The sequence below is a fragment of the Gnatocerus cornutus genome, chromosome 8 (assembly GCF_029298725.1).
Source record: "Gnatocerus cornutus isolate USDA-ARS CGAHR chromosome 8, icGnaCorn1.1, whole genome shotgun sequence".
Taxonomy (NCBI): domain Eukaryota; kingdom Metazoa; phylum Arthropoda; class Insecta; order Coleoptera; family Tenebrionidae; genus Gnatocerus; species Gnatocerus cornutus.
In genome coordinates this window covers 5,770,068-6,058,425 of record NC_142240.1, presented here as the reverse complement: position 1 = coordinate 6,058,425, position 288,358 = coordinate 5,770,068, and the positions used below count along the sequence as shown (strand labels likewise).

At 36.7% G+C, this 288,358-nt stretch overlaps 1 protein-coding gene across 1 annotated transcript; it reads right to left on the bottom strand.

Moving 5' to 3' along the window:
- Positions 1 to 164,309: 164,309 nt before the first annotated feature.
- On the bottom strand, positions 164,310 to 166,141 carry LOC148169387 (uncharacterized). The gene is made up of 6 exons (XM_088044186.1): positions 166,015 to 166,141; positions 165,943 to 165,963; positions 165,394 to 165,890; positions 165,028 to 165,342; positions 164,828 to 164,972; positions 164,310 to 164,438 (listed from the first exon to the last, which is right to left on the bottom strand). The coding sequence occupies exons 1-6, from the start codon at positions 166,139 to 166,141 to the stop codon at positions 164,341 to 164,343; spliced, it is 1,203 nt and encodes a 400-aa protein (XP_087900312.1). The 3' UTR covers positions 164,310 to 164,340.
- Between the last annotated feature and the right edge of the window lie 122,217 nt (positions 166,142 to 288,358).

Here is a 288,358-nt window from a genome sequence, read left to right as displayed (position 1 = left end):
GCGAATTCAAGCCAGAAAACAACGAAAATCGGCGAGAAATCGTTGTTTTGCATCGAAATATGCGGTTTTCTGTAAGAATTTTGATGATTTCGTGCAGAATTCTGCTGTTTTCTTCCAATTCAGCCGTAGAATCTTGGTAAAAAGTGATGATTTTGTAGATTTTGTGCTCTTCTTTGCGAATTCAAGCCAGAAAACAACGAAAATCGGCGAGAAATCGTCGTTTTGCATCGAAATATGCGGTTTTCTGTAAGAATTTTGATGATTTCGTGCAAAATTCTGTTGTTTTCTTGCAATTCAGCCGCTGAATCTTGGTAAAAAGTCATGATTTTGTAGATTTCGTGCTCTTCTTTGCGAATTCAAGCCAGAAAACAACGAAAACCGGCGAGAAATCGTCGTTATGCATCGAAATATGCGGTTTTCTCTAAGAATTTTGATGATTTAGTGCAGAATTCTGCTGTTTTCTTGCAATTCAGCCGTTGAATCTTAGTAAAAAGTGATGATTTTGTAGATTTCGTGCTTTTCTTTGCGAATTCAAGCCAGAAAACAACGAAAATCGGCGAGAAATCGTCGTTTTGCATCGAAATATGCGGTTTTCTCTAAGAATTTTGACGATCTCGTGCAGAATTCTGCTGTTTACTTGCAATTCAGCCGTTGAATCTTGGTAAAAAGTCATGATTTTGTAGATTTCGTGCTCTTCTTTGCGAATTCAAGATAGAAAACAACGAAAATCGGCGAGAAATCGTTGTTTTGCATCGAAATATGCGGTTTTCTGTAAGAATTTTGATGATTTCGAGCAGAATTCTGCAGTTTTCTTGCAATTCAGCCGTTGAATCTAGGTAAAAAGTCATGATTTTGTAGATTTCGTGCTCTTCTTGGCGAATTCAAGATAGAAAACAACGAAAATCAGCGAGAAATCGTCGTTTTGCATCGAAATATGCGGTTTTCTCTAAGAATTTTGATGATTTCGTGCAGAATTCTGCTGTTTTCTTGCAATTCAGCCGTTGAATCTAGGTAAAAAGTCATGATTTTGTAGATTTCGTGCTCTTCTTGGCGAATTCAAGATAGAAAACAACGAAAATCGGCGAGAAATCATTGTTTTGCATCGAAATATGCAGTTTTCTCTAAGAATTTTGATGATTTCGAGCAGAATTCTGCTGTTTTCTTGCAATTCAGTTGTTGAATCTTGGTAAAAAAGTCATGATTTTGTAGATGTCGTGCTCTTCTTTGCAAATTCATGCCAGAAAACAACGAAAATCGCCGAGAAATCGTCGTTTTGCATCGAAATATGCGGTTTTCTGTAAGAATTTTGATGATTTCGTGCAGAATTCTGCTGTTTTCTTGCAATTCAGCCGTTGAATCTTGGTAAAAAGTCATGATTTTGTAGATTTTGTGCTCTTCTTTGCAAATTCAAGCCAGAAAACAACGAAAATCGGCGAGAAATCGTCGTTTTGCATCGAAATATGCGATTTTCTGTAAGAATTTTGATGATTTCGTGCAGAATTCTGCTGTTTTCGTGCAATTCAGCCGTTGAATCTAGGTAAAAAGTCATGATTTTATAGATTTCGTGCTCTTCTTGGCGAATTCAAGATAGAAAACAACGAAAATCGGCGAGAAATCGTTGTTTTGCATCGAAATATGCGGTTTTCTGTAAGAATTTTGATGATTTCGTGCAGAATTCTGCTGTTTTCGTGCAATTCAGCCGTTGAATCTAGGTAAAAAGTCATGATTTTATAGATTTCGTGCTCTTCTTGGCGAATTCAAGATAGAAAACAACGAAAATCGGCGAGAAATCGTTGTTTTGCATCGAAATATGCGGTTTTCTGTAAGAATTTTGATGATTTCGTGCAGAATTCTGCTGTTTTCTTGCAATTCAGCCGTTGAATCTAGGTAAAAAGTCATGATTTTGTAGATTTCGTGCTCTTCTTGGCGAATTCAAGATAGAAAACAACGAAAATCGGCGAGAAATCATTGTTTTGCATCGAAATATGCAGTTTTCTCTAAGAATTTTGATGATTTCGAGCAGAATTCTGCTGTTTTCTTGCAATTCAGTTGTTGAATCTTGGTAAAAAGTCATGATTTTGTAGATTTCGTGCTCTTCTTTGCGAATTCAAGCCAGAAAACAACGAAAATCGGCGAAAAATAATCGTTTTGCATCGAAATATGCGGTTTTCTGTGAGAATTTTGATGATTTCGTGCAGAATTCTGCTGTTTTCTTGCATTCAGCCGTTGAATCTTGGTAAAAAGTCATGATTTTGTAGATTTCGTGCTCTTCTTTGCGAATTCAAGCCAGAAAACAACGAAAATCGGCGAGAAATCGTCGTTTTGCATCGAAATATGCGGTTTTCTGTAAGAATTTTGATGATTTCGTGCAGAATTCTGCTGTTATCTTGCAATTCAGCCGTTGAATCTTGGTAAAAAGTCATGATTTTGTAGATTTCGTGCTCTTCTTTGCGAATTCAAGCCAGAAAACAACGAAAATCGGCGAGAAATAATCGTTTTGCATCGAAATATGCGGTTTTCTGTAAGAATTTTGATGATTTCGTGCAGAATTCTGCTGTTTTCTGCAATTCAGCCGTTGAATCTTGGTAAAAAGTGATGATTTTGTAGATTTCGTGCTCTTCTTTGCGAATTCAAGCCAGAAAACAACGAAAATCGGCGAGAAATCGTCGTTTTGCATCGAAATATGCGGTTTTCTCTAAGAATTTTGACGATTTCGTGCAGAATTCTGCTGTTTTCTTCCAATTCAGCCGTAGAATCTTGGTAAAAAGTGATGATTTTGTAGATTTCGTGCTCTTCTTTGCGAATTCAAGCCAGAAAACAACGAAAATCGGCGAGAAATCGTCGTTTTGCATCGAAATACGCGGTTTTCTGTAAGAATTTTGATGATTTCGTGCAGAATTCTGCTGTTTTCTTGCAATTCAGCCGTTGAATCTTGGTAAAAAGTCATGATTTTGTAGATTTCGTGCTCTTCTTTGCGAATTCAAGCCAGAAAACAACGAAAATCGGCGAGAAATCGTCGTTTTGCATCGAAATATGCGGTTTTCTGTAAGAATTTTGATGATTTCGTGCAGAATTCTGCTGTTTTCTTTCATCACTTTCTGCCAAGATTCAACGGCTGAATTGCAAGAAAACGGCAGAATTCTGCACGAAATCATCAAAATTCTTACAGAAAACCGCATATTTCGATGCAAAACGACTATTTCTCGCCGATTTTCGTTTTTTTCTGGCTTGAATTCGCAAAGAAGAACACGAAATCTACAAAATCATGACTTTTTACATAGATTCAACGGCTGAATTGCAAGAAAACAGCAGAATTCTGCACGAAATCATCAAAATTCTTACAGAAAACCGCATATTTCGATGCAAAACAACGATTTCTCGCCGATTTTCGTTGTTTTCTATCTTGAATTCGCCAAGAAGAACACGAAATCTACAAAATCATGACTTTTTACCTAGATTCAACGGCTGAATTGCAAGAAAACAGCAGAATTCTGCACGAAATCATCAAAATTCTTACAGAAAACCGCATATCTCGATGCAAAACGACGATTTCTCGCCGATTTTCGTTGTTTTCTGGCTTGAATTCGCAAAGAAAAGCACGAAATCTACAAAATCATGACTTTTTACCAAGATTCAACGGCTGAATTGCAAGAAAACAGCAGAATTCTGCACGAAATCATCAAAATTCTTAGAGAAAACCGCATATTTCGATGCAAAACGACGATTTCTCGCTGATTTTCGTTGTTTTCTGGCTTGAATTCGCAAAGAAGAGCACGAAATCTACAAAATCATCACTTTTTACCAAGATTCAACGGCTGAATTGCAAGAAAACAACAGAATTCTGCACGAAATCATCAAAATTCTTAGAGAAAACCGCATATTTCGATGCAAAACGACGATTTCTCGCCGATTTTCGTTGTTTTCTGGCTTGAATTCGCAAAGAAGAGCACGAAATCTACAAAATCATCACTTTTTACCAAGATTCAACGGCTGAATTGCATGAAAACAGCAGAATTCTGCACGAAATCATCAAAATTCTTAGAGAAAACTGCATATTTCGATGCAAAACAACGATTTCTCGCCGATTTTCGTTGTTTTCTATCGTGAATTCGCCAAGAAGAGCACGAAATCTACAAAATCATGACTTTTTACCTAGATTCAACGGCTGAATTGCAAGAAAACAGCAGAATTCTGCACGAAATCATCAAAATTCTTACAGAAAACCGCATTTTTCGATGCAAAACGACGATTTCTCGCCGATTTTCGTTGTTTTCTGGCTTGAATTCGCAAAGAAGAGCACGAAATCTACAAAATCATGACTTTTTACCAAGATTCAACGGCTGAATTGCAAGAAAACAGCAGAATTCTGCACGAAATCATCAAAATTCTTACAGAAAACCGCATATTTCGATGCAAAACAACGATTTCTCGCCGATTTTCGTTGTTTTCTGGCTTGAATTCGCAAAGAAGAGCACGAAATCTACAAAATCATGCCTTTTTACCAAGATTCAACGGCTGAATTGCAAGAAAACAGCAGAATTTTGCACGAAATCATCAAAATTCTTACAGAAAACCGCATATTTCGATGCAAGACGACGATTTCTCGCCGATTTTCGTTGTTTTCTGGCTTGAATTCGCAAAGAAGAGCACGAAATCTACAAAATCATGACTTTTTACCAAGATTCAACAGCTAAATTGCAAGAAAACAGCAGAATTCTGCACGAAATCATCAAAATTCTTAGAGAAAACTGCATATTTCGATGCAAAACAACGATTTCTCGCCGATTTTCGTTGTTTTCTATCTTGAATTTGCCAAGAAGAGCACGAAATCTACAAAATCATGACTTTTTACATAGATTCAACGGCTGAATTGCAAGAAAACAGCAGAATTCTGCACGAAATCATCAAAATTCTTACAGAAAACCGCATATTTCGATGCAAAACAACGATTTCTCGCCGATTTTCGTTGTTTTCTATCTTGAATTCGCCAAGAAGAGCACGAAATCTACAAAATCATGACTTTTTACCTAGATTCAACGGCTGAATTGCAAGAAAACAGCAGAATTCTGCACGAAATCATCAAAATTCTTACAGAAAACCGCATATTTCGATGCAAAACGACGATTTCTCGCCGATTTTCGTTGTTTTCTGGATTGAATTTGCAAAGAAGAGAACGAAATCTACAAAATCATGACTTTTTACCAAGATTCAACGGCTGAATTGCAAGAAAACAGCAGAATTCTGCACGAAATCATCAAAATTCTTACAGAAAACCGCATTTTTCGATGCAAAACGACGATTTCTCGCCGATTTTCGTTGTTTTCTGGCTTGAATTCGCAAAGAAGAGCACGAAATCTACAAAATCATGACTTTTTACCAAGATTCAACGGCTGAATTGCAAGAAAACAGCAGAATTCTGCACGAAATCATCAAAATTCTTACAGAAAACCGTATATTTCGATGCAAAACAACGATTTCTCGCCGATTTTCGTTGTTTTCTGGCTTGAATTCGCAAAGAAGAGCACGAAATCTACAAAATCATCACTTTTTACCAAGATTCTACGGCTGAATTGCAAGAAAACAGCAGAATTCTGCACGAAATCATCAAAATTCTTACAGAAAACCGCATATTTCGATGCAAAACGACGATTTCTCGCCGATTTTTGTTGTTTTCTGGCTTGAATTCGTAAAGAAGAGCACGAAATCTACAAAATCATGACATTTTACCAAGATTCAACGGCTGAATTGCAAGAAAACAGCAGAATTCTGCACGAAATCATCAAAATTCTTAGAGAAAACTGCATATTTCGATGCAAAACAACGATTTCTCGCCGATTTTCGTTGTTTTCTATCTTGAATTTGCCAAGAAGAGCACGAAATCTACAAAATCATGACTTTTTACCAAGATTCAACGGCTGAATTGCAAGAAAACAGCAGAATTCTGCACGAAATCATCAAAATTCTTAGAGAAAACCGCATATTTCGATGCAAAACGACGATTTCTCGCTGATTTTCGTTGTTTTCTATCTTGAATTCGCAAAGAAGAGCACAAAATCTACAAAATCATGACTTTTTACCAAGATTCAACGGCTGAATTGCAAGAAAACAGCAGAATTTTGCACGAAATCATCAAAATTCTTACAGAAAACCGCATATTTCGATGCAAGACGACGATTTCTCGCCGATTTTCGTTGTTTTCTGGCTTGAATTCGCAAAGAAGAGCACGAAATCTACAAAATCATGACTTTTTACCAAGATTCAACAGCTAAATTGCAAGAAAACAGCAGAATTCTGCACGAAATCATCAAAATTCTTAGAGAAAACTGCATATTTCGATGCAAAACAACGATTTCTCGCCGATTTTCGTTGTTTTCTATCTTGAATTTGCCAAGAAGAGCACGAAATCTACAAAATCATGACTTTTTACCAAGATTCAACGGCTGAATTGCAAGAAAACAGCAGAATTCTGCACGAAATCATCAAAATTCTTAGAGAAAACCGCATATTTCGATGCAAATCGACGATTTCTCGCTGATTTTCGTTGTTTTCTATCTTGAATTCGCAAAGAAGAGCACAAAATCTACAAAATCATGACTTTTTACCAAGATTCAACGGCTGAATTGCAAGAAAACAGCAGAATTCTGCACGAAATCGTCAAAATTCTTAGAGAAAACCGCATATTTCGATGCAAAACGACGATTTCTCGCCGATTTTCGTTGTTTTCTGGCTTGAATTCGCAAAGAAGAGCACGAAATCTACAAAATCATTACTTTTTACCAAGATTCAACGGCTGAATTGCAAGAAAACAGCAGAATTCTGCACGAAATCATCAAAATTCTTACAGAAAACCGCATTTTTCGATGCAAAACGACGATTTCTCGCCGATTTTCGTTGTTTTCTGGCTTGAATTCGCAAAGAAGAGCACGAAATCTACAAAATCATGACTTTTTACCAAGATTCAACGGCTGAATTGCAAGAAAACAGCAGAATTCTGCACGAAATCGTCAAAATTCTTAGAGAAAACCGCTATTTCGATGCAAAACGACGATTTCTCGCCGATTTTCGTTGTTTTCTGGCTTGAATTCGCAAAGAAGAGCACGAAATCTACAAAATCATCACTTTTTACCAAGATTCAACGGCTGAATTGCAAGAAAACAGCAGAATTCTGCACGAAATCATCAAAATTCTTACAGAAAACCGCATATTTCGATGCAAAACGACGATTTCTCGCCGATTTTCGTTGTTTTCTGGCTTGAATTCGCAAAGAAGAGCACGAAATCTACAAAATCATGACTTTTTACCAAGATTCAACGGCTGAATTGCAAGAAAACAGCAGAATTCTGCACGAAATCATCAAAATTCTTAGAGAAAACTGCATATTTCGATGCAAAACAACGATTTCTCGCCGATTTTCGTTGTTTTCTATCTTGAATTTGCCAAGAAGAGCACGAAATCTACAAAATCATGACTTTTTACCAAGATTCAACGGCTGAATTGCAAGAAAACAGCAGAATTCTGCCCGAAATCATCAAAATTCTTAGAGAAAACCGCATATTTCGATGCAAAACGACGATTTCTCGCTGATTTTCGTTGTTTTCTATCTTGAATTCGCAAAGAAAAGCACAAAATCTACAAAATCATGACTTTTTACCAAGATTCAACGGCTGAATTGCAAGAACACAGCAGAATTCTGCACGAAATCGTCAAAATTCTTAGAGAAAACCGCATATTTCGACGCAAAACGACGATTTCTCGCCGATTTTCGTTGTTTTCTGGCTTGAATTCGCTAAGAAGAGCACGGAATCTACAAAATCATTACTTTTTACCAAGATTCAACGGCTGAATTGCAAGAAAACAGCAGAATTCTGCACGAAATCATCAAAATTCTTACAGAAAACCGCATTTTTCGATGCAAAACAACGATTTTTCGCCGATTTTCGTTGTTTTCTATCTTGAATTCGCCAAGAAGAGCACGAAATCTACAAAATCATGACTTTTTACCTAGATTCAACGGCTGAATTGCAAGAAAACAGCAGAATTCTGCACGAAATCATCAAAATTCTTAGAGAAGACTGCATATTTCGATGCAAAACAACGATTTCTCGCCGATTTTCGTTGTTTTCTATCTTGAATTTGCCAAGAAGAGCACGAAATCTACAAAATCATGACTTTTTACCAAGATTCAACGGCTGAATTGCAAGAAAACAGCAGAATTCTGCACGAAATCATCAAAATTCTTACAGAAAACCGCATATTTCGATGCAAAACGACGATTTCTCGCCGATTTTCGTTGTTTTCTGGCATGAATTTGCAAAGAAGAGCACGAAATCTACAAAATCATGACTTTTTACCAAGATTCAACGGCTGAATTGCAAGAAAACAGCAGAATTCTGCACGAAATCATCAAAATTCTTAGAGAAAACTGCATATTTCGATGCAAAACAACGATTTCTCGCCGATTTTCGTTGTTTTCTATCTTGAATTTGCCAAGAAGAGCACGAAATCTACAAAATCATGACTTTTTACCAAGATTCAACGGCTGAATTGCAAGAAAACAGCAGAATTCTGCACGAAATCATCAAAATTCTTAGAGAAAACTGCATATTTCGATGCAAAACAACGATTTCTCGCCGATTTTCGTGGTTTTCTATCTTGAATTTGCCAAGAAGAGCACGAAATCTACAAAATCATGACTTTTTACATAGATTCAACAGCTGAATTGCAAGAAAACAGCAGAATTCTGCACGAAATCATCAAAATTCTTACAGAAAACCGCATATTTCGATGCAAAACAACGATTTTTCGCCGATTTTCGTTGTTTTCTATCTTGAATTCGCCAAGAAGAGCACGAAATCTACAAAATCATGACTTTTTACCTAGATTCAACGGCTGAATTGCAAGAAAACAGCAGAATTCTGCACGAAATCGTCAAAATTCTTAGAGAAAACCGCATATTTCGATGCAAAACGACGATTTCTCGCCGATTTTCGTTGTTTTCTGGCTTGAATTCGCAAAGAAAAGCACGAAATCTACAAAATCATCACTTTTTACCAAGATTCAACGGCTGAATTGCAAGAAAACAGCAGAATTCTGCACGAAATCATCAAAATTCTTCAGAAAACCGCATATTTCGATGCAAAACGACGATTTCTGGCCGATTTTCGTTGTATTCTGGCTTGAATTCGCAAAGAAGAGCACGAAATCTACAAAATCATGACTTTTTACCAAGATTCAACGGCTGAATTGCAAGAAAACAGCAGAATTCTGCACGAAATCATCAAAATTCTTAGAGAAAACCGCATTTTTCGATGCAAAACGACGATTTCTCGCCGATTTTCGTTGTTTTCTGGCTTGAATTCGCAAAGAAGAGCACGAAATCTACAAAATCATCACTTTCTACCAAGATTCAACGGCTGAATTGCAAGAAAACGGCAGAATTCTGCACGAAATCATCAAAATTCTTACAGAAAACCGCATCTTTCGATGCAAAACGACGATTTCTCGCCGATTTTCGTTGTATTCTGGCTTGAATTCGCAAAGAAGAGCACGAAATCTACAAAATCATGACTTTTTACCAAGATTCAACGGCTGAATTGCAAGAAAACAGCAGAATTCTGCACGAAATCATCAAAATTCTTAGAGAAAACCGCATTTTTCGATGCAAAACGACGATTTCTCGCCGATTTTCGTTGTTTTCTGGCTTGAAGTCGCAAAGAAGAGCACGAAATCTACAAAATCATGACTTTTTACCAAGATTCAACGGCAGAATTGCAAGAAAACAGCTGAATTCTGCACGAAATCATCAAAATTCTCACAGAAAACCGCATATTTCGATGCAAAACAACGATTTCTCGCCGATTTTCGTTGTTTTCTGGCTTGAATTCGCAAAGAAGAGCACGAAATCTACAAAATCATCACTTTTTACCAATATTCTACAACTGAATTGCAAGAAAACAGCAGAATTCTGCACGAAATCATCAAAATTCTTACAGAAAACCGCATATTTCGATGCAAAACGACGATTTCTCGCCGATTTTCGTGGTTTTCTGGCTTGAATTCGCAAAGAAGAGCACGAAATCTACAAAATCATGACTTTTTACCAAGATTCAACGGCTGAATTGCAAGAAAACAGCAGAATTCTGCACGAAATCATCAAAATTCTTAGAGAAAACTGCATATTTCGATGCAAAACAACGATTTCTCGCCGATTTTTGTTGTTTTCTATCTTGAATTCGCCAAGAAGAGCACGAAATCTACAAAATCATGACTTTTTACATAGATTCAACGGCTGAATTGCAAGAAAACAGCAGAATTCTGCACGAAATCATCAAAATTCTTACAGAAAACCTCATATTTCGATGCAAAACAACGATTTCTCGCCGATTTTCGTTGTTTTCTATCTTGAATTCGCCAAGAGGAGCACGAAATCTACAAAATCATGACTTTTAACCTAGATTCAACGGCTGAATTGCAAGAAAACAGCAGAATTTTGCACGAAATCATCAAAATTCTTACAGAAAACCGCATATTTCGATGCAAAACGACGATTTCTCGCCGATTTTCGTTGTATTCTGGCTTGAATTCGCAAAGAAGAGCACGAAATCTACAAAATCATGACTTTTTGCCAAGATTCAACAGCTGAATTGCAAGAAAACAGCAGAATTCTGCACGAAATCATCAAATTTCTTACAGAAAACCGCATATTTCGATGCAAAACGACGATTTCTCGCCGATTTTCGTTGTATTCTGGCTTGAATTCGCAAAGAAGAGCACGAAATCTACAAAATCATAACTTTTTACCAAGATTCAACGGCTGAATTGCAAGAAAACAGCAGAATTCTGGACGAAATCATCAAAATTCTTAGAGAAAACCGCATTTTTCGATGCAAAACGACGATTTCTCGCCGATTTTCGTTGTTTTCTGGCTTGAATTCGCAAAGAAGAGCACAAAATCTACAAAATCATCACTTTTTACCAAGATTCAACGGCTGAATTGCAAGAAAACAGCAGAATTCTGCACGAAATCATCAAAATTCTTACAGAAAACCGCATATTTCGATGCAAAACGACGATTTCTCGCCGATTTTCGTTGTTTTCTGGCTTGAATTCGCAAAGAAGAGCACGAAATCTACAAAATCATCACTTTTTACCAAGATTCAACGGCTGAATTGCAAGAAAACAGCAGAATTCTGCACGAAATCATCAAAATTCTTAGAGAAAACCGCATATTTCGATGCAAAACAACGATTTCTCGCCGATCTTCGTTGTTTTCTATCTTGAATTCGCCAAGAAGAGCACGAAATCTACAAAATCATGACTTTTTACCTAGATTCAACGGCTGAATTGCAAGAAAACAGCAGAATTCTGCACGAAATCATCAAAATTCTTACAGAAAACCGCATATTTCGATGCAAAACGACGATTTCTCGCCGATTTTCGTTGTTTTCTTTCATGAATTTGCAAAGAAGAGCACGAAATCTACAAAATCATGACTTTTTACCTAGATTCAACGGCTGAATTGCAAGAAAACAGCAGAATTCTGCACGAAAACATCAAAATTCTTAGAGAAAACCGCATATTTCGATGCAAAACAACGATTTCTCGCCGATTTTCGTTGTTTTCTATCTTGAATTCGCCAAGAAGAGCACGAAATCTACAAAATCATGACTTTTTACATAGATTCAACGGCTGAATTGCAAGAAAACAGCAGAATTCTGCACGAAATCATCAAAATTCTTACAGAAATCCGCACATTTCGATGCAAAACGACGATTTCTCGCCGATTTTCGTTGTTTTCTGGCTTGAATTTGCAAAGAAGAGCACGAAATCTACAAAATCATGACTTTTTACCAAGATTCAACGGCTGAATTGCAAGAAAACAGCAGAATTCTGCACGAAATCGTCAAAATTCTTAGAGAAAACCGCACATTTCTATGCAAAACGACGATTTTTCGCCGATTTTCGTTGTTTTCTGGCTTGAATTTGCAAAGAAGAGCACGAAATCTACAAAATCATGACTTTTTACCAAGATTCAACGGCTGAATTGCAAGAAAACAGCAGAATTCTGCACGAAATCATCAAAATTCTTACAGAAAACCGCATTTTTCGATGCAAAACGACGGTTTCTCGCCGATTTTCGTTGTTTTCTGGCTTGAATTCGCAAAGAAGAGCACGAAACCTACAAAATCATGACTTTTTACATAGATTCAACGGCTGAATTGCAAGAAAACAGCAGAATTCTGCACGAAATCGTCAAAATTCTTAGAGAAAACCGCATATTTCGATGCAAAACGACGATTTCTCGCCGATTTTCGTTGTTTTCTGGCTTGAATTCGCAAAGAAGAGCACGAAATCTACAAAATCATGACTTTTTACCAAGATTCAACGACTGAATTGCAAGAAAACAGCAGAATTCTGCACGAAATCATCAAAATTCTTACAGAAAACCGCTTATTTCGATGCAAAACGACGATTTCTCGCCGATTTTCGTTGTTTTCTGGCTTGAATTTGCAAAGAAGAGCACGAAATCTACAAAATCATGACTTTTTGCCAAGATTCAACAGCTGAATTGCAAGAAAACAGCAGAATTCTGCACGAAATCATCAAATTTCTTACAGAAAACCGCATATTTCGATGCAAAACGACGATTTCTCGCCGATTTTCGTTGTATTCTGGCTTGAATTCGCAAAGAAGAGCACGAAATCTACGAAATCATAACTTTTTACCAAGATTCAACGGCTGAATTGCAAGAAAACAGCAGAATTCTGGACGAAATCATCAAAATTCTTAGAGAAAACCGCATTTTTCGATGCAAAACGACGATTTCTCGCCGATTTTCGTTGTTTTCTGGCTTGAATTCGCAAAGAAGAGCACAAAATCTACAAAATCATCACTTTTTACCAAGATTCAACGGCTGAATTGCAAGAAAACAGCAGAATTCTGCACGAAATCATCAAAATTCTTACAGAAAACCGCATATTTCGATGCAAAACGACGATTTCTCGCCGATTTTCGTTGTTTTCTGGCTTGAATTCGCAAAGAAGAGCACGAAATCTACAAAATCATCACTTTTTACCAAGATTCAACGGCTGAATTGCAAGAAAACAGCAGAATTCTGCACGAAATCATCAAAATTCTTAGAGAAAACCGCATATTTCGATGCAAAACAACGATTTCTCGCCGATCTTCGTTGTTTTCTATCTTGAATTCGCCAAGAAGAGCACGAAATCTACAAAATCATGACTTTTTACCTAGATTCAACGGCTGAATTGCAAGAAAACAGCAGAATTCTGCACGAAATCATCAAAATTCTTACAGAAAACCGCATATTTCGATGCAAAACGACGATTTCTCGCCGATTTTCGTTGTTTTCTTTCATGAATTTGCAAAGAAGAGCACGAAATCTACAAAATCATGACTTTTTACCTAGATTCAACGGCTGAATTGCAAGAAAACAGCAGAATTCTACACGAAAACATCAAAATTCTTAGAGAAAACCGCATATTTCGATGCAAAACAACGATTTCTCGCCGATTTTCGTTGTTTTCTATCTTGAATTCGCCAAGAAGAGCACGAAATCTACAAAATCATGACTTTTTACATAGATTCAACGGCTGAATTGCAAGAAAACAGCAGAATTCTGCACGAAATCATCAAAATTCTTACAGAAATCCGCACATTTCGATGCAAAACGACGATTTCTCGCCGATTTTCGTTGTTTTCTGGCTTGAATTTGCAAAGAAGAGCACGAAATCTACAAAATCATGACTTTTTACCAAGATTCAACGGCTGAATTGCAAGAAAACAGCAGAATTCTGCACGAAATCGTCAAAATTCTTAGAGAAAACCGCACATTTCTATGCAAAACGACGATTTTTCGCCGATTTTCGTTGTTTTCTGGCTTGAATTTGCAAAGAAGAGCACGAAATCTACAAAATCATGACTTTTTACCAAGATTCAACGGCTGAATTGCAAGAAAACAGCAGAATTCTGCACGAAATCATCAAAATTCTTACAGAAAACCGCATTTTTCGATGCAAAACGACGGTTTCTCGCCGATTTTCGTTGTTTTCTGGCTTGAATTCGCAAAGAAGAGCACGAAACCTACAAAATCATGACTTTTTACATAGATTCAACGGCTGAATTGCAAGAAAACAGCAGAATTCTGCACGAAATCGTCAAAATTCTTAGAGAAAACCGCATATTTCGATGCAAAACGACGATTTCTCGCCGATTTTCGTTGTTTTCTGGCTTGAATTCGCAAAGAAGAGCACGAAATCTACAAAATCATGACTTTTTACCAAGATTCAACGACTGAATTGCAAGAAAACAGCAGAATTCTGCACGAAATCATCAAAATTCTTACAGAAAACCGCTTATTTCGATGCAAAACGACGATTTCTCGCCGATTTTCGTTGTTTTCTGGCTTGAATTTGCAAAGAAGAGCACGAAATCTACAAAATCATGACTTTTTACCAAGATTCAACGGCTGAATTGCAAGAAAACAGCAGAATTCTGCACGAAATCATCAAAATTCTTAGAGAAAACTGCATATTTCGATGCAAAACAACGATTTCTCGCCGATTTTCGTTGTTTTCTATCTTGGATTCGCCAAGAAGAGCACGAAATCTACAAAATCATGACTTTTTACATAGATTCAACGGCTGAATTGCAAGAAAACAGCAGAATTCTGCACGAAATCATCAAAATTCTTACAGAAATCCGCATATTTCGATGCAAAACAACGATTTCTCGCCGATTTTCGTTGTTTTCTATCTTGAATTCGCCAAGAAGAGCACGAAATCTACAAAATCATGACATTTTACCTAGATTCAACGGCTGAATTGCAAGAAAACAGCAGAATTCTGCACGAAATCATCAAAATTCTTACAGAAAACCGCATATTTCGATGCAAAACGACGATTTCTCGCCGATTTTCGTTGTTTTCTGGCTTGAATTTGCAAAGAAGAGCACGAAATCTACAAAATCATGACTTTTTACCAAGATTCAACGGCTGAATTGCAAGAAAACAGCAGAATTCTGCGCGAAATCATCAAAATTCTTACAGAAAACCGCATATTTCGATGCAAAACAACGATTTCTCGCCGATTTTCGTTGTTTTCTGGCTTGAATTCGCAAAGAAGAACACGAAATCTACAAAATCATCACTTTTTACCAAGATTCAACGGCTGAATTGCAAGAAAACAGCAGAATTCTGCACGAAATCATCAAAATTCTTACAGAAAACCGCATATTTCGATGCAAAACGACGATTTCTCGCCGATTTTCGTTGTTTTCTGGCTTGAATTCGCAAAGAAGAGCACGAAATCTACAAAATCATGACTTTTTACCAAGATTCAACGGCTGAATTGCAAGAAAACAGCAGAATTCTGCACGAAATCATCAAAATTCTTACAGAAAACCGCATATTTTGATGCAAAACGACGATTTCTCGCCGATTTTCGTTGTTTTCTGGCTTGAATTCGCAAAGAAGAGCACGAAATCTACAAAATCATGACTTTTTACCAAGATTCAACGGCTGAGTTGCAAGAAAACAGCAGAATTCTGCACGAAATCATCAAAATTCTTAGAGAAAACTGCATATTTCGATGCAAAACAACGATTTCTCGCCGATTTTCGTTGTTTTCTATTTTGAATTCGCCAAGAAGAGCACGAAATCTACAAAATCATGACTTTTTACATAGATTCAACGACTGAATTGCAAGAAAACAGCAGAATTCTGCACGAAATCATCAAAATTCTTACAGAAAACCGCATATTTCGATGCAAAATAACGATTTCTCGCCGATTTTCGTTGTTTTCTATCTTGAATTCGCCAAGAAGAGCACGAAATCTACAAAATCATGACATTTTACCTAGATTCAACGGCTGAATTGCAAGAAAACAGCAGAATTCTGCACGAAATCATCAAAATTCTTACAGAAAACCGCATATTTCGATGCAAAACGACGATTTCTCGCCGATTTTCGTTGTTTTCTGGCTTAAATTCGCAAAGAAGAGCACGAAATCTACAAAATCATGACTTTTTACCAAGATTCAACGGCTGAATTGCAAGAAAACAGCAGAATTCTGCACGAAATCATCAAAATTCTTACAGAAAACCGCATATTTCGATGCAAAACGACGATTTCTCGCTGATTTTCGTTGTTTTCTATCTTGAATTCGCAAAGAAGAGCACGAAATCTACAAAATCATGACTTTTTACCAAGATTCAATGGCTGAATTGCAAGAAAACAGCAGAATTCTGCACGAAATCGTCAAAATTCGTAGAGAAAACCGCATATTTCGATGCAAAACGACGATTTCTCGCCGATTTTCGTTGTTTTCTGGCTTGAATTCGCAAAGAAGAGCACGAAATCTACAAAATCATCACTTTTTACCAAAATTCAACGGCTGAATTGCAAGAAAACAGCAGAATTCTGCACGAAATCATCAAAATTCTTAGAGAAAACCGCATATTTCGATGCAAAACGACGATTTCTCGCCGATTTTCGTTGTTTTCTGGCTTGAATTCGCAAAGAAGAGCACGAAATCTACAAAATCATGACTTTTTACCAAGATTCTACGGCTGAATTGCAAGAAAACAGCAGAATTCTGCACGAAATCATCAAAATTCTTACAGAAAACCGCATATTTCGATGCAAAACGACGATTTCTCGCCGATTTTCGTTGTTTTCTGGCTTGAATTCGCAAAGAAGAGCACGAAATCTACAAAATCATGACTTTTTACCAAGATTCAACGGCTGAATTGCAAGAAAACAGCAGAATTCTGCACGAAATCATCAAAATTCTTACAGAAAACCGCATATTTCGATGCAAAACAACGATTTCTCGCCGTTTTTCGTTGTTTTCTATCTTGAATTTGCCAAGAAGAGCACGAAATCTACAAAATCATGACTTTTTACCTAGATTCAACGGCTGAATTGCAAGAAAACAGCAGAATTCTGCACGAAATCATCAAAATTCTTACAGAAAACGGCATATTTCGATGCAAAACGACGATTTCTCGCCGATTTTCGTTGTTTTCTGGCTTGAATTCGCAAAGAAGAGCACGAAATCTACAAAATCATGACTTTTTACCAAGATTCAGCGGCTGAATTGCAAGAAAACAGCAGAATTCTGAACGAAATCATCAAAATTCTTACAGAAAACCGCATATTTCGATGCAAAACGACGATTTCTCGCCGATTTTCGTTGTTTTCAGGCATGAATTTGCAAAGAAGAGCACGAAATCTACAAAATCATGACTTTTTATCAAGATTGAACGGCTGAATTGCAAGAAAACAGCAGAATTCTGCACGAAATCATCAAAATTCTTAGAGAAAACCGCATATTTCGATGCAAAACGACGATTTCTCGCTGATTTTCGTTGTTTTCCATCTTGAATTCGCAAAGAAGAGCACGAAATTTACAAAATCATGACTTTTTACCAAGATTCAACGGCTGAATTGCAAGAAAACAGCAGAATTCTGCACGAGATCGTGAAAATTCTTAGAGAAAACCGCATATTTCGATGCAAAACGACGATTTCCCGCCGGTTTCCGTTGTTTTCTGGCTTGAATTCGCAAAGAAGAGCACGAAATCTACAAAATCATCACTTTTTACCAAGATTCAACGGCTGAATTGCAAGAAAACAGCAGAATTCTGCACGAAATCATCAAAATTCTTACAGAAAACCGCATATTTCGATGCAAAACGACGATTTCTCGCCGATTTTCGTTGTTTTCTGGCTTGAATTCGCAAAGAAGAGCACGAAATCTACAAAATCATCACTTTTTAACAAGATTCTACGACTGAATTGCAAGAAAACAGCAGAATTCTGCACGAAATCATCAAAATTCTTACAGAAAACCGCATATTTCGATGCAAAACGACGATTTCTCGCCGATTTTCGTTGTTTTCTGGCTTGAATTCGCAAAGAAGAGCACGAAATCTACAAAATCATGACTTTTTACCAAGATTCTACGGCTGAATTGCAAGAAAACAGCAGAATTCTGCACGAAATCATCAAAATTCTTACAGAAAACCGCATATTTCGATGCAAAACGACGATTTCTCGCCGATTTTCGTTGTTTTCTGGCTTGAATTCGCAAAGAAGAGCACGAAATCTACAAAATCATGACTTTTTACCAAGATTCAACGGCTGAATTGCAAGAAAACAGCAGAATTCTGCACGAAATCATCGAAATTCTTAGAGAAAACTGCATATTTCGCTGCAAAACAACGATTTCTCGCCGATTTTTGTTGTTTTCTATCTTGAATTTGCCAAGAAGAGCACGAAATCTACAAAATCATGACTTTTTACCTAGATTCAACGGCTGAATTGCAAGAAAACAGCAGAATTCTGCACGAAATCATCAAAATTCTTACAGAAAACCGCATATTTCGATGCAAAACAACGATTTCTCGCCGATTTTCGTTGTTTTCTATCTTGAATTTGCCAAGAAGAGCACGAAATCTACAAAATCATGACTTTTTACCAAGATTCAGCGGCTGAATTGCAAGAAAACAGCAGAATTCTGCACGAAATCATCAAAATTCTTACAGAAAACCGCATATTTCGATGCAAAACGACGATTTCTCGCCGGTTTTCGTTGTTTTCAGGCATGAATTTGCAAAGAAGAGCACGAAATCTACAAAATCATGACTTTTTATCAAGATTCAACGGCTGAATTGCAAGAAAACAGCAGAAATCTGCACGAAATCATCAAAATTCTTAGAGAAAACCGCATATTTCGATGCAAAACGACTATTTCTCGCTGATTTTCGTTGTTTTCTATCTTGAATTCGCAAAGAAGAGCACGAAATCTACAAAATCATGACTTTTTACCAAGATTCAACGGCTGAATTGCAAGAAAACAGCAGAATTCTGCACGAGATCGTCAAAATTCTTAGAGAAAACCGCATATTTCGATGCAAAACGACGAATTCTCGCCGGTTTCCGTTGTTTTCTGGCTTGAATTCGCAAAGAAGAGCACGAAATCTACAAAATCATCACTTTTTACCAAGATTCAACGGCTGAATTGCAAGAAAACAGCAGAATTCTGCACGAAATCATCAAAATTCTTAGAGAAAACCGCATATTTCGATGCAAAACGACGATTTCTCGCTGATTTTCGTTGTTTTCTATCTTGAATTCGCAAAGAAGAGCACGGAATCTACAAAATCATGACTTTTTACCAAGATTCAACGGCTGAATTGCAAGAAAACAGCAGAATTCTGCACGAAATCATGAAAATTCTTACAGAAAACCGCATATTTCGATGCAAAACGACGATTTCTTGCCGATTTTCGTTGTTTTCTGGCTTGAATTCGCAAAGAAGAGCACGAAATCTACAAAATCATGACTTTTTACTAAGATTCAACGGCTGAATTGCAAAAAAACAGCAGAATTCAGCACGAAATTATCAAAATTCTTACGGAAGACCGCATTTTGCGATGCAAAACGACGATTTCTCGCCGATTTTCGTTGTTTTCTGGCTTGAATTCGCAAAGAAGAGCACGAAATCTACTAAATCATGACTTTTTACCAAGATTCAACGGCTGAATTGCAAGAAAACAGCAGAATTCTGCACGAAATCATCAAAATTCTTACAGAAAACCGCATATTTCGATGCAAAACAACGATTTCTCGCCGATTTTTGTTGTTTTCTGGCTTGAATTCGCAAAGAAGAGCACGAAATCTACAAAATCATCACTTTTTACCAAGATTCTACGGCTGAATTGCAAGAAAACAGCAGAATTCTGCACGAAATCATCAAAATTCTTACAGAAAACCGCATATTTCGATGCAAAACGACGATTTCTCGCGGATTTTCGTTGTTTTCTGGCTTGAATTCGAAAATAAGAGCACGAAATCTACAAAATCATGACTTTTTATCAAGATTCAACGGCTGAATTGCAAGAAAACAGCAGAATTCTGCACGAAATCATCAAAATTCTTACAGAAAACCGCATTTTTCGATGCAAAACGACGATTTCTCGCCGATTTTCGTTGTTTTCTGGCTTGAATTCGCAAAGAAGAACACGAAATCTACAAAATCATGACTTTTTACCAGGATTCAACGGCTGAATTGCAAGAAAACAGCAGAATTCTGCACGAAATCATCAAAATTCTTACAGAAAACCGCATATTTCGATGCAAAACGACGATTTCTCGCCGATTTTCGTTGTTTTCAGGCATGAATTTGCAAAGAAGAGCACGAAATCTACAAAATCATGACTTTTTACCAAGATTCAACGGCTGAATTGCAAGAAAACAGCAGAATTCTGCACGAAATCATCAAAATTCTTAGAGAAAACCGCATATTTCGATGCAAAACGACGATTTCTCGCTGATTTTCGTTGTTTTCTATCTTGAATTCGCAAAGAAGAGCACGGAATCTACAAAATCATGACTTTTTACTAAGATTCAACGGCTGAATTGCAAAAAAACAGCAGAATTCTGCACGAAATTATCAAAATTCTTACAGAAAACCGCATTTTGCGATGCAAAACGACGATTTCTCGCCGATTTTCGTTGTTTTCTGGCTTGAATTCGCAAAGAAGAGCACGAAATCTACTAAATCATGACTTTTTACCAAGATTCAACGGCTGAATTGCAAGAAAACAGCAGAATTCTGCACGAAATCATCAAAATTCTTACAGAAAACCGCATATTTCGATGCAAAACAACGATTTCTCGCCGATTTTTGTTGTTTTCTGGCTTGAATTCGCAAAGAAGAGCACGAAATCTACAAAATCATCACTTTTTACCAAGATTCTACGGCTAAATTGCAAGAAAACAGCAGAATTCTGCACGAAATCATCAAAATTCTTACAGAAAACCGCATATTTCGATGCAAAACGACGATTTCTCGCGGATTTTCGTTGTTTTCTGGCTTGAATTCGCAAAGAAGAGCACGAAATCAACAAAATCATGACTTTTTATCAAGATTCAACGGCTGAATTGCAAGAAAACCGCAGAATTCTGCACGAAATCATCAAAATTCTTACAGAAAACCGCATTTTTCGATGCAAAACGACGATTTCTCGCCGATTTTCGTTGTTTTCTGGCTTGAATTCGCAAAGAAGAACACGAAATCTACAAAATCATGACTTTTTACCAGGATTCAACGGCTGAATTGCAAGAAAACAGCAGAATTCTGCACGAAATCATCAAAATTCTTACAGAAAACCGCATATTTCGATGCAAAACGACGATTTCTCGCCGATTTTCGTTGTTTTCAGGCATGAATTTGCAAAGAAGAGCACGAAATCTACAAAATCATGACTTTTTACCAAGATTCAACGGCTGAATTGCAAGAAAACAGCAGAATTCTGCACGAAATCATCAAAATTCTTAGAGAAAACCGCATATTTCGATGCAAAACGACGATTTCTCGCTGATTTTCGTTGTTTTCTATCTTGAATTCGCAAAGAAGAGCACGGAATCTACAAAATCATGACTTTTTACCAAGATTCAACGGCTGAATTGCAAGAAAACAGCAGAATTCTGCACGAAATCATCAAAATTCTTACAGAAAACCGCATATTTCGATGCAAAACGACGATTTCTTGCCGATTTTCGTTGTTTTCTGGCTTGAATTCGCAAAGAAGAGCACGAAATCTACAAAATCATGACTTTTTACTAAGATTCAACGGCTGAATTGCAAAAAAACAGCAGAATTCTGCACGAAATTATCAAAATTCTTACAGAAAACCGCATTTTGCGATGCAAAACGACGATTTCTCGCCGATTTTCGTTGTTTTCTGGCTTGAATTCGCAAAGAAGAGCACGAAATCTACTAAATCATGACTTTTTACCAAGATTCAACGGCTGAATTGCAAGAAAACAGCAGAATTCTGCACGAAATCATCAAAATTCTTACAGAAAACCGCATATTTCGATGCAAAACAACGATTTCTCGCCGATTTTTGTTGTTTTCTGGCTTGAATTCGCAAAGAAGAGCACGAAATCTACAAAATCATCACTTTTTACCAAGATTCTACGGCTGAATTGCAAGAAAACAGCAGAATTCTGCACGAAATCATCAAAATTCTTACAGAAAACCGCATATTTCGATGCAAAACGACGATTTCTCGCGGATTTTCGTTGTTTTCTGGCTTGAATTCGCAAAGAAGAGCACGAAATCTACAAAATCATGACTTTTTATCAAGATTCAACGGCTGAATTGCAAGAAAACAGCAGAATTCTGCTCGAAATCATCAAAATTCTTACAGAAAACCGCATTTTTCGATGCAAAACGACGATTTCTCGCCGATTTTCGTTGTTTTCTGGCTTGAATTCGCAAAGAAGAACACGAAATCTACAAAATCATGACTTTTTACCAGGATTCAACGGCTGAATTGCAAGAAAACAGCAGAATTCTGCACGAAATCATCAAAATTCTTACAGAAAACCGCATATTTCGATGCAAAACGACGATTTCTCGCCGATTTTCGTTGTTTTCAGGCATGAATTTGCAAAGAAGAGCACGAAATCTACAAAATCATGACTTTTTACCAAGATTCAACGGCTGAATTGCAAGAAAACAGCAGAATTCTGCACGAAATCATCAAAATTCTTAGAGAAAACCGCATATTTCGATGCAAAACGACGATTTCTCGCTGATTTTCGTTGTTTTCTATCTTGAATTCGCAAAGAAGAGCACGAAATCTACAAAATCATGACTTTTTACCAAGATTCAACGGCTGAATTGCAAGAAAACAGCAGAATTCTGCACGAAATCATCAAAACTCTTACAGAAAACCGCATATTTCGATGCAAAACGACGATTTCTCGCCGATTTTCGTTGTTTTCAGGCATGAATTTGCAAAGAAGAGCACGAAATCTACAAAATCATGACTTTTTACCAAGATTCAACGGCTGAATTGCAAGAAAACAGCAGAATTCTGCACGAAATCATCAAAATTCTTACAGAAAACCGCATATTTCGATGCAAAACGACGATTTCTCGCCGATTTTCGTTGTTTTCTGGCTTGAATTCGCAAAGAAGAGCACGAAATCTAAAAAATCATCACTTTTTACAAAGATTCAACGGCTGAATTGCAAGAAAACAGCAGAATTCTGCACGAAATCATCAAAATTCTTAGAGAAAACCGCATATTTCGATGCAAAACGACGATTTCTCGCCGACTTTCGTGGTTTTCTGGCTTAAATTCGCAAAGAAGAGCACGAAATCTACAAAATCATGACTTTTTACCAAGATTCAACGGCTGAATTGCAAGAAAACAGCAGAATTCTGCACGAAATCATCAAAATTCTTACAGCAAACCGCATATTTCGATGCAAAACGACGATTTCTCGCGGATTTTCGTTGTTTTCTGGCTTGAATTCGCAAAGAAGAGTACGAAATCTACAAAATCATGTCTTTTTATCAAGATTCAACGGCTGAATTGCAAGAAAACAGCAGAATTCTTCACGAAATCATCAAAATTCTTAGAGAAAACCGCATATTTCGATGCAAAAAGACGATTTCTCGCCGATTTTCGTTGTTTTCTGGCTTGAATTCGCAAAGAAGAGCACGAAATCTACAAAATCATCACTTTTTACCAAGATTCAACGGCTGAATTGCAAGAAAACAGCAGAATTCTGCACGAAATCATCAAAATTCTTAGAGAAAACCGCATATTTCGATGCAAAACGACGATTTCTCGCCGGTTTTCGTTGTTTTCTGGCTTGAATTCGCAAAGAAGAGAACGAAATTTACAAAATCATCACTTTTTACCAAGACTCAACGGCTGAATTGCAAGAAAACAGCAGAATTCTGCACAAAATCATCAAAATTCTTAGAGAAAACCGCATATTTCGATGCAAAACGACGATTTCTCGCCGATTTTCATTGTTTTCTGGCTTGAATTCGCAAAGAAGTGCACGAAATCTACAAAATCATCACCTTTTACCAAGCTTCAACGGCTGCATTGCAAGAAAACAGCAGAATTCTGCACGAAATCGTTAAAATTCTTAGAGAAAACCGCATATTTCGATGCAAAACGACGATTTCTCGCCGATTTGCGTTGTTTTCTGGCTTGAATTCGCAAAGAAGAGCACGAAATCTACAAAATCATCACTTTTTACAAAGATTCAACGGCTGAATTGCAAGAAAACAGCAGAGTTCTGCACGAAATCATCAAAATTCTTAGAGAAAACCGCATATTTCGATGCAAAACGACGATTTCTCGCCGATTTTCGTGGTTTTCTGGCTTAAATTCGCAAAGAAGAGCACGAAATCTACAAAATCATGACTTTTTACCAAGATTCAACGGCTGAATTGCAAGAAAACAGCAGAATTCTGCACGAAATCATCATAATTCTTACAGAAAACCGCATTTTTCGATGCAAAACGACGATTTCTCGCCGATTTTCGTTGTTTTCTGGCTTGAATTCGCAAAAAAGAGCACGAAATCTACAAAATCATGACTTTTTACCAAGATTCAACAGCTGAATTGCAAGAAAACAGCAGAATTCTGCACGAAATCGTCAAAATTCTTAGAGAAAACCGCATATTTCGATGCAAAACGACGATTTCTCGCCGATTTTCGTTGTTTTCTGGCTTGAATTCGCAAAGAAGAGCACGAAATCTACAAAATCATCACTTTTTACCAAGATTCAACGGCTGAATTGCAAGAAAACAGCAGAATTCTGCACGAAATCATCAAAATTCTTACAGAAAACCGCATATTTCGATGCAAAACGATTATTTCTCGCCGATTTTCGTTGTTTTCTGGCTTGAATTCGCAAAGAAGAGCACGAAATTTACAAAATCATGACTTTTTACCAAGATTCAACGGCTGAATTGCAAGAAAACAGCAGAATTCTGCACGAAATCATCAAAATTCTTACAGAAAACCGCATATTTCGATGCAAAACTATTATTTCTCGCCGATTTTCGTTGTTTTCTGGCTTGAATTCGCAAAGAAGAGCACGAAATCTACAAAATCATGACTTATTACCAAGATTCAACGGCTGAATTGCAAGAAAACAGCAGAATTCTGCACGAAATCATCAAAATTCTTAGAGAAAACTGCATATTTTGATGCAAAACAACGATTTCTCGCCGATTTTCGTTGTTTTCTATCTTGAATTCGCCAAGAAGAGCACGAAATCTACAAAATCATGACTTTTTACCTAGATTCAACGGCTGAATTGCAAGAAAACAGCAGAATTCTGCACGAAATCATCAAAATTCTTACAGAAAACCGCATATTTCGATGCAGAACGACGATTTCTCGCCGATTTTCGTTGTTTTCTGGCATGAATTCGCAAAGAAGAGCACAAAATCTACAAAATCATGACTTTTTACCAGGATTCAACGGCTGAATTGCAAGAAAACAGCAGAATTCTGCACGAAATCATCAAAATTCTTAGAGAAAACCGCATATTTCGATGCAAAACGACGATTTCTCGCTGATTTTCGTTGTTTTCTATCTTGAATTCGCAAAGAAGAGCACTAAATCTACAAAATCATGACATTTTACCAAAATTCAACGGCTGAATTGCAAGAAAACAGCCGAATTCTGCACGAAATCGTCAAAATTCTTAGAGAAAACCGCATATTTCGATGCAAAACGACAATTTCTCGCCGATTTTCGTTGTTTTCTGGCTTGAATTCGCAAAGAAGAGCACGAAATCTACAAAATCATCACTTTTTACAAAGATTCAACGGCTGAATTGCAAGAAAACTGCAGAATTCTGCACGAAATCATCAAAATTCTTACAGAAAACCGCATATTTCGATGCAAAACGACGATTTCTAGCCGATTTTCGTGGTTTTCTGGCTTAAATTCGCAGAGAAGAGCACGAAATCTACAAAATCATGACTTTTTACCAAGATTCAACAGCTGAATTGCAAGAAAACAGCAGAATTCTGCACGAAATCATCAAAATTCTCACAGAAAACCGCATTTTTCGATGCAAAACGACGATTTCTCGCCGATTTTCGTTGTTTTCTGGCTTGAATTCGCAAAGAAGAGCACGAAATCTACAAAATCATGACTTTTTACCAAGATTCATCGGCTGAATTGCAAGAAAACAGCAGAATTCTGCACGAAATCATCAAAATTCTTACAGAAAACCGCATATTTCGATGCAAAACAACGATTTCTCGCCGATTTGTGTTGTTTTCTGGCTTGAATTCGCAAAGAATAGCACGAAATCTACAAAATCATGACTTATTACCAAAATTCAACGGCTGAATTGCAAGAAAACAGCAGAATTCTGCACGAAATCATCACAATTCTTACAGAAAATCGCATATTTCGATGCAAAACGACGATTTCTCGCCGATTTTCGTTGTTTTCTGGCTTGAATTCGCAAAGAAGAGCACGAAATCTACAAAATCATGACTTTTTACCAAGATTCAACAGCTGAATTGCAAGAAAACGGCAGAATTCTGCACGAAATTATGAAAATTCTTACAGAAAACCGCATATTTCGATGCAAAACAACGATTTCTCGCCGATTTTTGTTGTTTTCTGGCTTGAATTCGCAAAGAAGAGCACGAAATCTACAAAATCATCACTTTTTACCAAGATTCAACGGCTGAATTGCAAGAAAACAGCAGAATTCTGCACGACATCATCATAATTCTTAGAGAAAACCGCATATTTCGATGCAAAACGACGATTTCTCGCTGATTTTCGTTGTCTTCTGGCATGAATTCGCAAAGAAGAGCACAAAATCTACAAAATCATGACTTTTTACCAGGATTCAACGGCTGAATTGCAAGAAAACAGCAGAATTCTGCACGAAATCATCAAAATTCTTAGAGAAAACCGCATATTTCGATGCAAAACGACGATTTCTCGCTGATTTTCGTTGTCTTCTATCTTGAATTCGCAAAGAAGAGCACTAAATCTACAAAATCATGACATTTTACCAAAATTCAACGGCTGAATTGCAAGAAAACAGCCGAATTCTGCACGAAATCGTCAAAATTCTTAGAGAAAACCGCATATTTCGATGCAAAACGACAATTTCTCGCCGATTTTCGTTGTTTTCTGGCTTGAATTCGCAAAGAAGAGCACGAAATCTACAAAATCATCACTTTTTACAAAGATTCAACTGCTGAATTGCAAGAAAACAGCAGAATTCTGCACGAAATCATCAAAATTCTTACAGAAAACCGCATATTTCGATGCAAAACGACGATTTCTAGCCGATTTTCGTGGTTTTCTGGCTTAAATTCGCAAAGAAGAGCACGAAATCTACAAAATCATGACTTTTTACCAAGATTCAACAGCTGAATTGCAAGAAAACAGCAGAATTCTGCACGAAATCATCAAAATTCTCACAGAAAACCGCATTTTTCGATGCAAAACGACGATTTCTCGCCGATTTTCGTTGTTTTCTGGCTTGAATTCGCAAAGAAGAGCACGAAATCTACAAAATCATGACTTTTTACCAAGATTCATCGGCTGAATTGCAAGAAAACAGCAGAATTCTGCACGAAATCATCAAAATTCTTACAGAAAACCGCATATTTCGATGCAAAACAACGATTTCTCGCCGATTTGTGTTGTTTTCTGGCTTGAATTCGCAAAGAATAGCACGAAATCTACAAAATCATGACTTATTACCAAGATTCAACGGCTGAATTGCAAGAAAACAGCAGAATTCTGCACGAAATTATCAAAATTCTTACAGAAAACCGCATATTTCGATGCAAAACAACGATTTCTCGCCGATTTTTGTTGTTTTCTGGCTTGAATTCGCAAAGAAGAGCACGAAATCTACAAAATCATCACTTTTTACCAAGATTCAACGGCTGAATTGCAAGAAAACAGCAGAATTCTGCACGACATCATCATAATTCTTAGAGAAAACCGCATATTTCGATGCAAAACGACGATTTCTCGCCGATTTTCGTGGTTTTCTGGCTTAAATTCGCAAAGAAGAGCACGAAATCTACAAAATCATGACTTTTTACCAAGATTCAACGGCTGAATTGCAAGAAAACAGCAGAATTCTGCACGAAATCATCAAAATTCTTACAGAAAATCGCATATTTCGATGCAAAACGACGATTTCTTGCCGATTTTCGTTGTTTTCTGGCTTGAATTCGCAAAGAAGAGCACGAAATCTACAAAATCATGACTTTTTACCAAGATTCAACAGCTGAATTGCAAGAAAACAGCAGAATTCTGCACGAAATCATCAAAATTCTCACAGAAAACCGCATTTTTCGATGCAAAACGACGATTTCTCGCCGATTTTCGTTGTTTTCTGGCTTGAATTCGCAAAGAAGAGCACGAAATCTACAAAATCATGACTTTTTACCAAGATTCATCGGCTGAATTGCAAGAAAACAGCAGAATTCTGCACGAAATCATCAAAATTCTTACAAAAAATCGCATATTTCGATGCAAAACGACGATTTCTCGCCGATTTTCGTTGTTTTCTGGCTTGAATTCGCAAAGAAGAGCACGAAATCTACAAAATCATGACTTTTTACCAAGATTCAACAGCTGAATTGCAAGAAAACAGCAGAATTCTGCACGAAATTATCAAAATTCTTACAGAAAACCGCATATTTCGATGCAAAACAACGATTTCTCGCCGATTTTTGTTGTTTTCTGGCTTGAATTCGCAAAGAAGAGCACGAAATCTACAAAATCATCACTTTTTACCAAGATTCAACGGCTGAATTGCAAGAAAACAGCAGAATTCTGCACGACATCATCATAATTCTTAGAGAAAACCGCATATTTCGATGCAAAACGACGATTTCTCGCCGATTTTCGTGGTTTTCTGGCTTAAATTCGCAAAGAAGAGCACGAAATCTACAAAATCATGACTTTTTACCAAGATTCAACGGCTGAATTGCAAGAAAACAGCAGAATTCTGCACGAAATCATCAAAATTCTTACAGAAAATCGCATATTTCGATGCAAAACGACGATTTCTTGCCGATTTTCGTTGTTTTCTGGCTTGAATTCGCAAAGAAGAGCACGAAATCTACAAAATCTTGACTTTTTACCAAGATTCAACGGCTGAATTGCAAGAAAACAGCAGAATTCTGCACGAAATCATCAAAATTCTTACAGAAAACCGCATATTTCGATGCAAAACAACGATTTCTCGCCGATTTTTGTTGCTTTCTGGCTTGAATTCGCAAAGAAGAGCACGAAATCTACAAAATCATCACTTTTTACCAAGATTCAACGGCTGAATTGCAAGAAAACAGCAGAATTCTGCACGACATCATCATAATTCTTAGAGAAAACCGCATATTTCGATGCAAAACGACGACTTCTCGCCGATTTTCGTGGTTTTCTGGCTTAAATTCGCAAAGAAGAGCACGAAATCTACAAAATCATGACTTTTTACCAAGATTCAACGGCTGAATTGCAAGAAAACAGCAGAATTCTGCACGAAATCATCAAAATTCTTACAGAAAATCGCATATTTCGATGCAAAACGACGATTTCTTGCCGATTTTCGTTGTTTTCTGGCTTGAATTCGCAAAGAAGAGCACGAAATCTACAAAATCTTGACTTTTTACCAAGATTCAACGGCTGAATTGCAAGAAAACAGCAGAATTCTGCACGAAATCATCAAAATTCTTACAAAAAACCGCATTTTTCGATGCAAAACGACGATTTCTCGCCGATTTTCGTTGTTTTCTGGCTTGAATTCGCAAAGAAGAGCACGAAATCTACAAAATCATGACTTTTTACCAAGATTTAACGGCTGAATTGCAAGAAAACAGCAGAATTCTGCACGAAATCATCAAAATTCTTACAGAAAACCGCAAATTTCGATGCAAAACAACGATTTCTCGCCAATTTTCGTTGTTTTCTGGCTTGAATTCGCAAAGAAGAGCACAAAATCTACAAAATCATGACTTTTTACCAAGATTCAACGGCTGAATTGCAAGAAAACAGCAGAATTCTGCACGAAATCATCAAAATTCTTACAGAAAACCGCATATTTCGATGCAAAACGACGATTTCTCGCCGATTTTCGTTGTTTTCTGGCTTGAATTCGCAAAGAAGAGCACGAAATCTACAAAAGCATGACTTTTTACCAAGATTCAACGGCTGAATTGCAAGAAAACAGCAGAATTCTGCACGAAATCATCGAAATTCTTAGAGAAAACTGCATATTTCGATGCAAAACAACGATTTCTCGCCGATTTTCGTTGTTTTCTATCTTGAATTTGCCAAGAAGAGCACGAAATCTACAAAATCATGACTTTTTACCTAGATTCAACGGCTGAATTGCAAGAAAACAGCAGAATTCTGCACGAAATCATCAAAATTCTTACAGAAAACCGCATATTTCGATGCAAAACAACGATTTCTCGCCGATTTTCGTTGTTTTCTATCTTGAATTTGCCAAGAAGAGCACGAAATCTACAAAATCATGACTTTTTACGTAGATTCAACGGCTGAATTGCAAGAAAACAGCAGAATTCTGCACGAAATCATCAAAATTCTTACAGAAAACGGCATATTTCGATGCAAAACGACGATTTCTCGCCGATTTTCGTTGTTTTCTGGCTTGAATTCGCAAAGAAGAGCACGAAATCTACAAAATCATGACTTTTTACCAAGATTCAGCGGCTGAATTGCAAGAAAACAGCAGAATTCTGCACGAAATCATCAAAATTCTTACAGAAAACCGCATATTTCGATGCAAAACGACGATTTCTCGCCGATTTTCGTTGTTTTCAGGCATGAATTTGCAAAGAAGAGCACGAAATCTACAAAATCATGACTTTTTACCAAGATTCAGCGGCTGAATTGCAAGAAAACAGCAGAATTCTGCACGAAATCATCAAAATTCTTACAGAAAACCGCATATTTCGATGCAAAACGACGATTTCTCGCCGATTTTCGTTGTTTTCAGGCATGAATTTGCAAAGAAGAGCACGAAATCTACAAAATCATGACTTTTTACCAAGATTCAGCGGCTGAATTGCAAGAAAACAGCAGAATTCTGCACGAAATCATCAAAATTCTTACAGAAAACCGCATATTTCGATGCAAAACGACGATTTCTCGCTGATTTTCGTTGTTTTCTATCTTGAATTCGCAAAGAAGAGCACGAAATCTACAAAATCATGACTTTTTACCAAGATTCAACGGCTGAATTGCAAGAAAACAGCAGAATTCTGCACGAGATCGTCAAAATTCTTAGAGAAAACCGCATATTTCGATGCAAAACAACGATTTCTCGCCGATTTTTGTTGTTTTCTAGCTTGAATTCGCAAAGAAGAGCACGAAATCTACAAAATCATCACTTTTTACCAAGATTCTACGGCTGAATTGCAAGAAAACAGCAGAATTCTGCACGAAATCATCAAAATTCTTACAGCAAACCGCATATTTCGATGCAAAACGACGATTTCTCGCGGATTTTCGTAGTTTTCTGGCTTGAATTCGCAAAGAAGAGTACGAAATCTACAAAATCATGACTTTTTATCAAGATTCAACGGCTGAATTGCAAGAAAACAGCAGAATTCTGCACGAAATCATCAAAATTCTTAGAGAAAACTGCATATTTCGATGCAAAACAACGATTTCTCGCCGATTTTCGTTGTTTTCTGGCATGAATTCGCAAAGAAGAGCACAAAATCTACAAAATCATGACTTTTTACCAAGATTCAACGGCTGAATTGCAAGAAAACAGCAGAATTCTGCACGAAATCATCAAAATTCTTAGAGAAAACCGCATATTTCTATGCAAAACGACGATTTCTCGCCAATTTTCGTTGTTTTCTGGCTTGAATTCGCAAAGAAGAGCACGAAATCTACAAAATCATCACTTTTTACCAAGATTCAACGGCTGAATTGCAAGAAAACAGCAGAATTCTTCACGAAATCATCAAAATTCTTAGAGAAAACCGCATATTTCGATGCAAAAAGACGATTTCTCGCCGATTTTCGTTGTTTTCTGGCTTGAATTCGCAAAGAAGAGCACGAAATCTACAAAATCATCACTTTTTACCAAGATTCAACGGCTGAATTGCAAGAAAACAGCAGAATTCTGCACGAAATCATCAAAATTCTTAGAGAAAACCGCATATTTCGATGCAAAACGACGATTTCTCGCCGATTTTCGTTGTTTTCTGGCTTGAATTCGCAAAGAAGAGAACGAAATCTACAAAATCATCACTTTTTACCAAGACTCAACGGCTGAATTGCAAGAAAACAGCAGAATTCTGCACAAAATCATCAAAATTCTTAGAGAAAACCGCATATTTCGATGCAAAACGACGATTTCTCGCCGATTTTCGTTGTTTTCTGGCTTGAATTCGCAAAGAAGTGCACGAAATCAACAAAATCATCACCTTTTACCAAGCTTCAACGGCTGCATTGCAAGAAAACAGCAGAATTCTGCACGAAATCGTTAAAATTCTTAGAGAAAACCGCATATTTCGATGCAAAACGACGATTTCTCGCCGATTTTCGTTGTTTTCTGGCTTGAATTCGCAAAGAAGAGCACGAAATCTACAAAATCATCACTTTTTACAAAGATTCAACGGCTGAATGGCAAGAAAACAGCAGAATTCTGCACGAAATCATCAAAATTCTTAGAGAAAACCGCATATTTCGATGCAAAACGACGATTTCTCGCCGATTTTCGTGGTTTTCTGGCTTAAATTCGCAAAGAAGAGCACAAAATCTACAAAGTCATGACTTTTTACCAAGATTCAACGGCTGAATTGCAAGAAAACAGCAGAATTCTGCACGAAATCATCAAAATTCTTACAGAAAACCGCATTTTTCGATGCAAAACGACGATTTCTCGCCGATTTTCGTTGTTTTCTGGCTTGAATTCGCAAAGAAGAGCACGGAATCTACAAAATCATGACTTTTTACCAAGATTCAACGGCTGAATTGCAAGAAAACAGCAGAATTCTGCACGAAATCATCAAAATTCTTACAGAAAACCGCATTTTTCGATGCAAAACGACGATTTCTCGCCGATTTTCGTTGTTTTCTGGCTTGAATTCGCAAAGAAGAGCACGAAATCTACAAAATCATCACTTTTTACCAAGATTCAACAGCTGAATTGCAAGAAAACAGCAGAATTCTGCACGAAATCATCAAAATTCTTACAGAAAACCGCATATTTCGATGCAAAACGATTATTTCTCGCCGATTTTCGTTGTTTTCTGGCTTGAATTCGCAAAGAAGAGCACGAAATCTACAAAATCATGACTTTTTACCAAGATTCAACGGCTGAATTGCAAGAAAACAGCAGAATTCTGCACGAAATCATCAAAATTCTTACAGAAAACCGCATATTTCGATGCAAAACTATTATTTCTCGCCGATTTTCGTTGTTTTCTGGCTTGAATTCGCAAAGAAGAGCACGAAATCTACAAAATCATGACTTATTACCAAGATTCAACGGCTGAATTGCAAGAAAACAGCAGAATTCTGCACGAAATCATCAAAATTCTTAAAGAAAACTGCATATTTCGATGCAAAACAACGATTTCTCGCCGATTTTCGTTGTTTTCTATTTTGAATTCGCCAAGAATAGCACGAAATCTACAAAATCATGACTTTTTACCTAGATTCAACGGCTGAATTGCAAGAAAACAGCAGAATTCTGCACGAAATCATCAAAATTCTTACAGAAAACCGCATATTTCGATGCAGAACGACGATTTCTCGCCGATTTTCGTTGTTTTCTGGCATGAATTCGCAAAGAAGAGCACAAAATCTACAAAATCATGACTTTTTACCAGGATTCAACGGCTGAATTGCAAGAAAACACCAGAATTCTGCACGAAATCATCAAAATTCTTAGAGAAAACCGCATATTTCGATGCAAAACGACGATTTCTCGCTGATTTTCGTTGTTTTCTATCTTGAATTCGCAAAGAAGAGCACTAAATCTACAAAATCATGACATTTTACCAAAATTCAACGGCTGAATTGCAAGAAAACAGCAGAATTCTGCACGAAATCATCAAAATTCTTAGAGAAAACCGCATATTTCGATGCAAAACGACAATTTCTCGCCGATTTTCGTTGTTTTCTGGCTTGAATTCGCAAAGAAGAGCACGAAATCTACAAAATCATCACTTTTTACAAAGATTCAACAGCTGAATTGCAAGAAAACAGCAAAATTCTGCACGAAATCATCAAAATTCTTACAGAAAACCGCATATTTCGATGCAAAACGACGATTTCTAGCCGATTTTCGTGGTTTTCTGGCTTAAATTCGCAAAGAAGAGCACGAAATCTACAAAATCATGACTTTTTACCAAGATTCAACAGCTGAATTGCAAGAAAACTGCAGAATTCTGCACGAAATCATCAAAATTCTCACAGAAAACCGCATTTTTCGATGCAAAACGACGATTTCTCGCCGATTTTCGTTGTTTTCTGGCTTGAATTCGCAAAGAAGAGCACGAAATCTACAAAATCATCACTTTTTACAAAGATTCAACGGCTGAATGGCAAGAAAACAGCAGAATTCTGCACGAAATCATCAAAATTCTTAGAGAAAACCGCATATTTCGATGCAAAACGACGATTTCTCGCCGATTTTCGTGGTTTTCTGGCTTAAATTCGCAAAGAAGAGCACAAAATCTACAAAGTCATGACTTTTTACCAAGATTCAACGGCTGAATTGCAAGAAAACAGCAGAATTCTGCACGAAATCATCAAAATTCTTACAGAAAACCGCATTTTTCGATGCAAAACGAACGATTTCTCGCCGATTTTCGTTGTTTTCTGGCTTGAATTCGCAAAGAAGAGCACGAAATCTACAAAATCATGACTTTTTACCAAGATTCAACGGCTGAATTGCAAGAAAACAGCAGAATTCTGCACGAAATCATCAAAATTCTTACAGAAAACCGCATATTTCGATGCAAAACTATTATTTCTCGCCGATTTTCGTTGTTTTCTGGCTTGAATTCGCAAAGAAGAGCACGAAATCTACAAAATCATGACTTATTACCAAGATTCAACGGCTGAATTGCAAGAAAACAGCAGAATTCTGTACGAAATCATCAAAATTCTTAGAGAAAACTGCATATTTCGATGCAAAACAACGATTTCTCGCCGATTTTCGTTGTTTTCTATTTTGAATTCGCCAAGAATAGCACGAAATCTACAAAATCATGACTTTTTACCTAGATTCAACGGCTGAATTGCAAGAAAACAGCAGAATTCTGCACGAAATCATCAAAATTCTTACAGAAAACCGCATATTTCGATGCAGAACGACGATTTCTCGCCGATTTTCGTTGTTTTCTGGCATGAATTCGCAAAGAAGAGCACAAAATCTACAAAATCATGACTTTTTACCAGGATTCAACGGCTGAATTGCAAGAAAACACCAGAATTCTGCACGAAATCATCAAAATTCTTAGAGAAAACCGCATATTTCGATGCAAAACGACGATTTCTCGCTGATTTTCGTTGTTTTCTATCTTGAATTCGCAAAGAAGAGCACTAAATCTACAAAATCATGACATTTTACCAAAATTCAACGGCTGAATTGCAAGAAAACAGCAGAATTCTGCACGAAATCATCAAAATTCTTAGAGAAAACCGCATATTTCGATGCAAAACGACAATTTCTCGCCGATTTTCGTTGTTTTCTGGCTTGAATTCGCAAAGAAGAGCACGAAATCTACAAAATCATCACTTTTTACAAAGATTCAACAGCTGAATTGCAAGAAAACAGCAAAATTCTGCACGAAATCATCAAAATTCTTACAGAAAACCGCATATTTCGATGCAAAACGACGATTTCTAGCCGATTTTCGTGGTTTTCTGGCTTAAATTCGCAAAGAAGAGCACGAAATCTACAAAATCATGACTTTTTACCAAGATTCAACAGCTGAATTGCAAGAAAACTGCAGAATTCTGCACGAAATCATCAAAATTCTCACAGAAAACCGCATTTTTCGATGCAAAACGACGATTTCTCGCCGATTTTCGTTGTTTTCTGGCTTGAATTCGCAAAGAAGAGCACGAAATCTACAAAATCATGACTTTTTACCAAGATTCATCGGCTGAATTGCAAGAAAACAGCAGAATTCTGCACGAAATCATCAAAATTCTTACAGAAAACCGCATATTTCGATGCAAAACAACGATTTCTCGCCGATTTGTGTTGTTTTCTGGCTTGAATTCGCAAAGAATAGCACGAAATCTACAAAATCATGACTTATTACCAAGATTCAACGGCTGAATTGCAAGAAAACAGCAGAATTCTGCACGAAATCATCAAAATTCTTACAGAAAATCGCATATTTCGATGCAAAACGACGATTTCTCGCCGATTTTCGTTGTTTTCTGGCTTGAATTCGCAAAGAAGAGCACGAAATCTACAAAATCATGACTTTTTACCAAGATTCAACAGCTGAATTGCAAGAAAACAGCAGAATTCTGCACGAAATTATCAAAATTCTTACAGAAAACCGCATATTTCGATGCAAAACAACGATTTCTCGCCGATTTTTGTTGTTTTCTGGCTTGAATTCGCAAAGAAGAGCACGAAATCTACAAAATCATCACTTTTTACCAAGATTCAACGGCTGAATTGCAAGAAAACAGCAGAATTCTGCACGACATCATCATAATTCTTAGAGAAAACCGCATATTTCGATGCAAAACGACGATTTCTCGCCGATTTTCGTGGTTTTCTGGCTTAAATTCGCAAAGAAGAGCACGAAATCTACAAAATCATGACTTTTTACCAAGATTCAACGGCTGAATTGCAAGAAAACAGCAGAATTCTGCACGAAATCATCAAAATTCTTACAGAAAATCGCATATTTCGATGCAAAACGACGATTTCTCGCCGATTTTCGTTGTTTTCTGGCTTGAATTTGCAAAGAAGAGCACGAAATCTACAAAATCTTGACTTTTTACCAAGATTCAACGGCTGAATTGCAAGAAAACAGCAGAATTCTGCACGAAATCATCAAAATTCTTACAGAAAACCGCATTTTTCGATGCAAAACGACGATTTCTCGCCAATTTTCGTTGTTTTCTGGCTTGAATTCGCAAAGAAGAGCACGAAATCTACAAAATCATGACTTTTTACCAAGATTCAACGGCTGAATTGCAAGAAAACAGCAGAATTCTGCACGAAATCATCAAAATTCTTACAGAAAACCGCATATTTCGATGCAAAACAACGATTTCTCGCCGATTTTCGTTGTTTTCTGGCTTGAATTCGCAAAGAAGAGCACAAAATCTACAAAATCATGACTTTTTACCAAGATTCAACGGCTGAATTGCAAGAAAACAGCAGAATTCTGCACGAAATCATCAAAATTCTTACAGAAAACCGCATATTTCGATGCAAAACGACGATTTCTCGCCGATTTTCGTTGTTTTCTGGCTTGAATTCGCAAAGAAGAGCACGAAATCTACAAAATCATGACTTTTTACCAAGATTCAACGGCTGAATTGCAAGAAAACAGCAGAATTCTGCACGAAATCATCAAAATTCTTACAGAAAACCGCATTTTTCGATGCAAAACGACGATTTCTCGCCGATTTTCGTTGTTTTCTGGCTTGAATTAGCAAAGAAGAGCACGAAATCTACAAAATCATGACTTTTTACCAAGATTCAACGGCTGAATTGCAAGAAAACAGCAGAATTCTGCACGAAATCATCAAAATTCTTACAGAAAACCGCATATTTCGATGCAAAACAACGATTTCTCGCCGATTTTCGTTGTTTTCTGGCTTGAATTCGCAAAGAAGAGCACGAAATCTACAAAATCATGACTTTTTACCAAGATTCAACGGCTGAATTGCAAGAAAACAGCAGAATTCTGCACGAAATCATCAAAATTCTTACAGAAAACCGCATATTTCGATGCAAAACAACGATTTCTCGCCGATTTTCGTTGTTTTCTGGCTTGAATTCGCAAAGAAGAGCACGAAATCTACAAAATCATCACTTTTTACCAAGATTCTACGGCTGAATTGCAAGAAAACAGCAGAATTCTGCACGAAATCATCAAAATTCTTAGAGAAAACTGCATATTTCGATGCAAAACAACGATTTCTCGCCGATTTTCGTTGTTTTCTATCTTGAATTCGCCAAGAAGAGCACGAAATCGACAAAATCATGACTTTTTACCTAGATTGAACGGCTGAATTGCAAGAAAACAGCAAAATTCTGCACGAAATCATCAAAATTCTTACAGAAAACCGCATATTTCGATGCAAAACGACGATTTCTCGCCGATTTTTGTTGTTTTCTGGCTTGAATTCGCAAAGAAGAGCACGAAATCTACAAAATCATGACTTTTTACCAAGATTCAACGGCTGAATTGCAAGAAAACAGCAGAATTATGCACGAAATCATCAAAATTCTTACAGAAAACCGCATTTTTCGATGCAAAACGACGATTTCTCGCCGATTTTCGTTGTTTTCTGGCATGAATTTGCAAAGAAGAGCACGAAATCTACAAAATCATCACTTTTTACCAAGATTCAACGGCTGAATTGCAAGAAAACCGCAGAATTCTGCACGAAATCATCAAAATTCTTAGAGAAAACCGCATATTTCGATGCAAATCGACGATTTCTCGCTGATTTTCGTTGTTTTCTATCTTGAATTCGCAAAGAAGAGCACGAAATCTACAAAATCATGACTTTTTACCAAGATTCAACGGCTGAATTGCAAGAAAACAGCGGAATTCTGCACGAAATCGTCAAAATTCTTAGAGAAACCGCATATTTCGATGCAAAACGACAATTTCTCGCCGATTTTCGTTGTTTTCTGGCTTGAATTCGCAAAGAAGAGCACGAAATCTACAAAATCATCACTTTTTACCAAGATTCAACGGCTGAATTGCAAGAAAACAGCAGAATTCTGCACGAAATCATCAAGATTCTTAGAGAAAACCGCATATTTCGATGCAAAACGACGATTTCTCGCCGATTTTCGTTGTTTTCTGGCTTGAATTCGCAAAGAAGAGCACGAAATCTACAAAATCATGACTTTTTACCAAGATTCAACGGCTGAATTTCAAGAAAACAGCAGAATTCTGCACGAAATTATCAAAATTCTTACAGAAAACCGCATATTTCGATGCAAAACGACGATTTCTCGCCGATTTTCGTTGTTTTTTGGCATGAATTCGCAAAGAAGAGCACGAAATCTACAAAATCATGACTTTTTACCAAGATTCAACGGCTGAATTGCAAGAAAACAGCAGAATTCTGCACGAAATCATCAAAATTCTTACAGAAAACCGCATATTTCGATGCAAAACGACGATTTCTCGCCGATTTTCGTTGTTTTCTGGCTTGAATTCGCAAAGAAGAGCACGAAATCTACAAAATCATGACTTTTTACCAAGATTTAACGGCTGAATTGCAAGAAAACAGCAGAATTCTGCACGAAATCATCAAAATTCTTACAGAAAACCGCATATTTCGATGCAAAACGACGATTTCTCGCCGATTTTCGTTGTTTTCTGGCATGAATTCGCAAAGAAGAGCACGAAATCTACAAAATCATGACTTTTTACCAAGATTCAACGGCTGAATTGCAAGAAAACAGCAGAATTCTGCACGAAATCATCAAAATTCTTACAGAAAACCGCATATTTCGATGCAAAACGACGATTTCTCGCCGATTTTCGTTGTTTTCTGGCTTGAATTCGCAAAGAAGAGCACGAAATCTACAAAATCATGACTTTTTACCAAGATTCAACGGCTGAATCGCAAGAAAACAGCAGAATTCTGCACGAAATCATCAAAATTCCTACAGAAAACCGCATTTTTCGATGCAAAACGTCGATTTCTCGCCGATTTTCGTTGTTTTCTGGCTTGAATTCGCAAAGAAGAGCACGAAATCTACAAAATCAGGACTTTTTACCAAGATTCAACGGCTGAATTGCAAGAAAACAGCAGAATTCGGCACGAAATCATCAAAATTCTTACAGAAAACCGCATATTTCGATGCAAAACAACGATTTATCGCCGATTTTCGTTGTTTTCTAGCTTGAATTCGCAAAGAAGAGCACGAAATCTACAAAATCATCACTTTTTACCAAAATTCTACGGCTGAATTGCAAGAAAACAGCAGAATTCTGCACGAAATCATCAAAATTCTTACAGAAAACCGCATATTTCGATGCAAAACGACGATTTCTGGCCGATTTTCGTTGTTTTCTGGCTTGAATTCGCAAAGAAGAGCACGAAATCTACAAAATCATGACTTTTTACCAAGATTGAACAGCTGAATTGCAAGCAAACAGCAGAATTCTGTACGAAATCATCAAAATTCTTACAGAAAACCGCATATTTCGATGCAAAACAACGATTTCTCGCCGATTTTCGTTGTTTTCTGGCTTGAATTCGCAAAGAAGAGCACGAAATCTACAAAATCATGACTTTTTACCAAGATTCAACGGCTGAATTGCAAGAAAACATCGGAATTCTGCACGAAATCATCAAAATTTTTACAGAAAACCGCATATTTCGATGCAAAACAACGATTTCTCGCCGATTTTCGTTGTTTTCTGGCTTGAATTCGCAAAGAAGAGCACGAAATCTACAAAATCATCACTTTTAACCAAGATTCTACGGCTGAATTGCAAGAAAACAGCAGAATTCTGCACGAAATCATCAAAATTCTTACAGAAAACCGCATATTTCGATGCAAAACGACGATTTCTCGCCGATTTTCGTTGTTTTCTGGCTTGAATTCGCAAAGAAGAGCACGAAATCTACAAAATCATCAGTTTTTACCAAGATTCAACGGCTGAATTGCAAGAAAACAGCAGAATTCTGCACGAAATCATCAAGATTCTTAGAGAAAACCGCATATTTCGATGCAAAACAACGATTTCTCGCCGATTTTCGTTGTTTTCTGGCTTGAATTCGCAAAGAAGAGCACGAAATCTACAAAATCATCACTTTTTACCAAGATTCTACGGCTGAATTGCAAGAAAACAGCAGAATTCTGCACGAAATCATCAAAATTCTTACAGAAAACCGCATATTTCGATACAAAACGACGATTTCTCGCCGATTTTCGTTGTTTTCTGGCTTGAATTCGCAAAGAAGAGCACGAAATCTACAAAATCATGACTTTTTACCAAGATTCAACAGCTGAATTGCAAGAAAACAGCAGAATTCTGCACGAAATCATCAAAATTCTCACAGAAAACCGCATTTTTCGATGCAAAACGACGATTTCTCGCCGATTTTCGTTGTTTTCTGGCTTGAATTCGCAAAGAAGAGCACGAAATCTACAAAATCATGACTTTTTACCAAGATTCATCGGCTGAATTGCAAGAAAACAGCAGAATTCTGCACGAAATCATCAAAATTCTTACAGAAAACCGCATATTTCGATGCAAAACGAAGATTTCTCGCCGATTTTCGTTGTTTTCTAGCTTGAATTCGCAAAGAAGAGCACGAAATCTACAAAATCATGACTTTTTACCAAGATTCAACGGCTGAATCGCAAGAAAACAGCAGAATTCTGCACGAAATCATCAAAATTCTTACAGAAAACCGCATATTTCGATGCAGAACGACGATTTCTCGCCGATTTTCGTTGTTTTCTGGCTTGAATTCGCAAAGAAGAGCACGAAATCTACAAAATCATGACTTTTTACCAAGATTCAACGGCTGAATTGCAAGAAAACAGCAGAATTCTGCACGAAATCATCAAAATTCTTACAGAAAACCGCATATTTCGATGAAAAACAACGATTTATCGCCGATTTTCGTTGTTTTCTAGCTTGAATTCGCAAAGAAGAGCACGAAATCTACAAAATCATCACTTTTTACCAAAATTCTACGGCTGAATTGCAAGAAAACAGCAGAATTCTGCACGAAATCATCAAAATTCTTACGGAAAACCGCATATTTCGATGCAAAACGACGATTTCTGGCCGATTTTCGTTGTTTTCTGGCTTGAATTCGCAAAGAAGAGCACGAAATCTACAAAATCATGACTTTTTACCAAGATTGAACAGCTGAATTGCAAGAAAACAGCAGAATTCTGTACGAAATCATCAAAATTCTTACAGAAAACCGCATATTTCGATGCAAAACAACGATTTCTCGCCGATTTTCGTTGTTTTCTGGCTTGAATTCGCAAAGAAGAGCACGAAATCTACAAAATCATGACTTTTTACCAAGATTCAACGGCTGAATCGCAAGAAAACAGCAGAATTCTGCACGAAATCATCAAAATTCTTACAGAAAACCGCATTTTTCGATGCAAAACGTCGATTTCTCGCCGATTTTCGTTGTTTTCTGGCTTGAATTCGCAAAGAAGAGCACGAAATCTACAAAATCATGACTTTTTACCAAGATTCAACGGCTGAATTGCAAGAAAACAGCAGAATTCTGCACGAAATCATCAAAATTCTTACAGAAAACCGCATATTTCGATGCAAAACAACGATTTATCGCCGATTTTCGTTGTTTTCTAGCTTGAATTCGCAAAGAAGAGCACGAAATCTACAAAATCATCACTTTTTACCAAAATTCTACGGCTGAATTGCAAGAAAACAGCAGAATTCTGCACGAAATCATCAAAATTCTTACAGAAAACCGCATATTTCGATGCAAAACGACGATTTCTGGCCGATTTTCGTTGTTTTCTGGCTTGAATTCGCAAAGAAGAGCACGAAATCTACAAAATCATGACTTTTTACCAAGATTGAACAGCTGAATTGCAAGAAAACAGCAGAATTCTGTACGAAATCATCAAAATTCTTACAGAAAACCGCATATTTCGATGCAAAACAACGATTTCTCGTCGATTTTCGTTGTTTTCTGGCTTGAATTCGCAAAGAAGAGCACGAAATCTACAAAATCATGACTTTTTACCAAGATTCAACGGCTGAATTGCAAGAAAACAGCGGAATTCTGCACGAAATCATCAAAATTCTTACAGAAAACCGCATATTTCGATGCAAAACAACGATTTCTCGCCGATTTTCGTTGTTTTCTGGCTTGAATTCGCAAAGAAGAGCACGAAATCTACAAAATTGTCACTTTTAACCAAGATTCTACGGCTGAATTGCAAGAAAACAGCAGAATTCTGCACGAAATCATCAAAATTCTTACAGAAAACCGCATATTTCGATGCAAAACGACGATTTCTCGCCGATTTTCGTTGTTTTCTGGCTTGAATTCGCAAAGAAGAGCACGAAATCTACAAAATCATGACTTTTTACCAAGATTCATCGGCTGAATTGCAAGAAAACAGCAGAATTCTGCACGAAATCATCAAAATTCTTACAGAAAACCGCATATTTCGATGCAAAACAACGATTTCTCGCCGATTTGTGTTGTTTTCTGGCTTGAATTCGCAAAGAATAGCACGAAATCTACAAAATCATGACTTATTACCAAGATTCAACGGCTGAATTGCAAGAAAACAGCAGAATTCTGCACGAAATCATCAAAATTCTTACAGAAAATCGCATATTTCGATGCAAAACGACGATTTCTCGCCGATTTTCGTTGTTTTCTGGCTTGAATTCGCAAAGAAGAGCACGAAATCTACAAAATCATGACTTTTTACCAAGATTCAACAGCTGAATTGCAAGAAAACAGCAGAATTCTACACGAAATTATCAAAATTCTTACAGAAAACCGCATATTTCGATGCAAAACAACGATTTCTCGCCGATTTTTGTTGTTTTCTGGCTTGAATTCGCAAAGAAGAGCACGAAATCTACAAAATCATCACTTTTTACCAAGATTCAACGGCTGAATTGCAAGAAAACAGCAGAATTCTGCACGACATCATCATAATTCTTAGAGAAAACCGCATATTTCGATGCAAAACGACGATTTCTCGCCGATTTTCGTGGTTTTCTGGCTTAAATTCGCAAAGAAGAGCACGAAATCTACAAAATCATGAATTTTTACCAAGATTCAACGGCTGAATTGCAAGAAAACAGCAGAATTCTGCACGAAATCATCAAAATTCTTAGAGAAAATTGCATATTTCGATGCAAAACGACGATTTCTCGCCGATTTTCGTTGTTTTCTGGCTTGAATTCGCAAAGAAGAGCACGAAATCTACAAAATCTTGACTTTTTACCAAGATTCAACGGCTGAATTGCAAGAAAACAGCAGAATTCTGCACGAAATCATCAAAATTCTTACAGAAAACCGCATTTTTCGATGCAAAACGACGATTTCTCGCCGATTTTCGTTGTTTTCTGGCTTGAATTCGCAAAGAAGAGCACGAAATCTACAAAATCATGACTTTTTACCAAGATTCAACGGCTGAATTGCAAGAAAACAGCAGAATTCTGCACGAAATCATCAAAATTCTTACAGAAAACCGCATATTTCGATGCAAAACAACGATTTCTCGCCGATTTTCGTTGTTTTCTGGCTTGAATTCGCAAAGAAGAGCACGAAATCTACAAAATCATGACTTTTTACCAAGATTCATCGGCTGAATTGCAAGAAAACAGCAGAATTCTGCACGAAATCATCAAAATTCTTACAGAAAACCGCATTTTTCGATGCAAAACGACGATTTCTCGCCGATTTTCGTTGTTTTCTGGCTTGAATTCGCAAAGAAGAGCACGAAATCTACAAAATCATGACTTTTTACCAAGATTCAACGGCTGAATTGCAAGAAAACAGCAGAATTCTGCACGAAATCATCAAAATTCTTACAGAAAACCGCATATTTCGATGCAAAACAAAGATTTCTCGCCGATTTTCGTTGTTTTCTGGCTTGAATTCGCAAAGAAGAGCACAAAATCTACAAAATCACGACTTTTTACCAAGATTCAACGGCTGAATTGCAAGAAAACAGCAGAATTCTGCACGAAATCATCAAAATTCTTACAGAAAACCGCATATTTCGATGCAAAACGACGATTTCTCGCCGATTTTCGTTGTTTTCTGGCTTGAATTCGCAAAGAAGAGCACGAAATCTACAAAATCATGACTTTTTACCAAGATTCAACGGCTGAATTGCAAGAAAACAGCAGAATTCTGCACGAAATCATCAAAATTCTTACAGAAAACCGCATTTTTCGATGCAAAACGACGATTTCTCGCCGATTTTCGTTGTTTTCTGGCTTGAATTAGCAAAGAAGAGCACGAAATCTACAAAATCATGACTTTTTACCAAGATTCAACGGCTGAATTGCAAGAAAACAGCAGAATTCTGCACGAAATCATCAAAATTCTTACAGAAAACCGCATATTTCGATGCAAAACAACGATTTCTCGCCGATTTTCGTTGTTTTCTGGCTTGAATTCGCAAAGAAGAGCACGAAATCTACAAAATCATGACTTTTTACCAAGATTCAACGGCTGAATTGCAAGAAAACAGCAGAATTCTGCACGAAATCATCAAAATTCTTACAGAAAACCGCATATTTCGATGCAAAACAACGATTTCTCGCCGATTTTCGTTGTTTTCTGACTTGAATTCGCAAAGAAGAGCACGAAATCTACAAAATCATCACTTTTTACCAAGATTCTACGGCTGAATTGCAAGAAAACAGCAGAATTCTGCACGAAATCATCAAAATTCTTAGAGAAAACTGCATATTTCGATGCAAAACAACGATTTCTCGCCGATTTTCGTTGTTTTCTATCTTGAATTCGCCAAGAAGAGCACGAAATCTACAAAATCATGACTTTTTACCTAGATTGAACGGCTGAATTGCAAGAAAACAGCAAAATTCTGCACGAAATCATCAAAATTCTTACAGAAAACCGCATATTTCGATGCAAAACAACGATTTCTCGCCGATTTTCGTTGTTTTCTATCTTGAATTCGCCAAGAAGAGAACGAAATCTACAAAATCATGACTTTTTACCAAGATTCAACGGCTGAATTGCAAGAAAACAGCAGAATTCTGCACGAAATCATCAAAATTCTTACAGAAAACCGCATATTTCGATGCAAAACGACGATTTCTCGCCGATTTTCGTTGTTTTCTGGCACGAATTTGCAAAGAAGAGCACGAAATCTACAAAATCATCACTTTTTACCAAGATTCAACGGCTGAATTGCAAGAAAACAGCAGAATTCTGCACGAAATCATCAAAATTCTTAGAGAAAACCGCATATTTCGATGCAAATCGACGATTTCTCGCTGATTTTCGTTGTTTTCTATCTTGAATTCGCAAAGAAGAGCACGAAATCTACAAAATCATGACTTTTTACCAAGATTCAACGGCTGAATTGCAAGAAAACAGCAGAATTCTGCACGAAATTATCAAAATTCTTACAGAAAACCGCATATTTCGATGCAAAACGACGATTTCTCGCCGATTTTCGTTGTTTTCTGGCATGAATTTGCAAAGAAGAGCACGAAATCTACAAAATCATCACTTTTTACCAAGATTCAACGGCTGAATTGCAAGAAAACAGCAGAATTCTGCACGAAATCATCAAAATTCTTAGAGAAAACCGCATATTTCGATGCAAAACGACGATTTCTCGCCGATTTTCGTTGTTTTCTGGCTTGAATTCGCCAAGAAGAGCACGAAATCTACAAAATTATGACTTTTTACCAAGATTCAACGGCTGAATTGCAAGAAAACAGCAGAATTCTGCACGAAATTATCAAAATTCTTACAGAAAACCGCATATTTCGATGCAAAACGACGATTTCTCGCCGATTTTCGTTGTTTTTTGGCATGAATTCGCAAAGAAGAGCACGAAATCTACAAAATCATGACTTTTTACCAAGATTCAACGGCTGAATTGCAAGAAAACAGCAGAATTCTGCACGAAATCATCAAAATTCTTACAGAAAACCGCATATTTCGATGCAAAACGACGATTTCTCGCCGATTTTCGTTGTTTTCTGGCTTGAATTCGCAAAGAAGAGCACGAAATCTACAAAATCATGACTTTTTACCAAGATTTAACGGCTGAATTGCAAGAAAACAGCAGGATTCTGCACGAAATCATCAAAATTCTTACAGAAAACCGCATATTTCGATGCAAAACGACGATTTCTCGCCGATTTTCGTTGTTTTCTGGCATGAATTCGCAAAGAAGAGCACGAAATCTACAAAATCATGACTTTTTACCAAGATTCAACGGCTGAATTGCAAGAAAACAGCAGAATTCTGCACGAAATCGTCAAAATTCTTAGAGAAAACCGCATATTTTGATGCAAAACGACGATTTCTCGCCGATTTTCGTTGTTTTCTGGCTTGAATTCGCAAAGAAGAGCACGAAATCTACAAAATCATGACTTTTTACCAAGATTCAACGGCTGAATTGCAAGAAAACAGCAGAATTCTGCACGAAATCATCAAAATTCTTACAGAAAACTGCATATTTCGATGCAAAACGACGATTTCTCGCCGATTTTCGTTGTTTTCTGACTTGAATTCGCAAAGAAGAGCACGAAATCTACAAAATCATGACTTTTTACCAAGATTCAACGGCTGAATTGCAAGAAAACAGCAGAATTCTGCACGAAATCATCAAAATTCTTACAGAAAACCGCATATTTCGATGCAAAACGACGATTTCTCGCCGATTTTCGTTGTTTTCTGGCTTGAATTCGCAAAGAAGAGCACGAAATCTACAAAATCATGACTTTTTACCAAGATTCAACTGCTGAATTGCAAGAAAACAGCAGAATTCTGCACGAAATCATCAAAATTCTTAGAGTAAACCGCATATTTCGATGCAAAACGACGATTTCTCGCTGATTTTCGTTGTTTTCTATCTTGAATTCGCAAAGACAAGCACGAAATCTACAAAATCATGACTATTTACCAAGATTCAACGGCTGAATTGCAAGTAAACAGCAGAATTCTGCACGAAATCGTCAAAATTCTTAGAGAAAATCGCATATTTCGATGCAAAACGACGATTTCTCGCCGATTTTCGTTGTTTTCTTGCTTGAATTCGCAAAGAAGAGCACGAAATCTACAAAATCATCACTTTTTACCAAGATTCAACGGCTGAATTGCAAGAAAACAGCAGAATTCTGCACGAAATCATCAAAATTCTTAGAGAAAACCGCATATTTTGATGCAAAACGACGATTTCTCGCCGATTTTCGTTGTTTTCTGGCATGAATTCGCAAAGAAGAGCACGAAATCTACAAAATCATGACTTTTTACCAAGATTCAACGGCTGAATTGCAAGAAAACAGCAGAATTCTGCTCGAAATCATCAAAATTCTTACAGAAAACCGCATATTTCGATGCAAAACGACGATTTCTCGCTGATTTTCGTTGTTTTCTATCTTGAATTCGCAAAGAAGAGGACGAAATCTACAAAATCATGACTTTTTACTAAGATTCAACTGCTGAATTGCAAGAAAACAGCAGAATTCTGCACGAAATCGTCAAAATTCTTAGAGAAAACCGCATATTTCGATGCAAAACGACGATTTCTCGCCGATTTTCGTTGTTTTCTGGCTTGAATTCGCAAAGAAGAGCACGAAATCTACAAAATCATGACTTTTTACCAAGATTCAACGGCTGAATTGCAAGAAAACAACAGAATTCTGCACGAAATCATCAAAATTCTTAGAGAAAACTGCATATTTCGATGCAAAACAACGATTTCTCGCCGATTTTCGTTGTTTTCTATCTTGAATTCGCCAAGAAGAGCACGAAATCTACAAAATCATGACTTTTTACCTAGATTCAACGGCTGAATTGCAAGAAAACAGCAAAATTCTGCACGAAAACATCAAAATTCTTACAGAAAACCGCATATTTCGATGCAAAACAACGATTTCTCGCCGATTTTCGTTGTTTTCTATCTTGAATTCGCCAAGAAGAGCACGAAATCAACAAAATCATGACTTTTTACCAAGATTCAACGGCTGAATTGCAAGAAAACAGCAGAATTCTGCACGAAATCATCAAAATTCTTACAGAAAACCGCATATTTCGATGCAAAACGACGATTTCTCGCCGATTTTCGTTGTTTTCTGGCATGAATTTGCAAAGAAGAGCACGAAATCTACAAAATCATGACTTTTTACCAAGATTCAACGGCTGAATTGCAAGAAAACAGCAGAATTCTGCACGAAATCATCAAAATTCTTAGAGAAAACCGCATATTTCGATGCAAATCGACGATTTCTTGCTGATTTTCGTTGTTTTCTATCTTGAATTTGCAAAGAAGAGCACAAAATCTACAAAATCATGACTTTTTACCAAGATTCAACGGCTGAATTGCAAGAAAACAGCAGAGTTCTGCACGAAATCGTCAAAATTCTTAGAGAAAACCGCATATTTCGATGCAAAACGACGATTTCTCGCCAATTTTCGTTGTTTTCTAGCTTGAATTCGCAAAGAAGAGCACGAAATCTACAAAATCATTACTTTTTACCAAGATTCAACGGCTGAATTGCAAGAAAACAGCAGAATTCTGCACGAAATCATCAAAATTCTTAGAGAAAACCGCATATTTCGATGCAGAACGACGATTTCTCGCGGATTTTCGTTGTTTTCTATCTTGAATTCGCAAAGAAGAGCACGGAATCTACAAAATCATGACTTTTTACCAAGATTCAACGGCTAAATTGCAAGAAAACAGCAGAATTCTGCACGAAATCATCAAAATTCTTAGAGAAAACCGCATATTTCGATGCAAATCGACGATTTCTTGCTGATTTTCGTTGTTTTCTATCTTGAATTCGCAAAGAAGAGCACAAAATCTACAAAATCATGACTTTTTACCAAGATTCAACGGCTGAATTGCAAGAAAACAGCAGAGTTCTGCACGAAATCGTCAAAATTCTTAGAGAAAACCGCATATTTCGATGCAAAACGACGATTTCTCGCCAATTTTCGTTGTTTTCTAGCTTGAATTCGCAAAGAAGAGCACGAAATCTACAAAATCATTACTTTTTACCAAGATTCAACGGCTGAATTGCAAGAAAACAGCAGAATTCTGCACGAAATCATCAAAATTCTTAGAGAAAACTGCATATTTCGATGCAAAGCAACGATTTCTCGTCGATTTTCGTTGTTTTCTATCTTGAATTCGCCAAGAAGAGCACGAAGTCTACAAAATCATGACTTTTTACCAAGATTCAACGGCTGAATTGCAAGAAAACAGCAGAATTCTGCACGAAATCGTCAAAATTCTTAGAGAAAACCGCATATTTCGATGCAAAACGACGATTTCTCGCCGATTTTCGTTGTTTTCTGGCTGGAATTCGCAAAGAAGAGCACGAAATCTACAAAATCATCAAATTTTACCAAGATTCAACGGCTGAATTGCAAGAAAACAGCAGAATTCTGCACGAAATCATCAAAATTCTTACAGAAATCCGCATATTTCGATGCAAAACAACGATTTCTCGCCGATTTTCGTTGTTTTATATCTTGAATTCGCCAAGAAGAGCACGAAATCTATAAAATCATGACTTTTTACCTAGATTCAACGGCTGAATTGCAAGAAAGCAGCAGAATTCTGCACGAAATCATCAAAATTCTTACAGAAAACCGCATATTTCGATGCAAAACGACGATTTCTCGCCGATTTTCGTTGTTTTCTCGCTTGAATTCGCAAAGAAGAGCACGAAATCTACAAAATCATGACTTTTTACCAAGATTCAACGGCTGAATTGCAAGAAAACAGCAGAATTCTGCACGAAATCATCAAAATTCTTACAGAAAACCGCATATTTCGATGCAAAACGACGATTTCTCGCCGATTTTCGTTGTTTTCTGGCATGAATTTGCAAAGAAGAGCACGAAATCTACAAAATCATGACTTTTTACCAAGATTCAACGGCTGAATTGCAAGAAAACAGCAGAATTCTGCACGAAATCATCAAAATTCTTACAGAAAACCGCATATTTCGATGCAAAACGATTATTTCTCGCCGATTTTCGTTGTTTTCTGGCTTGAATTCGCAAAGAAGAGCACGAAATCTACAAAATCATGACTTTTTACCAAGATTCAACGGCTGAATTGCAAGAAAACAGCAAAATTCTGAACGAAATCATCAAAATTCTTACAGAAAACCGCATATTTCGATGCAAAACGACGATTTCTCGCCGATTTTCGTTGTTTTCTGGCATGAATTTGCAAAGAAGAGCACGAAATCTACAAAATCATGACTTTTTACCAAGATTCAACGGCTGAATTGCAAGAAAACAGCAAAATTCTGCACGAAATCATCAAAATTCTTAGAGAAAACCGCATATTTCGATGCAAAACGACGATTTCTCGCCGATTTTCGTTGTTTTCTGGCTTGAATTTGCAAAGAAGAGCACGAAATCTACAAAATCATCACTTTTTACCAAGATTCAACGGCTGAATTGCAAGAAAACAGCAGAATTCTGCACGAAATCATCAAAATTCTTACAGAAAACCGCATATTTCGATGCAAGACGACGATTTCTCGCCGATTTTTGTTGTTTTCTGGCTTGAATTCGCAAAGAAGAGCACGAAATCTACAAAATCATCACTTTTTACCAAGATTCTACAGCTGAATTGCAAGAAAACAGCAGAATTCTGCACGAAATCATCAAAATTCTTACAGAAAACCGCATATTTCGACGCATAACAACGATTTCTCGCCGATTTTCGTTGTTTTCTGGCTTGAATTCGCAAAGAAGAGCACGAAATCTACAAAATCATCACTTTTTACCAAGATTCTACGGCTGAATTGCAAGAAAACAGCAGAATTCTGCACGAAATCATCAAAATTCTTACAGAAAACCGCATATTTCGATGCAAAACGACGATTTCTCGCTGATTTTCGTTGTTTTCTGGCTTGAATTCGCAAAGAAGAGCACGAAATCTACAAAATCATGACTTTTTACCAAGATTCAACGGCTGAATTGCAAGAAAACAGCAGAATTCTGCACGAAATCATCAAAATTCTTAGAGAAAACTGCATATTTCGATGCAAAACAACGATTTCTCGCCGATTTTCGTTGTTTTCTATCTTGAATTCGCCAAGAAGAGCACGAAATCTACAAAATTATGACTTTTTACCAAGATTCAACGGCTGAATTGCAAGAAAACAGCAGAATTCTGCACGAAATCGTCAAAATTCTAAGAGAAAACCGCATATTTCGATGCAAAACGACGATTTCTCGCCGATTTTCGTTGTTTTCTGGCTTGAATTCGCAAAGAAGAGCACGAAATCTACAAAATCATCACTTTTTACCAAGATTCAATGGCTGAATTGCAAGAAAACAGCAGAATTCTGCACGAAATCATCAAAATTCTTAGAGAAAACCGCATATTTCGATGCAAAACGACGATTTCTCGCCGATTTTCGTGGTTTTCTGGCTTGAATTCGCAAAGAAGAGCACGAAATCTTCAAAATCATGACTTTTTACCAAGATTCAACGGCTGAATTGCAAGAAAACAGCAGAATTCTGCACGAAATCATCAAAATTCTTACAGAAAACCGCATATTTCGATGCAAAACAACGATTTCTCGCCGATTTTCGTTGTTTTCTATCTTGAATTCGCCAAGAAGAGCACGAAATCTATAAAATCATAACTTTTTACCTAGATTCAACGGCTGAATTGCAAAAAAACAGCAGAATTCTGCACGAAATCATCAAAATTCTTACAAAAAACCCCATATTTCGATGCAAAACGACGTTTTCTCGCCGATTTTCGTTGTTTTCTTGCATGAATTTGCAAAGAAGAGCACGAAATCTACAAAATCATGACTTTTTACCAAGATTCAACAGCTGAATTGCAAGAAAACAGCAGAATTCTGCACGAAATCATCAAAATTCTTAGAGAAAACCGCATATTTCGATGCAAAACGACGATTTCTCGACGATTTTCGTTGTTTTCTGGCTTGAATTTGCAAAGAAGAGCACGAAATCTACAAAATCATCACTTTTTACCAAGATTCAACGGCTGAATTGCAAGAAAACAGCAGAATTCTGCACGAAATCATCAAAATTCTTAAAGAAAACCGCATATTTCGATGCAAAACGACGATTTCTCGCCGATTTTCGTTGTTTTCTGGCTTGAATTCGCAAAGAAGAGCACGAAATCTACAAAATCATCACTTTTTACCAAGATTCAACGGCTGAATTGCAAGAAAACAGCAGAATTCTGCACGAAATCATCAAAATTCTTAGAGAAAACCGCATATTTCGATGCAAAACGACGATTTCTCGCTGATTTTCGTTGTTTTCTATCTTGAATTCGCAAAGAAGAGCACGGAATCTACAAAATCATGATTTTTACCAAGATTCAACGGCTGAATTGCAAGAAAACAGCAGAATTCTGCACGAAATCATCAAAATTCTTACAGAAAACCGCATATTTCGATGCAAAACGACGATTTCTCGCCGATTTTCGTTGTTTTCTGGCTTGAATTCGCAAAGAAGAGCACGAAATCTACAAAATCATCACTTTTTACCAAGATTCTACGGCTAACTTGCAAGAAAACAGCAGCATTCTGCACGAAATCATCAAAATTCTTACAGAAAACCGCATATTTCGATGCAAAACAACGATTTCTCGCCGATTTTCGTTGTTTTCTGGCTTGAATTCGCAAAGAAGAGCACGAAATCTACAAAATCATCACTTTTTACCATGATTCTACGGCTGAATTGCAAGAAAACAGCAGAATTCTGCACGAAATCATTAAAATTCTTGGAGAAAACTGCATATTTCGATGCAAAACAACGATTTCTCGCCGATTTTCGTTGTTTTCTATCTTGAATTCGCCAAGAAGAGCACGAAATCTACAAAATCATGACTTTTTACCAAGATTCAAGGGCTGAATTGCAAGAAAACAGCAGAATTCTGCACGAAATCGTCAAAATTCTTAGAGAAAACCGCATATTTCGATGCAAAACGACGATTTCTCGCCGATTTTCGTTGTTTTCTGGCTTGAATTCGCAAAGAAGAGCACGAAATCTACAAAATCATCACTTTTTACCAAGATTCAACGGCTGAATTGCAAGAAAACAGCAGAATTCTGCACGAAATCATCAAAATTCTTAGAGAAAACCGCATATTACGATGCAAAACGACGATTTCTCGCCGATTTTTGTGATTTTCTGGCTTGAATTCGCAAAAAAGAGCACGAAATCTACAAAATCATCACTTTTTACCAAGATTCAACGGCTGAATTGCAAGAAAACAGCAGAATTCTGCACGAAATCATCAAAATTCTGAGAGAAAACCGCATATTTCGATGCAAAACGACGATTTCTCGCCGATTTTTGTGGTTTTCTGGTTAGAATTCGCAAAAAAAAACACGAAATCTACAAAATCATGACTTTTTACCAAGATTCAACGGCTGAATTGCAAGAAAACCGCAGAATTCTGCACGAAATCATCAAAATTCTTACAGAAAACCGCATTTGTCGATGCAAATCGACGATTTCTCGCTGATTTTCGTTGTTTTCTGGCTTGAATTCGCAAAGAAGAGCACGAAATCTACAAAATCATGACTTTTTACCAAGATTCAACGGCTGAATTGCAAGAAAACAGCAGAATTCTGCACGAAATCATCAAAATTCTTAGAGAAAACCGCATATTTCGATGCAAAACGACGATTTCTCGACGATTTTCGTTGTTTTCTGGCTTGAATTTGCAAAGAAGAGCACGAAATCTACAAAATCATCACTTTTTACCAAGATTCAACGGCTGAATTGCAAGAAAACAGCAGAATTCTGCACGAAATCATCAAAATTCTTAAAGAAAACCGCATATTTCGATGCAAAACGACGATTTCTCGCCGATTTTCGTTGTTTTCTGGCTTGAATTCGCAAAGAAGAGCACGAAATCTACAAAATCATCACTTTTTACCAAGATTCAACGGCTGAATTGCAAGAAAACAGCAGAATTCTGCACGAAATCATCAAAATTCTTAGAGAAAACCGCATATTTCGATGCAAAACGACGATTTCTCGCTGATTTTCGTTGTTTTCTATCTTGAATTCGCAAAGAAGAGCACGGAATCTACAAAATCATGATTTTTACCAAGATTCAACGGCTGAATTGCAAGAAAACAGCAGAATTCTGCACGAAATCATCAAAATTCTTACAGAAAACCGCATATTTCGATGCAAAACGACGATTTCTCGCCGATTTTCGTTGTTTTCTGGCTTGAATTCGCAAAGAAGAGCACGAAATCTACAAAATCATCACTTTTTACCAAGATTCTACGGCTAACTTGCAAGAAAACAGCAGCATTCTGCACGAAATCATCAAAATTCTTACAGAAAACCGCATATTTCGATGCAAAACAACGATTTCTCGCCGATTTTCGTTGTTTTCTGGCTTGAATTCGCAAAGAAGAGCACGAAATCTACAAAATCATCACTTTTTACCATGATTCTACGGCTGAATTGCAAGAAAACAGCAGAATTCTGCACGAAATCATTAAAATTCTTGGAGAAAACTGCATATTTCGATGCAAAACAACGATTTCTCGCCGATTTTCGTTGTTTTCTATCTTGAATTCGCCAAGAAGAGCACGAAATCTACAAAATCATGACTTTTTACCAAGATTCAAGGGCTGAATTGCAAGAAAACAGCAGAATTCTGCACGAAATCGTCAAAATTCTTAGAGAAAACCGCATATTTCGATGCAAAACGACGATTTCTCGCCGATTTTCGTTGTTTTCTGGCTTGAATTCGCAAAGAAGAGCACGAAATCTACAAAATCATCACTTTTTACCAAGATTCAACGGCTGAATTGCAAGAAAACAGCAGAATTCTGCACGAAATCATCAAAATTCTTAGAGAAAACCGCATATTACGATGCAAAACGACGATTTCTCGCCGATTTTTGTGATTTTCTGGCTTGAATTCGCAAAAAAGAGCACGAAATCTACAAAATCATGACTTTTTACCAAGATTCAACGGCTGAATTGCAAGAAAACAGCAGAATTCTGCACGAAATCATCAAAATTCTTAGAGAAAACCGCATATTTCGATGCAAAACGACGATTTCTCGACGATTTTCGTTGTTTTCTGGCTTGAATTTGCAAAGAAGAGCACGAAATCTACAAAATCATCACTTTTTACCAAGATTCAACGGCTGAATTGCAAGAAAACAGCAGAATTCTGCACGAAATCATCAAAATTCTTAAAGAAAACCGCATATTTCGATGCAAAACGACGATTTCTCGCCGATTTTCGTTGTTTTCTGGCTTGAATTCGCAAAGAAGAGCACGAAATCTACAAAATCATCACTTTTTACCAAGATTCAACGGCTGAATTGCAAGAAAACAGCAGAATTCTGCACGAAATCATCAAAATTCTTAGAGAAAACCGCATATTTCGATGCAAAACGACGATTTCTCGCTGATTTTCGTTGTTTTCTATCTTGAATTCGCAAAGAAGAGCACGGAATCTACAAAATCATGATTTTTACCAAGATTCAACGGCTGAATTGCAAGAAAACAGCAGAATTCTGCACGAAATCATCAAAATTCTTACAGAAAACCGCATATTTCGATGCAAAACGACGATTTCTCGCCGATTTTCGTTGTTTTCTGGCTTGAATTCGCAAAGAAGAGCACGAAATCTACAAAATCATCACTTTTTACCAAGATTCTACGGCTAACTTGCAAGAAAACAGCAGCATTCTGCACGAAATCATCAAAATTCTTACAGAAAACCGCATATTTCGATGCAAAACAACGATTTCTCGCCGATTTTCGTTGTTTTCTGGCTTGAATTCGCAAAGAAGAGCACGAAATCTACAAAATCATCACTTTTTACCATGATTCTACGGCTGAATTGCAAGAAAACAGCAGAATTCTGCACGAAATCATTAAAATTCTTGGAGAAAACTGCATATTTCGATGCAAAACAACGATTTCTCGCCGATTTTCGTTGTTTTCTATCTTGAATTCGCCAAGAAGAGCACGAAATCTACAAAATCATGACTTTTTACCAAGATTCAAGGGCTGAATTGCAAGAAAACAGCAGAATTCTGCACGAAATCGTCAAAATTCTTAGAGAAAACCGCATATTTCGATGCAAAACGACGATTTCTCGCCGATTTTCGTTGTTTTCTGGCTTGAATTCGCAAAGAAGAGCACGAAATCTACAAAATCATCACTTTTTACCAAGATTCAACGGCTGAATTGCAAGAAAACAGCAGAATTCTGCACGAAATCATCAAAATTCTTAGAGAAAACCGCATATTACGATGCAAAACGACGATTTCTCGCCGATTTTTGTGATTTTCTGGCTTGAATTCGCAAAAAAGAGCACGAAATCTACAAAATCATCACTTTTTACCAAGATTCAACGGCTGAATTGCAAGAAAACAGCAGAATTCTGCACGAAATCATCAAAATTCTTAGAGAAAACCGCATATTTCGATGCAAAACGACGATTTCTCGCCGATTTTTGTGGTTTTCTGGTTAGAATTCGCAAAAAAAAACACGAAATCTACAAAATCATGACTTTTTACCAAGATTCAACGGCTGAATTGCAAGAAAACCGCAGAATTCTGCACGAAATCATCAAAATTCTTACAGAAAACCGCATTTTTCGATGCAAATCGACGATTTCTCGCTGATTTTCGTTGTTTTCTGGCTTGAATTCGCAAAGAAGAGCACGAAATCTACAAAATCATGACTTTTTACCAAGATTCAACGGCTGAATTGCAAGAAAACAGCAGAATTCTGCACGAAATCATCAAAATTCTTACAGAAAACCGCATATTTCGATGCAAAACGACGATTTGTCGCCGATTTTCGTTGTTTTCTGGCTTGAATTTGCAAAGAAGAGCACGAAATCTACAAAATCATGACTTTTTACCAAGATTCAACGGCTGAATTGCAAGAAAACAGCAGAATTCTGCACGAAATCATCAAAATTCTTACAGAAAACCGCATATTTCGATGCAAAACGACGATTTCTCGGCGATTTTCGTTGTTTTCTGGCATGAATTTGCAAAGAAGAGCACGAAATCTACAAAATCATGACTTTTTACCAAGATTCAACTGCTGAATTGCAAGAAAACAGCAGAATTCTACACGAAATCATCAAAATTCTTAGAGAAAACCGCATATTTCGATGCAAAACGACGATTTCTCGCTGATTTTCGTTGTTTTCTATCTTGAATTCGCAAAGAAGAGCATGAAATCTACAAAATCATGACTTTTTACCAAGATTCAACATCTGAATTGCAAGTAAACAGCAGAATTCTGCACGAAATCGTCAAAATTCTTAGAGAAAACCGCATATTTCGATGCAAAACGACGATTTCTCGCTGATTTTCGTTGTTTTCTATCTTGAATTCGAAAAGAAGAGCACGGAATCTACAAAATCATGACTTTTTACCAAGATTCAACGGCTGAATTGCAAGAAAACAGCAGAATTCTGCACGAAATCATCAAAATTCTTACAGAAAACCGCATATTTCGATGCAAAACGACGATTTCTCGCTGATTTTCGTTGTTTTCTATCTAAAATTCGCAAAGAAGAGCACGGAATCTACAAAATCATGACTTTTGACCAAGATTCAACGGCTGAATTGCAAGAAAACAGCAGAATTCTGCACGAAATCATCAAAATTCTTAGAGAAAACCGCATATTTCGATGCAAAACGACGATTTCTCGCCGATTTTCGTTGTTTTCTGGCTTGAATTCGCAAAGAAGAGCACGAAATCTACAAAATCATCACTTTTTACCAAGATTCAACAGCTGAATTGCAAGAAAACAGCAGAATTCTGCACGAAATCATCAAAATTCTTACAGAAAACCGCATATTTCGATGCAAAACGACGATTTCTCGCTGATTTTCGTTGTTTTCTGGCTTGAATTCGCAAAGAAGAGCACGAAATCTACAAAATCATGACTTTTTACCAAGATTCAACGGCTGAATTGCAAGAAAACAGCAGAATTCTGCACGAAATCATCAAAATTCTTAGAGAAAACTGCATATTTCGATGCAAAACAACGATTTCTCGCCGATTTTCGTTGTTTTCTATCTTGAATTCGCCAAGAAGAGCACGAAATCTACAAAATCATGACTTTTTACCAAGATTCAACGGCTGAATTGCAAGAAAACAGCAGAATTCTGCACGAAATCGTCAAAATTCTAAGAGAAAACCGCATATTTCGATGCAAAACGACGATTTCTCGCCGATTTTCGTTGTTTTCTGGCTTGAATTCGCAAAGAAGAGCACGAAATCTACAAAATCATCACTTTTTACCAAGATTCAATGGCTGAATTGCAAGAAAACAGCAGAATTCTGCACGAAATCTTCAAAATTCTTAGAGAAAACCGCATATTTCGATGCAAAACGACGATTTCTCGCCGATTTTCGTGGTTTTCTGGCTTGAATTCGCAAAGAAGAGCACGAAATCTTCAAAATCATGACTTTTTACCAAGATTCAACGGCTGAATTGCAAGAAAACAGCAGAATTCTGCACGAAATCGTCAAAATTCTAAGAGAAAACCGCATATTTCGATGCAAAACGACGATTTCTCGCCGATTTTCGTTGTTTTCTTGCATGAATTTGCAAAGAAGAGCACGAAATCTACAAAATCATGACTTTTTACCAAGATTCAACAGCTGAATTGCAAGAAAACAGCAGAATTCTGCACGAAATCATCAAAATTCTTAGAGAAAACCGCATATTTCGATGCAAAACGACGATTTCTCGACGATTTTCGTTGTTTTCTGGCTTGAATTTGCAAAGAAGAGCACGAAATCTACAAAATCATCACTTTTTACCAAGATTCAACGGCTGAATTGCAAGAAAACAGCAGAATTCTGCACGAAATCATCAAAATTCTTAAAGAAAACCGCATATTTCGATGCAAAACGACGATTTCTCGCCGATTTTCGTTGTTTTCTGGCTTGAATTCGCAAAGAAGAGCACGAAATCTACAAAATCATCACTTTTTACCACGATTCAACGGCTGAATTGCAAGAAAACAGCAGAATTCTGCACGAAATCATCAAAATTCTTAGAGAAAACCGCATATTTCGATGCAAAACGACGATTTCTCGCTGATTTTCGTTGTTTTCTATCTTGAATTTGCAAAGAAGAGCACGGAATCTACAAAATCATGATTTTTACCAAGATTCAACGGCTGAATTGCAAGAAAACAGCAGAATTCTGCACGAAATCATCAAAATTCTTACAGAAAACCGCATATTTCGATGCAAAACGACGATTTCTCGCCGATTTTCGTTGTTTTCTGGCTTGAATTCGCAAAGAAGAGCACGAAATCTACAAAATCATCACTTTTTACCAAGATTCTACGGCTAACTTGCAAGAAAACAGCAGCATTCTGCACGAAATCATCAAAATTCTTACAGAAAACCGCATATTTCGATGCAAAACAACGATTTCTCGCCGATTTTCGTTGTTTTCTGGCTTGAATTCGCAAAGAAGAGCACGAAATCTACAAAATCATCACTTTTTACCATGATTCTACGGCTGAATTGCAAGAAAACAGCAGAATTCTGCACGAAATCATCAAAATTCTTACAGAAAACCGCATATTTCGATGCAAAACGACGATTTCTCGCCGATTTTCGTTGTTTTCTGGCTTGAATTCGCAAAGAAGAGCACGAAATCTACAAAATCATGACTTTTTACCAAGATTCAACGGCTGAATTGCAAGAAAACGGCAGAATTCTGCACGAAATCATTAAAATTCTTGGAGAAAACTGCATATTTCGATGCAAAACAACGATTTCTCGCCGATTTTCGTTGTTTTCTATCTTGAATTCGCCAAGAGGAGCACGAAATCTACAAAATCATGACTTTTTACCAAGATTCAAGGGCTGAATTGCAAGAAAACAGCAGAATTCTGAACGAAATCGTCAAAATTCTTAGAGAAAACCGCATATTTCGATGCAAAACGACGATTTCTCGCCGATTTTCGTTGTTTTCTGGCTTGAATTCGCAAAGAAGAGCACGAAATCTACAAAATCATCACTTTTTACCAAGAGTCAACGGCTGAATTGCAAGAAAACAGCAGAATTCTGCACGAAATCATCAAAATTCTTAGAGAAAACCGCATATTTCGATGCAAAACGACGATTTCTCGTTGATTTTCGTTGTTTTCTATCTTGAATTTGCAAAGAAGAGCACGAAATCTACAAAATCATGATTTTTACCAAGATTCAACGGCTGAATTGCAAGAAAACAGCAGAATTCTGCACGAAATCATCAAAATTCTTACAGAAAACCGCATATTTCGATGCAAAACGACGATTTCTCGCCGATTTTCGTTGTTTTCTGGCTTGAATTCGCAAAGAAGAGCACGAAATCTACAAAATCATCACTTTTTACCACGATTCTACGGCTAACTTGCAAGAAAACAGCAGCATTCTGCACGAAATCATCAAAATTCTTACAGAAAACCGCATATTTCGATGCAAAACAACGATTTCTCGCCGATTTTCGTTGTTTTCTGGCTTGAATTCGCAAAGAAGAGCACGAAATCTACAAAATCATCACTTTTTACCATGATTCTACGGCTGACTTGCAAGAAAACAGCAGAATTCTGCACGAAATCATCAAAATTCTTACAGAAAACCGCATATTTCGATGCAAAACGACGATTTCTCGCCGATTTTCGTTGTTTTCTGGTTTGAATTCGCAAAGAAGAGCACGAAATCCACAAAATCATGACTTTTTACCAAGATTCAACGGCTGAATTGCAAGAAAACGGCAGAATTCTGCACGAAATCATTAAAATTCTTGGAGAAAACTGCATATTTCGATGCAAAACAACGATTTCTCGCCGATTTTCGTTGTTTTCTATCTTGAATTCGCCAAGAAGAGCACGAAATCTACAAAATCATGACTTTTTACCAAGATTCAAGGGTTGAATTGTAAGAAAACAGCAGAATTCTGCACGAAATCGTCAAAATTCTTAGAGAAAACCGCATATTTCGATGCAAAACGACGATTTCTCGCCGATTTTCGTTGTTTTCTGGCTTGAATTCGCCAAGAAGAGCACGAAATCTACAAAATCATCACTTTTTACCAAGATTCAACGGCTGAATTGCAAGAAAACAGCAGAATTCTGCACGAAATCATCAAAATTCTTAGAGAAAACCGCATATTTCGATGCAAAACGACGATTTCTCGCCGATTTTCGTTGTTTTCTGGTTTGAATTCGCAAAGAAGAGCACGAAATCCACAAAATCATGACTTTTTACCAAGATTCAACGGCTGAATTGCAAGAAAACGGCAGAATTCTGCACGAAATCATTAAAATTCTTGGAGAAAACTGCATATTTCGATGCAAAACAACGATTTCTCGCCGATTTTCGTTGTTTTCTATCTTGAATTCGCCAAGAAGAGCACGAAATCTACAAAATCATGACTTTTTACCAAGATTCAACGGCTGAATTGCAAGAAAACAGCAGAATTCTGCACGAAATCATCAAAATTCTTAGAGAAAACCGCATATTTCGATGCAAAACGACGATTTCTCGCCGATTTTTGTGGTTTTCTGGTTAGAATTCGCAAAAAAAAACACGAAATCTACAAAATCATGACCTTTTACCAAGATTCAACGGCTGAATTGCAAGAAAACCGCAGAATTCTGCACGAAATCATCAAAATTCTTACAGAAAACCGCATTTTTCGATGCAAATCGACGATTTCTCGCTGATTTTCGTTGTTTTCTGGCTTGAATTCGCAAAGAAGAGCACGAAATCTACAAAATCATTACTTTTTACCAAGATTCAACGGCTGAATTGCAAGAAAACAGCAGAATTCTGCACGAAATCATCAAAATTCTTACAGAAAACCGCATATTTCGATGCAAAACAACGATTTCTCGCCGATTTTCGTTGTTTTCTGGCTTGAATTCGCAAAGAAGAGCACGAAATCTACAAAATCATCACTTTTTACCAAGATTCTACGGCTGAATTGCAAGAAAACAGCAGAATTCTGCACGAAATCATCAAAATTCTTACAGAAAACCGCATATTTCGATGCAAAACGACGATTTCTCGCCGATTTTCGTTGTTTTCTGGCTTGAATTCGCAAAGAAGAGCACGAAATCTACAAAATCATGACTTTTTACCAAGATTCAACGGCTGAATTGCAAGAAAACAGCAGAATTCTGCACGAAATCATCAAAATTCTTACAGAAAACCGCATATTTCGATGCAAAACAACGATTTCTCGCCGAATTTCGTTGTTTTCTATCTTGAATTCGCCAAGAAGAGCACGAAATCTATAAAATCATGACTTTTTACCAAGATTCAACGGCTGAATTGCAAGAAAACAGCAGAATTCTGCACGAAATCATCAAAATTCTTACAGAAAACCGCATATTTCGATGCAAAACGACGATTTCTCGGCGATTTTCGTTGTTTTCTGGCATGAATTTGCAAAGATGAGCACGAAATCTACAAAATCATGACTTTTTACCAAGATTCAACTGCTGAATTGCAAGAAAACAGCAGAATTCTACACGAAATCATCAAAATTCTTAGAGAAAACCGCATATTTCGATGCAAAACGACGATTTCTCGCTGATTTTCGTTGTTTTCTATCTTGAATTCGCAAAGAAGAACACGAAATCTACAAAATCATGACTTTTTACCAAGATTCAACATCTGAATTGCAAGTAAACAGCAGAATTCTGCACGAAATCGTCAAAATTCTTAGAGAAAACCGCATATTTCGATGCAAAACGACGATTTCTCGCTGATTTTCGTTGTTTTCTATCTTGAATTCGCAAAGAAGAGCACGGAATCTACAAAATCATGACTTTTTACCAAGATTCAACGGCTGAATTGCAAGAAAACAGCAGAATTTTGCACGAAATCATCAAAATTCTTACAGAAAACCGCATATTTCGATGCAAAACGACGATTTCTCGCTGATTTTCGTTGTTTTCTATCTTGAATTCGCAAAGAAGAGCACGGAATCTACAAAATCATGACTTTTGACCAAGATTCAACGGCTGAATTGCAAGAAAACAGCAGAATTCTGCACGAAATCATCAAAATTCTTAGAGAAAACCGCATATTTCGATGCAAAACGACGATTTCTCGCCGATTTTCGTTGTTTTCTGGCTTGAATTCGCAAAGAAGAGCACGGAATCTACAAAATCATGACTTTTTACCAAGATTCAACGGCTGAATTGCAAAAAAACAGCAGAATTCTGCACGAAATCATCAAAATTCTTACAGAAAACCGCATATTTCGATGCAAAACGACGATTTCTCGCCGATTTTCGTTGTTTTCTGGCTTGAATTCGCAAAGAAAAGCACGAAATCTACAAAATCATGACTTTTTACCAAGATTCAACGGCTGAATTGCAAGAAAACAGCAGAATTCTGCACGAAATCATCAAAATTCTTACAGAAAACCGCATTTTTCGATGCAAAACGACGATTTCTCGCCGATTTTCGTTGTTTTCTGGCTTGAATTCGCAAAGAAAAGCACGAAATCTACAAAATCATGACTTTTTACCTAGATTCAACGGCTGAATTGCAAGAAAACAGCAGAATTCTGCACGAAATCATCAAAATTCATACAGAAAACCGCATATTTCGATGCAAAACGACGATTTCTCGCCGATTTTCGTTGTTTTCTGGCTTGAATTCGCAAAGAAGAGCACGAAATCTACAAAATCATGACTTTTTACCAAGATTCAACGGCTGAATTGCAAGAAAACAGCAGAATTCTGCACGAAATCATCAAAATTCTTACAGAAAACCGCATATTTCGATGCAAAACGACGATTTCTCGCCGATTTTCGTTGTTTTCTGGCATGAATTTGCAAAGAAGAGCACGAAATTTACAAAATCATGACTTTTTACCAAGATTCAACGGCTGAATTGCAAGAAAACAGCAGAATTCTGCACGAAATCATCAAAATTCTTAGAGAAAACCGCATATTTCGATCCAAAACGACGTTTTCTCGCTGATTTTCGTTGTTTTCTATCTTGAATTCGCAAAGAAGAGCACGAAATCTACAAAATCATGACTTTTTACCAAGATTCAACGGCTGAATTGCAAGAAAACAGCAGATTTCTGCACGAAATCATCAAAATTCTTAGAGAAAACCGCATATTTCGATGCAAAACGACGATTTCTCGCCGATTTTCGTTGTTTTCTATCTTGAATTCGCCAAGAAGAGCACGAAATCTACAAAATCATGACTTTTAACCTAGACTCAACGGCTGAATTGCAAGAAAACAGCAGAATTCTGCACGAAATCATCAAAATTCTTACAGAAAACCGCATATTTCGATGCAAAACGACGATTTCTCGCCGATTTTCGTTGTTTTCTAGCATGAATTTGCAAAGAAAAGCACGAAATCTACAAAATCATGATTTTTTACCAAGATTCAACGGCTGAATTGCAAGATAACAGCAGAATTCTGCACGAAATCATCAAAATTCTTAGAGAAAACCGCATATTTCGATGCAAAACGACAATTTCTCGCTGATTTTCGTTGTTTTCTATCTTGAATTCGCAAAGAAGAGCACAAAATCTACAAAATCATGACTTTTTACCAAGATTCAACGGCTGAATTGCAAGAAAACAGCAGAATTCTGCTCGAAATCATCAAAATTCTTACAGAAAACCGCATATTTCGATGCAAAACGACGATTTCTCGCCGATTTTCGTTGTTTTCTGGCTTGAATTTGCAAAGAAGAGCACGAAATCTACAAAATCATCACTTTTTACCAAGATTCAACGGCTGAATTGCAAGAAAACAGCAGAATTCTGCACGAAATCATCAAAATTCTTAGAGAAAACCGCATATTTCGATGCAAAACGACGATTTCTCGCCGATTTTCGTTGTTTTCTATCTTGAATTCGCCAAGAAGAGCACGAAATCTACAAAATCATGACTTTTTACCTAGACTCAACGGCTGAATTGCAAGAAAACAGCAGAATTCTGCACGAAATCATCAAAATTCTTACAGAAAACCGCATATTTCGATGCAAAACGACGATTTCTCGCCGATTTTCGTTGTTTTCTAGCATGAATTTGCAAAGAAGAGCACGAAATCTACAAAATCATGACTTTTTACCAAGATTCAACGGCTGAATTGCAAGAAAACAGCAGAATTCTGCACGAAATCATCAAAATTCTTAGAGAAAACCGCATATTTCGATGCAAAACGGTCGATTTCTCGCTGATTTTCGTTGTTTTCTATCTTGAATTCGCAAAGAAGAGCACGAAATCTACAAAATCATCACTTTTTACCAAGATTCAACGGCTGAATTGCAAGAAAACAGCAGAATTCTGCACGAAATCGTCAAAATTCTTAGAGAAAACCGCATATTTCGATGCAAAACAACGATTTCTCGCCGATTTTCGTTGTTTTCTAGCATGAATTTGCAAAGAAGAGCACGAAATCTACAAAATCATGACTTTTTACCAAGATTCAACGGCTGAATTGCAAGAAAACAGCAGAATTCTGCACGAAATCATCAAAATTCTTTGAGAAAACCGCATATTTCGATGCAAAACGACGATTTCTCGCTGATTTTCGTTGTTTTCTATCTTGAATTCGCCAAGAAGAGCACGAAATCTACAAAATCATGACTTTTTACCTAGATTCAACGGCTGAATTGCAAGAAAACAGCAGAATTCTGCACGAAATCATCAAAATTTTCACAGAAAACCGCATATTTCGATGCAAAACGACGATTTCTCGCCGATCTTCGCTGTTTTCTGGCATGAATTTGCAAAGAAGAGCACGAAATCTACAAAATCATGACTTTTTACCAAGATTCAACAGCTGAATTGCAAGAAAACAGCAGAATTCTGCACGAAATCATCAAAATTCTTAGAGAAAACCGCATATTTCGATGCAAAACGACGATTTCTCGCTGATTTTCGTTGTTTTCTATTTTGAATTCGCAAAGAAGAGCACGAAATCTACAAAATCATGACTTTTTACCAAGATTCAACGGCTGAATTGCAAGAAAACAGCAGAATTCTGCACGAAATCGTCAAAATTCTTAGAGAAAACCGCATATTTCGATGCAAAACGACGATTTCTCGCCGATTTTCGTTGTTTTCTGGCTTGAATTCGCAAAGAAGAGCACGAAATCTACAAAATCATCACCTTTTACCAAGATTCAACGGCTGAATTGCAAGAAAACAGCAGAATTCTGCACGAAATCATCAAAATTCTTAGAGAGAACCGCATATTTCGATGCAAAACGACGATTTCTCGCCGATTTTCGTTGTATTCTGGCTTGAATTTGCAAAGAAGAGCACGAAATCTACAAAATCATCACTTTTTACCAAGATTCAACGGCTGAATTGCATGAAAACAGCAGAATTCTGCACGAAATCATCAAAATTCTTAGAGAAAACTGCATATTTCGATGCAAAACAACGATTTCTCGCCGATTTTCGTTGTTTTCTATCTTGAATTCGCCAAGAAGAGCACGAAATCTACAAAATCATGACTTTTTACCTAGATTCAACGGCTGAATTGCAAGAAAACAGCAGAATTCTGCACGAAATCATCAAAATTCTTACAGAAAACCGCATATTTCGATGCAAAACAACGATTTCTCGCCGATTTTCGTTGTTTTCTAACTTGAATTCGCCAAGAAGAGCACGAAATCTACAAAATCATGACTTTTTACCTAGATTCAACGGCTGAATTGCAAGAAAACAGCAGAATTCTGCACGAAATCATCAAAATTCTTAGAGAAAACCGCATATTTCGATGCAAAACGACGATTTCTCGCTGATTTTCGTTGTTTTCTATCTTGAATTCGCCAAGAAGAGCACAAAATCTACAAAATCATGACTTTTTACATAGAGTCAACGGCTGAATTGCAAGAAAACAGCAGAATTCTGCACGAAATCATCAAAATTCTCACAGAAAACCGCATATTTCGATGCAAAACAACGATTTCTCGCCGATTTTCGTTGTTTTCTATCTTGAATTCGCCAAGAAGAGCACGAAATCTACAAAATCATGACTTTTTACCTAGATTCAACGGCTGAATTGCAAGAAAACAGCAGAATTCTGCACGAAATCATCAAAATTCTTACAGAAAACCGCATATTTCGATGCAAAACGACGATTTCTCGCCGATCTTCGCTGTTTTATGGCATGAATTTGCAAAGAAGAGCACGAAATCTACAAAATCATGACTTTTTACCAAGATTCAACGGCTGAATTGCAAGAAAACAGCAGAATTCTGCACGAAATCATCAAAATTCATAGAGAAAACCGCATATTTCGATGCAAAACGACGATTTCTCGCTGATTTTCGTTGTTTTCTATCTTGAATTCGCAAAGAAGAGCACGAAATCTGCAAAATCATGACTTTTTACCAAGATTCAACGGCTGAATTGCAAGAAAACAGAAGAATTCTGCACGAAATCGTCAAAATTCTTAGAGAAAACCGCATATTTCGATGCAAAACGACGATTTCTCGCCGATTTTCGTTGTTTTCTGGCTTGAATTTGCAAAGAAGAGCACGAAATCTACAAAATCATCACTTTTTACCAAGATTCAACGGCTGAATTGCAAGAAAACAGCAGAATTCTGCACGAAATCATCAAAATTCTTAGAGAAAACCGCATATTTCGATGCAAAACGACGATTTCTCGCCGATTTTCGTTGTTTTCTGGCTTGAATTCGCAAAGAAGAGCACGAAATCTACAAAATCATCACTTTTTACCAAGATTCAACGGCTGAATTGCATGAAAACAGCAGAATTCTGCACGAAATCATCAAAATTCTTAGAGAAAACCGCATATTTCGATGCAAAACGACGATTTCTCGCCGATTTTCGTTGTTTTCTGGCTTGAATTCGCAAAGAAGAGCACGAAATCTACAAAATCATCACTTTTTACCAAGATTTAACGGCTGAATTGCAAGAAAACAGCAGAATTCTGCACGAAATCATCAAAATTCTTAGAGAAAACCGCATATTTCGATGCAAAACGACGATTTCTCGCCGATTTTCGTTGTTTTCTTTCATGAATTTGCAAAGAAGAGCACGAAATCTACAAAATCATGACTTTTTACCAAGATTCAACGGCTGAATTGCAAGAACACAGCAGAATTCTGCACGAAATCATCAAAATTCTTAGAGAAAACTGCATACTTCGATGCAAAACAACGATTTCTCGCCGATTTTCGTTGTTTTCTATCTTGAATTCGCCAAGAAGAGCACGAAATCTACAAAATCATGACTTTTTACCAAGATTCAACGGCTGAATTGCAAGAAAACAGCAGAATTCTGCACGAAATCATCAAAAATCTTACAGAAAACCGCATATTTCGATGCAAAACGACGATTTCTCGCTGATTTTCGTTGTTTTCTATCTTGAATTCGCCAAGAAGAGCACGAAATCTACAAAATCATGACTTTTTACCTAGATTCAACGGCTGAATTGCAAGAAAACAGCAGAATTCTGCACGAAATCATCAAAATTTTCACAGAAAACCGCATATTTCGATGCAAAACGACGATTTCTCGCCGATCTTCGCTGTTTTCTGGCATGAATTTGCAAAGAAGAGCACGAAATCTACAAAATCATGACTTTTTACCAAGATTCAACAGCTGAATTGCTAGAAAACAGCAGAATTCTGCACGAAATCATCAAAATTCTTAGAGAAAACCGCATATTTCGATGCAAAACGACGATTTCTCGCTGATTTTCGTTGTTTTCTATTTTGAATTCGCAAAGAAGAGCACGAAATCTACAAAATCATGACTTTTTACCAAGATTCAACGGCTGAATTGCAAGAAAACAGCAGAATTCTGCACGAAATCGTCAAAATTCTTAGAGAAAACCGCATATTTCGATGCAAAACGACGATTTCTCGCCGATTTTCGTTGTTTTCTGGCTTGAATTCGCAAAGAAGAGCACGAAATCTACAAAATCATCACCTTTTACCAAGATTCAACGGCTGAATTGCAAGAAAACAGCAGAATTCTGCACGAAATCATCAAAATTCTTAGAGAGAACCGCATATTTCGATGCAAAACGACGATTTCTCGCCGATTTTCGTTGTATTCTGGCTTGAATTTGCAAAGAAGAGCACGAAATCTACAAAATCATCACTTTTTACCAAGATTCAACGGCTGAATTGCATGAAAACAGCAGAATTCTGCACGAAATCATCAAAATTCTTAGAGAAAACTGCATATTTCGATGCAAAACAACGATTTCTCGCCGATTTTCGTTGTTTTCTATCTTGAATTCGCCAAGAAGAGCACGAAATCTACAAAATCATGACTTTTTACCTAGATTCAACGGCTGAATTGCAAGAAAATAGCAGAATTCTGCACGAAATCATCAAAATTCTTACAGAAAACCGCATATTTCGATGCAAAACAACGATTTCTCGCCGATTTTCGTTGTTTTCTAACTTGAATTCGCCAAGAAGAGCACGAAATCTACAAAATCATGACTTTTTACCTAGATTCAACGGCTGAATTGCAAGAAAACAGCAGAATTCTGCACGAAATCATCAAAATTCTTAGAGAAAACCGCATATTTCGATGCAAAACGACGATTTCTCGCTGATTTTCGTTGTTTTCTATCTTGAATTCGCCAAGAAGAGCACAAAATCTACAAAATCATGACTTTTTACATAGATTCAACGGCTGAATTGCAAGAAAACAGCAGAATTCTGCACGAAATCATCAAAATTCTCACAGAAAACCGCATATTTCGATGCAAAACAACGATTTCTCGCCGATTTTCGTTGTTTTCTATCTTGAATTCGCCAAGAAGAGCACGAAATCTACAAAATCATGACTTTTTACCTAGATTCAACGGCTGAATTGCAAGAAAACAGCAGAATTCTGCACGAAATCATCAAAATTCTTACAGAAAACCGCATATTTCGATGCAAAACGACGATTTCTCGCCGATCTTCGCTGTTTTCTGGCATGAATTTGCAAAGAAGAGCACGAAATCTACAAAATCATGACTTTTTACCAAGATTCAACGGCTGAATTGCAAGAAAACAGCAGAATTCTGCACGAAATCATCAAAATTCATAGAGAAAACCGCATATTTCGATGCAAAACGACGATTTCTCGCTGATTTTCGTTGTTTTCTATCTTGAATTCGCAAAGAAGAGCACGAAATCTGCAAAATCATGACTTTTTACCAAGATTCAACGGCTGAATTGCAAGAAAACAGAAGAATTCTGCACGAAATCGTCAAAATTCTTAGAGAAAACCGCATATTTCGATGCAAAACGACGATTTCTCGCCGATTTTCGTTGTTTTCTGGCTTGAATTTGCAAAGAAGAGCACGAAATCTACAAAATCATCACTTTTTACCAAGATTCAACGGCTGAATTGCAAGAAAACAGCAGAATTCTGCACGAAATCATCAAAATTCTTAGAGAAAACCGCATATTTCGATGCAAAACGACGATTTCTCGCCGATTTTCGTTGTTTTCTGGCTTGAATTCGCAAAGAAGAGCACGAAATCTACAAAATCATCACTTTTTACCAAGATTCAACGGCTGAATTGCATGAAAACAGCAGAATTCTGCACGAAATCATCAAAATTCTTAGAGAAAACCGCATATTTCGATGCAAAACGACGATTTCTCGCCGATTTTCGTTGTTTTCTGGCTTGAATTCGCAAAGAAGAGCACGAAATCTACAAAATCATCACTTTTTACCAAGATTCAACGGCTGAATTGCATGAAAACAGCAGAATTCTGCACGAAATCATCAAAATTCTTAGAGAAAACCGCATATTTCGATGCAAAACGACGATTTCTCGCCGATTTTCGTTGTTTTCTGGCTTGAATTTGCAAAGAAGAGCACGAAATCTACAAAATCATCACTTTTTACCAAGATTCAACGGCTGAATTGCAAGAAAACAGCAGAATTCTGCACGAAATCATCAAAATTCTTAGAGAAAACCGCATATTTCGATGCAAAACGACGATTTCTCGCCGATTTTCGTTGTTTTCTTTCATGAATTTGCAAAGAAGAGCACGAAATCTACAAAATCATGACTTTTTATTAAGATTCAACGGCTGAATTGCAAGAACACAGCAGAATTCTGCACGAAATCATCAAAATTCTTAGAGAAAACTGCATACTTCGATGCAAAACAACGATTTCTCGCCGATTTTCGTTGTTTTCTATCTTGAATTCGCCAAGAAGAGCACGAAATCTACAAAATCATGACTTTTTACCAAGATTCAACGGCTGAATTGCAAGAAAACAGCAGAATTCTGCACGAAATCATCAAAAATCTTACAGAAAACCGCATATTTCGATGCAAAACGACGATTTCTCGCCGATTTTCGTTGTTTTCTGGCTTGAATTCGCAAAGAAGAGCACGAAATCTACAAAATCATGACTTTTTACCAAGATTCAACGGCTGAATTGCAAGAAAACAGCAGAATTCTGCACGAAATCATCAAAATTCTTAGAGAAAACTGCATACTTCGATGCAAAACAACGATTTCTCGCCGATTTTCGTTGTTTTCTATCTTGAATTCGCCAAGAAGAGCACGAAATCTACAAAATCATGACTTTTTACCTAGATTCAACGGCTGAATTGCAAGAAAACAGCAGAATTCTGCACGAAATCTTCAAAATTCTTACAGAAAACCGCATATTTCGATGCAAAACAACGATTTCTCGCCGATTTTCGTTGTTTTCTATCTTGAATTCGCCAAGAAGAGCACGAAATCTACAAAATCATGACTTTTTACCTAGATTCAACGGCTGAATTGCAAGAAAACAGCAGAATTCTGCACGAAATCATCAAAATTCTTACAGAAAACCGCATATTTCCATGCAAAACGATGATTTCTCGCCGATTTTCGTAGTTCTCTGGCTTGAATTCGCAAAGAAGAGCACGAAATCTACAAAATCATGACTTTTTACCAAGATTCAACGGCTGAATTGCAAGAAAACAGCAGAATTCTGCACGAAATCATCAAAATTCTTACAGAAAACCGCATATTTCGATGCAAAACGACGATTTCTCGCCGATTTTCGTTGTTTTCTTTCATGAATTTGCAAAGAAGAGCACGAAATCTACAAAATCATGACTTTTTACCAAGATTCAACGGCTGAATTGCAAGAAAACAGCAGAATTCTGCACGAAATCATCAAAATTCTCACAGAAAACCGCATATTTCGATGCAAAACAACGATTTCTCGCCGATTTTCGTTGTTTTCTATCTTGAATTCGCCAAGAAGAGCACGAAATCTACAAAATCATGACTTTTTACCTAGATTCAACGGCTGAATTGCAAGAAAACAGCAGAATTCTGCACGAAATCATCAAAATTCTTACAGAAAACCGCATATTTCGATGCAAAACGACGATTTCTCGCCGATCTTCGCTGTTTTCTGGCATGAATTTGCAAAGAAGAGCACGAAATCTACAAAATCATGACTTTTTACCAAGATTCAACGGCTGAATTGCAAGAAAACAGCAGAATTCTGCACGAAATCATCAAAATTCATAGAGAAAACCGCATATTTCGATGCAAAACGACGATTTCTCGCTGATTTTCGTTGTTTTCTATCTTGAATTCGCAAAGAAGAGCACGAAATCTGCAAAATCATGACTTTTTACCAAGATTCAACGGCTGAATTGCAAGAAAACAGAAGAATTCTGCACGAAATCGTCAAAATTCTTAGAGAAAACCGCATATTTCGATGCAAAACGACGATTTCTCGCCGATTTTCGTTGTTTTCTGGCTTGAATTTGCAAAGAAGAGCACGAAATCTACAAAATCATCACTTTTTACCAAGATTCAACGGCTGAATTGCAAGAAAACAGCAGAATTCTGCACGAAATCATCAAAATTCTTAGAGAAAACCGCATATTTCGATGCAAAACGACGATTTCTCGCCGATTTTCGTTGTTTTCTGGCTTGAATTCGCAAAGAAGAGCACGAAATCTACAAAATCATCACTTTTTACCAAGATTCAACGGCTGAATTGCATGAAAACAGCAGAATTCTGCACGAAATCATCAAAATTCTTAGAGAAAACCGCATATTTCGATGCAAAACGACGATTTCTCGCCGATTTTCGTTGTTTTCTGGCTTGAATTCGCAAAGAAGAGCACGAAATCTACAAAATCATCACTTTTTACCAAGATTCAACGGCTGAATTGCATGAAAACAGCAGAATTCTGCACGAAATCATCAAAATTCTTAGAGAAAACCGCATATTTCGATGCAAAACGACGATTTCTCGCCGATTTTCGTTGTTTTCTGGCTTGAATTTGCAAAGAAGAGCACGAAATCTACAAAATCATCACTTTTTACCAAGATTCAACGGCTGAATTGCAAGAAAACAGCAGAATTCTGCACGAAATCATCAAAATTCTTAGAGAAAACCGCATATTTCGATGCAAAACGACGATTTCTCGCCGATTTTCGTTGTTTTCTTTCATGAATTTGCAAAGAAGAGCACGAAATCTACAAAATCATGACTTTTTATTAAGATTCAACGGCTGAATTGCAAGAACACAGCAGAATTCTGCACGAAATCATCAAAATTCTTAGAGAAAACTGCATACTTCGATGCAAAACAACGATTTCTCGCCGATTTTCGTTGTTTTCTATCTTGAATTCGCCAAGAAGAGCACGAAATCTACAAAATCATGACTTTTTACCAAGATTCAACGGCTGAATTGCAAGAAAACAGCAGAATTCTGCACGAAATCATCAAAAATCTTACAGAAAACCGCATATTTCGATGCAAAACGACGATTTCTCGCCGATTTTCGTTGTTTTCTGGCTTGAATTCGCAAAGAAGAGCACGAAATCTACAAAATCATGACTTTTTACCAAGATTCAACGGCTGAATTGCAAGAAAACAGCAGAATTCTGCACGAAATCATCAAAATTCTTAGAGAAAACTGCATACTTCGATGCAAAACAACGATTTCTCGCCGATTTTCGTTGTTTTCTATCTTGAATTCGCCAAGAAGAGCACGAAATCTACAAAATCATGACTTTTTACCTAGATTCAACGGCTGAATTGCAAGAAAACAGCAGAATTCTGCACGAAATCTTCAAAATTCTTACAGAAAACCGCATATTTCGATGCAAAACAACGATTTCTCGCCGATTTTCGTTGTTTTCTATCTTGAATTCGCCAAGAAGAGCACGAAATCTACAAAATCATGACTTTTTACCTAGATTCAACGGCTGAATTGCAAGAAAACAGCAGAATTCTGCACGAAATCATCAAAATTCTTACAGAAAACCGCATATTTCCATGCAAAACGATGATTTCTCGCCGATTTTCGTAGTTCTCTGGCTTGAATTCGCAAAGAAGAGCACGAAATCTACAAAATCATGACTTTTTACCAAGATTCAACGGCTGAATTGCAAGAAAACAGCAGAATTCTGCACGAAATCATCAAAATTCTTACAGAAAACCGCATATTTCGATGCAAAACGACGATTTCTCGCCGATTTTCGTTGTTTTCTTTCATGAATTTGCAAAGAAGAGCACGAAATCTACAAAATCATGACTTTTTACCAAGATTCAACGGCTGAATTGCAAGAAAACAGCAGAATTCTGCACGAAATCATCAAAATTCTTAGAGAAATCCGCATATTTCGATGCAAAACGACGATTTCTCGCTGATTTTCGTTGTTTTCTATCTTGAATTTGCAATGAATAGCACAAAATCTACAAAATCATGACTTTTTACCAAGATTCTACGGCTGAATTGCAAGAAAACAGCAGAATTCTGCACGAAATCATCAAAATTCTTACAGAAAACCGCATATTTCGATGCAAAACGACGATTTCTCGCCGATTTTCGTTGTATTCTGGCTTGAATTCGCAAAGAAGAGCACGAAATCTACAAAATCATGACTTTTTACCAAGATTCAACGGCTGAATTGCAAAAAAACAGCAGAATTCTGCACGAAATCATCAAAATTCTTACAGAAAACCGCATATTTCGATGCAAAACAACGATTTCTCGCCGATTTTCGTTGTTTTCTGGCTTGAATTCGCAAAGAAGAGCACGAAATCTACAAAATCATCACTTTTTACCAAGATTCTACATCTGAATTGCAAGAAAACAGCAGAATTCTGCACGAAATCATCAAAATTCTTACAGAAAACCGCATATTTCGATGCAAAACGACGATTTCTCGCCGATTTTCGTTGTTTTCTGGCTTGAATTCGCAAAGAAGAGCACGAAATCTACAAAATCATGACTTTTTACATAGATTCAACGGCTGAATTGCAAGAAAACAGCAGAATTCTGCACGAAATCATCAAAATTCTTACAGAAAATCGCATATTTCGATGCAAAACAACGATTTCTCGCCGATTTTCGTTGTTTTCTATCTTGAATTTGCCAAGAAGAGCACGAAATCTACAAAATCATGACTTTTTACCTAGATTCAACGGCTGAATTGCAAGAAAACAGCAGAATTCTGCACGAAATCATCAAAATTCTTACAGAAAACCGCATATTTCGATGCAAAACGACGATTTCTCGCCGATTTTCGTTGTTTTCTGGCTTTAATTCGCAATGAAGAGCACGAAATCTACAAAATCATGACTTTTTACCAAGATTCAACGGCTGAATTGCAAGAAAACAGCAGAATTCTGCACGAAATCATCAAAATTCTTACAGAAAACCGCATATTTCGATGCAAAACAACGATTTCTCGCCGATTTTCGTTGTTTTCTGGCTTGAATTCGCAAAGAAGAGCACGAAATCTACAAAATCATCACTTTTTACCAAGATTCTACAGCTGAATTGCAAGAAAACAGCAGAATTCTGCACGAAATCATCAAAATTCTTAGAGAAAACTGCATACTTCGATGCAAAACAACGATTTCTCGCCGATTTTCGTTGTTTTCTATCTTGAATTCGCCAAGAAGAGCACGAAATCTACAAAATCATGACTTTTTACCTAGATTCAACGGCTGAATTGCAAGAAAACAGCAGAATTCTGCACGAAATCATCAAAATTCTTACAGAAAACCGCATATTTCGATGCAAAACAACGATTTCTCGCCGATTTTCGTTGTTTTCTATCTTGAATTCGCCAAGAAGAGCACGAAATCTACAAAATCATGACTTTTTACCTAGATTCAACGGCTGAATTGCAAGAAAACAGCAGAATTCTGCACGAAATCATCAAAATTCTTACAGAAAACCGCATATTTCGATGCAAAACGATGATTTCTCGCCGATTTTCGTTGTTCTCTGGCTTGAATTCGCAAAGAAGAGCACGAAATCTACAAAATCATGACTTTTTACCAAGATTCAACGGCTGAATTGCAAGAAAACAGCAGAATTCTGCACGAAATCATCAAAATTCTTACAGAAAACCGCATATTTCGATGCAAAACGACGATTTCTCGCCGATTTTCGTTGTTTTCTTTCATGAATTTGCAAAGAAGAGCACGAAATCTACAAAATCATGACTTTTTACCAAGATTCAACGGCTGAATTGCAAGAAAACAGCAGAATTCTGCACGAAATCATCAAAATTCTTAGAGAAAACCGCATATTTCGATGCAAAACGACGATTTCTCGCTGATTTTCGTTGTTTTCTATCTAGAATTTGCAATGAATAGCACAAAATCTACAAAATCATGACTTTTTACCAAGATTCTACGGCTGAATTGCAAGAAAACAGCAGAATTCTGCACGAAATCATCAAAATTCTTACAGAAAACCGCATATTTCGATGCAAAACGACGATTTCTCGCCGATTTTCGTTGTATTCTGGCTTGAATTCGCAAAGAAGAGCACGAAATCTACAAAATCATGACTTTTTACCAAGATTCAACGGCTGAATTGCAAAAAAACAGCAGAATTCTGCACGAAATCATCAAAATTCTTACAGAAAACCGCATATTTCGATGCAAAACAACGATTTCTCGCCGATTTTCGTTGTTTTCTATCTTGAATTTGCCAAGAAGAGCACGAAATCTACAAAATCATGACTTTTTACCTAGATTCAACGGCTGAATTGCAAGAAAACAGCAGAATTCTGCACGAAATCATCAAAATTCTTACAGAAAACCGCATATTTCGATGCAAAACGACGATTTCTCGCCGATTTTCGTTGTTTTCTGGCTTGAATTCGCAATGAAGAGCACGAAATCTACAAAATCATGACTTTTTGCCAAGATTCAACGGCTGAATTGCAAGAAAACAGCAGAATTCTGCACGAAATCATCAAAATTCTTACAGAAAACCGCATATTTCGATGCAAAACAACGATTTCTCGCCGATTTTCGTTGTTTTCTGGCTTGAATTCGCAAAGAAGAGCACGAAATCTACAAAATCATCACTTTTTACCAAGATTCTACAGCTGAATTGCAAGAAAACAGCAGAATTCTGCACGAAATCATCAAAATTCTTACAGAAAACCGCATATTTCGATGCAAAACAACGATTTCTCGCCGATTTTCGTTGTTTTCTATCTTGAATTTGCCAAGAAGAGCACGAAATCTACAAAATCATGACTTTTTACCAAGATTCAACGGCGGAATTGCAAAAAAACAGCAGAATTCTGCACGAAATCATCAAAATTCTTAGAGAAAACTGCATATTTCGATGCAAAACAACGATTTCTCGCCGATTTTCGTTGTTTTCTATCTTGAATTCGCCAAGAAGAGCACGAAATCTTCAAAATCATAACTTTTTACATAGATTCAACGGCTGAATTGCAAGAAAACAGCAGAATTCTGCACGAAATCATCAAAATTTTTACAGAAAACCGCATATTTCGATGCAAAACAACGATTTCTCGCCGATTTTCGTTGTTTTCTATCTTGAATTTGCCAAGAAGAGCACGAAATCTACAAAATCATGACTTTTTACCTAGATTCAACTGCTGAATTGCAAGAAAACAGCAGAATTCTGCACGAAATCATCAAAATTCTTACAGAAAACCACATATTTCAATGCAAAACGACGATTTCTCGCCGATTTTCGTTGTTTTCTGGCTTGAATTCGCAATGAAGAGCACGAAATCTACAAAATCATGACTTTTTACCAAGATTCAACGCTGAATTGCAAGAAAACAGCAGAATTCTGCACGAAATCATCAAAATTCTTACAGAAAACCGCATATTTCGATGCAAAACAACGATTTCTCGCCGATTTTCGTTGTTTTCTATCTTGAATTTGCCAAGAAGAGCACGAAATCTACAAAATCATGACTTTTTACCTAGATTCAACGGCTGAATTGCAAGAAAACAGCAGAATTCTGCACGAAATCATCAAAATTCTTACAGAAAACCGCATATTTCGATGCAAAACGACGATTTCTCGCCGATTTTCGATGTTTTCTGGCTTGAATTCGCAATGAAGAGCACGAAATCTACAAAATCATGACTTTTTACCAAGATTCAACGGCTGAATTGCAAGAAAACAGCAGAATTCTGCACGAAATCATCAAAATTCTTACAGAAATCCGCATATTTCGATGCAAAACGACGATTTCTCGCCGATTTTCGTTGTTTTTTGGCATGAATTCGCAAAGAAGAGCACAAAATCTACAAAATCATAACTTTTTACCAAGATTCAACGGCTGAATTGTAAGAAAACAGCAGAATTCTGCACGAAATCATCAAAATTCTTTGAGAAAACCGCATATTTCGATGCAAAACGACGATTTCTCGCTGATTTTCGTTGTTTTCTATCTTGAATTCGCAAAGAAGAGCACGAAATCTACAAAATCATGACTTTTTACCAAGATTCAACGGCTGAATTGCAAGAAAACAGCAGATTTCTGCACGAAATCGTCAAATTCTTAGAGAAAACCGCATATTTTGTTGCAAAACGACGATTTCTCGCCGATTTTCGTTGTTTTCTGGCTTGAATTCGCAAAGAAGAGCACGAAATCTACAAAATCATCACTTTTTACCAAGATTCAACGGCTGAATTGCAAGAAAACAGCAGAATTCTGCACGAAATCATCAAAATTCTTACAGAAAACCGCATATTTCGATGCAAAACGACAATTTCTCGCCGATTTTCGTTGTTTTCTGGCTTGAATTCGCAAAGAAGAGCACGAAATCTACAAAATCATGACTTTTTACATAGATTCAACGGCTGAATTGCAAGAAAACAGCAGAATTCTGCACGAAATCATCAAAATTCTTACAGAAAACCGCATATTTCGATGCAAAACAACGATTTCTCGCCGATTTTCGTTGTTTTTTATCTTGAATTTGCCAAGAAGAGCACGAAATCTACAAAATCATGACTTTTTACCTAGATTCAACGGCTGAATTGCAAGAAAACAGCAGAATTCTGCACGAAATCATCAAAATTCTTACAGAAAACCGCATATTTCGATGCAAAACGACGATTTCTCGCCGATTTTCGTTGTTTTCTGGCTTGAATTCGCAATGAAGAGCACGAAATTTACAAAATCATGACTTTTTACCAAGATTCAACGGCTGAATTGCAAGAAAACAGCAGAATTCTGCACGAAATCATCAAAATTCTTACAGAAAACCGCATATTTCGATGCAAAACAACGATTTCTCGCCGATTTTCGTTGTTTTCTGGCTTGAATTCGCAAAGAAGAGCACGAAATCTACAAAATCATCACTTTTTACCAAGATTCTACAGCTGAATTGCAAGAAAACAGCAGAATTCTGCACGAAATCATCAAAATTCTTACAGAAAACCGCATATTTCGATGCAAAACAACGATTTCTCGCCGATTTTCGTTGTTTTCTATCTTGAATTTGCCAAGAACAAAATCATCACTTTTTACCAAGATTCTACGGCTGAATTGCATGAAAACAGCAGAATTCTGCACGAAATCATCAAAATTCTTAGAGAAAACTGCATATTTCGATGCAAAACAACGATTTCTCGCCGATTTTCGTTGTTTTCTATCTTGAATTCGCCAAGAAGAGCACGAAATCTACAAAATCATGACTTTTTACCTAGATTCAACGGCTGAATTGCAAGAAAACAGCAGAATTCTGCACGAAATCATCAAAATTCTTACAGAAAACCGCATATTTCGATGCAAAACAACGATTTCTCGCCGATTTTCGTTGTTTTCTAACTTGAATTCGCCAAGAAGAGCACGAAATCTACAAAATCATGACTTTTTACCTAGATTCAACGGCTGAATTGCAAGAAAACTGCAGAATTCTGCACGAAATCATCAAAATTCTTAGAGAAAACCGCATATTTCGATGCAAAACGACGATTTCTCGCTGATTTTCGTTGTTTTCTATCTTGAATTCGCCAAGAAGAGCACGAAATCTACAAAATCATGACTTTTTACATAGATTCAACGGCTGAATTGCAAGAAAACAGCAGAATTCTGCACGAAATCATCAAAATTCTTAGAGAAAACCGCATATTTCGATGCAAAACGACGATTTCTCGCTGATTTTCGTTGTTTTCTATCTTGAATTCGCAAAGAAGAGCACGAAATCTACAAAATCATGACTTTTTACCAAGATTCAACGGCTGAATTGCAAGAAAACAGCAGATTTCTGCACGAAATCGTCAAAATTCTTAGAGAAAACCGCATATTTTGTTGCAAAACGACGATTTCTCGCCGATTTTCGTTGTTTTCTGGCTTGAATTCGCAAAGAAGAGCACGAAATCTACAAAATCATGACTTTTTACATAGATTCAACGGCTGAATTGCAAGAAAACAGCAGAATTCTGCACGAAATCATCAAAATTCTTACAGAAAACCGCATATTTCGATGCAAAACAACGATTTCTCGCCGATTTTCGTTGTTTTCTATCTTGAATTTGCCAAGAAGAGCACGAAATCTACAAAATCATGACTTTTTACCTAGATTCAACGGCTGAATTGCAAGAAAACAGCAGAATTCTGCACGAAATCATCAAAATTCTTACAGAAAACCGCATATTTCGATGCAAAACGACGATTTCTCGCCGATTTTCGTTGTTTTCTGGCTTGAATTCGCAATGAAGAGCACGAAATTTACAAAATCATGACTTTTTACCAAGATTCAACGGCTGAATTGCAAGAAAACAGCAGAATTCTGCACGAAATCATCAAAATTCTTACAGAAAACCGCATATTTCGATGCAAAACAACGATTTCTCGCCGATTTTCGTTGTTTTCTGGCTTGAATTCGCAAAGAAGAGCACGAAATCTACAAAATCATCACTTTTTACCAAGATTCTACAGCTGAATTGCAAGAAAACAGCAGAATTCTGCACGAAATCATCAAAATTCTTAGAGAAAACTGCATATTTCGATGCAAAACAACGATTTCTCGCCGATTTTCGTTGTTTTCTATCTTGAATTCGCCAAGAAGAGCACGAAATCTACAAAATCATGACTTTTTACCTAGATTCAACGGCTGAATTGCAAGAAAACAGCAGAATTCTGCACGAAATCATCAAAATTCTTACAGAAAACCGCATATTTCGATGCAAAACAACGATTTCTCGCCGATTTTCGTTGTTTTCTAACTTGAATTCGCCAAGAAAAGCACGAAATCTACAAAATCATGACTTTTTACCTAGATTCAACGGCTGAATTGCAAGAAAACTGCAGAATTCTGCACGAAATCATCAAAATTCTTAGAGAAAACCGCATATTTCGATGCAAAACGACGATTTCTCGCTGATTTTCGTTGTTTTCTATCTTGAATTCGCCAAGAAGAGCACGAAATCTACAAAATCATGACTTTTTACATAGATTCAACGGCTGAATTGCAAGAAAACAGCAGAATTCTGCACGAAATCATCAAAATTCTTACAGAAAACCGCATATTTCGATGCAAAACAACGATTTCTCGCCGATTTTCGTTGTTTTCTATCTTGAATTTGCCAAGAACAAAATCATCACTTTTTACCAAGATTCAACGGCTGAATTGCATGAAAACAGCAGAATTCTGCACGAAATCATCAAAATTCTTAGAGAAAACTGCATATTTCGATGCAAAACAACGATTTCTCGCCGATTTTCGTTGTTTTCTATCTTGAATTCGCCAAGAAGAGCACGAAATCTACAAAATCATGACTTTTTACCTAGATTCAACGGCTGAATTGCAAGAAAACAGCAGAATTCTGCACGAAATCATCAAAATTCTTACAGAAAACCGCATATTTCGATGCAAAACAACGATTTCTCGCCGATTTTCGTTGTTTTCTAACTTGAATTCGCCAAGAAAAGCACGAAATCTACAAAATCATGACTTTTTACCTAGATTCAACGGCTGAATTGCAAGAAAACTGCAGAATTCTGCACGAAATCATCAAAATTCTTAGAGAAAACCGCATATTTCGATGCAAAACGACGATTTCTCGCTGATTTTCGTTGTTTTCTATCTTGAATTCGCCAAGAAGAGCACGAAATCTACAAAATCATGACTTTTTACATATATTCAACGGCTGAATTGCAAGAAAACAGCAGAATTCTGCACGAAATCATCAAAATTCTTACAGAAAACCGCATATTTCGATGCAAAACAACGATTTCTCGCCGATTTTCGTTGTTTTCTATCTTGAATTCGCCAAGAAGAGCACGAAATCTACAAAATCATGACTTTTTACCTAGATTCAACGGCTGAATTGCAAGAAAACAGCAGAATTCTGCACGAAATCATCAAAATTCTTACAGAAAACCGCATATTTCGATGCAAAACGACGATTTCTCGCCGATCTTCGCTGTTTTCTGGCATGAATTTGCAAAGAAGAGCACGAAATCTACAAAATCATGACTTTTTACCAAGATTCAACGGCTGAATTGCAAGAAAACAGCAGAATTCTGCACGAAATCATCAAAATTCATAGAGAAAACCGCATATTTCGATGCAAAACGACGATTTCTCGCTGATTTTCGTTGTTTTCTATCTTGAATTCGCAAAGAAGAGCACGAAATCTGCAAAATCATGACTTTTTACCAAGATTCAACGGCTGAATTGCAAGAAAACAGAAGAATTCTGCACGAAATCGTCAAAATTCTTAGAGAAAACCGCATATTTCGATGCAAAACGAACATTTCTCGCCGATCTTCGCTGTTTTCTGGCATGAATTTGCAAAGAAGAGCACGAAATCTACAAAATCATGACTTTTTACCAAGATTCAACGGCTGAATTGCAAGAAAACAGCAGAATTCTGCACGAAATCATCAAAATTCTTAGAGAAAACCGCATATTTCGATGCAAAACGACGATTTCTCGCCGATTTTCGTTGTTTTCTATCTTGAATTCGCAAAGAAGAGCACGAAATCTACAAAATCATCACTTTTTACCAAGATTCAACGGCTGAATTGCATGAAAACAGCAGAATTCTGCACGAAATCATCAAAATTCTTAGAGAAAACCGCATATTTCGATGCAAAACGACGATTTCTCGCTGATTTTCGTTGTTTTCTATCTTGAATTCGCAAAGAAGAGCACGAAATCTGCAAAATCATGACTTTTTACCAAGATTCAACGGCTGAATTGCAAGAAAACAGAAGAATTCTGCCAGAAATCGTCAAAATTCTTAGAGAAAACCGCATATTTCGATGCAAAACGACGATTTCTCGCCGATTTTCGTTGTTTTCTGGCTTGAATTTGCAAAGAAGAGCACGAAATCTACAAAATCATCACTTTTTACCAAGATTCAACGGCTGAATTGCAAGAAAACAGCAGAATTCTGCACAAAATCATCAAAATTCTTAGAGAAAACCGCATATTTCGATGCAAAACGACGATTTCTCGCCGATTTTCGTTGTATTCTGGCTTGAATTCGCAAAGAAGAGCACGAAATCTACAAAATCATCACTTTTTACCAAGATTCAACGGCTGAATTGCATGAAAACAGCAGAATTCTGCACGAAATCATCAAAATTCTTAGAGAAAACTGCATACTTCAATGCAAAACAACGATTTCTCGCCGATTTTCGTTGTTTTCTATCTTGAATTCGCCAAGAAGAGCACGAAATCTACAAAATCATGACTTTTTACCTAGATTCAACGGCTGAATTGCAAGAAAACAGCAGAATTCTGCACGAAATCATCAAAATTCTTACAGAAAACCGCATATTTCGATGCAAAACGACGATTTCTCGCCGATTTTCGTTGTTTTCTGGCTTGAATTCGCAAAGAAGAGCACGAAATCTACAAAATCATGACTTTTTACCAAGATTCAACGGCTGAATTACAAGAAAACAGCAGAATTCTGCACGAAATCATCAAAATTCTTACAGAAAACCGCATATTTCGATGCAAAACGACGATTTCTCGCCGATTTTCGTTGTTTTCTTTCATGAATTTGCAAAGAAGAGCACGAAATTTACAAAATCATGACTTTTTATTAAGATTCAACGGCTGAATTGCAAGAAAACAGCAGAATTTTGCACGAAATCATCAAAATTCTTAGAGAAAACTGCATATTTCGATGCCAAACAACGATTTCTCGCCGATTTTCGTTGTTTTCTATCTTGAATTTGCCAAGAAGAGCACGAAATCTACAAAATCATGACTTTTTACATAAATTCAACGGCTGAATTGCAAGAAAACAGCAGAATTCTGCACGAAATCATCAAAATTCTTACAGAAAACCGCATATTTCGATGCAAAACGACGATTTCTCGCCGATTTTCGTTGTATTCTGGCTTGAATTCGCAAAGAAGAGCCCGAAATCTACAAAATCATGACTTTTTACCAAGATTCAACGGCTGAATTGCAAAAAAACATCAGAATTCTGCACGAAATCATCAAAATTCTTACAGAAAACCGCATATTTTGATGCAAAACAACGATTTCTCGCCGATTTTCGTTGTTTTCTATCTTGAATTTGCCAAGAAGAGCACGAAATCTACAAAATCATGACTTTTTACATAGATTCAACGGCTGAATTGCAAGAAAACAGCAGAATTCTGCACGAAATCATCAAAATTCTTACAGAAAACCGCATATTTCGATGCAAAACGACGATTTCTCGCCGATTTTCGTTGTATTCTGGCTTGAATTCGCAAAGAAGAGCACGAAATCTACAAAATTATGACTTTTTACATAGATTCAACGGCTGAATTTCAAAAAAACACCAGAATTCTGCACGAAATCATCAAAATTCTTACAGAAAACCGCATATTTCGATGCAAAACAACGATTTCTCGCCGATTTTCGTTGTTTTCTAGCTTGAATTCGCAAAGAAGAGCACGAAATCTACAAAATCATCACTTTTTACCAAGATTCTACGGCTGAATTGCAAGAAAACAGCAGAATTCTGCACGAAATCATCAAAATTCTTACAGAAAACCGCATATTTCGATGCAAAACAACGATTTCTCGCCGATTTTCGTTGTTTTCTAGCTTGAATTCGCAAAGAAGAGCACGAAATCTACAAAATCATCACTTTTTACCAAGATTCTACGGCTGAATTGCAAGAAAACAGCAGAATTCTGCACGAAATCATCAAAATTCTTACAGAAAACCGCATTTTTCGATGCAAAACGACGATTTTTCGCCGATTTTCGTTGTTTTCTGGCTTGAATTCGCAAAGAAGAGCACGAAATCTACAAAATCATGACTTTTTACCAAGATTCAACGGCTGAATTGCAAGAAAACAGCAGAATTCTGCACGAAATCATCAAAATTCTTAGAGAAAACCGCATATTTCGATGCAAAACGACGATTTCTCGCTGATTTTCGTTGTTTTCTATCTTGAATTCGCAAAGAAGAGCACGAAATCTACAAAATCATGACTTTTTACCAAGATTCAACGGCTGAATTGCAAGAAAACAGCAGATTTCTGCACGAAATCGTCAAAATTCTTAGAGAAAACCGCATATTTTGTTGCAAAACGACGATTTCTCGCCGATTTTCGTTGTTTTCTGGCTTGAATTCGCAAAGAAGAGCACGAAATCTACAAAATCATGACTTTTTACATAGATTCAACGGCTGAATTGCAAGAAAACAGCAGAATTCTGCACGAAATCATCAAAATTCTTACAGAAAACCGCATATTTCGATGCAAAACAACGATTTCTCGCCGATTTTCGTTGTTTTCTATCTTGAATTTGCCAAGAAGAGCACGAAATCTACAAAATCATGACTTTTTACCTAGATTCAACGGCTGAATTGCAAGAAAACAGCAGAATTCTGCACGAAATCATCAAAATTCTTACAGAAAACCGCATATTTCGATGCAAAACGACGATTTCTCGCCGATTTTCGTTGTTTTCTGGCTTGAATTCGCAATGAAGAGCACGAAATTTACAAAATCATGACTTTTTACCAAGATTCAACGGCTGAATTGCAAGAAAACAGCAGAATTCTGCACGAAATCATCAAAATTCTTACAGAAAACCGCATATTTCGATGCAAAACAACGATTTCTCGCCGATTTTCGTTGTTTTCTGGCTTGAATTCGCAAAGAAGAGCACGAAATCTACAAAATCATCACTTTTTACCAAGATTCTACAGCTGAATTGCAAGAAAACAGCAGAATTCTGCACGAAATCATCAAAATTCTTACAGAAAACCGCATATTTCGATGCAAAACAACGATTTCTCGCCGATTTTCGTTGTTTTCTATCTTGAATTTGCCAAGAACAAAATCATCACTTTTTACCAAGATTCAACGGCTGAATTGCATGAAAACAGCAGAATTCTGCACGAAATCATCAAAATTCTTAGAGAAAACTGCATATTTCGATGCAAAACAACGATTTCTCGCCGATTTTCGTTGTTTTCTATCTTGAATTCGCCAAGAAGAGCACGAAATCTACAAAATCATGACTTTTTACCTAGATTCAACAGCTGAATTGCAAGAAAACAGCAGAATTCTGCACGAAATCATCAAAATTCTTACAGAAAACCGCATATTTCGATGCAAAACAACGATTTCTCGCCGATTTTCGTTGTTTTCTAACTTGAATTCGCCAAGAAAAGCACGAAATCTACAAAATCATGACTTTTTACCTAGATTCAACGGCTGAATTGCAAGAAAACTGCAGAATTCTGCACGAAATCATCAAAATTCTTAGAGAAAACCGCATATTTCGATGCAAAACGACGATTTCTCGCTGATTTTCGTTGTTTTCTATCTTGAATTCGCCAAGAAGAGCACGAAATCTACAAAATCATGACTTTTTACATAGATTCAACGGCTGAATTGCAAGAAAACAGCAGAATTCTGCACGAAATCATCAAAATTCTTACAGAAAACCGCATATTTCGATGCAAAACAACGATTTCTCGCCGATTTTCGTTGTTTTCTATCTTGAATTCGCCAAGAAGAGCACGAAATCTACAAAATCATGACTTTTTACCTAGATTCAACGGCTGAATTGCAAGAAAACAGCAGAATTCTGCACGAAATCATCAAAATTCTTACAGAAAACCGCATATTTCGATGCAAAACGACGATTTCTCGCCGATCTTCGCTGTTTTCTGGCATGAATTTGCAAAGAAGAGCACGAAATCTACAAAATCATGACTTTTTACCAAGATTCAACGGCTGAATTGCAAGAAAACAGCAGAATTCTGCACGAAATCATCAAAATTCATAGAGAAAACCGCATATTTCGATGCAAAACGACGATTTCTCGCTGATTTTCGTTGTTTTCTATCTTGAATTCGCAAAGAAGAGCACGAAATCTGCAAAATCATGACTTTTTACCAAGATTCAACGGCTGAATTGCAAGAAAACAGAAGAATTCTGCACGAAATCGTCAAAATTCTTAGAGAAAACCGCATATTTCGATGCAAAACGAACATTTCTCGCCGATCTTCGCTGTTTTCTGGCATGAATTTGCAAAGAAGAGCACGAAATCTACAAAATCATGACTTTTTACCAAGATTCAACGGCTGAATTGCAAGAAAACAGCAGAATTCTGCACGAAATCATCAAAATTCTTAGAGAAAACCGCATATTTCGATGCAAAACGACGATTTCTCGCCGATTTTCGTTGTTTTCTATCTTGAATTCGCAAAGAAGAGCACGAAATCTACAAAATCATCACTTTTTACCAAGATTCAACGGCTGAATTGCATGAAAACAGCAGAATTCTGCACGAAATCATCAAAATTCTTAGAGAAAACCGCATATTTCGATGCAAAACGACGATTTCTCGCTGATTTTCGTTGTTTTCTATCTTGAATTCGCAAAGAAGAGCACGAAATCTGCAAAATCATGACTTTTTACCAAGATTCAACGGCTGAATTGCAAGAAAACAGAAGAATTCTGCACGAAATCGTCAAAATTCTTAGAGAAAACCGCATATTTCGATGCAAAACGACGATTTCTCGCCGATTTTCGTTGTTTTCTGGCTTGAATTTGCAAAGAAGAGCACGAAATCTACAAAATCATCACTTTTTACCAAGATTCAACGGCTGAATTGCAAGAAAACAGCAGAATTCTGCACAAAATCATCAAAATTCTTAGAGAAAACCGCATATTTCGATGCAAAACGACGATTTCTCGCCGATTTTCGTTGTATTCTGGCTTGAATTCGCAAAGAAGAGCACGAAATCTACAAAATCATCACTTTTTACCAAGATTCAACGGCTGAATTGCATGAAAACAGCAGAATTCTGCACGAAATCATCAAAATTCTTAGAGAAAACTGCATACTTCAATGCAAAACAACGATTTCTCGCCGATTTTCGTTGTTTTCTATCTTGAATTCGCCAAGAAGAGCACGAAATCTACAAAATCATGACTTTTTACCTAGATTCAACGGCTGAATTGCAAGAAAACAGCAGAATTCTGCACGAAATCATCAAAATTCTTACAGAAAACCGCATATTTCGATGCAAAACGACGATTTCTCGCCGATTTTCGTTGTTTTCTGGCTTGAATTCGCAAAGAAGAGCACGAAATCTACGAAATCATGACTTTTTACCAAGATTCAACGGCTGAATTGCAAGAAAACAGCAGAATTCTGCACGAAATCATCAAAATTCTTACAGAAAACCGCATATTTCGATGCAAAACGACGATTTCTCGCCGATTTTCGTTGTTTTCTTTCATGAATTTGCAAAGAAGAGCACGAAATTTACAAAATCATGACTTTTTATTAAGATTCAACGGCTGAATTGCAAGAAAACAGCAGAATTTTGCACGAAATCATCAAAATTCTTAGAGAAAACTGCATATTTCGATGCCAAACAACGATTTCTCGCCGATTTTCGTTGTTTTCTATCTTGAATTTGCCAAGAAGAGCACGAAATCTACAAAATCATGACTTTTTACATAAATTCAACGGCTGAATTGCAAGAAAACAGCAGAATTCTGCACGAAATCATCAAAATTCTTACAGAAAACCGCATATTTCGATGCAAAACGACGATTTCTCGCCGATTTTCGTTGTATTCTGGCTTGAATTCGCAAAGAAGAGCCCGAAATCTACAAAATCATGACTTTTTACCAAGATTCAACGGCTGAATTGCAAAAAAACATCAGAATTCTGCACGAAATCATCAAAATTCTTACAGAAAACCGCATATTTTGATGCAAAACAACGATTTCTCGCCGATTTTCGTTGTTTTCTATCTTGAATTTGCCAAGAAGAGCACGAAATCTACAAAATCATGACTTTTTACATAGATTCAACGGCTGAATTGCAAGAAAACAGCAGAATTCTGCACGAAATCATCAAAATTCTTACAGAAAACCGCATATTTCGATGCAAAACGACGATTTCTCGCCGATTTTCGTTGTATTCTGGCTTGAATTCGCAAAGAAGAGCACGAAATCTACAAAATTATGACTTTTTACATAGATTCAACGGCTGAATTTCAAAAAAACACCAGAATTCTGCACGAAATCATCAAAATTCTTACAGAAAACCGCATATTTCGATGCAAAACAACGATTTCTCGCCGATTTTCGTTGTTTTCTAGCTTGAATTCGCAAAGAAGAGCACGAAATCTACAAAATCATCACTTTTTACCAAGATTCTACGGCTGAATTGCAAGAAAACAGCAGAATTCTGCACGAAATCATCAAAATTCTTACAGAAAACCGCATATTTCGATGCAAAACAACGATTTCTCGCCGATTTTCGTTGTTTTCTAGCTTGAATTCGCAAAGAAGAGCACGAAATCTACAAAATCATCACTTTTTACCAAGATTCTACGGCTGAATTGCAAGAAAACAGCAGAATTCTGCACGAAATCATCAAAATTCTTACAGAAAACCGCATTTTTCGATGCAAAACGACGATTTTTCGCCGATTTTCGTTGTTTTCTGGCCTGAATTCGCAAAGAAGAGCACGAAATCTACAAAATCATGACTTTTTACCAAGATTCAACGGCTGAATTGCAAGAAAACAGCAGAATTCTGCACGAAATCATCAAAATTCTTAGAGAAAACTGCATATTTCGATGCAAAACAACGATTTCTCGCCGATTTTCGTTGTTTTCTATCTTGAATTCGCCAAGAAGAGCACGAAATCTACAAAATCATGACTTTTTACATAGATTCAACGGCTGAATTGCAAGAAAACTGCAGAATTCTGCACGAAATCATCAAAATTCTTACAGAAAACCGCATATTTCGATGCAAAACGACGATTTCTCGCCGATTTTCGTTGTTTTCTGGCTTGAATTCGCAAAGAAGAACACGAAATCTACAAAATCATGACTTTTTACCAAGATTCAACGGCTGAATTGCAAGAAAACAGCAGAATTCTGCACGAAATCATCAAAATTCTTACAGAAAACCGCATTTTTCGATGCAAAACGACGATTTTTCGCCGATTTTCGTTGTTTTCTGGCTTGAATTCGCAAAGAAGAGCACGAAATCTACAAAATCATGACTTTTTACCAAGATTCAACGGCTGAATTGCAAGAAAACAGCAGAATTCTGCACGAAATCATCAAAATTCTTAGAGAAAACTGCATATTTCGATGCAAAACAACGATTTCTCGCCGATTTTCGTTGTTTTCTATCTTGAATTCGCCAAGAAGAGCACGAAATCTACAAAATCATGACTTTTTACATAGATTCAACGGCTGAATTGCAAGAAAACTGCAGAATTCTGCACGAAATCATCAAAATTCTTACAGAAAACCGCATATTTCGATGCAAAACGACGATTTCTCGCCGATTTTCGTTGTTTTCTGGCTTGAATTCGCAAAGAAGAACACGAAATCTACAAAATCATGACTTTTTACCAAGATTCAACGGCTGAATTGCAAGAAAACAGCAGAATTCTGCACGAAATCATCAAAATTCTTAGAGAAAACTGCATACTTCGATGCAAAACAACGATTTCTCGCCGATTTTCGTTGTTTTCTATCTTGAATTCGCCAAGAAGAGCACGAAATCTACAAAATCATGACTTTTTACCTAGATTCAACGGCTGAATTGCAAGAAAACAGCAGAATTCTGCACGAAATCATCAAAATTCTTACAGAAAACCGCATATTTCGATGCAAAACAACGATTTCTCGCCGATTTTCGTTGTTTTCTATCTTGAATTCGCCAAGAAGAGCACGAAATCTACAAAATCATGACTTTTTACCTAGATTCAACGGCTGAATTGCAAGAAAACAGCAGAATTCTGCACGAAATCATCAAAATTCTTACAGAAAACCGCATATTTCGATGCAAAACGATGATTTCCCGCCGATTTTCGTTGTTCTCTGGCTTGAATTCGCAAAGAAGAGCACGAAATCTACAAAATCATGACTTTTTACCAAGATTCAACGGCTGAATTGCAAGAAAACAGCATAATTCTGCACGAAATCATCAAAATTCTTACAGAAAACCGCATATTTCGATGCAAAACGGCGATTTCCCGCCGATTTTCGTTGTTTTCTTTCATGAATTTGCAAAGAAGAGCACGAAATCTACAAAATCATGACTTTTTACCAAGATTCAACGGCTGAATTACAAGAAAACAGCAGAATTCTGCACGAAATCATCAAAATTCTTAGAGAAAACCGCATATTTCGATGCAAAACGACGATTTCTCGCTGATTTTCGTTGTTTTCTATCTTGAATTTGCAAAGAAAAGCACAAAATCTACAAAATCATGACTTTTTACCAAGATTCTATGGCTGAATTGCAAGAAAACAGCAGAATTCTGCACGAAATCATCAAAATTCTTACAGAAAACCGCATATTTCGATGCAAAACGACGATTTCTCGCCGATTTTCGTTGTATTCTGGCTTGAATTCGCAAAGAAGAGCACGAAATCTACAAAATCATGACTTTTTACCAAGATTCAACGGCTGGATTGCAAAAAAACAGCAGAATTCTGCACGAAATCATCAAAATTCTTACAGAAAACCGCATATTTCGATGCAAAACAACGATTTCTCGCCGATTTTCGTTGTTTTCTGGCTTGAATTCGCAAAGAAGAGCACGAAATCTACAAAATCATCACTTTTTACCAAGATTCTACGGCTGAATTGCAAGAAAACAGCAGAATTCTGCACGAAATCATCAAAATTCTTACAGAAAACCGCATATTTCGATGCAAAACGACGATTTCTCGCCGATTTTCGTTGTTTTCTGGCTTGAATTCGCAAAGAAGAGCACGAAATCTACAAAATCATGACTTTTTACATAGATTCAACGGCTGAATTGCAAGAAAACAGCAGAATTCTGCACGAAATCATCAAAATTCTTAGAGAAAACTGCATATTTCGATGCAAAACAACGATTTCTCGCCGATTTTCGTTGTTTTCTATCTTGAATTCGCCAAGAAGAGCACGAAATCTACAAAATCATAACTTTTTACATAGATTCAACGGCTGAATTGCAAGAAAACAGCAGAATTCTGCACGAAATCATCAAAATTCTCACAGAAAACCGCATATTTCGATGCAAAACAACGATTTCTCGCCGATTTTCGTTGTTTTCTATCTTGAATTTGCCAAGAAGAGCACGAAATCTACAAAATCATGACTTTTTACCTAGATTCAACGGCTGAATTGCAAGAAAACAGCAGAATTCTGCACGAAATCATCAAAATTCTTACAGAAAACCGCATATTTCGATGCAAAACGACGATTTCTCGCCGATTTTCGTTGTTTTCTGGCTTGAATTCGCAATGAAGAGCACGAAATCTACAAAATCATGACTTTTTACCAAGATTCAACGGCTGAATTGCAAGAAAACAGCAGAATTCTGCACGAAATCATCAAAATTCTTACAGAAAACCGCATATTTCGATGCAAAACAACGATTTCTCGCCGATTTTCGTTGTTTTCTATCTTGAATTTGCCAAGAAGAGCACAAAATCTACAAAATCATGACTTTTTACCTAGATTCAACGGCTGAATTGCAAGAAAACAGCAGAATTCTGCACGAAATCATCAAAATTCTTACAGAAAACCGCATATTTCGATGCAAAACGACGATTTCTCGCCGATTTTCGTTGTTTTCTGGCTTGAATTCGCAATGAAGAGCACGAAATCTACAAAATCATGACTTTTTACCAAGATTCAACGGCTGAATTGCAAGAAAACAGCAGAATTCTGCACGAAATCATCAAAATTCTTACAGAAAACCGCATATTTCGATGCAAAACAACGATTTCTCGCCGATTTTCGTTGTTTTCTGGCTTGAATTCGCAAAGAAGAGCACGAAGTCTACAAAATCATCACTTTTTACCAAGATTCTACAGCTGAATTGCAAGAAAACAGCAGAATTCTGCACGAAATCATCAAAATTCTTACAGAAATCCGCATATTTCGATGCAAAACGACGATTTCTCGCCGATTTTCGTTGTTTTCTGGCATGAATTCGCAAAGAAGAGCACAAAATCTACAAAATCATAACTTTTTACCAAGATTCAACAGCTGAATTGCAAGAAAACAGCAGAATTCTGCACGAAATCATCAAAATTCTTAGAGAAAACCGCATATTTCGATGCAAAACGACGATTTCTCGCTGATTTTCGTTGTTTTCTATCTTGAATTCGCAAAGAAGAGCACGAAATCTACAAAATCATGACTTTTTACCAAGATTCAACGGCTGAATTGCAAGAAAACAGCAGATTTCTGCACGAAATCGTCAAAATTCTTAGAGAAAACCGCATATTTTGTTGCAAAACGACGATTTCTCGCCGATTTTCGTTGTTTTCTGGCTTGAATTCGCAAAGAAGAGCACGAAATCTACAAAATCATCACTTTTTACCAAGATTCAACGGCTGAATTGCAAGAAAACAGCAGAATTCTGCACGAAATCATCAAAATTCTTACAGAAAACCGCATATTTTGATGCAAAACGACAATTTCTCGCCGATTTTCGTTGTTTTCTGGCTTGAATTCGCAAAGAAAAGCACGAAATCTACAAAATCATAACTTTTTACCTAGATTCAACGGCTGAATTGCAAGAAAACAGCAGAATTCTGCACGAAATCATCAAAATTCTTACAGAAAACCGCATATTTCGATGCAAAACAACGATTTCTCGCCGATTTTCGTTGTTTTCTATCTTGAATTTGCCAAGAAGAGCACGAAATCTACAAAATCATGACTTTTTACCTAGATTCAACGGCTGAATTGCAAGAAAACAGCAGAATTCTACACGAAATCATCAAAATTCTTACAGAAAACCGCATATTTCGATGCAAAACAACGATTTCTCGCCGATTTTCGTTGTTTTCTGGCTTGAATTCGCAAAGAAGAGCACGAAGTCTACAAAATCATCACTTTTTACCAAGATTCTACAGCTGAATTGCAAGAAAACAGCAGAATTCTGCACGAAATCATCAAAATTCTTACAGAAATCCGCATATTTCGATGCAAAACGACGATTTCTCGCCGATTTTCGTTGTTTTCTGGCATGAATTCGCAAAGAAGAGCACAAAATCTACAAAATCATAACTTTTTACCAAGATTCAACTTCTGAATTGCAAGAAAACAGCAGAATTCTGCACGAAATCATCAAAATTTTTAGAGAAAACCGCATATTTCGATGCAAAACGACGATTTCTCGCTGATTTTCGTTGTTTTCTATCTTAAATTCGCAAAGAAGAGCACGAAATCTACAAAATCATGACTTTTTACCAAGATTCAACGGCTGAATTGCAAGAAAACAGCAGATTTCTGCACGAAATCGTCAAAATTCTTAGAGAAAACCGCATATTTTGTTGCAAAACGACGATTTCTCGCCGATTTTCGTTGTTTTCTGGCTTGAATTCGCAAAGAAGAGCACGAAATCTACAAAATCATCACTTTTTACCAAGATTCAACGGCTGAATTGCAAGAAAACAGCAGAATTCTGCACGAAATCATCAAAATTCTTACAGAAAACCGCATATTTTGATGCAAAACGACAATTTCTCGCCGATTTTCGTTGTTTTCTAGCTTGAATTCGCAAAGAAGAGCACGAAATCTACAAAATCATGACTTTTTACATAGATTCAACGGCTGAATTGCAAGAAAACAGCAGAATTCTGCACGAAATCATCAAAATTCTTACAGAAAACCGCATATTTCGATGCAAAACAACGATTTCTCGCCGATTTTCGTTGTTTTCTATCTTGAATTTGCCAAGAAGAGCACGAAATCTACAAAATCATGACTTTTTACCTAGATTCAACGGCTGAATTGCAAGAAAACAGCAGAATTCTGCACGAAATCATCAAAATTCTTACAGAAAACCGCATATTTCGATGCAAAACGACGATTTCTCGCCGATTTTCGTTGTTTTCTGGCTTGAATTGGCAATGAAGAGCACGAAATTTACAAAATCATGACTTTTTACCAAGATTCAACGGCTGAATTGCAAGAAAACAGCAGAATTCTGCACGAAATCATCAAAATTCTTACAGAAAACCGCATATTTCGATGGAAAACAACGATTTCTCGCCGATTTTCGTTGTTTTCTGGCTTGAATTCGCAAAGAAGAGCACGAAATCTACAAAATCATCACTTTTTACAAAGATTCTACAGCTGAATTGCAAGAAAACAGCAGAATTCTGCACGAAATCATCAAAATTCTTACAGAAAACCGCATATTTCGATGCAAAACAACGATTTCTCGCCGATTTTCGTTGTTTTCTATCTTGAATTTGCCAAGAAGAGCACGAAATCTACAAAATCATGACTTTTTACCTAGATTCAACGGCTGAATTGCAAGAAAACAGCAGAATTCTGCACGAAATCATCAAAATTCTTACAGAAAACCGCATATTTCGATGCAAAACAACGATTTCTCGCCGATTTTCGTTGTTTTCTGGCTTGAATTCGCAAAGAAGAGCACGAAGTCTACAAAATCATCACTTTTTACCAAGATTCTACAGCTGAATTGCAAGAAAACAGCAGAATTCTGCACGAAATCATCAAAATTCTTACAGAAATCCGCATATTTCGATGCAAAACGACGATTTCTCGCCGATTTTCGTTGTTTTCTGGCATGAATTCGCAAAGAAGAGCACAAAATCTACAAAATCATAACTTTTTACCAAGATTCAACGGCTGAATTGCAAGAAAACAGCAGAATTCTGCACGAAATCATCAAAATTCTTAGAGAAAACCGCATATTTCGATGCAAAACGACGATTTCTCGCTGATTTTCGTTGTTTTCTATCTTGATTTCGCAAAGAAGAACACGAAATCTACAAAATCATGACTTTTTACCAAGATTCAACGGCTGAATTGCAAGAAAACAGCAGATTTCTGCACGAAATCGTCAAAATTCTTAGAGAAAACCGCATATTTTGTTGCAAAACGACGATTTCTCGCCGATTTTCGTTGTTTTCTGGCTTGAATTCGCAAAGAAGAGCACGAAATCTACAAAATCATCACTTTTTACCAAGATTCAACGGCTGAATTGCAAGAAAACAGCAGAATTCTGCACGAAATCATCAAAATTCTTACAGAAAACCGCATATTTCGATGCAAAACGACAATTTCTCGCCGATTTTCGTTGTTTTCTGGCTTGAATTCGCAAAGAAGAGCACGAAATCTACAAAATCATGACTTTTTACATAGATTCAACGGCTGAATTGCAAGAAAACAGCAGAATTCTGCACGAAATCATCAAAATTCTTACAGAAAACCGCATATTTCGATGCAAAACAACGATTTCTCGCCGATTTTCGTTGTTTTCTATCTTGAATTTGCCAAGAAGAGCACGAAATCTACAAAATCATGACTTTTTACCAAGATTCAACGGCTGAATTGCAAGAAAACAGCAGAATTCTGCACGAAATCATCAAAATTCTTACAGAAAACCGCATATTTCGATGCAAAACGACGATTTCTCGCCGATTTTCGTTGTTTTCTGGCTTGAATTCGCAATGAAGAGCACGAAATTTACAAAATCATGACTTTTTACCAAGATTCAACGGCTGAATTGCAAGAAAACAGCAGAATTCTGCACGAAATCATCAAAATTCTTACAGAAAACCGCATATTTCGATGCAAAACAACGATTTCTCGCCGATTTTCGTTGTTTTCTGGCTTGAATTCGCAAAGAAGGGCACGAAATCTACAAAATCATCACTTTTTACCAAGATTCTACAGCTGAATTGCAAGAAAACAGCAGAATTCTGCACGAAATCATCAAAATTCTTACAGAAAACCGCATATTTCGATGCAAAACAACGATTTCTCGCCGATTTTCGTTGTTTTCTATCTTGAATTTGCCAAGAAGAGCACGAAATCTACAAAATCATGACTTTTTACCAAGATTCAACGGCTGAATTGCAAAAAAACAGCAGAATTCTGCACGAAACCATCAAAATTCTTAGAGAAAACTGCATATTTCGATGCAAAACAACGATTTCTCGCCGATTTTCGTTGTTTTCTATCTTGAATTCGCCAAGAAGAGCACGAAATCTACAAAATCATGACTTTTTACATAGATTCAACGGCTGAATTGCAAGAAAACAGCAGAATTCTGCACGAAATCATCAAAATTCTTACAGAAAACCGCATATTTCGATGCAAAACAACGATTTCTCGCCGATTTTCGTTGTTTTCTATCTTGAATTTGCCAAGATGAGCACGAAATCTACAAAATCATGACTTTTTACCAAGATTCAACGGCTGAATTGCAAGAAAACAGCAGATTTCTGCACGAAATCGTCAAAATTCTTAGAGAAAACCGCATATTTTGTTGCAAAACGACGATTTCTCGCCGATTTTCGTTGTTTTCTGGCTTGAATTCGCAAAGAAGAGCACGAAATCTACAAAATCATCACTTTTTACCAAGATTCAACGGCTGAATTGCAAGAAAACAGCAGAATTCTGCACGAAATCATCAAAATTCTTACAGAAAACCGCATATTTTGATGCAAAACGACAATTTCTCGCCGATTTTCGTTGTTTTCTAGCTTGAATTCGCAAAGAAGAGCACGAAATCTACAAAATCATGACTTTTTACATAGATTCAACGGCTGAATTGCAAGAAAACAGCAGAATTCTGCACGAAATCATCAAAATTCTTACAGAAAACCGCATATTTCGATGCAAAACAACGATTTCTCGCCGATTTTCGTTGTTTTCTATCTTGAATTTGCCAAGAAGAGCACGAAATCTACAAAATCATGACTTTTTACCTAGATTCAACGGCTGAATTGCAAGAAAACAGCAGAATTCTGCACGAAATCATCAAAATTCTTACAGAAAACCGCATATTTCGATGCAAAACGACGATTTCTCGCCGATTTTCGTTGTTTTCTGGCTTGAATTCGCAATGAAGAGCACGAAATTTACAAAATCATGACTTTTTACCAAGATTCAACGGCTGAATTGCAAGAAAACAGCAGAATTCTGCACGAAATCATCAAAATTCTTACAGAAAACCGCATATTTCGATGCAAAACAACGATTTCTCGCCGATTTTCGTTGTTTTCTGGCTTGAATTCGCAAAGAAGAGCACGAAATCTACAAAATCATCACTTTTTACCAAGATTCTACAGCTGAATTGCAAGAAAACAGCAGAATTCTGCACGAAATCATCAAAATTCTTACAGAAAACCGCATATTTCGATGCAAAACAACGATTTCTCGCCGATTTTCGTTGTTTTCTATCTTGAATTTGCCAAGAAGAGCACGAAATCTACAAAATCATGACTTTTTACCTAGATTCAACGGCTGAATTGCAAGAAAACAGCAGAATTCTGCACGAAATCATCAAAATTCTTACAGAAAACCGCATATTTCGATGCAAAACAACGATTTCTCGCCGATTTTCGTTGTTTTCTGGCTTGAATTCGCAAAGAAGAGCACGAAGTCTACAAAATCATCACTTTTTACCAAGATTCTACAGCTGAATTGCAAGAAAACAGCAGAATTCTGCACGAAATCATCAAAATTCTTACAGAAATCCGCATATTTCGATGCAAAACGACGATTTCTCGCCGATTTTCGTTGTTTTCTGGCATGAATTCGCAAAGAAGAGCACAAAATCTACAAAATCATAACTTTTTACCAAGATTCAACGGCTGAATTGCAAGAAAACAGCAGAATTCTGCACGAAATCATCAAAATTCTTAGAGAAAACCGCATATTTCGATGCAAAACGACGATTTCTCGCTGATTTTCGTTGTTTTCTATCTTGATTTCGCAAAGAAGAACACGAAATCTACAAAATCATGACTTTTTACCAAGATTCAACGGCTGAATTGCAAGAAAACAGCAGATTTCTGCACGAAATCGTCAAAATTCTTAGAGAAAACCGCATATTTTGTTGCAAAACGACGATTTCTCGCCGATTTTCGTTGTTTTCTGGCTTGAATTCGCAAAGAAGAGCACGAAATCTACAAAATCATCACTTTTTACCAAGATTCAACGGCTGAATTGCAAGAAAACAGCAGAATTCTGCACGAAATCATCAAAATTCTTACAGAAAACCGCATATTTCGATGCAAAACGACAATTTCTCGCCGATTTTCGTTGTTTTCTGGCTTGAATTCGCAAAGAAGAGCACGAAATCTACAAAATCATGACTTTTTACATAGATTCAACGGCTGAATTGCAAGAAAACAGCAGAATTCTGCACGAAATCATCAAAATTCTTACAGAAAACCGCATATTTCGATGCAAAACGACAATTTCTCGCCGATTTTCGTTGTTTTCTAGCTTGAATTCGCAAAGAAGAGCACGAAATCTACAAAATCATGACTTTTTACATAGATTCAACGGCTGAATTGCAAGAAAACAGCAGAATTCTGCACGAAATCATCAAAATTCTTACAGAAAACCGCATATTTCGATGCAAAACGACGATTTCTCGCCGATTTTCGTTGTTTTCTGGCTTGAATTCGCAATGAAGAGCACGAAATTTACAAAATCATGACTTTTTACCAAGATTCAACGGCTGAATTGCAAAAAAACAGCAGAATTCTGCACGAAATCATCAAAATTCTTACAGAAAACCGCATATTTCGATGCAAAACAACGATTTCTCGCCGATTTTCGTTGTTTTCTGGCTTGAATTCGCAAAGAAGGGCACGAAATCTACAAAATCATCACTTTTTACCAAGATTCTACAGCTGAATTGCAAGAAAACAGCAGAATTCTGCACGAAATCATCAAAATTCTTACAGAAAACCGCATATTTCGATGCAAAACAACGATTTCTCGCCGATTTTCGTTGTTTTCTATCTTGAATTTGCCAAGAAGAGCACGAAATCTACAAAATCATGACTTTTTACCAAGATTCAACGGCTGAATTGCAAAAAAACAGCAGAATTCTGCACGAAACCATCAAAATTCTTAGAGAAAACTGCATATTTCGATGCAAAACAACGATTTCTCGCCGATTTTCGTTGTTTTCTATCTTGAATTCGCCAAGAAGAGCACGAAATCTACAAAATCATGACTTTTTACATAGATTCAACGGCTGAATTGCAAGAAAACAGCAGAATTCTGCACGAAATCATCAAAATTCTTACAGAAAACCGCATATTTCGATGCAAAACAACGATTTCTCGCCGATTTTCGTTGTTTTCTATCTTGAATTTGCCAAGATGAGCACGAAATCTACAAAATCATGACTTTTTACCTAGATTCAACGGCTGAATTGCAAGAAAACAGCAGAATTCTGCACGAAATCATCAAAATTCTTACAGAAAACCGCATATTTCGATGCAAAACGACGATTTCTCGCCGATTTTCGTTGTTTTCTGGCTTGAATTCGCAATGAAGAGCACGAAATTTACAAAATCATGACTTTTTACCAAGATTCAACGGCTGAATTGCAAGAAAACAGCAGAATTCTGCACGAAATCATCAAAATTCTTACAGAAAACCGCATATTTCGATGCAAAACAACGATTTCTCGCCGATTTTCGTTGTTGTCTGGCTTGAATTCGCAAAGAAGAGCACGAAATCTACAAAATCATCACTTTTTACCAAGATTCTACAGCTGAATTGCAAGAAAACAGCAGAATTCTGCACGAAATCATCAAAATTCTTACAGAAAACCGCATATTTCGATGCAAAACAACGATTTCTCGCCGATTTTCGTTGTTTTCTATCTTGAATTTGCCAAGAAGAGCACGAAATCTACAAAATCATGACTTTTTACCAAGATTCAACGGCTGAATTGCAAAAAAACAGCAGAATTCTGCACGAAACCATCAAAATTCTTAGAGAAAACTGCATATTTCGATGCAAAACAACGATTTCTCGCCGATTTTCGTTGTTTTCTATCTTGAATTCGCCAAGAAGAGCACGAAATCTACAAAATCATGACTTTTTACCTAGATTCAACGGCTGAATTGCAAGAAAACAGCAGAATTCTGCACGAAATCATCAAAATTCTTAGAGAAAACCGCATATTTCGATGCAAAACGACGATTTCTCGCTGATTTTCGTTGTTTTCTATCTTGAATTCGCAAAGAAGAGCACGAAATCTACAAAATCATGACTTTTTACCAAGATTCAACGGCTGAATTGCAAGAAAACAGCAGATTTCTGCACGAAATCGTCAAAATTCTTAGAGAAAACCGCATATTTTGTTGCAAAACGACGATTTCTCGCCGATTTTCGTTGTTTTCTGGCTTGAATTCGCAAAGAAGAGCACGAAATCTACAAAATCATCACTTTTTACCAAGATTCAACGGCTGAATTGCAAGAAAACAGCAGAATTCTGCACGAAATCATCAAAATTCTTACAGAAAACCGCATATTTCGATGCAAAACGACAATTTCTCGCCGATTTTCGTTGTTTTCTGGCTTGAATTCGCAAAGAAGAGCACGAAATCTACAAAATCATGACTTTTTACATAGATTCAACGGCTGAATTGCAAGAAAACAGCAGATTTCTGCACGAAATCGTCAAAATTCTTAGAGAAAACCGCATATTTTGTTGCAAAACGACGATTTCTCGCCGATTTTCGTTGTTTTCTGGCTTGAATTCGCAATGAAGAGCACGAAATTTACAAAATCATGACTTTTTACCAAGATTCAACGGCTGAATTGCAAGAAAACAGCAGAATTCTGCACGAAATCATCAAAATTCTTACAGAAAACCGCATATTTCGATGCAAAACAACGATTTCTCGCCGATTTTCGTTGTTTTCTGGCTTGAATTCGCAAAGAAGAACACGAAATCTACAAAATCATCACTTTTAACCAAGATTCTACAGCTGAATTGCAAGAAAACAGCAGAATTCTGCACGAAATCATCAAAATTCTTACAGAAAACCGCATATTTCGATGCAAAACAACGATTTCTCGCCGATTTTCGTTGTTTTCTATCTTGAATTTGCCAAGAAGAGCACGAAATCTACAAAATCATGACTTTTTACCAAGATTCAACGGCTGAATTGCAAAAAAACAGCAGAATTCTGCACGAAACCATCAAAATTCTTAGAGAAAACTGCATATTTCGATGCAAAACAACGATTTCTCGCCGATTTTCGTTGTTTTCTATCTTGAATTCGCCAAGAAGAGCACGAAATCTACAAAATCATGACTTTTTACATAGATTCAACGGCTGAATTGCAAGAAAACAGCAGAATTCTGCACGAAATCATCAAAATTCTTACAGAAAACCGCATATTTCGATGCAAAACAACGATTTCTCGCCGATTATCGTTGTTTTCTATCTTGAATTTGCCAAGAAGAGCACGAAATCTACAAAATCATGACTTTTTACCTAGATTCAACGGCTGAATTGCAAGAAAACAGCAGAATTCTGCACGAAATCATCAAAATTCATACAGAAAACCGCATATTTCGATGCAAAACGACGATTTCTCGCCGATTTTCGTTGTTTTCTGGCTTGAATTCGCAATGAAGAGCACGAAATCTACAAAATCATGACTTTTTACCAAGATTCAACGGCTGAATTGCAAGAAAACAGCAGAATTCTGCACGAAATCATCAAAATTCTTACAGAAAACCGCATATTTCGATGCAAAACAACGATTTCTCGCCGATTTTCGTTGTTTTCTGGCTTGAATTCGCAAAGAAGAGCACGAAGTCTACAAAATCATCACTTTTTACCAAGATTCTACAGCTGAATTGAAAGAAAACAGCAGAATTCTGCACGAAATCATCAAAATTCTTACAGAAATCCGCATATTTCGATGCAAAACGACGATTTCTCGCCGATTTTCGTTGTTTTCTGGCATGAATTCGCAAAGAAGAGCACAAAATCTACAAAATCATAACTTTTTACCAAGATTCAACGGCTGAATTGCAAGAAAACAGCAGAATTCTGCACGAAATCATCAAAATTCTTAGAGAAAACCGCCTATTTCGATGCAAAACGACGATTTCTCGCTGATTTTCGTTGTTTTCTATCTTGAATTCGCAAAGAAGAGCACGAAATCTACAAAATCATGACTTTTTACCAAAATTCAACGGCTGAATTGCAAGAAAACAGCAGATTTCTGCACGAAATCGTCAAAATTCTTAGAGAAAACCGCATATTTTGTTGCAAAACGACGATTTCTCGCCGATTTTCGTTGTTTTCTATCTTGAATTTGCCAAGAAGAGCACGAAATCTACAAAATCATGACTTTTTGCCAAGATTCAACGGCTGAATTGCAAAAAAACAGCAGAATTCTGCACGAAATCATCAAAATTCTTAGAGAAAACTGCATATTTCGATGCAAAACAACGATTTCTCGCCGATTTTCGTTGTTTTCTATCTTGAATTCGCCAAGAAGAGCACGAAATCTACAAAATCATGACTTTTTACATAGATTCAACGGCTGAATTGCAAGAAAACAGCAGAATTCTGCACGAAATCATCAAAATTCTTACAGAAAACCGCATATTTCGATGCAAAACAACGATTTCTCGCCGATTTTCGTTGTTTTCTATCTTGAATTTGCCAAGAAGAGCACGAAATCTACAAAATCATGACTTTTTACCTAGATTCAACGGCTGAATTGCAAGAAAACAGCAGAATTCTGCACGAAATCATCAAAATTCTTACAGAAAACCGCATATTTCGAGGCAAAACGACGATTTCTCGCCGATTTTCGTTGTTTTCTGGCTTGAATTCGCAATGAAAAGCACGAAATCTACAAAATCATGACTTTTTACCAAGATTCAACGGCTGAATTGCAAGAAAACAGCAGAATTCTGCACGAAATCATCAAAATTCTTACAGAAAACCGCATATTTCGATGCAAAACGACGATTTCTCGCCGATTTTCGTTGTTTTCTGGCTTAAATTCGCAATGAAGAGCACGAAATCTACAAAATCATGACTTTTTACCAAGATTCAACGGCTGAATTGCAAGAAAACAGCAGAATTCTGCACGAAATCATCAAAATTCTTACAGAAAACCGCATATTTCGATGCAAAACAACGATTTCTCGCCGATTTTCGTTGTTTTCTGGCTTGAATTCGCAAAGAAGAGCACGAAATCTACAAAATCATCACTTTTTACCAAGAGTCTACAGCTGAATTACAAGAAAACAGCAGAATTCTGCACGAAATCATCAAAATTCTTACAGAAATCCGCATATTTCGATGCAAACCAACGATTTCTCGCCGATTTTCGTTGTTTTCTATCTTGAATTTGCCAAGAAGAGCACGAAATCTACAAAATCATGACTCTTTACCAAGATTCAACGGCTGAATTGCAAAAAAACAGCAGAATTCTGCACGAAATCATCAAAATTCTTAGAGAAAACTGCATATTTCGATGCAAAACAACGATTTCTCGCCGATTTTCGTTGTTTTCTATCTTGAATTCGCCAAGAAGAGCACGAAATTTACAAAATCATGACTTTTTACATAGATTCAACGGCTGAATTGCAAGAAAACAGCAGAATTCTGCACGAAATCATCAAAATTCTTACAGAAATCCGCATATTTCGATGCAAAACGACGATTTCTCGCCGATTTTCGTTGTTCTCTGGCATGAATTCGCAAAGAAGAGCACGAAATCTACAAAATCATGACTTTTTACCAAGATTCAACGGCTGAATTGCAAGAAAACAGCAGAATTCTGCACGAAATCGTCAAAATTCTTAGAGAAAACCGCATATTTTGTTGCAAAACGACGATTTCTCGCCGATTTTCGTTGTTTTCTGGCTTGAATTCGCAAAGAAGAGCACGAAATCTACAAAATCATCACTGTTTACCAAGATTCAACGGCTGAATTGCAAGAAAACAGCAGAATTCTGCACGAAATCATCAAAATTCTTACAGAAAACCGCATATTTCGATGCAAAACGACAATTTCTCGCCGATTTTCGTTGTTTTCTGGCTTGAATTCGCAAAGAAGAGCACGAAATCTACAAAATCATGACTTTTTACATAGATTCAACGGCTGAATTGCAAGAAAACAGCAGAATTCTGCACGAAATCATCAAAATTCTTACAGAAAACCGCATATTTCGATGCAAAACAACGATTTCTCGCCGATTTTCGTTGTTTTCTATCTTGAATTTGCCAAGAAGAGCACGAAATCTACAAAATCATGACTTTTTACCTAGATTCAACAGCTGAATTGCAAGAAAACAGCAGAATTCTGCACGAAATCATCAAAATTCTTACAGAAAACCGCATATTTCGATGCAAAACGACGATTTCTCGCCGATTTTCGTTGTTTTCTATCTTGAATTTGCCAAGAAGAGCACGAAATCTACAAAATCATGACTTTTTACCAAGATTCAACGGCTGAATTGCAAAAAAACAGCAGAATTCTGCACGAAATCATCAAAATTCTTAGAGAAAACTGCATATTTCGATGCAAAACAACGATTTCTCGCCGATTTTCGTTGTTTTCTATCTTGAATTCGCCAAGAAGAGCACGAAATCTACAAAATCATGACTTTTTACATAGATTCAACGGCTGAATTGCAAGAAAACAGCAGAATTCTGCACGAAATCATCAAAATTCTTACAGAAAACCGCATATTTCGATGCAAAACAACGATTTCTCGCCGATTTTCGTTGTTTTCTATCTTGAATTTGCCAAGAAGAGCACGAAATCTACAAAATCATGACTTTTTACCTAGATTCAACGGCTGAATTGCAAGAAAACAGCAGAATTCTGCACGAAATCATCAAAATTCTTACAGAAAACCGCATATTTCGATGCAAAACGACGATTTCTCGCCGATTTTCGTTGTTTTCTGGCTTGAATTCGCAATGAAGAGCACGAAATCTACAAAATCATGACTTTTTACCAAGATTCAACGGCTGAATTGTAAGAAAACAGCAGAATTCTGCACGAAATCATCAAAATTCTTACAGAAAACCGCATATTTCGATGCAATACGACGATTTCTCGCCGATTTTCGTTGTTTTCTGGCTTGAATTCGCAATGAAGAGCACGAAATCTACAAAATCATGAATTTTTACCAAGATTCAACGGCTGAATTGCAAGAAAACAGCAGAATTCTGCACGAAATCATCAAAATTCTTACAGAAAACCGCATATTTCGATGCAAAACAACGATTTCTCGCCGATTTTCGTTGTTTTCTGGCTTGAATTCGCAAAGAAGAGCACGAAATCTACAAAATCATCACTTTTTACCAAGAGTCTACAGCTGAATTGCAAGAAAACAGCAGAATTCTGCACGAAATCATCAAAATTCTTACAGAAAACCGCATATTTCGATGCAAACCAACGATTTCTCGCCGATTTTCGTTGTTTTCTATCTTGAATTTGCCAAGAAGAACACGAAATCTACAAAATCATGACTTTTTACCAAGATTCAACGGCTGAATTGCAAAAAAACAGCAGAATTCTGCACGAAATCATCAAAATTCTTAGAGAAAACTGCATATTTCGATGCAAAACAACGATTTCTCGCCGATTTTCGTTGTTTTCTATCTTGAATTCGCCAAGAAGAGCACGAAATTTACAAAATCATGACTTTTTACATAGATTCAACGGCTGAATTGCAAGAAAACAGCAGAATTCTGCACGAAATCATCAAAATTCTTACAGAAAACCGCATATTTCGATGCAAAACAACGATTTCTCGCCGATTTTCGTTGTTTTCTATCTTGAATTTGCCAAGAAGAGCACGAAATCTACAAAATCATGACTTTTTACTTAGATTCAACGGCTGAATTGCAAGAAAACAGCAGAATTCTGCATGAAATCATCAAAATTCTTACAGAAATCCGCATATTTCGATGCAAAACGACGATTTCTCGCCGATTTTCGTTGTTCTCTGGCATGAATTCGCAAAGAAGAGCACGAAATCTACAAAATCATGACTTTTTACCAAGATTCAACGGCTGAATTGCAAGAAAACAGCAGAATTCTGCACGAAATCGTCAAAATTCTTAGAGAAAACCGCATATTTTGTTGCAAAACGACGATTTCTCGCCGATTTTCGTTGTTTTCTGGCTTGAATTCGCAAAGAAGAGCACGAAATCTACAAAATCATCACTTTTTACCAAGATTCAACGGCTGAATTGCAAGAAAACAGCAGAATTCTGCACGAAATCATCAAAATTCTTACAGAAAACCGCATATTTCGATGCAAAACAACGATTTCTCGCCGATTTTCGTTGTTTTCTATCTTGAATTTGCCAAGAAGAGCACGAAATCTACAAAATCATGACTTTTTACCTAGATTCAACGGCTGAATTGCAAGAAAACAGCAGAATTGTGCACGAAATCATCAAATACTTACAGAAAACCGCATATTTCGATGCAAAACGACGATTTCTCGCCGATTTTCGTTGTTTTCTGGCTTGAATTCGCAATGAAGAGCACGAAATCTACAAAATCATAACTTTTTACCAAGATTCAACGGCTGAATTGCAAAAAAACAGCAGAATTCTGCACGAAATCATCAAAATTCTTAGAGAAAACCGCATATTTCGATGCAAAACGACGATTTCTCGCTGATTTTCGTTGTTTTCTATCTTGAATTCGCAAAGAAGAGCACGAAATCTACAAAATCTTGACTTTTTACCAAGATTCAACGGCTGAATTGCAAGAAAACAGCAGAATTCTGCACGAAATCGTCAAAATTCTCAGAGAAAACCGCATATTTTGTTGCAAAACGACAATTTCTCGCCGATTTTCGTTGTTTTCTGGCTTGAATTAGCAAAAGAAGAGCACGAAATCTACAAAATCATCACTTTTTACCAAGATTCAACGGCTGAATTGCAAGAAAACAGCAGAATTCTGCACGAAATCATCAAAATTCTTACAGAAAACCGCATATTTCGATGCAAAACGACAATTTCTCGCCGATTTTCGTTGTTTTCTGGCTTGAATTCGCAAAGAAGAGCACGAAATCTACAAAATTATGACTTTTTACCAAGATTCAACAGCTGAATTGCAAGAAAACAACAGAATTCTGCACGAAATCATCAAAATTCTTAGAGAAAACTGCATATTTCGATGCAAAACAACGATTTCTCGCCGATTTTCGTTGTTTTCTATCTTGAATTTGCCAAGAAGAGCACGAAATCTACAAAATCATGACTTTTTACCTAGATTCAACGGCTGAATTGCAAGAAAACAGCAGAATTCTGCACGAAATCATCAAAATTTTTAGAGAAAACTGCATATTTCGATGCAAAACAACGATTTCTCGCCGATTTTCGTTGTTTTCTATCTTGAATTTGTCAAGAAGAGCACGAAATCTACAAAATCATGACTTTTTACCAAGATTCAACGGCTGAATTGCAAGAAAACAGCAGAATTCTGCACGAAATCATCAAAATTCTTAGAGAAAACTGCATATTTCGATGCAAAACAACGATTTCTCGCCGATTTTCGTTGTTTTCTATCTTGAATTCGCCAAGAAGAGCACGAAATCTACAAAATCATCACTTTTTACCTAGATTCAACGGCTGAATTGCAAGAAAACAGCAGAATTCTGCACGAAATCATCAAAATTCTTACAGAAAACCGCATATTTCGATGCAAAACGACGATTTCTCGCCGATTTTCGTTGTTTTCTGGCTTGAATTCGCAAAGAAGAGCACAAAATCTACAAAATCATGACTTTTTACCAAGATTCAACGGCTGAATTGCAAGAAAACAGCAGAATTCTGCACGAAATCATCAAAATTCTTAGAGAAAACCGCATATTTCGATGCAAAACGACGATTTCTCGCTGATTTTCGTTGTTGTCTATCTTGAATTCGCAAAGAAGAGCACGAAATCTACAAAATCATGACATTTTACCAAGATTCAACGGCTGAATTGCAAGAAAACAGCCGAATTCTGCACGAAATCGTCAAAATTCTTAGAGAAAACCGCATATTTCGATGCAAAACGACGATTTCTCGCCGATTTTCGTTGTTTTCTGGCTTGAATTCGCAAAGAAGAGCACGAAATCTACAAAATCATTACTTTTTACAAAGATTCAACGGCTGAATTGCAAGAAAACAGCAGAATTCTGCACGAAATCATTAAAATTCTTAGAGAAAACCGCATATTTCGCTGCAAAACGACGATTTCTCGCCGATTTTCGTGGTTTTCTGGCTTAAATTTGCAAAGAAGAGCACGAAATCTACAAAATCATGACTTTTTACCAAAATTCAACGGCTGAATTGCAAGAAAACAGCAGAATTCTGCATGAAATCATCAAAATTCTTACAGAAAACCGCATTTTTCGATGCAAAACGACGATTTCTCGCCGATTTTCGTTGTTTCCTGGCTTGAATTCGCAAAGAAGAGCACGAAATCTACAAAAACATGACTTATTACCAAGATTCAACGGCTGAATTGCAAGAAAACAGCAGAATTCTGCACGAAATCATCAAAATTCTTACAGAAAATCGCATATTTCGATGCAAAACGACGATTTCTCGCCGATTTTCGTTGTTTTCTGGCTTGAATTCGCAAAGAAGAGCACGAAATCTACAAAATCATGACTTTTTACCAAGATTCAACGGCTGAATTGCAAGAAAACAGCAGAATTCTGCACGAAATCATCAAAATTCTTACAGAAAACCGCATATTTCGATGCAAAACAACGATTTCTCGCCGATTTTTGTTGTTTTCTGGCTTGAATTCGCAAAGAAGAGCACGAAATCTACAAAATCATGACTTATTACCAAGATTTAACGGCTGAATTGCAAGAAAACAGCAGAATTCTGCACGAAATCGTCAAAATTCTTAGAGAGAACCGCATATTTCGATGCAAAACGACGATTTCTCGCCGATTTTCGTTGTTTTCTGGCTTGAATTCGCAAAGAAGAGCACGAAATCTACAAAATCATCACTTTTTACCAAGATTCAACTACTGAATTGCAAGAAAACAGCAGAATTCTGCACGAAATCATCAAAATTCTTACAGAAAACCGCATATTTCGATGCAAAACGATTATTTCTCGCCGATTTTCGTTGTTTTCTGGCTTGAATTCGCAAAGAAGAGCACGAAATCTACAAAATCATGACTTATTTCCAAGATTCAACGGCTGAATTGCAAGAAAACAGCAGAATTCTGCACAAAATCATCAAAATTCTTGCATCGAAATATGCGGTTTTCTGTAAGAATTTTAATGATTTCGTGCAGAATTCTGCTGTTTTCTTGCAATTCAGCCGTTGAATCTAGGTAAAAAGTCATGATTTTGTAGATTTCGTGCTCTTCTTGGCGAATTCAAGATAGAAAACAACGAAAATCGGCGAGAAATCGTTGTTTTGCATCGAAATATGCGGTTTTCTGTAAGAATTTTGATAATTTAGTGCAGAATTCTGCGGTTTTCTTGCAATTCAGCCGTTGAATCTTGGTAAAAAGTCATGATTTTGTAGATTTCGTGCTCTTCTTTGCGAATTCAAGCCAGAAAACAACGAAAATCGGCGAGAAATCGTCGTTTTGCATCGAAATATGCGGTTTTCTGTAAGAATTTTGATGATTTCGTGCAGAATTCTGCTGTTTTCTTGCAATTCAGCCGTTGAATCTTGGTAAAAAGTGATGATTTTGTAGATTTCGTGCTCTTCTTTGCGAATTCAAGCCAGAAAACAACGAAAATCGGCGAGAAATCGTTGTTTTGCATCGAAATATGCGGTTTTCTGGTAGATTTAGTGCTCTTCTTTGCGAATTCAAGCCAGAAAACAACGAAAATCGGCGAGAAATCGTCGTTTTGCATCGAAATATGCGGTTTTCTCTAAGAATTTTGACAATTTCGTGCAGAATTCTGCTGTTTTCTTGCAATTCAGCAGTTGAATCTTGGTAAAAAGTCATAATTTTGTAGATTTCGTGCTCTTCTTTGCGAATTCAAGATAGAAAACAACGAAAATCAGCGAGAAATCGTCGTTTTGCATCGAAATATGCGGTTTTCTCTAAGAATATTGATGATTTGGTGCAGAATTCTGCTGTTTTCTTTCTTGTAGATTTCGTGCTCTTCTTTGCGAATTCAAGCCAGAAAACAACGAAAATCGGCGAGAAATCGTCGTTTTGCATCGAAATATGCGGTTTTCTCTAAGAATTTTGACAATTTCGTGCAGAATTCTGCTGTTTTCTTGCAATTCAGCCGTTGAATCTTGGTAAAAAGTCATGATTTTGTAGATTTCGTGCTCTTCTTTGCGAATTCAATATAGAAAACAACGAAAATCAGCGAGAAATCGTCGTTTTGCATCGAAATATGCGGTTTTCTCTAAGAATATTGATGATTTCGTGCAGAATTCTGCTGTTTTCTTGCAATTCAGCCGTTGAATCTTGGTAAAAAGTCATGATTTTGTAGATTTCGTGCTCTTTTTTGCGAATTCATGCCAGAAAACAACGAAAATCGGCGAGAAATCGTCGTTTTGCATCGAAATATGCGGTTTTCTGTAAGAATTTTGATGATTTCGTGCAGAATTCTGCTGTTTTCTTTCTTGTAGATTTCGTGCTCTTCTTTGCGAATTCAAGCCAGAAAACAACGAAAATCGGCGAGAAATCGTCGTTTTGCATCGAAATATGCGGTTTTCTCTAAGAATATTGATGATTTCGTGCAGAATTCTGCTGTTTTCTTGCAATTCAGCCGTTGAATCTTGGTAAAAAGTCATGATTTTGTAGATTTCGTGCTCTTCTTTGCGAATTCATGCCCGAAAACAACGAAAATCGGCGAGAAATCGTCGTTTTGCATCGAAATATGCGGTTTTCTGTAAGAATTTTGATGATTTCGTGCAGAATTCTGCTGTTTTCTTGCAATTCAGCCGTAGAATCTTGGTAAAAAGTGATGATTTTGTAGATTTCGTGCTCTTCTTTGCGAATTCAAGCCAGAAAACAACGAAAATCGGCGAGAAATCGTTGTTTTGCATCGAAATATGCGGTTTTCTGTAAGAATTTTGATGATTTCGTGCAGAATTCTGCTGTTTTCTTGCAACTCAGCCGTTGAATCTTGGTAAAAAGTCATGATTCTGTAGATTTCGTGCTCTTCTTTGCGAATTCAAGCCAGAAAACAACGAAAATCGGCGAGAAATCGTCGTTTTGCATCGAAAAATGCGGTTTTCTGTAAGAATTTTGATGATTTCGTGCAGAATTCTGCTGTTTTCTTGCAATTCAGCCGTTGAATCTTGGTAAAAAGTCATGATTTTGTAGATTTCGTGCTCTTCCTTGCGAATTCAAGTCAGAAAACAACGAAAATCGGCGAGAAATCGTCGTTTTGCATCGAAATATGCGGTTTTCTGTAAGAATTTTGATGATTTCGTGCAGAATTCTGCTGTTTTCTTTCTTGTAGATTTCGTGCTCTTCTTTGCGAATTCAAGCCAGAAAACAACGAAAATCGGCGAGAAATCGTCGTTTTGCATCGAAATATGCGGTTTTCTCTAAGAATATTGATGATTTCGTGCAGAATTCTGCTGTTTTCTTGCAATTCAGCCGTTGAATCTTGGTAAAAAGTCATGATTTTGTAGATTTCGTGCTCTTCTTTGCGAATTCATGCCAGAAAACAACGAAAATCGGCGAGAAATCGTCGTTTTGCATCGAAATATGCGGTTTTCTGTAAGAATTTTGATGATTTCGTGCAAAATTCTGCTGTTTTCTTGCAATTCAGCCGTTGAATCTAGGTAAAAAGTCATGATTTTGTAGATTTCGTGCTCTTCTTGGCGAATTCAAGATAGAAAACAACGAAAATCGGCGAGAAATCGTTGTTTTGCATCGAAATATGCAGTTTTCTCTAAGAATTTTGATGATTTCGTGCAGAATTCTGCTGTTTTCTTGCAATTCAGCCGTTGAATCTTGGTAAAAAGTCATGATTTTGTAGATTTCGTGCTCTTCTTTGCGAATTCATGCCAGAAAACAACGAAAATTGGCGAGAAATCGTCGTTTTGCATCGAAATATGCGGTTTTCTGTAAGAATTTTGATGATTTCGTGCAGAATTCTGCTGTTTTCTTGCAATTCAGCCGTAGAATCTTGGTAAAAAGTGATGATTTTGTAGATTTCGTGCTCTTCTTTGCGAATTCAAGTCAGAAAACAACGAAAATCGGCGAGAAATCGTTGTTTTGCATCGAAATATGCGGTTTTCTGTAAGAATTTTGATGATTTCGTGCAGAATTCTGCTGTTTTCTTGCAATTCAGCCGTTGAGTCTTGGTAAAAAGTCATGATTTTGTAGATTTCGTGCTCTTCTTTGCGAATTCAAGCCAGAAAACAACGAAAATCGGCGAGAAATCGTCGTTTTGCATCGAAAAATGCGGTTTTCTGTAAGAATTTTGATGATTTCGTGCAGAATTCTGCTGTTTCCTTGCAATTCAGCCGTTGAATCTTGGTAAAAAGTCATGATTTTGTAGATTTCGTGCTCTTCTTTGCGAATTCAAGCCAGAAAACAACGAAAATCGGCGAGAAATCGTCGTTTTGCACCGAAATATGCGGTTTTCTGTAAGAATTTTGATGATTTCGTGCAGAATTCTGCTGTTTTCTTTCTTGTAGATTTCGTGCTCTTCTTTGCGAATTCAAGCCAGAAAACAACGAAAATCGGCGAGAAATCGTCGTTTTGCATCGAAATATGCGGTTTTCTCTAAGAATTTTGATGATTTCGTGCAGAATTCTGCTGTTTTCTTGCAATTCAGCTGTTGAATCTTGGTAAAAAGTGAGGATTTTGTAGATTTCGTGCTCTTCTTTGCGAATTCAAGCCAGAAAACAACGAAAATCGGCGAGAAATCGTCGTTTTGCATCGAAATATGCGGTTTTCTCTAAGAATTTTGACGATTTCGTGCAGAATTCTGCTGTTTTCTTGCAATTCAGCCGTTGAATCTTGGTAAAAAGGCATGATTTTGTAGATTTCGTGCTCTTCTTTGCGAATTCAAGATAGAAAACAACGAAAATCAGCGAGAAATCGTCGTTTTGCATCGAAATATGCGGTTTTCTCTAAGAATTTTGATGATTTCGTGCAGAATTCTGCTGTTTTCTTGCAATTCAGCCATTGAATCTTGGTAAAAAGTCATGATTTTGTAGATTTCGTGCTCTTCTTGGCGAATTCAAGATAGAAAACAACGAAAATCGGCGAGAAATCGTTGTTTTGCATCGAAATATGCAGTTTTCTCTAAGAATTTTGATGATTTCGTGCAGAATTCTGCTGTTTTCTTGCAATTCAGCCGTTGAATCTTGGTAAAAAGTCATGATTTTGTAGATTTCGTGCTCTTCTTTGCGAATTCATGCCAGAAAACAACGAAAATTGGCGAGAAATCGTCGTTTTGCATCGAAATATGCGGTTTTCTGTAAGAATTTTGATGATTTCGTGCAGAATTCTGCTGTTTTCTTGCAATTCAGCCGTAGAATCTTGGTAAAAAGTGATGATTTTGTAGATTTCGTGCTCATCTTTGCGAATTCAAGCCAGAAAACAACGAAAATCGGCGAGAAATCGTCGTTTTGCATCGAAATATGCGGTTTTCTGTAAGAATTTTGATGATTTCGTGCAGAATTCTGCTGTTTTCTTGCAATTCAGCCGTAGAATCTTGGTAAAAAGTGATGATTTTGTAGATTTCGTGCTCTTCTTTGCGAATTCAAGCCAGAAAACAACGAAAATCGGCGAGAAATCGTTGTTTTGCATCGAAATATGCGGTTTTCTGTAAGAATTTTGATGATTTCGTGCAGAATTCTGCTGTTTTCTTGCAATTCAGCCGTTGAGTCTTGGTAAAAAGTCATGATTTTGTAGATTTCGTGCTCTTCTTTGCGAATTCAAGCCAGAAAACAACGAAAATCGGCGAGAAATCGTCGTTTTGAATCGAAAAATGCGGTTTTCTGTAAGAATTTTGATGATTTCGTGCAGAATTCTGCTGTTTTCTTGCAATTCAGCTGTTGAATCTTGGTAAAAAGTCATGATTTTGTAGATTTCGTGCTCTTCTTTGCGAATTCAAGCCAGAAAACAACGAAAATCGGCGAGAAATCGTCGTTTTGCATCGAAATATGCGGTTTCTGTAAGAATTTTGATGATTTCGTGCAGAATTCTGCTGTTTTCTTTCTTGTAGATTTCGTGCTCTTCTTTGCGAATTCAAGCCAGAAAACAACGAAAATCGGCGAGAAATCGTCGTTTTGCATCGAAATATGCGGTTTTCTCTAAGAATTTTGATGATTTCGTGCAGAATTCTGCTGTTTTCTTGCAATTCAGCTGTTGAATCTTGGTAAAAAGTGAGGATTTTGTAGATTTCGTGCTCTTCTTTGCGAATTCAAGCCAGAAAACAACGAAAATCGGCGAGAAATCGTCGTTTTGCATCGAAATATGCGGTTTTCTCTAAGAATTTTGACGATTTCGTGCAGAATTCTGCTGTTTTCTTGCAATTCAGCCGTTGAATCTTGGTAAAAAGACATGATTTTGTAGATTTCGTGCTCTTCTTTGCGAATTCAAGATAGAAAACAACGAAAATCAGCGAGAAATCGTCGTTTTGCATCGAAATATGCGGTTTTCTCTAAGAATTTTGATGATTTCGTGCAGAATTCTGCTGTTTTCTTGCAATTCAGCCGTTGAATCTTGGTAAAAAGTCATGATTTTGTAGATTTCTTGCTCTTCTTTGCGAATTCAAGCCAGAAAACAACGAAAATCGGCGAGAAATCGTCGTTTTGCATCGAAAAATGCGGTTTTCTGTAAGAATTTTGATGATTTCGTGCAGAATTCTGCTGTTTCCTTGCAATTCAGCCGTTGAATCTTGGTAAAAAGTCATGATTTTGTAGATTTCGTGCTCTTCTTTGCGAATTCAAGCCAGAAAACAACGAAAATCGGCGAGAAATCGTCGTTTTGCAACGAAATATGCGGTTTTCTGTAAGCATTTTGATGATTTCGTGCAGAATTCTGCTGTTTTCTTTCTTGTAGATTTCGTGCTCTTCTTTGCGAATTCAAGCCAGAAAACAACGAAAATCGGCGAGAAATCGTCGTTTTGCATCGAAATATGCGGTTTTCTCTAAGAATTTTGATGATTTCGTGCAGAATTCTGCTGTTTTCTTGCAATTCAGCTGTTGAATCTTGGTAAAAAGTGAGGATTTTGTAGATTTCGTGCTCTTCTTTGCGAATTCAAGCCAGAAAACAACGAAAATCGGCGAGAAATCGTCGTTTTGCATCGAAATATGCGGTTTTCTCTAAGAATTTTGACGATTTCGTGCAGAATTCTGCTGTTTTCTTGCAATTCAGCCGTTGAATCTTGGTAAGAAGGCATGATTTTGTAGATTTCGTGCTCTTCTTTGCGAATTCAAGATAGAAAACAACGAAAATCAGCGAGAAATCGTCGTTTTGCATCGAAATATGCGGTTTTCTCTAAGAATTTTGATGATTTCGTGCAGAATTCTGCTGTTTTCTTGCAATTCAGCCATTGAATCTTGGTAAAAAGTCATGATTTTGTAGATTTCGTGCTCTTCTTGGCGAATTCAAGATAGAAAACAACGAAAATCGGCGAGAAATCGTTGTTTTGCATCGAAATATGCAGTTTTCTCTAAGAATTTTGATGATTTCGTGCAGAATTCTGCTGTTTTCTTGCAATTCAGCCGTTGAATCTTGGTAAAAAGTCATGATTTTGTAGATTTCGTGCTCTTCTTTGCGAATTCATGCCAGAAAACAACGAAAATTGGCGAGAAATCGTCGTTTTGCATCGAAATATGCGGTTTTCTGTAAGAATTTTGATGATTTCGTGCAGAATTCTGCTGTTTTCTTGCAATTCAGCCGTAGAATCTTGGTAAAAAGTGATGATTTTGTAGATTTCGTGCTCATCTTTGCGAATTCAAGCCAGAAAACAACGAAAATCGGCGAGAAATCGTCGTTTTGCATCGAAATATGCGGTTTTCTGTAAGAATTTTGATGATTTCGTGCAGAATTCTGCTGTTTTCTTGCAATTCAGCCGTAGAATCTTGGTAAAAAGTGATGATTTTGTAGATTTCGTGCTCTTCTTTGCGAATTCAAGCCAGAAAACAACGAAAATCGGCGAGAAATCGTTGTTTTGCATCGAAATATGCGGTTTTCTGTAAGAATTTTGATGATTTCGTGCAGAATTCTGCTGTTTTCTTGCAATTCAGCCGTTGAGTCTTGGTAAAAAGTCATGATTTTGTAGATTTCGTGCTCTTCTTTGCGAATTCAAGCCAGAAAACAACGAAAATCGGCGAGAAATCGTCGTTTTGAATCGAAAAATGCGGTTTTCTGTAAGAATTTTGATGATTTCGTGCAGAATTCTGCTGTTTTCTTGCAATTCAGCTGTTGAATCTTGGTAAAAAGTCATGATTTTGTAGATTTCGTGCTCTTCTTTGCGAATTCAAGCCAGAAAACAACGAAAATCGGCGAGAAATCGTCGTTTTGCATCGAAATATGCGGTTTCTGTAAGAATTTTGATGATTTCGTGCAGAATTCTGCTGTTTTCTTTCTTGTAGATTTCGTGCTCTTCTTTGCGAATTCAAGCCAGAAAACAACGAAAATCGGCGAGAAATCGTCGTTTTGCATCGAAATATGCGGTTTTCTCTAAGAATTTTGATGATTTCGTGCAGAATTCTGCTGTTTTCTTGCAATTCAGCTGTTGAATCTTGGTAAAAAGTGAGGATTTTGTAGATTTCGTGCTCTTCTTTGCGAATTCAAGCCAGAAAACAACGAAAATCGGCGAGAAATCGTCGTTTTGCATCGAAATATGCGGTTTTCTCTAAGAATTTTGACGATTTCGTGCAGAATTCTGCTGTTTTCTTGCAATTCAGCCGTTGAATCTTGGTAAAAAGACATGATTTTGTAGATTTCGTGCTCTTCTTTGCGAATTCAAGATAGAAAACAACGAAAATCAGCGAGAAATCGTCGTTTTGCATCGAAATATGCGGTTTTCTCTAAGAATTTTGATGATTTCGTGCAGAATTCTGCTGTTTTCTTGCAATTCAGCCGTTGAATCTTGGTAAAAAGTCATGATTTTGTAGATTTCGTGCTCTTCTTTGCGAATTCATGCCAGAAAACAACGAAAATCGGTGAGAAATCGTCGTTTTGCATCGAAATATGCGGTTTTCTGTAAGAATTTTGATGATTTCGTGCAGAATTCTGCTGTTTTCTTGCATTTCAGCCGTTGAATCTAGGTAAAAAGTCATGATTTTGTAGATTTCGTGCTCTTCTTGGCAAATTCAAGATAGAAAACAACGAAAATCGGCGAGAAATCGTTGTTTTGCATCGAAATATGCAGTTTTCTCTAAGAATTTTGATGATTTCGTGCAGAATTCTGCTGTTTTCTTGCAATTCAGCCGTTGAATCTTGGTAAAAAGTCATGATTTTGTAGATTTCGTGCTCTTCTTTGCAAATTCATGCCAGAAAACAACGAAAATTGGCGAGAAATCGTCGTTTTGCATCGAAATATGCGGTTTTCTGTAAGAATTTTGATGATTTCGTGCAGAATTCTGCTGTTTTCTTGCAATTCAGCCGTAGAATCTTGGTAAAAAGTGATGATTTTGTAGATTTCGTGCTCTTCTTTGCGAATTCAAGCCAGAAAACAACGAAAATCGGCGAGAAATCGTTGTTTTGCATCGAAATATGCGGTTTTCTGTAAGAATTTTGATGATTTCGTGCAGAATTCTGCTGTTTTCTTGCAATTCAGCCGTTGAGTCTTGGTAAAAAGTCATGATTTTGTAGATTTCGTGCTCTTCTTTGCGAATTCAAGCCAGAAAACAACGAAAATCGGCGAGAAATCGTCGTTTTGCATCGAAAAATGCGGTTTTCTGTAAGAATTTTGATGATTTCGTGCAGAATTCTGCTGTTTTCTTGCAATTCAGCCGTTGAATCTTGGTAAAAAGTCATGATTTTGTAGATTTCGTGCTCTTCTTTGCGAATTCAAGATAGAAAACAACGAAAATCAGCGAGAAATCGTCGTTTTGCATCGAAATATGCGGTTTTCTCTAAGAATTTTGATGATTTCGTGCAGAATTCTGCTGTTTTCTTGCAATTCAGCCGTTGAATCTTGGTAAAAAGTGATGATTTTGTATATTTCGTGCTCTTCTTTGCGAATTCAAGCCAGAAAACAACGAAAATCGGCGAGAAATCGTCGCTTTGCATCGAAATATGCGGTTTTCTCTAAGAATTTTGATGATTTCGTGCAGAATTCTGCTGTTTTCTTGCAATTCAGCTGTTGAATCTTGGTAAAAAGTGAGGATTTTGTAGATTTCGTGCTTTTCATTGCGAATTCAAGCCAGAAAACAACGAAAATCGGCGAGAAATCGTCGTTTTGCATCGAAATATGCGGTTTTCTCTAAGAATTTTGACGATTTCGTGCAGAATTCTGCTGTTTTCTTGCAATTCAGCCGTTGAATCTTGGTAAAAAGACATGATTTTGTAGATTTCGTGCTCTTCTTTGCGAATTCAAGATAGAAAACAACGAAAATCAGCGAGAAATCGTCGTTTTGCATCGAAATATGCGGTTTTCTCTAAGAATTTTGATGATTTCGTGCAGAATTCTGCTGTTTTCTTGCAATTCAGCCGTTGAATCTTGGTAAAAAGTCATAATTTTGTAGATTTCGTGCTCTTCTTTGCAAATTCTTGCCAGAAAACAACGAAGATCGGCGAGAAATCGTCGTTTTGCATCGAAATATGCGGTTTTCTGTAAGAATTTTGATGATTTCGTGCAGAATTCTGCTGTTTTCTTGCAATTCAGCCGTTGAATCTAGGTAAAAAGTCATGATTTTGTAGATTTCGTGCTCTTCTTGGCGAATTCAAGATAGAAAACAACGAAAATCTACGAGAAATCGTTGTTTTGCATCGAAATATGCGGTTTTCTGTAAGAATTTTGATGATTTCGTGCAGAATTCTGCTGTTTTCTTGCAATTCAGCCGTAGAATCTTGGTAAAAAGTGATGATTTTGTAGATTTCGTGCTCTTCTTTGCGAATTCAAGCCAGAAAACAACGAAAATAGGCGAGAAATCGTTGTTTTGCATCGAAATATGCGGTTTTCTGTAAGAATTTTGAAGATTTCGTGCAGAATTCTGCTGTTTTCTTGCAATTCAGCCGTTGAATCTTGGTAAAAAGTCATGATTTTGTAGATTTCGTGCTCTTCTTTGCGAATTCAAGCCAGAAAACAACGAAAATCAGCGAGAAATAGTCGTTTTGCATCGAAAAATGCGGTTTTCTGTAAGAATTTTGATTATTTCGTGCAGAAAGTCATGATTTTGTAGATTTCGTGCTCTTCTTTGCGAATTCAAGCCAGAAAACCACGAAAATCGGCGAGAAATCGTCGTTTTGCATCGAAATATGCGGTTTTCTCTAAGAATTTTGATGATTTCGTGCAGAATTCTGCTGTTTTCTTGCAATTCAGCCGTTGAATCTTGGTAAAAAGTGATGATTTTGTAGATTTCGTGCTCTTCTTTGCGAATTCAAGCCAGAAAACAACGAAAATCGGCGAAAAATCGTCGTTTTGCATCGAAATATGCGGTTTTCTCTAAGAATTTTGACAATTTCGTGCAGAATTCTGCTGTTTTCTTGCAATTCAGCCGTTGAATCTTGGTAAAAAGTCATGATTTTGTAGATTTCGTGCTCTTCTTTGCGAATTCAAGATAGAAAACAACGAAAATCAGCGAGAAATCGTCGTTTTGCATCGAAATATGCGGTTTTCTCTAAGAATATTGATGATTTCGTGCAGAATTCTGCTGTTTTCTTGCAATTCAGCCGTTGAATCTTGGTAAAAAGTCATGATTTTGTAGATCTCGTGCTCTTCTTTGCGAATTCATGCCAGAAAACAACGAAAATCGGCGAGAAATTGTCGTTTTGCATCGAAATATGCGGTTTTCTGTAAGAATTTTGATGATTTCGTGCAGAATTCTGCTGTTTTCTTGCAATTCAGCCGTTGAATCTAGGTAAAAAGTCATGATTTTGTAGATTTCGTGCTCTTCTTGGCGAATTCAAGATAGAAAACAACGAAAATCGGCGAGAAATCGTTGTTTTGCATCGAAATATGCAGTTTTCTCCAAGAATTTTGATGATTTCGTGCAGAATTCTGCTGTTTTCTTGCAATTCAGCTGTTGAATCTTGGTAAAAAGTCATGATTTTGTAGATTTCGTGCTCTTCTTTGCGAATTCATGCCAGAAAACAACGAAAATTGGCGAGAAATCGTCGTTTTGCATCGAAATATGCGGTTTTCTGTAAGAATTTTGATGATTTCGTGCAGAATTCTGCTGTTTTCTTGCAATTCAGCCGCAGAATCTTGGTAAAAAGTGATGATTTTGTAGATTTCGTGCTCTTCTTTGCGAATTCAAGCCAGAAAACAACGAAAATCGGCGAGAAATCGTTGTTTTGCATCGAATTATGCGGTTTTCTGTAAGAATTTTGATGATTTCGTGCAGAATTCTGCTGTTTTCTTGCAATTCAGCCGTTGAATCTTGGTAAAAAGTCATGATTTGGTAGATTTCGTGCTCTTCTTTGCGAATTCAAGCCAGAAAACAACGAAAATCGGCGAGAAATCGTCGTTTTGCATCGAAATATGCGGTTTTCTGTAAGAATTTTGATGATTTCGTGCAGATTTCTGCTGTTTTCTTGCAATTCAGCTGTTGAATTTTGGTAAAAAGTCATGATTTTGTAGATTCCGTGCTCTTCTTTGCGAATTCAAGATAGAAAACAACGAAAATCAGCGAGAAATCGTCGTTTTGCATCGAAATATGCGGTTTTCTCTAAGAATTTTGATAATTTCGTGCAGAATCCTGCTGTTTTCTTGCAATTCAGCCGTTGAATCTTGGTAAAAAGTGATGATTTTGTAGATTTCGTGCTCTTCTTTGCAAATTCAAGCCAGAAAACAACGAAAATCGGCGAGACATCGTCGTTTTGCATCGAAATATGCGGTTTTCTCTAAGAATTTTGACGATTTCGTGCAGAATTCTGCTGTTTTCTTGCAATTCAGCCGTTGAATCTTGGTTAAAAGTCATGATTTTGTAGATTTTGTGCTCTTCTTTGCGAATTCAAGATAGAAAACAACGAAAATCAGCGAGAAATCGTCGTTTTGCATCAAAATATGCGGTTTTCTCTAAGAATTTTGATGATTTCGTGCAGAATTCTGCTGTTTTCTTGCAATTCAGCCGTTGAATCTTGGTAAAAAGTCATGATTTTGTAGATTTCGTGCTCTTCTTTGCAAATTCTTGCCAGAAAACAACGAAGATCGGCGAGAAATCGTCGTTTTGCATCGAAATATGCGGTTTTCTGTAAGAATTTTGATGATTTCGTGCAGAATTCTGCTGTTTTCTTGCAATTCAGCCGTTGGAGCTTGGTAAAAAGTGATGATTTTGTAGATTTCGTGCTCTTCTTAGCGAATTCAAGCCAGAAAACAACGAAAATCGGCGAGAAATCGTCGTTTTGCATCGAAATATGCGGTTTTCTCTAAGAATTTTGACGATTTCGTGCAGAATTCTGCTGTTTTCTTGCAATTCAGCCGTTGAATCTTGGTAAAAAGTCATGATTTTGTAGATTTCGTGCTCTTCTTTGCGAATTCCAGCCAGAAAACAACGAAAATCGGCGAGAAATCGTCGTTTTGCATCGAAATATGCGGTTTTCTCTAAGAATTTTGACGATTTCGTGCAGAATTCTGCTGTTTTCTTGCAATTCAACCGTTGAATCTTGGTAAAAAGTCATGATTTTGTAGATTTCGTGCTCTTCTTGGCGAATTCAAGATAGAAAACAACAAAAATCGGCGAGAAATAATCGTTTTGCATCGAAATATGCGGTTTTCTGTAAGAATTTTGATGATTTCGTGCAGAATTCTGCTGTTACAGAAAACCGCATATTTCGATGCAAAACGACGATTTCTCGCCGATTTTCGTTGTTTTCTGGCTTGAATTCGCAAAGAAGAGCACGAAATCTACAAAATCATGACTTTTTACCAAGATTCAACGGCTGAATTGCAAGAAAACAGCAGAATTCTGCACGAAATCATCAAAATTCTTACAGAAAACCGCATATTTCGATGCAAAACAACGATTTTTTCGCCGATTTTCGTTGTTTTCTGGCTGGAATTCGCAAAGAAGAGCACGAAATCGACAAAATCATCACTTTTTACCAAGATTCTACGGCTGAATTGCAAGAAAACAGCAGAATTCTGCACGAAATCATCAAAATTCTTACAGAAAACCGCATATTTCGATGCAAAACGACGATTTCTCGCCGATTTTCGTTGTTTTCTGGCTTGAATTCGCAAAGAAGAGCACGAAATCTACAAAATCATGACTTTTTACCAAGATTCAACGGCTGAATTGCAAGAAAACAGCAGAATTCTGCACGAAATCATCAAAATTCTTACAGAAGACCGCATATTTCGATGCAAAACGCCGATTTCTCGCCGATTTTCGTTGTTTTCTGGCTTGGATTCGCAAAGAAGAGCACGAAATCTACAAAATCATGACTTTTTACCAAGATTCAACGGCTGAATTGCAAGAAAACAGCAGAATTCTGCACGAAATCGTCAAAATTCTTAGAGAAAACCGCATATTTCGATGCAAAACGACGATTTCTCGCCGATTTTCGTTGTTTTCTGGCTTGAATTCGCAAAGAAGAGCACGAAATCTACAAAATCATGACTTTTTACCAAGATTCAACGGCTGAATTGCAAGAAAACAGCAGAATTCTGCACGAAATCATCAAAATTCTTACAGAAAACCGCATATTTCGATGCAAAACGACGATTTCTCGCCGATTTTCGTTGTTTTCTGGCTTGAATTCGCAAAGAAGAGCACGAAATCTACAAAATCATGACTTTTTACCAAGATTCAACGGCTGAATTGCAAGAAAACAGCAGAATTCTGCACGAAATCATCAAAATTCTTACAGAAAACCGCATATTTCGATGCAAAACGACGATTTCTCGCCGATTTTCGTTGTTTTCTGGCTTGAATTCGCAAAGAAGAGCACGAAATCTACAAAATCATGACTTTTTACCAAGATTCAACGGCTGAATTGCAAGAAAACAGCAGAATTCTGCACGAAATCATCAAAATTCTTACAGAAAACCGCATATTTCGATGCAAAACAACGATTTTTCGCCGATTTTCGTTGTTTTCTGGCTGGAATTCGCAAAGAAGAGCACGAAATCGACAAAATCATCACTTTTTACCAAGATTCTACGGCTGAATTGCAAGAAAACAGCAGAATTCTGCACGAAATCATCAAAATTCTTACAGAAAACCGCATATTTCGATGCAAAACGACGATTTCTCGCCGATTTTCGTTGTTTTCTGGCTTGAATTCGCAAAGAAGAGCACGAAATCTACAAAATCATGACTTTTTACCAAGATTCAACGGCTGAATTGCAAGAAAACAGCAGAATTCTGCACGAAATCATCAAAATTCTTACAGAAGACCGCATATTTCGATGCAAAACGCCGATTTCTCGCCGATTTTCGTTGTTTTCTGGCTTGGATTCGCAAAGAAGAGCACGAAATCTACAAAATCATGACTTTTTACCAAGATTCAACGGCTGAATTGCAAGAAAACAGCAGAATTCTGCACGAAATCGTCAAAATTCTTAGAGAAAACCGCATATTTCGATGCAAAACGACGATTTCTCGCCGATTTTCGTTGTTTTCTGGCTTGAATTCGCAAAGAAGAGCACGAAATCTACAAAATCATGACTTTTTACCAAGATTCAACGGCTGAATTGCAAGAAAACAGCAGAATTCTGCACGAAATCATCAAAATTCTTACAGAAAACCGCATATTTCGATGCAAAACGACGATTTCTCGCCGATTTTCGTTGTTTTCTGGCTTGAATTCGCAAAGAAGAGCACGAAATCTACAAAATCATGACTTTTTACCAAGATTCAACGGCTGAATTGCAAGAAAACAGCAGAATTCTGCACGAAATCATCAAAATTCTTACAGAAAACCGCATATTTCGATGCAAAACGACGATTTCTCGCCGATTTTCGTTGTTTTCTGGCTTGAATTCGCAAAGAAGAGCACGAAATCTACAAAATCATGACTTTTTACCAAGATTCAACGGCTGAATTGCAAGAAAACAGCAGAATTCTGCACGAAATCATCAAAATTCTTACAGAAAACCGCATATTTCGATGCAAAACGACGATTTCTCGCCGATTTTCGTTGTTTTCTGGCTTGAATTCGCAAAGAAGAGCACGAAATCTACAAAATCATCACTTTTTACCAAGATTCAACGGCTGAATTGCAAGAAAACAGCAGAATTCTGCACGAAATCATCAAAATTCTTAGAGAAAACCGCATATTTCGATGCAAAACGACGATTTCTCGCCGATTTTCGTTGTTTTCTGGCTTGAATTCGCAAAGAAGAGCACGAAATCTACAAAATCATGACTTTTTACCAAGATTCAACGGCTGAATTGCAAGAAAACAGCAGAATTCTGCACGAAATCATCAAAATTCTTACAGAAAACCGCATATTTCGATGCAAAACGACGATTTCTCGCCGATTTTCGTTGTTTCCTGGCATGAATTCGCAAAGAAGAGCACGAAATCTACAAAATCATGACTTTTTACCAAGATTCAACGGCTGAATTGCAAGAAAACAGCAGAATTCTGCACGAAATCATTAAAATTCTTAAAGAAAACTGCATATTTCGATGCAAAACAACGATTTCTCGCCGATTTTCGTTGTTTTCTATCTTGAATTCGCCAAGAAGAGCACGAAATCTACAAAATCATGACTTTTTACCTAGATTCAACGGCTGAATTGCAAGAAAACAGCTGAATTCTGCACGAAATCATCAAAATTCTTACAGAAAACCGCATATTTCGATGCAAAACGACGATTTCTCGCCGATTTTCCTTGTTTTCTGGCTTGAATTCGCAAAGAAGAGCACGAAATCTACAAAATCATGACTTTTTACCAAGATTCAACGGCTGAATTGCAAGAAAACAGCAGAATTCTGCACGAAATCATCAAAATTCTTACAGAAAACCGCATATTTCGATGCAAAACGCCGATTTCTCGCCGATTTTCGTTGTTTTCTGGCTTGGATTCGCAAAGAAGAGCACGAAACCTACAAAATCGTGACTTTTTACCAAGATTCAACGGCTGAATTGCAAGAAAACAGCAGAATTCTGCACGAAATCGTCAAAATTCTTAGAGAAAACCGCATATTTCGATGCAAAACGACGATTTCTCGCCGATTTTCGTTGTTTTCTGGCTTGAATTCGCAAAGAAGAGCACGAAATCTACAAAATCATGACTTTTTACCAAGATTCAACGGCTGAATTGCAAGAAAACAGCAGAATTCTGCACGAAATCATCAAAATTCTTACAGAAAACCGCATATTTCGATGCAAAACGACGATTTCTCGCCGATTTTCGTTGTTTTCTGGCTTGAATTCGCAAAGAAGAGCACGAAATCTACAAAATCATGACTTTTTACCAAGATTCAACGGCTGAATTGCAAGAAAACAGCAGAATTCTGCACGAAATCATCAAAATTCTTACAGAAAACCGCATATTTCGATGCAAAACGACGATTTCTCGCCGATTTTCGTTGTTTTCTGGCTTGAATTCGCAAAGAAGAGCACGAAATCTACAAAATCATGACTTTTTACCAAGATTCAACGGCTGAATCGCAAGAAAACAGCAGAATTCTGCACGAAATCATCAAAATTCTTACAGAAAACCGCATTTTTCGATGCAAAACGTCGATTTCTCGCCGATTTTCGTTGTTTTCTGGCTTGAATTCGCAAAGAAGAGCACGAAATCTACAAAATCATTACTTTTTACCAAGATTCTACGGCTGAATTGCAAGAATTCTGCACGAAATCATCAAAATTCTTACAGAAAACCGCATTTTTCGATGCAAAACGTCGATTTCTCGCCGATTATCGTTGTTTTCTGGCTTGAATTCGCAAAGAAGAGCACGAAATCTACAAAGTCATCACTTTTTACCAAGATTCTACGGCTGAATTGCAAGAAAACAGCAGAATTCTGCACGAAATCATCAAAATTCTTACAGAAAACCGCATATTTCGATGCAAAACAACGATTTCTCGCCGATTTTCGTTGTTTTCTGGCTTGAATTCGCAAAGAAGAGCACGAAATCTACAAAATCATCACTTTTTACCAAGATTCTACGGCAGAATTGCAAGAAAACAGCAGAATTTTGCACGAAATCATCAAAATTCTTACAGAAAACCGCATATTTCGATGCAAAACGACGATTTCTCGCCGATTTTCGTTGTTTTCTGGCTTGAATTCGCAAAAAAGAGCACGAAATCTACAAAATCATGACTTTACCAAGATTCAACGGCTGAATTGCAAGAAAACAGCAGAATTCTGCACGAAATCATCAAAATTCTTAGAGAAAACTGCATATTTCGAGGCAAAACAACGATTTCTCGCCGATTTTCGTTGTTTTCTATCTTGAATTCGCCAAGAAGAGCACGAAATCTACAAAATCATGACTTTTTTCCAAGATTCAACGGCTGAATTGCAAGAAAACAGCAGAATTCTGCACGAAATCGTCAAAATTCTTAGAGAAAACCGCATATTTCGATGCAAAACGACGATTTCTCGCCGATTTTCGATGTTTTCTGGCTTGAATTCGCAAAGTAGAGCATGAAATCAACAAAATCATCACTTTTTACCAAGATTCAACGGCTGAATTGCAAGAAAACAGCAGAATTCTGCACGAAATCATCAAAATTCTTAGAGAAAACCGCATATTTCGATGCAAAACGACGATTTCTCGCCGATTTTCGTGGTTTTCTGGCTTGAGTTCGCAAAGAAGAGCACGAAATCTACAAAATCATGACTTTTTATTTAGATTCAACGGCTGAATTGCAAGAAAACAGCAGAATTCTGCACGAAATCATCAAAATTCTTATAGAAAACCGCATATTTCGATGCAAAACGACGATTTCTCGCCGATTTTCGTGGTTTTCTGGCTTGAGTTCGCAAAGAAGAGCACGAAATTTACAAAATCATGACTTTTTATTAAGATTCAACGGCTGAATTGCAAGAAAACAGCAGAATTGTGCACGAAATCATCAAAATTCTTACAGAGAACCGCATATTTCGATGCAAAACGATTATTTCTCGCCGATTTTCGTTGTTTTCTGGCTTGAATTCGCAAAGAAGAGCACGAAATCTACAAAATCATGACTTTTTACCAAGATTCAACAGCTGAATTGCAAGAAAACAGCAGAATTCTGCACGAAATCATCAAAATTCTTACAGAAAACCGCATATTTCGATGCAAAACGACGATTTCTCGCCGATTTTCGTTGTTTTCTGGCTTGAATTCGCAAAGAAGAGCACGAAATCAACAAAATCATCACTTTTTACCAAGATTCAACGGCTGAATTGCAAGAAAACAGCAGAATTCTGCACGAAATCATCAAAATTCTTAGAGAAAACCGCATATTTCGATGCAAAACGACGATTTCTCGCCGATTTTCGTGGTTTTCTGGCTTGAGTTCGCAAAGAAGAGCACGAAATTTACAAAATCATGACTTTTTATTAAGATTCAACGGCTGAATTGCAAGAAAACAGCAGAATTGTGCACGAAATCATCAAAATTCTTACAGAAAACCGCATATTTCGATGCAAAACGATTATTTCTCGCCGATTTTCGTTGTTTTCTGGCTTGAATTCGCAAAGAAGAGCACGAAATCTACAAAATCATGACTTTTTACCAAGATTCAACAGCTGAATTGCAAGAAAACAGCAGAATTCTGCACGAAATCATCAAAATTCTTACAGAAAACCGCATATTTCGATGCAAAACGACGATTTCTCGCCGATTTTCGTTGTTTTCTGGCTTGAATTCGCAAAGAAGAGCACGAAATCTACAAAATCATGACTTTTTACCAAGATTCAACGGCTGAATTGCAAGAAAACCGCAGAATTCTGCACGAAATTATCAAAATTCTTACAGAAAACCGCATATTTCGATGCAAAACAACGATTTCTCGCCGATTTTCGTTGTTTTCTGGCTTGAATTCGCAAAGAAGAGCACGAAATCTACAAAATCATCACTTTTTACCAAGATTCTACGGCTGAATTGCAAGAAAACCGCAGAATTCTGCACGAAATTATCAAAATTCTTACAGAAAACCGCATATTTCGATGCAAAACAACGATTTCTCGCCGATTTTCGTTGTTTTCTGGCTTGAATTCGCCAAGAAGAGCACGAAATCTACAAAATCATCACTTTTTACCAAGATTCAACGGCAGAATTGCAAGAAAACAGCAGAATTCTGCACGAAATCATCAAAATTCTTACAGAAAACCGCATATTTCGATGCAAATCAACGATTTCTCGCCGATTTTCGTTGTTTTCTGGCTTGAATTCGCAAAGAAGAGCACGAAATCAACAAAATCATCACTTTTTACCAAGATTCAACGGCTGAATTGCAAGAAAACAGCAGAATTCTGCACGAAATCATCAAAATTCTCAGAGAAAACCGCATATTTCGATGCAAAACGACGATTTCTCGCCGATATTCGTGGTTTTCTGGCTTGAGTTCGCAAAGAAGAGCACGAAATCTACAAAATCATGACTTTTTATTAAGATTCAACGGCTGAATTGCAAGAAAACAGCAGAATTGTGCACGAAATCATCAAAATTCTTACAGAAAACCGCATATTTCGATGCAAATCAACGATTTCTCGCCGATTTTCGTTGTTTTCTGGCTTGAATTCGCAAAGAAGAGCACGAAATCAACAAAATCATCACTTTTTACCAAGATTCAACGGCTGAATTGCAAGAAAACAGCAGAATTCTGCACGAAATCATCAAAATTCTCAGAGAAAACCGCATATTTCGATGCAAAACGACGATTTCTCGCCGATTTTCGTGGTTTTCTGGCTTGAGTTCGCAAAGAAGAGCACGAAATCTACAAAATCATGACTTTTTTTTAAGATTCAACGGCTGAATTGCAAGAAAACAGCAGAATTGTGCACGAAATCATCAAAATTCTTACAGAAAACCGCATATTTCGATGCAAAACGATTATTTCTCGCCGATTTTCGTTGTTTTCTGGCTTGAATTCGCAAAGAAGAGCACGAAATCTACAAAATCATGACTTTTTACCAAGATTCAACGGCTGAATTGCAAGAAAACCGCAGAATTCTGCACGAAATTATCAAAATTCTTACAGAAAACCGCATATTTCGATGCAAAACAACGATTTCTCGCCGATTTTCGTTGTTTTCTGGCTTGAATTCGCAAAGAAGAGCACGAAATCTACAAAATCATCACTTTTTACCAAGATTCTACGGCAGAATTGCAAGAAAACAGCAGAATTCTGCACGAAATCATCAAAATTCTTACAGAAAACCGCATATTTCGATGCAAAACAACGATTTCTCGCCGATTTTCGTTGTTTTCTGGCTTGAATTCGCAAAGAAGAGCACGAAATCTACAAAATCATCACTTTTTACCAAGATTCTACGGCTGAATTGCAAGAAAACCGCAGAATTCTGCACGAAATTATCAAAATTCTTACAGAAAACCGCATATTTCGATGCAAAACAACGATTTCTCGCCGATTTTCGTTGTTTTCTAGCTTGAATTCGCCAAGAAGAGCACGAAATCTACAAAATCATCACTTTTTACCAAGATTCTACGGCAGAATTGCAAGAAAACAGCAGAATTCTGCACGAAATCATCAAAATTCTTACAGAAAACCGCATATTTCGATGCAAATCAACGATTTCTCGCCGATTTTCGTTGTTTTCTGGCTTGAATTCGCAAAGAAGAGCACGAAATCAACAAAATCATCACTTTTTACCAAGATTAAACGGCTGAATTGCAAGAAAACAGCAGAATTCTGCACGAAATCATCAAAATTCTTAGAGAAAACCGCATATTTCGATGCAAAACGACGATTTCTCGCCGATTTTCGTGGTTTTCTGGCTTGAGTTCGCAAAGAAGAGCACGAAATCTACAAAATCATGACTTTTTACCAAGATTAAACGGCTGAATTGCAAGAAAACAGCAGAATTCTGCACGAAATCATCAAAATTCTTAGAGAAAACCGCATATTTCGATGCAAAACGACGATTTCTCGCCGATTTTCGTGGTTATCTGGCTTGAGTTCGCAAAGAAGAGCACGAAATCTACAAAATCATGACTTTTTATTAAGATTCAACAGCTGAATTGCAAGAAAACAGCAGAATTCTGCACGAAATCATCAAAATTCTTACAGAAAACCGCATATTTCGATGCAAAACGACGATTTCTCGCCGATTTTCGTTGTTTTCTGGCTTGAATTCGCAAAGAAGAGCACGAAATCTACAAAATCATGACTTTTTACCAAGATTCAACGGCTGAATTGCAAGAAAACCGCAGAATTCTGCACGAAATTATCAAAATTCTTACAGAAAACCGCATATTTCGATGCAAAACAACGATTTCTCGCCGATTTTCGTTGTTTTCTGGCTTGAATTCGCAAAGAAGAGCACGAAATCTACAAAATCATCACTTTTTACCAAGATTCTACGGCAGAATTGCAAGAAAACAGCAGAATTCTGCACGAAATCATCAAAATTCTTACAGAAAACCGCATATTTCGATGCAAAACAACGATTTCTCGCCTATTTTCGTTGTTTTCTATCTTGAATTCGCCAAAAAGAGCACGAAATCAACAAAATCATGACTTTTTACCAAGATTCAACGGCTGAATTGTAAGAAAACAGCAGAATTCTGCACGAAATCATCAAAATTCTTACAGAAAACCGCATATTTCGATGCAAAACGATTATTTCTCGCCGATTTTCGTTGTTTTCTGGCTTGAATTCGCAAAGAAGAGCACGAAATCTACAAAATCATGACTTTTTACCAAGATTCAACGGCTGAATTGCAAGAAAACAGCAGAATTCTGCACGAAATCATCAAAATTCTTACAGAAAACCGCATATTTCGATGCAAAACGACGATTTCTCGCCGATTTTCGTTGTTTTCTGGCTTGAATTCGCAAAGAAGAGCACGAAATCTACAAAATCATGACTTTTTACCAAGATTCAACGGCTGAATTGCAAGGAAACCGCAGAATTCTGCACGAAATCATCAAAATTCTTACAGAAAACCGCATATTTCGATGCAAAACGACGATTTCTCGCCGATTTTCGTTGTTTTCTGGCTTGAATTCGCAAAGAAGAGCACGAAATCTACAAAATCATGACTTTTTACCAAGATTCAACGGCTGAATTGCAAGAAAACAGCAGAATTCTGCACGAAATCATCAAAATTCTTACAGAAAACCGCATATTTCGATGCAAAACGACGATTTCTCGCCGATTTTCGTTGTTTTCTGGCATGAATTTGCAAAGAAGAGCACGAAATCTACAAAATCATGACTTTTTACCAAGATTCAACGGCTGAATTGCAAGAAAACAGCAGAATTCTGCACGAAATCATCAAAATTCTTACAGAAAACCGCATATTTCGATGCAAAACAACGATTTCTCGCCGATTTTCGTTGTTTTCTATCTTGAATTCGCCAAAAAGAGCACGAAATCAACAAAATCATGACTTTTTACCAAGATTCAACGGCTGAATTGCAAGAAACCAGCAGAATTCTGCACGAAATCATCAAAATTCTTAGAGAAAACTGCATATTTCGATGCAAAACGACGATTTCTCGCCGATTTTCGTTGTTTTCTGGCATGAATTTGCAAAGAAGAGCACGAAATCTACAAAATCATGACTTTTTACCAAGATTCAACGGCTGAATTGCAAGAAAACAGCAGAATTCTGCACGAAATCATCAAAATTCTTAGAGAAAACCGCATACTTCGATGCAAAACGACGATTTCTCGCTGATTTTCGTTGTTTTCTATCTTGAATTCGCAAAGAAGAGCACGAAATCTACAAAATCATGACTTTTTACCAAGATTCAACGGCTGAATTGCAAGTAAACAGCAGAATTCTGCACGAAATCATCAAAATTCTTAGAGAAAACCGCATATTTCGATGCAAAACGACGATTTCTCGCCGATTTTCGTTGTTTTCTGGCTTGAATTCGCAAAGAAGAGCACGAAATCTACAAAATCATCACATTTTACCAAGATTCAACGGCTGAATTGCAAGAAAACAGCAGAATTCTGCACGAAATCATCAAAATTCTTAGAGAAAACCGCATATTTCGATGCAAAACGACGATTTCTCGCCGATTTTCGTTGTTTTCTGGCTTGAATTCGCAAAGAAGAGCACGAAATCTACAAAATCATCACATTTTACCAAGATTCAACGGCTGAATTGCAAGAAAACAGCAGAATTCTGCACGAAATCATCAAAATTCTTAAAGAAAACCGCATTTTTTTATGCAAAACGACGATTTCTCGCCGATTTTCGTTGTTTTCTGGCTTGAATTCGCAAAGAAGAGCACGAAATCTACAAAATCATGACTTTTTACCAAGATTCAACGGCTGAATTGCAAGTAAACAGCTGAATTCTGCACGAAATCATCAAAATTCTTAGAGAAAACCGCATATTTCGATGCAAAACGACGATTTCTCGCCGATTTTCGTTGTTTTCTGGCTTGAATTCGCAAAGAAGAGCACGAAATCTACAAAATCATCACATTTTACCAAGATTCAACGGCTGAATTGCAAGAAAACAGCAGAATTCTGCACGAAATCATCAAAATTCTTAAAGAAAACCGCATTTTTTTATGCAAAACGACGATTTCTCGCCGATTTTCGTTGTTTTCTGGCTTGAATTCGCAAAGAAGAGCACGAAATCTACAAAATCATGACTTTTTACCAAGATTCAACGGCTGAATTCTGCACGAAATCATCAAAATTCTTAGAGAAAACTGCATATTTCGATGCAAAACAACGATTTCTCGCCGATTTTCGTTGTTTTCTATCTTGAATTCGCCAAGAAGAGCACGAAATCTACAAAATCATGACTTTTTACCTAGATTCAACGGCTGAATTGCAAGAAAACAGCAGAATTCTGCACGAAATCATCAAAATTCTTACAGAAAACCGCATATTTCGATGCAAAACAACGATTTCTCGCCGATTTTCGTTGTTTTCTATCTTGAATTCGCCAAAAAGAGCACGAAATCAACAAAATCATGACTTTTTACCAAGATTCTACGGCAGAATTGCAAGAAAACAGCAGAATTCTGCACGAAATCATCAAAATTCTTACAGAAAACCGCATATTTCGATGCAAAACAACGATTTCTCGCCGATTTTCGTTGTTTTCTGGCTTGAATTCGCAAAGAAGAGCACGAAATCTACAAAATCATCACTTTTTACCAAGATTCTACGGCTGAATTGCAAGAAAACCGCAGAATTCTGCACGAAATTATCAAAATTCTTACAGAAAACCGCATATTTCGATGCAAAACAACGATTTCTCGCCGATTTTCGTTGTTTTCTAGCTTGAATTCGCCAAGAAGAGCACGAAATCTACAAAATCATCACTTTTTACCAAGATTCTACGGCAGAATTGCAAGAAAACAGCAGAATTCTGCACGAAATCATCAAAATTCTTACAGAAAACCGCATATTTCGATGCAAATCAACGATTTCTCGCCGATTTTCGTTGTTTTCTGGCTTGAATTCGCAAAGAAGAGCACGAAATCAACAAAATCATCACTTTTTACCAAGATTAAACGGCTGAATTGCAAGAAAACAGCAGAATTCTGCACGAAATCATCAAAATTCTTAGAGAAAACCGCATATTTCGATGCAAAACGACGATTTCTCGCCGATTTTCGTGGTTTTCTGGCTTGAGTTCGCAAAGAAGAGCACGAAATCTACAAAATCATGACTTTTTACCAAGATTAAACGGCTGAATTGCAAGAAAACAGCAGAATTCTGCACGAAATCATCAAAATTCTTAGAGAAAACCGCATATTTCGATGCAAAACGACGATTTCTCGCCGATTTTCGTGGTTATCTGGCTTGAGTTCGCAAAGAAGAGCACGAAATCTACAAAATCATGACTTTTTATTAAGATTCAACAGCTGAATTGCAAGAAAACAGCAGAATTCTGCACGAAATCATCAAAATTCTTACAGAAAACCGCATATTTCGATGCAAAACGACGATTTCTCGCCGATTTTCGTTGTTTTCTGGCTTGAATTCGCAAAGAAGAGCACGAAATCTACAAAATCATGACTTTTTACCAAGATTCAACGGCTGAATTGCAAGAAAACCGCAGAATTCTGCACGAAATTATCAAAATTCTTACAGAAAACCGCATATTTCGATGCAAAACAACGATTTCTCGCCGATTTTCGTTGTTTTCTGGCTTGAATTCGCAAAGAAGAGCACGAAATCTACAAAATCATCACTTTTTACCAAGATTCTACGGCAGAATTGCAAGAAAACAGCAGAATTCTGCACGAAATCATCAAAATTCTTACAGAAAACCGCATATTTCGATGCAAAACAACGATTTCTCGCCTATTTTCGTTGTTTTCTATCTTGAATTCGCCAAAAAGAGCACGAAATCAACAAAATCATGACTTTTTACCAAGATTCAACGGCTGAATTGTAAGAAAACAGCAGAATTCTGCACGAAATCATCAAAATTCTTACAGAAAACCGCATATTTCGATGCAAAACGATTATTTCTCGCCGATTTTCGTTGTTTTCTGGCTTGAATTCGCAAAGAAGAGCACGAAATCTACAAAATCATGACTTTTTACCAAGATTCAACGGCTGAATTGCAAGAAAACAGCAGAATTCTGCACGAAATCATCAAAATTCTTACAGAAAACCGCATATTTCGATGCAAAACGACGATTTCTCGCCGATTTTCGTTGTTTTCTGGCTTGAATTCGCAAAGAACAGCACGAAATCTACAAAATCATGACTTTTTACCAAGATTCAACGGCTGAATTGCAAGAAAACCGCAGAATTCTGCACGAAATCATCAAAATTCTTACAGAAAACCGCATATTTCGATGCAAAACGACGATTTCTCGCCGATTTTCGTTGTTTTCTGGCTTGAATTCGCAAAGAAGAGCACGAAATCTACAAAATCATGACTTTTTACCAAGATTCAACGGCTGAATTGCAAGAAAACAGCAGAATTCTGCACGAAATCATCAAAATTCTTACAGAAAACCGCATATTTCGATGCAAAACGACGATTTCTCGCCGATTTTCGTTGTTTTCTGGCATGAATTTGCAAAGAAGAGCACGAAATCTACAAAATCATGACTTTTTACCAAGATTCAACGGCTGAATTGCAAGAAAACAGCAGAATTCTGCACGAAATCATCAAAATTCTTACAGAAAACCGCATATTTCGATGCAAAACAACGATTTCTCGCCGATTTTCGTTGTTTTCTATCTTGAATTCGCCAAAAAGAGCACGAAATCAACAAAATCATGACTTTTTACCAAGATTCAACGGCTGAATTGCAAGAAACCAGCAGAATTCTGCACGAAATCATCAAAATTCTTAGAGAAAACTGCATATTTCGATGCAAAACAACGATTTCACGCCGATTTTCGTTGTTTTCTATCTTGAATTCGCCAAGAAGAGCACGAAATCTACAAAATCATGACTTTTTACCTAGATTCAACGGCTGAATTGCAAGAAAACAGCAGAATTCTGCACGAAATCATCAAAATTCTTACAGAAAACCGCATATTTCGATGCAAAACAACGATTTCTCGCCGATTTTCGTTGTTTTCTATCTTGAATTCGCCAAGAAGAGCACGAAATCTATAAAATCATGACTTTTTACCTAGATTCAACGGCTGAATTGCAAGAAAACAGCAGAATTCTGCACAAAATCATCAAAATTCTTACAGAAAACCGCATATTTCGATGCAAAACGACGATTTCTCGCCGATTTTCGTTGTTTTCTGGCTTGAATTCGCAAAGAAGAGCACGAAATCTACAAAATCATGACTTTTTACCAAGATTCAACGGCTGAATTGTAAGAAAACAGCAGAATTCTGCACGAAATCATCAAAATTCTTACAGAAAACCGCATATTTCGATGCAAAACGACGATTTCTCGCCGATTTTCGTTGTTTTCTGGCATGAATTTGCAAAGAAGAGCACGAAATCTACAAAATCATGACTTTTTACCAAGATTCAACGGCTGAATTGCAAGAAAACAGCAGAATTCTGCACGAAATCATCAAAATTCTTAGAGAAAACCGCATACTTCGATGCAAAACGACGATTTCTCGCTGATTTTCGTTGTTTTCTATCTTGAATTCGCAAAGAAGAGCACGAAATCTACAAAATCATGACTTTTTACCAAGATTCAACGGCTGAATTGCAAGTAAACAGCAGAATTCTGCACGAAATCATCAAAATTCTTAGAGAAAACCGCATATTTCGATGCAAAACGACGATTTCTCGCCGATTTTCGTTGTTTTCTGGCTTGAATTCGCAAAGAAGAGCACGAAATCTACAAAATCATCACATTTTACCAAGATTCAACGGCTGAATTGCAAGAAAACAGCAGAATTCTGCACGAAATCATCAAAATTCTTAGAGAAAACCGCATATTTCGATGCAAAACGACGATTTCTCGCCGATTTTCGTTGTTTTCTGGCTTGAATTTGCAAAGAAGAGCACGAAATCTACAAAATCATCACATTTTACCAAGATTCAACGGCTGAATTGCAAGAAAACAGCAGAATTCTGCACGAAATCATCAAAATTCTTAAAGAAAACCGCATTTTTTTATGCAAAACGACGATTTCTCGCCGATTTTCGTTGTTTTCTGGCTTGAATTCGCAAAGAAGAGCACGAAATCTACAAAATCATGACTTTTTACCAAGATTCAACGGCTGAATTGCAAGTAAACAGCAGAATTCTGCACGAAATCATCAAAATTCTTAGAGAAAACCGCATATTTCGATGCAAAACGACGATTTCTCGCCGATTTTCGTTGTTTTCTGGCTTGAATTCGCAAAGAAGAGCACGAAATCTACAAAATCATCACATTTTACCAAGATTCAACGGCTGAATTGCAAGAAAACAGCAGAATTCTGCACGAAATCATCAAAATTCTTAAAGAAAACCGCATTTTTTTATGCAAAACGACGATTTCTCGCCGATTTTCGTTGTTTTCTGGCTTGAATTCGCAAAGAAGAGCACGAAATCTACAAAATCATGACTTTTTACCAAGATTCAACGGCTGAATTCTGCACGAAATCATCAAAATTCTTAGAGAAAACTGCATATTTCGATGCAAAACAACGATTTCTCGCCGATTTTCGTTGTTTTCTATCTTGAATTCGCCAAGAAGAGCACGAAATCTACAAAATCATGACTTTTTACCTAGATTCAACGGCTGAATTGCAAGAAAACAGCAGAATTCTGCACGAAATCATCAAAATTCTTACAGAAAACCGCATATTTCGATGCAAAACAACGATTTCTCGCCGATTTTCGTTGTTTTCTATCTTGAATTCGCCAAAAAGAGCACGAAATCAACAAAATCATGACTTTTTACCAAGATTCAACGGCTGAATTGCAAGAAAACAGCAGAATTCTGCACGAAATCATCAAAATTCTTAGAGAAAACCGCATATTTCGATGCAAAACGACGATTTCTCGCCGATTTTCGTTGTTTTCTGGCTTGAATTCGCAAAGAAGAGCACGAAATCTACAAAATCATCACATTTTACCAAGATTCAACGGCTGAATTGCAAGAAAACAGCAGAATTCTGCACGAAATCATCAAAATTCTTAAAGAAAACCGCATTTTTTTATGCAAAACGACGATTTCTCGCCGATTTTCGTTGTTTTCTGGCTTGAATTCGCAAAGAAGAGCACGAAATCTACAAAATCATGACTTTTTACCAAGATTCAACGGCTGAATTCTGCACGAAATCATCAAAATTCTTAGAGAAAACTGCATATTTCGATGCAAAACAACGATTTCTCGCCGATTTTCGTTGTTTTCTATCTTGAATTCGCCAAGAAGAGCACGAAATCTACAAAATCATGACTTTTTACCTAGATTCAACGGCTGAATTGCAAGAAAACAGCAGAATTCTGCACGAAATCATCAAAATTCTTACAGAAAACCGCATATTTCGATGCAAAACGACGATTTCTCGCCGATTTTCGTTGTTTTCTGGCATGAATTTGCAAAGAAGAGCACGAAATCTACAAAATCATGACTTTTTACCAAGATTCAACAGCTGAATTGCAAGAAAACAGCAGAATTCTGCACGAAATCATCAAAATTCTTACAGAAAACCGCATATTTCGATGCAAAACAACGATTTCTCGCCGATTTTCGTTGTTTTCTGGCTTGAATTCGCAAAGAAGAGCACGAAATCTACAAAATCATGACTTTTTACCAAGATTCAACGGCTGAATTGTAAGAAAACAGCAGAATTCTGCACGAAATCATCAAAATTCTTAGAGAAAACCGCATATTTCGATGCAAAACGACGATTTCTCGCTGATTTTCGTTGTTTTCTATTTTGAATTCGCAAAGAAGAGCACGAAATCTACAAAATCATGACTTTTTACCAAGATTCAACGGCTGAATTGCAAGTAAACAGCAGAATTCTGCACGAAATCGTCAAAATTCTTAGAGAAAACCGCATATTTCGATGCAAAACGACGATTTCTCGCCGATTTTCGTTGTTTTCTGGCTTTAATTCGCAAAGAAGAGCACGAAATCTACAAAATCATCACTTTTTACCAAGATTCAACGGCTGAATTGCAAGAAAACAGCAGAATTCTGCACGAAATCATCAAAATTCTTAGAGAAAACCGCATATTTCGATGCAAAACGACGATTTCTCGCCGATTTTCGTTGTTTTCTGGCTTGAATTCGCAAAGAAGAGCACGAAATCTACAAAATCATCACATTTTACCAAGATTCAACGGCTGAATTGCAAGAAAACAGCAGAATTCTGCACGAAATCATCAAAATTCTTAAAGAAAACCGCATTTTTTGATGCAAAACGACGAATTCTCGCCGATTTTCGTTGTTTTCTGGCTTGAATTCGCAAAGAAGAGCACGAAATCTACAAAATCATGACTTTTTACCAAGATTCAACGGCTGAATTGCAAGAAAACCGCAGAATTCTGCACGAAATCATCAAAATTCTTACAGAAAACCGCATATTTCGATGCAAAACGACGATTTCTCGCCGATTTTCGTTGTTTTCTGGCTTGAATTCGCAAAGAAGAGCACGAAATCTACAAAATCATGACTTTTTACCAAGATTCAACTGCTGAATTGCAAGAAAACAGCAGAATTCTGCACGAAATCATCAAAATTCTTACAGAAAACCGCATATTTCGATGCAAAACGACGATTTCTCGCCGATTTTCGTTGTTTTCTGGCATGAATTTGCAAAGAAGAGCACGAAATCTACAAAATCATGACTTTTTACCAAGATTCAACGGCTGAATTGCAAGAAAACAGCAGAATTCTGCACGAAATCATCAAAATTCTTACAGAAAACCGCATATTTCGATGCAAAACAACGATTTCTCGCCGATTTTCGTTGTTTTCTATCTTGAATTCGCCAAAAAGAGCACGAAATCAACAAAATCATGACTTTTTACCAAGATTCAACGCTGAATTGCAAGAAAACAGCAGAATTCTGCACGAAATCATCAAAATTCTTAGAGAAAACTGCATATTACGATGCAAAACAACGATTTCACGCCGATTTTCGTTGTTTTCTATCTTGAATTCGCCAAGAAGAGCACGAAATCTACAAAATCATGACTTTTTACCTAGATTCAACGGCTGAATTGCAAGAAAACAGCAGAATTCTGCACGAAATCATCAAAATTCTTACAGAAAACCGCATATTTCGATGCAAAACAACGATTTCTCGCCGATTTTCGTTGTTTTCTATCTTGAATTCGCCAAGAAGAGCACGAAATCTATAAAATCATGACTTTTTACCTAGATTCAACGGCTGAATTGCAAGAAAACAGCAGAATTCTGCACAAAATCATCAAAATTCTTACAGAAAACCGCATATTTCGATGCAAAACGACGATTTCTCGCCGATTTTCGTTGTTTTCTGGCTTGAATTCGCAAAGAAGAGCACGAAATCTACAAAATCATGACTTTTTACCAAGATTCAACGGCTGAATTGTAAGAAAACAGCAGAATTCTGCACGAAATCATCAAAATTCTCACAGAAAACCGCATATTTCGATGCAAAACGACGATTTCTCGCCGATTTTCGTTGTTTTCTGGCATGAATTTGCAAAGAAGAGCACGAAATCTACAAAATCATGACTTTTTACCAAGATTCAACACTGAATTGCAAGAAAACAGCAGAATTCTGCACGAAATCATCAAAATTCTTAGAGAAAACCGCATATTTCGATGCAAAACGACGATTTCTCGCTGATTTTCGTTGTTTTCTATCTTGAATTCGCAAAGAAGAGCACGAAATCTACAAAATCATGACTTTTTACCAAGATTCAACGGCTGAATTGCAAGTAAACAGCAGAATTCTGCACGAAATCGTCAAAATTCTTAGAGAAAACCGCATATTTCGATGCAAAACGACGATTTCTCGCCGATTTTCGTTGTTTTCTGGCTTTAATTCGCAAAGAAGAGCACGAAATCTACAAAATCATCACTTTTTACCAAGATTCAACGGCTGAATTGCAAGAAGACAGCAGAATTCTGCACGAAATCATCAAAATTCTTAGAGAAAACCGCATATTTCGATGCAAAACGACGATTTCTCGCCGATTTTCGTTGTTTTCTGGCTTGAATTCGCAAAGAAGAGCACGAAATCTACAAAATCATCACATTTTACCAAGATTCAACGGCTGAATTGCAAGAAAACAGCAGAATTCTGCACGAAATCATCAAAATTCTTAAAGAAAACCGCATTTTTTGATGCAAAACGACGATTTCTCGCCGATTTTCGTTGTTTTCTGGCTTGAATTCGCAAAGAAGAGCACGAAATCTACAAAATCATGACTTTTTACCAAGATTCAACGGCTGAATTCTGCACGAAATCATCAAAATTCTTAGAGAAAACTGCATATTTCGATGCAAAACAACGATTTCTCGCCGATTTTCGTTGTTTTCTATCTTGAATTCGCCAAGAAGAGCACGAAATCTACAAAATCATGACTTTTTACCTAGATTCAACGGCTGAATTGCAAGAAAACAGCAGAATTCTGCACGAAATCATCAAAATTCTTACAGAAAACCGCATATTTCGATGCAAAACAACGATTTCTCGCCGATTTTCGTTGTTTTCTGGCTTGAATTCGCAAAGAAGAGCACGAAATCTACAAAATCATCACATTTTACCAAGATTCAACGGCTGAATTGCAAGAAAACAGCAGAATTCTGCACGAAATCATCAAAATTCTTAAAGAAAACCGCATTTTTTGATGCAAAACGACGATTTCTCGCCGATTTTCGTTGTTTTCTGGCTTGAATTCGCCAAGAAGAGCACGAAATCTACAAAATCATGACTTTTTACCTAGATTCAACGGCTGAATTGCAAGAAAACAGCAGAATTCTGCACGAAATCATCAAAATTCTTACAGAAAACCGCATATTTCGATGCAAATCGACGATTTCTCGGCGATTTTCGTTGTTTTCTGGCTTGAATTCGCAAAGAAGAGCACAAAATCTACAAAATCATGACTTTTTACCAAGATTCAAAGGCTGAATTGCAAGAAAACAGCAGAATTCTGCACGAAATCATCAAAATTCTTACAGAAAACCGCATATTTCGATGCAAAGCGACGATTTCTCGCCGATTTTCGTTGTTTTCTGGCTTGAATTCGCAAAGAAGAGCACGAAATCTACAAAATCATCACTTTTTACCAAGATTCAACGGCTGAATTGCAAGAAAACAGCAGAATTCTGCACGAAATAATCAAAATTCTTAGAGAAAACCGCATATTTCGATGCAAAACGACGATTTCTCGCCGATTTTCGTTGTTTTCTGGCTTGAATTCGTAAAGAAGAGCACGAAATCTACAAAATCATGACTTTTTACCAAGATTCAACGGCTGAATTGCAAGTAAACAGCAGAATTCTGCACTAAATCGTCAAAATTTTTAGAGAAAACCGCATATTTCGATGCAAAACGACGATTTCTCGCCGATTTTCGTTGTTTTCTGGCTTGAATTCGCAAAGAAGAGCACTAAATCTACAAAATCATGACTTTTTTCCAAGATTCAACGGCTGAATTGCAAGAAAACAGCAGAATTCTGCACGAAATCATCAAAATTCTTAGAGAAAACTGCATATTACGATGCAAAACAACGATTTCTCGCCGATTTTCGTTGTTTTCTATCTTGAATGCGCCAAGAAGAGCACGAAATCTACAAAATCATGATTTTTTACCTAGATTCAACGGCTGAATTGCAAGAAAACAGCAGAATTCTGCACGAAATGATCAAAATTCTTACAGAAAACCGCATATTTCGATGCAAAACGACGATTTCTCGCCGATTTTTGTTGTTTTCTGGCTTGAATTCGCAAAGAAGAGCACGAAATCTACAAAATCATGACTTTTTACCAAGATTCAACGGCTGAATTGCAAGAAAACAGCAGAATTCTGCACGAAATCATCAAAATTCTTACAGAAAACCGCATATTTCGATGCAAAACGACGATTTCTCGCCGATTTTCGTTGTTTTCTGGCATGAATTCGCAAAGAAGAGCACGAAATCTACAAAATCATGACTTTTTACCAAGATTCAACGGCTGAATTGCAAGAAAACAGCAGAATTCTGCACGAAATCATCAAAATTCTTAGAGAAAACCGCATATTTCGATGCAAAACGACGATTTCTCGCTGATTTTCGTTGTTTTCTATCTTGAATTCGCAAAGAAGAGCACGAAATCTACAAAATCATGACTTTTTACCAAGATTCAACTGCTGAATTGCAAGAAAACAGCAGAAGTCTGCACGAAATCGTCAAAATTCTTAGAGAAAACCGCATATTTCGATGCAAAACGACGATTTCTCGCCGATTTTCGTTGTTTTCTGGCTTGAATTCGCAAAGAAGAGCACGAAATCTACAAAATCATGACTTTTTACCAAGATTCAACGGCTGAATTGCAAGAAAACAGCAGAATTCTGCACGAAATCATCAAAATTCTTAGAGAAAACTGCATATTTCGATGCAAAACAACGATTTCTCGCCGATTTTCGTTGTTTTCTATCTTGAATTCGCCAAGAAGAGCACGAAATCTACAAAATCATGACTTTTTACCTAGATTCAGCGGCTGAATTGCAAGAAAACAGCAGAATTCTGCACGAAATCATCAAAATTCTTACAGAAAACCGCATATTTCGATGCAAAACAACGATTTCTCGACGATTTTCGTTGTTTTCTATCTTGAATTCGCCAAGAAGAGCACGAAATCTACAAAATCATGACTTTTTACCTAGATTCAACGGCTGAATTGCAAGAAAACAGCAGAATTCTGCACGAAATCATCAAAATTCTTACAGAAAACCGCATATTTCGATGCAAAACGACGATTTCTCGCCGATTTTCGTTGTTTTCTGGATTGAATTCGCAAAGAAGAGCAGGAAATCTACAAAATCATGACTTTTTACCAAGATTCAACGGCTGAATTGCAAGAAAACAGCAGAATTCTGCACGAAATCATCAAAATTCTTACAGAAAACCGCATATTTCGATGCAAAACGACGATTTCTCGCCGATTTTCGTTGTTTTCTGGCATGAATTTGCAAAGAAGAGCACGCAATCTACAAAATCATGACTTTTTACCAAGATTCAAGGGCTGAATTGCAAGAAAACAGCAGAATTCTGCACGAAATCGTCAAAATTCTTAGAGAAAACCGCATATTTCGATGCAAAACGACGATTTCTCGCCGATTTTCGTTGTTTTCTGGCTTTAATTCGCAAAGAAGAGCACGAAATCTACAAAATCATCACTTTTTACCAAGATTCAACGGCTGAATTGCAAGAAAACAGCAGAATTCTGCACGAAATCATCAAAATTCTTAGAGAAAACCGCATATTTCGATGCAAAACGACGATTTCTCGCCGATTTTCGTTGTTTTCTGGCTTGAATTCGCAAAGAAGAGCACGAAATCTACAAAATCATCACATTTTACCAAGATTCAACGGCTGAATTGCAAGAAAACAGCAGAATTCTGCACGAAATCATCAAAATTCTTAAAGAAAACCGCATTTTTCGATGCAAAACGACGATTTCTCGCCGATTTTCGTTGTTTTCTGGCTTGAATTCGCAAAGAAGAGCACGAAATCTACAAAATCATGACTTTTTACCAAGATTCAACGGCTGAATTCTGCACGAAATCATCAAAATTCTTAGAGAAAACTGCATATTTCGATGCAAAACAACGATTTCTCGCCGATTTTCGTTGTTTTCTATCTTGAATTCGCCAAGAAGAGCACGAAATCTACAAAATCATGACTTTTTCCCTAGATTCAACGGCTGAATTGCAAGAAAACAGCAGAATTCTGCACGAAATCATCAAAATTCTTACAGAAAACCGCATATTTCGATTCAAAACAACGATTTCTCGCCGATTTTCGTTGTTTTCTATCTTGAATTCGCCAAGAAGAGCACGAAATCTACAAAATCATGACTTTTTACCTAGATTCAACGGCTGAATTGCAAGAAAACAGCAGAATTCTGCACGAAATCATCAAAATTCTTACAGAAAACCGCATATTTCGATGCAAATCGACGATTTCTCGGCGATTTTCGTTGTTTTCTGGCTTGAATTCGCAAAGAAGAGCACAAAATCTACAAAATCATGACTTTTTACCAAGATTCAACGGCTGAATTGCAAGAAAACAGCAGAATTCTGCACGAAATCATCAAAATTCTTACAGAAAACCGCATATTTCGATGCAAAGCGACGATTTCTCGCCGATTTTCGTTGTTTTCTGGCTTGAATTCGCAAAGAAGAGCACGAAATCTACAAAATCATCACTTTTTACCAAGATTCAACGGCTGAATTGCAAGAAAACAGCAGAATTCTGCACGAAATCATCAAAATTCTTAGAGAAAACCGCATATTTCGATGCAAAACGACGATTTCTCGCCGATTTTCGTTGTTTTCTGGCTAGAATTCGTAAAGAAGAGCACGAAATCTACAAAATCATGACTTTTTACCAAGATTCAACAGCTGAATTGCAAGTAAACAGCAGAATTCTGCACTAAATCGTCAAAATTCTTAGAGAAAACCGCATATTTCGATGCAAAACGACGATTTCTCGCCGATTTTCGTTGTTTTCTGGCTTGAATTCGCAAAGAAGAGCACTAAATCTACAAAATCATGACTTTTTACCAAGATTCAACGGCTGAATTGCAAGAAAACAGCAGAATTCTGCACGAAATCATCAAAATTCTTAGAGAAAACTGCATATTACGATGCAAAACAACGATTTCTCGCCGATTTTCGTTGTTTTCTATCTTGAATGCGCCAAGAAGAGCACGAAATCTACAAAATCATGATTTTTTACCTAGATTCAACGGCTGAATTGCAAGAAAACAGCAGAATTCTGCACGAAATCATCAAAATTCTTACAGAAAACCGCATATTTCGATGCAAAACGACGATTTCTCGCCGATTTTTGTTGTTTTCTGGCTTGAATTCGCAAAGAAGAGCACGAAATCTACAAAATCATGACTTTTTACCAAGATTCAACGGCTGAATTGCAAGAAAACAGCAGAATTCTGCACGAAATCATCAAAATTCTTAGAGAAAACTGCATATTTCGATGCAAAACAACGATTTCTCGCCGATTTTCGTTGTTTTCTATCTTGAATTCGCCAAGAAGAGCACGAAATCTACAAAATCATGACTTTTTACCTAGATTCAGCGGCTGAATTGCAAGAAAACAGCAGAATTCTGCACGAAATTATCAAAATTCTTACAGAAAACCGCATATTTCGATGCAAAACAACGATTTCTCGACGATTTTCGTTGTTTTCTATCTTGAATTCGCCAAGAAGAGCACGAAATCTACAAAATCATGACTTTTTACCTAGATTCAACGGCTGAATTGCAAGAAAACAGCAGAATTCTGCACGAAATCATCAAAATTCTTACAGAAAACCGCATATTTCGATGCAAAACGACAATTTCTCGCCGATTTTCGTTGTTTTCTGGATTGAATTCGCAAAGAAGAGCAGGAAATCTACAAAATCATGACTTTTTACCAAGATTCAACGGCTGAATTGCAAGAAAACAGCAGAATTCTGCACGAAATCATCAAAATTCTTACAGAAAACCGCATATTTCGATGCAAAGCGACGATTTCTCGCCGATTTTCGTTGTTTTCTGGCTTGAATTCGCAAAGAAGAGCACGAAATCTACAAAATCATCACTTTTTACCAAGATTCAACGGCTGAATTGCAAGAAAACAGCAGAATTCTGCACGAAATCATCAAAATTCTTAGAGAAAACCGCATATTTCGATGCAAAACGACAATTTCTCGCCGATTTTCGTTGTTTTCTGGCTTGAATTCGTAAAGAAGAGCACGAAATCTACAAAATCATGACTTTTTACCAAGATTCAACGGCTGAATTGCAAGTAAACAGCAGAATTCTGCACTAAATCGTCAAAATTCTTAGAGAAAACCGCATATTTCGATGCAAAACGACGATTTCTCGCCGATTTTCGTTGTTTTCTGGCTTGAATTCGCAAAGAAGAGCACTAAATCTACAAAATCATGACTTTTTACCAAGATTCAACGGCTGAATTGCAAGAAAACAGCAGAATTCTGCACGAAATCATCAAAATTCTTACAGAAAACCGCATATTTCGATGCAAAACGACGATTTCTCGCCGATTTTTGTTGTTTTCTGGCTTGAATTCGCAAAGAAGAGCACGAAATCTACAAAATCATGACTTTTTACCAAGATTCAACGAATGAATTGCAAGAAAACAGCAGAATTCTGCACGAAATCATCAAAATTCTTACAGAAAACCGCATATTTCGATGCAAAACGACGATTTCTCGCCGATTTTCGTTGTTTTCTGGCATGAATTCGCAAAGAAGAGCACGAAATCTACAAAATCATGACTTTTTACCAAGATTCAACGGCTGAATTGCAAGAAAACAGCAGAATTCTGCACGAAATCATCAAAATTCTTAGAGAAAACCGCATATTTCGATGCAAAACGACGATTTCTCGCTGATTTTCGTTGTTTTCTATCTTGAATTCGCAAAGAAGAGCACGAAATCTACAAAATCATGACTTTTTACCAAGATTCAACTGCTGAATTGCAAGAAAACAGCAGAAGTCTGCACGAAATCGTCAAAATTCTTAGAGAAAACCGCATATTTCGTTGCAAAACGACGATTTCTCGCCGATTTTCGTTGTTTTCTGGCTTGAATTCGCAAAGAAGAGCACGAAATCTACAAAATCATGACTTTTTACCAAGATTCAACGGCTGAATTGCAAGAAAACAGCAGAATTCTGCACGAAATCATCAAAATTCTTAGAGAAAACTGCATATTTCGATGCAAAACAACGATTTCTCGCCGATTTTCGTTGTTTTCTATCTTGAATTCGCCAAGAAGAGCACGAAATCTACAAAATCATGACTTTTTACCTAGATTCAGCGGCTGAATTGCAAGAAAACAGCAGAATTCTGCACGAAATCATCAAAATTCTTACAGAAAACCGCATATTTCGATGCAAAACAACGATTTCTCGACGATTTTCGTTGTTTTCTATCTTGAATTCGCCAAGAAGAGCACGAAATCTACAAAATCATGACTTTTTACCTAGATTCAACGGCTGAATTGCAAGAAAACAGCAGAATTCTGCACGAAATCATCAAAATTCTTACAGAAAACCGCATATTTCGATGCAAAACGACGATTTCTCGCCGATTTTCGTTGTTTTCTGGATTGAATTCGCAAAGAAGAGCAGGAAATCTACAAAATCATAACTTTTTACCAAGATTCAACGGCTGAATTGCAAGAAAACAGCAGAATTCTGCACGAAATCATCAAAATTCTTACAGAAAACCGCATATTTCGATGCAAAACGACGATTTCTCGCCGATTTTCGTTGTTTTCTGGCTTGAATTCGCAAAGAAGAGCACGAAATCTACAAAATCATCACTTTTTACCAAGATTCAACGGCTGAATTGCAAGAAAACAGCAGAATTCTGCACGAAATCATCAAAATTCTTACAGAAAACCGCATATTTCGATGCAAATCGACGATTTCTCGGCGATTTTCGTTGTTTTCTGGCTTGAATTCGCAAAGAAGAGCACAAAATCTACAAAATCATGACTTTTTACCAAGATTCAACGGCTGAATTGCAAGAAAACAGCAGAATTCTGCACGAAATCATCAAAATTCTTACAGAAAACCGCATATTTCGATGCAAAGCGACGATTTCTCGCCGATTTTCGTTGTTTTCTGGCTTGAATTCGCAAAGAAGAGCACGAAATCTACAAAATCATCACTTTTTACCAAGATTCAACGGCTGAATTGCAAGAAAACAGCAGAATTCTGCACGAAATCATCAAAATTCTTAGAGAAAACCGCATATTTCGATGCAAAACGACGATTTCTCGCCGATTTTCGTTGTTTTCTGGCTAGAATTCGTAAAGAAGAGCACGAAATCTACAAAATCATGACTTTTTACCAAGATTCAACAGCTGAATTGCAAGTAAACAGCAGAATTCTGCACTAAATCGTCAAAATTCTTAGAGAAAACCGCATATTTCGATGCAAAACGATGATTTCTCGCCGATTTTCGTTGTTTTCTGGCTTGAATTCGCAAAGAAGAGCACTAAATCTACAAAATCATGACTTTTTACCAAGATTCAACGGCTGAATTGCAAGAAAACAGCAGAATTCTGCACGAAATCATCAAAATTCTTAGAGAAAACTGCATATTACGATGCAAAACAACGATTTCTCGCCGATTTTCGTTGTTTTCTATCTTGAATGCGCCAAGAAGAGCACGAAATCTACAAAATCATGATTTTTTACCTAGATTCAACGGCTGAATTGCAAGAAAACAGCAGAATTCTGCACGAAATCATCAAAATTCTTACAGAAAACCGCATATTTCGATGCAAAACGACGATTTCTCGCCGATTTTTGTTGTTTTCTGGCTTGAATTCGCAAAGAAGAGCACGAAATCTACAAAATCATGACTTTTTACCAAGATTCAACGGCTGAATTGCAAGAAAACAGCAGAATTCTGCACGAAATCATCAAAATTCTTACAGAAAACCGCATATTTCGATGCAAAACGACAATTTCTCGCCGATTTTCGTTGTTTTCTGGCATGAATTCGCAAAGAAGAGCACGAAATCTACAAAATAATGACTTTTTACCAAGATTCAACGGCTGAATTGCAAGAAAACAGCAGAATTCTGCACGAAATCATCAAAATTCTTAGAGAAAACCGCATATTTCGATGCAAAACGACGATTTCTCGCTGATTTTCGTTGTTTTCTATCTTGAATTCGCAAAGAAGAGCACGAAATCTACAAAATCATGACTTTTTACCAAGATTCAACTGCTGAATTGCAAGAAAACAGCAGAAGTCTGCACGAAATCGTCAAAATTCTTAGAGAAAACCGCATATTTCGATGCAAAACGACGATTTCTCGCCGATTTTTGTTGTTTTCTGGCTTGAATTCGCAAAGAAGAGCACGAAATCTACAAAATCATGACTTTTTACCAAGATTCAACGGCTGAATTGCAAGAAAACAGCAGAATTCTGCACGAAATCATCAAAATTCTTAGAGAAAACTGCATATTTCGATGCAAAACAACGATTTCTCGCCGATTTTCGTTGTTTTCTATCTTGAATTCGCCAAGAAGAGCACGAAATCTACAAAATCATGACTTTTTGCCTAGATTCAGCGGCTGAATTGCAAGAAAACAGCAGAATTCTGCACGAAATCATCAAAATTCTTACAGAAAACCGCATATTTCGATGCAAAACAACGATTTCTCGACGATTTTCGTTGTTTTCTATCTTGAATTCGCCAAGAAGAGCACGAAATCTACAAAATCATGACTTTTTACCTAGATTCAACGGCTGAATTGCAAGAAAACAGCAGAATTCTGCACGAAATCATCAAAATTCTTACAGAAAACCGCATATTTCGATGCAAAACGACGATTTCTCGCCGATTTTCGTTGTTTTCTGGATTGAATTCGCAAAGAAGAGCAGGAAATCTACAAAATCATGACTTTTTACCAAGATTCAACGGCTGAATTGCAAGAAAACAGCAGAATTCTGCACGAAATCATCAAAATTCTTACAGAAATCCGCATATTTCGATGCAAAACGACGATTTCTCGCCGATTTTCGTTGTTTTCTGGCATGAATTTGCATAGAAGAGCACGAAATCTACAAAATCATGACTTTTTACCAAGATTCAACGGCTGAATTGCAAGAAAACAGCAGAATTCTGCACGAAATCGTCAAAATTCTTAGAGAAAACCGCATATTTCGATGCAAAACGACGATTTCTCGCCGATTTTCGTTGTTTTCTGGCTTGAATTCGCAAAGAAGAGCACGAAATCTACAAAATCATGACTTTTTACCAAGATTCAACGGCTGAATTCTGCACGAAATCATCAAAATTCTTAGAGAAAACTGCATATTTCGATGCAAAACAACGATTTCTCGCCGATTTTCGTTGTTTTCTATCTTGAATTCGCCAAGAAGAGCACGAAATCTACAAAATCATGACTTTTTACCTAGATTCAACAGCTGAATTGCAAGAAAACAGCAGAATTCTGCACGAAATCATCAAAATTCTTACAGAAAACCGCATATTTCGATGCAAAACAACGATTTCTCGCCGATTTTCGTTGTTTTCTATCTTGAATTCGCCAAGAAGAGCACGAAATCTACAAAATCATGACTTTTTACCTAGATTCAACGGCTGAATTGTAAGAAAACAGCAGAATTCTGCACGAAATCATCAAAATTCTTACAGAAAACCGCATATTTCGATGCAAATCGACGATTTCTCGGCGATTTTCGTTGTTTTCTGGCTTGAATTCGCAAAGAAGAGCACAAAATCTACAAAATCATGACTTTTTACCAAGATTCAACGGCTGAATTGCAAGAAAACAGCAGAATTCTGCACGAAATCATCAAAATTCTTACAGAAAACCGCATATTTCGATGCAAAGCGACGATTTCTCGCCGATTTTCGTTGTTTTCTGGCTTGAATTCGCAAAGAAGAGCACGAAATCTACAAAATCATCACTTTTTACCAAGATTCAACGGCTGAATTGCAAGAAAACAGCAGAATTCTGCACGAAATCATCAAAATTCTTAGAGAAAACCGCATATTTCGATGCAAAACGACGATTTCTCGCAGATTTTCGTTGTTTTCTGGCTTGAATTCGTAAAGAAGAGCACGAAATCTACAAAATCATGACTTTTTACCAAGATTCAACGGCTGAATTGCAAGTAAACAGCAGAATTCTGCACTAAATCGTCAAAATTCTTAGAGAAAACCGCATATTTCGATGCAAAACGACGATTTCTCGCCGATTTTCGTTGTTTTCTGGCTTGAATTCGCAAAGAAGAGCACTAAATCTACAAAATCATGACTTTTTACCAAGATTCAACGGCTGAATTGCAAGAAAACAGCAGAATTCTGCACGAAATCATCAAAATTCTTAGAGAAAACTGCATATTACGATGCAAAACAACGATTTCTCGCCGATTTTCGTTGTTTTCTATCTTGAATGCGCCAAGAAGAGCACGAAATCTACAAAATCATGATTTTTTACCTAGATTCAACGGCTGAATTGCAAGAAAACAGCAGAATTCTGCACGAAATCATCAAAATTCTTACAGAAAACCGCATATTTCGATGCAAAACGACGATTTCTCGCCGATTTTTGTTGTTTTCTGGCTTGAATTCGCAAAGAAGAGCACGAAATCTACAAAATCATGACTTTTTACCAAGATTCAACGGCTGAATTGCAAGAAAACAGCAGAATTCTGCACGAAATCATCAAAATTCTTACAGAAAACCGCATATTTCGATGCAAAACGACGATTTCTCGCCGATTTTCGTTGTTTTCTGGCATGAATTCGCAAAGAAGAGCACGAAATCTACAAAATCATGACTTTTTACCAAGATTCAACGGCTGAATTGCAAGAAAACAGCAGAATTCTGCACGAAATCATCAAAATTCTTAGAGAAAACCGCATATTTCGATGCAAAACGACGATTTCTCGCTGATTTTCGTTGTTTTCTATCTTGAATTCGCAAAGAAGAGCACGAAATCTACAAAATCATGACTTTTTACCAAGATTCAACTGCTGAATTGCAAGAAAACAGCAGAAGTCTGCACGAAATCGTCAAAATTCTTAGAGAAAACCGCATATTTCGATGCAAAACGACGATTTCTCGCCGATTTTCGTTGTTTTCTGGCTTGAATTCGCAAAGAAGAGCACGAAATCTACAAAATCATGACTTTTTACCAAGATTCAACGGCTGAATTGCAAGAAAACAGCAGAATTCTGCACGAAATCATCAAAATTCTTAGAGAAAACTGCATATTTCGATGCAAAACAACGATTTCTCGCCGATTTTCGTTGTTTTCTATCTTGAATTCGCCAAGAAGAGCACGAAATCTACAAAATCATGACTTTTTACCTAGATTCAGCGGCTGAATTGCAAGAAAACAGCAGAATTCTGCACGAAATCATCAAAATTCTTACAGAAAACCGCATATTTCGATGCAAAACAACGATTTCTCGACGATTTTCGTTGTTTTCTATCTTGAATTCGCCAAGAAGAGCACGAAATCTACAAAATCATGACTTTTTACCTAGATTCAACGGCTGAATTGCAAGAAAACAGCAGAATTCTGCACGAAATCATCAAAATTCTTACAGAAAACCGCATATTTCGATGCAAAACGACGATTTCTCGCCGATTTTCGTTGTTTTCTGGATTGAATTCGCAAAGAAGAGCAGGAAATCTACAAAATCATGACTTTTTACCAAGATTCAACGGCTGAATTGCAAGAAAACAGCAGAATTCTGCACGAAATCATCAAAATTTTTACAGAAAACCGCATATTTCGATGCAAAGCGACGATTTCTCGCCGATTTTCGTTGTTTTCTGGCTTGAATTCGCAAAGAAGAGCACGAAATCTACAAAATCATCACTTTTTACCAAGATTCAACGGCTGAATTGCAAGAAAACAGCAGAATTCTGCACGAAATCATCAAAATTCTTAGAGAAAACCGCATATTTCGATGCAAAACGACAATTTCTCGCCGATTTTCGTTGTTTTCTGGCTTGAATTCGTAAAGAAGAGCACGAAATCTACAAAATCATGACTTTTTACCAAGATTCAACGGCTGAATTGCAAGTAAACAGCAGAATTCTGCACTAAATCGTCAAAATTCTTAGAGAAAACCGCATATTTCGATGCAAAACGACGATTTCTCGCCGATTTTCGTTGTTTTCTGGCTTGAATTCGCAAAGAAGAGCACTAAATCTACAAAATCATGACTTTTTACCAAGATTCAACGGCTGAATTGCAAGAAAACAGCAGAATTCTGCACGAAATCATCAAAATTCTTAGAGAAAACTGCATATTACGATGCAAAACAACGATTTCTCGCCGATTTTCGTTGTTTTCTATCTTGAATGCGCAAAGAAGAGCACTAAATCTACAAAATCATGACTTTTTACCTAGATTCAACGGCTGAATTGCAAGAAAACAGCAGAATTCTGCACGAAATCATCAAAATTCTTACAGAAAACCGCATATTTCGATGCAAAACGACGATTTCTCGCCGATTTTTGTTGTTTTCTGGCTTGAATTCGCAAAGAAGAGCACGAAATCTACAAAATCATGACTTTTTACCAAGATTCAACGAATGAATTGCAAGAAAACAGCAGAATTCTGCACGAAATCATCAAAATTCTTACAGAAAACCGCATATTTCGATGCAAAACGACGATTTCTCGCCGATTTTCGTTGTTTTCTGGCATGAATTCGCAAAGAAGAGCACGAAATCTACAAAATCATGACTTTTTACCAAGATTCAACGGCTGAATTGCAAGAAAACAGCAGAATTCTGCACGAAATCATCAAAATTCTTAGAGAAAACCGCATATTTCGATGCAAAACGACGATTTCTCGCTGATTTTCGTTGTTTTCTATCTTGAATTCGCAAAGAAGAGCACGAAATCTACAAAATCATGACTTTTTACCAAGATTCAACTGCTGAATTGCAAGAAAACAGCAGAAGTCTGCACGAAATCGTCAAAATTCTTAGAGAAAACCGCATATTTCGATGCAAAACGACGATTTCTCGCCGATTTTCGTTGTTTTCTGGCTTGAATTCGCAAAGAAGAGCACGAAATCTACAAAATCATGACTTTTTACCAAGATTCAACGGCTGAATTGCAAGAAAACAGCAGAATTCTGCACGAAATCATCAAAATTCTTAGAGAAAACTGCATATTTCGATGCAAAACAACGATTTCTCGCCGATTTTCGTTGTTTTCTATCTTGAATTCGCCAAGAAGAGCACGAAATCTACAAAATCATGACTTTTTACCTAGATTCAGCGGCTGAATTGCAAGAAAACAGCAGAATTCTGCACGAAATCATCAAAATTCTTACAGAAAACCGCATATTTCGATGCAAAACAACGATTTCTCGACGATTTTCGTTGTTTTCTATCTTGAATTCGCCAAGAAGAGCACGAAATCTACAAAATCATGACTTTTTACCTAGATTCAACGGCTGAATTGCAAGAAAACAGCAGAATTCTGCACGAAATCATCAAAATTCTTACAGAAAACCGCATATTTCGATGCAAAACGACGATTTCTCGCCGATTTTCGTTGTTTTCTGGATTGAATTCGCAAAGAAGAGCAGGAAATCTACAAAATCATAACTTTTTACCAAGATTCAACGGCTGAATTGCAAGAAAACAGCAGAATTCTGCACGAAATCATCAAAATTCTTACAGAAAACCGCATATTTCGATGCAAAACGACGATTTCTCGCCGATTTTCGTTGTTTTCTGGCTTGAATTCGCAAAGAAGAGCACGAAATCTACAAAATCATCACTTTTTACCAAGATTCAACGGCTGAATTGCAAGAAAACAGCAGAATTCTGCACGAAATCATCAAAATTCTTAGAGAAAACCGCATATTTCGATGCAAAACGACGATTTCTCGCCGATTTTCGTTGTTTTCTGGCTTGAATTCGTAAAGAAGAGCACGAAATCTACAAAATCATGACTTTTTACCAAGATTCAACGGCTGAATTGCAAGTAAACAGCAGAATTCTGCACTAAATCGTCAAAATTCTTAGAGAAAACCGCATATTTCGATGCAAAACGACGATTTCTCGCCGATTTTCGTTGTTTTCTGGCTTGAATTCGCAAAGAAGAGCACTAAATCTACAAAATCATGACTTTTTACCAAGATTCAACGGCTGAATTGCAAGAAAACAGCAGAATTCTGCACGAAATCATCAAAATTCTTAGAGAAAACTGCATATTACGATGCAAAACAACGATTTCTCGCCGATTTTCGTTGTTTTCTATCTTGAATGCGCAAAGAAGAGCACTAAATCTACAAAATCATGACTTTTTACCTAGATTCAACGGCTGAATTGCAAGAAAACAGCAGAATTCTGCACGAAATCATCAAAATTCTTACAGAAAACCGCATATTTCGATGCAAAACGACGATTTCTCGCCGATTTTTGTTGTTTTCTGGCTTGAATTCGCAAAGAAGAGCACGAAATCTACAAAATCATGACTTTTTACCAAGATTCAACGAATGAATTGCAAGAAAACAGCAGAATTCTGCACGAAATCATCAAAATTCTTACAGAAAACCGCATATTTCGATGCAAAACGACGATTTCTCGCCGATTTTCGTTGTTTTCTGGCATGAATTCGCAAAGAAGAGCACGAAATCTACAAAATCATGACTTTTTACCAAGATTCAACGGCTGAATTGCAAGAAAACAGCAGAATTCTGCACGAAATCATCAAAATTCTTAGAGAAAACCGCATATTTCGATGCAAAACGACGATTTCTCGCTGATTTTCGTTGTTTTCTATCTTGAATTCGCAAAGAAGAGCACGAAATCTACAAAATCATGACTTTTTACCAAGATTCAACTGCTGAATTGCAAGAAAACAGCAGAAGTCTGCACGAAATCGTCAAAATTCTTAGAGAAAACCGCATATTTCGATGCAAAACGACGATTTCTCGCCGATTTTCGTTGTTTTCTGGCTTGAATTCGCAAAGAAGAGCACGAAATCTACAAAATCATGACTTTTTACCAAGATTCAACGGCTGAATTGCAAGAAAACAGCAGAATTCTGCACGAAATCATCAAAATTCTTAGAGAAAACTGCATATTTCGATGCAAAACAACGATTTCTCGCCGATTTTCGTTGTTTTCTATCTTGAATTCGCCAAGAAGAGCACGAAATCTACAAAATCATGACTTTTTACCTAGATTCAGCGGCTGAATTGCAAGAAAACAGCAGAATTCTGCACGAAATCATCAAAATTCTTACAGAAAACCGCATATTTCGATGCAAAACAACGATTTCTCGACGATTTTCGTTGTTTTCTATCTTGAATTCGCCAAGAAGAGCACGAAATCTACAAAATCATGACTTTTTACCTAGATTCAACGGCTGAATTGCAAGAAAACAGCAGAATTCTGCACGAAATCATCAAAATTCTTACAGAAAACCGCATATTTCGATGCAAAACGACGATTTCTCGCCGATTTTCGTTGTTTTCTGGATTGAATTCGCAAAGAAGAGCAGGAAATCTACAAAATCATGACTTTTTACCAAGATTCAACGGCTGAATTGCAAGAAAACAGCAGAATTCTGCACGAAATCATCAAAATTCTTACAGAAAACCGCATATTTCGATGCAAAACGACGATTTCTCGCCGATTTTCGTTGTTTTCTGGCATGAATTTGCAAAGAAGAGCACGAAATCTACAAAATCATGACTTTTTACCAAGATTCAACGGCTGAATTGCAAGAAAACAGCAGAATTCTGCACGAAATCATCAAAATTCTTAGAGAAAACCGCATATTTCGATGCAAAACGACGATTTCTCGCTGATTTTCGTTGTTTTCTATCTTGAATTCGCAAAGAAGAGCACGAAATCTACAAAATCATGACTTTTTACCAAGATTCAACGGCTGAATTGCAAGTAAACAGCAGAATTCTGCACTAAATCGTCAAAATTCTTAGAGAAAACCGCATATTTCGATGCAAAACGACGATTTCTCGCCGATTTTCGTTGTTTTCTGGCTTTAATTCGCAAAGAAGAGCACGAAATCTACAAAATCATCACTTTTTACCAAGATTCAACGACTGAATTGCAAGAAAACAGCAGAATTCTGCACGAAATCATCAAAATTCTTACAGAAAACCGCATATTTCGATGCAAAACGACGATTTCTCGCCGATTTTCGTTGTTTTCTGGATTGAATTCGCAAAGAAGAGCAGGAAATCTACAAAATCATGACTTTTTACCAAGATTCAACGGCTGAACTGCAAGAAAACAGCAGAATTCTGCACGAAATCATCAAAATTCTTACAGAAAACCGCATATTTCGATGCAAAACGACGATTTCTCGCCGATTTTCGTTGTTTTCTGGCATGAATTTGCAAAGAAGAGCACGAAATCTACAAAATCATGACTTTTTACCAAGATTCAACGGCTGAATTGCAAGAAAACAGCAGAATTCTGCACGAAATCATCAAAATTCTTAGAGAAAACCGCATATTTCGATGCAAAACGAGGATTTCTCGCTGATTTTCGTTGTTTTCTATCTTGAATTCGCAAAGAAGAGCACGAAATCTACAAAATCATGACTTTTTACCAAGATTCAACGGCTGAATTGCAAGTAAACAGCAGAATTCTGCACTAAATCGTCAAAATTCTTAGAGAAAACCGCATATTTCGATGCAAAACGACGATTTCTCGCCGATTTTCGTTGTTTTCTGGCTTTAATTCGCAAAGAAGAGCACGAAATCTACAAAATCATCACTTTTTACCAAGATTCAACGACTGAATTGCAAGAAAACAGCAGAATTCTGCACGAAATCATCAAAATTCTTAGAGAAATCCGCATATTTCGATGCAAAACGACGATTTCTCGCCGATTTTCGTTGTTTTCTGGCTTGAATTCGCAAAGAAGAGCACGAAATCTACAAAATCATCACTTTTTACCAAGATTCAACGGCTGAATTGCAAGAAAACAGCAGAATTCTGCACGAAATCATCAAAATTCTTAGAGAAAACCGCATATTTCGATGCAAAACGACGATTTCTCGCCGATTTTCGTTGTTTTCTGGCTTGAATTCGCAAAGAAGAGCACGAAATCTACAAAATCATCACTTTTTACCAAGATTCAACGGCTGAATTGCAAGAAAACAGCAGAATTCTGCACGAAATCATCAAAATTCTTACAGAAAACCGTATATTTCGATGCAAAACGACGATTTCTCGCCGATTTTTGTTGTTTTCTGGCTTGAATTCGCAAAGAAGAGCACGAAATCTACAAAATCATGACTTTTTACCAAGATTCAACAGCTGAATTGCAAGAAAACAGCAGAATTCTGCACGAAATCATCAAAATTCTTACAGAAAACCGCATATTTCGATGCAAAACGACGATTTCTCGCCGATTTTTGTTGTTTTCTGGCTTGAATTCGCAAAGAAGAGCACGAAATCTACAAAATCATGACTTTTTACCAAGATTCAACGGCTGAATTGCAAGAAAACAGCAGAATTCTGCACGAAATCATCAAAATTCTTACAGAAAACCGCATATTTCGATGCAAAACGACGATTTCTCGCCGATTTTCGTTGTTTTCTGGCATGAATTCGCAAAGAAGAGCACGAAATCTACAAAATCATGACTTTTTACCAAGATTCAACGGCTGAATTGCAAGAAAACAGCAGAATTCTGCACGAAATCATCAAAATTCTTAGAGAAAACCGCATATTTCGATGCAAAACGACGATTTCTCGCTGATTTTCGTTGTTTTCTATCTTGAATTCGCAAAGAAGAGCACGAAATCTACAAAATCATGACTTTTTACCAAGATTCAACTGCTGAATTGCAAGAAAACAGCAGAAGTCTGCACGAAATCGTCAAAATTCTTAGAGAAAACCGCATATTTCGATGCAAAACGACGATTTCTCGCCGATTTTCGTTGTTTTCTGGCTTGAATTCGCAAAGAAGAGCACGAAATCTACAAAATCATGACTTTTTACCAAGATTCAACGGCTGAATTGCAAGAAAACAGCAGAATTCTGCACGAAATCATCAAAATTCTTAGAGAAAACTGCATATTTCGATGCAAAACAACGATTTCTCGCCGATTTTCGTTGTTTTCTATCTTGAATTCGCCAAGAAGAGCACGAAATCTACAAAATCATGACTTTTTACCTAGATTCAGCGGCTGAATTGCAAGAAAACAGCAGAATTCTGCACGAAATCATCAAAATTCTTACAGAAAACCGCATATTTCGATGCAAAACAACGATTTCTCGACGATTTTCGTTGTTTTCTATCTTGAATTCGCCAAGAAGAGCACGAAATCTACAAAATCATGACTTTTTACCTAGATTCAACGGCTGAATTGCAAGAAAACAGCAGAATTCTGCACGAAATCATCAAAATTCTTACAGAAAACCGCATATTTCGATGCAAAGCGACGATTTCTCGCCGATTTTCGTTGTTTTCTGGCTTGAATTCGCAAAGAAGAGCACGAAATCTACAAAATCATCACTTTTTACCAAGATTCAACGGCTGAATTGCAAGAAAACAGCAGAATTCTGCACGAAATCATCAAAATTCTTAGAGAAAACCGCATATTTCGATGCAAAACGACGATTTCTCGCCGATTTTCGTTGTTTTCTGGCTTGAATTCGTAAAGAAGAGCACGAAATCTACAAAATCATGACTTTTTACCAAGATTCAACGGCTGAATTGCAAGTAAACAGCAGAATTCTGCACTAAATCGTCAAAATTCTTAGAGAAAACCGCATATTTCGATGCAAAACGACGATTTCTCGCCGATTTTCGTTGTTTTCTGGCTTGAATTCGCAAAGAAGAGCACTAAATCTACAAAATCATGACTTTCTACCAAGATTCAACGGCTGAATTGCAAGAAAACAGCAGAATTCTGCACGAAATCATCAAAATTCTTAGAGAAAACTGCATATTACGATGCAAAACAACGATTTCTCGCCGATTTTCGTTGTTTTCTATCTTGAATGCGCAAAGATGAGCACTAAATCTACAAAATCATGACTTTTTACCTAGATTCAACGGCTGAATTGCAAGAAAACAGCAGTAGTGATACAAAGCCGGTTCTAGACCGGAAGTCGTAATCTCGAGCGCCCGTCCGGTGATGTATTGCTGGTCATCTACCAATCAGGCGCACAGATGGTGTCGGCGGCTCTTCCGGCGTATTGCTGGTCATCTGCCAATCAGGTGGCGGGTGATTTAAAAATTTGACAGATGGCGGTGGGAATTTGACAGCTGGTGGCGGGAAATTGAAATGTGTAGCCGGTTGGAGGCGCCGCGAGCCGATAAACAGTTCAATTTGCGCGTGCGCGGCTAAACGGCGGGAAATTTAAAAATTTGACAGATGGCGGTGGAAATTTGACAGCTGGCGGCGGGAAATTTGAATTGACAGATGGCTGTAAATTTGACATTTGATCGTTCAAGATGGCGTCTTTAATTGTGACAGCTGGTAGAGGATCAAGATGGCGGTGACGGTTTGGGTGACAATCATAGAGGGCGCTAGAGAGAGAGCAAAAAATTCAAAAAAATTTGAGTGCGGTTCTCGGAAAAAATTGCAATTTCTCGGAAAAAAATATTATAATTTCTCGGAAAAAACATGTAAAATAGTTCGTTATTTGGGTGTGGTCATTTGGTCTGATTTCCGCGTTTCTCGGAATAACCGCAAACATTGATAACAGACCAAACTAGATGTTTTCAAACAAGACAAAAATTTAAAATAGTTCGCAGGGTATAAACAAGGTGTTTGAGATTTTCAGTCGCTGCTTGTATTTTTTATGAGACTTTTGGTGGGTCGTATGTACGATTTTCTGTAGCGGGATATTTAAAAATGGTGGAGTGCACGCCATCTATCCATCGTGGTGTGGTAGAAATCTGTATTATCGATTAAAAAATTTTCTGGAAATATGTAAAAAGTGTATGGGCAATGACACTATTATAGCGATCGAGTACCTATATAATAATAAATTAATGAAAAAAAAAAAAATTCTGCAGGTCGTCTAATGTATGCAGGAATCTGGAATCAGGAATCAACATTAGTAGATGTCATATTTTTAGCGCAAATTTTAAATTCGATAAGAGGTGTGTGAGTGGGTGGTGCGTGCAAATATAAATCCAATTGAACTTCCGTAATTTACAAGTATTCAAAATGAATACGCAAACAAGAGAAGAAGTCAAATCAATTATTAGAAACCGATGGCCCAATCGTAAATTTGTAAGTTTATGATCTTTATATAATATATTTATGTTTTATTTTAACCTATCTTTGTCAGTTTGTCTTGGTGTCTCTTGAAAAACTCCCTGAAGATGCTGAAATTCTCAACATATCAGGGTGTGAACTAGGCAGTGTAGGTTGTATAAACAATACATGGGGCCTACATATTTACCATAAGGTGAGTTCCTTTTTTCATATATTTTCAATTCAAGGAATTTATTTTTGAATATCTTCACAGTATCCTGAGACAATTCGAAGGCGTGGAAGACCACGGAAAAGGAAGCCTTCTTTTCAATTTATTGCTTTGTAAATATATTATATACAAATAAAATTAAATAAAAGTATAAAGTTTTATTTATTATTCAAAATAAAGGGCGTGCAATATAAGCAATAAAGAATTACTTAACTAATTACATATATGAAAAGCGTGTTTGGCGTTTTTTGGTAAGGAGCTTATATTTTTTCTTATTATAGTCGTCGTCGTCGTCGTCCTCATCGTTGCAGTGATCTGTGAGAAAAATATTATCAATATTTCATAAGAATGATCATCAATGTGATGATTAGAATAAATTGAATAATGATCCCCACGAAAGTGAATTAATTTTATTTAAACTAATAAATCGTTTATTGTCAAAAGGTGATAAAGCTTTTATTAATTTTAAATGTGCAAAGTGATGTATTTGAATTAAATGTATTCTGTCGTACCCATTTTTAAAGCTGAAATAAACGATAAAGCGATAAATAGCCTGTTCAGAATACGATTTTTCACAATACCTACATTTCATAACTTGAATTTAAATTCGAATCTAACGAATAAATTGTGTTAAATCAATCTTTATGCGGTAAGTGATGTTAATATAGATGTTAGTGTTAAAATCAAGACATTGATATTATTACCTCTATTTTTGTGCTTCAACTTTCTCGACTGTGGCATGTATGAATTTGATCCTGCTGATATTTTAACGAATTTGTCGATTGAGAGAGTTAGAAATAAAATTGAATCAAGTTGCCATCCACTTCCAGACGATTCAAAATTACATGTCTGCGAATGAAAAATTAAATTAATACTAATAATAATAAGACATGTAAGTACTTACTTGGGCAATGAGATTTCGAAATAAAAGCGTCAAAATATCGTGTAGTTTCTCATTCGTTGTTGTTTTCAAAAATATTTTATTTTCAGTAGTAAAGTATTTATTTTCTCCGTTGACTTTATCATCATCATCCGCCAGCCTTAACACATATTTGCTACATAATTCCAAATTAAATTTGAGAGCACCCAATTGTTTAATTTTTTTATGTAACAAATCTTTAATCATATTCATCGAATCAACCAACAACTCGAAAAGTTCCACATGGTTATGGTTGTAGAGAATGTAGGTCTCAACGCGCGATTTGAACGCCAATAATGGCTGTAAAGGAGAAATTAATACCAAAATTTAGTTAAAATAAAGACTACTTACTTTGATTAGAGATAACCTTCGTAGTGGAGCTGATGTTAATGATGATGTTGATTGCTGGTGCTGGTGCTGCTGCAGTCCACTTCCTTGAGGTTGATGATGATGATGATGGGAAAATGCTTGTAGTTTTTCGTCTAGTAAATGTTTTAAACATTGAAGTTGAATAAATTTTGTTTGATTTTTGCGTTTTTCCCAGACAGATTTTGATGAACTCAACAATAGGTTTTTACATTCTTTTGTTGACTTTGCAATTTCTTCATTGATTTCGGTCACATTTTCTTTCGAATCCAAAGAAATATTGTTCAACATGTTTTCTATGTTCTTGATTTGTTCATCCATGCTAGTAGATGATGTTGATGAAGATGCTGATGATGACGATGACGACGACGATGATGATAGTTTCGTTGATTTATTCATGTTTCTCAAATTCAAAAACGTTGGCCTTTTCTGCCTTACCAACGTCTTTCTGCCCTCTGAAGATGATACTTGATCCTTTACCGCTCAACAAATAATTTCGAAGCTCGGAATTATCCAAAAAGTTTTGCGCCAAACGTTTGGGTAAAAAGAGATCACCTTTTCCATCAACAGAACAAACAACCGAATTTCCAAATTTTGTTTTAATACACTTTATATTAATAATTTTATACGAATGATCAACTACTAAGTCTTCATTTGCCCGAACACGATTGGGCAATGTGCATGAAGCGGTGTCATTTAATGACTGAAGAGTATTATGATGATTGGAATTCATTTTAATGATTTAAGTAATGCACGCGGACAGTAAAACTAGAATGAAGTGTCTGAAACTGAAATGAATAATAGATCTCCTTGTATGAAATAATTTATTACGTCACACAAAAATGATAAGCAAAAGCGTAAATTTGATTGGTTCTAAAATTAAAATATTTCATCATCGGTAGAAACCACCGAAGAAGAGGAAGAAGACGATGAAATATGTACAGTACTTGCTAATGTATATTTTTTCAAATGTAATTTAATACAACACCTTTTAAATGACTGTATTGAAAATAATGGTTTGTTGATGCACCATCCACACCAAGACCCAGAATCACCTACGTATTGGTACAATTTAGTAGATTTTATGACATAATGTAAAACAACTTTTTTTAGTTTAATACTAAAATCTGAATAAGATGTAACGTTTAATGAAATTATGTGGTCCACACATTTAAAACATACTCCAAACATACAGAGGTATTCATCATCACCAAACGTAACATCATAAAAATCGAAATTTATGCAAATGTACTTGTATCTTTGAATATTTCGAATATGTAGTCCGTATTCATTATAATAAGGGTTTTGGTATATCAGTAGTTTCATAAAGTTTTCACACTTCACTCTTTCACCCCACGTATAATTTTGATTAAGACAATTTTCACATTGACAATTAGCAAATTCGGTACCACTTTCAGCATTTTCAACGGAGATTATAATATCATTCTCAAGTCTTTCAGTCCAATAAAATTTGAGAAAATCGTACCATAAAATTGTCGGTAAAATATTGTATAAATTAACAATGCTATTTCCAAATGGAAAAGATTTTATTATTTGTATAAACGTTAAGTTTTGCAACGATTTTGGAGCTGAACCACTCATTTTTACTGTAATTGATTGATTGATTAGCAAACGACAGCACGACTTATTGCAATTGATTCGACTGGAAATATAAGAATATAAAACACGGAACTTTACCACTGAGGGAACGTTTTTTAATAAATCTGGGAAACCACGATTACCATAAATTACGTAATTGAACGGAAAACCTAACCAATGAACTAATTTGATAAAAAGCTGTAGTTTTCCTTAATATTTCATTAATCAGTAATAAAGTTAAAATCTGATTTACTCATCATTCTGACAAATTGGGATAATTTAAATCAAATTGTTTTTCATTAGAACAATTTATTTCGAATATCGACAAATCTTTAATATTCGATCGGGTGAACACAATTAAATTCATATTATTAAAAACCGTTAACACTGATCGAGTTGGTGATGTAATATTTTCTACAGATAAGACGGAAACATTACCACTAACAGAATGTTTTTTATAAAACACGGAAACCACTTTTACCACAACTTCGTATTTTTACAAAATCCTTTAAACTAATTTGATAAAAAACGGTGGTTTTATTAGCATTTTATTTATAAAACTTATAAAAAATATAAGTATAATATAAGTATAATTAAAATTTTTAATTTACTCATTATCATCTTCTATTTCTTCTCCTTCTTCTTCTTTATTTTCGAATGTTACAAGCCGAGATAGTAAATTCTTAATTTGAATCAAAATGTTTTCATTGGGGCAATTTATTCCGAATATCGACAAATCTTTGATAGCGGATCGTGTGACCGCATTTAAAAATTCATCGAACTCAAAGAAATTCATTTTATTAAAAAAGTACATTTTTCCGTTAACATATCGTATTGCACCTAATAATTTATGTGCAGGAACGCCTGGAAATCGTTCCGATATCAAGCCGACACTATTTATTTTATTAGAACACGGATTAATGTTTACAAATTTATTATGATCGAGAAATAATATCACATCACCAGAATAAGTCATTAATGCTGAACGAATTGGTGATGAAATGTTAAACATTTTTTCTACAGTTATCGGGTTATTATTTTTACTTGATAATGTTAATTGAGGTAATTTTACGATATAAATTTGATTTTTTACAATAATCATTACTTTTTCTTCATTATTTGAAGGCAATTGAAATATTACAGAAATTTCCTTAAAATCCAATGGAAGAAATTTCAACCAATCAGTAATTAACATTGGTTTCGTATATGAATTTTTTCCAATTTCGATTAACCATACCCATTTTTTGTAAAAAATATAAAAATGGTTTTTTACAATTAAAAACGTACTGATTTTTTTATTTAATTTACACAAATCCGGATATGTTTCATTTTGTGCTGAACTCGATGAAGATGAGCTGATACTAGTGGTAGCTGTAGTAGTAGTAGTTGTGGTTGTTGTTGTAGCAGTAGTTGGAAAAGTATTTTCATTCTTCTGGTTAATACTTTTGGTAGTAGGCAAATATGTTCCATATAAATTTTCAATTGCTCGTATATCATCAGTATCTAAAGATTTTTTACCATGTTGATAATAAGCATACATAATAGATGAATTTATATATGAATGTTGTAATCCTAAGGTATGTCCGATTTCGTGAAGAATAACAGACAAAAAATCTAAATCATTTTCGTTTGGGTTATCGTAAAAATTCCATCTTTCCGCTGAATCAATATGCACTTCCGATACATTTGAATGATTAGGATAATCAGCATGTGCTAAAACTCCTCCTTCTCCATCTAATTTACTAGAGCAGGGTCTTCGATGTATGAAATAAGAATGCACACCGTTGGCGAATGTAATAAAAATATTTGGAAATCTGCTGAAATTCTCTTCGATAAACTTAAAATTGGTATTTTGCTCCCAAATTTGAAATGCTTCACGAATAATTTTTTTAATTTTTTCATCTCTCATATATGCACGCCACGTGAGGTTCATGTGATGCCATATTTTATCTTTCTTTAGATTAAAATCCGATAAGGTATCCGGTATACCACAACGAGGACGTTCGATAAATTTTAATGTTTCGTTATCAATCTCTCCAGTCGAATTTAAGCTGTAGAATTCTTGAAATTCAAATAAAGCAGATCTTATTTTTTCGTTATTATTTTCTAATAATGATAAGGAGTCTGATGATGATAATGATGATGATGATTCGTCAGTACTATCACCGAAAAGATACCCATATTTATACAAATAATGAACTACAATTTTCTTTTCATCTTCACTATTACTGTTGAGATAATTCCCATAAATTATCATGCGATTTAAACATAACCACAAAACTAATAACAAAGTCGTTTTCATCATTATTTATTCGTAAAGATGATGTGTTTAACTAAGAAAAAAATCGTAGTTACGTCTTTATATATCTATATTGAAATCAAATACATATGTATTTATAATTACATAGTACAAACATATTTATCATTACAATAGAAGCTGTAGGCACCTATGTATTACTACAATTCATATTGTACAATTTGATTTCTATTTAATTTATTGTATGTAAATGTAAGTAAGCCTGAAAGTAGTACGATTAGAGACATTTCAATAATCGATATAACTAACAAGAAATCATTGTAATGTTTGCATTTTGCTAATTTTACTTTTTCATCAAATTCATTAAAAATATTATTTACAACATTATTCCATACAGATGAAAAATTCATTGACGGTTCTGATGGTTTTATTATTGAAATTGAAGACGTAGTTATTGGTACTTCCGCTGACTGTGATAATTGTGTTGGTGGAATAAATAACGAATTTGATAATTTAATCCAATCAGAATCGAAATAAGATCGATTTTGAAAAACAAATCTTAATTTATAAAATATTGTTCGATTTGATGATGTCATCATACTCGTTATTGTTGGTGACATCGTCGTCGTCGTCTCGGTTGCCGATATCGATGAATCGTAATCGAAATTATTTTCTTCATCTTGAAAAATTGAAAGTTGAAAATCTCGCCCCATATTTTTCATCATCATCCAATTATCAGGCCATGTATCGTTAAAATTATCACTAATGGAGATATAACATTCAATTATATCCGAAGTACGTTGTACATGTAGAATGTTGTTAATTAATACAACAAATAATACATATATATTCATCATCTTCTTATTGTGTTTTATGATGTTGTTGTTGATGATGATGATGATGATGATGATGATGATGATGGTTTCGTTTGATGTCAATACACCTGGGGCAATTTTCTAAAGAGGGTGGTGGTCCGTCAATTACATCGACGTTCTCGTTGTAGTCGTTGTCACAATAGTAATGTTCCAAACAGGGTAAATGATTTTTGATATCGGAATCTTCTATAAAAATTGCTGGTAACTGGTTGTAAATTTGAAATAAATCAATCGAAGATAAATTAATCAATTGAAATTTAATTTTATCCAGTAGATAAATTTTGGTTTCTTCAAAATACAAAATTTCTTGTAATAACTTTTTCTGTCTAATCACTTCACTACAACGATTACTGCTGCTGCTGCTGCTGCTGCTGCTGCTACCGTTATTGCTACTACTGCTAGTATCACTACTGTTATTGTTCATAGCAACACACACACAAATAATTTGATTTAATTTGATTTATGGAAGATCATTTATATAACATTTCTCCCTCTTTTTTACTATCAGTTTTCATATAAAGATTATTATTTTTACCATTTTTGATGACAATAAATATTATACAATATGTATTTGAATAAAAATTTTGGTACAAAAAAAATCTTGATCTTATTTCAAAGGTTGCAACTCTCAAATATATGAGCTGTCACACTATTTTTCATCATAAATTTTGGATCAGTCTCATTACGTATGCGAAAAAGAGATAGAGCATTGTCGAAAGAGGAAACTATATGAAAGATCATATTAAGACAAAAATCAGTCAGTGTTTCTACGTATAGAATGAATAAAGTGTCGAAGAGTGTTTCTAAAAATGGATCAATTTTGTTGTGAAGATGCAATCAAAATTTCAATAAGTAACATTGAGAATGATGCGTATTGTTCGTTTTCCGATTTTCTTCAAAAAAATAATGATAACATCATCATCATCAACAACAACAACAACAACAACAACATCACCATCAACACCAACATCGAGAAAAGTGTCATCTATAAATTTTATATCGATCTTATTCTTACGTGCAACAGATACATCGATAAAAAAATTTCATTTTATAGTGTAATGAGTGAAATAAAAAAAATACATCTTTTGTATAATAAACTAAAAGTGATTATTCCCCCCATCAAATGGAGATTTAAAACCAAATGCAAAAAATGTAAAAAGAAAAAGAAGACCATCAATTTACTGCGACGACTCCCGTAAGAATGATGGTGATTAAATTAGATCTTATTAGGTATGTAGTAGGAATAAATTTAGACCAATCATAATCATTATCAATAGGTACTTTATTTGTCATCTAGAAGAAAAAGAAGTTAGTTGTTAGCTAGCTAGCTAGCTGATAATATTGATGTGTTGGTGATTTCCTCAGCTCTCTACGAAATAATTAATAATGAAGATTATCGTGTGTGACATCCAAGGATTTTGTATTCCTGAATTTATTCCGAAAGAGCTTACACTGTTCGACGGAAAACAAATCAGCCATTACTTTTTCAAGTCTCCAACACCGTACCAATCACTTGATCCAGAATCGCGTCGACAAGTCAACTATTTAGAAAAATCGCATCACATGATACGATACACTTCAGGAATAATTCCATACCAAGAAATCGACAACATTTTAGGATATCATTTCGATTCCGAACATGGTGAGCGGGTCGATGTGATCTACGTTAAAGGAAGAATGAATGTAATTTTCTTAAAAGACTACTTCAAATATCACACCGACACCATTACATGGTCTCCTGAAATTATTAATATAGAAAAAGACGTCAACACCACAATTCAATGCATCGAGAAATTTCCAAAGGCCATTCCGTTCTGCATGTATCATGAATATGCTTCAGGAAATAAAAAACTATGTATTTGTAGCGCCAATAATGCACATTATTTATATAATTGGATATGTAATAATAAAATTTATAAGAAATAAAATTTGTGTTTCGAACACTTTTGTCACCTTCTACAAGCTTAATTAATACAAATTCATAATTAAAATGATAAAATTAGAAATATCAACGTTTGCGGTGAATGCAATATGCTTTCGTATCTGCAGGAAAACCACTTGCGGCTTCAATATCAACCTTAAGAATCGATTCGAAAGTCACTAACTTGGTTGATTGCACTTTAAAAATAATATTTAAATTACTACAACTACTCTGTACCTTGGAATTCAAATCATAGAGCTCCTTTAACCCTCTGGTCCCCTTTTTGTTGTTTCTTAAACAAATTTTAAATTACGTCGTAATTAATCTGACATCTGTTATAGCCAACTGGCATTGTGATTTTGTGAAGATTTTTGTTGGAAAAGCATTCCCGAAGTATCTTTTACCTTTCTGAGGGTAAATTGAGGTCTCTCGAACCCGATTTTTTCATTCGCAGACATGCAATTTTGAATCGTCTGGAAGTGGATGGCAACTTGATTCAATTTTATTTCTAACTCTCTCAATCGACAAATTCGTTAAAATATCAGCAGGATCAAATTCATACATGCCACAGTCGAGGAAGTTGAAGCACAAAAATAGAGGTAATAGCATCAATGGCTTGATTTTAACACTAACATCTATATTAACATCATTTACCGCATAAAGATTGATTTAACACAATTTATTCGTTAGATTCGAATTTAAATTCAAATTATGAAATGTAGAAAAATCGTATTCTGAACAGGCTATTTACGACGACTCCTTACCTAAAAACGCCAAACACGCTTTTCATATATGTAATTAGTTAAGTAATTCTTTATTGCTTATATTGCACGCCCTTTATTTTGAATAATAAATAAAACTTTATACTTTTATTTAATTTTATTTGTATATAATATATTTACAAAGCAATAAATTGAAAAGAAGGCTTCCTTTTCCGTGGTCTTCCACGCCTTCGAATTGTCTCAGGATACTGTGAAGATATTCAAAAATAAATTCCTTGAATTGAAAATATATGAAAAAAGGAACTCACCTTATGGTAAATATGTAGGCCCCATGTATTGTTTATACAACCTACACTGCCTAGTTCACACCCTGATATGTTGAGAATTTCAGCATCTTCAGGGAGTTTTTCAAGAGACACCAAGACAAACTGACAAAGATAGGTTAAAATAAAACATAAATATATTATATAAAGATCATAAACTTACAAATTTACGATTGGGCCATCGGTTTCTAATAATTGATTTGACTTCTTCTCTTGTTTGCGTATTCATTTTGAATACTTGTAAATTACGGAAGTTCAATTGGATTTATATTTGCACGCACCACCCACTCACACACCTCTTATCGAATTTAAAATTTGCGCTAAAAATATGACATCTACTAATGTTGATTCCTGATTCCAGATTCCTGCATACATTAGACGACCTGCAGAATTTTTTTTTTTTTCATTAATTTATTATTATATAGGTACTCGATCGCTATAATAGTGTCATTGCCCATACACTTTTTACATATTTCCAGAAAATTTTTTAATCGATAATACAGATTTCTACCACACCACGATGGATAGATGGCGTGCACTCCACCATTTTTAAATATCCCGCTACAGAAAATCGTACATACGACCCACCAAAAGTCTCATAAAAAATACAAGCAGCGACTGAAAATCTCAAACACCTTGTTTATACCCTGCGAACTATTTTAAATTTTTGTCTTGTTTGAAAACATCTAGTTTGGTCTGTTATCAATGTTTGCGGTTATTCCGAGAAACGCGGAAATCAGACCAAATGACCACACCCAAATAACGAACTATTTTACATGTTTTTTCCGAGAAATTATAATATTTTTTTCCGAGAAATTGCAATTTTTTCCGAGAACCGCACTCAAATTTTTTTGAATTTTTTGCTCTCTCTCTAGCGCCCTCTATGATTGTCACCCAAACCGTCACCGCCATCTTGATCCTCTACCAGCTGTCACAATTAAAGACGCCATCTTGAACGATCAAATGTCAAATTTACAGCCATCTGTCAATTCAAATTTCCCGCCGCCAGCTGTCAAATTTCCACCGCCATCTGTCAAATTTTTAAATTTCCCGCCGTTTAGCCGCGCACGCGCAAATTGAACTGTTTATCGGCTCGCGGCGCCTCCAACCGGCTACACATTTCAATTTCCCGCCACCAGCTGTCAAATTCCCACCGCCATCTGTCAAATTTTTAAATCACCCGCCACCTGATTGGCAGATGACCAGCAATACGCCGGAAGAGCCGCCGACACCATCTGTGCGCCTGATTGGTAGATGACCAGCAATACATCACCGGACGGGCGCTCGAGATTACGACTTCCGGTCTAGAACCGGCTTTGTTACACTACTAACAGCAGAATTCTGCACGAAATCATCAAAATTCTTACAGAAAACCGCATATTTCGATGCAAAACGACGATTTCTTGCCGATTTTTGTTGTTTTCTGGCTTGAATTCGCAAAGAAGAGCACGAAATCTACAAAATCATGACTTTTTACCAAGATTCAACGAATGAATTGCAAGAAAACAGCAGAATTCTGCACGAAATCATCAAAATTCTTACAGAAAACCGCATATTTCGATGCAAAACGACGATTTCTCGCCGATTTTCGTTGTTTTCTGGCATGAATTCGCAAAGAAGAGCACGAAATCTACAAAATCATGACTTTTTACCAAGATTCAACGGCTGAATTGCAAGAAAACAGCAGAATTCTGCACGAAATCATCAAAATTCTTAGAGAAAACCGCATATTTCGATGCAAAACGACGATTTCTCGCTGATTTTCGTTGTTTTCTATCTTGAATTCGCAAAGAAGAGCACGAAATCTACAAAATCATGACTTTTTACCAAGATTCAACTGCTGAATTGCAAGAAAACAGCAGAAGTCTGCACGAAATCGTCAAAATTCTTAGAGAAAACCGCATATTTCGATGCAAAACGACGATTTCTCGCCGATTTTCGGTGTTTTCTGGCTTGAATTCGCAAAGAAGAGCACGAAATCTACAAAATCATGACTTTTTACCAAGATTCAACGGCTGAATTGCAAAAAAACAGCAGAATTCTGCACGAAATCATCAAAATTCTTAGAGAAAACTGCATATTTCGATGCAAAACAACGATTTCTCGCCGATTTTCGTTGTTTTCTATCTTGAATTCGCCAAGAAGAGCACGAAATCTACAAAATCATGACTTTTTACCTAGATTCAGCGGCTGAATTGCAAGAAAACAGCAGAATTCTGCACGAAATCATCAAAATTCTTACAGAAAACCGCATATTTCGATGCAAAACAACGATTTCTCGACGATTTTCGTTGTTTTCTATCTTGAATTCGCCAAGAAGAGCACGAAATCTACAAAATCATGACTTTTTACCTAGATTCAACGGCTGAATTGCAAGAAAACAGCAGAATTCTGCACGAAATCATCAAAATTCTTACAGAAAACCGCATATTTCGATGCAAAACGACGATTTCTCGCCGATTTTCGTTGTTTTCTGGATTGAATTCGCAAAGAAGAGCAGGAAATCTACAAAATCATGACTTTTTACCAAGATTCAACGGCTGAACTGCAAGAAAACAGCAGAATTCTGCACGAAATCATCAAAATTCTTACAGAAAACCGCATATTTCGATGCAAAACGACGATTTCTCGCCGATTTTCGTTGTTTTCTGGCATGAATTTGCAAAGAAGAGCAGGAAATCTACAAAATCATGACTTTTTACCAAGATTCAACGGCTGAACTGCAAGAAAACAGCAGAATTCTGCACGAAATCATCAAAATTCTTACAGAAAACCGCATATTTCGATGCAAAACGACGATTTCTCGCCGATTTTCGTTGTTTTCTGGCATGAATTTGCAAAGAAGAGCACGAAATCTACAAAATCATGACTTTTTACCAAGATTCAACGGCTGAATTGCAAGAAAACAGCAGAATTCTGCACTAAATCGTCAAAATTCTTAGAGAAAACCGCATATTTCGATGCAAAACGACGATTTCTCGCCGATTTTCGTTGTTTTCTGGCTTTAATTCGCAAAGAAGAGCACGAAATCTACAAAATCATCACTTTTTACCAAGATTCAACGACTGAATTGCAAGAAAACAGCAGAATTCTGCACGAAATCATCAAAATTCTTAGAGAAATCCGCATATTTCGATGCAAAACGACGATTTCTCGCCGATTTTCGTTGTTTTCTGGCTTGAATTCGCAAAGAAGAGCACGAAATCTACAAAATCATCACCTTTTACCAAGATTCAACGGCTGAATTGCAAGAAAACAGCAGAATTCTGCACGAAATCATCAAAATTCTTAGAGAAAACCGCATATTTCGATGCAAAACGACGATTTCTCGCCGATTTTCGTTGTTTTCTGGCTTGAATTCGCAAAGAAGAGCACGAAATCTACAAAATCATCACTTTTTACCAAGATTCAACGGCTGAATTGCAAGAAAACAGCAGAATTCTGCACGAAATCATCAAAATTCTTACAGAAAACCGCATATTTCGATGCAAAACGACGATTTCTCGCCGATTTTTGTTGTTTTCTGGCTTGAATTCGCAAAGAAGAGCACGAAATCTACAAAATCATGACTTTTTACCAAGATTCAACGGCTGAATTGCAAGAAAACAGCAGAATTCTGCACGAAATCATCAAAATTCTTACAGAAAACCGCATATTTCGATGCAAAACGACGATTTCTCGCCGATTTTCGTTGTTTTCTGGCATGAATTCGCAAAGAAGAGCACGAAATCTACAAAATCATGACTTTTTACCAAGATTCAACGGCTGAATTGCAAGAAAACAGCAGAATTCTGCACGAAATCATCAAAATTCTTAGAGAAAACCGCATATTTCGATGCAAAACGACGATTTCTCGCTGATTTTCGTTGTTTTCTATCTTGAATTCGCAAAGAAGAGCACGAAATCTACAAAATCATGACTTTTTACCAAGATTCAACTGCTGAATTGCAAGAAAACAGCAGAAGTCTGCACGAAATCGTCAAAATTCTTAGAGAAAACCGCATATTTCGATGCAAATCGACGATTTCTCGCCGATTTTCGTTGTTTTCTGGCTTGAATTCGCAAAGAAGAGCACGAAATCTACAAAATCATGACTTTTTACCAAGATTCAACGGCTGAATTGCAAGAAAACAGCAGAATTCTGCACGAAATCATCAAAATTCTTAGAGAAAACTGCATATTTCGATGCAAAACAACGATTTCTCGCCGATTTTCGTTGTTTTCTATCTTGAATTCGCCAAGAAGAGCACGAAATCTACAAAATCATGACTTTTTACCTAGATTCAGCGGCTGAATTGCAAGAAAACAGCAGAATTCTGCACGAAATCATCAAAATTCTTACAGAAAACCGCATATTTCGATGCAAAACAACGATTTCTCGACGATTTTCGTTGTTTTCTATCTGGAATTCGCCAAGAAGAGCACGAAATCTACAAAATCATGACTTTTTACCTAGATTCAACGGCTGAATTGCAAGAAAACAGCAGAATTCTGCACGAAATCATCAAAATTCTTAGAGAAAACCGCATATTTCGATGCAAAACGACGATTTCTCGCCGATTTTCGTTGTTTTCTGGCTTGAATTCGTAAAGAAGAGCACGAAATCTACAAAATCATGACTTTTTACCAAGATTCAACGGCTGAATTGCAAGTAAACAGCAGAATTCTGCACTAAATCGTCAAAATTCTTAGAGAAAACCGCATATTTCGATGCAAAACGACGATTTCTCGCCGATTTTCGTTGTTTTCTGGCTTGAATTCGCAAAGAAGAGCACTAAATCTACAAAATCATGACTTTTTACCAAGATTCAACGGCTGAATTGCAAGAAAACAGCAGAATTCTGCACGAAATCATCAAAATTCTTACAGAAAACCGCATATTTCGATGCAAAACAACGATTTCTCGACGATTTTCGTTGTTTTCTATCTGGAATTCGCCAAGAAGAGCACGAAATCTACAAAATCATGACTTTTTACCTAGATTCAACGGCTGAATTGCAAGAAAACAGCAGAATTCTGCACGAAATCATCAAAATTCTTAGAGAAAACCGCATATTTCGATGCAAAACGACGATTTCTCGCCGATTTTCGTTGTTTTCTGGCTTGAATTCGTAAAGAAGAGCACGAAATCTACAAAATCATGACTTTTTACCAAGATTCAACGGCTGAATTGCAAGTAAACAGCAGAATTCTGCACTAAATCGTCAAAATTCTTAGAGAAAACCGCATATTTCGATGCAAAACGACGATTTCTCGCCGATTTTCGTTGTTTTCTGGCTTGAATTCGCAAAGAAGAGCACTAAATCTACAAAATCATGACTTTTTACCAAGATTCAACGGCTGAATTGCAAGAAAACAGCAGAATTCTGCACGAAATCATCAAAATTCTTAGAGAAAACTGCATATTACGATGCAAAACAACGATTTCTCGCCGATTTTCGTTGTTTTCTATCTTGAATGCGCAAAGAAGAGCACTAAATCTACAAAATCATGACTTTTTACCTAGATTCAACGGCTGAATTGCAAGAAAACAGCAGAATTCTGCACGAAATCATCAAAATTCTTACAGAAAACCGCATATTTCGATGCAAAACGACGATTTCTCGCCGATTTTTGTTGTTTTCTGGATTGAATTCGCAAAGAAGAGCACGAAATCTACAAAATCATGACTTTTTACCAAGATTCAACGAATGAATTGCAAGAAAACAGCAGAATTCTGCACGAAATCATCAAAATTCTTACAGAAAACCGCATATTTCGATGCAAAACGACGATTTCTCGCCGATTTTCGTTGTTTTCTGGCATGAATTCGCAAAGAAGAGCACGAAATCTACAAAATCATGACTTTTTACCAAGATTCAACGGCTGAATTGCAAGAAAACAGCAGAATTCTGCACGAAATCATCAAAATTCTTAGAGAAAACCGCATATTTCGATGCAAAACGACGATTTCTCGCTGATTTTCGTTGTTTTCTATCTTGAATTCGCAAAGAAGAGCACGAAATCTACAAAATCATGACTTTTTACCAAGATTCAACTGCTGAATTGCAAGAAAACAGCAGAAGTCTGCACGAAATCGTCAAAATTCTTAGAGAAAACCGCATATTTCGATGCAAAACGACGATTTCTCGCCGATTTTCGTTGTTTTCTGGCTTGAATTCGCAAAGAAGAGCACGAAATCTACAAAATCATGACTTTTTACCAAGATTCAACGGCTGAATTGCAAGAAAACAGCAGAATTCTGCACGAAATCATCAAAATTCTTAGAGAAAACTGCATATTTCGATACAAAACAACGATTTCTCGCCGATTTTCGTTGTTTTCTATCTTGAATTCGCCAAGAAGAGCACGAAATCTACAAAATCATGACTTTTTACCTAGATTCAGCGGCTGAATTGCAAGAAAACAGCAGAATTCTGCACGAAATCATCAAAATTCTTACAGAAAACCGCATATTTCGATGCAAAACAACGATTTCTCGACGATTTTCGTTGTTTTCTATCTTGAATTCGCCAAGAAGAGCACGAAATCTACAAAATCATGACTTTTTACCTAGATTCAACGGCTGAATTGCAAGAAAACAGCAGAATTCTGCACGAAATCATCAAAATTCTTACAGAAAACCGCATATTTCGATGCAAAACGACGATTTCTCGCCGATTTTCGTTGTTTTCTGGATTGAATTCGCAAAGAAGAGCAGGAAATCTACAAAATCATGACTTTTTACCAAGATTCAACGGCTGAACTGCAAGAAAACAGCAGAATTCTGCACGAAATCATCAAAATTCTTACAGAAAACCGCATATTTCGATGCAAAACGACGATTTCTCGCCGATTTTCGTTGTTTTCTGGCATGAATTTGCAAAGAAGAGCACGAAATCTACAAAATCATAACTTTTTACCAAGATTCAACGGCTGAATTGCAAGAAAACAGCAGAATTCTGCACGAAATCATCAAAATTCTTAGAGAAAACCGCATATTTCGATGCAAAACGACGATTTCTCGCTGATTTTCGTTGTTTTCTATCTTGAATTCGCAAAGAAGAGCACGAAATCTACAAAATCATGACTTTTTACCAAGATTCAACGGCTGAATTGCAAGTAAACAGCAGAATTCTGCACTAAATCGTCAAAATTCTTAGAGAAAACCGCATATTTCGATGCAAAACGACGATTTCTCGCCGATTTTCGTTGTTTTCTGGCTTTAATTCGCAAAGAAGAGCACGAAATCTACAAAATCATCACTTTTTACCAAGATTCAACGACTGAATTGCAAGAAAACAGCAGAATTCTGCACGAAATCATCAAAATTCTTAGAGAAATCCGCATATTTCGATGCAAAACGACGATTTCTCGCCGATTTTCGTTGTTTTCTGGCTTGAATTCGCAAAGAAGAGCACGAAATCTACAAAATCATCACTTTTTACCAAGATTCAACGGCTGAATTGCAAGAAAACAGCAGAATTCTGCACGAAATCATCAAAATTCTTAGAGAAAACCGCATATTTCGATGCAAAACGACGATTTCTCGCCGATTTTCGTTGTTTTCTGGCTTGAATTCGCAAAGAAGAGCACGAAATCTACAAAATCATGACTTTTTACCAAAATTCAACGGCTGAATTGCAAGAAAACAGCAGAATTCTGCACGAAATCATCAAAATTCTTAGAGAAAACTGCATATTTCGATGCAAAACAACGATTTCTCGCCGATTTTCGTTGTTTTCTATCTTGAATTCGCCAAGAAGAGCACCAAATCTACAAAATCATGACTTTTTACCTAGATTCAACGGCTGAATTGCAAGAAAACAGCAGAATTCTGCACGAAATCATCAAAAATCTTACAGAAAACCGCATATTTCGATGCAAAACGACGATTTCTCGCCGATTTTCGTTGTTTTCTGGCTTGAATATGCAAAGAAGAGCACGAAATCTACAAAATCATGATTTTTTACCAAGATTCAACGGCTGAATTGCAAGAAAACAGCAGAATTCTGCACGAAATCATCAAAATTCTTACAGAAAACCGCATATTTCGATGCAAAACGACGATTTCTCGCCGATTTTCGTTGTTTTCTGGCATGAATTTGCAAAGAAGAGCACGAAATCTACAAAATCATGACTTTTTACCAAGATTCAACGGCTGAATTGCAAGAAAACAGCAGATTTCTGCACGAAATCATCAAAATTTTTAGAGAAAACCTCATATTTCGATGCAAAACGACGTTTTCTCGCTGATTTTCGTTGTTTTCTATCTTGAATTCGCAAAGAAGAACACGAAATCTACAAAATCATGACTTTTTACCAGGATTCAACGGCTGAATTGCAAGAAAACAGCAGAATTCTGCACAAAATCATCAAAATTCTTAGAGAAAACTGCATATTTCGATGCAAAACAACGACTTCTCGCCGATTTTCGTTGTTTTCTATCTTGAATTTGCCAAGGAGAGCACGAAATCTACAAAATCATGACTTTTTACCTAGATTCAACGGCTGAATTGCAAGAAAACAGCAGAATTCTGCACGAAATCATCAAAATTCTTACAGAAAACCGCATATTTCGATGCAAAACGACGATTTCTCGCCAATTTTCGTTGTTTTCTGGCTTGAATTTGCAAAGAAGAGCACGAAATCTACAAAATCATGATTTTTTACCAAGATTCAACGGCTGAATTGCAAGAAAACAGCAGAATTCTGCACGAAATCATCAAAATTCTTACAGAAAACCGCATATTTCGATGCAAAACGACGATTTCTCGCCGATTTTCGTTGTTTTCTGGCATGAATTTGCAAAGAAGAGCACGAAATCTACAAAATCATGACTTTTTACCAAGATTCAACGGCTGAATTGCAAGAAAACAGCAGATTTCTGCACGAAATCATCAAAATTCTTAGAGAAAACCGCATATTTCGATGCAAAACGACGTTTTCTCGCTGATTTTCGTTGTTTTCTATCTTGAATTCGCAAAGAAGAGCACGAAATCTACAAAATCATGACTTTTTACCAAGATTCAACGGCTGAATTGCAAGAAAACAGCAGAATTCTGCACGAAATCATCAAAATTCTTAGAGAAAACTGCATATTTCGATGCAAAACAACGATTTCTCGCCGATTTTCGTTGTTTTCTATCTTGAATTCGCCAAGAAGAGCACGAAATCTACAAAATCATGACTTTTTACCTAGATTCAACGGCTGAATTGCAAGAAAACAGCAGAATTCTGCACGAAATCATCAAAATTCTTACAGAAAACCGCATATTTCGATGCAAATCGACGATTTCTCGGCGATTTTCGTTGTATTCTGGCTTGAATTCGCAAAGAAGAGCACAAAATCTACAAAATCATGACTTTTTACAAAGATTCAACGGCTGAATTGCAAGAAAACAGCAGAATTCTGCACGAAATCATCAAAATTCTTACAGAAAACCGCATATTTCGATGCAAAACGACGATTTCTCGCCGATTTTCGTTGTTTTCTGGCTTGAATTCGCAAAGAAGAGCACGAAATCTACAAAATCATTACTTTTTACCAAGATTCAACGGCTGAATTGCAAGAAAACAGCAGAATTCTGCACGAAATCATCAAAATTCTTAGAGAAAACCGCATATTTCGATGCAAAACGACGATTTCTCGCTGATTTTCGTTGTTTTCTATCTTGAATTCGCAAAGAAGAGCACGGAATCTACAAAATCATGACTTTTTACCAAGATTCAACGGCTGAATTGTAAGAAAACAGCAGAATTCTGCATGAAATCATCAAAATTCTTACAGAAAACCGCATATTTCGATGCAAAACAACGATTTCTCGCCGATTTTCGTTGTTTTCTGGCTTGAATTCGCAAAAAAGAGCACGAAATCTACAAAATCATCACTTTTTACCAAGATTCAACGGCTGAATTGCAAGAAAACAGCAGAATTCTGCACGAAATCATCAAAATTCTTAGAGAAAACTGCATATTACGATGCAAAACAACGATTTCTCGCCGATTTTCGTTGTTTTCTATCTTGAATTCGCCAAGAAGAGCACGAAATCTACAAAATCATGACTTTTTACCTAGATTCAACGGCTGAATTGCAAGAAAACAGCAGAATTCTGCACGAAATCATCAACATTCTTACAGAAAACCGCATATTTCGATGCAAAACGACAATTTCTCGCCGCTTTTCGTTGTTTTCTGCCTTGAATTCGCAAAGAAGAGCACGAAATCTACAAAATCATGACTTTTTACCAAGATTCAACGGCTGAATTGCAAGAAAACAGCAGAATTCTGCACGAAATCATCAAAATTCTTACAGAAAACCGCATATTTCGATGCAAAACGACGATTTCTCGCCGCTTTTCGTTGTTTTCTGGCATGAATTCGCAAAGAAGAGCACGAAATCTACAAAATCATGACTTTTTACCAAGATTCAACGACTGAATTGCAAGAAAACAGCAGAATTCTGCACGAAATCATCAAAATTCTTAGAGAAAACCGCATATTTCGATGCAAAACGACGATTTCTCGCTGATTTTTGTTGTTTTCTATCTTGAATTCGCAAAGAAGAGCACGAAATCTACAAAATCATGACTTTTTACCAAGATTCATCTGCTGAATTGCAAGAAAACAGCAGAATTCTGCACGAAATCGTCAAAATTCTTAGAGAAAACCGCATATTTCGATGCAAAACGACGATTTCTCGCCGATTTTCGTTGTTTTCTGGCTTGAATTCGCAAAGAAGAGCACGAAATCTACAAAATCATTACTTTTTACCAAGATTCAACGGCTGAATTGCAAGAAAACAGCAGAATTCTGCACGAAATCATCAAAATTCTTAGAGAAAACCGCATATTTCGATGCAAAACGACGATTTCTCGCTGATTTTCGTTGTTTTCTATCTTGAATTCGCAAAGAAGAGCACGGAATCTACAAAATCATGACTTTTTACCAAGATTCAACGGCTGAATTGTAAGAAAACAGCAGAATTCTGCACGAAATCATCAAAATTCTTACAGAAAACCGCATATTTCGATGCAAAACGACGATTTCTCGCCGATTTTCGTTGTTTTCTGGCTTGAATTCGCAAAGAAGAGTACGAAATCTACAAAATCATGACTTTTTACCAAGATTCAACGGCTGAATTGCAAGAAAACAGCAGAATTCTGCACGAAATCATCAAAATTCTTACAGAAAACCGCATTTTTCGATGCAAAACGACGATTTCTCGCCGATTTTCGTTGTTTTCTGGCTTGAATTTGCAAAGAAGAGCACTAAATCTACAAAATCATGACTTTTTACCAAGATTCAACGGCTGAATTGCAAGACAACAGCAGAATTCTGCACGAAATCATCAAAATTCTTACAGAAAACCGCATATTTCGATGCAAAACAACGATTTCTCGCCGATTTTCGTTGTTTTCTGGCTTGAATTCGCAAAAAAGAGCACGAAATCTACAAAATCATCACTTTTTACCAAGATTCAACAGCTGAATTGCAAGAAAACAGCAGAATTCTGCACGAAATCATCAAAATTCTTACAGAAAACCGCATATTTCGATGCAAAACGACAATTTCTCGCCGATTTTCGTTGTTTTCTGGCTTGAATTCGCAAAGAAGAGCACGAAATCTACAAAATCATGACTTTTTACCAAGATTCAACGGCTGAATTGCAAGAAAACAGCAGAATTCTGCACGAAATCATCAAAATTCTTACAGAAAACCGCATATTTCGATGCAAAACGACGATTTCTCGCTGATTTTCTTTGTTTTCTATCTTGAATTCGCAAAGAAGAGAAATCTTGTTTTCTGGCATGAATTTGCAAAGAAGAGCACAAAATCTACAAAATCATGACTTTTTACCAAGATTCAACGGCTGAATTGCAAGAAAACAGCAGAATTCTGCACGAAATCATCAAAATTCTTGGAGAAAACCGCATATTTTGATGCAAAACGACGATTTCGTGCTGATTTTCGTTGTTTTCTATCTTGAATTCGCAAAGAAGAGCACGAAATCTACAAAATCATCACTTTTTACCAAGATTCAACGGCTGAATTGCAAGAAAACAGCAGAATTCTACACGAAATCATCAAAATTCTTAGAGAAAACTGCATATTTCGATGCAAATCGACGATTTCTCGCTGATTTTCGTTGTTTTCTATCTAGCTTTCGCAAAGAAGAGCACGAAATCTACAAAATCATGAGTTTTTACCAAGATTCAACGGCTGAATTGCAAGAAAACAGCAGAATTCTGCACGAAATCGTCAAAATTCTTAGAGAAAACCGCATATTTCGATGCAAAACGACGATTTCTCGCCGATTTTCGTTGTTTTCTGGCTTGAATTCGCAAAGAAGAGCACGAAATCTACAAAATCATCACTTTTTACCAAGATTCAACGGCTGAATTGCAAGAAAACAGCAGAATTCTGCACGAAATAATCAAAATTCTTACAGAAAACCGCATATTTCGATGCAAAACGACGATTTCTCGCCGATTTTCGTTGTTTTCTGGCTTGAATTCGCAAAGAAGAGCACGAAATCTACAAAATCATTACTTTTTACCAAGATTCAACGGCTGAATTGCAAGAAAACAGCAGAATTCTGCACGAAATCATCAAAATTCTTACAGAAAACCGCATATTTCGATGCAAAACAACGATTTCTCGCCGATTTTCGTTGTTTTCTGGCTTGAATTCGCAAAGAAGAGCACAAAATCTACAAAATCATGACTTTTAACCAAGATTCAACGGCTGAATTGCAAGAAAACAGCAGAATTCTGCACGAAATCATCAAAATTCTTACAGAAAACCGCATATTTCGATGCAAAACAACGATTTCTCACCGATTTTCGTTGTTTTCTGGCTTGAATTCGCAAAGAAGAGCACGAAATCTACAAAATCATGACTTTTTACCAAGATTCAACGGCTGAATTGCAAGAAAACAGCAGAATTCTGCACGAAATTATCAAAATTCTTACAGAAAACCGCATATTTCGATGCATCACGATTATTTCTCGCCGATTTTCGTTGTTTTCTGGCTTGAATTCGCAAAGAAGAGCACAAAATCTACAAAATCATGACTTTTTACCAAGATTCAACGGCTGAATTGCAAGAAAACAGCAGAATTCTGCACGAAATCATCAAAATTCCTACAGAAAACCGCATATTTCGATGCAAAACAACGATTTCTCGCCGATTTTCGTTGTTTTCTATCTTGAATTCGCCAAGAAGAGCACGAAATCTACAAAATCATGACTTTTTACATAGATTCAACGGCTGAATTGCAAGAAAACAGCAGAATTCTGCACGAAATCATCAAAATTCTTACAGAAAACCGCATATTTCGATGCAAAACGATTATTTCTCGCCGATTTTCGTTGTTTTCTGGCTTGAATTCGCAAAGAAGAGCACGAAATCTACAAAATCATGACTTTTTACCAAGATTCAACAGCTGAATTGCAAGAAAACAGCAGAATTCTGCACGAAATCATCAAAATTCTTACAGAAAACCGCATATTTCGATGCAAAACGACGATTTCTCGCCGATTTTCGTTGTTTTCTGGCTTGAATTCGCAAAGAAGAGCACGAAATCTACAAAATCATGACTTTTTACCAAGATTCAACGACTGAATTGCAAGAAAACAGCAGAATTCTGCACGAAATCATCAAAATTCTTACAGAAAACCGCATATTTCGATGCAAAACGACGATTTCTCGCCGATTTTCGTTGTTTTCTGGCTTGAATTCGCAAAGAAGAGCACGAAATCTACAAAATCATGACTTTTTACCAAGGTTCAACGGCTGAATTGCAAGAAAACAGCAGAATTCTGCACGAAATCTTCAAAATTCTTACAGAGAACCGCATATTTCGATGCAAAACGACGATTTCTCGCCGATTTTCGTTGTTTTCTGGCTTGAATTCGCAAAGAAGAGCACGAAATCTACAAAATCATGACTTTTTACCAAGATTCAATAGCTGAATTGCAAGAAAACAGCAGAATTCTGGACGAAATCATCAAATTTCTTACAGAAAACCGCATATTTCGATGCAAAACAACGATTTCTCGCCGATTTTCGTTGTTTTCTGGCTTGAATTCGCAAAGAAGAGCACAAAATCTACAAAATCATGACTTTTTACCAAGATTCAACGGCTGAATTGCAAGAAAACAGCAGAATTCTGGACGAAATCATCAAATTTCTTACAGAAAACCGCATATTTCGATGCAAAACAACGATTTCTCGCCGATTTTCGTTGTTTTCTGGCTTGAATTCACAAAGAAGAGCACGAAATCTACAAAATCATGACTTTTTACCAAGATTCAACGGCTGAATTGCAAGAAAACAGCAGAATTCTGCACGAAATCATCAAAATTCCTACAGAAAACCGCATATTTCGATGCAAAACAACGATTTCTCGCCGATTTTCGTTGTTTTCTATCTTGAATTCGCCAAGAAGAGCACGAAATCTACAAAATCATGACTTTTTACATAGATTCAACGGCTGAATTGCAAGAAAACAGCAGAATTCTGCACGAAATCATCAAAATTCTTACAGAAAACCGCATATTTCGATGCAAAACGACGATTTTTCGCCGATTTTCCTTGTTTTCTGGCTTGAATTCGCAAAGAAGAGCACGAAATCTACAAAATCATGACTTTTTACCAAGATTCAACGGCTGAATTGCAAGAAAACAGCAGAATTCTGCACGAAATCATCAAAATTCTTACAGAAAACCGCATATTTCGATGCAAAACGACGATTTCTCGCCGATTTTCGTTGTTTTCTGGCTTGAATTCGCAAAGAAGAGCACGAAATCTACAAAACCATCACTTTTTACCAAGACTCAACGGCTGAATTGCAAGAAAACAGCAGAATTCTGCACGAAATCATCAAAATTCTTAGAGAAAACCGCATATTTCGATGCAAAACGACGATTTCTCGCCGATTTTCGTTGTTTTCTGGCATGAATTCGCAAAGAAGAGCACGAAATCTACAAAATCATGACTTTTTACCAAGATCCAACGGCTGAATTGCAAGAAAACAGCAGAATTCTGCACGAAATCATCAAAATTCTTACAGAAAACCGCATATTTCGATGCAAAACAACGAATTCTCACCGATTTTCGTTGTTTTCTGGCTTGAATTCGCAAAGAAGAGCACGAAATCTACAAAATCATCACTTTTTACCAAGATTCTACGGCTGAATTGCAAGAAAACAGCAGAATTCTGCACGAAATCATCAAAATTCTTACAGAAAACCGCATATTTCGATGCAAAACGACGATTTCTTGCCGATTTTCGTAGTTTTCTGGCTTGAATTCGCAAAGAAGAGCACGAAATCTACAAAATCATGACTTTTTACCAAGATTCATCGGCTGAATTGCAAGAAAACTGCAGAATTCTGCACGAAATTATCAAAATTCTTAGAGAAAACCGCATATTTCGATGCAAAACGACGATTTCTCGCCGATTTTCGTTGTTTTCTGGCTTTAATTCGCAAAGAAGAGCACGAAATCTACAAAATCATGACTTTTTACCAAGATTCAACGGCTGAATTGCAAGAAAACTGCAGAATTCTGCACGAAATTATCAAAATTCTTACAGAAAACCGCATATTTCGATGCAAAACGACGATTTCTCGCCGATTTTTGTTTTTTTCTGGCATGAATTCGCAAAGAAGAGCACGAAATCTACAAAATCATGACTTTTTACCAAGATCCAACGGCTGAATTGCAAGAAAACAGCAGAATTCTGCACGAAATCATTAAAATTCTTAGAGAAAACTGCATATTTCGATGCCAAACAACGATTTCTCGCCGATTTTCGTTGTTTTCTATCTTGAATTCGCCAAGAAGAGCACGAAATCTACAAAATCATGACTTTTTACCTAGATTCAACGGCTGAATTGCAAGAAAACAGCAGAATTCTGCACGAAATCATCAAAATTCTTACAGAAAACCGCATATTTCGATGCAAAACGACGATTTCTCGCCGATTTTCGTTGTTTTCTGGCTTGAATTCGCAAAGAAGAGCACGAAATCTACAAAATCATGACTTTTTACCAAGATTCAACGGCTGAATTGCAAGAAAACAGCAGAATTCTGCACGAAATCATCAAAATTCTTACAGAAAACCGCATATTTCGATGCAAAACGACGATTTCTCGCCGATTTTCGTTGTTTTCTGGCTTGAATTCGCAAAGAAGAGCACGAAATCTACAAAATCATGACTTTTTACCAAGATTCAACGGCTGAATTGCAAGAAAACAGCAGAATTCTGCACGAAATCATCAAAATTCTTACAGAAAACCGCATATTTCGATGCAAAACGACGATTTCTCGCCGATTTTCGTTGTTTTCTGGCATGAATTTGCAAAGAAGAGCACGAAATCTACAAAATCATCACTTTTTACCAAGATTCAACGGCTGAATTGCAAGAAAACAGCAGAATTCTGCACGAAATTATCAAAATTCTTAGAGAAAACCGCATATTTCGATGCAAAACGACGATTTCTCGCCGATTTTCGTTGTTTTCTGGCTTTAATTCGCAAAGAAGAGCACGAAATCTACAAAATCATGACTTTTTACCAAGATTCAACGGCTGAATTGCAAGAAAACTGCAGAATTCTGCACGAAATTATCAAAATTCTTACAGAAAACCGCATATTTCGATGCAAAACGACGATTTCTCGCCGATTTTTGTTTTTTTCTGGCATGAATTCGCAAAGAAGAGCACGAAATCTACAAAATCATGACTTTTTACCAAGATCCAACGGCTGAATTGCAAGAAAACAGCAGAATTCTGCACGAAATCATTAAAATTCTTAGAGAAAACTGCATATTTCGATGCCAAACAACGATTTCTCGCCGATTTTCGTTGTTTTCTATCTTGAATTCGCCAAGAAGAGCACGAAATCTACAAAATCATGACTTTTTACCTAGATTCAACGGCTGAATTGCAAGAAAACAGCAGAATTCTGCACGAAATCATCAAAATTCTTACAGAAAACCGCATATTTCGATGCAAAACGACGATTTCTCGCCGATTTTCGTTGTTTTCTGGCTTGAATTCGCAAAGAAGAGCACGAAATCTACAAAATCATGACTTTTTACCAAGATTCAACGGCTGAATTGCAAGAAAACAGCAGAATTCTGCACGAAATCATCAAAATTCTTACAGAAAACCGCATATTTCGATGCAAAACGACGATTTCTCGCCGATTTTCGTTGTTTTCTGGCTTGAATTCGCTAAGAAGAGCTCGAAATCTACAAAATCATGACTTTTTACCAAGATTCAACCGCTGAATTGCAAGAAAACAGCAGAATTCTGCACGAAATCATCAAAATTCTTACAGAAAACCGCATATTTCGATGCAAAACGACGATTTCTCGCCGATTTTCGTTGTTTTCTGGCTTGAATTCGCAAAGAAGAGCACGAAATCTACAAAATCATGACTTTTTACCAAGATTCAACGACTGAATTGCAAGAAAACAGCAGAATTCTGCACGAAATCATCAAAATTCTTACAGAAAACCGCACATTTCGATGCAAAACGACGATTTCTCGCCGATTTTCGTTGTTTTCTGGCTTGAATTCGCAAAGAAGAGCACGAAATCTACAAAATCATGACTTTTTACCAAGGTTCAACGGCTGAATTGCAAGAAAACAGCAGAATTCTGCACGAAATCATCAAAATTCTTACAGAAAACCGCGTATTTCGATGCAAAACGACGATTTCTCGCCGATTTTCGTTGTTTTCTGGCTTGAATTCGCAAAGAAGAGCACGAAATCTACAAAATCATGACTTTTTACCAAGATTCAATGGCTGAATTGCAAGAAAACAGCAGAATTCTGCACGAAATCATCAAAATTCTTACAGAAAACCGCATATTTCGATGCAAAACGACGATTTCTCGCCGATTTTCGTTGTTTTCTGGCTTGAATTCGCAAAGAAGAGCACGAAATCTACAAAATCATGACTTTTTACCAAGATTCAACGGCTGAATTGCAAGAAAACAGCAGAATTCTGCACGAAATCATCAAAATTCTTACAGAAAACCGCATATTTCGATGCAAAACAACGATTTCTCGCCGATTTTCGTTGTTTTCTGGCTTGAATTCACAAAGAAGAGCACGAAATCTACAAAATCATGACTTTTTACCAAGATTCAACGGCTGAATTGCAAGAAAACAGCAGAATTCTGCACGAAATCATCAAAATTCTTACAGAAAACCGCATATTTCGATGCAAAACGACGATTTCTCGCCGATTTTCGTTGTTTTCTGGCTTGAATTCGCAAAGAATAGCACGAAATCTACAAAATCATGACTTTTTACCAAGATTCAACGGCTGAATCGCAAGAAAACAGCAGAATTCTGCACGAAATCATCAAAATTCTTACAGAAAACCGCATTTTTCGATGCAAAACGTCGATTTCTCGCCGATTTTCGTTGTTTTCTGGCTTGAATTCGCAAAGAAGAGCACGAAATCTACAAAGTCATGACTTTTTACCAAGATTCAACGGCTGAATTGCAAGAAAGCAACAGAATTCTGCACGAAATCATCAAAATTCTTAGAGAAAACTGCATATTTCGATGCAAAACAACGATTTCTCGCCGATTTTCGTTGTTTTCTATCTTGAATTCGCCAGAAGAGCACGAAATCTACAAAATCATGACTTTTTACCAAGATTCAACGGCTGAATTGCAAGAAAACAGCAGAATTCTGCACGAAATCGTCAAAATTCTTAGAGAAAACCGCGTATTTCGATGCAAAACGACGATTTCTCGCCGATTTTCGTTGTTTTCTGGCTTGAATTCGCAAAGAAGAGCACGAAATCAACAAAATCATCACTTTTTACCAAGATTCAACAGCTGAATTGCAAGAAAACAGCAGAATTCTGCACGAAATCATCAAAATTCTTACAGAAAACCGCATATTTCGATGCAAAACGATGATTTCTCGCCAATTTTCGTTATTTTCTGGCTTGAATTCGCAAAGAAGAGCACGAAATCTACAAAATCATGACTTTTTACCAAGATTCAACGGCTGAATTGCAAGAAAACCGCAGAATTCTGCACGAAATTATCAAAATTCTTACAGAAAACCGCATATTTCGATGCAAAACAACGATTTCTCGCCGATTTTCGTTGTTTTCTGGCTTGAATTCGCAAAGAAGAACACGAAATCTACAAAATCATCACTTTTTACCAAGATTCTACGGCAGAATTGCAAGAAAACAGCAGAATTCTGCACGAAATCATCAAAATTCTTACAGAAAACCGCATATTTCGATGCAAAACAACGATTTCTCGCCGATTTTCGTTGTTTTCTGGCTTGAATTCGCAAAGAAGAGCACGAAATCAACAAAATCATCACTTTTTACCAAGATTCAACGGCTGAATTGCAAGAAAACAGCAGAATTCTGCACGAAATCATCAAAATTCTTAGAGAAAACCGCATATTTCGATGCAAAACGACGATTTCTCGCCGATTTTCGTGGTTTTCTGGCTTGAGTTCGCAAAGAAGAGCACGAAATCTACAAAATCATGACTTTTTATTAAGATTCAACGGCTGAATTGCAAGAAAACAGCAGAATTCTGCACGAAATTATCAAAATTCTTACAGAAAACCGCATATTTCGATGCAAAACGATTATTTCTCGCCGATTTTCGTTGTTTTCTGGCTTGAATTCGCAAAGAAGAGCACGAAATCTACAAAATCATGACTTTTTACCAAGATTCAACAGCTGAATTGCAAGAAAACAGCAGAATTCTGCACGAAATCATCAAAATTCTTACAGAAAACCGCATATTTCGATGCAAAACGACGATTTCTCGCCGATTTTCGTTGTTTTCTGGCTTGAATTCGCAAAGAAGAGCACGAAATCTACAAAATCATGACTTTTTACCAAGATTCAACGACTGAATTGCAAGAAAACAGCAGAATTCTGCACGAAATCATCAAAATTCTTACAGAAAACCGCATATTTCGATGCAAAATGACGATTTCTCGCCGATTTTCGTTGTTTTCTGGCTTGAATTCGCAAAGAAGAGCACGAAATCTACAAAATCATGACTTTTTACCAAGGTTCAACGGCTGAATTGCAAGAAAACAGCAGAATTCTGCACGAAATCATCAAAATTCTTACAGAAAACCGCATATTTCGATGCAAAACGACGATTTCTCGCCGATTTTCGTTGTTTTCTGGCTTGAATTCGCAAAGAAGAGCACGAAATCTACAAAATCATGACTTTTTACCAAGATTCAATAGCTGAATTGCAAGAAAACAGCAGAATTCTGGACGAAATCATCAAATTTCTTACAGAAAACCGCATATTTCGATGCAAAACAACGATTTCTCGCCGATTTTCGTTGTTTTCTGGCTTGAATTCGCAAAGAAGAGCACAAAATCTACAAAATCATGACTTTTTACCAAGATTCAACGGCTGAATTGCAAGAAAACAGCAGAATTCTGGACGAAATCATCAAATTTCTTACAGAAAACCGCATATTTCGATGCAAAACAACGATTTCTCGCCGATTTTCGTTGTTTTCTGGCTTGAATTCACAAAGAAGAGCACGAAATCTACAAAATCATGACTTTTTACCAAGATTCAACGGCTGAATTGCAAGAAAACAGCAGAATTCTGCACGAAATCATCAAAATTCCTACAGAAAACCGCATATTTCGATGCAAAACAACGATTTCTCGCCGATTTTCGTTGTTTTCTATCTTGAATTCGCAAAGAAGAGCACGAAATCTACAAAATCATGACTTTTTACATAGATTCAACGGCTGAATTGCAAGAAAACAGCAGAATTCTGCACGAAATCATCAAAATTCTTACAGAAAACCGCATATTTCGATGCAAAACGACGATTTTTCGCCGATTTTCCTTGTTTTCTGGCTTGAATTCGCAAAGAAGAGCACGAAATCTACAAAATCATGACTTTTTACCAAGATTCAACAGCTGAATTGCAAGAAAACAGCAGAATTCTGCACGAAATCATCAAAATTCTTACAGAAAACCGCATATTTCGATGCAAAACGACGATTTCTCGCCGATTTTCGTTGTTTTCTGGCTTGAATTCGCAAAGAAGAGCACGAAATCTACAAAATCATCACTTTTTACCAAGACTCAACGGCTGAATTGCAAGAAAACAGCAGAATTCTGCACGAAATCATCAAAATTCTTAGAGAAAACCGCATATTTCGATGCAAAACGACGATTTCTCGCCGATTTTCGTTGTTTTCTGGCATGAATTCGCAAAGAAGAGCACGAAATCTACAAAATCATGACTTTTTACCAAGATCCAACGGCTGAATTGCAAGAAAACAGCAGAATTCTGCACGAAATCATCAAAATTCTTACAGAAAACCGCATATTTCGATGCAAAACAACGATTTCTCACCGATTTTCGTTGTTTTCTGGCTTGAATTCGCAAAGAAGAGCACGAAATCTACAAAATCATCACTTTTTACCAAGATTCTACGGCTGAATTGCAAGAAAACAGCAGAATTCTGCACGAAATCATCAAAATTCTTACAGAAAACCGCATATTTCGATGCAAAACGACGATTTCTTGCCGATTTTCGTTGTTTTCTGGCTTGAATTCGCAAAGAAGAGCACGAAATCTACAAAATCATGACTTTTTACCAAGATTCAACGGCTGAATTGCAAGAAAACAGCAGAATTCTGCACGAAATCAACAAAATTCTTAGAGAAAACTGCATATTTCGATGCAAAACAACAATTTCTCGCCGATTTTCGTTGTTTTCTATCTTGAATTTGCCAAGAAGAGCACGAAATCTACAAAATCATGACTTTTTACTTAGATTCAACGGCTGAATTGCAAGAAAACAGCAGAATTCTGCACGAAATCATCAAAATTCTTACAGAAAACCGCATATTTCGATGCATAACGATTATTTCTCGCCGATTTTCGTTGTTTTCTGGCTTGAATTCGCAAAGAAGAGCACGAAATCTACAAAATCATGACTTTTTACCAAGATTCAACAGCTGAATTGCAAGAAAACAGCAGAATTCTGCACGAAATCATCAAAATTCTTACAGAAAACCGCATATTTCGATGCAAAACGACGATTTCTCGCCAATTTTCGTTATTTTCTGGCTTGAATTCGCAAAGAAGAGCACGAAATCTACAAAATCATGACTTTTTACCAAGATTCAACGGCTGAATTGCAAGAAAACCGCAGAATTCTGCACGAAATTATCAAAATTCTTACAGAAAACCGCATATTTCGATGCAAAACAACGATTTCTCGCCGATTTTCGTTGTTTTCTGGCTTGAATTCGCAAAGAAGAACACGAAATCTACAAAATCGTCACTTTTTACCAAGATTCTACGGCAGAATTGCAAGAAAACAGCAGAATTCTGCACGAAATCATCAAAATTCTTAGAGAAAACCGCATATTTCGATGCAAAACGACGATTTCTCGCCGATTTTCGTGGTTTTCTGGCTTGAGTTCGCAAAGAAGAGCACGAAATCTACAAAATCATGACTTTTTATTAAGATTCAACGGCTGAATTGCAAGAAAACAGCAGAATTCTGCACGAAATCATCAAAATTCTTACAGAAAACCGCATATTTCGATGCAAAACGATTATTTCTCGCCGATTTTCGTTGTTTTCTGGCTTGAATTCGCAAAGAAGAGCACGAAATCTACAAAATCATGACTTTTTACCAAGATTCAACAGCTGAATTGCAAGAAAACAGCAGAATTCTGCACGAAATCATCAAAATTCTTACAGAAAACCGCATATTTCGATGCAAAACGAGGATTTCTCGCCGATTTTCGTTGTTTTCTGGCTTGAATTCGCAAAGAAGAGCACGAAATCTACAAAATCATGACTTTTTACCAAGATTCAACGACTGAATTGCAAGAAAACAGCAGAATTCTGCACGAAATCATCAAAATTCTTACAGAAAACCGCATATTTCGATGCAAAACGACGATTTCTCGCCGATTTTCGTTGTTTTCTGGCTTGAATTCGCAAAGAAGAGCACGAAATCTACAAAATCATGACTTTTTACCAAGGTTCAACGGCTGAATTGCAAGAAAACAGCAGAATTCTGCACGAAATCATCAAAATTCTTACAGAAAACCGCATATTTCGATGCAAAACGACGATTTCTCGCCGATTTTCGTTGTTTTCTGGCTTGAATTCGCAAAGAAGAGCACGAAATCTACAAAATCATGACTTTTTACCAAGATTCAATAGCTGAATTGCAAGAAAACAGCAGAATTCTGCACGAAATCATCAAAATTCTTACAGAAAACCGCATATTTCGATGCAAAACGACGATTTCTCGCCGATTTTCGTTGTTTTCTGGCTTGAATTCGCAAAGAAGAGCACAAAATCTACAAAATCATGACTTTTTACCAAGATTCAACGGCTGAATTGCAAGAAAACAGCAGAATTCTGGACGAAATCATCAAATTTCTTACAGAAAACCGCATATTTCGATGCAAAACAACGATTTCTCGCCGATTTTCGTTGTTTTCTGGCTTGAATTCACAAAGAAGAGCACGAAATCTACAAAATCATGACTTTTTACCAAGATTCAACGGCTGAATTGCAAGAAAACAGCAGAATTCTGCACGAAATCATCAAAATTCCTACAGAAAACCGCATATTTCGATGCAAACCAACGATTTCTCGCCGATTTTCGTTGTTTTCTATCTTGAATTCGCCAAGAAGAGCACGAAATCTACAAAATCATGACTTTTTACATAGATTCAACAGCTGAATTGCAAGAAAACAGCAGAATTCTGCACGAAATCATCAAAATTCTTACAGAAAACCGCATATTTCGATGCAAAACGACGATTTCTCGCCGATTTTCGTTGTTTTCTGGCTTGAATTCGCAAAGAAGAGCACGAAATCTACAAAATCATGACTTTTTACCAAGATTCAACGACTGAATTGCAAGAAAACAGCAGAATTCTGCACGAAATCATCAAAATTCTTACAGAAAACCGCATATTTCGATGCAAAACGACGATTTCTCGCCGATTTTCGTTGTTTTCTGGCTTGAATTCGCAAAGAAGAGCACGAAATCTACAAAATCATGACTTTTTACCAAGGTTCAACGGCTGAATTGCAAGAAAACAGCAGAATTCTGCACGAAATCATCAAAATTCTTACAGAAAACCGCATATTTCGATGCAAAACGACGATTTCTCGCCGATTTTCGTTGTTTTCTGGCTTGAATTCGCAAAGAAGAGCACGAAATCTACAAAATCATGACTTTTTACCAAGATTCAATAGCTGAATTGCAAGAAAACAGCAGAATTCTGCACGAAATCATCAAAATTCTTACAGAAAACCGCATATTTCGATGCAAAACGACGATTTCTCGCCGATTTTCGTTGTTTTCTGGCTTGAATTCGCAAAGAAGAGCACAAAATCTACAAAATCATGACTTTTTACCAAGATTCAACGGCTGAATTGCAAGAAAACAGCAGAATTCTGGACGAAATCATCAAATTTCTTACAGAAAACCGCATATTTCGATGCAAAACAACGATTTCTCGCCGATTTTCGTTGTTTTCTGGCTTGAATTCACAAAGAAGAGCACGAAATCTACAAAATCATGACTTTTTACCAAGATTCAACGGCTGAATTGCAAGAAAACAGCAGAATTCTGCACGAAATCATCAAAATTCCTACAGAAAACCGCATATTTCGATGCAAACCAACGATTTCTCGCCGATTTTCGTTGTTTTCTATCTTGAATTCGCCAAGAAGAGCACGAAATCTACAAAATCATGACTTTTTACATAGATTCAACGGCTGAATTGCAAGAAAACAGCAGAATTCTGCACGAAATCATCAAAATTCTTACAGAAAACCGCATATTTCGATGCAAAACGACGTTTTTTTCGCCGATTTTCCTTGTTTTCTGGCTTGAATTCGCAAAGAAGAGCACGAAATCTACAAAATCATGACTTTTTACCAAGATTCAACGGCTGAATTGCAAGAAAACAGCAGAATTCTGCACGAAATCATCAAAATTCTTAGAGAAAACCGCATATTTCGATGCAAAACGACGATTTCTCGCCGATTTTCGTTGTTTTCTGGCATGAATTCGCAAAGAAGAGCACGAAATCTACAAAATCATGACTTTTTACCAAGATCCAACGGCTGAATTGCAAGAAAACAGCAGAATTCTGCACGAAATCATCAAAATTCTTACAGAAAACCGCATATTTCGATGCAAAACAACAATTTCTCACCGATTTTCGTTGTTTTCTGGCTTGAATTCGCAAAGAAGAGCACGAAATCTACAAAATCATGACTTTTTACCAAGATTCAACGGCTGAATTGCAAGAAAACAGCAGAATTCTGCACGAAATCATCAAAATTCTTACAGAAAACCGCATATTTCGATGCAAAACGACGATTTCTCGCCGATTTTCGTTGTTTTCTGGCATGAATTTGCAAAGAAGAGCACGAAATCTACAAAATCATCACTTTTTACCAAGATTCATCGGCTGAATTGCAAGAAAACAGCAGAATTCTGCACGAAATCATCAAAATTCTTAGAGAAAACCGCATATTTCGATGCAAAACGACGATTTCTCGCCGATTTTCGTTGTTTTCTGGCTTTAATTCGCAAAGAAGAGCACGAAATCTACAAAATCATGACTTTTTACCAAGATTCAACGGCTGAATTGCAAGAAAACTGCAGAATTCTGCACGAAATCATCAAAATTCTTACAGAAAACCGCATATTTCGATGCAAAACGACGATTTCTCGCCGATTTTCGTTGTTTTCTGGCATGAATTCGCAAAGAAGAGCACGAAATCTACAAAATCATGACTTTTTACCAAGATCCAACGGCTGAATTGCAAGAAAACAGCAGAATTCTGCACGAAATCATTAAAATTCTTAGAGAAAACTGCATATTTCGATGCCAAACAACGATTTCTCGCCGATTTTCGTTGTTTTCTGGCTTGAATTCGCAAAGAAGAGCACGAAATCTACAAAATCATGACTTTTTACCAAGATTCAACGGCTGAATTGCAAGAAAACAGCAGAATTCTGCACGAAATCATCAAAATTCTTAGAGAAAACCGCATATTTCGATGCAAAACGACGATTTCTCGCCGATTTTCGTTGTTTTCTGGCTTGAATTCGCAAAGAAGAGCACGAAATCTACAAAATCATGACTTTTTACCAAGATTCAACGACTGAATTGCAAGAAAACAGCAGAATTCTGCACGAAATCATCAAAATTCTTACAGAAAACCGCATATTTCGATGCAAAACGACGATTTCTCGCCGATTTTCGTTGTTTTCTGGCTTGAATTCGCAAAGAAGAGCACGAAATCTACAAAATCATGACTTTTTACCAAGGTTCAACGGCTGAATTGCAAGAAAACAGCAGAATTCTGCACGAAATCATCAAAATTCTTACAGAAAACCGCGTATTTCGATGCAAAACGACGATTTCTCGCCGATTTTCGTTGTTTTCTGGCTTGAATTCGCAAAGAAGAGCACGAAATCTACAAAATCATGACTTTTCACCAAGATTCAATGGCTGAATTGCAAGAAAACAGCAGAATTCTGCACGAAATCATCAAAATTCTTACAGAAAACCGCATATTTCGATGCAAAACGACGATTTCTCGCCGATTTTCGTTGTTTTCTGGCTTGAATTCGCAAAGAAGAGCACGAAATCTACAAAATCATGACTTTTTACCAAGATTCAACGGCTGAATTGCAAGAAAACAGCAGAATTCTGCACGAATTCATCAAAATTCTTACAGAAAACCGCATATTTCGATGCAAAACAACGATTTCTCGCCGATTTTCGTTGTTTTCTGGCTTGAATTCACAAAGAAGAGCACGAAATCTACAAAATCATGACTTTTTACCAAGATTCAACGGCTGAATTGCAAGAAAACAGCAGAATTCTGCACGAAATCATCAAAATTCTTACAGAAAACCGCATATTTCGATGCAAAACGACGATTTCTCGCCGATTTTCGTTGTTTTCTGGCTTGAATTCACAAAGAAGAGCACGAAATCTACAAAATCATGACTTTTTACCAAGATTCAACGGCTGAATTGCAAGAAAACAGCAGAATTCTGCACGAAATCATCAAAATTCTTACAGAAAACCGCATATTTCGATGCAAAACGACGATTTCTCGCCGATTTTCGTTGTTTTCTGGCTTGAATTCGCAAAGAATAGCACGAAATCTACAAAATCATGACTTTTTACCAAGATTCAACGGCTGAATCGCAAGAAAACAGCAGAATTCTGCACGAAATCATCAAAATTCTTACAGAAAACCGCATTTTTCGATGCAAAACGTCGATTTCTCGCCGATTTTCGTTGTTTTCTGGCTTGAATTCGCAAAGAAGAGCACGAAATCTACAAAGTCATGACTTTTTACCAAGATTCAACGGCTGAATTGCAAGAAAACAGCAGAATTCTGCACGAAATCATCAAAATTCTTACAGAAAACCGCATATTTCGATGCAAAATGACGATTTCTCGCCGATTTTCGTTGTTTTCTGGCTTGAATTCGCAAAGAAGAGCACGAAATCTACAAAATCATGACTTTTTGCCAAGATTCAACGGCTGAATTGCAAGAAAACAGCAGAATTCTGCACGAAATTATCAAAATTCTTGGAGAAAACTGCATATTTCGATGCAAAACAACGATTTCTCGCCGATTTTCGTTGTTTTGTATCTTGAATTCGCCAGAAGAGCACGAAATCTACAAAATCATGACTTTTTACCAAGATTCAACGGCTGAATTGCAAGAAAACAGCAGAATTCTGCACGAAATCGTCAAAATTCTTAGAGAAAACCGCGTATTTCGATGCAAAACGACGATTTCTCGCCGATTTTCGTTGTTTTCTGGCTTGAATTCGCAAAGAAGAGCACGAGAATCACAAAATCATCACTTTTTACCAAGATTCAACGGCTGAATTGCAAGAAAACAGCAGAATTCTGCACGAAATCATCAAAATTCTTAGAGAAAACCGCATATTTCGATGCAAAACGACGATTTCTCGCCGATTTTCGTGGTTTTCTGGCTTGAGTTCGCAAACAAGAGCACGAAATCTACAAAATCATGACTTTTTATTAAGATTTAACGGCTGAATTGCAAGAAAACAGCAGAATTCTGCACGAAATCATCAAAATTCTTACAAAAAACCGCAAATTTCGATGCATAACGATTATTTCTCGCCGATTTTCGTTGTTTTCTGGTTTGAATTCGCAAAAAAGAGCACGAAATCTACAAAATCATGACTTTTTACCAAGATTCAACAGCTGAATTGCAAGAAAACAGCAGAATTCTGCACGAAATCATCAAAATTCTTACAGAAAACCGCATATTTCGATGCAAAACGACGATTTCTCGCCAATTTTCGTTATTTTCTGGCTTGAATTCGCAAAGAAGAGCACGAAATCTACAAGATCATGACTTTTTACTAAGATTCAACGGCTGAATTGCAAGAAAACCGCAGAATTCTGCACGAAATTATCAAATTTCTAACAGAAAACTGCATATTTCGATGCAAAACAACGATTTCTCGCCGATTTTCGTTGTTTTCTAGCTTGAATTCGCAAAGAAGAACACGAAATCTACAAAATCATCACTTTTTACCAAGATTCTACGGCAGAATTGCAAGAAAACAGCAGAATTCTGCACGAAATCATCAAAATTCTTACAGAAAACCGCATATTTCGATGCAAAACAACGATTTCTCGCCGATTTTCGTTGTTTTCTGGCTTGAATTCGCAAAGAAGAGCACGAAATCAACAAAATCATCACTTTTTACCAAGATTCAACGGCTGAATTGCAAGAAAACAGCAGAATTCTGCACGAAATCATCAAAATTCTTAGAGAAAACCGCATATTTCGATGCAAAACGACGATTTCTCGCCGATTTTCGTGATTTTCTGGCTTGAGTTCGCAAAGAAGAGCACGAAATCTACAACATCATGACTTTTTATTAAGATTCAACGGCTGAATTGCAAGAAAACAGCAGAATTCTGCACGAAATCATCAAAATTCTTACAGAAAACCGCATATTTCGATGCAAAACGATTATTTCTCGCCGATTTTCGTTGTTTTCTGGCTTGAATTCGCAAAGAAGAGCACGAAATCTACAAAATCATGACTTTTTACCAAGATTCAACAGCTGAATTGCAAGAAAACAGCAGAATTCTGCACGAAATCATCAAAATTCTTACAGAAAACCGCATATTTCGATGCAAAACGACGATTTCTCGCCGATTTTCGTTGTTTTCTGGCTTGAATTCGCAAAGAAGAGCACGAAATCTACAAAATCATGACTTTTTACCAAGATTCAACAGCTGAATTGCAAGAAAACAGCAGAATTCTGCACGAAATCATCAAAATTCTTACAGAAAACCGCATATTTCGATGCAAAACGACGATTTCTCGCCGATTTTCGTTGTTTTCTGGCTTGAATTCGCAAAGAAGAGCACGAAATCTACAAAATCATGACTTTTTACCAAGGTTCAACGGCTGAATTGCAAGAAAACAGCAGAATTCTGCACGAAATCATCAAAATTCTTACAGAAAACCGCATATTTCGATGCAAAACGACGATTTCTCGCCGATTTTCGTTGCTTTCTGGCTTGAATTCGCAAAGAAGAGCACGAAATCTACAAAATCATGACTTTTTACCAAGATTCAATAGCTGAATTGCAAGAAAACAGCAGAATTCTGCACGAAATCATCAAAATTCTTACAGAAAACCGCATATTTCGATGCAAAACGACGATTTCTCGCCGATTTTCGTTGTTTTCTGGCTTGAATTCGCAAAGAAGAGCACAAAATCTACAAAATCATGACTTTTTACCAAGATTCAACGGCTGAATTGCAAGAAAACAGCAGAATTCTGGACGAAATCATCAAAATTCTTACAGAAAACCGCATATTTCGATGCAAAACAACGATTTCTCGCCGATTTTCGTTGTTTTCTGGCTTGAATTCGCAAAGAATAGCACGAAATCTACAAAATCATGACTTTTTACCAAGATTCAACGGCTGAATCGCAAGAAAACAGCAGAATTCTGCACGAAATCATCAAAATTCTTACAGAAAACCGCATTTTTCGATGCAAAACGTCGATTTCTCGCCGATTTTCGTTGTTTTCTGGCTTGAATTCGCAAAGAAGAGCACGAAATCTACAAAGTCATGACTTTTTACCAAGATTCAACGGCTGAATTGCAAGAAAACAGCAGAAATCTGCACGAAATCATCAAAATTCTTACAGAAAACCGCATATTTCGATGCAAAACAACGATTTCTCGCCGATTTTCGTTGTTTTCTGGCTTGAATTCGCAAAGAAGAGCACGAAATCTACAAAATCATCACTTTTTACCAAGATTCTACGGCTGAATTGCAAGAAAACAGCAGAATTCTGCACGAAATCATCAAAATTCTTACAGAAAACCGCATATTTCGATGCAAAACGACGATTTCTCGCCGATTTTCGTTGTTTTCTGGCTTGAATTCGCAAAGAAGAGCACGAAATCTACAAATTCATGACTTTTTGCCAAGATTCAACGGCTGAATTGCAAGAAAACAGCAGAATTCTGCACGAAATCATCAAAATTCTTAGAGAAAACTGCATATTTCGATGCAAAACAACGATTTCTCGCCGATTTTCGTTGTTTTCTATCTTGAATTCGCCAAGAAGAGCACGAAATCTACAAAATCATGACTTTTTACCAAGACTCAACGGCTGAATTGCAAGAAAACAGCAGAATTCTGCACGAAATCGTCAAAATTCTTAGAGAAAACCGCGTATTTCGATGCAAAACGACGATTTCTCGCCGATTTTCGTTGTTTTCTGGCTTGAATTCGCAAAGAAGAGCACGAAATCAACAAAATCATCACTTTTTACCAAGATTCACCGGCTGAATTGCAAGAAAACAGCAGAATTCTGCACGAAATCATCAAAATTCTTAGAGAAAACCGCATATTTCGATGCAAAACGACGATTTCTCGCCGATTTTCGTGGTTTTCTGGCTTGAGTTCGCAAAGAAGAGCACGAAATCTACAAAATCATGACTTTTTATTAAGATTTAACGGCTGAATTGCAAGAAAACCGCAGAATTCTGCACGAAATTATCAAAATTCTCACTGAAAACCGCATATTTCGATGCAAAACAACGATTTCTCGCCGATTTTCGTTGTTTTCTGGCTTGAATTCGCAAAGAAGAACACGAAATCTACAAAATCATCACTTTTTACCAAGATTCTACGGCAGAATTGCAAGAAAACAGCAGAATTCTGCACGAAATCATCAAAATTCTTACAGAAAACCGCATATTTCGATGCAAAACAACGATTTCTCGCCGATTTTCGTTGTTTTCTGGCTTGAATTCGCAAAGAAGAGCACGAAATCAACAAAATCATCACTTTTTACCAAGATTCAACGGCTGAATTGCAAGAAAACAGCAGAATTCTGCACGAAATCATCAAAATTCTTAGAGAAAACCGCATATTTCGATGCAAAACGACGATTTCTCGCCGATTTTCGTGGTTTTCTGGCTTGAGTTCGCAAAGAAGAGCACGAAATCTACAAAATCATGACTTTTTATTAAGATTCAACGGCTGAATTGCAAGAAAACAGCAGAATTCTGCACGAAATCATCAAAATTCTTACAGAAAACCGCATATTTCGATCAAAACAACGATTTCTCGCCGATTTTCGTTGTTTTCTGGCTTGAATTCGCAAAGAAGAGCACGAAATCTACAAAATCATCACTTTTTACCAAGATTCTACGGCAGAATTGCAAGAAAACAGCAGAATTCTGCACGAAATCTTCAAAATTCTTACAGAAAACCGCATATTTCGATGCAAAACAACGATTTCTCGCCGATTTTCGTTGTTTTCTGGCTTGAATTCGCAAAGAAGAGCACGGAATCTACAAAATCATCACTTTTTACCAAGATTCTACGGCTGAATTGCAAGAAAACAGCAGAATTCTGCACGAAATCATCAAAATTCTTACAGAAAACCGCATATTTCGATGCAAAACGACGATTTCTCGCCGATTTTCGTTGTTTTCTGGCTTGAATTCGCAACGAAGAGCACAAAATCTACAAAATCATGACTTTTTACCAAGATTCAACGGCTGAATTGCAAGAAAACAGCAGAATTCTGCACGAAATCATCAAAATTCTTACAGAAAACCGCATATTTCGATGCAAAACGACGATTTCTCGCCGATTTTCGTTGTTTTCTGGCTTGAATTCGCAAAGAAGAGCACGAAATCAACAAAATCATCACTTTTTACCAAGATTCAACGGCTGAATTGCAAGAAAACAGCAAAATTCTGCACGAAATCATCAAAATTCTTAGAGAAAACCGCATATTTCGATGCAAAACGACGATTTCTCGCCGATTTTCGTGGTTTTCTGGCTTGAGTTCGCAAAGAAGAGCACGAAATCTACAAAATAATGGCTTTTTATTAAGATTCAACGGCTGAATTGCAAGAAAACAGCAGAATTCTGCACGAAATCATCAAAATTCTTACAGAAAACCGCATATTTCGATGCAAAACGATTATTTCTCGCCGATTTTCGTTGTTTTCTGGCTTGAATTCGCATAGAAGAGCACGAAATCTACAAAATCATGACTTTTTACCAAGATTCAACAGCTGAATTGCAAGAAAACAGCAGAATTCTGCACGAAATCATCAAAATTCTTACAGAAAACCGCATATTTCGATGCAAAACGACGATTTCTCGCCGATTTTCGTTGTTTTCTGGCTTGAATTCGCAAAGAAGAGCACGAAATCTACAAAATCATGACTTTTTACCAAGATTCAACGGCTGAATAGCAAGAAAACCGCAGAATTCTGCACGAAATCATCAAAATTCTTACAGAAAACCGCATATTTCGATGCAAAACAACGATTTCTCGCCGATTTTCGTTGTTTTCTATCTTGAATTCGCCAAGAAGAGCACGAAATCAACAAAATCATGACTTTTTACCAAGATTCAACGGCTGAATTGCAAGAAAACAGCAGAATTCTGCACGAAATCATCAAAATTCTTAGAGAAAACCGCATATTTCGATGCAAAACGACGATTTCTCGCCGATTTTCGTTGTTTTCTATCTTGAATTCGCAAAGAAGAGCACGAAATCTACAAAATCATGACTTTTTACCTAGATTCAACGGCTGAATTGCAAGAAAACAGCAGAATTCTGCACAAAATCATCAAAATTCTTACAGAAAACCGCATATTTCGATGCAAAACAACGATTTCTCGCCGATTTTCGTTGTTTTCTATCTTGAATTCGCCAGAAAGAGCACGAAATTTATAAAATCATGACTTTTTACCTAGATTCAACGACTGAATTGCAAGAAAACAGCAGAATTCTGCACAAAATCATCAAAATTCTTACAAAAAACCGCATATTTCGATGCAAAACGACGATTTCTCGCCGATTTTCGTTGTTTTCTGGCTTGAATTCGCAAAGAAGAGCACGAAATCTACAAAATCATGACTTTTTACCAAGATTCAACGGCTGAATTGCAAGAAAACAGCAGAATTCTGCACGAAATCATCAAAATTCTTACAGAAAACCGCATATTTCGATGCAAAACGACTATTTCTCGCCGATTTTCGTTGTTTTCTGGCTTGAATTCGCAAAGAAGAGCACGAAATCTACAAAATCATGACTTTATACCAAGATTCAACTTCTGAATTGCAAGAAAACAGCAGAATTCTGCACGAAATCATCAAAATTCTTACAGAAAACCGCATATTTCGATGCAAAACGACGATTTCTCGCCGATTTTCGTTGTTTTCTGGCTTGAATTCGCAAAGAAGAGCACGAAATCAACAAAATCATCACTTTTTACCAAGATTCAACGGCTGAATTGCAAGAAAACAGCAGAATTCTGCACGAAATCATCAAAATTCTTACAGAAAACCGCATATTTCGATGCAAAACGACGATTTCTCGCCGATTTTCGTGGTTTTCTGGCTTGAGTTCGCAAAGAAGAGCACGAAATCTACAAAATCATGGCTTTTTATTAAGATTCAACGGCTGAATTGCAAGAAAACGGCAGAATTCTGCACAAAATCATCAAAATTCTTACAGAAAACCGCATATTTCGATGCAAAACGATTATTTCTCGCCGATTTTCGTTGTTTTCTGGCTTGAATTCGCAAAGAAGAGCACGAAATCTACAAAATCATGACTTTTTACCAAGATTCAACAGCTGAATTGCAAGAAAACAGCAGAATTCTGCACGAAATCATCAAAATTCTTACAGAAAACCGCATATTTCGATGCAAAACGACGATTTCTCGCCGATTTTCGTTGTTTTCTGGCTTGAATTCGCAAAGAAGAGCACGAAATCTACAAAATCATGACTTTTTACCAAGATTCAACGGCTGAATAGCAAGAAAACCGCAGAATTCTGCACGAAATGATCAAAATTCTTACAGAAAACCGCATATTTCGATGCAAAACAACGATTTCTCGCCGATTTTCGTTGTTTTCTATCTTGAATTCGCCAAGAAGAGCACGAAATCAACAAAATCATGACTTTTTACCAAGATTCAACGGCTGAATTGCAAGAAAACAGCAGAATTCTGCACGAAATCATCAAAATTCTTAGAGAAAACCGCATATTTCGATGCAAAACGACGATTTCTCGCCGATTTTCGTTGTTTTCTGGCTTGAATTCGCAACGAAGAGCACAAAATCTACAAAATCATGACTTTTTACCAAGATTCAACGGCTGAATTGCAAGAAAATAGCAGAATTCTGCACGAAATCATCAAAATTCTTAGAGAAAACTGCATATTTCGATGCAAAACAACGATTTCTCGCCGATTTTCGTTGTTTTCTATCTTGAATTCGCCAAGAAGAGCACGAAATCAACAAAATCATGACTTTTTACCAAGATTCAACGGCTGAATTGCAAGAAAACAGCAGAATTCTGCACGAAATCATCAAAATTCTTAGAGAAAACCGCATATTTCGATGCAAAACGACGATTTCTCGCCGATTTTCGTGGTTTTCTGGCTTGAATTCGCAAAGAAGAGCACGAAATCTACAACATCATGACTTTTTACCAAGATTCAACGGCTGAATTGCAAGAAAACAGCAGAATTCTGCACGAAATCATCAAAATTCTTACAGAAAACCGCATATTTCGATGCAAAACGACGATTTCTCGCCGATTTTCGTTGTTTTCTGGCTTGAATTCGCAAAGAAGAGCACGAAATCAACAAAATCATCACTATTTACCAAGATTCAACGGCTGAATTGCAAGAAAACAGCAAAATTCTGCACGAAATCATCAAAATTCTTAGAGAAAACCGCATATTTCGATGCAAAACGACGATTTCTCGCCGATTTTCGTGGTTTTCTGGCTTGAGTTCGCAAAGAAGAGCACGAAATCTACAAAATCATGGCTTTTTATTAAGATTCAACGGCTGAATTGCAAGAAAACAGCAGAATTCTGCACGAAATCATCAAAATTCTTACAGAAAACCGCATATTTCGATGCAAAACGATTATTTCTCGCCGATTTTCGTTGTTTTCTGGCTTGAATTCGCAAAGAAGAGCACGAAATCTACAAAATCATGACTTTTTACCAAGATTCAACGGCTGAATAGCAAGAAAACAGCAGAATTCTGCACGAAATCATCAAAATTCTTACAGAAAACCGCATATTTCGATGCAAAACGACGATTTCTCGCCGATTTTCGTTGTTTTCTGGCTTGAATTCGCAAAGAAGAGCACGAAATCAACAAAATCATCACTTTTTACCAAGATTCAACGGCTGAATTGCAAGAAAACAGCAAAATTCTGCACGAAATCATCAAAATTCTTAGAGAAAACCGCATATTTCGATGCAAAACGACGATTTCTCGCCGATTTTCGTGGTTTTCTGGCTTGAGTTCGCAAAGAAGAGCACGAAATCTACAAAATCATGGCTTTTTATTAAGATTCAACGGCTGAATTGCAAGAAAACAGCAGAATTCTGCACGAAATCATCAAAATTCTTACAGAAAACCGCATATTTCGATGCAAAACGATTATTTCTCGCCGATTTTCGTTGTTTTCTGGCTTGAATTCGCAAAGAAGAGCACGAAATCTACAAAATCATGACTTTTTACCAAGATTCAACGGCTGAATTGCAAGAAAACAGCAGAATTCTGCACGAAATCATCAAAATTCTTACAGAAAACCGCATATTTCGATGCAAAACGACGATTTCTCGCCGATTTTCGTTGTTTTCTGGCTTGAATTCGCAAAGAAGAGCACGAAATCTACAAAATCATGACTTTTTACCAAGATTCAACGGCTGAATTGCAAGAAAACCGCAAAATTCTGCACGAAATCATCAAAATTCTTACAGAAAACCGCATATTTCGATGCAAAACGACGATTTCTCGCCGATTTTCGTTGTTTTCTATCTTGAATTCGCCAAGAAGAGCACGAAATCTACAAAATCATGACTTTTTACCTAGATTCAACGGCTGAATTGCAAGAAAACAGCAGAATTCTGCACGAAATCATCAAAATTCTTACAGAAAACCGCATATTTCGATGCAAAACAACGATTTCTCGCCGATTTTCGTTGTTTTCTATCTTGAATTCGCCAAAAAGAGCACGAAATTTATAAAATCATGACTTTTTACCTAGATTCAACGGCTGAATTGCAAGAAAACAGCAGAATTCTGCACAAAATCATCAAAATTCTTACAGAAAACCGCATATTTCGATGCAAAACGACGATTTCTCGCCGATTTTCGTTGTTTTCTGGCTTGAATTCGCAAAGAAGAGCACGAAATCTACAAAATCATGACTTTTTACCAAGATTCAACGGCTGAATTGCAAGAAAACAGCAGAATTCTGCACCAAATCAAAATTCTTACAGAAAACCGCATATTTCGATGCAAAACGACGATTTCTCGTCGATTTTCGTTGTTTTCTGGCATGAATTTGCAAAGAAGAGCACGAAATCTACAAAATCATGACTTTTTACCAAGATTCAACGGCTGAATTGCAAGAAAACAGCAGAATTCTGCACGAAATCATCAAAATTCTTAGAGAAAACCGCATATTTCGATGCAAAACGACGATTTCTCGCCGATTTTCGTTGTTTTCTGGCTTGAATTCGCCAAGAAGAGCACGAAATCTACAAAATCATGACTTTTTACCAAGATTCAACGGCTGAATAGCAAGAAAACCGCAGAATTCTGCACGAAATGATCAAAATTCTTACAGAAAACCGCATATTTCGATGCAAAACAACGATTTCTCGCCGATTTTCGTTGTTTTCTATCTTGAATTCGCCAAGAAGAGCACGAAATCAACAAAATCATGACTTTTTACCAAGATTCAACGGCTGAATTGCAAGAAAACAGCAGAATTCTGCACGAAATCATCAAAATTCTTAGAGAAAACCGCATATTTCGATGCAAAACGACGATTTCTCGCCGATTTTCGTTGTTTTCTGGCTTGAATTCGCAACGAAGAGCACAAAATCTATAAAATCATGACTTTTTACCAAGATTCAACGGCTGAATTGCAAGAAAACAGCAGAATTCTGCACGAAATCATCAAAATTCTTAGAGAAAACTGCATATTTCGATGCAAAACAACGATTTCTCGCCGATTTTCGTTGTTTTCTATCTTGAATTCGCCAAGAAGAGCACGAAATCAACAAAATCATGACTTTTTACCAAGATTCAACGGCTGAATTGCAAGAAAACAGCAGAATTCTGCACGAAATCATCAAAATTCTTAGAGAAAACCGCATATTTCGATGCAAAACGACGATTTCTCGCCGATTTTCGTGGTTTTCTGGCTTGAATTCGCAAAGAAGAGCACGAAATCTACAACATCATGACTTTTTACCAAGATTCAACGGCTGAATTGCAAGAAAACAGCAGAATTCTGCACGAAATCATCAAAATTCTTACAGAAAACCGCATATTTCGATGCAAAACGACGATTTCTCGCCGATTTTCGTTGTTTTCTGGCTTGAATTCGCAAAGAAGAGCACGAAATCAACAAAATCATCACTTTTTACCAAGATTCAACGGCTGAATTGCAAGAAAACAGCAAAATTCTGCACGAAATCATCAAAATTCTTACAGAAAACCGCATATTTCGATGCAAAACGATTATTTCTCGCCGATTTTCGTTGTTTTCTGGCTTGAATTCGCAAAGAAGAGCACGAAATCTACAAAATCATGACTTTTTACCAAGATTCAACGGCTGAATTGCAAGAAAACAGCAGAATTCTGCACGAAATCATCAAAATTCTTACAGAAAACCGCATATTTCGATGCAAAACGACGATTTCTCGCCGATTTTCGTTGTTTTCTGGCTTGAATTCGCAAAGAAGAGCACGAAATCTACAAAATCATGACTTTTTACCAAGATTCAACGGCTGAATTGCAAGAAAACCGCAAAATTCTGCACGAAATCATCAAAATTCTTACAGAAAACCGCATATTTCGATGCAAAACGACGATTTCTCGCCGATTTTCGTTGTTTTCTATCTTGAATTCGCCAAGAAGAGCACGAAATCTACAAAATCATGACTTTTTACCTAGATTCAACGGCTGAATTGCAAGAAAACAGCAGAATTCTGCACGAAATCATCAAAATTCTTACAGAAAACCGCATATTTCGATGCAAAACAACGATTTCTCGCCGATTTTCGTTGTTTTCTATCTTGAATTCGCCAAAAAGAGCACGAAATTTATAAAATCATGACTTTTTACCTAGATTCAACGGCTGAATTGCAAGAAAACAGCAGAATTCTGCACAAAATCATCAAAATTCTTACAGAAAACCGCATATTTCGATGCAAAACGACGATTTCTCGCCGATTTTCGTTGTTTTCTGGCTTGAATTCGCAAAGAAGAGCACGAAATCTACAAAATCATGACTTTTTACCAAGATTCAACGGCTGAATTGCAAGAAAACAGCAGAATTCTGCACGAAATCATCAAAATTCTTACAGAAAACCGCATATTTCGATGCAAAACGATTATTTCTCGCCGATTTTCGTTGTTTTCTGGCTTGAATTCGCAAAGAAGAGCACGAAATCTACAAAATCATGACTTTTTACCAAAGATTCAACGGCTGAATTGCAAGAAAACAGCAGAATTCTGCACGAAATCATCAAAATTCTTACAGAAAACCGCACATTTCGATGCAAAACGACGATTTCTCGCCGATTTTCGTTGTTTTCTGGCTTGAATTCGCAAAGAAGAGCACGAAATCTACAAAATCATGACTTTTTACCAAGATTCAACGGCTGAATTGCAAGAAAACCGCAGAATTCTGCACGAAATCATCAAAATTCTTACAGAAAACCGCATATTTCGATGCAAAACGACGATTTCTCGCCGATTTTCGTTGTTTTCTATCTTGAATTCGCAAAGAAGAGCACGAAATCTACAAAATCATGACTTTTTACCTAGATTCAACGGCTGAATTGCAAGAAAACAGCAGAATTCTGCACAAAATCATCAAAATTCTTACAGAAAACAGCATATTTCGATGCAAAACAACGATTTCTCGCCGATTTTCGTTGTTTTCTATCTTGAATTCGCCAAAAAGAGCACGAAATTTATAAAATCATGACTTTTTACCTAGATTCAACGACTGAATTGCAAGAAAACAGCAGAATTCTGCACAAAATCATCAAAATTCTTACAGAAAACCGCATATTTCGATGCAAAACGACGATTTCTCGCCGATTTTCGTTGTTTTCTGGCTTGAATTCGCAAAGAAGAGCACGAAATCTACAAAATCATGACTTTTTACCAAGATTCAACGGCTGAATTGCAAGAAAACAGCAGAATTCTGCACGAAATCATCAAAATTCTTACAGAAAACCGCATATTTCGATGCAAAACGACTATTTCTCGCCGATTTTCGTTGTTTTCTGGCTTGAATTCGCAAAGAAGAGCACGAAATCTACAAAATCATGACTTTATACCAAGATTCAACTTCTGAATTGCAAGAAAACAGCAGAATTCTGCACGAAATCATCAAAATTCTTACAGAAAACCGCATATTTCGATGCAAAACGACGATTTCTCGCCGATTTTCGTTGTTTTCTGGCTTGAATTCGCAAAGAAGAGCACGAAATCTACAAAATCATGACTTTTTACCAAGATTCAACAGCTGAATTGCAAGAAAACAGCAGAATTCTGCACGAAATCATCAAAATTCTTACAGAAAACCGCATATTTCGATGCAAAACGACGATTTCTCGCCGATTTTCGTTGTTTTCTGGCTTGAATTCGCAAAGAAGAGCACGAAATCTACAAAATCATGACTTTTTACCAAGATTCAACGGCTGAATAGCAAGAAAACCGCAGAATTCTGCACGAAATGATCAAAATTCTTACAGAAAACCGCATATTTCGATGCAAAACAACGATTTCTCGCCAATTTTCGTTGTTTTCTATCTTGAATTCGCCAAGAAGAGCACGAAATCAACAAAATCATGACTTTTTACCAAGATTCAACGGCTGAATTGCAAGAAAACAGCAGAATTCTGCACGAAATCATCAAAATTCTTAGAGAAAACCGCATATTTCGATGCAAAACGACGATTTCTCGCCGATTTTCGTTGTTTTCTGGCTTGAATTCGCAACGAAGAGCACAAAATCTACAAAATCATGACTTTTTACCAAGATTCAACGGCTGAATTGCAAGAAAACAGCAGAATTCTGCACGAAATCATCAAAATTCTTAGAGAAAACTGCATATTTCGATGCAAAACAACGATTTCTCGCCGATTTTCGTTGTTTTCTATCTTGAATTCGCCAAGAAGAGCACGAAATCAACAAAATCATGACTTTTTACCAAGATTCAACGGCTGAATTGCAAGAAAACAGCAGAATTCTGCACGAAATCATCAAAATTCTTAGAGAAAACCGCATATTTCGATGCAAAACGACGATTTCTCGCTGATTTTCGTGGTTTTCTGGCTTGAATTCGCAAAGAAGAGCACGAAATCTACAACATCATGACTTTTTACCAAGATTCAACGGCTGAATTGCAAGAAAACAGCAGAATTCTGCACGAAATCATCAAAATTCTTACAGAAAACCGCATATTTCGATGCAAAACGACGATTTCTCGCCGATTTTCGTTGTTTTCTGGCTTGAATTCGCAAAGAAGAGCACGAAATCAACAAAATCATCACTTTTTACCAAGATTCAACGGCTGAATTGCAAGAAAACAGCAAAATTCTGCACGAAATCATCAAAATTCTTAGAGAAAACCGCATATTTCGATGCAAAACGACGATTTCTCGCCGATTTTCGTGGTTTTCTGGCTTGAGTTCGCAAAGAAGAGCACGAAATCTACAAAATCATGGCTTTTTATTAAGATTCAACGGCTGAATTGCAAGAAAACAGCAGAATTCTGCACGAAATCATCAAAATTCTTACAGAAAACCGCATATTTCGATGCAAAACGATTATTTCTCGCCGATTTTCGTTGTTTTCTGGCTTGAATTCGCAAAGAAGAGCACGAAATCTACAAAATCATGACATTTTACCAAGATTCAACAGCTGAATTGCAAGAAAACAGCAGAATTCTGCACGAAATCATCAAAATTCTTACAGAAAACCGCATATTTCGATGCAAAACGACGATTTCTCGCCGATTTTCGTTGTTTTCTGGCTTGAATTCGCAAAGAAGAGCACGAAATCAACAAAATCATCACTTTTTACCAAGATTCAACGGCTGAATTGCAAGAAAACAGCAAAATTCTGCACGAAATCATCAAAATTCTTAGAGAAAACCGCATATTTCGATGCAAAACGACGATTTCTCGCCGATTTTCGTGGTTTTCTGGCTTGAGTTCGCAAAGAAGAGCACGAAATCTACAAAATCATGGCTTTTTATTAAGATTCAACGGCTGAATTGCAAGAAAACAGCAGAATTCTGCACGAAATCATCAAAATTCTTACAGAAAACCGCATATTTCGATGCAAAACGATTATTTCTCGCCGATTTTCGTTGTTTTCTGGCTTGAATTCGCAAAGAAGAGCACGAAATCTACAAAATCATGACTTTTTACCAAGATTCAACGGCTGAATTGCAAGAAAACAGCAGAATTCTGCACGAAATCATCAAAATTCTTACAGAAAACCGCATATTTCGATGCAAAACGACGATTTCTCGCCGATTTTCGTTGTTTTCTGGCTTGAATTCGCAAAGAAGAGCACGAAATCTACAAAATCATGACTTTTTACCAAGATTCAACGGCTGAATTGCAAGAAAACCGCAAAATTCTGCACGAAATCATCAAAATTCTTACAGAAAACCGCATATTTCGATGCAAAACGACGATTTCTCGCCGATTTTCGTTGTTTTCTATCTTGAATTCGCCAAGAAGAGCACGAAATCTACAAAATCATGACTTTTTACCAAGATTCAACGGCTGAATTGCAAGAAAACCGCAAAATTCTGCACGAAATCATCAAAATTCTTACAGAAAACCGCATATTTCGATGCAAAACGACGATTTCTCGCCGATTTTCGTTGTTTTCTATCTTGAATTCGCCAAAAAGAGCACGAAATTTATAAAATCATGACTTTTTACCTAGATTCAACGGCTGAATTGCAAGAAAACAGCAGAATTCTGCACAAAATCATCAAAATTCTTACAGAAAACCGCATATTTCGATGCAAAACGACGATTTCTCGCCGATTTTCGTTGTTTTCTGGCTTGAATTCGCAAAGAAGAGCACGAAATCTACAAAATCATGACTTTTTACCAAGATTCAACGGCTGAATTGCAAGAAAACAGCAGAATTCTGCACCAAATCAAAATTCTTACAGAAAACCGCATATTTCGATGCAAAACGACGATTTCTCGTCGATTTTCGTTGTTTTCTGGCATGAATTTGCAAAGAAGAGCACGAAATCTACAAAATCATGACTTTTTACCAAGATTCAACGGCTGAATTGCAAGAAAACAGCAGAATTCTGCACGAAATCATCAAAATTCTTAGAGAAAACTGCATATTTCGATGCAAAACAACGATTTCTCGCCGATTTTCGTTGTTTTCTATCTTGAATTCGCCAAGAAGAGCACGAAATCAACAAAATCATGACTTTTTACCAAGATTCAACGGCTGAATTGCAAGAAAACAGCAGAATTCTGCACGAAATCATCAAAATTCTTACAGAAAACCGCATATTTCGATGCAAAACGACGATTTCTCGCCGATTTTCGTTGTTTTCTGGCTTGAATTCGCAAAGAAGAGCACCGAAATCCACAAAATCATGACTTTTTACCAAGATTCAACGGCTGAATTGCAAGAAAACCGCAAAATTCTGCACGAAATCATCAAAATTCTTACAGAAAACCGCATATTTCGATGCAAAACGACGATTTCTCGCCGATTTTCGTTGTTTTCTATCTTGAATTCGCCAAGAAGAGCACGAAATCTACAAAATCATGACTTTTTACCTAGATTCAACGGCTGAATTGCAAGAAAACAGCAGAATTCTGCACGAAATCATCAAAATTCTTTCAGAAAACCGCATATTTCGATGCAAAACAACGATTTCTCGCCGATTTTCGTTGTTTTCTATCTTGAATTCGCCAAAAAGAGCACGAAATTTATAAAATCATGACTTTTTACCTAGATTCAACGGCTGAATTGCAAGAAAACAGCAGAATTCTGCACAAAATCATCAAAATTCTTACAGAAAACCGCATATTTCGATGCAAAACGACGATTTCTCGCCGATTTTCGTTGTTTTCTGGCTTGAATTCGCAAAGAAGAGCACGAAATCTACAAAATCATGACTTTTTACCAAGATTCAACGGCTGAATTGCAAGAAAACAGCAGAATTCTGCACCAAATCAAAATTCTTACAGAAAACCGCATATTTCGATGCAAAACGACGATTTCTCGTCGATTTTCGTTGTTTTCTGGCATGAATTTGCAAAGAAGAGCACGAAATCTACAAAATCATGACTTTTTACCAAGATTCAACGGCTGAATTGCAAGAAAACAGCAGAATTCTGCACGAAATCATCAAAATTCTTAGAGAAAACCGCATATTTCGATGCAAAACGACGATTTCTCGCCGATTTTCGTTGTTTTCTGGCTTGAATTCGCAAAGAAGAGCACGAAATCTACAAAATCATGACTTTTTACCAAGATTCAACGGCTGAATTGCAAGAAAACAGCAGAATTCTGCACGAAATCATCAAAATTCTTACAGAAAACCGCATATTTAGATGCAAAACGACGATTTCTCGCCGATTTTCGTTGTTTTCTGGCTTGAATTCGCAAAGAAGAGCACGAAATCTACAAAATCATCACTTTTTACCAAGATTCAACGGCTGAATTGCAAGAAAACAGCAGAATTCTGCACGAAATCTTCAAAATTCTTACAGAAAACCTCATATTTCGATGCAAAACAACGATTTCTCGCCGATTTTCGTTGTTTTCTGGCTTGAATTCGCAAAGAAGAGCACGAAATCTACAAAATCATCACTTTTTACCAAGATTCTACGGCTGAATTGCAAGAAAACAGCAGAATTCTGCACGTAATCATCAAAATTCTTACAGAAAACCGCATATTTCGATGCAAAACGACGATTTCTCGCCGATTTTCGTTGTTTTCTGGCTTGAATTCGCAAAGAAGAGCACGAAATCTACAAAATCATGACTTTTTACCAAGATTCAACGGCTGAATTGCAAGAAAACAGCAGAATTCTGCACGAAATCATCAAAATTCTTAGAGAAAACTGCATATTTCGATGCAAAACAACGATTTCTCGCCGATTTTCGTTGTTTTCTATCTTGAATTCGCCAAGAAGAGCACGAAATCTACAAAATCATGACTTTTTACCTAGATTCAACGGCTGAATTGCAAGAAAACAGCAGAATTCTGCACGAAATCATCAAAATTCTTACAGAAAACCGCATATTTCGATGCAAAACAACGTTTTTTTCGCCGATTTTCGTTGTTTTCTGGCTTGAATTCGCAAAGAAGAGCACGAAATCTACAAAATCATGACTTTTTACCAAGATTCAACGGCTGAATTGCAAGAAAACAGCAGAATTCTGCACGAAATCATCAAAATTCTTACAGAAAACCGCATATTTCGATGCAAAGCGACGATTTCTCGCCGATTTTCGTTGTTTTCTGGCATGAATTTGCAAAGAAGAGCACGAAATCTACAAAATCATGACTTTTTACCAAGATTCAACGGCTGAATTGCAAGAAAACAGCAGAATTCTGCACGAAATCATCAAAATTCTTAGAGAAAACCGCATATTTCGATGCAAAACGACGATTTCTCGCCGATTTTCGTTGTTTTCTGGCTTGAATTCGCAAAGAAGAGCACGAAATCTACAAAATCATTACTTTTTACCAAGATTCAACCGCTGAATTGCAAGAAAACAGCAGAATTCTGCACGAAATCATCAAAATTCTTAGAGAAAACCGCATATTTCGATGCAAAACGACGATTTCTCGCTGATTTTCCTTGTTTTCTATCTTGAATTTGCAAAGAAGAGCACGGAATCTATAAAATCATGACTTTTTACCAAGATTCAACGGCTGAATTGCAAGAAAACAGCAGAATTCTGCACGAAATCATCAAAATTCTTACAGAAAACCGCATATTTCGATGCAAAACGACGATTTCTCGCCGATTTTCGTTGTTTTCTGGCTTAAATTCGCAAAGAAGAGCACGAAATCTACAAAATCATGACTTTTTACCAAGATTCAACGGCTGAATTGCAAGAAAACAGCAGAATTCTGCACGAAATCATCAAAATTCTTACAGAAAACCGCATTTTTCGGTGCAAAACGACGATTTCTCGCCGATTTTTGTTGTTTTCTGGCTTGAATTCGCAAAGAAGAGCACTAAATCTACAAAGTCATGACTTTTTACCAAGATTCAATGGCTGAATTGCAAGAAAACAGCAGAATTCTGCACAAAATCATCAAAATTCTTAGAGAAAACTGCATATTACGATGCAAAACAACGATTTCTCGCCGATTTTCGTTGTTTTCTATCTTGAATTCGCCGCAGAATTCTGCACGAAATCATCAAAATTCTTACAGAAAACCGCATATTTCGATGCAAAACGACGATTTCTCGCCGATTTTCGTTGTTTTCTGGCATGAATTCGCAAAGAAGAGCACGAAATCTACAAAATCATGACTTTTTACCAAGATTCAACGGCTGAATTGCAAGAAAACAGCAGAATTCTGCACGAAATCATCAAAATTCTTAGAGAAAACCGCATATTTCGATGCAAAACGACGATTTCTCGCTGATTTTCGTTGTTTTCTATCTTGAATTCGCAAAGAAGAGCACGAGATCTACAAAATCATGACTTTTTACCAAGATTCAACTGCTGAATTGCAAGAAAACAGCAGAATTCTGCACGAAATCGTCAAAATTCTTAGAGAAAACCGCATATTTTGATGCAAAACGACGATTTCTCGCCGATTTTCGTTGTTTTCTGGCTTGAATTCGCAAAGAAGAGCACGAAATCTACAAAATCATGACTTTTTACCTAGATTCAACGGCTGAATTGCAAGAAAACAGCAGAATTCTGCACGAAATCATCAAAATTCTTACAGAAAACCGCATATTTCGATGCAAAACAACGATTTCTCGCCGATTTTCGTTGTTTTCTATCTTGAATTCGCCAAGAAGAGCACGAAATCTACAAAATCATCACTTTTTACCTAGATTCAACGGCTGAATTGCAAGAAAACATAAGAATTCTGCACGAAATTATCATAATTCTTACAGAAAACCGCATATTTCGATGCAAAACGACGATTTCTCGCCGATTTTCGTTGTTTTCTGGCTTGAATTCGCAAAGAAGAGCACGAAATCTACAAAATCATGACTTTTTACCAAGATTCAACGGCTGAATTGCAAGAAAACAGCAGAATTCTGCACGAAATCATCAAAATTCTTACAGAAAACCGCATATTTCGATGCAAAACGACGATTTCTCGCCGATTTTCGTTGTTTTCTGGCATGAATTTGCAAAGAAGAGCACGAAATCCTCAAAAACATGACTTTTTACCAAGATTCAACGTCTGAATTGCAAGAAAACAGCAGAATTCTGCACGAAATCATCAAAATTCTTAGAGAAAACCGCATATTTCGATGCAAAACGACGATTTTTTGCTGATTTTCGTTGTTTTCTATCTTAAATTCGCAAAGAAGAGCACAAAATCTACAAAATCATGACTTTTTACCAAGATTCAACGGCTGAATTGCAAGAAAACAGCAGAATTCTGCACGAAATCGTCAAAATTCTTAGAGAAAACCGCATATTTCGATGCAAAACGACGATTTCTCGCCGATTTTCGTTGTTTTCTAGCTTGAATTCGCAAAGAAGAGCACGGAATCTACAAAATCATGACTTTTTACCAAGATTCAACGGCTGAATTGCAAGAAAACAGCAGAATTCTGCACGAAATCATCAAAATTCTTACAGAAAACCGCATATTTCGATGCAAAACGACGATTTCTCGCCGATTTTCGTTGTTTTCTGGCTTGAATTCGCAAAGAAGAGCACGAAATCTACAAAACCATGACTTTTTACCAAGATTCAACGGCTGAATTGCAAGAAAACAGCAGAAATCTGCACGAAATCATCAAAATTCTTACAGAAAACCGCATTTTTCGTTGCAAAACGACGATTTCTCGCCGATTTTCGTTGTTTTCTGGCTTAAATTCGCAAAGAAAAGCACGAAATCTACAAAATCATGACTTTTTACCAAGATTCAACGGCTGAATTGCAAGAAAACAGCAAAATTCTGCACGAAATCATCAAAATTCTTACAGAAAACCGCATATTTCGATGCAAAACAACGATTTCTCGCCGATTTTCGTTGTTTTCTGGCTTGAATTCGCAAAGAAGAGCACGAAATCTACAAAATCATCACTTTTTACCAAGATTCTACGGCTAAATTGCAAGAAAACAGCAGAATTCTGCACGAAATCATCAAAATTCTTACAGAAAACCGCATATTTCGATGCAAAACGACGATTTCTCGCCGATTTTCGTTGTTTTCTGGCTTGAATTCGCAAAGAAGAGCACGAAATCTACAAAATCATGACTTTTTACCAAGATTCAACGGCTGAATTGCAAGAAAACAGCAGAATTCTGCACGAAATCATCAAAATTCTTAGAGAAAACTGCATATTTCGATGCAAAACAACGATTTCTCGCCGATTTTCGTTGTTTTCTATCTTGAATTCGCCAAGAAGAGCACGAAATCTACAAAATCATGACTTTTTACCTAGATTCAACGGCTGAATTGCAAGAAAACAGCAGAATTCTGCACGAAATCATCAAAATTCTTACAGAAAACCGCATATTTCGATGCAAAACAACGATTTCTCGCCGATTTTCGTTGTTTTCTATCTTGAATTCGCCAAGAAGAGCACGAAATCTACAAAATCATGACTTTTTACCTAGATTCAACGGCTGAATTGCAAGAAAACAGCAGAATTCTGCACGAAATCATCAAAATTCTTACAGAAAACCGCATATTTCGATGCAAAACGACAATTTCTCGCCGATTTTCGTTGTTTTCTGGCTTGAATTCGCAAAGAAGAGCACGAAATCTACAAAATCATGACTTTTTACCAAGATTCAACGGCTGAATTGCAAGAAAACAGCACAATTTTGCACGAAATCATCAAAATTCTTACAGAAAACCGCATATTTCGATGCAAAACGACGATTTCTCGCCGATTTTCGTTGTTTTCTGGCATGAATTTGCAAAGAAGAGCACGAAATCTACAAAATCATGACTTTTTACCAAGATTTAACGTCTGAATTGCAAGAAAACAGCAGAATTCTGCACGAAATCATCAAAATTCTTAGAGAAAACCGCATATTTCGATGCAAAACGACGATTTTTTGCTGATTTTCGTTGTTTTCTATCTTGAATTCGCAAAGAAGAGCACAAAATCTACAAAATCATGACTTTTTACCAAGATTCAACGGCTGAATTGCAAGAAAACAGCAGAATTCTGCACGAAATCGTCAAAATTCTTAGAGAAAACCGCATATATCGATGCAAAACGACGATTTCTCGCCGATTTTCGTTGTTTTCTAGCTTGAATTCGCAAAGAAGAGCACGAAATCTACAAAATCATTACTTTTTACCAAGATTCAATGGCTGAATTGCAAGAAAACAGCAGAATTCTGCACGAAATCATCAAAATTCTTAGAGAAAACCGCATATTTCGATGCAAAACGACGATTTCTCGCTGATTTTCGTTGTTTTCTATCTTGAATTCGCAAAGAAGAGCACGGAATCTACAAAATCATGACTTTTTACCAACATTCAACGGCTGAATTGCAAGAAAACAGCAGAATTCTGCACGAAATCATCAAAATTCTTACAGAAAACCGCATATTTCGATGCAAAACGACGATTTCTCGCCGATTTTCGTTGTTTTCTGGCTTGAATTCGCAAAGAAGAGCACGAAATCTACAAAATCATGACTTTTTACCAAGATTCAACAGCTGAATTGCAAGAAAACAGCAGAAATCTGCACGAAATCATCAAAATTCTTACAGAAAACCGCATTTTTCGTTGCAAAACGACGATTTCTCGCCGATTTTCGTTGTTTTCTGGCTTGAATTCGCAAAGAAGAGCACGAAATCTACAAAATCATGACTTTTTACCAAGATTCAACGGCTGAATTGCAAGAAAACAGCAGAATTCTGCACGAAATCATCAAAACTCTTACAGAAAACCGCATATTTCGATGCAAAACAACGATTTCTCGCCGATTTTCGTTGTTTTCTGGCTTGAATTCGCAAAGAAGAGCACGAAATCTACAAAATCATCACATTTTACTAAGATTCTACGGCTAAATTGCAAGAAAACAGCAGAATTCTGCACGAAATCATCAAAATTCTTACAGAAAACCGCATATTTCGATGCAAAACGACGATTTCTCGCCGATTTTCGTTGTTTTCTGGCTTGAATTCGCAAAGAAGAGCACGAAATCTACAAAATCATGACTTTTTACCAAGATTCAACGGCTGAATTGCAAGAAAACAGCAGAATTCTGCACGAAATCATCAAAATTCTTAGAGAAAACTGCATATTTCGATGCAAAACAACGATTTCTCGCCGATTTTCGTTGTTTTCTATCTTGAATTCGCCAAGAAGAGCACGAAATCTACAAAATCATGACTTTATACATAGATTCAACGGCTGAATTGCAAGAAAACAGCAGAATTCTGCACGAAATCAACAAAATTCTTACAGAAAACCGCATATTTCGATGCAAAACAACGATTTCTCGCTGATTTTCCTTGTTTTCTATCTTGAATTCGCCAAGAAGAGCACGAAATCTACAAAATCATGACTTTTTACTTAGATTCAACGGCTGAATTGCAAGAAAACAGCAGAATTCTGCACGAAATCATCAAAATTCTTACAGAAAACCGGATATTTCGATGCAAAACGACGATTTCTCGCCGATTTTCGTTGTTTTCTGGCTTGAATTTGCAAAGAAGAGCACGAAATCTACAAAATCATGACTTTTTACCAAGATTCATGGCTGAATTGCAAGAAAACAGCAGAATTCTGCACGAAATCATCAAAATTCTTACAGAAAACCGCATATTTCAATGCAAAACGACGATTTCTCGCCGATCTTCGTTGTTTTCTGGCATGAATTTGCAAAGAAGAGCACGAAATCTACAAAATCATGACTTTTTACCAAGATTCAACGGCTGAATTGCAAGAAAACAGCAGAATTCTGCACGAAATCATCAAAATTCTTAGAGAAAACCGCATATTTCGATGCAAAACGACGATTTCTCGCTGATTTTCGTTGTTTTCAGGCTTGAATTCGCAAAGAAGAGCACGAAATCTACAAAATCATGACTTTTTACCAAGATTCAACGGCTGAATTGCAAGAAAACAGCAGAATTCTGCACGAAATCATCAAAATTCTTAGAGAAAACTGCATATTTCGATGCAAAACAACGATTTCTCGCCGATTTTCGTTGTTTTCTATCTTGAATTCGCCAAGAAGAGCACGAAATCTACAAAATCATGACTTTTTACCTAGATTCAACGGCTGAATTGCAAGAAAACAGCAGAATTCTGCACGAAATCATCAAAATTCTTACAGAAAACCGCATATTTCGATGCAAAACAACGATTTCTCGCCGATTTTCGTTGTTTTCTATCTTGAATTCGCCAAGAAGAGCACGAAATCTACAAAGTCATGACTTTTTACCTAGATTCAACGGCTGAATTGCAAGAAAACAGCAGAATTCTGCACGAAATCATCAAAATTCTTACAGAAAACCGCATATTTCGATGCAAAACGACGATTTCTCGCTGATTTTCGTTGTTTTCTATCTTGAATTCGCAAAGACGAGCAGGAATCTACAAAATCATGACTTTTTACCAAGATTCAACGGCTGAATTGCAAGAAAACAGCAGAATTCTGCACGAAATCATCAAAATTCTTACAGAAAACCGCATATTTCGATGCAAAACGACGATTTCTCGCTGATTTTCGTTGTTTTCTATCTTGAATTCGCAAAGAAGAGCACGAAATCTACAAAATCATGACTCTTTACCAAGATTCATGGCTGAATTGCAAGAAAACAGCAGAATTCTGCACGAAATCATCAAAATTCTTACAGAAAACCGCATATTTCAATGCAAAACGACGATTTCTCGCCGATTTTCGTTGCTTTCTGGCCTGAATTCGCAAAGAAGAGCACGAAATCTACAAAATCATCACTTTTTACCAAGATTCAACGGCTGAATTGCAAGAAAACAGCAGAATTCTGCACGAAATCATCAAAATTCTTAGAGAAAACCGCATATTTCGATGCAAAACGACGATTTCTCGCCGATTTTCGTTGTTTTCTGGCTTGAATTCGCAAAAGAGCACGAAATCTACAAAATCATCACTTTTTACCAAGATTCAACGGCTGAATTGCAAGAAAACAGCAGAATTCTGCACGAAATCATCAAAATTCTTAGAGAAAACCGCATATTTCGATGCAAAACGACGATTTCTCGCCGATTTTCGTTGTTTTCTGGCTTGAATTCGCAAAGAAGAGCACTAAATCTACAAAGTCATGACTTTTTACCAAGATTCAACGGCTGAATTGCAAGAAAACAGCAGAATTCTGCACGAAATCATCAAAATTCTTAGAGAAAACTGCATATTACGATGCAAAACAACGATTTCTCGCCGATTTTCGTTGTTTTCTATCTTGAATTCGCCAAGAAGAGCACGAAATCTACAAAATCATGACTTTTTACCTAGATGCTACGGCTGAATTGCAAGAAAACAGCAGAATTCTGCACGAAATCATCAAAATTCTTACAGAAAACCGCATATTTTGATGCAAAACGACGATTTCTCGCCGATTTTCGTTGTTTTCTGGCTTGAATTCGCAAAGAAGAGCACGAAATCTACAAAATCATGACTTTTTACCAAGATTCAACGGCTGAATTGCAAGAAAACAGCAGAATTCTGCACGAAATCATCAAAATTCTTACAGAAAACCGCATATTTCGATGCAAAACGACGATTTCTCGCCGATTTTCGTTGTTTTCTGGCATGAATTCGCAAAGAAGAGCACGAAATCTACAAAATCATGACTTTTTACCAAGATTCAACGGCTGAATTGCAAGAAAACAGCAGAATTCTGCACGAAATCATCAAAATTCTTAGAGAAAACCGCATATTTCGATGCAAAACGACGATTTCTCGCTTCTTTTCGTTGTTTTCTATCTTGAATTCGCAAAGAAGAGCACGAAATCTACAAAATCATGACTTTTTACCAAGATTCAACTGCTGAATTGCAAGAAAACAGCAGAATTCTGCACGAAATCGTCAAAATTCTTAGAGAAAACCGGATATTTCGATGCAAAACGACGATTTCTCGCCGATTTTCGTTGTTTTCTGGCTTGAATTCGCAAAGAAGAGCACGAAATCTACAAAATCATGACTTTTTACCAAGATTCAACGGCTGAATTGCAAGAAAACAGCAGAATTCTGCACGAAATCATTAAAATTCTTAGAGAAAACTGCATATTTCGATGCAAAACAACGATTTCTCGCCGATTTTCGTTGTTTTCAATCTTGAATTCGCCAAGAAGAGCACGAAATCTACAAAATCATGACTTTTTACCTAGATTCAACGGCTGAATTGCAAGAAAACAGCAGAATTCTGCACGAAATCATCAAAATTCTTACAGAAAACCGCATATTTCGATGCAAAACAACGATTTCTCGCCGATTTTCGTTGTTTTCTATCTTGAATTCGCCAAGAAGAGCACGAAATCTACAAAGTCATGACTTTTTACCTAGATTCAACGGCTGAATTGCAAGAAAACAGCAGAATTCTGCACGAAATCATCAAAATTCTTACAGAAAACCGCATATTTCGATGCAAAACGACGATTTCTCGTCGATTTTCGTTGTTTTCTGGCTTGAATTCGCAAAGAAGAGCACGAAATCTACAAAATCATGACTTTTTACCAAGATTCAACGGCTGAATTGCAAGAAAACAGCAGAATTCTGCACGAAATCATCAAAATTCTTACAGAAAACCGCATATTTCGATGCAAAACGACGATTTCTCGCCGATTTTTGTTGTTTTCTGGCTTGAATTCGCAAAGAAGAGCACGAAATCTACAAAATCATGACTTTTTACCAAGATTCAATGGCTGAATTGCAAGAAAACAGCAGAATTCTGCACGAAATCATCAAAATTCTTAGAGAAAACCGCATATTTCGATGCAAAACGACGATTTCTCGCTGATTTTCGTCGTTTTCTATCTTGAATTCGCAAAGACGAGCAGGAATCTACAAAATCATGACTTTTTACCAAGATTCAACGGCTGAATTGCAAGAAAACAGCAGAATTCTGCACGAAATCATCAAAATTCTTAGAGAAAACCGCATATTTCGATGCAAAACGACGATTTCTCGCCGATTTTCGTTGTTTTCTGGCTTGAATTCGCAAAGAAGAGCACTAAATCTACAAAGTCATAACATTTTACCAAGATTCAACGGCTGAATTGCAAGAAAACAGCAGAATTCTGCACGAAATTATCAAAATTCTTACAGAAAACCGCATATTTTGATGCAAAACGACGATTTCTCGCCGATTTTCGTTGTTTTCTGGCTTGAATTCGCAAAGAAGAGCACGAAATCTACAAAATCATGACTTTTTACCAAGATTCAACGGCTGAATTGCAAGAAAACAGCAGAATTCTGCACGAAATCATCAAAATTCTTACAGAAAACCGCATATTTCGATGCAAAACGACGATTTCTCGCCGATTTTCGTTGTTTTCTGGCATGAATTCGCAAAGAAGAGCACGAAATCTACAAAATCATGACTTTTTACCAAGTTTCAACGGCTGAATTGCAAGAAAACAGCAGAATTCTGCACGAAATCATCAAAATTCTTAGAGAAAACCGCATATTTCGATGCAAAACGACGATTTCTCGCTGATTTTCGTTGTTTTCTATCTTGAATTCGCAAAGAAGAGCACGAAATCTACAAAATCATGACTTTTTACCAAGATTCAACTGCTGAATTGCAAGAAAACAGCAGAATTCTGCACGAAATCGTCAAAATTCTTAGAGAAAACCGCATATTTCGATGCAAAACGACGATTTCTCGCCGATTTTCGTTGTTTTCTGGCTTGAATTCGCAAAGAAGAGCACGAAATCTACAAAATCATGACTTTTTACCAAGATTCAACGGCTGAATTGCAAGAAAACAGCAGAATTCTGCACGAAATCATCAAAATTCTTAGAGAAAACTGCATATTTCGATGCAAAACAACGATTTCTCGCCGATTTTCGTTGTTTTCTATCTTGAATTCGCCAAGAAGAGCACGAAATCTACAAAATCATGACTTTTTACCTAGATTCAACGGCTGAATTGCAAGAAAACAGCAGAATTCTGCACGAAATCATCAAAATTCTTACAGAAAACCGCATATTTCGATGCAAAACAACGATTTCTCGCCAATTTTCGTTGTTTTCTATCTTGAATTCGCCAAGAAGAGCACGAAATCTACAAAATCATGACTTTTTACCTAGATTCAACGGCTGAATTGCAAGAAAACAGCAGAATTCTGCACGAAATCATCAAAATTCTTACAGAAAACCGCATATTTCGATGCAAAACGACGATTTCTCGCCGATTTTCGTTGTTTTCTGGCTTGAATTCGCAAAGAAGAGCACGAAATCTACAAAATCATGACTTTTTACCAAGATTCAACGGCTGAATTGCAAGAAAACAGCAGAATTCTGCACGAAATCATCAAAATTCTTACAGAAAACCGCATATTTCGATGCAAAACGACGATTTCTCGCCGATTTTCGTTGTTTTCTGGCTTGAATTCGCAAAGAAGAGCACGAAATCTACAAAATCATGACTTTTTACCAAGATTCAATGGCTGAATTGCAAGAAAACAGCAGAATTCTGCACGAAATCATCAAAATTCTTAGAGAAAACCGCATATTTCGATGCAAAACGACGATTTCTCGCTGATTTTCGTTGTTTTCTATCTTGAATTCGCAAAGAAGAGCAGGAATCTACAAAATCATGACTTTTTACCAAAATTCAACGGCTGAATTGCAAGAAAACAGCAGAATTCTGCACGAAATCATCAAAATTCTTAGAGAAAACCGCATATTTCGATGCAAAACGACGATTTCTCGCCGATTTTCGTTGTTTTCTGGCTTGAATTCGCAAAGAAGAGCACTAAATCTACAAAGTCATGACTTTTTACCAAGATTCAACGGCTGAATTGCAAGAAAACAGCAGAATTCTGCACGAAATCATCAAAATTCTTAGAGAAAACTGCATATTACGATGCAAAACAACGATTTCTCGCCGATTTTCGTTGTTTTCTATCTTGAATTCGCCAAGTAGAGCACGAAATCTACAAAATCATGACTTTTTACCTAGATTCTACGGCTGAATTGCAAGAAAACAGCAGAATTCTGCACGAAATCATCAAAATTCTTACAGAAAACCGCATATTTTGATGCAAAACGACGATTTCTCGCCGATTTTCGTTGTTTTCTGGCTTGAATTCGCAAAGAAGAGCACGAAATCTACAAAATCATGACTTTTTACCAAGATTCAACGGCTGAATTGCAAGAAAACAGCAGAATTCTGCACGAAATCATCAAAATTCTTACAGAAAACCGCATATTTCGATGCAAAACGACGATTTCTCGCCGATTTTCGTTGTTTTCTGGCATGAATTCGCAAAGAAGAGCACGAAATCTACAAAATCATGACTTTTTACCAAGATTCAACGGCTGAATTGCAAGAAAACAGCAGAATTCTGCACGAAATCATCAAAATTCTTAGAGAAAACCGCATATTTCGATGCAAAACGACGATTTCTCGCTGATTTTCGTTGTTTTCTATCTTGAATTCGCAAAGAAGAGCACGAAATCTACAAAATCATCACTTTTTACCAAGATTCAACTGCTGAATTGCAAGAAAACAGCAGAATTCTGCACGAAATCGTCAAAATTCTTAGAGAAAACCGCATATTTCGATGCAAAACGACGATTTCTCGCCGATTTTCGTAGTTTTCTGGCTTGAATTCGCAAAGAAGAGCACGAAATCTACAAAATCATGACTTTTTACCAAGATTCAACGGCTGAATTGCAAGAAAACAGCAGAATTCTGCACGAAATCATCAAAATTCTTAGAGAAAACTGCATATTTCGATGCAAAACAACGATTTCTCGCCGATTTTCGTTGTTTTCTATCTTGAATTCGCCAAGAAGAGCACGAAATCTACAAAATCATGACTTTTTACCTAGATTCAACGGCTGAATTGCAAGAAAACAGCAGAATTCTGCACGAAATCATCAAAATTCTTACAGAAAACCGCATATTTCGATGCAAAACAACGATTTCTCGCCGATTTTCGTTGTTTTCTATCTTGAATTCGCCAAGAAGAGCACGAAATCTACAAAATCATGACTTTTTACCTAGATTCAACGGCTGAATTGCAAGAAAACAGCAGAATTCTGCACGAAATCATCAAAATTCTTACAGAAAACCGCATATTTCGATGCAAAACGACGATTTCTCGCCGATTTTCGTTGTTTTCTGGCTTGAATTCGCAAAGAAGAGCACGAAATCTACAAAATCATGACTTTTTACCAAGATTCAACGGCTGAATTGCAAGAAAACAGCAGAATTCTGCACGAAATCATCAAAATTCTTACAGAAAACCGCATATTTCGATGCAAAACGACGATTTCTCGCCGATTTTCGTTGTTTTCTGGCTTGAATACGCAAAGAAGAGCACGAAATCTACAAAATCATGACTTTTTACCAAGATTCAATGGCTGAATTGCAAGAAAACAGCAGAATTCTGCACGAAATCATCAAAATTCTTAGAGAAAACCGCATATTTCGATGCAAAACGACGATTTCTCGCTGATTTTCGTTGTTTTCTATCTTGAATTCGCAAAGAAGAGCACGAAATCTACAAAATCATCACTATTCACCAAGATTCTACGGCTAAATTGCAAGAAAACAGCAGAATTCTGCACGAAATCATCAAAATTCTTACAGAAAACCGCATATTTCGATGCAAAACGACGACGGCTTGAATTCGCAAAGAAGAGCACGAAATCTACAAAATCATGACTTTTTACCAAGATTCATGACTGAATTGCAAGAAAACAGCAGAATTCTGCACGAAATCATCAAAATTCTTAGAGAAAACCGCATATTTCGATGCAAAACGACGATTTCTCGCCGATTTTCGTTGTTTTCTGGCTTGAATTCGCAAAGAAGAGCACTAAATCTACAAAGTCATGACTTTTTACCAAGATTCAACGGCTGAATTGCAAGAAAACAGCAGAATTCTGCACGAAATCATCAAAATTCTTAGAGAAAACTGCATATTACGATGCAAAACAACGATTTCTCGCCGATTTTCGTTGTTTTCTATCTTGAATTCGCCAAGTAGAGCACGAAATCTACAAAATCATGACTTTTTACCTAGATTCTACGGCTGAATTGCAAGAAAACAGCAGAATTCTGCACGAAATCATCAAAATTCTTACAGAAAACCGCATATTTTGATGCAAAACGACGATTTCTCGCCGATTTTCGTTGTTTTCTGGCTTGAATTCGCAAAGAAGAGCACGAAATCTACAAAATCATAACTTTTTACCAAGATTCAACGGCTGAATTGCAAGAAAACAGCAGAATTCTGCACGAAATCATCAAAATTCTTACAGAAAACCGCATATTTCGATGCAAAACGACGATTTCTCGCCGATTTTCGTTGTTTTCTGGCATGAATTCGCAAAGAAGAGCACGAAATCTACAAAATCATGACTTTTTACCAAGATTCAACGGCTGAATTGCAAGAAAACAGCAGAATTCTGCACGAAATCATCAAAATTCTTAGAGAAAACCGCATATTTCGATGCAAAACGACGATTTCTCGCTGATTTTCGTTGTTTTCTATCTTGAATTCGCAAAGAAGAGCACGAAATCTACAAAATCATCACTTTTTACCAAGATTCAACTGCTGAATTGCAAGAAAACAGCAGAATTCTGCACGAAATCGTCAAAATTCTTAGAGAAAACCGCATATTTCGATGCAAAACGACGATTTCTCGCCGATTTTCGTAGTTTTCTGGCTTGAATTCGCAAAGAAGAGCACGAAATCTACAAAATCATGACTTTTTACCAAGATTCAACGGCTGAATTGCAAGAAAACAGCAGAATTCTGCACGAAATCATCAAAATTCTTAGAGAAAACTGCATATTTCGATGCAAAACAACGATTTCTCGCCGATTTTCGTTGTTTTCTATCTTGAATTCGCCAAGAAGAGCACGAAATCTACAAAATCATGACTTTTTACCTAGATTCAACGGCTGAATTGCAAGAAAACAGCAGAATTCTGCACGAAATCATCAAAATTCTTACAGAAAACCGCATATTTCGATGCAAAACAACGATTTCTCGCCGATTTTCGTTGTTTTCTATCTTGAATTCGCCAAGAAGAGCACGAAATCTACAAAATCATGACTTTTTACCTAGATTCAACGGCTGAATTGCAAGAAAACAGCAGAATTCTGCACGAAATCATCAAAATTCTTACAGAAAACCGCATATTTCGATGCAAAACGACGATTTCTCGCCGATTTTCGTTGTTTTCTGGCTTGAATTCGCAAAGAAGAGCACGAAATCTACAAAATCATGACTTTTTACCAAGATTCAACGGCTGAATTGCAAGAAAACAGCAGAATTCTGCACGAAATCATCAAAATTCTTACAGAAAACCGCATATTTCGATGCAAAACGACGATTTCTCGCCGATTTTCGTTGTTTTCTGGCTTGAATACGCAAAGAAGAGCACGAAATCTACAAAATCATGACTTTTTACCAAGATTCAATGGCTGAATTGCAAGAAAACAGCAGAATTCTGCACGAAATCATCAAAATTCTTAGAGAAAACCGCATATTTCGATGCAAAACGACGATTTCTCGCTGATTTTCGTTGTTTTCTATCTTGAATTCGCAAAGAAGAGCACGAAATCTACAAAATCATCACTATTCACCAAGATTCTACGGCTAAATTGCAAGAAAACAGCAGAATTCTGCACGAAATCATCAAAATTCTTACAGAAAACCGCATATTTCGATGCAAAACGACGACGGCTTGAATTCGCAAAGAAGAGCACGAAATCTACAAAATCATGACTTTTTACCAAGATTCATGACTGAATTGCAAGAAAACAGCAGAATTCTGCACGAAATCATCAAAATTCTTACAGAAAACCGCATATTTCGATGCAAAACGACGATTTTTCGCCGATCTTCGTTGTTTTCTGGCATGAATTTGCAAAGAAGAGCACGAAATCTACAAAATCATGACTTTTTACCAGGATTCAACGGCTGAATTGCAAGAAAACAGCAGAATTCTGCACGAAATCATCAAAATTCTTAGAGAAAACCGCATATTTCGATGCAAAACGACGATTTCTCGCTGATTTTCGTTGTTTTCTATCTTGAATTCGCAAAGAAGAGCACGAAATCTACAAAATCATGACTCTTTACCAAGATTCAACGGCTGAATTGGAAGAAAACAGCAGAATTCTGCACGAAATCGTCAAAATTCTTAGAGAAAACCGCATATTTCGATGCAAAACGACGATTTCTCGCCGATTTTCGTTGCTTTCTGGCTTGAATTCGCAAAGAAGAGCACGAAATCTACAAAATCATCACTTTTTACCAAGATTCAACGGCTGAATTGCAAGAAAACAGCAGAATTCTGCACGAAATCATCAAAATTCTTAGAGAAAACCGCATATTTCGATGCAAAACGACGATTTCTCGCCGATTTTCGTTGTTTTCTGGCTTGAATTCGCAAAAGAGCACGAAATCTACAAAATCATCACTTTTTACCAAGATTCAACGGCTGAATTGCAAGAACACAGCAGAATTCTGCACGAAATCATCAAAATTCTTACAGAAAACCGCATATTTCGATGCAAAACGACGATATCTCGCCGATTTTCGTTGTTTTCTGGCTTGAATTCGCAAAGAAGAGCACGAAATCTACAAAATCATCACTTTTTACCAAGATTCAACGGCTGAATTGCAAGAAAACAGCAGAATTCTGCACGAAATCATCAAAATTCTTAGAGAAAACCGCATATTTCGATGCAAAACGACGATTTCTCGCCGATTTTCGTTGTTTTCTGGCTTGAATTCGCAAAGAAGAGCACGAAATCTACAAAATCATCACTTTTTACCAAGATTCAACGGCTGAATTGCAAGAAAACAGCAGAATTCTGCACGAAATCATCAAAATTCTTAGAGAAAACCGCATATTTCGATGCAAAACGACGATTTCTCGCCGATTTTCGTTGTTTTCTGGCTTGAATTCGCAAAGAAGAGCACGAAATCTACAAAATCATCACTTTTTACCAAGAGTCAACGGCTGAATTGCAAGAAAACAGCAGAATTCTGCACGAAATCATCAAAATTCTTAGAGAAAACCGCATATTTCGATGCAAAACGACGATTTCTCGCCGATTTTCGTTGTTTTCTGGCTTGAATTCGCAAAGAAGAGCACGAAATCTACAAAATCATCACTTTTTACCAAGATTCAACGGCTGAATTGCAAGAAAACAGCAGAATTCTGCACGAAATCATCAAAATTCTTAGAGAAAACCGCATATTTCGATGCAAAACGACGATTTCTCGCTGATTTTCGTTGTTTTCTGGCTTGAATTCGCAAAGAAGAGCACGAAATCTACAAAATCATCACTTTTTGCCAAGAGTCAACGGCTGAATTGCAAGAAAACAGCAGAATTCTGCACGAAATCATCAAAATTCTTAGAGAAAACCGCATATTTCGATGCAAAACGACGATTTCTCGCCGATTTTCGTTGCTTTCTGGCTTGAATTCGCAAAGAAGAGCACGAAATCTACAAAATCATCACTTTTTACCAAGATTCAACGGCTGAATTGCAAGAAAACAGCAGAATTCTGCACGAAATCATCAAAATTCTTACAGAAAACCGCATATTTCGATGCAAAACGACGATATCTCGCCGATTTTCGTTGTTTTCTGGCTTGAATTTGCAAAGAAGAGCACGAAATCTACAAAATCATGACTTTTTACCAAGATTCAACGGCTGAATTGCAAGAAAACAGCAGAATTCTGCACGAAATCATCAAAATTCTTACAGAAAACCGCATTTTTCGATGCAAAACGATGATTTCTCGCCGATTTTCGTTGTTTTCTGGCTTGAATTCGCAAAGAAGAGCACGAAATCAACAAAATCATGACATTTTACCAAGATTCAACGGCTGAATTGCAAGAAAACAGCAGAATTCTGCACGAAATCATCAAAATTCTTACAGAAAACCGCATATCTCGATGCAAAACAACGATTTCTCGCCGATTTTTGTTGTTTTCTGGCTTGAATTCGCAAAGAAGAGCACGAAATCTACAAAATCATGACTTATTACCAAGATTCAACGGCTGAATTGCAAGAAAACAGCAGAATTCTGCACGAAATCATCAAAATTCTTACAGAAAACCGCATATTTCGATGCAAAACAACGATTTCTCGCCGATTTTCGTTGTTTTCTATCTTGAATTCGCCAAGAAGAGCGAAATCCACAAAATCATGACTTTTTACATAGATTCAACGGCTGAATTGCAAGAAAACAGCAGAATTCTGCACGAAATCATCAAAATTCTTACAGAAAACCGCATATCTCGATGCAAAACGACGATTTCTCGCCGATTTTCGTTGTTTTCTGGCTTGAATTCGCAAAGAAGAGAACGAAATCTACAAAATCATGACTTTTTACCAAGCTTTAACGGCTGAATTGCAAGAAAACAGCAGGATTCTGCACGAAATCATCAAAATTCTTACAGAAAACCGCATATTTCGATGCAAAACGACGATTTCTCGCCGATCTTCGTTGTTTTCTGGCAAGAATTTGTAAAGAAGAGCACGAAATCTACAAAATCATGACTTTTTACCAAGATTCAACGGCTGAATTGCAAGAAAACAGCAGAATTCTGCACGAAATAATCAAAATTCTTAGAGAAAACCGCATATTTCGATGCAAAACGACGATTTCTCGCTGATTTTCGTTGTTTTCTATCTTGAATTCGCAAAGAAGAGCACGAAATCTACAAAATCATGACTTTTTACCAAGATTCAACGGCTGAATTGCAAGAAAACAGCAGAATTCTGCACGAAATCGTCAAAATTCTTAGAGAAAACCGCATATTTCGATGCAAAACGACGATTTCTCGCCGATTTTCGTTGTTTTCTGGCTTGAATTCGCAAAGAAGAGCACGAAATCTACAAAATCATGACTTTTTACCAAGATTCAACGGCTGAATTGCAAGAAAACGGCAGAATTCTGCACGAAATCATCAAAATTCTTACAGAAAACCGCATTTTTCGATGCAAAACGACGATTTCTCGCCGATTTTCGTTGTTTTCTGGCTTGAATTCGCAAAGAAGAGCACGAAATCTACCAAATCATGACTTTTTACCAAGATTCAACAGCTGAATTGCAAGAAAACAGCAGAATTCTGCACGAAATCATCAAAATTCTTACAGAAAACCGCATATTTCGATGCAAAACGACGATTTCTCGCCGATTTTCGTTATTTTCTGGCTTGAATTCGCAAAGAAGAGAACGAAATCTACAAAATCATGACTATTTACCAAGATTCAACGGCTGAATTGCAAGAAAACAGCAGAATTCTGCACGAAATCATCAAAATTCTTACAGAAAACCGCATTTTTCGATGCAAAACGACGATTTCTCGCCGATTTTCGTTGTTTTCTGACTTGAATTCGCAAAGAAGAGCACGAAATCTACAAAATCATGACTTTTTACCAAGATTCAACGGCTGAATTGCAAGAAAACAGCAGAATTCTGCACGAAATCATCAAAATTCTTACAGAAAACCGCATATTTCGATGCAAAACAACGATTTTTCGCCGATTTTCGTTGTTTTCTGGCTTGAATTCGCAAAGAAGAGCACGAAATCTACAAAATCATCACTTTTTACCAAGATTCTACGGCTGAATTGCAAGAAAACAGCAGAATTCTGCACGAAATCATCAAAATTCTTACAGAAAACCGCATATTTCGATGCAAAACGACGATTTCTCGCCAATTTTCGTTGTTTTCTGGCATGAATTCGCAAAGAAGAGCACAAAATCTACAAAATCATGACTTTTTACCAAGATTCGACGGCTGAATTGCAAGAAAACAGCAGAATTCTGCACGAAATCATCAAAATTCTTAGAGAAAACTGCATATTTCGATGCAAAACAACGATTTCTCGCCGATTTTCGTTGTTTTCTATCTTGAATTCGCCAAGAAGAGCACGAAATCTACAAAATCATGACTTTTTACCTAGATTCAACGGCTGAATTGCAAGAAAACAGCAGAATTCTGCACGAAATCATCAAAATTCTTACAGAAAACCGCATATTTCGATGCAAAACGACGATTTCTCGCCGATTTTCGTTGTTTTCTGGCATGAATTCGCAAAGAAGAGCACGAAATCTACAAAATCATGACTTTTTACCAAGATTCAACGGCTGAATTGCAAGAAAACAGCAGAATTCTGCACGAAATCATCAATATTCTTAGAGAAAACCGCATATTTCGATGCAAAACGACGATTTCTCGCTGATTTTCGTTGTTTTCTATCTTGAATTCGCAAAGAAGAGCACGAAATCTACAAAATCATGACTTTTTACCAAGATTCAACGGCTGAATTGCAAGAAAACAGCAGAATTCTGCACGAAATTGTCAAAATTCTTAGAGAAAACCGCATATTTCGATGCAAAACGACGATTTCTCGCCGATTTTCGTTGTTTTCTGGCTTGAATTCGCAAAGAAGAGCACGAAATCTACAAGAAAAAAAACAGCAGAATTCTGCACGAAATCATCAAAATTCTTACAGAAAACCTCATATTTCGATGCAAAACGACGATTTCTCGCCAATTTTCGTTGTTTTCTGGCATGAATTCGCAAAGAAGAGCACGAAATCTACAAAATCATGACTTTTTACCAAGATTCAACGGCTGAATTGCAAGAAAACAGCAGAATTCTGCACGAAATCATCAAAATTCTTAGAGAAAACTGCATATTACGATGCAAAACAACGATTTCTCGCCGATTTTCGTTGTTTTCTATCTTGAATTCGCCAAGAAGAGCACGAAATCTACAAAATCATGACTTTTTACCTAGATTCAACACTGAATTGCAAGAAAACAGCAGAATTCTGCACGAAATCATCAAAATTCTTACAGAAAACCGCATATTTCGATGCAAAACGACGATTTCTCGCCGATTTTCGTTGTTTTCTGGCTTGAATTCGCAAAGAAGAGCACGAAATCTACAAAATCATGACTTTTTACCAAGATTCAACGGCTGAATTGCAAGAAAACAGCAAAATTCTGCACGAAATCATCAAAATTTTTATAGAAAACTGCATATTTCGATGCAAAACAACGATTTCTCGCCGATTTTCGTTGTTTTCTATCTTGAATTCGCCAAGAAGAGCACGAAATCTACAAAATCATGACTTTTTACCAAGATTCAACGGCTGAATTGCAAGAAAACAGCAGAATTCTGCACGAAATCGTCAAAATTCTTAGAGAAAACCGCATATTTCGATGCAAAACGACGATTTCTCGCCGATTTTCGTTGTTTTCTGGCTTGACTTCGCAAAAAAGAGCACGAAATCAACAAAATCATTACCTTTTACCAAGATTCAACGGCTGAATTGCAAGAAAACAGCAGAATTCTGCACGAAATCATCAAAATTCTTAGAGAAAACCGCATATTTCGATGCAAAACGACGATTTCGCGCCGATTTTCGTGGTTTTCTGGCTTGAATTCGCAAAGAAGAATACGAAATCTACAAAATCATGAAATTTTACCAAGATTCAACGGCTGAATTGCAAGAAAACAGCAGAATTCTGCACGAAATCATCAAAATTCTTACAGAAAACCGCATATTTCGATGCAAAACGATTATTTCTCGCCGATTTTCGTTGTTTTCTGGCTTGAATTTGCAAAGAAGAGCACGAAATCTACAAAATCATGACTTTTTACCAAGATTCAACGGCTGAATTGCAAGAAAACAGCAGAATTCTGCACGAAATCATCAAAATTCTTACAGAAAACCGCATATTTCGATGCAAAACGACGATTTCTCGCCGATTTTCGTTGTTTTCTGGCTTGAATTCGCAAAGAAGAGCACGAAATCTACAAAATCATGACTTTTTACTAAGATTCAACGGCTGAATTGCAAGAAAACAGCAGAATTCTGCACGAAATCATCAAAATTCTTAGAGAAAACTGCATATTTCGATGCAAAGCAACGATTTCTCGCCGATTTTCGTTGTTTTCTATCTTGAATTCGCCAAGAAGAGCACGAAATCTACAAAATCATGACTTTTTACCAAGATTCAACGGCTGAATTGCAAGAAAACAGCAGAATTCTGCACGAAATCGTCAAAATTCTTAAAGAAAACCGCATATTTCGATGCAAAACAACGATTTCTCGCCGATTTTCGTTGTTTTCTGGCTTGAATTCGCAAAGAAGAGCACGAAATCTACAAAATCATCACTTTTTCCCAAGATTCTACGGCTGAATTGCAAGAAAACAGCAGAATTCTGCACGAAATCATAAAAATTCTTACAGAAAACCGCATATTTCGATGCAAAACGACGATTTCTCGCCGATTTTCGTTGTTTTCTGGCTTGAATTCGCAAAGAAGAGCACGAAATCTACAAAATCATGACTTTTTACCAAGATTCAACGGCTGAATTGCAAGAAAACAGCAAAATTCTGCACGAAATCATCAAAATTTTTTGAGAAAACTGCATATTTCGATGCAAAACAACGATTTCTCGCCGATTTTCGTTGTTTTCTATCTTGAATTCGCCAAGAAAAGCACGAAATCTACAAAATCATGACTTTTTACCAAGATTCAACGGCTGAATTGCAAGAAAACAGCAGAATTCTGCACGAAATCGTCCAAATTCTTAGAGAAAACTGCATATTTCGATGCAAAACAACGATTTCTCGCCGATTTTCGTTGTTTTCTATCTTGAATTCGCCAAGAAGAGCACGAAATCTACAAAATCATGACTTTTTACCTAGATTCAACGGCTGAATTGCAAGAAAACAGCAGAATTCTGCACGAAATCATCAAAATTCTTACAGAAAACCGCATATTTCGATGCAAGAATTTTGATGATTTCGTGCAGAATTCTGCTGTTTTCTTGCAATTCAGCCGTTGAATCTTGGTAAAAAGTGATGATTTTGTAGATTTCGTGCTCTTCTTTGCGAATTCAAGCCAGAAAACAACGAAAATCGGCGAGAAATCGTCGTTTTGCATCGAAATATGCGGTTTTCTCTAAGAATTTTGACGATTTCGTGCAGAATTCTGCTGTTTTCTTGAAATTCAGCCGTTGAATCTTGGTAAAATGTCATGATTTTGTAGATTTCGTGCTCTTCTTTGCGAATTCAAGATAGAAAACAACGAAAATCAGCGAGAAATCGTTGTTTTACATCGAAATATGCGGTTTTCTCTAAGAATTTTGATGATTTCGTGCAGAATTCTGCTGTTTTCTTGCAACTCAGCCGTTGAATCTTGGTCAAAAGTCATGATTTTGTAGATTTCGTGCTCTTCTTTGCGAATTCATGCCAGAAAACAACGAAAATCGGCGAGAAATCGTCGTTTTGCATCGAAATATGCGGTTTTCTGTAAGAATTTTGATGATTTCGTGCAGAATTCTGCTGTTTTCTTGCAATTCAGCCGTAGAATCTTGGTAAAAAGTGATGATTTTGTAGATTTCGTGCTCTTCTTTGCGAATTCAAGCCAGAAAACAACAAAAATCGGCGAGAAATCGTTGTTTTGCATCGAAATATGCGGTTTTCTGTAAGAATTTTGATGATTTCGTGCAGAATTCTGCTGTTTTCTTGCAACTCAGCCGTTGAATCTTGGTAAAAAGTCATGATTTTGTAGATTTCGTGCTCTTCTTTGCGAATTTAAGCCAGAAAACAACGAAAATCGGCGAGAAATCATCGTTTTGCATCGAAATATGCGATTTTCTGTAAGAATTTTGATGATTTCGTGCAGAATTCTGCTGTTTTCTTGCAATTCAGCCGTTGAATCTTGGTAATAAGTCATGATTTTGTAGATTTCGTGCTCTTCTTTGCGAATTCAAGCCAGAAAACAACGAAAATCGGCGAGAAATAATCGTTTTGCATCGAAATATGCGGTTTTCTGTAAGAATTTTGACGATTTCGTGCAGAATTCTGCTGTTTTCTTGCAATTCAGCCGTTGAATCTTGGTAAAAAATGATGATTTTGTAGATTTCGTGCTCTTCTTTGCGAATTCAAGCCAGAAAACAACGAAAATCGGCGAGAAATCGTCGTTTTGCATCGAAATATGCGGTTTTCTCTAAGAATTTTGACGATTTCGTGTTGAATTCTGCTGTTTTCTTGCAATTCAGCCGTTGAATCTTGGTAAAATGTCATGATTTTGTAGATTTCGTGCTCTTCTTTGCGAATTCAAGATAGAAAACAACGAAAATCAGCGAGAAATCGTCGTTTTACATCGAAATATGCGGTTTTCTCTAAGAATTTTGATGATTTCGTGCAGAATTCTGCTGATTTCTTGCAACTCAGCCGTTGAATCTTGGTCAAAAGTCATGATTTTGTAGATTTCGTGCTCTTCTTTGCGAATTCATGCCAGAAAACAACGAAAATCGGCGAGAAATCGTCGTTTTGCATCGAAATATGCGGTTTTCTGTAAGAATTTTGATGATTTCGTGCAGAATTCTGCTGTTTTTTTGCAATTCAGCCGTTGAATCTTGATAAAAAGTCATGATTTTGTAGACTTCGTGCTCTTCTTTGCGAATTCAAGCCAGAAAACAACGAAAATCGGCGAGAAATCATCGTTTTGCATCGAAATATGCGATTTTCTGTAAGAATTTTGATGATTTCGTGCAGAATTCGGCTGTTTTCTTGCAATTCAGCCGTTGAATCTTGGTAATAAGTCATGATTTAGTAGATTTCGTGCTCTTCTTTGCGAATTCAAGCCAGAAAACAACAAAAATCGGCGAGAAATCGTTGTTTTGCATCGAAATATGCGGTTTTCTGTAAGAATTTTGATGATTTCGTGCAGAATTCTGCTGTTTTCTTGCAATTCAGCCGTTGAATCTTGGTAAAAAGTCATGATTTTGTAGATTTCGTGCTCTTCTTTGCGAATTCAAGCCAGAAAACAACGAAAATCGGCGAGAAATCGTCGTTTTGCATCGAAATATGCGATTTTCTGTAAGAATTTTGATGATTTCGTGCAGAATTCTGCTGTTTTCTTGCAATTCAGCCGTTGAATCTTGGTAATAAGTCATGATTTTGTAGATTTCGTGCTCTTCTTTGCGAATTCAAGCCAGAAAACAACAAAAATCGGCGAGAAATCGTTGTTTTGCATCGAAATATGCGGTTTTCTGTAAGAATTTTGATGATTTCGTGCAGAATTCTGCTGTTTTCTTGCAACTCAGCCGTTGAATCTTGGTAAAAAGTCATGATTTTGTAGATTTCGTGCTCTTCTTTGCGAATTTAAGCCAGAAAACAACGAAAATCGGCGAGAAATCATCGTTTTGCATCGAAATATGCGATTTTCTGTAAGAATTTTGATGATTTCGTGCAGAATTCGGCTGTTTTCTTGCAATTCAGCCGTTGAATCTTGGTAATAAGTCATGATTTAGTAGATTTCGTGCTCTTCTTTGCGAATTCAAGCCAGAAAACAACAAAAATCGGCGAGAATTCGTTGTTTTGCATCGAAATATGCGGTTTTCTGTAAGAATTTTGATGATTTCGTGCAGAATTCTGCTGTTTTCTTGCAATTCAGCCGTTGAATCTTGGTAATAAGTCATGATTTTGTAGATTTCGTGCTCTTCTTTGCGAATTCAAGCCAGAAAACAACGAAAATCGGCGAGAAATAATCGTTTTGCATCGAAATATGCGGTTTTCTGTAAGAATTTTGATGATTTCGTGCAGAATTCTGCTGTTTTCTTGCAATTCAGCCGTTGAATCTTGGTAAAAAGTCATGATTTTGTAGATTTCGTGCTCTTCTTTGCGAATTAAAGCCAGAAAACCACGAAAATCGGCGAGATATCGTCGTTTTGCATCGAAATATGCGGTTTTCTCTAAGAATTTTGATGATTTCGTGCAGAATTCTGCTGTTTTCTTGCAATTCAGCTGTTGAATCTTTGTAAAAAGTAATGATTTTGTAGATTTCGTGCTCTTCTTTGCGAATTCAAGCCAGAAAACAACGAAAATCGGCGAGAAATCGTCGTTTTGCATCGAAATATGCGGTTTTCTCTAAGAATTTTGACGATTTCGTGCAGAATTCGGCTGTTTTCTTGCAATTCAGCCGTTGAATCTTGGTAAAATGTCATGATTTTGTAGATTTCGTGCTCTTCTTTGCAAATTCAAGATAGACAACAACGAAAATCAGCGAGAAATCGTCGTTTTGCATCGAAATATGCGGTTTTCTGTAAGAATTTTGATGATTTCGTGCAGAATTCTGCTGTTTTCTTGCAATTCGGCCGTTGAATCTAGGTAAAAAGTCATGATTTTGTAGATTTCGTGCTCTTCTTGGCGAATTCAAGATAGAAAACAACGAAAATCGGCGAGAAATCGTTGTTTTGCATCGAAATATGCAGTTTTCTCTAAGAATTTTGATGATTTCGTGCAGAATTCTGCTGTTTTCTTGCAATTCAGCCGTTGAATCTTGATAAAAAGTCATGATTTTGTAGATTTCGTGCTCTTCTTTGCGAATTCAAGCCAGAAAACAACGAAAATCGGCGAGAAATCGTCGTTTTGCATCGAAATATGCGGTTTTCTGTAAGAATTTTGATGATTTCGTGCAGAATTCTGCTGTTTTCTTGCAATTCAGCCGTTGAATCTTGGTAAAAAGTCATGATTTTGTAGATTTCGTGCTCTTCTTTGCGAATTCAAGCCAGAAAACAACAAAAATCGGCGAGAAATCGTCGTTTTGCATCGAAATATGCGGTTTTCTGTAAGAATTTTGATGATTTCGTGCAGAATTTTGCTGTTTTCTTGCAATTCAGCCGTTGAATCTTGGTAAAAAGTCATGATTTTGTAGATTTCGTGCTCTTCTTTGCGAATTCAAGCCAGAAAACAACGAAAATCGGCGAGAAATCGTCGTTTTGCATCGAAATATGCGGTTTTCTGTTAGAATTTTGATGATTTCGTGCAGAATTCTGCTGTTTTCTTGCAATTCAGCTGTTGAATCTAGGTAAAAAGTCATGATTTTGTAGATTTCGTGCTCTTCTTGGCAAATTCAAGATAGAAAACAACGAAAATCGGCGAGAAAGCGTTGTTTTGCATCGAAATATGCAGTTTTCTCTTAGAATTTTGATGATTTCGTGCAGAATTCTGCTGTTTTCTTGCAATTCAGCCGTTGAATCTTGGTAAAAAGTCATGATTTTGTAGATTTCGTGCTCTTCTTTGCGAATTCAAGCCAGAAAACAACGAAAATCGGCGAGAAATTGTCGTTTTGCATCGAAATATGCCGTTTTCTGTAAGAATTTTGATGATTTCGTGCAGAATTCTGCTGTTTTCTTGCAATTCAGCCGTAGAATCTTGGTAAAAAGTGATGATTTTGTAGATTTCGTGCTTTTCTTTGCGAATTCAAGCCAAAAAACAACGAAAATCGGCGAGAAATCGTTGTTTTGCATCGAAATATGCGGTTTTCTGTAAGAATTTTGATGATTTCGTGCAGAATTCTGCTGTTTTCTTGCAATTCAGCCGTTGAATCTTGGTAAAAAGTTATGATTTTGTAGATTTCGTGCACTTCTTTGCGAATTCATGCCAGAAAACAACGAAAATCGGCGAGAAATCGTCGTTTTGCATCGAAATATGCGGTTTTCTGTAAGAATTTTGATGATTTCGTGCAGAATTCTGCTGTTTTCTTGCAATTCAGCCGTTGAATCTTGGTAAAAAGTGATGATTTTGTAGATTTCGTGCTTTTCTTTGCGAATTCAAGATTGAAAACAACGAAAATCAGCGAGAAATCGTCGTTTTGCATCGAAATATGCGGTTTTCTCTAAGAATTTTGATGATTTCGTGCAGAATTCTGCTGTTTTCTTGCAATTCAGCCGTTGAATCTTGGTAAAAAGTCATGATTTTGTAGATTTCGTGCTCTTCTTTGCAAATTCATGCCAGAAAACAACGAAGATCGGCGAGAAATCGTCGTTTTGCATCGAAATATGCGGTTTTCTGTAAGAATTTTGATGATTTCGTGCAGAATTCTGCTGTTTTCTTGCAATTCAGCTGTAGAATCTTGGTAAAAAGTTATGATTTTGTAGATTTCGTGCTCTTCTTTGCGAATTCATGCCAGAAAACAACGAAAATCGGCGAGAAATCGTCGTTTTGCATCGAAATATGCGGTTTTCTGTAAGAATTTTGATGATTTCGTGCAGAATTCTGCTGTTTTCTTGCAATTCAGCCGTTGAATCTTGGTAAAAAGTCATGAGTATGTAGATTTCGTGCTCTTCTTTGCGAATTCAAGCCAGAAAACAACGAAAATCGGCGAGAAATTGTCGTTTTGCATCGAAATATGCGGTTTTCTGTAAGAATTTTGATGATTTCGTGCAGAATTCTGCTGTTTTCTTGCAATTCAGCCGTTGAATCTTGGTAAAAAGTAATGATTTTGTAGATTTCGTGCTCTTCTTTGCGAATTCAAGCCAGAAAACAACGAAAATCGGCGAGAAATCGTCGTTTTGCATCAAAATATGAGGTTTTCTCTAAGAATTTTGACGATTTCGTGCAGAATTCTGCTGTTTTCTTGCAATATATCCGTTGAATCTTGGTAAAAAGTCATGATTTTGTAGATTTCGTGCTCTTCTTTGCAAATTCAAGATAGAAAACAACGAAAATCAGCGAGAAATCGTCGTTTTGCATCGAAATATGCGGTTTTCTCTAAGAATTTTGATGATTTCGTGCAGAATTCTGCTGTTTTCTTGCAATTCAGCCGTTGAATCTTGGTAAAAAGTGATGATTTTGTAGATTTCGTGCTCTTCTTTGCGAATTCAAGCCAGAAAACAACAAAAATCGGCGAGAAATCGTCGTTTTGCATCGAAATATGCGGTTTTCTCTAAGAATTTTGACGATTTCGTGCAGAATTCTGCTGTTTTCTTGCCATTCAGGAGTTGAATCTTGGTAAAATGTCATGATTTTGTAGATTTCGTGCTCTTCCTTGCGAATTCAAGATAGAAAACAACGAAAATCAGCGAGAAATCGTCGTTTTGCATCGAAATATGCGGTTTTCTCTAAAAATTTTGATGATTTCGTGCAGAATTCTGCTGTTTTCTTGCAATTCAGCCGTTGAATCTTGGTAAAAAGTCATGATTTTGTAGATTTCGTGCTCTTCTTTGCAAATTCATGCCAGAAAACAACGAAGATCGGCGAGAAATCGTCGTTTTGCATCGAAATATGCGGTTTTCTGTAAGAATTTTGATGATTTCGGGCAGAATTCTGCTGTTTTCTTGCAATTCAGCTGTAGAATCTTGGTAAAAAGTGATGATTTTGTAGATTTCGTGCTCTTCTTTGCGAATTCAAGCCAGAAAACAACGAAAATCGGCGAGAAATCGTTGTTTTGCATCGAAATATGCGGTTTTCTGTAAGAATTTTGATGATTTCGTGCAGAATTCTGCTGTTTTTTTTGCAATTCAGCCGTTGAATCTTGGTAAAAAGTCATGATTTTGTAGATTTCGTGCTATTCTTTGCGAATTCAAGCCAAAATACAACGAAAATCGGCGAGAAATCGTCGTTTTGCATCGAAATATGCGGTTTTCTGTAAGAATTTTGATGATTTCGTGCAGAGTTCTGCTGTTTTCTTGCAATTCAGCCGTTGAATCTATGTAAAAAGTCATGATTTTGTAGAATTCGTGCTCTTCTTGGCAAATTCAAGATAGAAAACAACGAAAATCGGCGAGAAATCGTTGTTTTGCATCGAAATATGCAGTTTTCTCTAAGAATTTTAATGATTTCGTGCAGAATTCTGCTGTTTTCTTGCAATTCAGCCGTTGAATCTTGGTAAAAAGTGATGATTTTGTAGATTTCGTGCTCTTCTTTGCGAATTCAAGCCAGAAAACAACGAAAATCGGCGAGAAATCGTCGTTTTGCATCGAAAAATGCGGTTTTCTCTAAGAATTTTGACGATTTCGTGCAGAATTCTGCTGTTTTCTTGCAATTCAGCTGTTGAATCTTGGTAAAAAGTCATGATTTTGTAGATTTCGTGCTCTTCTTTGCAAATTCATGCCAGAAAACAGCGAAGATCGGCGAGAAATCGTCGTTTTGCATAGAAATATGCGGTTTTCTGTAAGAATTTTGATGATTTCGTGCAGAATTCTGCGGTTTTCTTGCAATTCAGCCGTTGAATCTTGGTAAAAAGTCATGATTTTGTAGATTTCGTGCTCTTCTTTGCGAATTCAAGCCAGAAAACAACGAAAATCGGCGAGAAATCGTCGTTTTGCATCGAAATATGCGGTTTTCTCTAAGAATTTTGATGATTTCGTGCAGAATTCTGCTGCTTTCTTGCAATTCAGCCGTTGAATCTTGGTAAAAGTGATGATTTTGTAGATTTCGTGCTCTTCTTTGCGAATTCAAGCCAGAAAACAACGAAAATCGGCGAGAAATCGTCGTTTTGCATCGAAAAATGCGGTTTTCTCTAAGAATTTTGACGATTTCGTGCAGAATTCTGCTGTTTTCTTGCAATTTAGCCGTTGAATCTTGGTAAAAAGTCATGATTTTGCAGATTTCGTGCTCTTCTTTGCGAATTCAAGATAGAAAACAACGAAAATCAGCGAGAAATCGTCGTTTTGCATCGAAATATGCGGTTTTCTCTAAGAATTTTGATGATTTCGTGCAGAATTCTGCTGCTTTCTTGCAATTCAGCCGTTGAATCTTGGTAAAAGTGATGATTTTGTAGATTTCGTGCTCTTCTTTGCAAATTCATGCCAGAAAACAGCGAAGATCGGCGAAAAATCGTCGTTTTGCATCGAAATATGCGGTTTTCTCTAAGAATTTTGATGATTTCGTGCAGAATTCTGCTGTTTTCTTGCAATTCAGCCGTTGAATCTTGGTAAAAAGTCATGATTTTGTAGATTTCGTGCTCTTCTTTGCAAATTCATGCCAGAAAACAACGAAGATCGGCGAGAAATCGTCGTTTTGCATCGAAATATGCGGTTTTCTGTAAGAATTTTGATGATTTCGTGCAGAATTCTGCTGTTTTCTTGCAATTCAGCTGTAGAATCTTGGTAAAAAGTTATGATTTTGTAGATTTCGTGCTCTTCTTTGCGAATTCATGCCAGAAAACAACGAAAATCGGCGAGAAATCGTCGTTTTGCATCGAAATATGCGGTTTTCTGTAAGAATTTTGATGATTTCGTGCAGAATTCTGCTGTTTTCTTGCAATTCAGCCGTTGAATCTTGGTAAAAAGTGATGATTTTGTAGATTTCGTGCTCTTCTTTGCGAATTCAAGCCAGAAAACAACAAAAATCGGCGAGAAATCGTCGTTTTGCATCGAAATATGCGGTTTTCTCTAAGAATTTTGACGATTTCGTGCAGAATTCTGCTGTTTTCTTGCCATTCAGGAGTTGAATCTTGGTAAAATGTCATGATTTTGTAGATTTCGTGCTCTTCCTTGCGAATTCAAGATAGAAAACAACGAAAATCAGCGAGAAATCGTCGTTTTGCATCAAAATATGAGGTTTTCTCTAAGAATTTTGACGATTTCGTGCAGAATTCTGCTGTTTTCTTGCAATATATCCGTTGAATCTTGGTAAAAAGTCATGATTTTGTAGATTTCGTGCTCTTCTTTGCAAATTCAAGATAGAAAACAACGAAAATCAGCGAGAAATCGTCGTTTTGCATCGAAATATGCGGTTTTCTCTAAGAATTTTGATGATTTCGTGCAGAATTCTGCTGTTTTCTTGCAATTCAGCCGTTGAATCTTGGTAAAAAGTTATGATTTTGTAGATTTCGTGCTCTTCTTTGCGAATTCATGCCAGAAAACAACGAAAATCGGCGAGAAATCGTCGTTTTGCATCGAAATATGCGGTTTTCTGTAAGAATTTTGATGATTTCGTGCAGAATTCTGCTGTTTTCTTGCAATTCAGCCGTTGAATCTTGGTAAAAAGTGATGATTTTGTAGATTTCGTGCTCTTCTTTGCGAATTCAAGCCAGAAAACAACAAAAATCGGCGAGAAATCGTCGTTTTGCATCGAAATATGCGGTTTTCTCTAAGAATTTTGACGATTTCGTGCAGAATTCTGCTGTTTTCTTGCCATTCAGGAGTTGAATCTTGGTAAAATGTCATGATTTTGTAGATTTCGTGCTCTTCCTTGCGAATTCAAGATAGAAAACAACGAAAATCAGCGAGAAATCGTCGTTTTGCATCGAAATATGCGGTTTTCTCTAAAAATTTTGATGATTTCGTGCAGAATTCTGCTGTTTTCTTGCAATTCAGCCGTTGAATCTTGGTAAAAAGTCATGATTTTGTAGATTTCGTGCTCTTCTTTGCAAATTCATGCCAGAAAACAACGAAGATCGGCGAGAAATCGTCGTTTTGCATCGAAATATGCGGTTTTCTGTAAGAATTTTGATGATTTCGTGCAGAATTCTGCTGTTTTCTTGCAATTCAGCTGTAGAATCTTGGTAAAAAGTGATGATTTTGTAGATTTCGTGCTCTTCTTTGCGAATTCAAGCCAGAAAACAACGAAAATCGGCGAGAAATCGTTGTTTTGCATCGAAATATGCGGTTTTCTGTAAGAATTTTGATGATTTCGTGCAGAATTCTGCTGTTTTTTTGCAATTCAGCCGTTGAATCTTGGTAAAAAGTCATGATTTTGTAGATTTCGTGCTATTCTTTGCGAATTCAAGCCAAAATACAACGAAAATCGGCGAGAAATCGTCGTTTTGCATCGAAATATGCGGTTTTCTGTAAGAATTTTGATGATTTCGTGCAGAGTTCTGCTGTTTTCTTGCAATTCAGCCGTTGAATCTATGTAAAAAGTCATGATTTTGTAGATTTCGTGCTCTTCTTGGCAAATTCAAGATAGAAAACAACGAAAATCGGCGAGAAATCGTTGTTTTGCATCGAAATATGCAGTTTTCTCTAAGAATTTTGATGATTTCGTGCAGAATTCTGCTGTTTTCTTGCAATTCAGCCGTTGAATCTTGGTAAAAAGTCATGATTTTGTAGATTTTGTGCTCTTCTTTGCGAATTCAAGCCAGAAAACAACGAAAATCAGCGAGAAATCGTCGTTTTGCATCGAAATATGCGGTTTTCTCTAAGAATTTTGATGATTTCGTGCAGAATTCTGCTGTTTTCTTGCAATTCAGCCGTTGAATCTTGTTAAAAAGTCAAGATTTTGTAGATTTCGTGCTCTTCTTTGCAAACTCATGAAAGAAAACAACGAAAATCGGCGAGAAATCGTCGTTTTGCATCGAAATATGCGGTTTTCTGTTAGAATTTTGATGATTTCGTGCAGAATTCTGCTGTTTTCTTGCAATTCAGTTGTAGAATCTTGGTAAAAAGTCATGATTTTGTAGATTTTGTGCTCTTCTTTGCAAATTCAAGATAGAAAACAACGAAAATCAGCGAGAAATCGTCGTTTTGCATCGAAATATGCGGTTTTCTCTAAGAATTTTGATGATTTCGTGCAGAATTCTGCTGTTTTCTTGCAATTCAGCCGTTGAATCTTGTTAAAAAGTCAAGATTTTGTAGATTTCGTGCTCTTCTTTGCAAACTCATGAAAGAAAACAACGAAAATCGGCGAGAAATCGTCGTTTTGCATCGAAATATGCGGTTTTCTGTAAGAATTTTGAGGATTTCGTGCAGAATTCTGCTGTTTTCTTGCAATTCAGCCGTTGAATCTTGGTAAAAAGTCATGATTTTGTAGATTTCGTGCCCTTCTTTGCGAATTCAAGCCAGAAAACAACGAAAATCGGCGAGAAATCGTCGTTTTGCATCGAAATATGCGGTTTTCTGTAAGAATTTTGATGATTTCGTGCAGAATACTGCTGTTTTCTTGCAATTCAGCCGTTGAATCTAGGTAAAAAGTCATGATTTTGTAGATTTCGTGCTCTTCTTGGCGAATTCAAGATAGAAAACAACGAAAATCGGCGAGAAATTGTTGTTTTGCATCGAAATATGCGGTTTTCTGTAAGAATTTTGATGATTTCGTGCAGAATTCTGCTGTTTTCTTGCAATTCAGCCGTTGAATCTACGTAAAAAGTCATGATTTTGTAGATTTCGTGCTCTTCTTGGCGAATTCAAGATAGAAAACAACGAAAATCGGCGAGAAATCGTTGTTTTGCATCGAAGTATGCAGTTTTCTCTAAGAATTTTGATGATTTCGTGCAGAATTCTGCGGTTTTCATGCAATTCAGCCGTTGAATCTTGGTAAAAAGTCATGATTTTGTAGATTTCGTGCTCTTCTTTGCAAATTCATGCCAGAAAACAGCGAAGATCGGCGAGAAATCGTCGTTTTGCATAGAAATATGCGGTTTTCTGTAAGAATTTTGATGATTTCGTGCAGAATTCTGCGGTTTTCTTGCAATTCAGCCGTTGAATCTTGGTAAAAAGTCATGATTTTGTAGATTTCGTGCTCTTCTTTGCGAATTCAAGCCAGAAAACAACGAAAATCGGCGAGAAATCGTCGTTTTGCATCAAAATATGAGGTTTTCTCTAAGAATTTTGACGATTTCGTGCAGAATTCTGCTGTTTTCTTGCAATATATCCGTTGAATCTTGGTAAAAAGTCATGATTTTGTAGATTTCGTGCTCTTCTTTGCAAATTCAAGATAGAAAACAACGAAAATCAGCGAGAAATCGTCGTTTTGCATCGAAATATGCGGTTTTCTCTAAGAATTTTGATGATTTCGTGCAGAATTCTGCTGTTTTCTTGCAATTCAGCCGTTGAATCTTGGTAAAAAGTTATGATTTTGTAGATTTCGTGCTCTTCTTTGCGAATTCATGCCAGAAAACAACGAAAATCGGCGAGAAATCGTCGTTTTGCATCGAAATATGCGGTTTTCTGTAAGAATTTTGATGATTTCGTGCAGAATTCTGCTGTTTTCTTGCAATTCAGCCGTTGAATCTTGGTAAAAAGTGATGATTTTGTAGATTTCGTGCTCTTCTTTGCGAATTCAAGCCAGAAAACAACAAAAATCGGCGAGAAATCGTCGTTTTGCATCGAAATATGCGGTTTTCTCTAAGAATTTTGACGATTTCGTGCAGAATTCTGCTGTTTTCTTGCCATTCAGGAGTTGAATCTTGGTAAAATGTCATGATTTTGTAGATTTCGTGCTCTTCCTTGCGAATTCAAGATAGAAAACAACGAAAATCAGCGAGAAATCGTCGTTTTGCATCGAAATATGCGGTTTTCTCTAAAAATTTTGATGAGTTCGTGCAGAATTCTGCTGTTTTCTTGCAATTCAGCCGTTGAATCTTGGTAAAAAGTCATGATTTTGTAGATTTCGTGCTCTTCTTTGCAAATTCATGCCAGAAAACAACGAAGATCGGCGAGAAATCGTCGTTTTGCATCGAAATATGCGGTTTTCTGTAAGAATTTTGATGATTTCGTGCAGAATTCTGCTGTTTTCTTGCAATTCAGGTGTAGAATCTTGGTAAAAAGTGATGATTTTGTAGATTTCGTGCTCTTCTTTGCGAATTCAAGCCAGAAAACAACGAAAATCGGCGAGAAATCGTTGTTTTGCATCGAAATATGCGGTTTTCTGTAAGAATTTTGATGATTTCGTGCAGAATTCTGCTGTTTTTTTGCAATTCAGCCGTTGAATCTTGGTAAAAAGTCATGATTTTGTAGATTTCGTGCTATTCTTTGCGAATTCAAGCCAAAATACAACGAAAATCGGCGAGAAATCGTCGTTTTGCATCGAAATATGCGGTTTTCTGTAAGAATTTTGATGATTTCGTGCAGAGTTCTGCTGTTTTCTTGCAATTCAGCCGTTGAATCTATGTAAAAAGTCATGATTTTGTAGATTTCGTGCTCTTCTTGGCAAATTCAAGATAGAAAACAACGAAAATCGGCGAGAAATCGTTGTTTTGCATCGAAATATGCAGTTTTCTCTAAGAATTTTGATGATTTCGTGCAGAATTCTGCTGTTTTCTTGCAATTCAGCCGTTGAATCTTGGTAAAAAGTCATGATTTTGTAGATTTTGTGCTCTTCTTTGCGAATTCAAGCCAGAAAACAACGAAAATCAGCGAGAAATCGTCGTTTTGCATCGAAATATGCGGTTTTCTCTAAGAATTTTGATGATTTCGTGCAGAATTCTGCTGTTTTCTTGCAATTCAGCCGTTGAATCTTGTTAAAAAGTCAAGATTTTGTAGATTTCGTGCTCTTCTTTGCAAACTCATGAAAGAAAACAACGAAAATCGGCGAGAAATCGTCGTTTTGCATCGAAATATGCGGTTTTCTGTTAGAATTTTGATGATTTCGTGCAGAATTCTGCTGTTTTCTTGCAATTCAGTTGTAGAATCTTGGTAAAAAGTCATGATTTTGTAGATTTTGTGCTCATCTTTGCAAATTCAAGATAGAAAACAACGAAAATCAGCGAGAAATCGTCGTTTTGCATCGAAATATGCGGTTTTCTCTAAGAATTTTGATGATTTCGTGCAGAATTCTGCTGTTTTCTTGCAATTCAGCCGTTGAATCTTGTTAAAAAGTCAAGATTTTGTAGATTTCGTGCTCTTCTTTGCAAACTCATGAAAGAAAACAACGAAAATCGGCGAGAAATCGTCGTTTTGCATCGAAATATGCGGTTTTCTGTAAGAATTTTGAGGATTTCGTGCAGAATTCTGCTGTTTTCTTGCAATTCAGCCGTTGAATCTTGGTAAAAAGTCATGATTTTGTAGATTTCGTGCCCTTCTTTGCGAATTCAAGCCAGAAAACAACGAAAATCGGCGAGAAATCGTCGTTTTGCATCGAAATATGCGGTTTTCTGTAAGAATTTTGATGATTTCGTGCAGAATTCTGCTGTTTTCTTGCAATTCAGCCGTTGAATCTAGGTAAAAAGTCATGATTTTGTAGATTTCGTGCTCTTCTTGGCGAATTCAAGATAGAAAACAACGAAAATCGGCGAGAAATTGTTGTTTTGCATCGAAATATGCGGTTTTCTGTAAGAATTTTGATGATTTCGTGCAGAATTCTGCTGTTTTCTTGCAATTCAGCCGTTGAATCTACGTAAAAAGTCATGATTTTGTAGATTTCGTGCTCTTCTTGGCGAATTCAAGATAGAAAACAACGAAAATCGGCGAGAAATCGTTGTTTTGCATCGAAGTATGCAGTTTTCTCTAAGAATTTTGATGATTTCGTGCAGAATTCTGCGGTTTTCATGCAATTCAGCCGTTGAATCTTGGTAAAAAGTCATGATTTTGTAGATTTCGTGCTCTTCTTTGCAAATTCATGCCAGAAAACAGCGAAGATCGGCGAGAAATCGTCGTTTTGCATAGAAATATGCGGTTTTCTGTAAGAATTTTGATGATTTCGTGCAGAATTCTGCGGTTTTCTTGCAATTCAGCCGTTGAATCTTGGTAAAAAGTCATGATTTTGTAGATTTCGTGCTCTTCTTTGCGAATTCAAGCCAGAAAACTACGAAAATCGGCGAGAAATCGTCGTTTTGCATCGAAATATGCGGTTTTCTGTAAGAATTTTGATGATTTCGTGCAGAATTCTGCTGTTTTCATGCAATTCAGCCGTTGAATCTTGGTAAAAAGTGATGATTTTGTAGATTTCGTGCTCTTCTTTGCGAATTCAAGCCAGAAAACAACGAAAATCGGCGAGAAATCGTCGTTTTGCATCGAAATATGCGGTTTTCTCTAAGAATTTTGATGATTTCGTGCAGAATTCTGCTGCTTTCTTGCAATTCAGCCGTTGAATCTTGGTAAAAGTGATGATTTTGTAGATTTCGTGCTCTTCTTTGCGAATTCAAGCCAGAAAACAACGTAAATCGGCGAGAAATCGTCGTTTTGCATCGAAAAATGCGGTTTTCTCTATAAGAATTTTGACGATTTCGTGCAGAATTCTGCTGTTTTCTTGCAATTTAGCCGTTGAATCTTGGTAAAAAGTCATGATTTTGCAGATTTCGTGCTCTTCTTTGCGAATTCAAGATAGAAAACAACGAAAATCAGCGAGAAATCGTCGTTTTGCATCGAAATATGCGGTTTTCTCTAAGAATTTTGATGATTTCGTGCAGAATTCTGCTGTTTTCTTGCAATTCAGCTGTTGAATCTTGGTAAAAAGTCATGATTTTGTAGATTTCGTGCTCTTCTTTGCAAATTCATGCCAGAAAACAGCGAAGATCGGCGAAAAATCGTCGTTTTGCATCGAAATATGCGGTTTTCTCTAAGAATTTTGATGATTTCGTGCAGAATTCTGCTGTTTTCTTGCAATTCAGCCGTTGAATCTTGGTAAAAAGTCATGATTTTGTAGATTTCGTGCTCTTCTTTGCAAATTCATGCCAGAAAACAACGAAGATCGGCGAGAAATCGTCGTTTTGCATCGAAATATGCGGTTTTCTGTAAGAATTTTGATGATTTCGTGCAGAATTCTGCTGTTTTCTTGCAATTCAGCTGTAGAATCTTGGTAAAAAGTTATGATTTTGTAGATTTCGTGCTCTTCTTTGCGAATTCATGCCAGAAAACAACGAAAATCGGCGAGAAATCGTCGTTTTGCATCGAAATATGCGGTTTTCTGTAAGAATTTTGATGATTTCGTGCAGAATTCTGCTGTTTTCTTGCAATTCAGCCGTTGAATCTTGGTAAAAAGTCATGAGTTTGTAGATTTCGTGCTCTTCTTTGCGAATTCAAGCCAGAAAACAACGAAAATCGGCGAGAAATTGTCGTTTTGCATCGAAATATGCGGTTTTCTGTAAGAATTTTGATGATTTCGTGCAGAATTCTGCTGTTTTCTTGCAATTCAGCCGTTGAATCTTGGTAAAAAGTAATGATTTTGTAGATTTCGTGCTCTTCTTTGCGAATTCAAGCCAGAAAACAACGAAAATCGGCGAGAAATCGTCGTTTTGCATCAAAATATGAGGTTTTCTCTAAGAATTTTGACGATTTCGTGCAGAATTCTGCTGTTTTCTTGCAATATATCCGTTGAATCTTGGTAAAAAGTCATGATTTTGTAGATTTCGTGCTCTTCTTTGCAAATTCAAGATAGAAAACAACGAAAATCAGCGAGAAATCGTCGTTTTGCATCGAAATATGCGGTTTTCTCTAAGAATTTTGATGATTTCGTGCAGAATTCTGCTGTTTTCTTGCAATTCAGCCGTTGAATCTTGGTAAAAAGTTATGATTTTGTAGATTTCGTGCTCTTCTTTGCGAATTCATGCCAGAAAACAACGAAAATCGGCGAGAAATCGTCGTTTTGCATCGAAATATGCGGTTTTCTGTAAGAATTTTGATGATTTCGTGCAGAATTCTGCTGTTTTCTTGCAATTCAGCCGTTGAATCTTGGTAAAAAGTGATGATTTTGTAGATTTCGTGCTCTTCTTTGCGAATTCAAGCCAGAAAACAACAAAAATCGGCGAGAAATCGTCGTTTTGCATCGAAATATGCGGTTTTCTCTAAGAATTTTGACGATTTCGTGCAGAATTCTGCTGTTTTCTTGCCATTCAGGAGTTGAATCTTGGTAAAATGTCATGATTTTGTAGATTTCGTGCTCTTCCTTGCGAATTCAAGATAGAAAACAACGAAAATCAGCGAGAAATCGTCGTTTTGCATCGAAATATGCGGTTTTCTCTAAAAATTTTGATGATTTCGTGCAGAATTCTGCTGTTTTCTTGCAATTCAGCCGTTGAATCTTGGTAAAAAGTCATGATTTTGTAGATTTCGTGCTCTTCTTTGCAAATTCATGCCAGAAAACAACGAAGATCGGCGAGAAATCGTCGTTTTGCATCGAAATATGCGGTTTTCTGTAAGAATTTTGATGATTTCGTGCAGAATTCTGCTGTTTTCTTGCAATTCAGCTGTAGAATCTTGGTAAAAAGTGATGATTTTGTAGATTTCGTGCTCTTCTTTGCGAATTCAAGCCAGAAAACAACGAAAATCGGCGAGAAATCGTTGTTTTGCATCGAAATATGCGGTTTTCTGTAAGAATTTTGATGATTTCGTGCAGAATTCTGCTGTTTTTTTGCAATTCAGCCGTTGAATCTTGGTAAAAAGTCATGATTTTGTAGATTTCGTGCTATTCTTTGCGAATTCAAGCCAAAATACAACGAAAATCGGCGAGAAATCGTCGTTTTGCATCGAAATATGCGGTTTTCTGTAAGAATTTTGATGATTTCGTGCAGAGTTCTGCTGTTTTCTTGCAATTCAGCCGTTGAATCTATGTAAAAAGTCATGATTTTGTAGATTTCGTGCTCTTCTTGGCAAATTCAAGATAGAAAACAACGATAATCGGCGAGAAATCGTTGTTTTGCATCGAAATATGCAGTTTTCTCTAAGAATTTTGATGATTTCGTGCAGAATTCTGCTGTTTTCTTGCAATTCAGCCGTTGAATCTTGGTAAAAAGTCATGATTTTGTAGATTTCGTGCTCTTCTTTGCGAATTCAAGCCAGAAAACAACGAAAATCGGCGAGAAATCGTCGTTTTGCATCGAAATATGCGGTTTTCTGTTAGAATTTTGATGATTTCGTGCAGAATTCTGCTGTTTTCTTGCAATTCAGCCGTAGAATCTTGGTAAAAAGTCATGATTTTGTAGATTTTGTGCTCTTCTTTGCAAATTCAAGATAGAAAACAACGAAAATCAGCGAGAAATCGTCGTTTTGCATCGAAATATGCGGTTTTCTCTAAGAATTTTGATGATTTCGTGCAGAATTCTGCTGTTTTCTTGCAATTCAGCCGTTGAATCTTGTTAAAAAGTCAAGATTTTGTAGATTTCGTGCTCTTCTTTGCAAACTCATGAAAGAAAACAACGAAAATCGGCGAGAAATCGTCGTTTTGCATCGAAATATGCGGTTTTCTGTAAGAATTTTGAGGATTTCGTGCAGAATTCTGCTGTTTTCTTGCAATTCAGCCGTTGAATCTTGGTAAAAAGTCATGATTTTGTAGATTTCGTGCCCTTCTTTGCGAATTCAAGCCAGAAAACAACGAAAATCGGCGAGAAATCGTCGTTTTGCATCGAAATATGCGGTTTTCTGTAAGAATTTTGATGATTTCGTGCAGAATTCTGCTGTTTTCTTGCAATTCAGCCGTTGAATCTAGGTAAAAAGTCATGATTTTGTAGATTTCGTGCTCTTCTTGGCGAATTCAAGATAGAAAACAACGAAAATCGGCGAGAAATTGTTGTTTTGCATCGAAATATGCGGTTTTCTGTAAGAATTTTGATGATTTCGTGCAGAATTCTGCTGTTTTCTTGCAATTCAGCCGTTGAATCTACGTAAAAAGTCATGATTTTGTAGATTTCGTGCTCTTCTTGGCGAATTCAAGATAGAAAACAACGAAAATCGGCGAGAAATCGTTGTTTTGCATCGAAGTATGCAGTTTTCTCTAAGAATTTTGATGATTTCGTGCAGAATTCTGCTGTTTTCATGCAATTCAGCCGTTGAATCTTGGTAAAAAGTGATGATTTTGTAGATTTCGTGCTCTTCTTTGCGAATTCAAGCCAGAAAACAACGAAAATCGGCGAGAAATCGTCGTTTTGCATCGAAATATGCGGTTTTCTCTAAGAATTTTGATGATTTCGTGCAGAATTCTGCTGTTTTCTTGCAATTCAGTCGTTGAATCTTGGTAAAAAGTGATGATTTTGTAGATTTCGTGCTCTTCTTTGCGAATTCAAGCCAGAAAACAACGAAAATCGGCGAGAAATCGTCGTTTTGCATCGAAAAATGCGGTTTTCTCTAAGAATTTTGACGATTTCGTGCAGAATTCTGCTGTTTTCTTGCAATTTAGCCGTTGAATCTTGGTAAAAAGTCATGATTTTGCAGATTTCGTGCTCTTCTTTGCGAATTCAAGATAGAAAACAACGAAAATCAGCGAGAAATCGTCGTTTTGCATCGAAAAATGCGGTTTTCTCTAAGAATTTTGATGATTTCGTGCAGAATTCTGCTGTTTTCTTGCAATTCAGCTGTTGAATCTTGGTAAAAAGTCATGATTTTGTAGATTTCGTGCTCTTCTTTGCAAATTCATGCCAGAAAACAGCGAAGATCGGCGAGAAATCGTCGTTTTGCATAGAAATATGCGGTTTTCTGTAAGAATTTTGATGATTTCGTGCAGAATTCTGCGGTTTTCTTGCAATTCAGCCGTTGAATCTTGGTAAAAAGTCATGATTTTGTAGATTTCGTGCTCTTCTTTGCGAATTCAAGCCAGAAAACTACGAAAATCGGCGAGAAATCGTCGTTTTGCATCGAAATATGCGGTTTTCTGTAAGAATTTTGATGATTTCGTGCAGAATTCTGCTGTTTTCATGCAATTCAGCCGTTGAATCTTGGTAAAAAGTGATGATTTTGTAGATTTCGTGCTCTTCTTTGCAAATTCAAGCCAGAAAACAACGAAAATCGGCGAGAAATCGTCGTTTTGCATCGAAATATGCGGTTTTCTCTAAGAATTTTGATGATTTCGTGCAGAATTCTGCTGCTTTCTTGCAATTCAGCCGTTGAATCTTGGTAAAAGTGATGATTTTGTAGATTTCGTGCTCTTCTTTGCGAATTCAAGCCAGAAAACAACGTAAATCGGCGAGAAATCGTCGTTTTGCATCGAAAAATGCGGTTTTCTCTAAGAATTTTGACGATTTCGTGCAGAATTCTGCTGTTTTCTTGCAATTTAGCCGTTGAATCTTGGTAAAAAGTCATGATTTTGCAGATTTCGTGCTCTTCTTTGCGAATTCAAGATAGAAAACAACGAAAATCAGCGAGAAATCGTCGTTTTGCATCGAAATATGCGGTTTTCTCTAAGAATTTTGATGATTTCGTGCAGAATTCTGCTGTTTTCTTGCAATTCAGCTGTTGAATCTTGGTAAAAAGTCATGATTTTGTAGATTTCGTGCTCTTCTTTGCAAATTCATGCCAGAAAACAGCGAAGATCGGCGAAAAATCGTCGTTTTGCATCGAAATATGCGGTTTTCTCTAAGAATTTTGATGATTTCGTGCAGAATTCTGCTGTTTTCTTGCAATTCAGCCGTTGAATCTTGGTAAAAAGTCATGATTTTGTAGATTTCGTGCTCTTCTTTGCAAATTCATGCCAGAAAACAACGAAGATCGGCGAGAAATCGTCGTTTTGCATCGAAATATGCGGTTTTCTGTAAGAATTTTGACGATTTCGTGCAGAATTCTGCTGTTTTCTTGCCATTCAGGAGTTGAATCTTGGTAAAATGTCATGATTTTGTAGATTTCGTGCTCTTCTTTGCGAATTCAAGATAGAAAACAACGAAAATCAGCGAGAAATCGTCGTTTTGCATCGAAATATGCGGTTTTCTCTAAAAATTGTGATGATTTCGTGCAGAATTCTGCTGTTTTCTTGCAATTCAGCCGTTGAATCTTGGTAAAAAGTCATGATTTTGTAGATTTCGTGCTCTTCTTTGCAAATTCATGCCAGAAAACAACGAAGATCGGCGAGAAATCGTCGTTTTGCATCGAAATATGCGGTTTTCTCTAAAAATTTTGATGATTTCGTGCAGAATTCTGCTGTTTTCTTGCAATTCAGCTGTAGAATCTTGGTAAAAAGTAATGATTTTGTAGATTTCGTGCTCTTCTTTGCGAATTCAAGCCAGAAAACAACGAAAATCGGCGAGAAATCGTTGTTTTGCATCGAAATATGCGGTTTTCTGTAAGAATTTTGATGATTTCGTGCAGAATTCTGCTGTTTTTTTGCAATTCAGCCGTTGAATCTTGGTAAAAAGTCATGATTTTGTAGATTTCGTGCTATTCTTTGCGAATTCAAGCCAAAATACAACGAAAATCGGCGAGAAATCGTCGTTTTGCATCGAAATATGCGGTTTTCTGTAAGAATTTTGATGATTTCGTGCAGAGTTCTGCTGTTTTCTTGCAATTCAGCCGTTGAATCTATGTAAAAAGTCATGATTTTGTAGATTTCGTGCTCTTCTTGGCAAATTCAAGATAGAAAACAACGAAAATCGGCGAGAAATCGTTGTTTTGCATCGAAATATGCAGTTTTCTCTAAGAATTTTGATGATTTCGTGCAGAATTCTGCTGTTTTCTTGCAATTCAGCCGTTGAATCTTGGTAAAAAGTCATGATTTTGTAGATTTCGTGCTCTTCTTTGCGAATTCAAGCCAGAAAACAACGAAAATCGGCGAGAAATCGTCGTTTTGCATCGAAATATGCGGTTTTCTGTTAGAATTTTGATGATTTCGTGCAGAATTCTGCTGTTTTCTTGCAATTCAGCTGTAGAATCTTGGTAAAAAGTAATGATTTTGTAGATTTCGTGCTCTTCTTTGCGAATTCAAGCCAGAAAACAACGAAAATCGGCGAGAAATCGTTGTTTTGCATCGAAATATGCGGTTTTCTGTAAGAATTTTGATGATTTCGTGCAGAATTCTGCTGTTTTTTTGCAATTCAGCCGTTGAATCTTGGTAAAAAGTCATGATTTTGTAGATTTCGTGCTATTCTTTGCGAATTCAAGCCAAAATACAACGAAAATCGGCGAGAAATCGTCGTTTTGCATCGAAATATGCGGTTTTCTGTAAGAATTTTGATGATTTCGTGCAGAGTTCTGCTGTTTTCTTGCAATTCAGCCGTTGAATCTATGTAAAAAGTCATGATTTTGTAGATTTCGTGCTCTTCTTGGCAAATTCAAGATAGAAAACAACGAAAATCGGCGAGAAATCGTTGTTTTGCATCGAAATATGCAGTTTTCTCTAAGAATTTTGATGATTTCGTGCAGAATTCTGCTGTTTTCTTGCAATTCAGCCGTTGAATCTATGTAAAAAGTCATGATTTTGTAGATTTCGTGCTCTTCTTGGCAAATTCAAGATAGAAAACAACGAAAATCGGCGAGAAATCGTTGTTTTGCATCGAAATATGCAGTTTTCTCTAAGAATTTTGATGATTTCGTGCAGAATTCTGCTGTTTTCTTGCAATTCAGCCGTTGAATCTTGGTAAAAAGTCATGATTTTGTAGATTTCGTGCTCTTCTTTGCGAATTCAAGCCAGAAAACAACGAAAATCGGCGAGAAATCGTCGTTTTGCATCGAAATATGCGGTTTTCTGTTAGAATTTTGATGATTTCGTGCAGAATTCTGCTGTTTTCTTGCAATTCAGCCGTAGAATCTTGGTAAAAAGTCATGATTTTGTAGATTTTGTGCTCTTCTTTGCAAATTCAAGATAGAAAACAACGAAAATCAGCGAGAAATCGTCGTTTTGCATCGAAATATGCGGTTTTCTCTAAGAATTTTGATGATTTCGTGCAGAATTCTGCTGTTTTCTTGCAATTCAGCCGTTGAATCTTGTTAAAAAGTCAAGATTTTGTAGATTTCGTGCTCTTCTTTGCAAACTCATGAAAGAAAACAACGAAAATCGGCGAGAAATCGTCGTTTTGCATGGAAATATGCGGTTTTCTGTAAGAATTTTGAGGATTTCGTGCAGAATTCTGCTGTTTTCTTGCAATTCAGCCGTTGAATCTTGGTAAAAAGTCATGATTTTGTAGATTTCGTGCCCTTCTTTGCGAATTCAAGCCAGAAAACAACGAAAATCGGCGAGAAATCGTCGTTTTGCATCGAAATATGCGGTTTTCTGTAAGAATTTTGATGATTTCGTGCAGAATTCTGCTGTTTTCTTGCAATTCAGCCGTTGAATCTAGGTAAAAAGTCATGATTTTGTAGATTTCGTGCTCTTCTTGGCGAATTCAAGATAGAAAACAACGAAAATCGGCGAGAAATTGTTGTTTTGCATCGAAATATGCGGTTTTCTGTAAGAATTTTGATGATTTCGTGCAGAATTCTGCTGTTTTCTTGCAATTCAGCCGTTGAATCTACGTAAAAAGTCATGATTTTGTAGATTTCGTGCTCTTCTTGGCGAATTCAAGATAGAAAACAACGAAAATCGGCGAGAAATCGTTGTTTTGCATCGAAGTATGCAGTTTTCTCTAAGAATTTTGATGATTTCGTGCAGAATTCTGCTGTTTTCATGCAATTCAGCCGTTGAATCTTGGTAAAAAGTGATGATTTTGTAGATTTCGTGCTCTTCTTTGCGAATTCAAGCCAGAAAACAACGAAAATCGGCGAGAAATCGTCGTTTTGCATCGAAATATGCGGTTTTCTCTAAGAATATTGATGATTTCGTGCAGAATTCTGCTGTTTTCTTGCAATTCAGTCGTTGAATCTTGGTAAAAAGTGATGATTTTGTAGATTTCGTGCTCTTCTTTGCGAATTCAAGCCAGAAAACAACGAAAATCGGCGAGAAATCGTCGTTTTGCATCGAAATATGCGGTTTTCTGTAAGAATTTTGATGATTTCGTGCAGAATTCTGCTGTTTTCTTGCAATTCAGCCGTTGAATCTTGGTAAAAAGTCATGATTTTGTAGATTTCGTGCTCTTCTTTGCAAATTCATGCCAGAAAACAACGAAGATCGGCGAGAAATCGTCGTTTTGCATCGAAATATGCGGTTTTCTGTAAGAATTTTGACGATTTCGTGCAGAATTCTGCTGTTTTCTTGCCATTCAGGAGTTGAATCTTGGTAAAATGTCATGATTTTGTAGATTTCGTGCTCTTCTTTGCGAATTCAAGATAGAAAACAACGAAAATCAGCGAGAAATCGTCGTTTTGCATCGAAATATGCGGTTTTCTCTAAAAATTGTGATGATTTCGTGCAGAATTCTGCTGTTTTCTTGCAATTCAGCCGTTGAATCTTGGTAAAAAGTCATGATTTTGTAGATTTCGTGCTCTTCTTTGCAAATTCATGCCAGAAAACAACGAAGATCGGCGAGAAATCGTCGTTTTGCATCGAAATATGCGGTTTTCTCTAAAAATTTTGATGATTTCGTGCAGAATTCTGCTGTTTTCTTGCAATTCAGCTGTAGAATCTTGGTAAAAAGTAATGATTTTGTAGATTTCGTGCTCTTCTTTGCGAATTCAAGCCAGAAAACAACGAAAATCGGCGAGAAATCGTTGTTTTGCATCGAAATATGCGGTTTTCTGTAAGAATTTTGATGATTTCGTGCAGAATTCTGCTGTTTTTTTGCAATTCAGCCGTTGAATCTTGGTAAAAAGTCATGATTTTGTAGATTTCGTGCTATTCTTTGCGAATTCAAGCCAAAATACAACGAAAATCGGCGAGAAATCGTCGTTTTGCATCGAAATATGCGGTTTTCTGTAAGAATTTTGATGATTTCGTGCAGAGTTCTGCTGTTTTCTTGCAATTCAGCCGTTGAATCTATGTAAAAAGTCATGATTTTGTAGATTTCGTGCTCTTCTTGGCAAATTCAAGATAGAAAACAACGAAAATCGGCGAGAAATCGTTGTTTTGCATCGAAATATGCAGTTTTCTCTAAGAATTTTGATGATTTCGTGCAGAATTCTGCTGTTTTCTTGCAATTCAGCCGTTGAATCTTGGTAAAAAGTCATGATTTTGTAGATTTCGTGCTCTTCTTTGCGAATTCAAGCCAGAAAACAACGAAAATCGGCGAGAAATCGTCGTTTTGCATCGAAATATGCGGTTTTCTGTTAGAATTTTGATGATTTCGTGCAGAATTCTGCTGTTTTCTTGCAATTCAGCTGTAGAATCTTGGTAAAAAGTAATGATTTTGTAGATTTCGTGCTCTTCTTTGCGAATTCAAGCCAGAAAACAACGAAAATCGGCGAGAAATCGTTGTTTTGCATCGAAATATGCGGTTTTCTGTAAGAATTTTGATGATTTCGTGCAGAATTCTGCTGTTTTTTTTGCAATTCAGCCGTTGAATCTTGGTAAAAAGTCATGATTTTGTAGATTTCGTGCTATTCTTTGCGAATTCAAGCCAAAATACAACGAAAATCGGCGAGAAATCGTCGTTTTGCATCGAAATATGCGGTTTTCTGTAAGAATTTTGATGATTTCGTGCAGAGTTCTGCTGTTTTCTTGCAATTCAGCCGTTGAATCTATGTAAAAAGTCATGATTTTGTAGATTTCGTGCTCTTCTTGGCAAATTCAAGATAGAAAACAACGAAAATCGGCGAGAAATCGTTGTTTTGCATCGAAATATGCAGTTTTCTCTAAGAATTTTGATGATTTCGTGCAGAATTCTGCTGTTTTCTTGCAATTCAGCCGTTGAATCTATGTAAAAAGTCATGATTTTGTAGATTTCGTGCTCTTCTTGGCAAATTCAAGATAGAAAACAACGAAAATCGGCGAGAAATCGTTGTTTTGCATCGAAATATGCAGTTTTCTCTAAGAATTTTGATGATTTCGTGCAGAATTCTGCTGTTTTCTTGCAATTCAGCCGTTGAATCTTGGTAAAAAGTCATGATTTTGTAGATTTCGTGCTCTTCTTTGCGAATTCAAGCCAGAAAACAACGAAAATCGGCGAGAAATCGTCGTTTTGCATCGAAATATGCGGTTTTCTGTTAGAATTTTGATGATTTCGTGCAGAATTCTGCTGTTTTCTTGCAATTCAGCCGTAGAATCTTGGTAAAAAGTCATGATTTTGTAGATTTTGTGCTCTTCTTTGCAAATTCAAGATAGAAAACAACGAAAATCAGCGAGAAATCGTCGTTTTGCATCGAAATATGCGGTTTTCTCTAAGAATTTTGATGATTTCGTGCAGAATTCTGCTGTTTTCTTGCAATTCAGCCGTTGAATCTTGTTAAAAAGTCAAGATTTTGTAGATTTCGTGCTCTTCTTTGCAAACTCATGAAAGAAAACAACGAAAATCGGCGAGAAATCGTCGTTTTGCATGGAAATATGCGGTTTTCTGTAAGAATTTTGAGGATTTCGTGCAGAATTCTGCTGTTTTCTTGCAATTCAGCCGTTGAATCTTGGTAAAAAGTCATGATTTTGTAGATTTCGTGCCCTTCTTTGCGAATTCAAGCCAGAAAACAACGAAAATCGGCGAGAAATCGTCGTTTTGCATCGAAATATGCGGTTTTCTGTAAGAATTTTGATGATTTCGTGCAGAATTCTGCTGTTTTCTTGCAATTCAGCCGTTGAATCTAGGTAAAAAGTCATGATTTTGTAGATTTCGTGCTCTTCTTGGCGAATTCAAGATAGAAAACAACGAAAATCGGCGAGAAATTGTTGTTTTGCATCGAAATATGCGGTTTTCTGTAAGAATTTTGATGATTTCGTGCAGAATTCTGCTGTTTTCTTGCAATTCAGCCGTTGAATCTACGTAAAAAGTCATGATTTTGTAGATTTCGTGCTCTTCTTGGCGAATTCAAGATAGAAAACAACGAAAATCGGCGAGAAATCGTTGTTTTGCATCGAAGTATGCAGTTTTCTCTAAGAATTTTGATGATTTCGTGCAGAATTCTGCTGTTTTCATGCAATTCAGCCGTTGAATCTTGGTAAAAAGTGATGATTTTGTAGATTTCGTGCTCTTCTTTGCGAATTCAAGCCAGAAAACAACGAAAATCGGCGAGAAATCGTCGTTTTGCATCGAAATATGCGGTTTTCTCTAAGAATATTGATGATTTCGTGCAGAATTCTGCTGTTTTCTTGCAATTCAGTCGTTGAATCTTGGTAAAAAGTGATGATTTTGTAGATTTCGTGCTCTTCTTTGCGAATTCAAGCCAGAAAACAACGAAAATCGGCGAGAAATCGTCGTTTTGCATCGAAAAATGCGGTTTTCTCTAAGAATTTTGACGATTTCGTGCAGAATTCTGCTGTTTTCTTGCAATTTAGCCGTTGAATCTTGGTAAAAAGTCATGATTTTGCAGATTTCGTGCTCTTCTTTGCGAATTCAAGATAGAAAACAACGAAAATCAGCGAGAAATCGTCGTTTTGCATCGAAAAATGCGGTTTTCTCTAAGAATTTTGATGATTTCGTGCAGAATTCTGCTGTTTTCTTGCAATTCAGCTGTTGAATCTTGGTAAAAAGTCATGATTTTGTAGATTTCGTGCTCTTCTTTGCAAATTCATGCCAGAAAACAGCGAAGATCGGCGAGAAATCGTCGTTTTGCATAGAAATATGCGGTTTTCTGTAAGAATTTTGATGATTTCGTGCAGAATTCTGCGGTTTTCTTGCAATTCAGCCGTTGAATCTTGGTAAAAAGTCATGATTTTGTAGATTTCGTGCTCTTCTTTGCGAATTCAAGCCAGAAAACTACGAAAATCGGCGAGAAATCGTCGTTTTGCATCGAAATATGCGGTTTTCTGTAAGAATTTTGATGATTTCGTGCAGAATTCTGCTGTTTTCATGCAATTCAGCCGTTGAATCTTGGTAAAAAGTGATGATTTTGTAGATTTCGTGCTCTTCTTTGCGAATTCAAGCCAGAAAACAACGAAAATCGGCGAGAAATCGTCGTTTTGCATCGAAATATGCGGTTTTCTCTAAGAATTTTGATGATTTCGTGCAGAATTCTGCTGCTTTCTTGCAATTCAGCCGTTGAATCTTGGTAAAAAGTGATGATTTTGCAGATTTCGTGCTCTTCTTTGCGAATTCAAGATAGAAAACAACGAAAATCAGCGAGAAATCGTCGTTTTGCATCGAAATATGCGGTTTTCTCTAAGAATTTTGATGATTTCGTGCAGAATTCTGCTGTTTTCTTGCAATTCAGCTGTTGAATCTTGGTAAAAAGTCATGATTTTGTAGATTTCGTGCTCCTCTTTGCAAATTCATGCCAGAAAACAGCAAAGATCGGCGAAAAATCGTCGTTTTGCATCGAAATATGCTGTTTTCTGTAAGAATTTTGATGATTTCGTGCAGAATTCTGCTGTTTTCATGCAATTCAGCCGTTGAATCTTGGTAAAAAGTGATGATTTTGTAGATTTCGTGCTCTTCTTTGCGAATTCAAGCCAGAAAACAACGAAAATCGGCGAGAAATCGTCGTTTTGCATCGAAATATGCGGTTTTCTCTAAGAATTTTGATGATTTCGTGCAGAATTCTGCTGCTTTCTTGCAATTCAGCCGTTGAATCTTGGTAAAAAGTGATGATTTTGTAGATTTCGTGCTCTTCTTTGCGAATTCAAGCCAGAAAACAACGAAAATCGGCGAGAAATCGTCGTTTTGCATCGAAAAATGCGGTTTTCTCTAAGAATTTTGACGATTTCGTGCAGAATTCTGCTGTTTTCTTGCAATTTAGCCGTTGAATCTTGGTAAAAAGTCATGATTTTGCAGATTTCGTGCTCTTCTTTGCGAATTCAAGATAGAAAACAACGAAAATCAGCGAGAAATCGTCGTTTTGCATCGAAATATGCGGTTTTCTCTAAGAATTTTGATGATTTCGTGCAGAATTCTGCTGTTTTCTTGCAATTCAGCTGTTGAATCTTGGTAAAAAGTCATGATTTTGTAGATTTCGTGCTATTCTTTGCAAATTCATGCCAGAAAACAGCGAAGATCGGCGAAAAATCGTCGTTTTGCATCGAAATATGCTGTTTTCTGTAAGAATTTTGATGATTTCGTGCAGAATTCTGCTGTTTTCTTGCAATTCAGCGGTTGAATCTAGGTAAAAAGTCATGATTTTGTAAATTTCGTGCTCTTCTTGGCGAATTCAAGATAGAAAACAACGAAAATCGGCGAGAAATCGTTGTTTTGCATCGAAATATGCGGTTTTCTGTAAGAATTTTGATGATTTCATGCAGAATTCTGCTGTTTTCTTGCAATTCAGCCGTTGAATCTATGTAAAAAGTCATGATTTTGTAGATTTCGTGCTCTTCTTGGCGAATTCAAGATAGAAAACAACGAAAATCGGCGAGAAATCGTTGTTTTGCATCGAAATATGCAGTTTTCTCTGAGAATTTTGATGATTTCGTGCAGAATTCTGCTGTTTTCTTGCAATTCAGCCGTTGAATCTTGGTAAAAAGTCATGATTTTGTAGATTTCGTGCTCTTCTTTGCGAATTCAAGCCAGAAAACAACGAAAATCGGCGAGAAATCGTCGTTTTGCATCGAAAAATGCGGTTTTCTGTAAGAATTTTGATGATTTCGTGCAGATTTCTGCTGTTTTCTTGCAATTCAGCCGTTGAATCTTGGTAAAAAGTCATGATTTTGTAGATTTCGTGCTCTTCTTTGCGAATTCAAGCCAGAATACAACGAAAATCGGCGAGAAATCGTCGTTTTGCATCGAAATATGCGGTTTTCTGTAAAAATTTTGATGATTTCGTGCAGAATTCTGCTGTTTTCTTGCAATTCAGCCATTGAATCTTGGTAAAAAGTGATGATTTTGTAGATTTCGTGCTCTTCTTTGCGAATTCAAGCCAGAAAACAACGAAAATCTTCGAGAAATCGTCGTTTTGCATCGAAATATGCGGTTTTCTCTAAGAATTTTGACGATTTCGTGCAGAATTCTGCTGTTTTCTTGCAATTCAGCCGTTGAATCTTGGTAAAAAGTCATGATTTTGTAGATTTCGTGCTCTTCTTTGCGAATTCAAGCCAGAATACAACGAAAATCGGCGAGAAATCGTCGTTTTGCATCGAAAAATGCGGTTTTCTGTAAGAATTTTGATGATTTCGTGCAGAATTCTGCTGTTTTCTTGCAATTCAGCCGTTGAATCTTGGTAAAAAGTCATGATTTTGTAGATTTCGTGCTCTTCTTTGCGAATTCAAGCCAGAAAACAACGAAAATCGGCGAGAAATCGTCGTTTTGCATCGAAAAATGCGGTTTTCTGTAAGAATTTTGATGATTTCGTGCAGATTTCTGCTGTTTTCTTGCAATTCAGCCGTTGAATCTTGGTAAAAAGTCATGATTTTGTAGATTTCGTGCTCTTCTTTGCGAATTCAAGCCAGAATACAACGAAAATCGGCGAGAAATCGTCGTTTTGCATCGAAATATGCGGTTTTCTGTAAAAATTTTGATGATTTCGTGCAGAATTCTGCTGTTTTCTTGCAATTCAGCCATTGAATCTTGGTAAAAAGTGATGATTTTGTAGATTTCGTGCTCTTCTTTGCGAATTCAAGCCAGAAAACAACGAAAATCTTCGAGAAATCGTCGTTTTGCATCGAAATATGCGGTTTTCTCTAAGAATTTTGACGATTTCGTGCAGAATTCTGCTGTTTTCTTGCAATTCAGCCGTTGAATCTTGGTAAAAAGTCATGATTTTGTAGATTTCGTGCTCTTCTTTGCGAATTCAAGCCAGAATACAACGAAAATCGGCGAGAAATCGTCGTTTTGCATCGAAAAATGCGGTTTTCTGTAAGAATTTTGATGATTTCGTGCAGAATTCTGCTGTTTTCTTGCAATTCAGCCGTTGAATCTTGGTAAAAAGTCATGATTTTGTAGATTTCGTGCTCTTCTTTGCGAATTCAAGCCAGAAAACAACGAAAATCGGCGAGAAATCGTCGTTTTGCATCGAAGAATGCGGTTTTCTGTAAGAATTTTGATGATTTCGTGCAGAATTCTGCTGTTTTCTTGCAATTCAGCCGTAGAATCTTCGTAAAAAGTGATGATTTTGTAGATTTCGTGCTCTTCTTTGCGAATTCAAGCCAGAAAACAACGAAAATCGGCGAGAAATCGTCGTTTTGCATCGAAATATGCGGTTTTCTGTTAGAATTTTGATGATTTCGTGCAGAATTCTGCTGTTTTCTTGCAATTCAGCCGTAGAATCTTGGTAAAAAGTCATGATTTTGTAGATTTTGTGCTCTTCTTTGCAAATTCAAGATAGAAAACAACGAAAATCAGCGAGAAATCGTCGTTTTGCATCGAAATATGCGGTTTTCTCTAAGAATTTTGATGATTTCGTGCAGAATTCTGCTGTTTTCTTGCAATTCAGCCGTTGAATCTTGTTAAAAAGTCAAGATTTTGTAGATTTCGTGCTCTTCTTTGCAAACTCATGAAAGAAAACAACGAAAATCGGCGAGAAATCGTCGTTTTGCATGGAAATATGCGGTTTTCTGTAAGAATTTTGAGGATTTCGTGCAGAATTCTGCTGTTTTCTTGCAATTCAGCCGTTGAATCTTGGTAAAAAGTCATGATTTTGTAGATTTCGTGCCCTTCTTTGCGAATTCAAGCCAGAAAACAACGAAAATCGGCGAGAAATCGTCGTTTTGCATCGAAATATGCGGTTTTCTGTAAGAATTTTGATGATTTCGTGCAGAATTCTGCTGTTTTCTTGCAATTCAGCCGTTGAATCTAGGTAAAAAGTCATGATTTTGTAGATTTCGTGCTCTTCTTGGCGAATTCAAGATAGAAAACAACGAAAATCGGCGAGAAATTGTTGTTTTGCATCGAAATATGCGGTTTTCTGTAAGAATTTTGATGATTTCGTGCAGAATTCTGCTGTTTTCTTGCAATTCAGCCGTTGAATCTACGTAAAAAGTCATGATTTTGTAGATTTCGTGCTCTTCTTGGCGAATTCAAGATAGAAAACAACGAAAATCGGCGAGAAATCGTTGTTTTGCATCGAAGTATGCAGTTTTCTCTAAGAATTTTGATGATTTCGTGCAGAATTCTGCTGTTTTCATGCAATTCAGCCGTTGAATCTTGGTAAAAAGTGATGATTTTGTAGATTTCGTGCTCTTCTTTGCGAATTCAAGCCAGAAAACAACGAAAATCGGCGAGAAATCGTCGTTTTGCATCGAAATATGCGGTTTTCTCTAAGAATATTGATGATTTCGTGCAGAATTCTGCTGTTTTCTTGCAATTCAGTCGTTGAATCTTGGTAAAAAGTGATGATTTTGTAGATTTCGTGCTCTTCTTTGCGAATTCAAGCCAGAAAACAACGAAAATCGGCGAGAAATCGTCGTTTTGCATCGAAAAATGCGGTTTTCTCTAAGAATTTTGACGATTTCGTGCAGAATTCTGCTGTTTTCTTGCAATTTAGCCGTTGAATCTTGGTAAAAAGTCATGATTTTGCAGATTTCGTGCTCTTCTTTGCGAATTCAAGATAGAAAACAACGAAAATCAGCGAGAAATCGTCGTTTTGCATCGAAAAATGCGGTTTTCTCTAAGAATTTTGATGATTTCGTGCAGAATTCTGCTGTTTTCTTGCAATTCAGCTGTTGAATCTTGGTAAAAAGTCATGATTTTGTAGATTTCGTGCTCTTCTTTGCAAATTCATGCCAGAAAACAGCGAAGATCGGCGAGAAATCGTCGTTTTGCATAGAAATATGCGGTTTTCTGTAAGAATTTTGATGATTTCGTGCAGAATTCTGCGGTTTTCTTGCAATTCAGCCGTTGAATCTTGGTAAAAAGTCATGATTTTGTAGATTTCGTGCTCTTCTTTGCGAATTCAAGCCAGAAAACTACGAAAATCGGCGAGAAATCGTCGTTTTGCATCGAAATATGCGGTTTTCTGTAAGAATTTTGATGATTTCGTGCAGAATTCTGCTGTTTTCATGCAATTCAGCCGTTGAATCTTGGTAAAAAGTGATGATTTTGTAGATTTCGTGCTCTTCTTTGCGAATTCAAGCCAGAAAACAACGAAAATCGGCGAGAAATCGTCGTTTTGCATCGAAATATGCGGTTTTCCTCTAAGAATTTTGATGATTTCGTGCAGAATTCTGCTGCTTTCTTGCAATTCAGCCGTTGAATCTTGGTAAAAAGTGATGATTTTGCAGATTTCGTGCTCTTCTTTGCGAATTCAAGATAGAAAACAACGAAAATCAGCGAGAAATCGTCGTTTTGCATCGAAATATGCGGTTTTCTCTAAGAATTTTGATGATTTCGTGCAGAATTCTGCTGTTTTCTTGCAATTCAGCTGTTGAATCTTGGTAAAAAGTCATGATTTTGTAGATTTCGTGCTCCTCTTTGCAAATTCATGCCAGAAAACAGCAAAGATCGGCGAAAAATCGTCGTTTTGCATCGAAATATGCTGTTTTCTGTAAGAATTTTGATGATTTCGTGCAGAATTCTGCTGTTTTCATGCAATTCAGCCGTTGAATCTTGGTAAAAAAGTGATGATTTTGTAGATTTCGTGCTCTTCTTTGCGAATTCAAGCCAGGGAAAACAACGAAAATCGGCGAGAAATCGTCGTTTTGCATCGAAATATGCGGTTTTCTCTAAGAATTTTGATGATTTCGTGCAGAATTCTGCTGCTTTCTTGCAATTCAGCCGTTGAATCTTGGTAAAAAGTGATGATTTTGTAGATTTCGTGCTCTTCTTTGCGAATTCAAGCCAGGGAAAACAACGAAAATCGGCGAGAAATCGTCGTTTTGCATCGAAAAATGCGGTTTTCTCTAAGAATTTTGACGATTTCGTGCAGAATTCTGCTGTTTTCTTGCAATTTAGCCGTTGAATCTTGGTAAAAAGTCATGATTTTGCAGATTTCGTGCTCTTCTTTGCGAATTCAAGATAGAAAACAACGAAAATCAGCGAGAAATCGTCGTTTTGCATCGAAATATGCGGTTTTCTCTAAGAATTTTGATGATTTCGTGCAGAATTCTGCTGTTTTCTTGCAATTCAGCTGTTGAATCTTGGTAAAAAGTCATGATTTTGTAGATTTCGTGCTATTCTTTGCAAATTCATGCCAGAAAACAGCGAAGATCGGCGAAAAATCGTCGTTTTGCATCGAAATATGCTGTTTTCTGTAAGAATTTTGATGATTTCGTGCAGAATTCTGCTGTTTTCCTTGCAATTCAGCGGTTGAATCTAGGTAAAAAGTCATGATTTTGTAAATTTCGTGCTCTTCTTACGAATTCAAGATAGAAAACAACGAAAATCGGCGAGAAATCGTTGTTTTGCATCGAAATATGCGGTTTTCTGTAAGAATTTTGATGATTTCATGCAGAATTCTGCTGTTTTCTTGCAATTCAGCCGTTGAATCTATGTAAAAAGTCATGATTTTGTAGATTTCGTGCTCTTCTTGGCGAATTCAAGATAGAAAACAACGAAAATCGGCGAGAAATCGTTGTTTTGCATCGAAATATGCAGTTTTCTCTGAGAATTTTGATGATTTCGTGCAGAATTCTGCTGTTTTCTTGCAATTCAGCCGTTGAATCTTGGTAAAAAGTCATGATTTTGTAGATTTCGTGCTCTTCTTTGCGAATTCAAGCCAGAAAACAACGAAAATCGGCGAGAAATCGTCGTTTTGCATCGAAAAATGCGGTTTTCTGTAAGAATTTTGATGATTTCGTGCAGATTTCTGCTGTTTTCTTGCAATTCAGCCGTTGAATCTTGGTAAAAAGTCATGATTTTGTAGATTTCGTGCTCTTCTTTGCGAATTCAAGCCAGAATACAACGAAAATCGGCGAGAAATCGTCGTTTTGCATCGAAATATGCGGTTTTCTGTAAAAATTTTGATGATTTCGTGCAGAATTCTGCTGTTTTCTTGCAATTCAGCCATTGAATCTTGGTAAAAAGTGATGATTTTGTAGATTTCGTGCTCTTCTTTGCGAATTCAAGCCAGAAAACAACGAAAATCTTCGAGAAATCGTCGTTTTGCATCGAAATATGCGGTTTTCTCTAAGAATTTTGACGATTTCGTGCAGAATTCTGCTGTTTTCTTGCAATTCAGCCGTTGACTCTTGGTAAAAAGTCATGATTTTGTAGATTTCGTGCTCTTCTTTGCGAATTCAAGCCAGAATACAACGAAAATCGGCGAGAAATCGTCGTTTTGCATCGAAAAATGCGGTTTTCTGTAAGAATTTTGATGATTTCGTGCAGAATTCTGCTGTTTTCTTGCAATTCAGCCGTTGAATCTTGGTAAAAAGTCATGATTTTGTAGATTTCGTGCTCTTCTTTGCGAATTCAAGCCAGAAAACAACGAAAATCGGCGAGAAATCGTCGTTTTGCATCGAAAAATGCGGTTTTCTGTAAGAATTTTGATGATTTCGTGCAGATTTCTGCTGTTTTCTTGCAATTCAGCCGTTGAATCTTGGTAAAAAGTCATGATTTTGTAGATTTCGTGCTCTTCTTTGCGAATTCAAGCCAGAATACAACGAAAATCGGCGAGAAATCGTCGTTTTGCATCGAAATATGCGGTTTTCTGTAAAAATTTTGATGATTTCGTGCAGAATTCTGCTGTTTTCTTGCAATTCAGCCATTGAATCTTGGTAAAAAGTGATGATTTTGTAGATTTCGTGCTCTTCTTTGCGAATTCAAGCCAGAAAACAACGAAAATCTTCGAGAAATCGTCGTTTTGCATCGAAATATGCGGTTTTCTCTAAGAATTTTGACGATTTCGTGCAGAATTCTGCTGTTTTCTTGCAATTCAGCCGTTGAATCTTGGTAAAAAGTCATGATTTTGTAGATTTCGTGCTCTTCTTTGCGAATTCAAGCCAGAATACAACGAAAATCGGCGAGAAATCGTCGTTTTGCATCGAAAAATGCGGTTTTCTGTAAGAATTTTGATGATTTCGTGCAGAATTCTGCTGTTTTCTTGCAATTCAGCCGTTGAATCTTGGTAAAAAGTCATGATTTTGTAGATTTCGTGCTCTTCTTTGCGAATTCAAGCCAGAAAACAACGAAAATCGGCGAGAAATCGTCGTTTTGCATCGAAGAATGCGGTTTTCTGTAAGAATTTTGATGATTTCGTGCAGAATTCTGCTGTTTTCTTGCAATTCAGCCGTAGAATCTTCGTAAAAAGTGATGATTTTGTAGATTTCGTGCTCTTCTTTGCGAATTCAAGCCAGAAAACAACGAAAATCGGCGAGAAATCGTTGTTTTGCATCGAAATATGCGGTTTTCTGTAAGAATTTTGATGATTTCGTGCAGAATTCTGCTGTTTTCTTGCAATTCAGCCGTTGAATCTTGGTAAAAAGTCTCGATTTTGTAGATTTCGTGCTCTTCTTTGCAAATTCAAGCCAGAAAACAACAAAAATCGGCGAGAAACCGTCGTTTTGCATCGAAAAATGCGGTTTTCTGTAAGAATTTTGATGATTTCGTGCAGAATTCTGCTGTTTTCTTGCAATTCAGCCGTTGAATCTTGGTAAAAAGTCATGATTTTGTAGATTTCGTGCTCTTCTTTGCGAATTCAAGCCAGAATACAACGAAAATCGGCGAGAAATCGTCGTTTTGCATCGAAATATGCGGTTTTCTGTAAGAATTTTGATGATTTCGTGCAGAATTCTGCTGTTTTCTTGCAATTCAGCCGTTGAATCTTGGTAAAAAGTGATGATTTTGTAGATTTCGTGCTCTTCTTTGCGAATTCAAGCCAGAAAACAACGAAAATCTTCGAGAAATCGTCGTTTTGCATCGAAATATGCAGTTTTCTCTAAGAATTTTGATGATTTCGTGCAGAATTCTGCTGTTTTCTTGCAATTCAGCCGTTGAATCTTGGTAAAAAGTCATGATTTTGTAGATTTCGTGCTCTTCTTTGCGAATTCAAGCCAGAAAACAACGAAAATCGGCGAGAAATCGTCGTTTTGCATCGAAATATGCGGTTTTCTGTAAGAATTTTGATGATTTCGTGCAGAATTCTGCTGTTTTCTTGCAATTCAGCCGTTGAATCTTGGTAAAAAGTCATGATTTTGTAGATTTCGTGCCCTTCTTTGCGAATTCAAGCCAGAAAACAACGAAAATCGGCGAGAAATCGTCGTTTTGCATCGAAATATGCGGTTTTCTGTAAGAATTTTGATGATTTCGTGCAGAATTCTGCGGTTTTCTTGCAATTCAGCCGTTGAATCTTGGTAAAAAGTCATGATTTTGTAGATTTCGTGCTCTTCTTTGCGAATTCAAGCCAGAAAACAACGAAAATCGGCGAGAAATCGTCGTCTTGCATCGAAATATGCGGTTTTCTCTAAGAATTTTGATGATTTCGTGCAGAATTCTGCTGTTTTCTTGCAATTCAGCCGTTAAATCTTGGTAAAAAGTGATGATTTTGTAGATTTCGTGCTCTTCTTTGCGAATTCAAGCCAGAAAACAACGAAAATCGGCGAGAAATCGTCGTTTTGCATCGAAAAATGCGGTTTTCTCTAAGAATTTTGACGATTTCGTGCAGAATTCTGCAGTTTTCTTGCAATTTAGCCGTTGAATCTTGGTAAAAAGTCATGATTTTGCAGATTGCGTGCTCTTCTTTGCGAATTCAAGATAGAAAACAACGAAAATCAGCGAGAAATCGTCGTTTTGCATCGAAATATGCGGTTTTCTCTAAGAATTTTGATGATTTCGTGCAGAATTCTGCTGTTTTCTTGCAATTCAGCTGTTGAATCTTGGTAAAAAGTCATGATTTTGTAGATTTCGTGCTCTTCTTTGCAAATTCATGCCAGAAAACAGCGAAGATCGGCGAGAAATCGTCGTTTTGCATCGAAATATGCGGTTTTCTGTAAGAATTTTGATGATTTCGTGCAGAATTCTGCGGTTTTCTTGCAATTCAGCCGTTGAATCTTGGTAAAAAGTCATGATTTTGTAGATTTCGTGCTCTTCTTTGCGAATTCAAGCCAGAAAACAACGAAAATCGGCGAGAAATCGTCGTTTTGCATCGAAATATGCGGTTTTCTGTAAGAATTTTGATGATTTCGGGCAGAATTTTGCTGTTTTCTTGCAATTCAGCGGTTGAATCTAGATAAAAAGTCATGATTTTGTAAATTTCGTGCTCTTCTTGGCGAATTCAAGATAGAAAACAACGAAAATCGGCGAGAAATCGTTGTTTTGCATCGAAATATGCGGTTTTCTGTAAGAATTTTGATGATTTCATGCAGAATTCTGCTGTTTTCTTGCAATTCAGCCGTTGAATCTATGTAAAAATTCATGATTTTGTAGATTTCGTGCTCTTCTTGGCGAATTCAAGATAGAAAACAACGAAAATCGGCGAGAAATCGTCGTTTTGCATCGAAAAATGCGGTTTTCTGTAAGAATTTTGATGATTTCGTGCAGAATTCTGCTGTTTTCTTGCAATTCAGCCGTTGAATCTTGGTAAAAAGTCATGATTTTGTAGATTTCGTGCTCTTCTTTGCGAATTCAAGCCAGAATACAACGAAAATCGGCGAGAAATCGTCGTTTTGCATCGAAATATGCGGTTTTCTGTAAAAATTTTGATGATTTCGTGCAGAATTCTGCTGTTTTCTTGCAATTCAGCCGTTGAATCTTGGTAAAAAGTGATGATTTTGTAGATTTCGTGCTCTTCTTTGCGAATTCAAGCCAGAAAACAACGAATATCTTCGAGAAATCGTCGTTTTGCATCGAAATATGCGGTTTTCTCTAAGAATTTTGACGATTTCGTGCAGAATTCTGCTGTTTTCTTGCAATTCAGCCGTTGAATCTTGGTAAAAAGTCACGATTTTGTAGATTTCGTGCTCTTCTTTGCGAATGCAAGCCTGAAAACAACGAAAATCGGCGAGAAATCGTCGTTTTGCATCGAAAAATGCAGTTTTCTGTAAGAATTTTGATGATTTCGTGCAGAATTCTGCTGTTTTCTTGCAATTCAGCCGTTGAATCTTGGTAAAAAGTCATGATTTTGTAGATTTCGTGCTCTTCTTTGCGAATTCAAGCCAGAAAACAACGAAAATCGGCGAGAAATCGTCGTTTTGCATCGAAAAATGCGGTTTTCTGTAAGAATTTTGATGATTTCGTGCAGAATTCTGCTGTTTTCTTGCAATTCAGCCGTAGAATCTTCGTAAAAAGTGATGATTTTGTAGATTTCGTGCTCTTCTTTGCGAATTCAAGCCAGAAAACAACGAAAATCGGCGAGAAATCGTTGTTTTGCATCGAAATATGCGGTTTTCTGTAAGAATTTTGATGATTTCGTGCAGAATTCTGCTGTTTTCTTGCAATTCAGCCGTTGAATCTTGGTAAAAAGTCATGATTTTGTAGATTTCGTGCTCTTCTTTGCGAATTCAAGCCAGAAAACAACAAAAATCGGCGAGAAACCGTCGTTTTGCATCGAAAAATGCGGTTTTCTGTAAGAATTTTGATGATTTCGTGCAGAATTCTGCTGTTTTCTTGCAATTCAGCCGTTGAATCTTGGTAAAAAGTCATGATTTTGTAGATTTCGTGCTCTTCTTTGCGAATTCAAGCCAGAATACAACGAAAATCGGCGAGAAATCGTCGTTTTGCATCGAAATATGCGGTTTTCTGTAAGAATTTTGATGATTTCGTGCAGAATTCTGCTGTTTTCTTGCAATTCAGCCGTTGAATCTTGGTAAAAAGTGATGATTTTGTAGATTTCGTGCTCTTCTTTGCGAATTCAAGCCAGAAAACAACGAAAATCTTCGAGAAATCGTCGTTTTGCATCGAAATATGCAGTTTTCTCTAAGAATTTTGATGATTTCGTGCAGAATTCTGCTGTTTTCTTGCAATTCAGCCGTTGAATCTTGGTAAAAAGTCATGATTTTGTAGATTTCGTGCTCTTCTTTGCAAATTCAAGCCAGAAAACAACGAAAATCGGCGAGAAATCGTCGTTTTGCATCGAAATATGCGGTTTTCTGTAAGAATTTTGATGATTTCGTGCAGAATTCTGCTGTTTTCTTGCAATTCAGCCGTAGAATCTTGGTAAAAAGTGATGATTTTGTAGATTTCGTGCTCTTCTTTGCGAATTCAAGCCAGAAAACAACGAAAATCGGCGAGAAATCGTCGTTTTGCATCGAAAAATGCGGTTTTCTGTAAGAATTTTGATGATTTCGTGCAGAATTCTGGTGTTTTCTTGCAATTCAGCCGTTGAATCTTGGTAAAAAGTCATGATTTTGTAGATTTCGTGCTCTTCTTTGCAAATTCATGCCAGAAAACGACGAAGATCGGCGAGAAATCGTCGTTTTGCATCGAAATATGCGGTTATCTGTAAGAATTTTGATGATTTTGTGCAGAATTCTGCTGCTTTCTTGCAATTCAGCCGTTGAATCTTGGTAAAAAGTCATGATTTTGTAGATTTTGTGCTCTTCTTTGCGAATTCAAGCCAGAAAACAACGAAAATCGGCGAGAAATCGTTGTTTTGCATCGAAATATGCGGTTTTCTGTAAGAATTTTGATGATTTCGTGCAGAATTCTGCTGTTTTCTTGCAATTCAGCCGTTGAATCTTGGTAAAAAGTCATGATTTTGTAGATTTCGTGCTCTTCTTTGCAAATTCAAGCCAGAAAACAACGAAAATCGGCGAGAAATCGTCGTTTTGCATCGAAAAATGCGGTTTTCTGTAAGAATTTTGATGATTTCGTGCAGAATTCTGCTGTTTTCTTGCAATTCAGCCGTTGAATCTTGGTAAAAAGTCATGATTTTGTAGATTTCGTGCTCTTCTTTGCAAATCCAAGCCAGAATACAACGAAAATCGGCGAGAAATCGTCGTTTTGCATCGTAATATGCGGTTTTCTGTAAGAATTTTGATGATTTCGTGCAGAATTCTGCTGTTTTCTTGCAATTCAGCCGTTGAATCTTGGTAAAAAGTGATGATTTTGTAGATTTCGTGCTCTTCTTTCCGAATTCAAGCCAGAAAACAACGAAAATCTTCGAGAAATCGTCGTTTTGCATCGAAATATGCAGTTTTCTCTAAGAATTTTGATGATTTCGTGCAGAATTCTGCTGTTTTCTTGCAATTCAGCCGTTGAATCTTGGTAAAAAGTCATGATTTTGTAGATTTCGTGCTCTTCTTTGCGAATTCAAGCCAGAAAACAACGAAAATCGGCGAGAAATCGTCGTTTTGCATCGAAATATGTGGTTTTCTGTAAGAATTTTGATGATTTCGTGCAGAATTCTGCTGTTTTCTTGCAATTCAGCCGTAGAATCTTGGTAAAAAGTCATGATTTTGTAGATTTCGTTCTCTTCTTTGCGAATTCAAGCCAGAAAACAACGAAAATCGGCGAGAAATCGTCGTTTTGCATCGAAAAATGCGGTTTTCTGTAAGAATTTTGATGATTTCGTGTAGAATTCTGCTGTTTTCTTGCAATTCAGCCGTTGAATCTAGGTAAAAAGTCATGATTTTGTAGATTTCGTGCTCTTCTTGGCGAATTCAAGATAGAAAACAACGAAAATCGGCGAAAAATCGTCGTTTTGCATCGAAATATGCGGTTTTCTGTAAGAATTTTGACGATTTCGTGCAGAATTCTGCTGTTTTCTTGCAATTCAGCCGTTGAATCTTGGTAAAAAGTGATGATTTTGTAGATTTCGTGCTCTTCTTTGCGAATTCAAGCCAGACAACAACGAAAATCTTCGAGAAATCGTCGTTTTGCATCGAAATATGCGGTTTTCTCTAAGAATTTTGACGATTTCGTGCAGAATTCTGCTGTTTTCTTGCAATTCAGCCGTTGAATCTTGGTAAAAAGTCATGATTTTGTAGATTTCGTGCTCTTTGCGAATTCAAGATAGAAAACAACGAAAATCAGCGAGAAATCGTCGTTTTGCATCGAAATATGCGGTTTTCTCTAAGAATTTTGATGATTTCGTGCAGAATTCTGCTGTTTTCTTGCAATTCAGCCGTTGAATCTAGGTAAAAAGTCATGATTTTGTAGATTTCGTGCTCTTCTTGGCGAATTCAAGATAGAAAACAACGAAAATCGGCGAGAAATCGTTGTTTTGCATCGAAATATGCGGTTTTCTGTAAGAATTTTGATAATTTCGTGCAGAATTCTGCTGTTTTCTTGCAATTCAGCCGTTGAATCTAGGTAAAAAGTCATGATTTTGTAGATTTCGTGCTCTTCTTGGCGAATTCAAGATAGAAAACAACGAAAATCGGCGAGAAATCGTTGTTTTGCATCGAAATATGCAGTTTTCTCTAAGAATTTTGATGATTTCGTGCAGAATTCTGCTGTTTTCATGCAATTCAGCCGTTGAATCTTGGTAAAAAGTGATGATTTTGTAGATTTCGTGCTCTTCTTTGCAAATTCAAGCCAGAAAACAACGAAAATCGGCGAGAAATCGTCGTTTTGCATCGAAATATGCGGTTTTCTCTAAGAATTTTGATGATTTCGTGCAAAATTCTGCTGTTTTCTTGCAGTTCAGCCGTTGAATCTTGGTAAAAGGTGATGATTTTGTAGATTTCGTGCTCTTCTTTGCGAATTCAAGCCAGAAAACAACGAAAATCGGCGAGAAATCGTCGTTTTGCATCGAAATATGCGGTTTTCTCTAGGAATTTTGACGATTTCGTACAGAATTCTGCTGTTTTCTTGCAATTCAGCCGTTGAATCTTGGTAAAAAGTCATGATTTTGTAGATTTCGTGCTCTTTTTTGCGAATTCAAGATAGAAAACAACGAAAATCAACGAGAAATCGTCGTTTTGCATCGAAATATGCGTTTTTCTCTAAGAATTTTGATGATTTCGTGCAGAATTCTGCTGTTTTCTTGCAATTCAGCCGTTGCATCTTGGTAAAAAGTCATGATTTTGTAGATTTCGTGCTCTTCTTGGCGAATTCAAGATAGAAAACAACGAAAATCGGCGAGAAATCGTTGTTTTGCATCGAAATATGCGGTTTTCTGAAAGAATTTTGATGATTTCGTGCAGAATTCTGCTGTTTTCTTGCAATTCAGCCGTTGAATCTATGTAAAAAGTCATGATTTTGTAGATTTCGTGCTCTTCTTGGCAAATTCAAGATAGAAAACAACGAAAATCGGCGAGAAATCGTTGTTTTGCATCGAAATATGCAGTTTTCTCTAAGAATTTTGATGATTTCGTGCAGAATTCTGCTGTTTTCTTGCAATTTAGCCGTTGAATCTTGGTAAAAAGTCATGATTTTGTAGATATCGTGCTCTTCTTTGCGAATTCAAGCCAGAAAACAACGAAAATCGGCGAGAAATCGTCGTTTTGCATCGAAATATGCGGTTTTCTGTAAGAATTTTGATGATTTCATGCAGAATTCTGCTGATTTCTTGCAATTCAGCCGTTGAATCTTGGTAAAAAGTCATGATTTTGTAGATTTCGTGCTCTTTTTTGCGAATTCAAGATAGAAAACAACGAAAATCGGCGAGAAATCGTCGTTTTGCATCGAAATATGCGGTTTTCTCTAAGAATTTTGATGATTTCGTGCAGAATTCTGCTGTTTTCTTGCAATTCAGCCGTTGAATCTTAGTAAAAAGTGATGATTTTGTAGATTTCGTGCTCTTCTTTGCAAATTCAAGCCAGAAAACAACGAAAATCGGCGAGAAATCGTCGTTTTGCATCGAAATATGCGGTTTTCTGTAAGAATTTTGATGATTTCGTGCAGAATTCTGCTGTTTTCTTGCAATTCAGCCGTTGAATCTTGGTAAAAAGTCATGATTTTGTAGATTTTGTGCTCTTCTTTGCGAATTCAAAATAGAAAACAACGAAAATCAGCGAGAAATCGTCGTTTTGCATCGAAATATGCGGTTTTCTCTAAGAATTTTGATGATTTCGTGCAGAATTCTGCTGTTTTCTTGCAATTCAGCCGTTGAATCTTGGTAAAAAGTCATGATTTTGTAGATTTCGTGCTCTTCTTTGCAAATTCATGCCAGAAAACGACGAAGATCGGCGAGAAATCGTCGTTTTGCATCGAAATATGCGGTTTTCTGTAAGAATTTTGATGATTTTTTGCAGAATTCTGCTGTTTTCTTGCAATTCAGCCGTAGAATCTTGGTAAAAAGTGATAATTTTGTAGATTTCGTGCTCTTCTTTGCGAATTCAAGCCAGAAAACAACGAAAATCGGCGAGAAATCGTTGTTTTGCATCGAAATATGCGGATTTCTGTAAGAATTTTGATGATTTCGTGCAGAATTCTGCTGTTTTCTTGCAATTCAGCCGTTGAATCTTGGTAAAAAGTCATGATTTTGTAGATTTCGTGCTCTTCTTTGCGAATTCAAGCCAGAAAACAACGAAAATCGGCGAGAAATCGTCGTTTTGCATTGAAAAATGCGGTTTTCTGTAAGAATTTTGATGATTTCGTGCAGAATTCTGCTGTTTTCTTGCATTCAGCCGTTGAATCTTGGTAAAAAGTCATGATTTTGTAGATTTCGTGCTCTTCTTTGCGAATTCAAGCCAGAAAACAAAGAAAATCGGCGAGAAATCGTCGTTTTGCATCGAAAAATGCGGTTTTCTGTAAGAATTTTGATGATTTCGTGCAGAATTCTGCTGTTTTCCTGCAATTCAGCCGTTGAATCTTGGTAAAAAATAATGATTTTGTAGATTTCGTGCTCTTCTTTGCGAATTTAAGCCAGAAAACAACGAAAATCGGCGAGAAATCGTCGTTTTGCATCGAAATATGCGGTTTTCTCTAAGAATTTTGACGATTTCGTGCAGAATTCTGCTGTTTTCTTGCAATTCAGCCGTTGAATCTAGGTAAAAAGTCATGATTTTGTAGATTTCGTGCTCTTCTTGGCGAATTCAAGATAGAAAACAACGAAAATCGGCGAGAAATCGTTGTTTTGCATCGAAATATGCGGTTTTCTGTAAGAATATTGATGATTTCGTGCAGAATTCTGCTGTTTTCTTGCAATTCTGCCGTTGAATCTAGGTAAAAAGTCATGATTTTAGAGATTTCGTGCTCTTCTTGGCGAATTCAAGATAGAAAACAACGAAAATCGGCGAGAAATCGTTGTTTTGCATCGAAATATGCAGTTTTCTCAAAGAATTTTGATGATTTCGTGCAGAATTCTGCTGTTTTCATGCAATTCAGCCGTTGAATCTTGGTAAAAAGTGATGATTTTGTAGATTTCGTGCTCTTCTTTGCAAATTCAAGCCAGAAAACAACGAAAATCGGCGAGAAATCGTCGTTTTGCATCGAAATATGCGGTCTTCTCTAAGAATTTTGATGATTTCGTGCAGAATTCTGCTGTTTTCTTGCAATTCAGCCGTTGAATCTTGGTAAAAGGTGATGATTTTGTAGATTTCGTGCTCTTCTTTGCGAATTCAAGCCAGAAAACAACGAAAATCGGCGAGAAATCGTCGTTTTGCATCGAAATATGCGGTTTTCTCTAGGAATTTTGACGATTTCGTACAGAATTCTGCTGTTTTCTTGCAATTCAGCCGTTGAATCTTGGTAAAAAGTCATGATTTTGTAGATTTCGTGCTCTTTTTTGCGAATTCAAGATAGAAAACAACGAAAATCAGCGAGAAATCGTCGTTTTGCATCGAAATATGCGGTTTTCTCTAAGAATTTTGATGATTTCGTGCAGAATTCTGCTGTTTTCTTGCAATTCAGCTGTTGAATCTATGTAAAATGTCATGATTTTGTAGATTTCGTGCTCTTCTTGGCAAATTCAAGATAGAAAACAACGAAAATCGGCGAGAAATCGTTGTTTTGCATCGAAATATGCAGTTTTCTCTAAGAATTTTGATGATTTCGTGCAGAATTCTGCTGTTTTCTTGCAATTTAGCCGTTGAATCTTGGTAAAAAGTCATGATTTTGTAGATTTCGTGCTCTTCTTTGCGAATTCAAGCCAGAAAACAACGAAAATCGGCGAGAAATCGTCGTTTTGCATCGAAATATGCGGTTTTCTGTAAGAATTTTGATGATTTCGTGCAGAATTCTGCTGTTTTCTTGCAATTCAGCCGTTGAATCTTGGTAAAAAGTCATGATTTTGTAGATTTCGTGCTCTTCTTTGCGAATTCAAGCCAGAAAACAACGAAAATCGGCGAGAAATCGTCGTTTTGCATCGAAATATGCGGTTTTCTGTAAGAATTTTGATGATTTCGTGCAGAATTCTGCTGTTTTCTTGCAATTCAGCCGTTGAATCTAGGTAAAAAGTCATGATTTTGTAGACTTCGTGCTCTTCTTGGCGAATTCAAGATAGAAAACAACGAAAATCGGCGAGAAATCGTTGTTTTGCATCGAAATATGCAGTTTTCTCTAAGAATTTTGATGATTTCGTGCAGAATTCTGCTGTTTTCTTGCAATTCAGCCGTTGAATCTTGGTAAAAAGTCATGATTTTGTAGATTTCGTGCTCTTCTTTGCAAATTCATGCAAGAAAACAACGAAAATCGGCGAGAAATCGTCGTTTTGCATCGAAATATGCGGTTTTCTCTAAGAATTTTGATGATTTCGTGCAGAATTCTGCTGTTTTCTAGCAATTCAGCCGTTGAGTCTAGGTAAAAAGTCATGATTTTGTAGATTTCGTGCTCTTCTTGGCGAATTCAAGATAGAAAACAACGAAAATCGGCGAGAAATCGTCGTTTTGCATCGAAATATGCGGTTTTCTCTAAGAATTTTGATGATTTCGTGCAGAATTCTGCTGTTTTCTTGCAATTCAGCCGTTGAATCTTGGTAAAAAGTGATGATTTTGTAGATTTTGTGCTCTTCTTTGCAAATTCAAGCCAGAAAACAACGAAAATCGGCGAGAAATCGTCGTTTTGCATCGCAATATGCGGTTTTCTGTAAGAATTTTGATGATTTCGTGCAGAATTCTGCTGTTTTCTTGCAATTCAGCCGTTGAATCTTGGTAAAAAGTCATGATTTTGTAGATTTCGTGCTCTTCTTTGCAAATTCATGCCAGAAAACAACGAAAATCGGCGAGAAATCGTCATTTTGCATCGAAATATGCGGTTTTCTGTAAGAATTTTGATGATTTCGTGCAGAATTCTGCTGTTTTCTTGCAATTCAGCCGTTGAATCTTGGTAAAAAGTCATGATTTTGTAGATTTCGTGCTCTTCTTTGCGAATTCAAGATAGAAAACAACGAAAATCAGCGAGGAAAACGTCGTTTTGGATCGAAATAGGCGGTTTTCTCTAAGAATTTTGATGATTTCGTGCAGAATTCTGCTGTTTTCTTGCAACTCAGCCGTTGAATCTTGGTAAAAAGTCATGATTTTGTAGATTTCGTGCTCTTCTTTGCAAATTCATGCCAGAAAACAACGAAAATCGGCGAGAAATCGTCGTTTTGCATCGAAATATGCGGTTTTCTGTAAGAATTTTGATGATTTCGTGCAGAATTCTGCTGTTTTCTTGCAATTCAGCCGTTGAATCTTGGTAAAAAGTCATGATTTTGTAGATTTCGTGCTCTTCTTTGCAAATTCAAGATAGAAAACAACGAAAATCAGCGAGAAAACGTCGTTTTGGATCGAAATATGCGGTTTTCTCTAAGAATTTTGATGATTTCGTGCAGAATTCTGCTGTTTTCTTGCAATTCAGCCGTTGAATCTTGGTAAAAAGTCATGATTTTGTAGATTTCGTGCTCTTCTTTGCAAATTCATGCCAGAAAACAACGAAAATCGGCGAGAAATCGTCGTATTGCATCGAAATATGCGGTTTTCTGTAAGAATTTTGATGATTTCGTGCAGAATTCTGATGTTTTCTTGCAATTCAGCCGTTGAATCTTGGTAAAAAGTCATGATTTTGTAGATTTCGTGCTCTTCTTGGCGAATTCAAAATAGAAAACAACGAAAATCGGCGAGAAATCGTGGTTTTGCATCGAAATATGCAGTTTTCTCTAAGAATTTTGATGATTTCGTGCAGAATTCTGCTGTTTTCTTGCAATTCAGCCGTTGAATCTTAGTAAAAAGTGATGATTTTGTAGATTTCGTGCTCTTCTTTGCGAATTCAAGCCACAAAACAACGAAAATCGGCGAGAAATCGTTGTTTTGCATCGAAATATGCGGTTTTCTGTAAGAATTTTGATGATTTCGTGCAGAATTCTGCTGTTTTCTTGCAATTCAGCCGTTGAATCTTGGTAAAAAGTCATGATTTTGTAGATTTCGTGCTCTTCTTTGCGAATTCAAGCCAGAAAACAACGAAAATCGGCGAGAACTCGTCGTTTTGCATCGAAAAATGCGGTTTTCTGTAAGAATTTTGATGATTTCGTGCAGAATTCTGCTGTTTTCTTGCAATTCAGCCGTTGAATCTTAGTAAAAAGTCATGATTTTGTAGATTTCGTGCTCTTCTTTGCGAATTCAAGCCAGAAAACAACGAAAATCGGCGAGAAATCGTCGTTTTGCATCGAAATATGCGGTTTTCTGTAAGAATTTTGATGATTTCGTGCAGAATTCTGCTGTTTTCTTGCAATTCAGCCGTTGAATCTTGGTAAAAAGTCATGATTTTGTAGATTCCGTGCTCTTCTTAGCGAATTCAAGATAGAAAACAACGAAAATCAGCGAGAAATCGTCGTTTTGCATCGAAATATGCGGTTTTCTCTAAGAATTTTGATGATTTCGTGCAGAATTCTGCTGTTTTCTTGCAATTCAGCCGTTGAATCTTGGTAAAAAGTGATGATTTTGTAGATTTCGTGCTCTTCTTTGCGAATTCAAGCCAGAAAACAACGAAAATCGGCGAGAAATCGTTGTTTTGCATCGAAATATGCGGTTTTCTGTAAGAATTTTGATGATTTCGTGCAGAATTCTGCTGTTTTCTTGCAATTCAGCCGTTGAATCTTTGTAAAAAGTCATGATTTTGTAGATTTCGTGCTCTTCTTTGAGAATTCAAGCCAGAAAACAACGAAAATCGGCGAGAAATCGTCGTTTTGCATCGAAAAATGCGGTTTTCTGTAAGAATTTTGATGATTTCGTGCAGAATTCTGCTGTTTTCTTGCAATTCAGCCGTTGAATCTTGGTAAAAAGTCATGATTTTGTAGATTTCGTGCTCTTCTTTGCAAATTCAAGCCAGAAAACAACGAAAATCGGCAAGAAATCGTCGTTTTGCATCGAAATATGCGGTTTTCTGTAAGAATTTTGATGATTTCGTGCAGAATTCTGCTGTTTTCTTGCAATTCAGCCGTTGAATCTTGGTAAAAAGTCATGA

Excerpts from the sequence above, each read along its gene's own strand:
- LOC148169387 (XM_088044186.1), bottom strand. The coding sequence starts at position 166,141 with ATGAATTCCAATCATCATAATACTCTTCAGTCATTAAATGACACCGCT. Across the intron at positions 165,964-166,014 it reads TAAAATTATTAATATAAAGT|GTGATCTCTTTTTACCCAAA; the intron begins GTATTAAAACAA and ends TTGATGGAAAAG. Across the intron at positions 164,973-165,027 it reads TTCGAAATCTCATTGCCCAA|ACATGTAATTTTGAATCGTC; the intron begins GTAAGTACTTAC and ends TTTCATTCGCAG.